General features: G+C 34.2%; 27 protein-coding genes, 2 long non-coding RNA genes, 4 other non-coding genes and 1 pseudogene across 47 annotated transcripts; 24 read left to right on the forward strand and 10 right to left on the reverse strand.

The window, feature by feature from the left end:
- Positions 1–4,475: 4,475 nt before the first annotated feature.
- LOC110636165 (transcription factor bHLH68) lies at positions 4,476–8,180 on the forward strand. The gene is made up of 9 exons (XM_021785731.2): positions 4,476–5,156; positions 5,493–5,817; positions 6,129–6,203; positions 6,430–6,495; positions 6,772–6,837; positions 7,058–7,123; positions 7,298–7,342; positions 7,577–7,624; positions 7,737–8,180. Exons 1-9 carry the CDS (start codon positions 4,861–4,863, stop codon positions 7,869–7,871), a joined length of 1,122 nt encoding a protein of 373 aa, XP_021641423.2. The 5' UTR covers positions 4,476–4,860; the 3' UTR covers positions 7,872–8,180.
- Positions 8,181–16,150: 7,970 nt separating this feature from the next.
- Positions 16,151–43,379, forward strand: LOC110636166 (bark storage protein A-like; annotated as a pseudogene).
- A 4,978-nt stretch (positions 43,380–48,357) lies between these two features.
- On the forward strand, positions 48,358–51,432 carry LOC110636140 (protein NRT1/ PTR FAMILY 1.1-like). Of its 4 annotated transcripts, none has more exons than XM_058144779.1 (6): positions 48,358–48,581; positions 48,918–49,012; positions 49,137–49,255; positions 49,356–49,573; positions 49,762–50,318; positions 50,411–51,432. In XM_058144779.1, the coding sequence occupies exons 2-6, from the start codon at positions 48,993–48,995 to the stop codon at positions 51,321–51,323; spliced, it is 1,827 nt and encodes a 608-aa protein (XP_058000762.1). In that variant the 5' UTR covers positions 48,358–48,581; positions 48,918–48,992; the 3' UTR covers positions 51,324–51,432. The 4 variants fall into 4 exon arrangements, with proteins under 4 accessions (XP_058000762.1, XP_058000764.1, XP_058000763.1 ...); XM_058144781.1 differs by having other exon boundaries at positions 49,159–49,255; XM_058144780.1 differs by having other exon boundaries at positions 48,959–49,012.
- Positions 51,433–54,518: 3,086 nt separating this feature from the next.
- On the forward strand, positions 54,519–56,045 carry LOC131179335 (peroxiredoxin-2). Its single transcript, XM_058146031.1, has 3 exons — positions 54,519–54,790; positions 54,948–55,027; positions 55,650–56,045. The coding sequence occupies exons 1-3, from the start codon at positions 54,636–54,638 to the stop codon at positions 55,901–55,903; spliced, it is 489 nt and encodes a 162-aa protein (XP_058002014.1). The 5' UTR covers positions 54,519–54,635; the 3' UTR covers positions 55,904–56,045.
- Positions 56,046–57,928: 1,883 nt separating this feature from the next.
- Positions 57,929–59,367, reverse strand: LOC131179336 (uncharacterized). Its single transcript, XR_009148362.1, has 3 exons — positions 59,281–59,367; positions 58,773–58,831; positions 57,929–58,193 (listed from the first exon to the last, which is right to left on the reverse strand). It is a non-coding gene; the product is annotated as an uncharacterized LOC131179336 (long non-coding RNA).
- A 9,002-nt stretch (positions 59,368–68,369) lies between these two features.
- LOC110636134 (peroxiredoxin-2) lies at positions 68,370–69,884 on the forward strand. The gene is made up of 3 exons (XM_021785690.2): positions 68,370–68,643; positions 68,800–68,879; positions 69,489–69,884. Exons 1-3 carry the CDS (start codon positions 68,489–68,491, stop codon positions 69,740–69,742), a joined length of 489 nt encoding a protein of 162 aa, XP_021641382.2. The 5' UTR covers positions 68,370–68,488; the 3' UTR covers positions 69,743–69,884.
- A 5,335-nt stretch (positions 69,885–75,219) lies between these two features.
- LOC110636137 (rac-like GTP-binding protein ARAC7) lies at positions 75,220–78,104 on the forward strand. Of its 2 annotated transcripts, XM_021785693.2 has the most exons (9): positions 75,220–75,308; positions 75,399–75,542; positions 75,903–75,990; positions 76,151–76,260; positions 76,602–76,665; positions 76,766–76,830; positions 76,933–76,998; positions 77,086–77,192; positions 77,787–78,104. In XM_021785693.2, exons 2-9 carry the CDS (start codon positions 75,444–75,446, stop codon positions 77,815–77,817), a joined length of 630 nt encoding a protein of 209 aa, XP_021641385.1. In that variant the 5' UTR covers positions 75,220–75,308; positions 75,399–75,443; the 3' UTR covers positions 77,818–78,104. The 2 variants fall into 2 exon arrangements, with proteins under 2 accessions (XP_021641385.1, XP_021641384.1); XM_021785692.2 differs by having other exon boundaries at positions 75,255–75,542.
- A 1,373-nt stretch (positions 78,105–79,477) lies between these two features.
- Positions 79,478–81,812, forward strand: LOC110636154 (cyclin-dependent kinase F-1). The gene is made up of 2 exons (XM_021785716.2): positions 79,478–80,122; positions 80,666–81,812. Exons 1-2 carry the CDS (start codon positions 79,622–79,624, stop codon positions 81,590–81,592), a joined length of 1,428 nt encoding a protein of 475 aa, XP_021641408.2. The 5' UTR covers positions 79,478–79,621; the 3' UTR covers positions 81,593–81,812.
- A 3,981-nt stretch (positions 81,813–85,793) lies between these two features.
- LOC110636155 (probable plastidic glucose transporter 2) lies at positions 85,794–91,752 on the reverse strand. The gene is made up of 15 exons (XM_021785717.2): positions 91,439–91,752; positions 91,229–91,271; positions 90,724–90,832; positions 90,201–90,312; positions 90,021–90,088; positions 89,792–89,924; positions 89,147–89,246; positions 88,922–89,034; positions 88,750–88,843; positions 88,158–88,311; positions 87,862–88,005; positions 87,709–87,782; positions 87,183–87,271; positions 86,480–86,594; positions 85,794–86,375 (listed from the first exon to the last, which is right to left on the reverse strand). The coding sequence occupies exons 2-15, from the start codon at positions 91,247–91,249 to the stop codon at positions 86,193–86,195; spliced, it is 1,509 nt and encodes a 502-aa protein (XP_021641409.2). The 5' UTR covers positions 91,250–91,271; positions 91,439–91,752; the 3' UTR covers positions 85,794–86,192.
- Positions 91,753–97,478: 5,726 nt separating this feature from the next.
- On the forward strand, positions 97,479–103,355 carry LOC110636150 (uncharacterized). Of its 2 annotated transcripts, XM_021785710.2 has the most exons (4): positions 97,696–97,842; positions 99,312–99,799; positions 101,046–101,343; positions 102,016–103,355. In XM_021785710.2, exons 2-4 carry the CDS (start codon positions 99,784–99,786, stop codon positions 102,614–102,616), a joined length of 915 nt encoding a protein of 304 aa, XP_021641402.2. In that variant the 5' UTR covers positions 97,696–97,842; positions 99,312–99,783; the 3' UTR covers positions 102,617–103,355. The 2 variants fall into 2 exon arrangements, with proteins under 2 accessions (XP_021641401.2, XP_021641402.2); XM_021785709.2 differs by lacking the exon at positions 99,312–99,799 and having other exon boundaries at positions 97,479–97,842.
- Positions 103,356–104,841: 1,486 nt separating this feature from the next.
- On the forward strand, positions 104,842–118,924 carry LOC110636160 (protein tesmin/TSO1-like CXC 5). 3 transcript variants are annotated; one of them, XR_002491311.2, is made up of 9 exons: positions 104,842–105,559; positions 109,535–109,642; positions 110,136–110,313; positions 111,105–111,464; positions 112,204–112,307; positions 112,376–112,470; positions 112,858–113,277; positions 117,618–117,918; positions 118,519–118,924. XR_002491311.2 is itself a non-coding variant. In XM_021785724.2 (8 exons), exons 1-8 carry the CDS (start codon positions 105,306–105,308, stop codon positions 117,866–117,868), a joined length of 1,770 nt encoding a protein of 589 aa, XP_021641416.2. In that variant the 5' UTR covers positions 104,842–105,305; the 3' UTR covers positions 117,869–118,461. The 3 variants fall into 3 exon arrangements, 1 of the variants encoding a protein (XP_021641416.2); XR_009148363.1 differs by having other exon boundaries at positions 118,531–118,924; XM_021785724.2 differs by lacking the exon at positions 118,519–118,924 and having other exon boundaries at positions 117,618–118,461.
- A 1,049-nt stretch (positions 118,925–119,973) lies between these two features.
- On the reverse strand, positions 119,974–128,564 carry LOC110636151 (peroxisomal fatty acid beta-oxidation multifunctional protein AIM1). The gene is made up of 18 exons (XM_021785711.2): positions 128,323–128,564; positions 128,155–128,226; positions 128,002–128,064; positions 127,855–127,911; positions 127,656–127,723; positions 127,473–127,554; positions 127,260–127,315; positions 126,574–126,876; positions 126,210–126,296; positions 125,398–125,572; positions 124,869–124,990; positions 124,539–124,702; positions 122,661–122,915; positions 121,559–121,680; positions 121,356–121,477; positions 121,044–121,192; positions 120,402–120,540; positions 119,974–120,200 (listed from the first exon to the last, which is right to left on the reverse strand). Exons 1-18 carry the CDS (start codon positions 128,414–128,416, stop codon positions 120,165–120,167), a joined length of 2,166 nt encoding a protein of 721 aa, XP_021641403.2. The 5' UTR covers positions 128,417–128,564; the 3' UTR covers positions 119,974–120,164.
- A 182-nt stretch (positions 128,565–128,746) lies between these two features.
- LOC110636152 (uncharacterized) lies at positions 128,747–130,052 on the forward strand. Its single transcript, XM_021785713.2, has 3 exons — positions 128,747–128,910; positions 129,028–129,146; positions 129,757–130,052. Exons 1-3 carry the CDS (start codon positions 128,747–128,749, stop codon positions 129,774–129,776), a joined length of 303 nt encoding a protein of 100 aa, XP_021641405.1. The 3' UTR covers positions 129,777–130,052.
- A 3,361-nt stretch (positions 130,053–133,413) lies between these two features.
- On the forward strand, positions 133,414–137,837 carry LOC110636147 (proteinaceous RNase P 1, chloroplastic/mitochondrial). Its single transcript, XM_021785702.2, has 7 exons — positions 133,414–135,255; positions 135,348–135,437; positions 135,555–135,736; positions 135,888–136,008; positions 136,196–136,264; positions 136,446–136,578; positions 137,223–137,837. Exons 1-7 carry the CDS (start codon positions 133,468–133,470, stop codon positions 137,465–137,467), a joined length of 2,628 nt encoding a protein of 875 aa, XP_021641394.2. The 5' UTR covers positions 133,414–133,467; the 3' UTR covers positions 137,468–137,837.
- Positions 137,838–138,287: 450 nt separating this feature from the next.
- LOC110636148 (probable protein ABIL5) lies at positions 138,288–140,173 on the forward strand. 2 transcript variants are annotated; one of them, XM_021785704.2, is made up of 8 exons: positions 138,288–138,478; positions 138,604–138,686; positions 138,766–138,913; positions 139,106–139,205; positions 139,350–139,392; positions 139,516–139,661; positions 139,743–139,807; positions 139,925–140,173. In XM_021785704.2, the coding sequence occupies exons 1-8, from the start codon at positions 138,398–138,400 to the stop codon at positions 140,027–140,029; spliced, it is 771 nt and encodes a 256-aa protein (XP_021641396.2). In that variant the 5' UTR covers positions 138,288–138,397; the 3' UTR covers positions 140,030–140,173. The 2 variants fall into 2 exon arrangements, with proteins under 2 accessions (XP_021641396.2, XP_021641399.2); XM_021785707.2 differs by having other exon boundaries at positions 138,406–138,478; positions 138,759–138,913.
- A 1,525-nt stretch (positions 140,174–141,698) lies between these two features.
- LOC110636156 (aspartate aminotransferase, cytoplasmic) lies at positions 141,699–146,399 on the forward strand. Its single transcript, XM_058146033.1, has 12 exons — positions 141,699–141,976; positions 142,228–142,299; positions 142,437–142,498; positions 142,590–142,673; positions 142,798–142,897; positions 142,991–143,111; positions 143,362–143,525; positions 143,670–143,807; positions 144,245–144,366; positions 144,741–144,835; positions 145,376–145,496; positions 146,108–146,399. Exons 1-12 carry the CDS (start codon positions 141,917–141,919, stop codon positions 146,190–146,192), a joined length of 1,224 nt encoding a protein of 407 aa, XP_058002016.1. The 5' UTR covers positions 141,699–141,916; the 3' UTR covers positions 146,193–146,399.
- Positions 146,400–147,080: 681 nt separating this feature from the next.
- On the reverse strand, positions 147,081–149,790 carry LOC110636139 (rho guanine nucleotide exchange factor 8). The gene is made up of 7 exons (XM_058146034.1): positions 149,166–149,790; positions 148,950–149,066; positions 148,698–148,849; positions 148,508–148,582; positions 148,144–148,416; positions 147,732–148,052; positions 147,081–147,654 (listed from the first exon to the last, which is right to left on the reverse strand). The coding sequence occupies exons 1-7, from the start codon at positions 149,452–149,454 to the stop codon at positions 147,271–147,273; spliced, it is 1,611 nt and encodes a 536-aa protein (XP_058002017.1). The 5' UTR covers positions 149,455–149,790; the 3' UTR covers positions 147,081–147,270.
- A 4,089-nt stretch (positions 149,791–153,879) lies between these two features.
- Positions 153,880–158,369, forward strand: LOC110636168 (uncharacterized). Of its 2 annotated transcripts, none has more exons than XM_021785732.2 (6): positions 153,880–154,174; positions 154,282–154,355; positions 154,662–154,714; positions 154,811–156,697; positions 156,850–156,994; positions 157,465–158,369. In XM_021785732.2, exons 4-6 carry the CDS (start codon positions 154,814–154,816, stop codon positions 158,097–158,099), a joined length of 2,664 nt encoding a protein of 887 aa, XP_021641424.2. In that variant the 5' UTR covers positions 153,880–154,174; positions 154,282–154,355; positions 154,662–154,714; positions 154,811–154,813; the 3' UTR covers positions 158,100–158,369. The 2 variants fall into 2 exon arrangements, with proteins under 2 accessions (XP_021641424.2, XP_021641425.2); XM_021785733.2 differs by having other exon boundaries at positions 154,282–154,332.
- A 191-nt stretch (positions 158,370–158,560) lies between these two features.
- LOC110636169 (uncharacterized) lies at positions 158,561–159,304 on the reverse strand. The gene is made up of 2 exons (XM_021785734.2): positions 159,074–159,304; positions 158,561–158,971 (listed from the first exon to the last, which is right to left on the reverse strand). Exons 1-2 carry the CDS (start codon positions 159,209–159,211, stop codon positions 158,825–158,827), a joined length of 285 nt encoding a protein of 94 aa, XP_021641426.2. The 5' UTR covers positions 159,212–159,304; the 3' UTR covers positions 158,561–158,824.
- Positions 159,305–164,104: 4,800 nt separating this feature from the next.
- On the forward strand, positions 164,105–173,156 carry LOC110636159 (protein LIKE COV 1). Its single transcript, XM_021785722.2, has 7 exons — positions 164,105–164,487; positions 165,203–165,255; positions 165,856–165,965; positions 167,364–167,531; positions 167,608–167,705; positions 168,796–168,922; positions 169,275–173,156. The coding sequence occupies exons 1-7, from the start codon at positions 164,338–164,340 to the stop codon at positions 169,367–169,369; spliced, it is 801 nt and encodes a 266-aa protein (XP_021641414.2). The 5' UTR covers positions 164,105–164,337; the 3' UTR covers positions 169,370–173,156.
- On the forward strand, positions 170,551–170,651 carry LOC131179787 (small nucleolar RNA Z43). Its single transcript, XR_009148673.1, has one exon. It is a non-coding gene; the product is annotated as a small nucleolar RNA Z43 (small nucleolar RNA).
- On the forward strand, positions 170,866–170,951 carry LOC131179797 (small nucleolar RNA U83). The gene has a single exon (XR_009148683.1). It is a non-coding gene; the product is annotated as a small nucleolar RNA U83 (small nucleolar RNA).
- On the forward strand, positions 171,026–171,116 carry LOC131179784 (small nucleolar RNA snR60/Z15/Z230/Z193/J17). Its single transcript, XR_009148670.1, has one exon. It is a non-coding gene; the product is annotated as a small nucleolar RNA snR60/Z15/Z230/Z193/J17 (small nucleolar RNA).
- LOC131179786 (small nucleolar RNA Z43) lies at positions 171,546–171,642 on the forward strand. The gene has a single exon (XR_009148672.1). It is a non-coding gene; the product is annotated as a small nucleolar RNA Z43 (small nucleolar RNA).
- A 1,362-nt stretch (positions 173,157–174,518) lies between the features above and the next one.
- On the reverse strand, positions 174,519–178,663 carry LOC110636172 (pentatricopeptide repeat-containing protein At5g25630). Of its 3 annotated transcripts, none has more exons than XM_021785737.2 (4): positions 178,478–178,636; positions 178,094–178,316; positions 176,640–177,551; positions 174,519–175,678 (listed from the first exon to the last, which is right to left on the reverse strand). In XM_021785737.2, the coding sequence occupies exons 2-4, from the start codon at positions 178,154–178,156 to the stop codon at positions 174,788–174,790; spliced, it is 1,866 nt and encodes a 621-aa protein (XP_021641429.2). In that variant the 5' UTR covers positions 178,157–178,316; positions 178,478–178,636; the 3' UTR covers positions 174,519–174,787. The 3 variants fall into 3 exon arrangements, with proteins under 3 accessions (XP_021641429.2, XP_021641430.2, XP_021641433.2); XM_021785738.2 differs by having other exon boundaries at positions 178,467–178,483; XM_021785741.2 differs by lacking the exon at positions 178,094–178,316 and having other exon boundaries at positions 178,478–178,663.
- Positions 178,664–200,113: 21,450 nt separating this feature from the next.
- LOC110636170 (uncharacterized) lies at positions 200,114–203,919 on the forward strand. Of its 2 annotated transcripts, none has more exons than XM_021785735.2 (3): positions 200,114–200,483; positions 202,509–202,603; positions 203,257–203,919. In XM_021785735.2, exons 1-3 carry the CDS (start codon positions 200,334–200,336, stop codon positions 203,666–203,668), a joined length of 657 nt encoding a protein of 218 aa, XP_021641427.2. In that variant the 5' UTR covers positions 200,114–200,333; the 3' UTR covers positions 203,669–203,919. The 2 variants fall into 2 exon arrangements, with proteins under 2 accessions (XP_021641427.2, XP_021641428.2); XM_021785736.2 differs by having other exon boundaries at positions 202,512–202,603.
- A 316-nt stretch (positions 203,920–204,235) lies between these two features.
- Positions 204,236–207,160, reverse strand: LOC110636136 (ras-related protein Rab7). Its single transcript, XM_021785691.2, has 7 exons — positions 206,948–207,160; positions 206,564–206,590; positions 206,356–206,455; positions 205,970–206,116; positions 205,815–205,895; positions 205,296–205,441; positions 204,236–204,570 (listed from the first exon to the last, which is right to left on the reverse strand). The coding sequence occupies exons 1-7, from the start codon at positions 206,998–207,000 to the stop codon at positions 204,504–204,506; spliced, it is 621 nt and encodes a 206-aa protein (XP_021641383.2). The 5' UTR covers positions 207,001–207,160; the 3' UTR covers positions 204,236–204,503.
- A 1,403-nt stretch (positions 207,161–208,563) lies between these two features.
- On the reverse strand, positions 208,564–213,330 carry LOC110636158 (proline-rich receptor-like protein kinase PERK1). Its single transcript, XM_021785721.2, has 8 exons — positions 212,511–213,330; positions 211,399–211,953; positions 211,008–211,094; positions 210,821–210,891; positions 210,519–210,595; positions 209,853–210,000; positions 209,532–209,693; positions 208,564–209,068 (listed from the first exon to the last, which is right to left on the reverse strand). The coding sequence occupies exons 1-8, from the start codon at positions 213,250–213,252 to the stop codon at positions 208,748–208,750; spliced, it is 2,163 nt and encodes a 720-aa protein (XP_021641413.2). The 5' UTR covers positions 213,253–213,330; the 3' UTR covers positions 208,564–208,747.
- A 17,240-nt stretch (positions 213,331–230,570) lies between these two features.
- Positions 230,571–235,926, reverse strand: LOC110649840 (probable chlorophyll(ide) b reductase NYC1, chloroplastic). The gene is made up of 10 exons (XM_021804564.2): positions 235,418–235,926; positions 234,864–234,942; positions 234,624–234,759; positions 234,226–234,300; positions 233,922–234,117; positions 233,504–233,572; positions 233,009–233,148; positions 232,718–232,840; positions 231,823–232,015; positions 230,571–231,293 (listed from the first exon to the last, which is right to left on the reverse strand). The coding sequence occupies exons 1-10, from the start codon at positions 235,793–235,795 to the stop codon at positions 231,108–231,110; spliced, it is 1,575 nt and encodes a 524-aa protein (XP_021660256.2). The 5' UTR covers positions 235,796–235,926; the 3' UTR covers positions 230,571–231,107.
- Positions 235,927–254,362: 18,436 nt separating this feature from the next.
- Positions 254,363–257,364, forward strand: LOC110649841 (uncharacterized). Its single transcript, XM_058146035.1, has 5 exons — positions 254,363–254,849; positions 254,953–254,990; positions 255,589–255,859; positions 256,206–256,486; positions 256,756–257,364. Exons 1-5 carry the CDS (start codon positions 254,469–254,471, stop codon positions 257,195–257,197), a joined length of 1,413 nt encoding a protein of 470 aa, XP_058002018.1. The 5' UTR covers positions 254,363–254,468; the 3' UTR covers positions 257,198–257,364.
- On the reverse strand, positions 257,309–258,467 carry LOC110649842 (uncharacterized). The gene is made up of 2 exons (XR_002493824.2): positions 258,034–258,467; positions 257,309–257,946 (listed from the first exon to the last, which is right to left on the reverse strand). It is a non-coding gene; the product is annotated as an uncharacterized LOC110649842 (long non-coding RNA).
- A 240-nt stretch (positions 258,468–258,707) lies between these two features.
- Positions 258,708–264,044, forward strand: LOC110649837 (polyol transporter 5). 2 transcript variants are annotated; one of them, XM_021804561.2, is made up of 3 exons: positions 258,708–258,925; positions 261,833–262,090; positions 262,258–264,044. In XM_021804561.2, the coding sequence occupies exons 2-3, from the start codon at positions 261,835–261,837 to the stop codon at positions 263,616–263,618; spliced, it is 1,617 nt and encodes a 538-aa protein (XP_021660253.2). In that variant the 5' UTR covers positions 258,708–258,925; positions 261,833–261,834; the 3' UTR covers positions 263,619–264,044. The 2 variants fall into 2 exon arrangements, with proteins under 2 accessions (XP_021660253.2, XP_021660254.2); XM_021804562.2 differs by lacking the exon at positions 258,708–258,925 and adding an exon at positions 260,722–261,638.
- A 1,418-nt stretch (positions 264,045–265,462) lies between these two features.
- On the forward strand, positions 265,463–267,330 carry LOC110649835 (polyol transporter 5). Of its 2 annotated transcripts, none has more exons than XM_021804559.2 (2): positions 265,463–265,735; positions 266,006–267,330. In XM_021804559.2, the coding sequence occupies exons 1-2, from the start codon at positions 265,600–265,602 to the stop codon at positions 267,244–267,246; spliced, it is 1,377 nt and encodes a 458-aa protein (XP_021660251.2). In that variant the 5' UTR covers positions 265,463–265,599; the 3' UTR covers positions 267,247–267,330. The 2 variants fall into 2 exon arrangements, with proteins under 2 accessions (XP_021660251.2, XP_021660250.2); XM_021804558.2 differs by having other exon boundaries at positions 265,469–265,735; positions 265,883–267,330.
- A 3,421-nt stretch (positions 267,331–270,751) lies between these two features.
- On the forward strand, positions 270,752–271,843 carry LOC110649836 (transcription repressor OFP8-like). The gene has a single exon (XM_058144783.1). It carries the CDS (start codon positions 270,820–270,822, stop codon positions 271,723–271,725), a length of 906 nt encoding a protein of 301 aa, XP_058000766.1. The 5' UTR covers positions 270,752–270,819; the 3' UTR covers positions 271,726–271,843.
- Positions 271,844–283,706: the final 11,863 nt, after the last annotated feature.

Genomic DNA, 283,706 nt, shown 5'->3' on the forward strand with positions numbered 1-283,706 from the left:
TTTTACCATACCTTATTATTAGTTTTTTTTTTTAATCAACAAAATGACCTACACTACATGTTGATATTTCTTCACCAACAAAAATTATATATTTTCTTTGTAACCATCGAATTATAAATTTTATAAAATATTTCACTTGAATCCCACAGTAAAATTTTTTTAAATATATGACTTGAAATTTCTTATTTAGTTTATACATTATAATGATTTAATAAGTTGTATTAGAAATATTATAAAACTTTGTCATAAATTATAATGGATTAAGTAAAAGGAGGTGTTTGTGTGTGTATATATATAGATGTATATGTATAGATGACAACTCCTATAGTTCTTTGTGCTTTGTCTATTTACGTTTCTTTGAGTAGATGGTGATCTACCTAGCCATACAAATATAGCATACCCTTTCCGTTAGATAAGCCTTTAAAATAAGAAATAAGGGTATAATTAGGGTTTTAGGGGTTAATTAAGAATCATAAAATAAGTCATATGGTGATCATAAAGACGGATTAATTATGAATTAATTTAATAATAATAATAATAATAATAATAATAATAATAATAATAATAATAATAATAATAATAATAATAATAATAATAATAATAATAATAATAATAATAATAAAGAAGCATGCGATGAGGAATCCAATGATCAAGCATAAAACAAGTTAAAAAATAATAATAATAATAACCACACCCTTTGATGAATAATATTCGACTTGGTAGATACGACATGTCAAGTTTCAAAAATGTCGATGTCATGAGAAAATTAATCATATTAATTAATGGGTGATTAGGATAGTAACCATTACCTAATTCAGGTGGATGCTGAAATTCTTTTGAAATAAAAAAAAGGTCTTCTAGCTATTGGTGATCATATTCCAATTCAACAAAAAATTAATTAATAAAAAATTAAAATTAAAAAAAAAACCTACTCTTTAAATAAGAATTAATAAAATTTTATTATTTTTCAATTGATTTTTCATTTCACATAAATAATTTTATATAGAATCACAGTCATATTCTATGATTTTTCCGATTCATCACTACGAGTGTCTCATATAAGACAAAAACAAAATGACTCAAGCTTTGTCATACATGTTCCTTGTGAATATATAGTAAGGTTTGAGAATTTAATTTGATATGATTTGGTACTGATTGTGATTTAGTTATGGACTAATTACTTAATTAATTAACCTTTTTGTTTAACTTAAACCTAATGATTTAATGAGATCTATTTGCAATTTGCTTATAAAATAAATAGAGAGAAGAATTAAAGGAAAAGGAGGTGAGGACTAGAGAGAATTGCTCCTAATTTGTTTATTTTGGTAGAGGTAGAAGATGGCCAAAGAACATAAAATAGAAAAAAACATGGCGCTTTGCAGTGTGATTCTGATTTTGATTCTAAGTCTATTTAAAAATTAAAATCAAACTAAACTTTTAATATGATTTTAATTTTGTTCTTTCAATTCAATCTTAATTTTATATAGATCTAATTTAATTCCATTTAGATTTTTATTAAAAAATTAAAACTAAATCAAAATATAATAATATAAATTCAAATCAACCCGATAGTAATTATGATTCTTCAATTTGATATTATCTTCAAAATTTATATACCCCCAATGTATCATACATAACAATAGCATTCCTCTTATTTCTTTGCACTCTTTATTATTATTATTGTTATGGCCAATAAACAAAGGTTATATATGTTCCTATATATCCATGGATGCCTCGAGATTTAAGCATTAGTTTGTTCCTTTGTTTGTTTGCTTGTAATCTTGAAATGCGGTTTTAAGGGAATGTATGTCGTGAGAATAAAATTAACCATAAATTATATCAACAAGAGAATATATAATTTATTATTAGTAATGTTATTCTTTTGATGTAGATGGGAATGTTGTTGGAAATTTCAATCACCTTTGATGCCGTAGCTTTTGGTTTTTGTTTTATGAATGGCCACTCCTACCTTCCTACCTCTAGCGTTAGCCTACAGGTAATGTCCCTAACTCTAACCCCACATTCCCTTTCATATAAGATGATAATAAAGAGGTTTTTCAATTAATGGTGAAATATCTTTTATATAATAAGAAAAAATTTAAATATCAAATTTAGAATAATAAATTATTTTATTAATTAAATAAACTTCAAAAATTATGTTATAATTTATTATTAATTTTTCTAAACTAAATTTATTTCTTTAAATATAATCATAACAAATATTAAAAGTTTGTTATTTTTTTTACATACAATTAAAAAAATAATGGTTTAGTATTTTTATTTAATTATTATTATTATTATTTAAAATAATATTTTAATTTTTCTTCCTCGATCTCACTGCTTTTTGCCCATACTGATCACAACCATCACAAATGCCATCAATTTTTATTTTTTTCATCCATCATGACGTACCCTTATCAGTTCTTTCTTCTTCTTTTTTTTTTTTAAATATAATTTCAATTAAATTTTTTGGTCGGTGAATTCTGCTCTAATTTAATCCAACTTTTAAATTATCCCATTGTTTGTATACGGCATTTAATTATTTGCATGTGAATGATGTGTCAATTTAACTCATTTTTAATGGTCAATTTAAAAATTTTAATATAATTTCAATTTAATTTAAAAATTAAAAAAATTTAAAAATAAACTTTTTTAAATTTTTAGTTTAAATTAAAAAATTAAGAAATTTAATTCTAAAATAAAGAAATTAAATTTTTTATTTAAATAAAAAAATTAAAAATTTTAATTCATAAATTTTAATTTTTAAATTAAATTGGCCTTAAAATAAACATTTTATTTAAAAGGATATATTAGAATTTTTTTTAAATTTTTCTGTTATTATAAATAATAAATAAGTAAATATTCTCAAAAGGAGTAAGAGATATATAGTAATTAATATGAAATATTAAATTAAAAATCTCATCACATTAAAAACAACTTTCATATATTATTAAACTAAAATTTATTAATTTTGGGTATTTTTATTAAAAGAAAATTATAATCATTAATTTGAAAAAAAGAAATTAATAGATGATTTCTTTACCATTAATCTATAAAATTATTATCTAACTTCATGTGGGACAATTGAGCCCACATTCAAAATTATTCCTTGTTGGCCATGAGTAGCCAAAATAACAAAATAGTAATATAAGTTGATTTCAGAAATGAGTGTCAGATTGAGTTTGGTGTATGAACCCCACAACTTAGTTAAATTTTAGAGCATAAATATGAAACAAATTCAATGATAAATTCTATCATAAATCATACTAATTATTCAGCCATTTTATTAGCTAAGAATTTCCACTGGTAGTATTCACTTAGGACCTTAGGCTAAGGGAGTTTCTTAAATTTTGTTGGTTTTTTTTTGGGTCTTACTCTAACAGCCACAATTATATTCTTTATGCATATGAATGCCTTTTTTTTTTTTTTTTTTTTTTAAATTATATTATTATAGTAATTTTGTTTAATAATTAAAAATACATCACTCATTTAGTAGATATCAAGTTCGAGTTTTCACTACTGATCTCTTTACTTAAAGGAAGTTCTAACTCAATATCAACTTAAATTGAATCCAAATGTTAATTGCAAGGCCATATAATAGCCATGAAGCGGTTCAATTAGATGAAAATGGGTTTGCACTTTGCAGAATTATTATAATGAGTCAGTTATGATTTGGGTTTTTGAAATGGACTTGAGTAATCTTAAGATGAAATTATCAATGGTTTAAGTAAGAATGAGCACTATTTGATTTGCACTGAATAAATCAAATTGAACCGCTTTAATTTAATAATTTGATTTGGTTTTAAGGCAATTAAATTCGATTAGATTTTCGATTATTTTGCTTCAGTTCAGTTTTGAAGAGAAAAAATCAATTGAATAGAATCGAACCGAAATGCCTTATTTTTTTTAAATTACCTTATTTTTATAGGGAATTTATATATATATATATATATATATATATATATATAAATTGTTTTGTTTCATCGACTAATGGTTATTACATTCAAATCCAGATCAAAATCAGATCAAATAATTTGAAAATCAAGTCTAAATAAAAAAAACTAAAAAATAAAAAATTGATCGGTTCAATTTGATTTCTAAAATATGATAATTCGATTAATGCGATTTTAATAATTCGGTTCAATTTAAACCAAATGCTCAACCCTAAATTTAAGAGTTTGCATTAAACTAAAACCGAAAATATCAAAGCTTGAGTTCAATTTTCCTCCCTAGGATCTCAAATCGAATTGAAACTAATGATTCAATTTAAATTTTTGTAAAGGAAAAAAAAATCTCAATTTTTTAAATGGCCTCAACTCAAATAACTAAAAAAAAAAAAAACTACGGTTAAGTAATTCCCTTATTAACCTATTGATGCTTTTATAGCTAGCTGCTTTGGATTGATATATAAGAAGACACATGGATACATAATACAGCAAAATTGTCCAACCAAGGTTATTGTAATGAAATCTCTCTCTTTTTTTTTTTTTTTTTGAGATTTTTTAGTTAGTGAGAGTTACCACCACCTTTTTCTGTCCCACTTTGAGATAAAGCAAAAGCAGAGAGAAAGCAGGAAAGAAAAAGAAAAACATAAAAGAAAGAGAAGAAAGAGGAGGGAAAAAGTAAAGCAATGAAGAAAGAAAAGAGATTGAGAGAGAAGAAAGACAAAGGTTCTCAAAGCTCCATGATTTAAATTGTCTTAACAAACAGGACTTGAGATCCCTCTCTACTTAATCCAGAATAGCGAGTCCACTCGAACTTTGTCTGCAAAGACCCGGTTTGGGAGCTTCAAGAAAGGGAAAAGAAGGTGAATTAATCAAGAAAGATAACGAAAGTGAAACAGTTTTCTTTAGGAAGGCAATGAATCGAGGTGTTTTGCAGAGCTCACCGCCGTTGCAGCAAATAATGGCCGGAAACCCTAACTGGTGGAACATAAATAACATGAGGCCACCAACTCACCAACAAACATCTCCCTTTCTGCCCCCGCCTAGTCTTTTCCCTCACTACACACCATCTTCTTCTTCTTCTTCTTCTTCTTCTTCTTCGTCTTCCTCTTCTTCTTCCTCTTCTTCATCTTCATCTTCATCTTCACTTACTATTCCTTCTTGGCATGATAATCAAGATCAACTTCCAGAATCATGGAGCCAACTCCTTATGTAAATCTCTTTCCTTTCTAGTTCTCCCTCTTGGGCGCATGTGGAGTTTTTCTTTCTTTCTTTCTTTTTGAACGGCCAAAAAAAATTTATATAGCAGAGCTAACTAGCTAGGGATTAAGGCATAGTTGTGGTTGTTTTTATACAGAATTCCACCTTTATCCTCATAGACACTTAATTTACTCGTATTCATAATACTTGTCTCCTAAACATGTTTCATTTCATACATGCACTTTTCCTTCCTCTCTCTGCATATATAGATCTTTAAAACTTTCTATGTATTGAGGTTTTAATGCAGACTATTGAAATTTGCTGGGGCTCTTGATGTATTTTTTTTAGGGGTGGATTGGTGGATGAAGATAATAAGGGAAATATGAGATATTTTCAGGCTAAGAAGTTGGAAAATTGGGAGGAGCAAATGTTACATCATCAAGCTTCAAGTGCCTGTGCTGTTTTGGATGTGAAGCAAGAAAACTCTGCAACCAGCTATGTCTATGGACATGCAAATGAAGATTTCCAGGCAGCAAAACCTAGTTGGTCTCAAATGATTCCTCCTGCTTCTTCCCCCAAGTCCTGTGTTACAAGTTTCAGCAGTAATAACATGTTGGATTTTTCTACCAACAAAGGAGATGCCAGGCATCCACCACCAGATCGATCCTCTGAGGTGTGACAAGAGATAAAGAAAGAATATATATATATATATATATATATATATATATATATATATATATATATATATATATATATATATTCTCAATCTGATACTATATTTTCCTTTTTTTGCATTCTTTCAAATATCAGCTGCATATCACAAAACTTATGTCTAACTCATAAAAATAAATGCAGTTCCGATACTTCTTATTGGTTTACGTTAATGTTTATGTCTAGATCATTATTGGTTTCAGATAATCATACTTATCACAGATGTCCATACCAAAATTTTTACTAAATTTCTTCCTTAATTTTATACTGCAGGGTAACAGCACTGCAACTGGTGGGGCACTTAAGAAAGCTAAGGTTCAACCTTCTTCAACCCAATCCACCTTTAAGGTAAAATACGCAGAACCGTCTTTCGCGCAAAATACATACCCACTACATACACGACACAGCATGCACACTCACTCACAAGCATATATACCCGTGGTGGTCACTGTTGTCTTTCTTGACTGTCCATTTCTTGAAGCATTCTGATTCTTTTAGACTTTCATTTTGTCCATAAATCCAAGGAAGAGATAAAATCTTGCAGCTAAAATGTTGATATTTTTGCGTTCACCAGGTAAGGAAAGAGAAATTGGGTGACAGAGTCACTGCCCTTCACCAGCTAGTTTCTCCATTTGGGAAGGTAATTAGGCTTTAACCAATTAATTTGGTTAATTAAGAAAGCCTTAAAGAAACTAGATCTTGCGAGCATAAATGGAATAAAACAACAATAACTCTTTATGAGGATACCCATAAAAAAGAAGATTTTTTTTACAAAAAAAAAGGGTTGATTTTCTTTTTTCTTTTGATGAATTTCTTCTAAATTTATTTTGGGAACTAGGGTTTCTTTTTTAACTATAAAGAAGACAAGACAACATGACTTTGGATGTATGCGGTGTGGTATTTTTCTCTTTTGCAGACTGACACAGCCTCCGTATTGCTAGAAGCCATAGGGTACATCAGATTCCTTCAGAGCCAAATTGAGGTGAAGTTTCTTTCTTCCTTTATTTTTGCAAACAACCATGTACCAGTGATGGCTCACTGTTAGAAGTTTCAGTTTCTTTTTTTTTTTTTTTATTCTTTTTCCACAATGTTCTATTAACATTTATAGTTATTTTTTTGGAATAGCACATTTATAGTTATTGAATTCCTCCAAATATACTTCAATATATCTTTCTCTTATGACTTATCCCCCTTAAATGCAGGCTCTCAGCTTGCCGTACTTGGGCAGAGGATCCTCAAATATGAGGCAGCAGCAGTATCAACAATCTGTAAGGAACTCTATCTATAGTCTATTCATATAAAATCCTAATTGTTTCTCAATTCCCAAAACAGAAACACTCTCTCATGAGCATGTGGATATGTGTTTGCATGTGCATGAGAATATTTTTGAAGAATTATTTGGGCATTAATTGATTAATGATTGTAATTTTCTTTCTTGGTAGGTTCAAGGCGAAAGGAATTGTATATTTCCAGAGGACCCAGGTCAGGTATGTGCTTTATTGGATCCACCATTACCTCCTTAAAAGGTTTGGAGAACTTGAATTTGAAAATAAAAGGCTAGCTGTATCTGTAGAGTTTACTGTGATTCTTTAACCTAAAAGGAAAATTTTGTTTTCAGCTTTATGGATGATTAAAAGCTGTCTTAATTAGTTTGAATTTCAAATTCTTGAAATTTTGCAAAGTGAAATCCTAAAAATTTTTATTGTTATTTCTTTGACTAGTTGTTGAATGATAACTGCGTAAAGAGGAAAGGAGCTTCTGCTCAGCAGGTACTTCTTGATGAATAAAACCCACCCTTTCTTCCTTTCTTTCTTTCTTTCTTCTTCTCCTTCTGAAATGTTCTTCTAATCGACAATTTTCTTTCTCTTTAATATTTTATAGGACTACAATGAAGAACCCACGAAGGACTTGAGGAGTAGAGGGTTGTGTCTGGTTCCTTTGTCGTGCACTCTGCAGGTTGGAAGCGATAATGGGGCAGACTACTGGGCTCCTGCTCTCGGCGGCGGGTTCGGATAGGAGTTGTATTCCGGTGGATGATAGCATGCAAGAGCTTCATCAAACGATATAACATCATGAGCAGTCACTCTGCTAAAATCTAAGGCTGATTGCTCATGATGCTATACAATCTAGCTAGCTACAAGTGTGTGCTCTAGTTTGGACTTTGCAACTCCAAAATTAATTCTCTCTCTAATTTAAGATTAAACTTATCTTTGTTCTTCCTTAATTAAGCAGCTGCTAGTAATTAATATGTTGCTTTTCATGTATATGCAATTCTAGTATGATTAATCATTTTAATGCTCTGCTCCGGAAGCAGCATTCTTGGAATCATCTGATCCAGCATATATATATATTAGGGCATTTAATTAACTTGATTCCCACTTCCTAATTAGTAATTTCTTCTCTCAATGATCAAGAAACAGAAAGGGAAAAAACTTTTTGATCTTAATTAATTACATGAACAAAATATTAAAGAAACTTGGTTAAACAAGCATTTGTGGGAACTATATATATAGTTAAAACCTCATTAATTTGGATTTGAATGATTAGAGTTTCCTTTTGATATGTTATTTATTTTTTATTCACGTCAAATTAGGAACAATTTTTGGCATCAAGCATTAGAATTTGTTTTATTTTATTATTTATGATCTAAAATTAATGGATTTACAGGTCTTCTCAATCTTTTCCTCAAGTAAGCATACACCTTAAAGAGCCATGCTGAACCCATCTCCAAATACGCATCTTTAAAAATAAGTGTATCAAAAGTTTTTACATGACTATCGATTTGCTCTTCTCAAAAAGAGTAGGGAGAATCTTTCTTAATGAGCTTTATAAAAGAATACACTTATAGATTTGATATAGCATTTAATTCAAAATTTTAAGACAATAATTTACAAAATTCTTAATTTTCAATAAAGTTTTTATCCACTTATTTTCCTTCCAATAAGAATTTGTCTATTTATTTTGAACTTGAAAACTAAATTAGATTAAATAATTAATAACAAGTAATATTTTGGATACATATTTCATTAAAGAAATGATTGTTACAACTTGTGAGAATTTTAATATATCGGTTTTAACTTAATAATATTAAATTATATCAAAATTTACGATATCATGTGTTCAAGTTTTATTATTGTTAGTAGTCAGGAATATTAAATGTTTTCTACTTCTAGCTGCTCGACCCTTAGGCGCCCTTAGGATAGCCAAAACCAAAAACTTCTTTTGTCACACCCATAACTTTTCTCCTGGTGAATAAATGTGTTTCTAATATCATTTAGGTGTTTGATTTAATTTATAAAAATTAGATTATAAGCCACTTGAACTTATAAGTTAATATGAGTTTATAAACATTTAAAATTTTAAACAGTTATCTATTTAATTAAAGTGTTTACAAGTGATTGATAAATAGTTAATTTATTTGATAAAAAATAACTTATAAGCATATTTATTATTAAAATGACTAAAAAAATATTAAATGAAATTTATGATGAAATTTTAAAAATTAAATAAGGATAAAATAGTGAAATACTTGATCAAACTAACTTATAAACACAATCATTAAAAGTACCAAAATAAAGAAATTGAGTTTTTTCTAACTTATTTTTTTAATTTATAAGCTTAACTTATAAGTTTAAAAATTATTATAAATAAACAGGGCAATATATTTTTAGAGCTTATAAGTTAGTTTGATTAGTTTATAAGTTAAGACAAATACTTTGTTAAAAACTCAAAAATGATAAATAGTATAAATTAATTGAGAGTAAAAGAACAGAAACGAAACCATTCATTTTCCTCCAGGGTTTTTAATTAAGTTTATCTTTGCTCATCATTTCTTACAAATACTATAATAATGCAATCTCTTTTATAAGCAATAATATATATTATGCGGTACATTCACGCCTACAAATAATGCAATGGCTTTTACTTGGCATGGAAGATTTCATTTTCATACAATTTTTTTTCCTCTCCTCTTTAATTTTACACCCCTTTTCCCTGACAAGAATTCTCCAAGAATATATTGAAAGGACCCCATGTTTTGTTTTGATGTAGTATTCTAATAAGAAAAGTTGCCTCATGCTAAGTGGCTATATATGTGTCGATCAGAGGCTAACATCATTTGTTTTCTCTTACTTTTAAGGTGTAAAAATTAGGGAAGTCTCGAATTTTCATTTTTATTTTAAGATTATTCATATTTATAGTGAGAAAGTGAGATGAGTATCTCTTATTATATAGTTTGTTAATTATCATTTGGTACATTGTGTCTCTATTAAATTAAAAAAACAAATTGCTATGTATATTATATGTAGATGATGTCTACTCAGTCTAGAGTAATTTAAGAATCATTAAGGTACAGAAACTAGGGCATATATTGCCAACATGAGACCCCATGTGAATTCCACCCTTAAATCATACTGCTTTTTACATATTTTTCAAGATGTGACATTGAACCACTCTCTCTTCTAGTTCTAGCACATTGATTTCTAGATCAATACAATATCCTTGCATAAAAGGTTTTTTCTTGCATAGTTTTTGTTGTCCATTGTGTATTGGGTAAAACATCTTTTCCATTTCTTAATTTCTTTTATTTTTCCATTTTGACAAACGGTTAGTGTCTCACATAAAAGAATAAAATATATATAAAATAAGAGGAATCCAACTATATTAACTTAAACTATTTTAGTGAAGATAACTCTAAACTCAATAAAAATCATTCTGATAATTTTCAAATCAGAGAAAATTTTAGACAAATCATAATTAATTTTTTTCAATTAAAAATGAATTATTTATGGTATCAATATTGTTCATTAAATTAATTCTTAAAATTTATATTTAATTAGTATTAATATTGAATTTTTTATATTCAAAAAATACTTTATTAAATATGTTAGTTACAAAGTATTAAAAATTAATTTAAATGAAATTTAACATATTTAATTATAAAAATAATAAATTAATAAAATTAAATTTTAAACAGTTTTTTAATAATATTTAAATTCTTTTTTTTTTAAACTCCTTTTTAACCTTAAAATATCAATATAATATAATACTTTAATTTAATTAGTAAGAATAAAAATTCTTTTTTTTATTAATTACTATTCAATTTTAATAAGATCACGTACGCCATTAGTCATAAAATTTGTTCATTAATGGAAAAATAAAAATAGATGGGCTACTATCATAAAATTGACTTAGCTGCAGAAAATATTTTAAAAAAAATATATTTTTTTTAATGTTTATAAAAATAAAAAAATAATAAAAGAAAAAAAATTTTTAGTTAAAGAAAAATTTAAGTTATTTAGAAAAAATAACTTTATCTTTTATAATAGAAAAATAAATTATTTTATGTTATTTAATAAATGTGAAAATACTTATATATGTAGATATAAATACATATTATTAATGTAATATTATAATTAAATAATAAAAAAATATAAAATATTTTTTAAAATAATAATTTTTACAAAACTATTTTCCAATAAATAGAGCTTTAATTAAGGGTATTTTATGATTAAATGACACATCATGGTTGGAAAAATTGAGGGCCTAGGCCCAAGAGAGTTGGCAGCCACGAAGGGCTCACCGGCTTTGGTTTTTCATTGGGCAACTGAGGCCTCCTTCTGCATTTAATTTAAGACTTCGAATCATAAATAAATTATTATATGCAATCACATATATTGTTTATTAATAATTTTTCATAATAATTTAGATAAATTTTATAAATATATGCATGCGGCATGTGCGAAATTGGTTCTCTATGCAAAAGGCCCACAAGAATTGTAAAGTGAAAAATAAAAGGTATGTATTTTAGCTTTCTTTCCTTAATTTATATAAATATAAAATAAATAATAATATATGAATTTTTTAATATAATTAATTTTAATTAATATTCAAATTATAATATATGATTTTTTAATATAATTAATTTTAATTAAGATTAAATTTTAAATTTTATATTTTTAAAATCAAATCATATACAAATTTTATGTACATGTCATTTCAATAGGCCATTAGAAAAATATTGAATTGGATTGGATTGAGGAAGTTGGTATTTAAATATGTTTTCGATATTTAATAATTTATTTTTTTAGAATTTATTTATAATTTTCATTTAAATAATTATATATTTTGAAAAGTTTTATAATATTTTGAGAATTTTTAAAATATTTTTTATTTTTAAATTTTTAAAAATAATTAAAAAATGAATTTTGAATCACTTGAATACAATTTTAAAATTTTCAAATTAAAATTCCAAGAGTTAAGAATGAATTAAACCAAAAAAAATTATTATTAAAAATATACGTCTGCCTCCAGTGTGTGTGTATATATATATATATATATATATATATATATATATATATATATATATATATATATATATATATATATATATATATATATATATATATATATATAAAAGCTAGTAATTTTTTTTATTGAAAAATTAATGCTTGAAAGTTGAAACATTATTTTAAAATATAAGCTAACTATTTAGATTCTATTTAACATTATTATTTGAGAGGCTATGAAACAACTATCTTATATATTTTAATTATAAATTATTAAAAATATCACATTTTAACTATTTGAGTTTTACTTATTACGGGTTTAAAATAATTTCATAACCTATTAAACATCTGAACTTAAAAATATTATTACAATTAAACATAAAATTGCATCCAAACAGTAATTTAAAAAAAAATAAAATTTTTTATTGATTGTGCTTATTACAAAAAATTTTAAAAATAACTAGAAAAATTACCAACCAAATTTATTTATATTTCATTTGTAATTAGAATTATCAATAAAATTTTTTCATTCATAAATTCTAGTGTAGGTAATTTATCTATCGTCTTCTCTACCTCTCTCTTTCCCCTTGTACCTCTCACCCTCAACTAAATTGTAAGGTCAAATATTACTAATCATCATTGTTAATTTAACCAAGCATAACTGATACATAGTTCTTTTATATAGTTTTTATTATGTTTATATTATTAATTTTAGTCTTTTAGTTAATTTTTGTTAATATTTTTAGAGTAATTAGTTTCAAATTTATTTTATTTCATTTAATTACTTTTTATTGTTTTATTGCAAGGATTGAATTAAAAGAGCTTTCTAATATTGAAAATAGGAAAAAAAGAAATTTTAAAGGTTAAATTGAATGTTTTAAGTAGTGTATCTCATACTTTGACCATGAGAATTGAAGAAATTCCACAACTAGGCTGTAAAAAGAGAAAAATTGTGAAGTCATTTTTGAGCAATGCATCTCACGCCCTGCCTGTGAGATTAGGCCAAATCGCACAACCTACCTGAGAGATGTTAAAAGGCACACAGCATGCCTAGGAGAATCAGCAGAGGCACACAGCGTGCCTAGGAAATGATATTTTTAGCTCTTTTTCCCTCAATTAACCATTCACATCCCATAAAAAATATACGAAGGGCCGAGATAAGTATTAGTTGGTGGTTTTTGCAGGAAAAAAGAAGGGGAGAATAGGTTTGGGGTTTTTCTCAACACTTATTTTCTTTCAAAATTTGGGGAAAAAAAAAAGAAGGCTTGAGAGGAGAGATTTAGAAAAGCTTGAAGGAAGACCTTGGCACCAATAATAGAGTTTTCTTCTTCTTTTCATTTCTTTATTTCAGTTTCTTTCATTATCATTTTTTGAGAAATAATGTTAGGTTTTAATTTGAGAAATTTTATTTTTGATTTTGATACCATAAGTGGCTAAATCTTTTAGTTAGGGATTTTGATGTAACTTAACTTGATGTTAATATCTAGATTTTGATTTAATTTTCTCTACTTTGCGATTAGTTGCTACTTATATTTAATTCTTTTGGGTATTTTGGCCAAACACTTGAATGATCTTTAGATTTATAATCTATGGTTGGAAAACAAGATTATGAGTTTGATTTTTATAGCAACTATCATAGATTTCAATTAAGAGAGGAAACTAAGACTGGGTTTATAGAGTTTTGTTGAAATAATATTTCTCTTAATGCTTTAATTAATTGAATATCTCTCTATTGAAAAATAGTGATTAATTCATTAATTAGAAAATTTGATGATGCTAGAAAGAGATTATTAGATTTTTTTATTATTAATCCTCACAAGAGTAGTTAAATTTGATTATTAGAAAAAATTAATTGAAATTAACTATTGAATCAATTGAGATCAATATCCCTAATCACTTTTATTTGGTTTTAACTCTAAAATTTTTATTACTTTTACTAGTTAATTTTCAATTGTAGACAATTTCAATTTTAGTTAAATTTTAATTGTTTGACTTTAATCCAATTTGATATTTTAGATATTAGTAAAATTAATATAAATTTTGGTAATAAAAGACATTTCTCGTGGGAATGATACTTTACTCACTCTTTATTATTTATACGAATACGTACAGTTGCGGACAAGTATCAATAACTACACTAAACACCAATCTTTTCTTTTCTTTTCTTTTCTTTTTTTGTTATCCCCCGTCGATTGCTTGCGTTTGCATTTATTCTAGTATTTCATTTACAGTAAGAAAAGCCAAATAATTCATTATTCCATTCTCCTGCATCTCAACTAAAATATAAAGTTATTGCAATTTGCATGCCAAAACTATAGAACCTTGCACACTTTCCTCCTGGGGCATCTCTATAAAATTCTTAGCTTTATTCATGTTCATATGCTGCATTTGGTTCAAAGTTTTCTCATTATTTTCAACATCTTATTGGAGGAGAACATGATACTTTGTGTTTTCATTGGAAATTATTTATAGTCTGAATTTCAATATTCATCGGCATAGAGCTAGGAAATGCTCGAGTTAGTCTCCTGAAACATAGAAACTATAAGTGAAATTAAAGGAGATAAATCTAGAATAATAACAATAAGCAGACTAACCAAAGAAAAAAGAACCCAACCCAAAATTCCAGAGTTTTTGCTACTACAGAATATATTCATTTTACGCAAAGATGCATGCACAAGAAAAAAGGGGAAAAAATTCTCTGCCAAATGAGAAAAGGCTTTATTGGTTTGAAGGAATTAATTCAACTAATGATTTTGTGGTCTTAAAATTGCAAAGCCAGAACCCACTTGAGAAATGGAAGAGTCATGTACGAGAGATGGATTTTTCCTTATGAATTCCTTCCATTCTTCTCCATCTACTTTTATTTGCATCAACATTGTCTTTAAAGATACAATAATAACTTTAACGTCTAGAAGGTGAGGTGAAATTTGAACTATTCAACTGAGAGAGATGAAGAAGGAAGAGAGAATGATGTGAAAGAAGAGGGAAACTTAGTCGTTTTATGGAAGACTTAGAGCATAGTCAGCAAAAAGTGGCACCATTTTTTACTGGTTTTGACATATCACTATTCAGTGGAAATTTTGTGTTTAATTATAATAATTTATTTTTAAATTCAGGAGTTCAATAGATTACAAAATTAATTTAATTATTTAATAAATAAAATACAAATAGTTCATATGTGTGATAATGTATTTGGCCTATTAAATTTGATGATTTTTTAATCATACAAATAGCTAAATAAATCATTTCAAATTACATTTTTTAACTGCAATATCAAAAAGTTTTTTAAAAAAAATATAAATTTTAATTTTAATGTTAAACAAATTCTTTAAAAAAAAATGTAGTAACTAATTAATAAATTTAACATGCCATATCAAATCGAATCACATCCTCTTAAATCTCTACTACAAATCAGTTTTAAAGCTAAAACAAATTAAAAGAATCAGATTCAGATTACACTATATAATCTACAAGTAAATTATGATTTTCTGGGTATAATGACCCCCAATATTCATTCACTTTGTACTTAATCATTCAATATTTTACAATTTATATCATAGATATTTATAGATTCATTTTTATAATCATTCAACAGTCTCCTTAAACATTAAATCATAAATTCTAAACACTTAATTATCTTAAACGAAAATTTATTTTTTTTTATCATCATAATAATAATAATTTTTTATTCATTTAATTTTAATTGAGACTTAAATAGTGATTGTAGGAAGTGATTCTGTTAGCCAAAGAAGTAAAAAGCCAACCACCTAACCCTGTATGCATGGTGGCAAATGTGAAACTCAGGATTTGACTTGCACCAAAATTGGAATCCTCATGATGATATTGATTTTCCTATTCATTCTTCCAAAAATGTGTTCTCATTGCTAACCACAAATTATGAATCTTCATCCTCAATATTCTGTATCAGGTGTATATTTCTTGACTTGCTAAAACATCTCTACTACATATAGTTCTTGATATTTTTTGGTTGCAACAAGAAAGAAAATGATGATGGATCATTTGAGGGTGGTGCATGTTCTTGGGATTTCTTGTGGTTTTGGTGGTGGGAATTGGCAGCACTAGTAGAGCCTATGGAGCAGTTTCTCGAGTCATCATGAGAAAGATTATTAGGGTAAATAAGGAAGGTCCATACTTAGGTATCGTAGTGCCCAGTGCCTTTGAGATGAACCCTCTCCTCCAGTCTCTAAGTTTTGTGACTAACGCTCTGTTTGGGTTGGGGTGAGGGAAGGGTAAATGAGGGTAAGGAGGAGTAAATAATTATTATATCCCTGTTTAGGAAGAGGTGAGTTAGTAAAGGATATCCCCTGCTTACACCCCAATTTGGGGTATAAGAAAAATTGGAATTTGAGGGGTAAGGAAGGGTGGTGTAAGAAAAATTGGAATTTGAGGGAGGGTTACCCTTCTTTACCCCTCAAATTCCAATTTTTCTTACACCCCAAATTGAGGTGTAACCAGGGGAAGATAAGAGCTGAAAATTACTTTATTTTTTATTTTTCTATTGTATCCTTAATTTTTTGTTAAAAATTTAATTATACTCATTAAAAATAAACCTAGCGTACCACTACAAATAAATGTCTTCTCTCTCAAGTGGCCATACATAGTTTCTCTGTTTTCAATCATTTGTTTTTAAATATTTTGCTGCAATTATTATACTTTAATTATTATTTTTTTATTTGTTCTTTCAATAGTTTGCTCCAATTATTATGCTTCAATTATCATTTTTTTTCTAAATAATCCATTTTTTATTTAATCTTTTTTAGATTTTTGCATTTTTGTTTTGATTTATTAATTTTATTATTTATTTATAGTGGACCATTATTATTTACAAATTTAAGATTTATCATAATGAGTTTAACATTTAATAAATTATCTAATAAAAAATAGTATTTTTGTACTTCTAATAATTATTTATTCTTCTTTCACCTCTTTTTAAACATGAAAAATATACATTACCTTTCCTTACCTTTCCATTAATTCACCTTGTCGACACCATATTTTGGCCGATCCCTAGAATCAATAAAATTCTTCTTTGAACAGCTAATCACGTTTCCGATCCCTCTTTGATAGGCGGTCACATTTCCGATCTCTCCTCACAAAGAATTGAATTAATGCTGAGTCCTCATATTCATTAAGCCTCGCCGATCTCTCAAATCATTTACCGACCTCTCAAACCCGTTGTCGAATTTCCGGACCTGTCAAGTATATTCCTGATCTCCGTTGATAAATAAAATGAACTGGCACTAGATCTTTTCCTACCAGTTTTATTGCCAACCTCCTTTTCGGAAGATTAAGAGCTAAAGTTTTGGTTCGGTTTAACGAGGGTTCCGATCTTAAGTGTTCAAGTTAAATTTTCAATTTTAATCAAGTCCCGTTCAGCATTTCTCCCCCACCGATCTCATGCTTATTGTGCTTTCCGATCTTTTATACTTAGATTAATAATGGCATTTAGTTCATGTTTCGCTATGCTCATACAATCAAATACTTAGGCAATTCAAAGATTTTCCAATCACATCCATTCATTGAACAAAAGAGATATTCCATTTCATTTCATAATTTGTACAAGTTATTCGGCTGGGGGATCACCCCCAGCCTGATTTACATTCTGCTCACTCTCTCTCTCTTCCTCGCCCTCCTCCTCACTATCTTCACCATCGCCCCCGGGAGCCAGGTCGTCCATCCAAGAGAAGTCCTCTTCAGGATAGCGCTTTTGGAGTTCGGCCAAGAGATCCTTATGAGCATTCACATAGGCTCCGGCTATTCCCGACACCATCTCTTCATCCTTTTCCTTAAGCTCTTTGTCTTTCTCAGAAAGCTCCTTATCCTTCGCGTTAAGCTCCTCTACAAGTTGAGCGACCTGAGCGGCCGTTGGCACAAGTGCCTGGACTTCTCTGAGAGCCCGTTCACTTTCAGCCAAGTCACGAGACCTTTCGGCCAGCTGGTCTTCATGGTACTTCGCCCGTCCCTCGACTTGAGATATATAATCCCGAGCGGATGAGAGTTGGGATCGGAGGGAAGCCAATTCCTGATTTTTCTTCCCGACCTCCTTACCCGCACGCGAATCTTTTCGAATCATGGTGCGGTTCACGGACACTCCACGTTTATGCTCATAGTTCGAGTCAAGATATCATCGAGACTATTCAGGATAGCTGTCCGGTCCTCTGAAAGAAGATGGTAGACCCGGGACTTTGGCAAAATCGGGGTTCTCCCGACGATCGGTTATTCTTCAAGCAGTCGATCAACATTTGAGCGCCACGAGAAGAGGTCCTCCCAGAAGCTTGAGGAGGCCCCCCTTCCGTGCTTGGGACAACTGAGAGAGGCGGAGGCTGCTCTTCCGATCTAGGAGGAGATCTGACAGCTTCAGTGGTCGGCGGACCCGAAGGTTGAGGTGGGTCTCTTTGTATCTCCCGTGTTCGTGGCCGGTGTTTGAAGTCGTTCAACGCTTCATCTCCTTTACTTTCCTAAGATCTCTTTGTTCTTCTTCCGCTTCCTAGAACCCTCACCACCCGCCATACCGCACAAAGAAAAGGTTAGTGAGATCTCTAAGGTCCCGAGCGAGATATAGAAAATACCAATGCCGAGGTCGAGAGCGGAAGTTCGCGAGCTTGGCGGTGATCGATTGCATGGTCCAATGGTGCGATTCGCGATCACCGCATTTGGACAGAATATTTTAGAGTGGCGGCGACTTTTCACTCCATCACTATTGAGCTTTCCTCTTGACTCAAGGTAATGTGCTTGAGCGAGGGCCCTGGTACCACCGGCTACGAGGAAAGTCCTCAGCGGCTCGGATCTTTACTCCTCGGAATGAAGAACCGGTTCTTCCAATTCTTAAGGGATGAGGCGGATCGGAAAAGAGTCCGCAATGAGGCTTCGCTGAAAGAACCGATGTTCGTCATCCTTTCTGCGAAGTTAGTGCAGTAGCTCGGCGAACACCTTAGCCGTAGGTCTGATTCCCTTAGCTCGGCATAGACCTCGGAAAGCAACCAAGATCCGCCACGAGTTGGGGTGGATTTGAACAATGGATACTCGGTGAAATTTTAGGACCTCCTTATAGAAATCGTCTAGAGGGAACCTCAGACCGGCCTTTAACTGTTCCTCATACACCATAACCATGTCATCCTCTTCAAAAGAGTGATCGACACGAAGATCGCCATGGCACTTGATCAGCTCATATGAATCAGGACAAATGTTGTATTCTTGAACAAACGATTGCAGATCGGATTCCCGAAGAACCGACGGAAGCTCGTCTATAGGAAGGGTCTCTCTCCTTGAAGGTGGTGCAAGCCTTGATGGTATGACCAGGCCAGGCACTGGCGAGAGACCCTAGGGGGTTTAGGTTGCACGCTGGGCCCGACTGCCTCTTCTTCATCAGACGATGACCATGAGAACTGAATGGAAGGAGGGCTCGCCGCTCTCTGACCTTCGGCACCGCTCATTTTCAAAAAAAACAAAGAACTTAAACTAAAAAGAGGATTAAAGCCCTTACCGGAGTCTGATCGGCGTCGGAAGAACTGGAGAAAAGGAGAGAACTTCGAAGTTGCGAACAAGAGGCTGAGAAAGGAATGAGAGAACAACTGGCTAACCCTCCCACCCCTATTTATACTAGTCCGAGCATTTAATGCTCGCGAAGTTCTAGGCAGCGCATCGATTGGTGGGACTCGACAGCTGTTCTCAAATAACCGAATGTTCTGAGATCGGTTAATTAGAGATCGGCATAATGAGTTAAAAATTTTGAATAAAGGATCAGTTAAGGGTCATTCAGGTAAAGAATCAGATTGGATAATCACATCAGAGATCGGAAAATAATCAATGCAAAATAATAAGATGATAACCGACAAAGTAAAGTCTTTATTTTCAAGAGATCGGATTACATCATTTGGGCGATCTCTAGGGATCGGATTACAATAAAGGTCTAACTACATCATTTGGGAGATCTCTAGAGATCTGATTACATTGAAGAATTACATCATTTGGGCGATCTCTAGAGGCGAGCGAAAATCCTATCTGAAGGGGCGATCTAAGGATCGGTTTATAAGCGATCCCAAGGATACCACCGATCTAAGGATCGATTTATAATCGATCCCAAGGATATTGCCGACCGGATGCTTCATCCGTTGTCGGAACACCCAATGTGGATCAGAATCGCTGTCGGAACACTCAATGTGATGAGAAGCCGAATGAACTCAGTTGAGCAACTCGAGATCGGTACAACCGAGGCCCGCAATACGGATCGGTCAAATCCAGTTCTCTCACCATCGTCAATTAGGATCATCCAATCACCGGGATCGTAAATTTTCAGTCGGTGAGATAGGAACTCCATCGGAAAAAGATCAAAGCCTAAGTTATAGCCAGAACTTCTACCTGAGCGGCTAGAACAATGTAAGTAAGAAATGAAGAGAGGAAAGTCGATGAAGAAAATGTCTCGTCGACAGGTATATATAGGGGAAATGGGCATTTAATGTGGCGGAAAGCAAGCGGGCGCTTGAGAATCGAGATGCAATTAATGCTTGGACCGAATCGGATCGATCAAGGGATAAAAGAGATCGAGAGATAGGAGATCGGCATGAGAGATCGGAATAGGAGCTAGGGGAGATCGGAAGACAAAAGAATAAGACAAATCCCAATAACCGTCGTCGAATCGAGCCGAGGTAGTTAAAGCGTGGCGACGAGATCTCCACCGCACGCCTAAGAATCGCCGCCAATCTTTGACAGTGCCGTGGTATGTCATGTGATCTGTACATCCCAATCTCCACCGTTGATCTCACTTGTAAGGATGAATCCGAACCCTTGGATCAAAAGAGAAGACGGCAATACCAGCGTTTTTCACTCTTAGCCCTCGGATCGTTCGGACAAGAGGATTCAAGACCGTCAGTTAAAGAGGAAAAGGACAAATATTCGAGAAGCGATCTCACCATTCGTTTTGATTCTCTTTAATTCGAACATCCGATCATGTACTTCAAAATCTTGACCCTCCATCTCCCTCAAAATAAATCGACCCTTCATGGGGAGCACCGACTCTATAAATACCGCATGAAAAAGCTGTTCAAGGACGGAAAAAAATATAGACAAGAGGTCGCTATTATCGTGGAGGAACTCAAACTTCATTCGGTTTGTTACTCTGCTGTTTTGTAGTGATTAAAAGACTTTTGAAACTAGTTTTCGTGAGTGTTTTCTTGGAAAAGATTTTGAATCTGGAACTCTACATTTCCAGTTTGTTCATTATCGGTCATACTCTCATCATCTGCTTTCTTTTCCTCTGCTCAAGCTCAACTTCCTTCCACCTGGTTCTTACCAGTTACCTTTTAGCTAAAGCATCTCTCGGTTTCACGACAGACATCAACTCTCAGCCGATCAATCCGCCATCTTCATCACTATTTACCACCTCATAGTTATTTCAATACATTTGGCTCCTCACAGACATCAACTCTCAGCCGATCAATCCGCCATCTCCATCACTATTTACCACCTCACGCTTATTTCAATATATTTGGCTCCTCACGGTAAGAGTTCATATTCTTGTTTTATTAAGTATTTGCGTTTACTTTTCGCACTTTCTTTGTTCTCTTTACGTGCAGCGGTTTTCTCTAAATTTATTCTAAGCAAAAATCTCAAAGAACGTTACTCTCGAATTATCTCTTTAGTGATCGGTCCATCATTTCATCAATTTTCGTCATTTCGAATCGAGCTTTTAGCTCCTAGTAGCGTGTAAGTGGTCGTGCAAAATATAGGTATCTGCAACTTAAGGGTCTCTTTTAAGAGAAAGCTTGAATAACACGTCAGGAAAATAGCCAAATTATTAGGCTGACGTGAACGGGAATTCGGCAAGATACCATGAAGAGGAATAAAACCAAAATAAACTAGACAGAACAGATCGGACATTAATAGGTATGCGTGAAATGACTACATGGAGGGTCGGTAAATCAAGTTTAGTATTACCCATTTAGTCATAGGGTATCAAGAAACCTTATCTCCAGCATTTTTGAATGCCAGAAACCTTAGTTTTAGGTTCTTGTGACATGTAGCTGAAATTGAAATTCGGGAGATCGGCAAAGCCCCTTCCGTGCTCTGCTAATCCGAAAGAGATCGGAGGAGAGTTCTTATCCGGTCTCAGCTTAAAATTTTAATAAATACTTAATAGAGATTGGAGGAGAGTTCTTATCCGACCTCAATTCAAAATTTTTAATAAATATTTAAAAGAGATCGGAGGAGAGTTCTTATCCGGTCTCAGCTTAAAATTTTAATAAATGTTTAAAAGAGATCGGAGGAGAGTTCTTATCCGGTCTCAGCTTAAAATTTTAATAAATGCTTAATAGAGATTGGAGGAGAGTTCTTATCCGGTCTCAGCTTAAAATTTTAATAAATACTTAAAAGAGGTCGGAGGAGAGTTCTTATCCGATCTCAAATTAAAATCTCTAATAAATATTTATTAGGGATCGGAAGAGAGTCCTTATCCGATCCCCAACCAAAATTTTAATGAATATCTAAAAGAGGTTCGGAAGAGAGTTCTTATCCGATCTTCTAAATTAAATTTTAAATAAAACATTCCTTTTCAAGTAAAATTAACATACAAAAGTAATTCACTAAGGTTGTCTCATTTACTTATGTATCTGGGTGATCCTAATCAGTGAAAAATCAAACATTCCTTTTACCAAAAGGACTAACATTCCCATCCGAGCCCTCCTAACTAATCTACAAAGGACGCAAAACTAAATCTACTTACCCTTATCAAGGGACGAGGTGGGGTGCCTAACACCTTCCCCACCCGTTTACGGACCCCGAACCTAGAATCTCTGTTTTAAAGTGGTTTCATTTTTAATTTATCTTCCTGAAGGGTTTTCTTTAGTTCCCCTCAAAACTAAGGTGGCGACTCCTCACTTTTTCCCACTTCGGTGAGTGATCGTCCGGGCGACCGCAAAATCCCATTGCGACAGCTTGGCGACTCCACTGGGGACACTAGGGACCCAACCCCAGTCTAGAGGTCCAAAAGTAGGCTTAATTTTTGTCCGATCAAATTATATTTAGAGGGGCTCACTCGGCGATGTCTTATATGCTAATTATTATTGCTACTAACTATTTTGTTTTGCCTGTTCTATCTCCTACAGTGCTCTTCATTTCAAAGAAAAAGGAAAAAAGAAAAAAATGGAAAAATAAAATCCCCCTGAATTGGGAAGAGGTAAAAGTGTCCCTTCACACACTGAACACTTACACAATGTCCTCACACACTATGGTCCTAACCCGGGCTTTCTTACCCTTTTAGGAAAGTAGGAGGGGGTCATGTAGCGGTACCCGTGGGTTTTACCCCGTTAGTATCCGTGAAGGCTTCTGCTCAAATTGAAACTCGTTCTATTTACCGTGATACCCGTGGAATTTTCCCGATAATATCATGGGGGTAGGATGGGGCTCTCATTTCTGATGAGGGGCAATTTGGGAACCTGTGGCTATTAGAAAATTAGATCTGAGCTAAACCGTCACGATAGTGAAAGCCGTAGTAAATCGCCTCATAAGATAGAACTATCCAGATTTGTAGTGCTTATCCGGTGTTAGGAGTCTCCCTACTATAGGACAAAAGGGGCATACTTACTCTTACCCTATTCTGCTTTAATTTCCTTTTGTTCATTTCTTTTGAGGGTAATCTTGAATCCTACTAAAACGCCTACACATTTTCCTACTTTGATAAATGTGTACGTGTCACAATCACAAGTATGATTCAAAATTACCCTAATTTGTCTTACTAACAAATTTTCCCGCAGGCGTTACCAAACCAAGAGTCTCAGATAAGGATAGGCATCATTTTTATCATGGCATCCTTGAGTCAGTCGGCAGGAGAGGCTCAGCATGATAAACTTTGGTCAAAATCAGCTCATTTGTCGGTACCCTCTCAAAATGATGTGTCCGAGGCACACCTTATCTCTATACCTTCTCTGGATCTGGACAAAATATAGGTCAAAATGAAAAACCTCGAGTGCATCTAATAGATGGAGGTTGCTTCCCGATCAGGTCAAGGTACAGTTTGAAGAGAAGTACGGAAGGATTGCAACCTTAATGCAAGTCAAGGTCCAAATCCCTGCATTAAAAGCCATGTTGACGGTTTGGAATCCTAAGTACGGAGTGTTCTCTTTCAATGACATTGATACGGCCCCCACTATGGAGGAATATCAGGCATTCTTTGGGGATCCCATACTCATTGCGAGCGGATCTACTTACACCTCGAGCATAGGCGGACACTGAAACGGTTGGCACATATGTTGGGTTCTCCCGTAAGAAGTAAAGTCGAGAAAGCGATCAAAGGGAACACGCATGGATGGCATTGGGCGTACCTTGAGAAGCGGTTAGATCATCACCTCCAAGAGAAAGCGGTGGGATAAAGCTTCCGTAGCACTAGCCTTGGGTATATATGGTCCGATCCTGCTCGGGGCCATTGGGGATCATCACTTGCGGTGCAAAGGAGGTATTTTGGACAAGAGAAAGGCGGGGATCAATCCGATACCGGCAATTCTTGCTGAAACCTTGTTAACCCTAACTTACTACAGACAACAGGGGAAAGGGTCCATTAAGTGTTGCTCTCAGTTATTATACCTCTGGACTATCAGTCACATGTGTCCTGTGGAGACAAAAGGATTGACTTGGTACCTTGACCAGCCTCCCATTGAGAAGATGATCCGGTTAGTGATCAGCTCGAAGAATGAAAAAACGATGGCGGGAGCAGTTTTGAGTTTCAATAGCCATGATTATCGTTGGAGGAAGTCGTGGACGTCAAGCCAACCCGTCTTGATTGGTACAGAGGTATTCGTCGGTGTCACGATTGGAATAATCGGGTATACAAGTTACACTCCAACACTGGTAATGAGGCAGTTTGGCTCAACACAGTCCATGATCAACATTAAAGAATACCACCAAGGTCACTTCTACCATGAGCTCAAGGAAGAAGAAGGGTTGAAAATGGCTCGCAAGTCCTGGGAAAACATCACTCTAATGGCGAGATCACCCAAAGGCCCAAGTGCCTCAGGCGATTACCTTAAATGGAGAGCTGATAGGGACCAAGAACGCTCTACCGTAGAATTCAAGGACGACAACCCTCGCCAAGACGCCCTATTAGAGGAAGCTGATAATCGCCTGGTTGACTCGCTACAAAAGGCAAATACCGAGAACTCACAGCTGCAAGAACGAATGAAACAATTGGAGGACCAACAGCAGAAACTTAAGAGAAGGGTAAGAAAGCTCAAGGAAGAGGCAAGGGCCGAAGGGATAGGGTTCGAAGAGCAAGAGGTACAGTGGGAAAAAGAAAGAAACTCTCTCCAAGCTGAGGTCAAAGAGATGAAAGGGCAGAATAGTAAGCTTCAGGAAAGGATGAAGTACCAAGAGGTACTCGTTGAAGAGTATAAACAGGAAAACAAGAAGAAGAAGCTTGAATTAAAAGAACAGGCACTCCTCATCAACGACATCTTGAAAGAGTGTGCTAAAGAAAGGAAAGAGAAAGAGAAACAAGCTGCCCTCTATCAAGGACTGAAAGAAAATGTGGACCAGTTGGAGAAAATGATAGCACAGGGAAAAAAGGAACTATTACCTGAATCCGAGTATGCTCTGAAAGTGTTCGATCCTGCCAAACAAGAGGAAAGGTTATATGAGTATCTCAGAAAATGTCATCTTATTATAAGGAACCTTCCAGAGCCTAGGCCAATGTAAAAGATACGATGTACAAATTACTCAGTTAATGAAGTGATTTTTGGACCATTGTTTAGCAAAATTTGTGAATGAATAGTATGACTCCCGTAGGAACTTCCTCGCTAGGGTTATGTGAAAAATTGAAATGCGCTATATGGACAGGTATCATAAATGCGCATTCAATCCCGTCATTCACGGTCAGACTGTCGAACGATGCCATGATAAAGCTGAGGCGATTATCCTTTTTACAGATTTCAACCTGGCTCTCAAATGCCACTGTATCCTTCGTCCAGACCAGGACTTTTAGTTTCTTTGCAAAACTCAAATTCATTTAAATTTTTTTTTATCCTCACAGGAAATCAATATTGATTCAAACAAGGCAAGTCTGACCAAGCACACGATCCAACCCAAGCGAGTGTACTTAACAAGATCTCGAACGAGGAAGATAATGGAAAATCAGGAGCAAGTACAGAACCTACAGGGGACAGTCTCCGAGTTGAAAGATCGACTTTACAAATTATGAGACTAATGAAGGAAATGTCTCGAACAAACTCCTTGAACCTAGCCAACAAGTACCACCTCCGCCTCCTACAACAAATGATCCTCAGCAAGCTTCAACCTCTTTTACCTTTCAGTCTCCCATTCCGGACCCGACAATCACTGTCAATCCGGTGACCATAAATAATGACCCACCTTTTTCCTATTACCCGGCCGTCTCAAATGCCGAGCCTCACCATTCAATCCCGATCCCTCCAGTTTACTCCACCCCTCAGCTCCCGGTTGGAGGAGCGTATCATACGGTGGAAGGAGAACATAGGGTGAGAGAAAACGAGAAACTATCTGCCCTAGAAGAAAGATTGAGAGCAATAGAAGGGTTGAACATGTATGGCTCAGTCGATGTGTCGTCACTGAGATTGGTGCCAGATGTGGTGGTACCACCCAAATTCAAGGTTCCTGATTTCGACAAATACAGCGGAAACTCAGATCCCCGCATCCACCTGGCAACCTACATTGCCAAAATGTCTGCCTTAACAGAAGACGATAGACTTCTCATTCACTTCTTTCACGAGAGCCTCTCCGGAGCAGCTCTGAGATGGTGCATACAATTGGACAGGAGCAAGCTGCACTCCTGGAAGGACTTAGCCGATACCTTTCTAAAGCAGTACAAATTCAATTGTGATGCGGCACCCACGAGGAGGGACCTCGAACACAGTGCAGAAAAGACCGGGAAGGTTTCAAGCAGTATGCCCAACGATGGAGGGAGAAGGCCGCAGAAGTATATCCTCCAGTGACCGATAATGAACTCTGCTCCCTATTCATCGAAACATTGAAGGCTCCCTACTTCAACCTGATGATCGGAAATACCTCCAACAGCTTCTCAGATATCATCCAAGCTGGTGAGAGAATTGAAGCTAATCTGAGAATAGGAAGACTACAGGAGTTGGCTGAGAACCCTGTGAAAAAGACTGCCAATTTTGGCAAGAAAAAGGAGAGTGATGTACATTCCATCACTCGTAATAATTTTCCCCAATTCCCCCAAAATAACTACCGCCATATCCTCCCTCTCATGGCCCAACTATCGCAAACATCCCACCCCCTTTCCTAATTATTCACAACCACGCCACAATATGCCCCACCCGCAAATTTCCAACCAAGACCACCTCCTCCTCCACTCAACCACGACCACCACAAAATAACCCAAGACCTCCAAGGAATCCCGATCCACCCCTTCCTCCTCTCGGTGAAATATACCGATACCTTATCGGTATAAACCAAATCGCACTCACCCCTTTAGACCCAATCCACCGCCATATCCTGTGTGGTATGATGCCACCGCCGTTGTGAGTATCATGGAGGAGCACAAGGGCATTCAATCGACAATCATGGGCACTCGGAGGAGAGTGCACGCCTAATCCGAACGGTGGTTGAAGATCGAGGAAATGGTTCCTCCCCAATGTCACCTCAAACCCACTACCTAACCATAATGCCGGTAGTGGTGTGAATATGATTGAGTCCGAGGGAGAAGGATCAACACCAAAGTGGACAAGTTGGTCCCTTATTTCAAAGAAATTTTTGCCATATCAGCAAGAGAGGGTCACCTTTGCCCTCAGGTAGCAGGATTTGAAGAGAGTACGGGGTGTCCTTACCATGGAGGGGCAGCTGACCATAAGCTGCAAGATTGTGGGGGGTTCAGGCAAGAAGTCCAAAATTTGTTATCTCTTAAAGTTCTGAGATGCCAGACAAAGGCAGAAGGGGAAGTGAACACCGCTAGACTCAGCCAAACTGCTTCTACCTCCAAGCCCAGAATCACTTTCTCACCCCCAGTAGCCTCACCGCCAGTAACAGTTATCCGAACTACGCCCCAGCTTCCTGTCACCAATACTCACGCAGTCCCTTGGAACTATAATTTCCAAGTTTTTACTCAGGGAGCGTCAAGCAGCGCATCTGCCCCTAGCCTTGCCTCACCTTCGACACCACCAAAACCATGCTTCGCTCCTCACGAGCATTTCAGATGACTTATGCCGGACTCGCTAGCAACATTACTCCCAAACCAGTTCTCGCCCGTTATTGCAACAAATCCTTCTCCACCTGATCAAGAAGTCGAGTTTATAACTCGAAGTGGGAGGTGTTACTGGAACGAAGAAAGAGAGAAGAAACAAGTGAAATTAAAAATGGGAGAGTCATCAAGAAACACGTAAGAGGAGGTTGAGAAAGCAGAGGAAGCAGAGCCTATCGAGCGCAAGGAAGATGAAGAACCATCGCTCCAAATAATGAAGCAGAGCGAGTATGACGTGGTAGAGCAATTGAGAAAACCCCGCCCGAATTTCACTCATATCACCGATCCCGAGCTCTAAGTCCACCGACAAGCCCTACAAAGAATCTGGATCAGCCTTTGTGAACCCCGACATTACTCCGGCGCTTTGAGAAAATAGTAGGACAAATCCAGCATCCAAACTGTAGCCTTTTTCTCAAGAGGAGGTAGACCGCGGGCTTAGGGCACAATAAAGCTCTACATGTAATCGTGAAGTGTAAGGGTTGTATAGTGGCCAAGGTTCTCATCGATAACGGATCGGCCCTCAATGTATCGCCTAGCGCGACCTTAGCCAAAGCTACGGTTGACTAATCGCCTATACATCAGAGTGCCATGGTAGTAAGAGCCTTTGACGGCACCAGGAGAGAGGTACTGGGGGACATTGACTTGCCAATCCAAGTCGGTGCATGTACTTTCAAGGTCACGTTTCAAGTAATGAACATTGAGCCGGCTTACACTATGTTATTGGGGAGGCCATGGATCCACTCTGCGAACGCTGTTCCTTCAACTTTACACCAGAAAATCAAATACATTAAGGACGGCAAAATCATCACGGTAAGAGGTGAAGAGGCCATACTGGTCACCAAGCCGCAATCACTTCCCTATGTGGAAGCGGCCGAGGAATCATTGGAGAGTTCTTTCCAGGCCCTTGAGCTGCAAGATACTGGGAAAGAGGGGGCTATGGCTATGGTGGCCAAAGTAATGTCAAGAAACGGGTATCAAGAGGGGAAAGGCTTGGGCACTGCCTTGCAAGGAATCGTCGAGCCTATACCGGCTATTCAGAAGATAGGCCGTTGTGGTTTGGGGTATGAGGAGGATGCCCTCGTGGATGGGCGATTCTGGATGAGGAGAATGCTTCGGGATCAGAGGTTCGACCAGGAGACGGGAAAAATGAAAATAATAACGAGAATTACGGAGTTCTTCACCAAACCGGTCATCCAACATCCGCAAGTACGTAACAATCACCGATGATCCATCCATAGATGTCATCCAACCGATTCCTTGTATGAGGCCCTAGTTTCACCCATGGCCGAGGAGCAGAGCTTGACAACCGGACAACGGAGGATATCCTGCACTCAATTTCGAGTAAAGTACCTCGGTTATCTACACTTGATCATTTTGTCCATGGTGACAAGTGTAATAATCAGAATGGACCTTTTCTTATGGCATTAATATTAATGAATTGATAGCGCATTTTAAATCCAATACTCTCTTTCCTTTTTAATTCCATCCTTATAACATGTTCTATTCTTTATTCATTCAGGACCATTCATCAATTAACACCTAATAATCCAATAGACTCGTAAATTCCTCCGTTAATTTTGAAATCCCCATAACTGCCATTACTTCAAGTAATTCTGAGGAAGACCTTACAGAAGAAAGCAATGAAAAAGATGAACCCTCCCTCGTGCCTTGTGAAGATGAAACGCGCACAATAAACTTAGGCTCGGAAGAAGTAAAAAGGGAACTTAAGGTAGTGGAGAGTGAGGAATTGGGAGATATGATCGGTCTGCTTAAGGAATTTCTCGACGTATTTTCATGGAGCTATGATGATATGGTCGGTTTGGACCCCCAGATAGTGACGCACAAGATTCCCTTAATTCCAGGAACGATCCCGGTGAAGCAGAAACTGAGGAGAATGAATCCCGACACACTGCTCAAGGTTCGGGATGAAGTCAAGAAACAGTATGACGCCGGGTTCTTGGAAGTAGTCAAATATCCCCAATGGGTGGCTAATGTCGTCCCAGTAATGAAGAAAGACGTGTGAGTCAGTGTTTGTGTTGACTACAGGGACCTTAATAAAGCAAGTTTGAAAGATGATTTCCTCTCCTCACATTGATGTGTTAGTTGACAATGCCGGATTGGGTAGGTGTTCGTGTATTGATGGGGCATCGTGGTACAATCGATTCCGATGGACAAGGAAGACAAGGATAAAATCGCTTTCATCACCCAATGGGGGTATTTTGCTATCGGGTCATGCCCTTCGGGTTGAAGAATGCCTGGCTACTTACCAATACAAGAATGGTCACATTATTCCACGATATGATGCATAAAGAAGTGGAGGTATATGTGGATGATATGATCATTAAATCCAGGAGAAGAGAGCCACGCTCAGTGATGAGGAGGGTGCTCAAAGGCTCAGAAATACAAGTTGAAGTGAACCCCGCTAAATGCATCTTCTGAGCTAGATCGGGAAAACTGTTGGGATTCATAGTAGCGAGAAAGGGATAGAAGTGGATCCGCACAAAGTTCGAGCTATTCAAGAAATGCCGTCCCAAAAACGTAAAGGGAGGTGCGCAGCTTTCTAGGAAAGTTGAACTACATTTCAAGATTTATTTCTAATTTCACTGCCAAAGCTGAGCCTATTTTCAGACTACTCCGGAAGAACAATCCTACCCAATGGGATTCGGATTGTCAAAAGGCTTTCGAGACAATCAAACAGTATTTGTCAAACCCACTCAAGATTGGTCCCGCTCAGGCAGTGTGCCTCTCGATCCCGTACATGGCAGTCCAACAGAGCTCTATGGGATGTGTTTTAGGACAAGATGATGATACCGCCGAAAGAGAGGGCCATTTACTACCCGAGCAAGAAGTTCAATGATTATGAGTCAAGGTACTCTTTCTTAGAAAAGACTTGTCAGCGTTAGCCTGACAAAGAAATCGCCTCAAGCACTACATGTTGAATCACAAGACATGGCTTATCTCCTGATGGATCCTATCGACACGTATTCGAAAGCCCATTCGTGCGGGAAGGATAGCCAAGTGGCGTGTTATACTCTCCCAATATGATATAGTGTACATGACCGGAAGCGGTGAAAGGTAGCGTAATTGCGACCTCCTAGCGGAAAACCCTATCCCGGATTATGAAGCTCGATTTTGAGTTCTCGACGAACATATTAATGAAGTAGAATGCGAAGAAGAGGGGTCGATCGATGTGTGGAAATGTATTTTGACGAGCAATCAATTTATCCGAATGGAATTGAGCTGCACTAGTATCCCTGCATGAAAGCACTTCCCAATAGCCGCTAAGTTGGGATTTGACTGTACCAACAATGTCGCAGAATATGAAGCTTGTGTAATGGGTCTACATGTCGCTATAGAGATGAAAATCGTAAAGTTGGAGGTGTATGGAGACTGGCTCGATAATTTATCGTGTCAAGGGAGAATGGCAAACCAAGGATCCCAAGCTAATCCCCTACCGTAAATACTTACTCGAGATGATCAGGAATTCAAGAAATCTCTTTCACTCATCCGAGTAGAGACAAGAATCAATTTCTTGTCGACGCCTTAGCTACTCTAGTTATGGCTCAAATCGAAGAAGGGCGACGTTTGACGTTGAAGATTAAAGTAAGGGATGAGCCACCTATTGCTTCATGATTGAAGAAGAGCTCGATGGAAAGCCTTGGTATCACAACATCCCGGTCTCATCAGAGAACCGAGAATTCCCTTCAGGGGCAAGCAAAAATGAAAAGAAGATGATTCGGAGGTTGGCATTGGGGTACTTTCCCAGTGGGGAAACCCTATACAAAAGAAGCTCCAACGGTGAATTATTGAGATGTGTGGATGCAAAGGAGGCAAAGAGAATCCTTTTGAAACTCATGAGGGAAATTGTGCAACTCACGCCAATGGACACATGATGGCCAAGCAAATCATGCGACGTGGGTATTTTTGGACCACAATGGAAAAGGATTGCATCGAGTATTTCCTAAGTGCCACAAGTGTCAGATTTACGCAGATCCGATAAATGTGCCACATCACAATCTGATCAATCTCGTCTCACCGTGGCCTTTTGCAATGTGGGGCATAGATGTGATTGGTCCCATCAATCCCAAGGCATCCAATGGGCACAGATTCATCCTTGTAGCCATCGACTATTTCTCCAAGTGGGTCGAGGCGACATCCTATGCTCACATCACGCAGAACACGTTTCTCAAATTCTTCAGAAACAATATCATATGCCGGCATGGTCTCCCGAATGAAATTGTCACTGATAACGCCAAGAACCTGAACGGTCCGAAGATTCGTGGCCGTGATCAATACGTAATCCGACATCTCAATTCCTCCCCATACCGTCCCCAGATGAATGGAGCGGTGGAAGCCGCGAACAAAAATCTAAAGAGGATAATCCGGAAAATGACGGTCACATATAGGGATTGGCATGACATGCTCCCCTACGCTCTTCATGCATACCGGACTTCCATAAGAACCTCAACTGGGGCAACTCCATACTCACTGGTCTACGGGATGGAAGCAGATACTGTTGAGGTTGAAATTCCTTCCTAAGGATTCTCAAGGAATCGTGATTGGTGAGTCAGAATGGATCCAGTCAAGGTTGGATCAGTTAAACTTGCTGGATGAGAAAAGGTTAACAGCAGCATGTCACGGGCAATTATATCAGAGGAGAATGGCTAGGGCATTTGATAAAAGCGTTCGCCCGCGCGAATTCCAACCCGGGGACTTAGTTCTAAAGAAAGTACTACCAAACCAAAACGATCCCCGGGGCAAATGGTCACCAACCTACGAGGGACCCTATGTGGTTAAAAAGGCGTTTACTGGAGGAGCCTTGATCTTGACCCACATGGACGGTGAAGAATTCCCGAGACTCGTGGAATGCCGACATCACAAGAAATACTATGCATAAAAAGGAGAAGGGATGAAAACCCGAAAGGGCGTCCTAAAAAAAAAAAAAAAAAAAAAAAAAAAACTTGGGGTGAAAACCAAAAAGGGCGTCCCAAGAACCAAACTGGAGGAATAAGGAAGGGGGCATGAAACCGCGGATAGAGAGGCAACCGTCACGGCAAGGGACTTCAGAGAACTTGGAATATGGCAGTTAAAAGACTTCAAAACCAACTAAAAGGAATATATGAGATCTATCCTTGTACCTTTCCTTTTCCTTTGAAAGTCTATTTTTCCTAAAGCCATGATAAAGTTATACTCCATTCCTTCTGCTTTTGTTTTCCCGCTTACTCACTTTTTAATACTATCCTTTCTCTTTGACTAATGCGCTATTGATTAGTTAAATTTCTGCCATAAGATTTGAATTTAAAAATTGATAACCTCGCGTACTTTACTATGAGATTTGCAGGGAATAGCCGCCAAGAAGAAAAAAAAAAAAAAAAAAAAAACCAGAGGTGAAAACCCGAAAGGGCGCTTCTGGTCGAATGGACGAAAAGAAAGTGAAAACCCACAAGGGCGCTTTCCGAAGAATAAGGAGAAAGTCGGGAACGGAAAAGGGACGTCTGAAAGAACGAGGTCATAGGTCAGGCCTTACAACTCCTCCTCCATTAATCGTCCGCCTTCATTATCTTGTTAAGTACACTTTGTCAGGGAATAACTTCATGTGCCAAAGTCAGACTTGTTTTGTAAGTTGATTTTAATTTCATGCAATTTACATTTCCTGCTATCAACCTCTGGTTCCTTGATCTAAGTTGATTTTAATTTTCTGCAATTTACATTTCATGCTATCAACCTCTGGTTCCTTGATCTAAGTTGATTTTAATCTCTAGCAATTTAAATTCCTGTTATCAACCTCTGGTTCCTTGATCTAAGTTGATTTTAATTTTCTGCAATTTACATTTCATGCTATCAACCTCTGGTTCCTTGATCTAAGTTGATTTTAATTTCCAGCAATTTAAATTCCTGTTATCAACCTCTGGTTCCTTGATCTAAGTTGATTTTAATTTCATGCAATTTACATTTCCTGCTATCAACCTCTGGTTCCTTGATCTAAGTTGATTTTAATTTTCCGCAATTTACATTTCATGCTATCAACCTCTGGTTCCTTGATCTAAGTTGATTTTAATTTCCAGCAATTTAAATTCCTGTTATCAACCTCTGGTTCCTTGATCTAAGTTGATTTTAATTTCATGCAATTTACATTTCCTGCTATCAACCTCTGGTTCCTTGATCTAAGTTGATTTTAATTTTCTGCAATTTACATTTCATGCTATCAACCTCTGGTTCCTTGATCTAAGTTGATTTTAATTTCCAGCAATTTAAATTCCTGTTATCAACCTCTGGTTCCTTGATCTAAGATGATTTTAATTTTCTGCAATTTACATTTCTGTTATCAACCTCTGGTTCCTTGATCTAAGTTGATTTTAATTTTCATGCAATTTACATTTCTGTTATCAACCTCTGGTTCCTTGATCTAAGTTGATTTTAATTTTCATGCAATTTACATTTCTGTTATCAACCTCTGGTTCCTTGATCTAAGTTGATTTTAATTTCATGCAATTTACATTCCTGTTATCAACCTCTGGTTTCTAGATCCAAGTTGATTTTAATTTTCTAGGTCATTAACTTAGGTGTGCTTTAGTTCCCTAATTTCGAACACCTAATCGTCCAAAATATGAGTCTGAATCTTTACATAATTCCTATACGGAAATTTTTCCTTTAATAGAAATTATGTAAAGAGGGGCAGCTGTCGACACCATATTTTGGCCGATCCCTAGAATCAATAAAATTCTTCTTTGAACAGCTAATCACGTTTCCGATCCCTCTTTGATAGGCGGTCACATTTCCGATCTCTCCTCACAAAGAATTGAATTAATGCTGAGTCCTCATATTCATTAAGCCTCGCCGATCTCTCAAATCATTTACCGACCTCTCAAACCCGTTGTCGAATTTCCGGACCTGTCAAGTATATTCCTGATCTCCGTTGATAAATAAAATGAACTGGCACTAGATCTTTTCCTACCAGTTTTATTGCCGACCTCCTTTTCTAAGATTAAGAGCTAAAGTTTTGATTCGGTTTAACGAGGGTTCCGATCTTAAGTGTTCAAGTTAAATTTTCAATTTTAATCAAGTCCCGTTCAGCATTTCTCCCCCACCGATCTCATGCTTATTGTGCTTTCCGATCTTTTATACTTAGATTAATAATGGCATTTAGTTCATGTTTCGCTATGCTCATACAATCAAATACTTAGGCAATTCAAAGATTTTCCAATCACATCCATTCATTGAACAAAAGAGATATTCCATTTCATTTCATAATTTGTACAAGTTATTCGGCTGGGGGATCACCCCCAGCCTGATTTACATTCTGCTCACTCTCTCTCTCTTCCTCGCCTCCTCCTCACTATCTTCACCATCGCCCAGGAGCCGTGTCGTCCATCCAAGAGAAGTCCTCTTCAGATAGCGCTTTGGAGTTCGGCCAAGAGATCCTTATGAGCATTCACATAGGCTCCGGCTATTCCCGACACCATCTCTTCATCCTTTTCCTTAAGCTCTTTGTCTTTCTCAGAAAGCTCCTTATCCTTCGCGTTAAGCTCCTCTACAAGTTGAGCGACTGAGCGCTTCATGGCCCAAGTGCCGGGACTTCTCTGAGAGCCCGTTCACTTTCAGCCAAGTCACGAGACCTTTCGGCCAGCTGGTCTTCATGGTACTTCGCGCGTCCCTCGACTTGAGATATATAATCCTGAGCGGATGAGAGTTGGGATCGGAGGGAAGCCAATTCTGATTTTTCTTCCCGACCTCCTTACCCAGACGCTGAATCTTTTCCCGAATCATGGTCTGGTTCACCAGACACTCCACGTTTAGGCTCATGGTTCGAGTCAAGATATCATCGAGACTATTCAGGATAGCCCGTCCGGTCCTCCCGAAAGAAGATGGTAGACCCGTGACTTTGGCAAAATCGGAGTTCTCCCCGACATCAGGTTATTCTTCAAGCAATGATCAACATTTGAGCGCCACGAGAAGAGGTCCTCCCATAAGCTTGAGGAGGCCCCCCTTACGTGCTTGGGACAACTTAGAGAGGCGGAGGATGCTCTTACGATCTAGGAGGAGATCTGACAGCTTCAGTGGTCGGCGGACCCGAAGGTTGAGGTGGGTCTTTGTATCTCCCGTGTTCGTGGATCGGTGTTTGAAGTCGTTCAACGCTTCATCTCCTTTACTTTCCTAAGATCTCTTTGTTCTTCTTCCGCTTCCTAGAACCCTCACCACCCGCCATACCGCACAAAGAAAAGGTTAGTGAGATCTCTAAGGTCCCGAGAACCGAGATATAGAAAATACCAATGCCGAGGTCGAGAGCTAAGTTCGCGAGCTTGGCCGGTGATCGCTGCATGGTCCAATGGTGCGATTCGGCGCCACCGCATTTGGACAGGAATATTTTAGAGTGGCGGCCTGACTTTTCAGCTCCATCACTATTGAGCTTTCCTCTTGACTCAAGGTAATGTGCTTCGGAAGCAGGGGCCCCTGGTACCACCAGCTACGAGGAAAGTCCTCAAAGCAGCTCGGATCTTTACTCCTCAGAATGAAGAATCGGTTCTTCCAATTCTTAAGGGATGAGGGCAGATCGGAAAAGAGTCCGCAATGAGGCTTCGCCTGAAAGAACCAGTGTTCATCATCCTTTCGGCGAGTTAGTCTGTGTAGCTCGGCGAACACCTTAGCCGTAGGTCTGATTCCCTTAGCTCGGCATAGACCTCGGAAAGCAACCAAGATCCGCCACGAGTTGGGGTGGATTTGAACAATGGATACTCGGTGAAATTTTAGGACCTCCTTATAGAAATCGTCTAGAGGGAACCTCGCATCGCCTTTAATCGCTCCTCATACACCATAACCATGTCATCCTCTTCAAAAGAGTGATCGACACGAAGATCGCCATGGCACTTGATCAGCTCATATGAATCAGGACAAATGTTGTATTCTTGAACAAACGATTGCAGATCGGATTCCCGAAGAACCGACGGAAGCTCGTCTATAGGAAGGGTCTCTCTCCTTGAAGGTGGTGCAAGCCTTGATGGTATGACCCGACCCCGACCTGGAGCAGAGACCCTAGGGGGTTTAGGTTGCACGCTGGGCCCGACTGCCTCTTCTTCATCAGACGATGACCATGAGAACTGAATGGAAGGAGGGCTCGCCGCTCTCGACCTTCTGACCGCTCATTTTCAAAAAAACAAAGAACTTAAACTAAAAGAGGATTAAAGCCCTTACCGGAGTCTGATCGGCGTCGTAAGAACTGGAGAAAAGGAGAGAACTTCGAAGTTGCGAACAAGAGGCTGAGAAAGGAATGAGAGAACAACTGGCTAACCCTCCCACCCCTATTTATACTAGTCCGAGCATTTAATGCTCGCGAAGTTCTAGGCAGCACATCGATTGGTGGGACTCGACAGCTGTTCTCAAATAACCGAATGTTCTGAGATCGGTTAATTAGAGATCGGCATAATGAGTTAAACATTTTGAATAAAGGATCAGTTAAGGGTCATTCAGGTAAAGAATCAGATTGGATAATCACATCAGAGATCGGAAAATAATCAATGCAAAATAATAAGATGATAACCGACAAAGTAAAGTCTTTATTTTCAAGAGATCAGATTACATCATTTGGGCGATCTCTAGGGATCGGATTACAATAAAGGTCTAACTACATCATTTGGGAGATCTCTAGAGATCTGATTACATTGAAGAATTACATCATTTGGGCAATCTCTAGAGACCGACGAAAATCCTATCTGAAGGGGCCGATCTAAGGATCAGTTTATAACTGATCCCAAGGATACCACCAGCCGATCTAAGGATCAGTTTATAACTGATCCGAAGGATAGTGCCGACGGATGCTTCATCCGCATTTAACACCCAATGTGGATCGACCGCATTGTCGAAACACTCAATGTGATGAGAAGCCGAATGAACTCGCTTGAGCAACTCGAGATCGGTACAACCGAGGCCCGCAATACGGATCGGTCAAATCCAGTTCTCTCACCATCGTCAATTAGGATCATCCAATCACCGGGATCGTAAATTTTCAGTCGGTGAGAAAGGAAATCCATCGGAAAAAGATCAAAGCCTCAGTTATAGCCAAAACTTCTACCGGAGCAGCTAGAACAAGGTAAGTAAGAAATGAAGAGAGGAAAGTCAGATGAAGAAAATGTCTCCGCGATGTGGGTATATATAGGGGAAATGGGCATTTAATGTCGAAGGGAACGGCGCACGCTTCGAGAATCGAGATGCAATTAATGCTTGGACCGAATCCAGACTGATCAAGGGATAAAAGAGATCGGGAGATAGGAGATCAGCATGAGAGATCGGAATAGGAGCTAGGGGAGAGATCGGAAGACAAAAAGAATAAGACAAATCCCAATAACCGTCGTCAGAATCAAAGCCGAGGTAGTTAAAGCGTGGCAGACGAGATCTCCTCCGCACGCCTAAGAATCGCCCGCAATGCTGACAGGTGCCAGGGTATGTCATGACAGTCCTGTACATCCCAATCTCCACCGTTGATCTCACTTGTAAGGATGAATCCGGAACCCTTGGATCAAAAGAGAAGACGGCAATACCAGCGTTTTTCACTCTTAGCCCTCAGATCGTTCCGGACAAGAGGATTCAAGACCGTCAGATTAAAAGAGGAAAAGGACAAATATTCTGAGAAGCGATCTCAGCCATTCGTTTTGATTCTCTTTAATTCCTGAACATCCGATCATGTACTTCAAAATCTTGACCCTCCATCTCCCTCAAAATAAATCCTGACCCTTCATGGGGAGCACCCGACTCCTATAAATACCTGCATGAAAAACTGTTCAACGACGGAAAAAAATATAGATAAGAGGCTGCTATTATCGTGGAGGAACTCTGAAACTTCATTCAGTTTGTTACTCTGCTGTTTTGTAGTGATTAAAAAGACTTTTGAAACTAGCTTTCAGGAGTGTTTTCTTGGAAAAGATTTTGAATACTGGAACTCTACATTTCCAGTTTGTTCATTATCCGTCATACTCTCATCATCTCTCGCTTTCTTTTCCTCTGCTCAAGCTCAACTTCCTTCCACCTGGTTCTTACCGTTACCTTTTAGCTAAAGCATCTCTCGGTTTCACGATGCACATCAACTCTCAGCCGATCAATCCGCCATCTTCATCACTATTTACCACCTCATAGTTATTTCAATACATTTGGCTCCTCACAGACATCAACTCTCAGCCGATCAATCCGCCATCTCCATCACTATTTACCACCTCACGCTTATTTCAATATATTTGGCTCCTCACGGTAAGAGTTCATATTATCGCTTTATTAAGTATTTGCGTTTACTTTTCGTGACTTTCTTTGTTCTCTTTACGCACGCGTTTTCTAAGTTTATTCTAAGCAAAAATCTCAAAGAACGTTACTCTCGAATTATCTCTTTAGTGATCGGTCCATCATTTCATCAATTTTCGTCATTTCTGAATACGAGCTTTTAGCTCCTAGTAGCGTGTAAGTGGTCAGGCAAAATATAGGTATCTGCAACTTAAGGGTCTCTTTTAAAAGAGAAAGCTTGAATAACACGTCAGGAAAATAGCCAAATTATTAGGCCGACGTGAACGGAATTCGCAAGATACCATGAAGAGGAATAAAACCAAAATAAACTAGACAGCAGATCGGACATTAATAGGTATGCGTGAAATGACTACATGGAGGGTCGGTAAATCAAGTTTAGTATTACCCATTTAGTCATAGGGTATCAAGAAACCTTATCTCCAGATTTTTGAATGCCGTAAACCTTAGTTTTAGGTTCTTGTGACATGTAGCTGAAATTGAAATTCGAGATCGGCAAAGCCCCTTCCAGTGCTCCTCGCTAATCCGAAAGAGATCGGAGGAGAGTTCTTATACGGTCTCAGCATAAAATTTTAATAAATACTTAATAGAGATTGGAGGAGAGTTCTTATCCGACATCAATTCAAAATTTTTAATATATATTTAATAAAGATCTGAGGACAGTTATTATCGGGTCTCAGCTTAAAATTTTAATAAATGTTTAAAAGAGATCGGAGGAGAGTTCTTATCCGGTCTCAGCTTAAAATTTTAATAAATGCTTAATAGAGATTGGAGGAGAGTTCTTATCCGGTCTCAGCTTAAAATTTTAATAAATACTTAAAAGAGGTCTGAGGAGAGTTCTTATCCGATCTCAAATTAAAATCTCTAATAAATATTTATTAGTGATCGGAAGAGAGTCCTTATCCGATCCCCAACCAAAATTTTAATGAATATCTAAAAGAGGTTCGGAAGAGAGTTCTTATCCGATCTTCTAAATTAAATTTTAAATAAAACATTCCTTTTCAAGTAAAATTAACATACAAAAGTAATTCACTAAGGTTGTCTCATTTACTTATGTATCTGGGTGATCCTAATCAGTGAAAAATCAAACATTCCTTTTACCAAAAGGACTAACATTCCCATCCGAGCCCTCCTAACTAATCTACAAAGGACGCAAAACTAAATCTACTTACCCTTATCAAGGGACGAGGTGGGGTGCCTAACACCTTCCCCACCCGTTTACGGACCCCGAACCTAGAATCTCTGTTTTAAAGTGGTTTCATTTTTAATTTATCTTCCTGAAGGGTTTTCTTTAGTTCCCCTCAAAACTAAGGTGGCGACTCCTCACTTTTTCCCACTTCGGTGAGTGATCGTCCGGGCGACCGCAAAATCCCATTGCGACACACCTCTTTTTCAAACATGAGATTTTTTTTATTGTAACCCTCTTCATCATTTTCCTTCCTTACCCTCCCTTATCCTTCCATTAATTACCATTCCCTCACCCCATTCAAACAGAGCTTATGCTGAGCTTCCTTACTTGAACTTCTCAGGTAAAATAATTTTATAATAACTTATCTTGATCTTTTGACAACTTCACAGTAAGAGAATTGTTCATATTTGATCTCAATACGTTTGTATTTGACCAAATGAATAAAGAAAGTTGAGGATCTAGTGGAATTCTTGCCAATAATACCTTTCCATCAAATCAGAACGTTTCTTGCTCAGTTTCTTTGCTATTCCCTTCTTGTGGAGAAGTGGGCATGAAACTTGAAGTTATAATCTTACAAGATCTTAAACTGTTTGATTTTGGTTTCCACAGGGAGAAGATTTAGGATAGGGATGGTGGAAAATGTGAAGGTTATAATTGTCATGACTGGATTAAGTATGGTATGTGCATTTTCATCATCTTCTTTTTTATTTTTTTCTTTTTTAATCCTACTTTGCTATTTTATAATTGTATTTTTCTTATTTAAATAGCTAAATGCGGGTGTAACCACACAATTACTACTAAGTTTGTTCAAGGTGACTGGTGTTGTGCACAAGGGAATTGCAGGAAATGCAAATCCTTCACTCCAAATTGGGGATGTAACTATCCCACAATATTGTCTGGAGTTGGCAGGTAAAATATTTGCTTGATTTCACTTACTCTTCTGAATTGGGCCCTTCCAAGTGGACAAATTCTGATCTTGTTTCTTGCTTCAAACATAACCAGAGGATAGACATGGGCCTAACGATGAACTCCCTTTAGAATCTAATGGAGATTACACCAGGAAAATTGGGTTTCTTGAATTTTCTGATTACAACAACAAAAGTTACACAAAAAATGGGAACTCAGAGGAAAACCTTTTAAACAACGTCTAGTGACGTTTCCAGTAAATGGAATTTCTGAAGTTAGGCAGCACGCTTTCTGGGTTCCTGTCAATAAGCATTATTTCCAAGTTGCAAAGAAAGTTGAGGTATATATATATATATGAACCTTCTTTCAACTGATTTCGTTTCCATATCAATCTCTAATGAATTGGATTTGCAATATGCAGGGTTTGAAGTTAGGAAGGTGCGTGAATTTTACTTGCTTACCAAGAACACCTATGGTGGTGAGAGTGAGAAGGGGGATTAGTGCTAATGTTTTTGTGGAAAACAGTGCCTATAGAGTGTTCCTCAACTCCAAATTCAATGCAACTCCGATTGACATGGAGAGTGCAGCAGTTGCCTTTGACTGTCACCCGTAGCGGAAGCCTTTCATTGCTATAAGAGCTCTGTCTGATTTAGCAGGTGGGGGTTCTGCTCTTTCCAATGAAGTTGGCATCTATTCCTCTTTGGCTACTCAAAATGCTGTGGATGCTTTGCTTAGATTCATTTCCTTGTTGTTTGCTTAATTCTATACTCTATGTCTTATCATTCAACAAATTGTGTACAATTACTAATTGATACTTTTCGCAATTAAAAATGGTAACTTGGATTGTAATCTTAGCTGTAAGAAATGGCAGTGTTATAGTTTGATATGATGGAAAATTTAATGACAAATGGAAGAAGAAGAAGCAATAATCAACTGTAAGAAATGTAAAGTGTGTAGAGACGAATAGAGCAAAGGCCGGCGAGTGCGGCAACTGGGACCCCAGTTTTTGGCTTTCATCAAATTCAGTTGCCACCTCTGCCGCCAAAATTCAAAGCTAATTTAAACTACCTGCAGCCCCTTTTCCGCCTCCTCCTCAGATCCATCCCATAAACACCAAACTCAAATCCTCCTCTTTCTTCTTCCTTCTCTTCTTCTACTAAAAGAACGCCGCTGCCATGACAACTACTACCACCACCACCGTATCATCCCAAGTTCTTTATCACACCTCCGCCTTCCTTTCTGATTCCCTCGGTCAACCTGACCTCCGCCACTATCTTTTCTCCTCTCTATCCACAGCAAAACTTCAACTTCCAACAAAACCACCACCCTCAAACCCCTAAGCCTAGCCTCATAAACTCTTGAAAAACCATTTCTGCCACAAACCCATTCAGCCGATCCTCCTCTCTCGTCGGCGAAAGGCTCCTCCTTTCCTATCTTGAAACCCCCTTCTCTTCCTCCCTTCTCTTCCTTCCTTCTCTCCCTGATTTACACTCTCACCCAGCAAGCCAACAATTCCGCCATTAGTCTCTTTAACAGCCTCTATTTGCACGGTAAGAGATTGCTCTGGTTCTTCTTCAGGAGCTGTTTTTAGTCCATCTTTTACCAGTTCTTCGATGATTTAATTAGCAAAGATCAAGTATTTTGATTGCATGACTGTTGCATATGTAGATACAGCCCGTGAGATGTGGGAAGATTTGCAGGCTGTACCTACAAATGCAATCATGTAATTCTGGGATCGAAGCACTAAAAATACAAGAAATTGCCATCGAGTTACACTTTTCCCAAGCCGGTGCTTGTCCCTTTGCATCTGGTTTGGCAAAGATCCTTCTGGCTTGGAGAGCATTCATCGCTGCAGTATGCCTCCATGTTGGATAATTCTTGCCTTTGAGAATTGAGAAGACAGGAAACAAGAATGGTTACAGGATTATCCGAGGAATTAGAAAATAAAGGGATGAAAAATCATGATCAGGCATGGTCTGTATGTCGAAATCCTGGAGGTGTTAGGAGATTCCCGGTCACTTATGTAAGATCGGTATCTGCTCTTATAACATGTAAGAGGCTGAATGATTTTCTTATTGCAAATGAGAGTATTTATACAAGATGCCTACAATTAAGGAGAGAAAATAAAAAGTGTATTGTACATCAATGCAAGGCCATGATTTAGCAGAGAAATTAGGAAGTAATAGTAACCTAACTTTAGCCTAATTACAACTGTTGTTTTACTTCATACTTGTAATAATTATTTTCTTTTTTCTAAATATTTAATTTTATTTTTATTTAATTTTCTTATATATAAGGTAGACATACTTTTTTTTAGTGTTACAGTGTAAATAGATTTCCTCTTAATATTATTACGTGACACTTATCATATAGATATTGTCCTACTTTATAAATATAGTAATTATTGTATTTTAAGTTAAATATTTAATTACATTTTTATTTAATTTTTTTATTTTTTTTTAAATATTTTTATTATTGTCATTATTATCTCAATTTTCATTACTAAAATGGCTTAATGAGTTTTTCTTGATATTGTCATGTGGGCAAATTCTCTCTTAGTATTGTCATTTAACGCTTACCATACGGATATTGTCTTGCTTTATAATTATAGTAATTATTGTTTTTTATGTTAAGTATTTAATTTTATTTTTTATTTAATTTCTTTTTATTTTTCTTTTAAATATCTTTATTATTACTTTTGTTACCTAAATTTTATGACTAAATAATTAAAAATATTAAATATGTTTAATTAATTTTTTTAATTATTAATTTTTTTATAAATTTTTACTTATTATTTCTTAAACATTTTAATATTTCATTTTATTATAAAAATATTAGAATTATATATCTTAATATTAATAAAAAAAATTATATATCTAATGGCTATATGGAAAAATAAATAAAATTTTATTTATATAGTTATGTATTTATATATATGAGATATACAATAAAATAAAATTAAAAATATATAAACATAATGTATGAGTTATATGTATTATTTGAGGCTATTGATTTATTAATTTTATTATTTAAAATTTTAATAATAAATTTAATGTAGTTATTACACTTTAATTTTGTTAAAATAAAATTTGTTATTCATCTAAATTTTATTAATTTAAAATATATTATGTATAAGACAATATATAAATATTATAAAATTATTTCTAAAGTTTTATTTTTGTAAATGTACGCATCAAGTTGATATTTAATCTCTATTCTATATTATTAAAATTATTTATTAAAAAAATTTAAATTAATTAATTATATTAAATTATTATAATTTTAAAATAATGAAATATTTTCTAAATATTTTTTAATCTCATCAAAATAAATATTTTTGTAAAATTAATTTCTAATTAATGTAACTTTCCTATTACAATCTCAAATGAATCATTAGGATATCTATGGTAATTCTCTATTAAATAATATTTATTAAATAATAGTTATTAAATAAAATAATTAAAAATTAACGGTTTCTATTTTAAATTTGATTAAATATTAATTATGTTTGATATAGAACTATAATTTATATATACATTTTGCATTTATACATTATATTGATTAGTGAAATATATTATATTGTGATATTTTTCTCACAAAATAATTTTAATCATTAATTATAAAAGTTTTATAAAAAAAAAATCTATTGTTAGAGTCCACCTAATACATAAGTTACACTCTCTATATAATTAATACATTTTTTTTAACAAAATTAGGGATAGTAGTTATTTTTCTCTATTTTCTTTTTATTTGATTTGAATTATGGTCATTAAATTTATGTGAAATTATATATTTTTCTAAATCTATAAAAAATAAATATTAATTTACATAAATTTTGAGATAAAATATAAAAATTTTATAAATTTTAAATTGTTATTTTGAATAAAGTAAATTTATTACATTTTAAATAAAATAATCATAAAAACTACTATTAATATATATATATATATATATATATATATATATATATATATATATATAAAGAATTAAATAATGTATTTTTATTAATTACACTATAAATTAATTAAAAAAATTTATTATAACAAGTGAAATTTTATTTAAATTAAATAAGAAAGAAATTTAGATAAAAATTAATTTAAAAATAATAATAATTAATCTTTATTTAAAATTTAATTAAAAATTAAATTAAAAAGTTAAAAATTATAAATTACCCTATGCATAGCTAGTAATTCTATATGGAAACTTCAATATCTCTCAATGAACACGCTCCAAGCTGTTGTCGAAAATGAGTGTAGGTCAGGTTTAGAAAGAAGTTATGAGGTTCTTGATGAGAATTGCATTCTTTAAGGATGTTTTAGAGAATAGTGATGAAAATAGAGTAACTACTCTACCATCAGTAATCTTCAAGGAGGTAGAAAATGTTGATAATTGGATGGCAGCGAAGATAGAAAGATCAAAATAAACGAACTGGGATTCAAGAACGGAAGGTATAATGTAATGCTGAATTTTTTCCTTTTTTTTCTTGATTAATTGCATCTTCTTTTCCTTTTCATTCTTTCGAAATTCACTCTCTTAATTTTGAAGTTTCTACTTCCATAGCTTTCATTTTTATCTGTTCAAAACTTGTTGCTGTCAAGTAATAGTAATCCTACTGCTACTGCTACTCCTACTTGGAAGTGAACTCAGAAATTTTCTACTCCACATTGCATAATTCTACAATTTACAGAAGTTAATCCATTTTCCATTTTTCTTTAGATGAATCTTTTTATTCAAGATTTTTTATGACTTCTTGTGTTGTTCTTCTCGTCGTTATTGAAATCTCCTTAAGTCAAGTGCAATTCAATTCCCTTATTTCTTATTTACCTTGCAAAATTTTTTATCTAATAATTTAACTCTCAATGTTATCAATGATAATGATATTAGAGCCCCCTATTAAAAATCCAAATGTATGAATTAAGTAGGCACCTAAATTCAGTCCATCATGGAAGCAAAACAAGATATATAGTAAGATCCAACTATTAAATACATGAATTTTATATTTTTTTTATTTTGAATCCACAGTGGATGGGTCTAGACAAGAATTTCCTTATCATTAAGTCAATGCAATTGCCAAAATATACATAAATGTTCATTTCCTCAAGTGTTTTTCTGAATTTTCTTCACTTTGTATAAATATTGTCTCAAGCAATAATTGTATCTGTTCTTCACTTTCTAAACATTTTTCTTTTCTAGTGCATGTTAATTGAATTCTTTGAACCACTTGAGGAGTTGCAGTTGCAGACAGAGGTAAATTAAAATGATCGAATGATTAGTGTTTTCCTTGTGAAACTTATGACACAGTCAATAGCGTTGCATTGTGCACAAGGACATTATATGAGGATCAGGTTCATAATCTAGTGGTGGCCAATGGCATTTCTTACTTCATTCCACAAGGAGCCAGAGTCAAGGTATATTATAAGCTCATCCATCTTTTCTTTAGCCGGGTATTTCATTTGCATATGGCTAATATGCCCAGAAAAATAAATACAGAATGGATTCTCTGTATGCATATTAAAGGATTTGCAAACATATGCAACTGAAACCTAGCTTCCATTTCCTGTCAGGTTTACTCATGGAATGGTGGATCCAAATTGTTGAATTCAAATAAATATGTCAAGTGCTTATCTCTGGTACAAGGAAAACTACACTCTGGATGTCATGATAGTAGTATTCATGTATCATGTTTTCTTCAAAAGTATATTATTTGCCCTCAGCTGCTGCAAACTGGCTCTTCTACTTTGCCTGCTCGTTGCAGTTCTGATTAAAATCTCTTTATGTTTTATAGGAAATTGATATGGCTGGATCCAGATAATTACTAGGAAAAGCAAATCCCATGCATGCTCTGCAAGCTCGCAATGGATTGATACATTCAGCAAGCTCTGCCTTTGATGGAGCAGCTGTGAAGTTGAATCTTAAGAGACTTAACTCAAATGCTATCCCATCAAATGGAGGATGCTGCCCTAAATTTATTTCTTTAGAACATATGAGATCTTAATTATTTGAATTGAAATTCATTTTCGGCCGATCATATAACCTCCTTCATTTGAGATTTATTCTTGAAAATGCATATAGCTCACTAAATAAAAATAATATTGGATTTTTTTTACTACCTGATGGAGGCTAGTGAACAGGCCGGGGCAAGAGTCCGTAAGGAGTGAAATAGGCTTACTCAAACAAAGGCCAACCATTACTAAAATGGCAGGTAACTAGCCTTTCACTCTTGTAAGTCCTTTAAATTCTTTGTATTTTTTCTATGTGAGACTCTTGACAATTCAAATGAATAATTCTGTAGAGTATTCAAGAATAGCAGATACCAGCATAAGTTACGCTTTGCTAGCTATCAATGCGTGTGTTTCAAAAATTTCTCAGACCAGATTTCAAGGGAAATTTTAATAATTTATTTATTATGTAATATTAGTAAAGCAATAAAGTTAGTCATTTAATTACTGAGATTAGTCACAATAATCGTATGAAAGCGCAACTGACCTCAAAAGGTAGTTTGTTATGAAACGAGTAACGACACTGGTCATGAACTCATGATAAACACACCGTATAATAATGGACATATAACGTACCCAAATGAAAGTCGCCACACCCCATAAATGGAATTCCACTCAAGGTTTCAACTTTCAAGAACATATGGCAACCCATATCACTGAAATTTACTCCTAAACCCAAATTGTGGCCTTGGGATTGCAGCTTAATAATTAGCTGCTGCATTATTCTTTGACCTCCCCTTATCATAAAACCACAGATTTAGGCCTCTCCATCCCACAGATAATCCTAAGAAAGATATCAGAGACTTCATTTCTGAGATTGAAGAGCTTGTAAGTATGCATTATATTATTACTTCATTGAATTTACGCTTATAGAGCAAGGTCCATCAGTTAGTCCTACATTAATTCCTTGAAAATTCAATGTTATTCTCTTTTTTTTCATTTGGCTTCAATTTAGGCTCGAACCCGAGACTTTTTCAAAGCAACAATATCACCAAGTTAAAATGCAGAAGTTTCAATTTTCTTCAAAAATTATTTTAGAGATATTCCTCACTATGTATTAAATCCAAAGGCCGGACAGTTTGTAATTTGTATCTCTATAGTCTGCTACAAAATGAAGCTATCATGTGTCACTAATATGCTTAGATTGTTTTCGCGCGACGGCAGATAGGAACTGATATTTACCACTCGTCACACTCTTCGTACAGTCCAAAAGAACGGATTTGATGCTAAACCAAAAAGATGATGAAGGATCCTTCCTCGTAATCTCCACTCTTAAACTCTAAAATCCATCTCTTTGTTCTTGTTCATTCTTTCAATATGTATATATATATATATATATATATATATATATATATATATATATATATATATATATAACTGTAGAAGAAGAAAAAATTCATTACAGGAGAAACAAAGGATGGAGACCACCACGGATGAAAGGAACTCAACCCAGGAACTTAAACGGAAAAACGGTGGCCTCAGGACCATGCCTTTCATTATCGGTGATTAAAACACAATTAATTTCATAACTTTTCTAATTAATGTTCAAAGTTTTTGTTGGAATTAATGATTTTTTAAAAATAATTTTGATATTTTATGCAGCAAATGAAACCTTTGAGAAGGTTGCTGGAGTTGGGCTTCAAGCAAATATGATCTTGTACTTGCAAAATGAATATAACTTGAGTAGTGCCACTGGAGCTACTATATTGTTTCTGTGGTTAGCCATATCATATTTTACACCTATCTTCGGAGCTTTCGTTTCTGATTCTTACTTGGGTCGGTTCCGTGTCATCGTGCTTGGAACAGTTGTCAGCCTTCTTGTAAGCAAATTAATTTACAGGGTCTATTAATGCATCTCAGAATTTCTCATTAATTTATATGTTTCATGTTGGGAATTCCATTTTATTAATCATCAATCAGGAATAATTTTGAATTTCTGAATGATGCCCTTTTTATGTGTTCTGTGTTTAAATGTAATCAGAAGAGCACTGCAATGTTCGTCGTGCAGGGAATGATTCTGCTATGGCTAACAGCCATTATTCCAAGCGCAAGGCCTCCACATTGTGACCAAAAAGATGGGAATTTACAAGGCTGTGCATCCCCAAATGCAGCACAGATGGTGTTTCTTCTTTCCTCATTTGCTCTGATGGCTATAGGAGCTGGTGGCATTAGGCCTTGTTCTTTAGCATTTGGAGCAGACCAGTTTGACAAACCTGGCGGCCCGAAGAATGACAAGACTTTACAGAGCTTCTTCAACTGGTATTATGCTTCAGTTGGAATGGCAGTCATGGTTTCAGTTATATTCGTAGTCGCTATCCAAGATATGGCTGGTTGGGTTGTGGGCTTTGCAGTTCCTGTAGGGTTTATGCTCTTGTCAACTGTTCTGTTCCTCATGGGTTCTTCCCGCTATATTAAGGTTGAGGCAAACAAGAGCTTGCTTTCTAGCTTTGCCCAAGTAATTGCTGCGGCTTGGAAGAACAGACACCACTCATTGCCACAAAATGATTCGGATAGATGGTATCATCACAAGGGTTCAAACCTTGTAGTTTCAACAGAAAAACTCAGGTATGTATCATAAATCAAATCAAAATTTTACAGCATATATATGACGTCAGTGATGTTGTTAATGTATACAATTTGTTCGCTTTCCCCCTCAGCTTTCTAAACAAAGCTTGCGTAATTAAAAATCCTGAGAAGGACTTGGATAGTGAAGGATTAGCTATAGATCCCTGGAATCTTTGCACGGTTAAGCAGGTAGAAGAGCTAAAAGCATTGATCACAGTCATGCCAATATGGTCTACTGGTATTATGATATCAGTGACCATAAGCCAACATGCATTCCCTGTACTCCAAGCTGAAACCATGGACAGAAGTTTCGTGGGGAAGGCCAAAATCCCAGCAGGTTCCCTTGGTGCATTTGCAATCCTCACTTTGACAATATGGGTTGCCATCTACGATCGAATTTTGGTTCCAAGAATAGCAAAGTTCACTAAAAGACCTCGAGGACTTTCCAATAAACAAAGGATTGGGATTGGACTGCTACTCTCTTGTGTATCCACAGCAATGGCTGGAGCAGTGGAGCACCAGCGGCGAGCCATGGCAATTAAACAAGGATTGGCAGATAAGCCTAAAGGTGTAGTTAACATGTCTGCAATGTGGCTAGTACCACAACATTGCCTTACTGGAGTATCTGAAGCTTTAAATGCAATTGGCCAAATAGAATTCTATTACTCTCAGTTTCCCAAGACAATGTCCAGCATTGGGGTGGCTCTTTTCTCACTGGGCATGGCATTTGGAAATTTGCTAGGGAGTCTTATAGTGGCAATTTTGAGTCGTGCCACTAGAAATGATGGCAAAGCGAGTTGGGTATCAAATAATCTCAACAGAGGCCACTATGACTATTACTATTGGCTTCTTTCTTTTCTTAGTGTGCTCAACTTCTTCTACTACTTGTTTTGCAGTAAAGCCTATGGAAGTGAGAACAACAGGATTTGGGATGAGGGAGATACTATAGAAGAGGAAGAATTGGGTAAGCAAGTGGGATCTCCTATCGAACATGCTGTTGTTTGATTACACACTAATTTTGGATATTAGATAACAATGTATATGATTCATAAAAACCCAAATGCAGTTGAAATTTACATCCTCAATTAGAGATCTTAAATGGGTCTTTTCCAAATGTTCTTCCAATAAAAATAGTAATTTTAGCCAATAATTTTATAGGATTATTAGAATTCTAATCATTAAATTCTCTTATAAAAAAAATTAAGCATATATTTGTAATTAAAAAAAAAAAAGTGTTTGTGGACTAACATGTTTAACCCAATAATGCAAGTGGATTGCCTCTGCTTAGTAGTTTTCTGGAGGCTCAATGATTTTTAGAAGGAATTTCCATATTTCAGCGTTTAAAGAACCACAATCAATGGTGGAATAATTATGGCTCAGAGTAAATGGAAGACGAAGACCACAGTCAACCAGTGCCCTCGTGCCAAAGTTGCATTCTTATTGACTAATATTTCTTTTCAAATTTTTTATTAAAATTAAATAAAAAATAATAAAAATATATAATTTGATGAGTTTATATCTTAATCATAATGAATTTTGAATAAATTCAATATTTTAATATTTTATATTCAAATTTAAATTATTAAAAAAAATAATAAAGCTGCATCCCTTAATGAGTTGAAGGCTGATTTTCAAAATTTGGAGACTTTGAACGTTTACTTGTAGAAGATGCATTCTATAGTTGAATAATCATGATTTCACCATCAAATGAGAGTTTCTTTTAAGGCATCATATGATGTTGAATACTTTTTCTTTTAGTAAAATAGCATATTTTACAACTAATTAATTAATTAATAATAATAAAATTATTTTTTAAATTATAATAACTCAAATTGGAGTCTATCAATATTAAATCAATCCAAAAATTAACATATTTTAGAACCTGAAAATGATTTCCTTTAGGATTAAAGGAGAAGGTCATTTTCTAAGCAAACACTGAATTTATATTAATTATAACATATATTTATATGGTAATTTGGTTATATTTACCATTTAGATTATATTACCTTTTTTAAAATACATTAATTATAAAATTTTTCTTTTTTTTAAACAAGTGAGTAATTCAATAATATTAAACTAAACAAGCCAAGATATATATATATATATATATTTGAGTGTGTAAGCCCTCTAGAATCCTTTGAACATCTGACCAAAATGAGGGCTAAGATAAAATTGTCCTTTTCCAAAGGGAAATTTGGTAACTCTTATAAAATAATAATATGAAATGAACTTGTTGACCATAATCGTGCATGATATGGTTAACAAGGACTCAAGAAGGGCTAGTCGTTAAACATTTTAATATTTAATTTAAAATAGTTTAAATATAAATATATATTTAATAAATTCTCACATTTAATTTAAAAAAAAATTTCTAATAAAAATTAAAAAATTAAATTTTTTATTTAATTATTTTATTTACTCAATTAAATAAAAAATTAATAAATCAAGTTTTAATAATTTAAAATACTATTTTTTTATTAATCTAATTAAATTAAAAAATTAGTGGTCAATATTTTTTTAAATTAAATATTTAAATTTCTTTTTAAGTAATAAAAAAATTATAAAGAATTAAACTCTAAGAAAAAAATTGCACAAAACAACTAAATCTAAATCTAAACTAGTCATTTTGCATGCATTTTATGCATAATATTTATATTTTTCTTTAATAATATAATTCAATGCATATTTCTTTATATTTATATTTTCATAATCAAATGTTTATTAATAATAAAAGTTTGAGTTAATTGTAATTTTTTTAAGTGTTAATATATAAATTTTTTAATACTAATTTATATCATTTAATTTTAAATTTTGAAATAAGTTGATTGATAGATTATTTTATATTTTCATTTAAATTAATTGTTACGTACATATGGCAATTTTTATATTTAAATTATTATTATTATTATTAAAATTCTAAAAATTTAAATATAAAAAATATTTTTAAAATAAATTTTTAAATTTCATAAATAATTTTTTAGTGAATTATATATATATATATATAAGATTTGAATTTTTTTTATAACTAATAATTAAAAAAAGATAAGATGTTAATTAAAATGAAAATTTAAATATTTTATACTATTTAAATTCTAAAAATTTTATATTTTTAAATAAAATCAACTTAATCAAATAGCATGTTTGCTAAGTGGCATATATATTAGCAGGTGTTAATGAAAATTGTACTGAGAAAATAATAAGCGACAAAATTTTAAATTACTTTCTTCAACATGTGGCATGATTTTATAACATTATTTATATATTTTTATCCATAACCAAACTCCAATTAAAAAGGATATCTTTCAAAATTTTAATTTTTAATTTGAAGTAGTTTAAACGTGGGTGTCTATTTAATAAACTCTCGTAAATAATTCTAATTATTATATCTGTCACCAACTTTATATATCTAAATAAATGCTATATGGTTGATTTTTTTATTAATATTATTAAATAAAAAATTTAATAAATTAATATTATAATAATTTATGAATAAAGTATACAAAACATATAGATCTAAATTATTAGCACCCCTAAATCTAAATGTTGTGTCCATCGTTAAAAATGGGGCAAGATAATTGCATCAAATTTAGGTCCATTAGACTCTAACTTTCTTAAAATAATAATAATAAAAAATATTAATTAAATTGTTAGAAGCCCTTATCTAACAATTTGAATTTATCTATATCCAAACAAAATAATTTCTGTTCAAATATGAGAGCTGAATTCTTTTTAATTTAAAAAAAAATTCATATTAAAAAAAAGTTATATTAAAAATAGTATACTTGTGTGAGAATTGAATTGATTTTTTTTTGTTGCAAATAATTTTTTTTCTAAACAGAAACATTAGATTTTTAAATATAAAAATTAACAAAAAAATTAATCTAATCAAATTTTTATAAAATTCTAGTTCTTAAAATGGATTATAGTAATTTTATAAATTAAAATTAAAAATTTATTTATTAATATACATATAATTTGATAGGAAGATTTATTCTATTCAAAATTAAGGAATTTATTAAATGATAACTGAGTTAATTATTATGAGATTTAATGAGATAAATACTTAATAATTAATTATTAAAAAGATAAAAATTATGAGGTTTGTTTTCTTGAAAAGAGATTATTTAAATTATTTAAAAAAAAAACATAATTTATAATTTATAAGATAATATTTGTCTCTTTATTCAATCTGCTATACTTACCATTGTCTATATAAACACGCGTCTTCAAGCTTTCTCAGTTGCAGAGGATTCTCGCTATCGCTTACCATAGATTAAATCAAACCCTTCTGTAAAATTCCGATACTTTGATTAAGCTATGGCTCCAGTTGCCGTTGGAGATACTCTACCGGATGGAACACTTGCTCACTTCGACGAGCAAGATCAGCTCCAGCAGGTGTCCATCCACTCCCTCGCCGCCGGTAAAAAGGTTGTAATCGTTGGTGTTCCCGGTGCATTTACCCCTACCTGCAGGTAAAATTTCTTTGTTTTTCTCCATCCGTTGTCGATTACTACTGATATTTTATTTCTAATTTTTTTAGAGGAATCGTCTTTTGGGAGAAAAATCATAATTGAGATTTTGTTTAATTGAGAAATCAATTTGATTTGGTGTGATTGTCGTGTGTGTTAGCTTGAAGCATGTACCTGGGTTTATTGAGAGAGCAGAGGAGCTGAAATCGAAGGGAGTTGCAGAAATTCTGTGCATTAGCGGTACATTTCTTCTAAAACGATTTACTATTTTTGCTGGTAATATTGTAGTAAACAAAGTCAACAACTTTGGCCGGCAAGTTGTGAATTCCTATTACTTGGTTCCAGGAAATCTATTGGCATTTGCTAAGTATTTAATGAGTAACAGATTCCTTTGATCCAAAAGTTTCGAGCTTTGATTTCTCTGTTTTGGATGGGCACTTGGTGAAATGATGTTCTGGTTCTCATTTTTATGGAAATTTGATAAAACGACTAAAATGCTCCAATTCTCTCTTCATTTTTAGGCATTTTGCGGGATGGTGAAAAATAGCCGAACTAGTTTAGGATTAAGTCTTAGTTGTTGATGTTTTAAGTTAAACATCTGCAAAGATTGTTCAAGTGAGTTTCTTTGTTGAGAAATTGTCCTTACGAACATGTTTTGTGATGAATTTTCTCATATGTTGGAACGGTTGCTATTTTTGGTTGACAATAATGAATCTTTGTGAAGGAATCTAAAACTTAAATTGGAATTTTGTGAACTCTAATGCTAGCTTAAAGCAATTATCATGATCAAAGATCATGATCTTGTATGATTGTATTGTTGTATGTTTTAGTGTCTAACTTTGTGGTTTTGGATCATTTGCAGTTAACGACCCTTTTGTAATGAAAGCATGGGCAAAAACTTACCCTGAAAACAAGCACGTCAAATTCCTGGCTGATGGCTCTGCAACATATACACATGCCCTTGGCCTTGAGCTTGACCTGAATGACAAAGGACTTGGCACTCGATCTAGGAGGTTTGCTCTCTTGGTTGATGATCTCAAGGTGAAGGCTGCAAATCTTGAACAGGGTGGAGAGTTCACCGTTTCCAGTGTTGATGAAATCCTGAAGGCACTTTAAGTTCCCCTAGTAGTTCTCTGCACTCCATTTGTCTTTGTTTCAAAAACGTGTATCCCATATGTTATTTTGTCAATTCTGTTTCTTAGTTCTTTGTTTGAAACTGTATTTGATGATTAAAGAAATAAAGGAGTTGCTTATCAAATTGAATTGAATGATATTGTTTAATTAAATATCTCTTTTATCAATTAATTTGGATTAATTTTAATTTCAAATCAAACTACGGGATTAAGGTTTTCTACTTTTATTTGAAAGGAAATACATTATTGTTATCATTTTGCATCAGTTGATATTAATGTTGATCGATCATGGTGGTGCGTCTCATTGTCAAAAACTCTGATAGTTGATTGTGATGAAATGCACCATGATTGTTGATTCTGATGGAATGTATCATGATCAATAATCATAATACAATCGCGGTATTAAAATTTCTCAGGACTGTACATGTAATGGATACTGTTTGGGGTTTTTTCCCTGGTTATTAGGAGATCAGGATTTGCCTTCTGACTTTGGTGTAGAAACTGGTAATTGCTGCTCAATGAATCAAAATTATCATCTATGCATTCATACTGAAGAAAAGAGAACAATTCCTTCTTGTATAGGACCCATTCCCCAAAATCTTGAACAAAACGCCAAGACTTCAATGGATGATTCGTTGGTTCTTGTTCTGACCCTGGGCTTGCAGCAAATCCATTGGAATATCTCTAGCTGTCAATTCAAAAGAATTTGATTTCACAGCCAACGCGTAACACATTCCACAATGCCCATGAATCTTGCGAACTGTTGTGACTTAAGTTCTTTTTGACAATGTTCCGTGCGGCTTGGCTATAAATTAGGAGCCTTTTTTGGACCTCCTCTTCCACAAGAATCTTGCCTATAAATTAGGAGCCTTTTTTATTTTAATTTTTTATAAATATACTCATACAGTCAGAGAGTGCTTGTATTTGATTTGATTTGGGAGTGCTTATTAGTTGCACCTGCATGCCTTAAAAGCATTTTTGTTAAGCGATCATTAGATTAGAGGACTCTTAGCATCGATACTCATCTGGCTTAAAAAAGGCATAGCATGATCATAGTGAGGGTGGTAAGCAAATTGATTATATTAGCCATCATGAATGAAGCTAAAATTAATCTTTATAGCGTAAAACTCATTCTACCATTTGATGGGTTTGAATTTGCTGGACTCAATTCCACAAGCTGCTAATAATTGAGTTTCTGTAGATTTTCAATGGTTGAGTTTCTACCTCATGGTATAAGAAGTTAAAGATTTAAACCCTCTCCCTTCCTTTAAAAATCTTCAATTTTATGAAGGAAAAACAAATACCGTATTAATGAAATTTAACTAAGTGCTCTCTCTCTCTCTCTCTCTCTCTCTCTCTCTCTCTCTCTCTCTCTCTCTCTCTCTCTCTATATATATATATATATATATATGTCAACTCAACTAAGCCTTTATCTCAAAAATTTAGGGTCGGCTATATAAATTCGCTTTCTCCACTCTAAACGATTTTGGGTTAAATCCTTCGAAATGTGTAATGCTTATAGGTCATGTTGTCCTACTCTCCTCTAGGTCAATTTAGGTCTATCCTTATTTTTCTTTCTATCCTCTAACCTAATGTGCTCTACTTGTTTAACTGGAGCCTCCGTATGTCTACGTTTCACATGACCAAACCACCTTAATCTCCCTTCTCTCAACTTATTCTCAATTGGCACCACTCCTACCTTTTCTCTAGTACTCTCATTACGGACTTTATCTAGTCTAGTATGGCCACTCGTCCACCTTAACATTCTCATCTCTGTAACTCTTATCTTAGACGCATACGTGTCACGACCCAACCTATGGGCCGGACCGGCACTAGGACCTGGGCCAGCCTAAAGCCCCCGAGGCCCGTAGTAAGCCTTAACTGTTCATTTACCCAATTCTAAGGCCCATTGGGCCCAAATTCAAGAAACCAAACGGACAGAGTCCGACCATAAAATGGACTTTCCAACGGGGAGTTTTTGACTCACCCGACCTGTAAACACAATAAATACTCAATTGGGGAGCTCAGCTCACCCTCCACATACTCATCAACATAAAATAAATGGGAGCTCAGCTCCCTCATCCAATCCATCAACATGCATAACATATTTAAGTTTACAGGTCCAACATGATAAAAATATTACAGACCAAATTCAAATAAATACTGCTAACACATGCGGAAATTCTAGGAGTAATTAAAATTACACAAACATGGATAAACAACCTGCGAAGGATAAAAGCAGGTTAACCCAGAATAAAATATCCTCCTGTGGCCTGTAAAAATTTTTGAACAGGAGTGAGCGTTCGACTCAGAGAGTAAAATATCAATTTTAACCATAATCTCTATAACTATCTGTAACTAATGCACCCTGTAGCGTGAAATGCAACATCAACATCATATTCACATCATAGCATCAAAAAGGTAATTTGGAGCACTCACGCACCCTGTAGCATCAATCATAATATATTGGGAGCTGATCCCCTGTACAGCTCTCTTAAATCCAACCTGGTGCCAGCGAAGAACTCAAGCCGGACTTTCGCTTAATAAACCAAATCGAGGGTCCCAGCGAAGAACTCAAGCCGTGACTACCCCTCGAAGGAACGGGTCCCAGCGAAGAACTCAAGCCGTGACTACCCCGTCCTATCCATAGTCCACACCACATCACACGCACGCCAACGCACGCACACTGCTCCAAATTACCACAACAACACTCATGGCACATTAACAGTTATGAATGCAACATAAATCGTGCCTAGAGTTTAACTACATAAATATATTCATATAAGTGATGCATGGGCATGCTGAACATATAATAATATCGAAATTATAATTAAAATTAATATTTTACTCACAGACTTGACGACAAATTACTGTGGCGGCTGGGCGGAGGAAGAAGGCTGTCCCGGCTCACCTGACAATTACATTACATCTAATTAATACAATCTGACTCAATACAAACAAAGAAAAAGACCAATTACGTCCTAAGTCGTGCCGAAAATCCGGCAGAGTCTCCCCTATACCTAGGACCTACCCAACCTGCAAAAGGGCTAAAAACGCACTTCTATATTCACAATCCATATATCAACAGTTCAATCATATCACACAGCCCCTCCTGGGCCCATCAAATCAATTATCCATCACAATACGCAAAATTTCAATTTAGTCCTTATTATTGATCATTTTTGCAAAAACTGCCCAAACAAGCTCTAAAAATTATAAAACTTTGCCCCGCGGTCCTTAGCAATATTACTAAGCTATTGCAAAAAGAATCGTAATTTTCTAAGCTACCACGAATATTTTACGGATTTTTAATCCTATTTAAGCACTAGAAAATTACGAAAAAACAAGGTTCGGGTTTACCTTTGCCGATTCCGACCTCGGGGACGCGCTCGGGACGTCTGACAATGGGGGGGTAGGCAAAATCTCGGCCCAATTCGGAGACTTTTTCCAGTGCAGTGCAATCGCCGGAATTTCGCAGACCCGGTCAACTGTCGAATTTCCGCGAATTGAGGATACCTACACGAAGCCCAATAATAATATATAAAAAATCAGGGGTGTTACATTCTTCCCCCCTTACAGAAAATTCGTCCTCGAATTTTTACACAAGGCAGAATAAAGTACATGATTATACATTGAACAAGTAAGGGTACTTGCTACGCATGTCCCGCTCTGACTTCCAGGTGCACTCTTCCACCGACTGACTCCTCCACAAAACCTTAACCATAGGGATCTGTTTTGATCTCAGCTGTCTCACTTGGTAGTCCACTATGGCTACAGGCTGCTCCTCAAATGTCAAATTTTCTTTTAGCTCTATCACATCATTGCAGTACATGAGAAGGATCGGGAATGTATTTCCTGAGCATGGAGATGTGAAACACGGGATGAACGTGAGAGAGGTTGGGTGGTAGCTCCAACCGGTAGGCAACTGCTCCAACTCTATCCGTAACCTCAAAATGTCCGATATACTGAGGTGCCAACTTGCCCTTCTTTCCGAATCTCATGACTCCCTTCATTGGAGATACCTTCAGGAATACATAGTCGCCATCGCAAACTCCACATCCTCCGTCTGGGTCCGCATAACTTTTCTCGCTTCATCAAAGCCGTCCTCGCCGTTCCCGATTAAAGGAACTACCTCAAGTGTACCGCACTAGGTCTACATCATGCACCCTTGCTTCCCCATTTCTGCCCAACACAGAGGAGACCTACACTTTCTTCCATATAGTGCCTCATAGGGTGCCAACCCTATGCTGGAGTGATAACTGTTGTTGTAGGCAAACTCCACTAAAGCTAGCTGCTCATCCCATTGACCTCCAAAATCCAAAACACTCATGCGAAGCATGTCTTCCAGTGTTTGGATCGTCCTTTCGGACTGTCCGTCTGTCTGAGGGTGGAAAGCCGTACTGAAGTTCAACTGTGTGCCAAGTGCCTCCTGCAACTTTCTCCAAAACCGAGAAGTGAACTGGGACCCTCTGTCAGATATTATGGAAGCCGGAACTCCATGCAATCTGACTATTTCTCGAATGTAGAGCCGGGCATACTGTGCCACAGAGTATGTAGTCTTTACAGGTAAGAAGTGAGCTGATTTGGTCAAGCGGTCTACAATTACCCATATCGAATCATATCCTCGCGTGGTACGAGGCAACCCAGTCACAAAATCCATAGTACTCATTTCCCACTTCCATTCTGGGATAGGGAGCTCTTGCAGCTTCCTTGACGGTCTCTGGTGTTCAAACTTCACCTTCTGACAAGTCAAGCACTTGGACACAAAGTCGGCTATGTCTCTCTTCATGCCATTCCACCAATAGCTATCTTTCACATCATGGTACATCTTGGTGGAACCTGGGTGGATACTGTACAGTGTATAGTGTGCCTCTCGCATGATTTCATTCCTGAGGTTGTCCACATCGGGCACACATATCCTAGAACCTTGCACTAGGGCGCCATCATTGGCAAACCCAAACTCACCACCTTCACCTTGCTGTACTCTTTCTATGATCTTCATCAATTGTTGGTCTCTATGCTGGGAAACTCTAACTCTGTCCCTCAAGTCTGGCCTCACTGAAAAGTGAGCCAACAATACCCCATCATCTGAAAGATCTAGGATTAAACCTTGATCCATCAACTCATGTACCTCCTGAATCAACAGTCTCTTCTCTGCTGAAATGTGCGCCAAACTGCCAGAAGATTTTCTGCTTAAAGCATCTGCTACTACATTGGCCTTCCCAGGGTGGTACTGGATGGGGCAATCATAGTCTTCCAGAAGCTTCATCCATCTCCTCTGTCTCAAGTTTAAATCCCTCTGTTGGAAGATGTACTTCAAACTCTTATGGTCGGTGTATATCTCGCACACTTCACCATACAGTAGTGTCTCCATTTTTAGTGCAAAGAATACACCGCCATTTCCAAATCATGGTGGGATAGTTACGCTCATGCCTCTTCACCGCCTTGAAGCATAAGCCACTACTTTTCTATTCCGCATCAAAACATACCCTAGGCCAACTCGAGGCGTCACAAGACACCTGTATCCTTCACCGCTGATTGGTAGTGTTAACACAGGGGCAGTGGTTAGACACTCCTTATACTCTTCATTATATCTGACTCTATCGAGCTCTCTTCCCGTCCTTTGCATCTTATCCACTTCCCTTTTCCTATTTTTGGTATTGTTGGTATCATTTCAACTCATTGTACTTATTCCTTAAATTGAGTCCTATCTCATCCTTACACCTTTTCCATCAAAGATGTCTATCCCATCATCAACTTTAACTTTCTTTTTATTTCTTAGTCTTATCATGAATACTAGTTTCATTACTTCACGAATTCTAACCCTATGATTTACTCCTACCAAAGACATTCTTCACCTTATGTAACACTTATAATTACCCATAGAAATTTTTTTTTTCTTGTATCCCCTTTTTTTTTTTCCAACTTAACTATCAGAACATTATCATTCCCTATAACCCTTAGTAGGAAATTGCTTATCCTGGATGAATATGAGCACCATAAACTATAAGTTACATCTGAACTAACACGGCTGTAGGAAATGTGTCATGCCTTAATTCCAAACAAGATACTTCACGTGTTCATTCTCCTTAATATAATCATATATACGCCCATAGCTTTCTAAACTTCAACCTCAAATTACCCATCAAAGAACAATTTCATCTATTGAATCTCAACCATAAATAGTACTTCCTCCAGCTCATAGTTTAAAACAGTTTGCAAGCCTTAGTAGCTAACTCAATTTAACTCCTGTCATTACTGCTCATTCCTTTCATACTTAATACTAGGTATGCACTTACTGTCATTCTCATATCAGAAATTATGTATGAATTTGTGCCTACTAAACTCTCAATAACTAGGTCTCCTTGACTCAGTTTCTATTCCTTATATAACCTTCTAGAACCAAAAGCACAAGCTAAACTTGAAAAGAAAGAAAATATCCTCTTATATTCAACTACACCCGATTGTCATATTATAACGTTTCACCTAAGTTTCTTGGTCTTTCTCTCCAAATTTCATCATCTCCTAGCACAATTATGCTCTACCTATAAGGTATCATCTGCATGAACCCTTTAGTACCATTTTCCTTCTTGACATAATATTTTATAATTTATTAACTTTACTTATACTCGATCTATGATTCATATCTATCATCGTTTTTATTGTGCCATTAACTTTTGTTGATTCCTGAAAGATTTCTCTCACTAATAAATTATTCCAACACTAATTCCACCCTTATCTAGGGTCATTAATTTGATCCTTGAACTTTCTACTGATTTATAACCATCCAGACTTGTCACTTTTCGTTCTACCCCTACTATTGTCCTGTCGTTATTGCTTCACTACAAAGTGATTCTGTTGATCACACTAAAAATGTTTGCCTGACATTCATAACGAACCTCTAACTACCTTCTCACTATCTCAAAAGTCTAACCTAAAACCTATGTGTCATTATCTATCATTCTTTTCCTCTCATCATACCTATTTGATCCCTTAAATTGACTTTTATTCAACTTACTGCTTACTAACTTCTCTTTCTCTACCTATTTAGGTAGTCCGCAATACCATCGCACACCTTCTAACATTTACTCATTATTATTGTATTCCATACCTCCATCACTTTTCTCACTAATGTGGTCCCATTTTGGGTTTTCCATCCTTGTCATTCTCCTTGCCAAGAATAACACTTAGCCTATCCTATATCTTAACTTTGTTCCTTTTATTATGCGCTCTTTAGGTTGTCCTTTCATTTATTTCCTTTGTCTTACCCAAAATAGAACTTGACTATTCTATCCCTGGTTCCATTCTTCTTCCTAACATAATAGCCAGATTTGCTAACTATATCTTTCGAGTCTCTATCGTTATCATCATATGTCCATGCTACTCAGATTTGGTCCTTTGACCACTCTAGCTAGTACTTCCACTAGCATTTAGATTATATTGCATCTGCAATCAATTGCCCAAACTTTCATTCTGCACTTTCTTTATCCATTGGCCTTCTGTGATTTATCTTCGCTAATTTATTACTCTTAACACTATTATTATTATTATTATTTTCCATGTTTACTCAATTCCAAAACTTAAGATTTCGGGCACCCAAACCCGTCATCCAATTCAAAGGATTTACATCCATCGTGATCTGATTATATATGATTCCTATAATGGAACTTGTATCCTCTCCAGGATACCCGAGCCAACTACTCTCTACCACACTCTACAGTCCCATCTGGGACACTATTCCATAAGTCATCATTATCAGCAATAACCTTCGATCCATTCGAAAAGATAGGACTATATCCTAACTTGCTGCAACAAAGGTACTACATCTACCACCTTGCCAGAACCATGTCAAGTTAATGACTCTTTTATCATATCATAGCTCTGTGAATCATCAATTCATAGTTTCGACTTTCCCTAGGTAGTAGGGTTGTACTTTATTCCATACTGATACACACAAGGTATACTATTCTCACTCTATAAGTGTCACCTTTACTTTGCAATTAATCCAAAACCTCTGGTCTGATGGCAACTCTTACTGTAACTCTAGCTTATGTCAGTAATCGAGTCATCGACTCTAGTTATCACCCAACTGTGACCTTTCAATATTCTAACTCTAGACTCTTAGCTAAGAGTTCCCAACTCCTCTGCAAATATAGAACTCTGTTCTGGCATAACTGTACCAAAACAGAAGCCATCTCAAACACCCTCATTATGGAGCACCACGGGGATGCACGCACTCTACACAATAATCTCATGTCAGAATGTCTGCAAACTACAGAGCGGACATCGAGAACATTGTATAGTTACTACGATACGCCCCGGCAGACTAGGTCTCCTAATTTCTTATCTCTCCGAATCTTCTATTATCACAAACTTATTCTCGACCGGGTCATCTACCGATGACCGCCAAGAGTGGTATCCTCATCCTTATCTAGGCAAATCAGATTTTTTAAGACTCACTTTTATGTACTCGTGTCTTACACGAAATGGGCACACCATTTAAACCCATACTGACAAAAATATAACATTTCTTGGAGTACGTATCCTCATGATAGATCTCACATGTCTACTAACTCTATTTCACATTTCTGTGTACTCCACGAAAATCAAGACACTAACTGAGGTAATCTTATATTTCCCGAGGTATAACGTAGAATCTAGAAACAAAGAATTACAGAAAGACGAAATGTAATCCTATACTCCGCATGTGACTCCTAGTAGACTCTTCCCAACATTTTAGACAAACATTCCCTAAGAATCTGGAGCCTAAGCTCTGATACCACATTTGTCACGACCCAACCTATGGGCCGGACCAAGACTAGGACACAGGCCACCTAAAGCCCCGAGGCCCGTAGTAAGCCTTAACTGTTCATTTACCCAATTCTAAGGCCCATTGGGCCCAAATTCAAGAAACCAAACGGACAGAGTCCAACCATAAAATGGACTTTCCAACGGGGAGTTTTTGACTCACCCGACCTGTAAACACAATAAATACTCAATTGGGGAGCTCACACTCCACATACTCATCAACATAAAATAAATGGGAGCTCACTCCTCATCCAATCCATCAACATGCATAACATATTTAAGTTTACAGTCCAACATGATAAAAATATTACGGACCAAATTCACATAAAGACTGCTAACACATGCGGAAATTCTAGGAGTAATTAAAATTACACAAACATGGATAAACAACCTGCGAAGGATAAAAGCAGGTTAACCCAGAATAAAATATCCTCCTGTGGCTTGTAAAAATTTTTGAACAGGAGTGAGCGTTCGACTCAGAGAGTAAAATATCAATTTTATCCATAATGTCTATAACTATCTCAGAACTAATGCACCTGAGCGTGAAATGCAACATCAACATCATATTCACATCATAGCATCAAAAGGTAATTTGGAGCACTCACGCACTCGTAGCATCAATCATAATATATTGGGAGCCGATCCTGCATGCCTCTCTTAAATCCAACTCGTGCCGAAGAACTCAAGCCTGACTTTCGCTAATAAACCAAATCGAGGGTCCCAATGAAGAACTCAAGCCGTGACTACCTCAAGGAACGGGTCCCGTGAAGAACTCAAGCCGTGACTACCCCGCCCTATCCATAGTCCACACCACATCACACGCACGCCAACGCACGCACACCGCTCCAAATTACCACAACAACACTCATGGCACATTAACGCTATGAATGCAACATAAATCGTGCCTAGAGTTTAACTACATAAATATATTCATATAAGTGATGCATGGGCATGCCGAACATATAATAATATCGAAATTATAATTAAAATTAATATTTTACTCACGGACTTGACGACAAATTACCGTGTGGCGGGCGGAGGAAGAAGGTCCCGGCTCACCGACAATTACATTACATCTAATTAATACAATCGACTCAATACAAACAAAGAAAAGACCAATTACGCCCTAAGTCGTGTTAAAATCCGCAGAGTCTCCCCTATACCTAGGACCTACCCAACTCGCAAAAGGGCTAAAAACGCACTTCTATATTCACAATCCATATATCAACAGTTCAATCATATCACACAGCCCTCCCGCCCATCAAATCAATTATCCATCACAATACGCAAAATTTCAATTTAGTCCTTATTATTGATCATTTTTGCAAAACCGCCAAACAAGCTCTAAAAATTATAAAACTTTGCCCCATGTCCTTAGCAATATTACTAAGCTATTGCAAAAGAATCGTAATTTTCTAAGCTACCACGAATATTTTACGGATTTTTAATCCTATTTAAGCACTAGAAAATTACGAAAAAACAAGGTTCGGTTTACTTTGCCGATTCCGACCTCGGACGCGCCGACGTCGACAATGGGGGTAGGCAAAATCTCGCCCAATTCGGAGACTTTTCCCAGAACGGTCCATTCGCCTAATTTCGCATCTTGGCCAATCGTCGAATTTCCGCGAATTGAGGATACCTACACGAAGCCCAATAATAATATATAAAAAATCAGGGGTGTTACAATACGACTCCTTCAGTGCCCAACACTTACTATCATATAACATAGCCGGTCGTATGGCTATACGGTAAAATTTTTCTTTTAAATTATTAAGAATCTTGCGATCACCTAAATAAAATTCACGCTTGAAAATCGACTTGCAAGAGGAAGATGTCTAGAGATTTATTAACCTCTTACGAATTTTTTAGCGATGTGGGATCTTAACAATACCCCCACATTTGGATAATCAACATCCTTGTTGGTCACGACCGTGATGGTTACTGTCATATTAGTCGTGACTAGCATCCTATATATTGAACCATCTGTTCTTACACAATGGGTCTAGGCCGCCCACTCTATGGGTCACCATTCCGAGTGTCGAATATTGCAAAATAAGTTGACTTTGATACTAATTGATATGAACTATTGAGCGTCTATATATATGTGTGCTTGACCAAATCTTAATTAGGGGGGATTTTTCTCCTCATTAGAGGTTTATTAATCGATATTTACAAAGCAATTATCTTAGTAGATTTTTTTTTTTCTACAATTTTAATCAGATTTTACAATTATTAATCGATATTTACAAAGCAATTATCTTAGTGGAAGACGAAGACCACAGTCAACCAGTGCCCTCGTGCCAAAGTTGCATTCTTCTTGACTAATATTTATTTTCGAATTTTTTATTAAAATTAAATAAAAAAAATAATAAAAATATATAATTTGATGAGTTTATATCTTAATCATAATGAATTTTGAATAAATTCAATATTTTAATATTTTATATTCAAATTTAAATTATTAAAAAAATAATAAAGCTGCATTCCTTAATGAGTTGAAGGCTGATTTTCAAAATTTGGAGACTTTGAACGTTTACTTGTAGAAGATGCATTCTATAGTTGAATAATCATGATTTCACCATCACTTGAGATTTTCTTTTAAGGCATCATATGATATTGAATACTTTTTCTTTTAGTAAAATCGCATATTTTACAACTAATTAATTAATTAATTAATAATAATAAAATTATTCTTAAAATTATAATAACTCAAATTTGAGTCTATCAATATTAAATCAATCCAAAAATTAGCATATTTTAGAACCTGAAAATGATTTCCTTTAGGATTAAAGGAGAAGGTCATTTTCTAGGCAAACACTGAATTTATATTAATTATTGCATATATTTATACGTTAATTTGGTTATATTTAGATAATAGTCTTAATTAGTGGTTGATTCCATCAATTCCATTTAGATTGTATTACCTTTTTTAAAATACATTAATTCAATAAAATATTAAACTAAACAAGCCAAGATATATATATATATATATATTATTATTTTTATTATTATTATTTTTTTTTAGTGTGTAAGCCCTCTAGAATCCTTTGAACATCTGACCAAAATGAGGGCTAAGATAAAATTGTCCTTTTCCAAAGGGAAATTTGGTAACTCTTCTAAAATAATAATGTGAAATGAACTTGTTGACCAAAATCGTGCAACAAGGACTCAAGAAGGGCTAGTCGTTAAACATTTTAATATTTAATTTAAAAGAGTTTAAATATAAATATATATTTAATAAATTCTCACATTTAATTTTAAAAAATTTCTAATAAAAATTAAAAAATTAATTTTTATTTAATATTAATTTATTTACTCAATTAATCTAATCAAATTTTTATAAAATTCTAGTTCTTAAAATGGGTTATAGTAATTTTATAAATTAAAATTAAAAATTTATTTATTAATATACATATAATTTGATAGGAAGATTTATTCTATTCAAAATTAAGGAATTTATTAAATGATAACTGAGTTAATTATTATGAGATTTAATGAGATAAATACTTAATAATTAATTATTCAAAAGATAAAAATTATGAGGTTTGTTTCCTTGAAAATAGATTATTTAAATTATTTAAAAAAAACGTAATTTATAATTTATAAGATAATATTTGTCTCTTTATTCAATCTGCTATACTTACCATTGTCTATATAAACACGCGTCTTCCAGCTTTCTCAGTTGCAGAGGATTCTCGCTGTCGCTTACCATAGATTAAATCAAACCCTTCTGTTAAAATTCCGATACTTTGATTAAGCTATGGCTCCAGTTGCCGTTGGAGATACTCTACCGGATGGAACACTTGCTCACTTCGACGAGCAAGATCAGCTCCAGCAGGTGTCCATCCACTCCCTCGCCGCCGGTAAAAAAGTTGTAATCGTTGGTGTTCCCGGTGCGTTTACCCCTACCTGCAGGTAAAATTCTTTGTTTTTCTCCATCCGTTGTCGATTACTACTGATATTTTGTTTCTAATTTTTTTAGAGGAATCGTCTTTTGGGAGAAAAATCATAATTGAGATTTTGTTTAATTGACAAATCAATTTGATTTGGTGTGATTGTCGTGTGTGTTAGCTTGAAGCATGTACCTGGGTTTATTGAGAGAGCAGAGGAGCTGAAATCGAAGGGAGTTGCAGAAATTCTGTGCATTAGCGGTACATTTCTTCTAAAACGATTTACTATTTTTGCTGGTAATATTGTAGTAAACAAAGTCAACAACTTTGGCCGGCAAGTTGTGAATTCCTATTACTTGGTTCCAGGAAATCTATTGGCATTTGCTAAGTATTTAATGAGTAACAGATTCCTTTGATCCAAAAGTTTCGAGCTTTGATTTCTCTGTTTTGGATGGGCACTTGGTGAAATGATGTTCTGGTTCTCATTTTTATGGAAATTTGATAAAACGACTAAAATGCTCCAATTCTCTCTTCATTTTTAGGCATTTTGCGGGATGGTGAAAAATAGCCGAACTAGTTTAGGATTAAGTCTTAGTTGTTGATGTTTTAAGTTAAACATCTGCAAAGATTGTTCAAGTGAGTTTCTTTGTTGAGAAATTGTCCTTACGAACATGTTTTGTGATGAATTTTCTCATATGTTGGAACGGTTGCTATTTTTGGTTGACAATAATGAATCTTTGTGAAGGAATCTAAAACTTAAATTGGAATTTTGTGAACTCTAATGCTAGCTTAAACCAATTATCATGATCTTGTATGATTGTATTGTTGTATGTTTTAGTGTCTAACTTTGTGGTTTTGGATCATTTGCAGTTAACGACCCTTTTGTAATGAAAGCATGGGCAAAAACTTACCCTGAAAACAAGCACGTCAAATTCCTGGCTGATGGCTCTGCAACATATACACATGCCCTTGGCCTTGAGCTTGACCTGAATGACAAAGGACTTGGCACTCGATCTAGGAGGTTTGCTCTCTTGGTTGATGATCTCAAGGTGAAGGCTGCAAATCTTGAACAGGGTGGAGAGTTCACCGTTTCCAGTGTTGATGAAATCCTGAAGGCACTTTAAGTTCCCCTAGTAGTTCTCTGCACTCCATTTGTCTTTGTTTCAAAAACGTGTATCCCATATGTTATTTTGTCAATTCTGTTTCTTAGTTCTTTGTTTGAAACTGTATTTGATGATTAAAGAAATAAAGGAGTTGCTTATCAAATTGAATTGAATGATATTGTTTAATTAAATATCTCTTTTATCAATTAATTTGGATTAATTTTAATTTCAAATCAAACTACGGGATTAAGGTTTTCTACTTTTATTTGAAAGGAAATACATTATTGTTATCATTTTGCATCAGTTGATATTAATGTTGATCGATCATGGTGGTGCGTCTCATTGTCAAAAACTCTGATAGTTGATTGTGATGAAATGCACCATGATTGTTGATTCTGATGGAATGTATCATGATCAATAATCATAATACAATCGCGGTATTAAAATTTCTCAGGACTGTACATGTAATGGATACTGTTTGGCGTTTTTTCCCTGGTTATTAGGAGATCAGGATTTGCCTTCTGACTTTGGTGTAGAAACTGGTAATTGCTGCTCAATGAATCAAAATTATCATCTATGCATTCATACTGAAGAAAAGAGAACAATTCCTTCTTGTATAGGACCCATTCCCCAAAATCTTGAACAAAACGCCAAGACTTCAATGGATGATTCGTTGGTTCTTGTTCTGACCCTGGGCTTGCAGCAAATCCATTGGAATATCTCTAGCTGTCAATTCAAAAGAATTTGATTTCACAGCCAACGCGTAACACATTCCACAATGCCCATGAATCTTGCGAACTGTTGTAACTTAAGTTCTTTTGACAATGTTCCGTGCGGCTTGGCTATAAATTAGGAGCCTTTTTTGGACCTCCTCTTCCACAAGAATCTTGCCTATAAATTAGGAGCCTTTTTTATTTTAATTTTTTATAAATATACTCATACAGTCAGAGAGTGCTTGTATTTGATTTGATTTGGGAGTGCTTATTAGTTGCACCTGCATGCCTTAAAAGCATTTTTGTTAAGCGATCATTAGATTAGAGGACTCTTAGCATCGATACTCATCTGGCTTAAAAAAGGCATAGCATGATCATAGTGAGGGTGGTAAGCAAATTGATTATATTAGCCATCATGAATGAAGCTAAAATTAATCTTTATAGCGTAAAACTCATTCTACCATTTGATGGGTTTGAATTTGCTGGACTCAATTCCACAAGCTGCTAATAATTGAGTTTCTGTAGATTTTCAATGGTTGAGTTTCTACCTCATGGTATAAGAAGTTAAAGATTTAAACCCTCTCCCTTCCTTTAAAAATCTTCAATTTTATGAAGGAAAAACAAATACCGTATTAATGAAATTTAACTAAGTGCTCTCTCTCTCTCTCTCTCTCTCTCTCTCTCTCTCTCTCTCTCTCTCTCTATATATATATATATATGTCAACTCAACTAAGCCTTTATCTCAAAAATTTAGGGTCGGCTATATAAATTCGCTTTCTCCACTCTAAACGATTTTGGGTTAAATCCTTCGAAATGTGTAATGCTTATAGGTCATGTTGTCCTACTCTCCTCTAGGTCAATTTAGGTCTATCCTTATTTTTCTTTCTATCCTCTAACCTAATGTGCTCTACTTGTTTAACTGGAGCCTCCGTATGTCTACGTTTCACATGACCAAACCACCTTAATCTCCCTTCTCTCAACTTATTCTCAATTGGCACCACTTCTACCTTTTCTCTAGTACTCTCATTACGGACTTTATCTAGTCTAGTATGGCCACTCGTCCACCTTAACATTCTCATCTCTGTAACTCTTATCTTAGACGCATACGACTCCTTCAGTGCCCAACACTTACTATCATATAACATAGCCGGTCGTATGGCTATACGGTAAAATTTTTCTTTTAAATTATTAAGAATCTTGCGATCACCTAAATAAAATTCACGCTTGAAAATCGACTTGCAAGAGGAAGATGTCTAGAGATTTATTAACCTCTTACGAATTTTTTAGCGATGTGGGATCTTAACAATACCCCCACATTTGGATAATCAACATCCTTGTTGGTCACGACCGTGATGGTTACTGTCATATTAGTCGTGACTAGCATCCTATATATTGGACCATCTGTTCTTACACAATGGGTCTAGGCCGCCCACTCTATGGGTCACCATTCCGAGTGTCGAATATTGCAAAATAAGTTGACTTTGATACTAATTGATATGAACTATTGAGCGTCTATATATATGTGTGCTTGACCAAATCTTAATTAGGGGGGATTTTTCTCCTCATTAGAGGTTTATTAATCGATATTTACAAAGCAATTATCTTAGTAGATTTTTTTTTCTACAATTTTAATCAGATTTTTTTTCTAAAGAATAAGACAAAAATATTCAAGCTATATATAATGGAAGGCCGGATCATTGATTAGATAAGCCTGAACAACATGAATAGTTAAGTATTAGATTCCACACTGTGAAATTAAACTGATAATAATTAATCACGAATTTATACAACCAGCAGATTTAGCACACTATAATTGGCTATTCGATTTAAAATTGCAACTTTTCATGGTCTCCACCTCTAAGCTAATTTTGTAAATAAGATAAACCCATACTCTCATGTAGATGACTGAACATGAATTTGTCATAGGCTAGGGCCAGGCCAGGCCAGGCCAGCCACATGCATTTCCTTACTTGTCATTTGTCAATGATAAGAAAATAATAGAGCTTTGCTTTGTCTTTTAACCCAATTCTAACTACAAAAGATTTCACTTTTGCTTATACAATTCCTTTGATTAGTCAACTCCAAGAAAGAGATTGATTTTACAAATAACAAAAATAGATCATGGGTTTACTTGAATTTAATTCAAAAATCCTTTTAAATAATAACTCATACTAGCATCAATAATCAATTAAAACGACTCAATATACTGCCAATTATTAAAGTATTCGATAAAACTAATTATTAAATTAGTTCATAAAACGGTAACATTTGAACTGTTTCCAAAAACATTAAATATTTGGTAAGGCAACGACTTCCAACCAACCTTAACCTAACCATTATGGTCTTTTTATTTGATGAGCTGAGCAGCATACATGTGATGAATAAATGCTCTCCATCTTTGTCTTTCTCTCTGTTGTTTTCTCCCTCCCTTCTATCGGTGCTTCTAACAATTACGTAATTTATTATTATTATTATTATTATTCTTATTATTATTTTACATTTTCAGACGGCAATTGAGAAGATTCTAAGTTGGTTTTATATGCATATACAAATGGAATGTATGATGCAGTTACATTCTAATTTTAATATTAGATTGAAATTGACGAATTTGATCTGATTTACTTTCAAATTATTTAAAAAAAAATTAAAAATTAAAAAATATAAACTTAATTTTATATAAAAATAAATTTAATAATAATTAAATTAAATATTTACATTCATACATATACAAAATCAATTAAAATATAGGGTGCATCTATTAGAAACTCGAACTCATATAAAAATAAATTTAATGACCATAAAATTAAATAGTTATATTTAAATTTATATATTATTTATATATACTTTAATTAATTTAACATATATTTTAATATAAATATTTAATGTAATGATTTATATGAGTAAACTATATATATGTATATATATATATAATGAGTATTTAATCTAACCTATAAAATTTATATTACTCACATTGGCTAAAATTTTAGGTTTTGATATAATTTATAACATGATTAAATGATAAAAAAAAATCTAAATCTTTTTGAGTTTTTTCAATTTTAGTAAAATATTTTAATTTTATCAATTTAGAAAAAAATTTTAATATTAATTTTAAATATAGAAATTAACATGATTAAATGATTTAATCGATAAAAGTAATTCAAATATTTAGCAATATTATTAACACTAGTCAATCATTTTAATATTTTTATCATTTTTAGCAATTAATTTCAAATAAATCAATCAATTAGATTTATTTTGGTTGTATTATTTATTAATATTTTACATTTAAACATTTGAATTTTTTCATTTGTCAGGCTTTAAACTAAAAAAAAATAAAAAAAAAATTGAGAAAATTATATTAGATATATTATTCAATTATTATTTTTTTTATAAACAGAAAGTTTGTTAAAATTAAAATTAGTAAAAGTATTAAAATTATTTGATAAATTAATAAAATTAAGTAAATTAGCTAAAACCTGACAATATATATAAAAATATTTTAATAATTTATTAATTTTATTATTTTTAATTAAATTATTGATAAAATTGAAAATAATATGAAAAATTGATGATTTAAATTGATAAAATTAAAAAGTTTGATTAAAATTATAATTGATAAAAAGGTTTTTTATATTTTTATTATTTAAATTTTATTAAAATTAAAATAATTTTTTAATAAATATAATATTACACTTATTAAAGTTTATTAAATATTTTTAGCATGACTTAATAATATAATATGTAGAATATGTGGTTGAAGATTTAATATGCAGTCTGACAGAAATTTAATAAGCAATATCTGACAGAAATTTAGGGCACATGAGTAATTGAACTCTCTAATACTATCACTTGTGATTCATTAATGACCATCCACCCAAATCAATAAATAAGGGAATTTTTTATATATTTTTATTTTTTTAAAGAAAATATTTTTATTTTATAAAAATAGAAATTTAAATTTAAATATTATAATTTTTTAAGTAATAAATATTATAAATTTTGTGTGGTTAGTGTAAACTGATTTTTAAATAAAAATTAATTAATAACATTTAAATTAAATATTTAATATAAGAATTTATATAGTCAATAAATATAATTAAATAATATATTAATTCTACATAAAATTCATAGTGTTTTTGTTTTTGTATTTAATAAATCTTATTAAATATAATATATATTTTTTAATCTTATAAAAATCGTAAATAAACTATGTGAGTTGGAAAACAACTAATGCAGAGGGCCAGAGGTGCCGTTTGAGAGGGGGGCCCGCTTTTCTGCATTTCAAAAATTTTTTCTGTTCGGATTTGAAATTTTATTGAGAGGAAGATAAAGTGCAGTGGCCCTTTTGGGTTTCGAGTTTTGACCACAGTATCTCCAAATATAATTTATTATTTAATTTTTATAATTTTTTTAAAGGATGAACAGAATTATTTGATGAATTTCTCTAAAAATTATTTATATCATATATTTGCGAATTATCAAGATTAATTATTATAATTTAAATTATAATTATTCTAATAAAGAAGTAATATAAATATGTCTACCACATAATTTATAAAAAAATTTTAACCATTATTAAAAATAAAATAAAAAAATTTGAATCTCATCCTATTGACTATTCATCTTTTTCAAAAGTATTTCATTAAATTATCTTCAATATTTGATGACATTATTAAAAAGACTAAATGACCCTCATTACCCATTATCTCTCCCTCTTTTCAATTATATAAATCAATTAATTAACTTTTAAAATAAAATAAATAATATATAGGAATTAAATAATAATTCTTTCTTTTTGAATGGTAACAGTACATCAACCCTCGCCATTACTTCCACACATGCAGACACACTGGACTCATTGTTCTCTTTAACTTGTTATGTTCAACCTTTTTCCTTCCAAGCATCTTCTTTTTCTCTCAACTTTTTGGGGGAGTTCTAATATAGTCTTACTTGTCTTGCTTTAGCTAAAGAAACAATCTTCTGCAGAAGCAGTGGGTTTTTTTTAGAGGATGAGTGCTTCAAAGTTCATTAAATGTGTTACAGTTGGGGATGGAGCTGTTGGCAAGACCTGTATGCTTATTTGTTATACCAGCAACAAGTTCCCAACTGTAAGTCTTTCAAGAACCACACTACTAATCCCATTCGTCCTTTTCTCCATTTCTTTTGCTTTGTTACTCTTTTCTTTCCACTAATGAATTTTCCTGGCATTTCTCCATATGGGTTTCTCACCCACTGAAGTGGATCCCAGAAAAGAAAAAATCTTTAGTTGGTTTTGTATCTCTCTCTCTCTCTCTCTCTGTGTGTGTGTGTGGAAGGGCTTTCAGTGAAAGACAGTGAAGCTATTCAATTTGGTTTTAGTTTAGAGTCAGATTGTGCATTTTATATATACAATTTTAGTAGCATTAAACTAGGGATCTCTTTTCATGTATTTCAATCGACCATATTAATTTCATGTTTGTTCTTGCCAGGATTATATACCCACAGTATTTGACAATTTCAGTGCTAATGTGGCTGTGGATGGGAACATTGTCAATTTGGGACTATGGGATACTGCAGGTACCTGGATTTCATCCAAGGAAAAGGAAAAAAAAAAAAACTGTCCTTTTAAGTTCAAATGCTGCTTGTGATGATTTTCAAAGTTTGGGACTTTGTTCAGTGGTATTAAGCTTTAGTTGGTACATTATTTATACTAATAAGTACTTTTCCCTAATTAAAGGGCAGGAGGATTATAGCAGATTGAGGCCACTGAGTTACAGAGGCGCAGATATTTTTGTTTTGGCTTTCTCATTAATTAGTAGGGCAAGTTATGAAAATGTTCTTAAGAAGGTACAGACTTCAATGCTGATGTCTTTTCCCACTTTAAATTTTTCTGTTCTGCACAACTGTTCCCTTTTATCTCCTTTCACTTTCCTTGCTTAATGCCTATTTTCAGATCATAATTGTAAAAAAGTATCTCATATTGTCTATTTCAAATTAAAGCCCTATATAGTCAGTTCATTTGGCATTTCATTTGGCATTTCATTTTCTTGTATTGAAGTTATGTAAACTGGGTTGTTTTCTTCAAGTAGAGAGCTTCTATTTCTGAATTTACATGTTAGATAGTTCATAGTTCATACATCAGCAACTAATTTTTTTCCTTTTTTGCTTTTTTATTCTGATTTTCTCAGTGGATGCCTGAACTGCGTCGGTTTGCGCCAAATGTCCCAATTGTTCTTGTTGGCACAAAATTAGGTAATGTATTTGGCAAATTAGAAGTGTGATAGTTCTCATTGATGTGTCTATCTTGACAGGGTTGTATATTAGACCAATTTGCATTCTTTTATGTTAATAGATCTTCGCGAAGACAGGGGATATCTAGCCGATCATATGAATTCTAATGTCATAACATCTGCACAAGTATGTGTTGTTGGTTTTTAGCTTCCATTATGAATTTATTTTTTGGGACAAATTGTGGCCTTATGGTATAAAAGGAGCTAAAAATAAGCTTATAATGTACAGGGAGAGGAGCTGAGGAAACAGATTGGTGCAGCAGCATATATCGAGTGTAGCTCTAAGACTCAGCAGGTAAGATTGCTTGGAAGAAAAAGTTTTGTTTCTTTTCCTTTCTTCAAATGAATTGTTGAATATAACTAATAATGTTTGATTGTCAAGAATGTCAAAGCTGTTTTTGATACTGCAATCAAGGTTGTTCTTCAACCTCCAAGGAGGAAGGAGATGGCAAGGAAGAAAAGGCGCCGCAGTTCTGGCCGTGCAATTGCGTTAGTGCTTCATTCTTTTATCTCTAAGTTGATAATGGCACTTAGCTGTTGTCTGTTAAAGTAGAATCAGCTAGTGGCTGAGCATTGCTTATCAGTGGCATATTTGCATTTGCATTGGTTGTTCAGATTTGAGACAAAAGAAAATAAAACTAATAAGAGGTGGCTCTTTCTGAAAGCTTGAGTATATTCTGCTTGTGATTGAATCATTTATAAGTAAACTGAGAGCTCTTGTGGGTACCCTGATTGATAATTTTACAACAAATCATAGTCCAGTGAGATTCTGCATAACTCACTTTAGATTGAGAACGAGGGAGAAGCTGGAAGACTTGAGTCAAAGTTGGGATGCAGCATTCCCAATTTAAAGTACTAGGCTAGTTTCAGGTTGTAATTGAATACGTTTCAATGAGTTAGTGAGTAGTAACTTGTTTTTTAGGTGAAACATGATGTTCACTGCGAGTGGTATGGTGATTCCTCCATCACTGGGAGCACAACAAAGAGTTGAACGCATCATAGGATACTGTGCTGCAAGTTTTCCTTATAATGATGATGCAAGTTCCACCATTTTTGATCCTTTAAATCCTTTATGAATTGCAGGAGCATAATGTGTGGAGGTTGTGTTGCTTAGGGCACAGTGACAGCTGCTATGGATAACCTAATCACCTACTTTTGACTATGTGGAACAGTTGTCTTGCAAATGACCTTGGGTGTTCGTTCGTCGGGTGCTGATTCCTGACAGCCAGTTACATGTTTAAATTTATATGTATTTGTTTGTATTGTAGCCCCATTAACCAGGTCTGAACTATGAGAAAGTAATTGTCATCTTACAGTTTGATTAGATCAAGCTCAGAGGGAATTGTTCATTCTCTCTTATCCTGTACTTGTTCATAAAGTAAATTGAGTTCCATTGTTGTATTTGGTGAAGCGTAATAACTTGTTTGCTGCTTGTTGCTAATACAATATTATGAAATCCTTATCCACCTTGCAAACATGATATTGTTCCCAGGCAAGAAATGCTTGGCAGTTGCTCTCACAAATCTAGCTATGAAGAAGGATCTGAATTTTGTGAATGAATTCTTAAAAGCTTATCAATTATTAGGAACCTCACTGGCTTAATTGAAGCCTGAACATGGTAGGCAGGCAAATCTAAAACACACACAATTGCACAATTACGAGTAAAATAAGAGAAAAGGTTTTATAATTAAAAAAAAAAGAGCAAAAAATATAATACTGCCTTTAGTTACCACTGCAAACCTCATAATTCGATCCATTAAGAGACATAAAAATCAGCTTTTAACTCATATTGGGCTGCTCTGTGAATGTGAATCATGACAAACTGGAATTGGTGGTTAGAAACATCAACGAATCTGTACTTTTGAGAGAGACCATATATGAGAAATGGCAAATAGATGGATGAAAATGACAGAATTCCAATTTTGCAATTTCCCTTTTATGCATTTTTGTCTCTTAAAATGTCTAAAAATCAAGTGGTAGACCCTGAAGAACAGTGGCTACTGACTGCAACAACTCATTGTGATTATTGTTTGTGAAATGCTTCATTGCATTGGGCCTACAATGGGTTTCAGCAGAGCATGTCATGTGCTATGTGCCCATGCAATATATGCCCTGCGACGATTCGGTTCCGAATTGAAATCACGATCAAATTATGATTTTGACTTCAGAGTTAGGGGAATTGAATAAAATCAAAGAGTCCCTCCAACTCTAATCTCGGTCCTAATGCCAGTTTTGATTCAATTTGGTTTAATTTTGATAAAATTCAATTATCAAATTTTAATTTCTTTCAAAGGAAATATATGATTTTGGCTCAAATCAAACCGATCAATTTTGAGTCGAGTCTAATTTCAATCAATTTCGATTTTAAATTAAATCAGTATTATTTCAAACCAGAGACCACCTCTACCACTGTCACATGGTTCTTATTTACCTTGCATTTGGATGGAGAAGTTGAAATATGAGATTGAATGTGATAAAGTTATAGATTTTCTTCAATTAATTAGAATTGTAAATATAAAGAATATTTTATTTAAATATAATTTTGAAATGATTTACAAAATAATATTATTTAAAAATCACAATTTATTAATAAATTATATTAAAATAAAATTTAAATCTCTTATTATAAATTTAAGTATTGAATTAGAAAGAAAAAAATAATTTTAATATTTTTAAAATAATTAAAAAATAAAATTAATATGCCAAGTGGATATTTATGTATTAAATTAAAAATATCAAATAATTAAAAAAATATATAAAATAAAAATTAAAAGAGACACAAAGGAAAATGTAAAATGTAATTAAGGAAGAAAACTCTATCCCCAGCCGGAGTTGTCATCGAGACCCTGCACCTCCAAAACCCAGATAAATAAGAGAAGTCCATAGTCCAACGCCGCCGACGCCACCACCACCAGAACATGGACCACCCACCGCCATCATCCCACTCCAAGAGCTGGAGCATACACACCCGACCCGAAATCATCGCCAAGTACGAAATCCAAGAGCGAGTTGGCTCCGGCGCTTACTCCGACGTATACAAGGCCCGCCGCCTCTCTGACAACCTCATCGTTGCCCTTAAAGAAATCCACGACTACCAGTCCGCCTTCCGCGAAATCGAGGCGTTACAAATCCTCCAAAACTGCCCCAACATCATTATTATGCACGAGTACTTTTGGCGGGAGGATGAGGACGCCGTGTTGGTGTTGGAGTTCTTGAGGACGGATTTGGCGGCGGTGATTAAGGAGGGGAAGAAGAATGGAGGGGCTGGGGTTAGTGTTGGGGAGGTGAAGAGGTGGATGGTGCAGATATTATGTGGAGTGGACGCTTGCCACAGAAATATGATCGTGCATCGGGATTTGAAACCGGGTAATTTGTTGATTTCTGATGATGGGTTTCTCAAGTTGGCTGATTTTGGCCAGGTAAAGTGGATTTCTTCTTTACTCCATTTAGATGAGGGAGATTATGCTATTTGTGTCTGGTGGGTCTTAACTGATCATTGTTTCACGGTTTAGATTAGTTTCTGATCAGAATTTGACGACTTACGTTGAAAAGTGTTGCTGTATGCTTTTTCTCAATTGGGGTAATGGATATTTGTGATCAGGTAGCAGATTAAATTATGATTGAATTGATGTAATATCACAACGATGACCGGTAGCTTATTATTCAAAAGAAACTCAATGCATTGGTTGATGGGTATTGGTAATGGTAAGAGTACAATTGTGCTTCATTTTTTCAAGTTAAAGAGAAGAATGTGTTTCTATTTAAATGTCAGCAATTATGTGAGTTGCTGAATACAGATTTGAGTAAGCATTCTTCACAACTAGAATGATTTTGATCTCTGTATTCATATTTCTTAATGTATAAATGAGATTGTGATTCTGAGTATTGGTATACAGCTGATTCAAAGTGTTGTCTTTGTATAATTGGAGCAATGGAATGCTTAGTTTGATTCTTATTCCCAGGCAAGGATGCTCATGGAGCCTGAGTTTGTTGCTACTGATGAGAACCCTCAGCCATATGGACAGAACCCTGTAGACCAGGAACAAGTTGTTCAACCAACTGTGACTGTTCCTCAGATGGATAACTGTTCCCAAGAAGCACAGGGAAACCAGGATCAAGGTGTCACAAGGAGAGATGAATCATTTAGAGAGATCAGTGAATTCAAGGCTCATGATTACTTGGAGGAAACAAGTATTCAGGATGGGGATACATCTTGTCTTGCAACAGGCACAGCAAGCGATATAGGAGATGATATTTTGAAGGGTTCTTATTATTATGAGGTTGAGGAAGGTGGGGGTGATAGGCATGGCTTACTCACTTCATGTGTTGGAACTCGCTGGTTCAGGGCTCCTGAACTGCTCTATGGGTCCACAGACTATGGACTGGAGGTTGACCTGTGGTCACTGGGCTGCATTTTTGCTGAGCTTTTAACCCTTGAGCCCCTTTTCCCAGGGACATCCGATATAGATCAACTCGGCAGAATTATTAATGTTTTGGGCAATTTAACGGAGGAAGTGTGGCCAGGCTGTTTAAAACTTCCTGATTATGGAACAATTTCTTTTGCTAAGATTGAAAAGCCCATTAGTTTAGAAGCCTGTCTCCCCAATCGTTCCCTAGATGAAATCTCTCTAGTCAAGAAGCTGGTTTGTTATGACCCAGCTAACAGAGCTACAGCAATGGAACTGCTTCATGATGAGTACTTCGGCAAGGAGCCTCTACCAGTTCCCATATCTGAGCTTCATGTACCTTTGACGAATGGTGGGCAAGATGAGGATTTTCCTGGTGGATGGTATGACTACAATGATAGGGAATCAGATTCTGATTTTGATGACTTTGGCCCTATGAATGTCACAACCACCAGTACTGGTTTTTCCCTACAGTTTTCCTGAGCTCAAAAATGGTGAGGTCTGCTTTCTGTATCTTCTGGAATTTTATAATTTAATTATAAAATTTATTGTTGTCCTAAAATCCTTTGGACATCATGTGTTCCTGTCAAAGTAATACCCCAAACAAAAAAGGACTCATTCTTGTTAAATCTGTTTCAAAAGCCTGTATGGTAATATCTGATATGTGATTATTGAATAATGGAAATGGCATGAATGATTTGCCTGTTGTTTGTCAGAAAGCTAAATTAAACATACTTTGAAAAAAGAGAATCAACTTGATGCAAAATGCGTACATGGCCATCCTTGGTGTTGGTGTGATTATCTTTAGGCTATAGGTTGGCTAGTGGTAAATGATAAATAGAAAAATAGAACTCTGTATTATCCCTCTACAGAATGTAGCAGTAGAGTCCAGTTTCTACCGTCTCTGAGGCTGCAGAGTATTTCATCAGTAGGGATGATGAGTATAGTCGAGTTCGTTCCATCTTCTAGCTGGGTTTTGCTTTGGGCTATATTCAATTTGAAAGGTTAGATAAGTAAAACTGTATTTTCAAGAATTAAAATATTTAGTTAAATTGCTCCATATATTTTTACTGAAAAGTTTGGCGATACTCTAAATTGATTTAGAATTATAATTAGATCAAACCGAAATCATACTCTAAATTGGAATCAAACAGATTTAGAATCATCAAAATTAGCATGTAAATTGAAATCAAACAGAGTTAGCATGGTCTCCGAATATGGACATAATATATATTCAAAATTACTTTTTTTAAGTTGAGAATTTGTAACACGTAAATTAATACTCAATTAAGCCTTTATCTTAAAAATTTGGAGTCGGCTATATGGATTCACTTTCTCCACTCTAAACGATTTTGGGTTAAATCCTCATAAATGTATAATGCTTCAAGGTCATGTTGAACTACTCTCCTTCAAGTTAATTTAGGTCTACCCTTTTTTTTTTTCTTTCTATTTTCTAACATAATGTGCTCTACTTATCTAATTAGAGCCTCCGTATGTCTACGCTTCACATGACAAAATCACCTCAATCTCTCTTTTCTCAACTTATCCTCAATTGGCACCAATCCTACATTTTCTCTAATACTCTCATTACGGATTTTATCTAGTCTAGTATGGCCACTCATCCATCTTAACATTCTCATCTCTGCAACTCTTATCTTAGACGCATACGACTCTTTCAATGCCCAACACCCACTACCATATAACATAGCCGGTCGTATGACTGTACGGTAAAATTTTCCTTTCAACTTATTAGGAATCGTGCGATCACATAAAACTCCCGTGGCACGTCTCCACTTCAACCATCCGGCTTTAATCCTATGACTAACATCATCCTCACATCTCCCATCTACTTGAAGGACTGAGCTGAGATATTTAAAGTGATTACTTTGGGATAACACCACTCCATCTAAACTAACTCCTTCCCCATCACTAGTTTGGCCTTCACTGAACTTGCAATGCATGTACTTGCAATGCATGTATTCTATCTTCGTTCTACTTAACTTAAAGTACTTTGACTCTAGAGTACTTCTTCAAAGTTCTAGCTTTCTATTGATTCTTTCTCGCGTCTCATCTATCAGAACAATATCATCTGCAAACATCATGCACCAAGGAATACTTTCTTGTATATGTTCCGTCAATTTATCTAAAACTAGTGTAAAAAGGTAAGGACTTATAGCTGATCATTGGTGTAATCCAATTGAGATCGGAAAATCTCGTGTCCCCTCCCACTGTACGCACAATAGTAGTTGCTCCTTCATACATATCATTTAACACTTGTATGTACCTAATAGATACCCTCTTTTGTTCTAACACACTCCATAAGACATCTCTTGGAATACTATCACAAGTCTTCTCCAAATCAATAAAAAGCATGTGTAGATCTTTCTTCACATCTCTATATTTCTCCATCAAGCTTCTAATGAGAAAGATCGCTTCCATTATTGAACGACCGGGCATGAAGCCAAATTGATTGAGAGAGATAGAAGTATCATGACGTAGTCGATGCTCTGCAACTCTCTCCCACAACTTTATAGTATGGCTCATGAATTTAATTCCCCTATAGTTCGAATAACTTTGTATGTCTCCTTTATTTTTAAAAATAGGTACTAAAATACTCCTCCTCCATTCATCAGACATTTTCTTTGAGTTTAGAATCTTATTAAATAATTTAGTTAACCATGTCACTCCTATATCTCCCAAACACTTTCACACTTCAATTGGTATTCTATCGGGTCCACAGGCTTTACCCACTTTCATTCTCTTAAGTGCTTCATTTACTTCTAAAGATCTAATCCTTCTAGTATAATTCACATTTTTTTCTATTGTTCTATAAACTATATTTACGCTATTATCATTTTGACTATTATTAAAGAGATCATTAAAATAATTTCTCCATCTTTCTTTAATGTCCTCATCTTTCAGCAACACTTTTCCTTCTTTATCCTTAATGCACCTAACTTGATTGAGATCTTGACTTTCCTTTCTCTCCTCCTTGCTAATCTATAAATATTTTTCTCTCATTCTTTAGTTCCAAGTTTCTCATATAACTTTTCAAAGGCTTGTGCTCTTGCTTGACTAACTGCCTTTTTTGCATCTTTCTTTGCTATCTTGTACTATTCATATGCCTTATTATTATCACATTTAGGTAATTTCTTATACTATTCCCTTTTTCTCTTCACTGCATTTTGTACTTCCTCATTCCACCACCATTTCTCTTTTGAGGGTGGTCCATGTCCTTTAAACTCTCCAAATACTTTTCTAGCTACTTCTCTAATCTTTGATGTCATCTATATCCACATATCATTGGCCTCCATATCCAGCTTTCATGCTTCGAACTCGAGAAGCTCATTTTTGAATTTCACTTGTTTTACTCCTTTGAACTTTCACCCCTTTGTTCGAGCTACACTATTTTTTTTTTACCTTACTTGAATTGTTCATAAACTTGACATCCAAAACCACTAACCGATGTTGACTTGTTAAAGACTCTCCTGGAATGACCTTGCAATCCTTGTATAGAGCTCTATTTGTCTTCCTGGTTAAGAGAAGTCGATTTGGCTTCTATGTTGCTCACTTTTGAAAGTCACTAAATGTGTCTCTTTTTATAAAGTAGGTATTTGCTAATATTAGATCGTATGTCATAGCAAAATTCAGGTTGTTTTTCCCTCCTCATTTCGACTGCCAAAACCAAAACCTCCATAAACATTCTCATAACCTTGCCTATCACTTCCTACATGTCCATTCAAATCTCCACCAATGAAAACATTTTCTTCATTCGGAATGTTTTGCATTAAATCATTCATATCTTCCCAAAACATTTGTTTACTGTCACTATCTAGTCCTATTTGTGGGGCATAAGTACTGATTATATTTATTGTTTCTCCTTCTAGTACTAGCTTTATTAGTATAATTCTATCTCATACTCTTTTCACAGCTATTACAGAGTCTTTCAATATCCTGTCTATGATTATGCTCACTCCGTTCTTATTTCTCTCCTTTTCGGTAAACCACAGTTTGTATCCTGAATTACCCACTTCCTTGCCTTTCTCTCCTACCTATTTAGTCTCCTGAATGCAAGCAATATTCACCCTTTTCCTTTCCAAGGTATCCACAAGTTCCTTTAATTTTTCTGTAAGTGATTCAACATTCCAAGTACCAACTCTGATCCTCCTCATATCCTGTTCCTTCCTAATTGGTCTCCTTCTTTGATATCTTCTATTGTTTTCTATGTCTATCTTGTATTTTGTTCTACTATCTATTTTACTATCTGTCCTATGGATTAACTTATTTACCTACACCCATCCATAATGTGGGAACCCTTGCTCCTTAATACCACACCCGGTCACCGACATAGCGCGTTACTTTCGGTGAACGCCCTATACCTTCGCATATTTCTCACTACACCCGGACTCTGATGTAACGTGTCGTAAGTAGAGGACGCCCCAACGTTTATATCATTTGAATCCATATCATAAAGTGTGACGAAATTTTTACGCTGGTTGTCACTTACCGCAACCCTCCTCCTTTATCCGGACTTAGGACCGGCTAAATGTAAACTACTTAGGCGGAGTTTAACACGTAAATTAATAAAATTAAAAAAAAATAATAATGAAATAAAATTATGACATTGTTATCTTACTCATCGAGGAACTGTAAACTATCATATCTCAGCTTGAAGCATCAAGAATAAAAGAAAATTAAGAACTCCATGGTACGCGGATAATTTTAAGGGGGCACATTAGTTGTGGGTACACAACCTAAACCCAAGTTCTATGTAGCTGCCTACACGAGTGAAAGCCCTTCGAGTAGATCTCTATAAGAAGCACTCGCCTGCTCAACATAGTTTATCATAAACAAATCATTATAACATTCTGACTCTAATTTCTGATTCCCCAACACATAAAGATGTTCGGCAATTGAGATTGATACTTAAAGCTACTCTAGCCAGTTTCTTCCCCTGGGATGGTCTGCACATGGACGCTTTCCGCAATATGAGAAGACTGATGCTTAAGCTTATGCTACACCAGCTAAATTTCGCTCTACTGGTGTATAATCCACCGAGGGACATGTTCAAGAGATGAAATCACTATTCTGGGGGGAGAAGAGCTATCTCGATCTCTTGAAGTGATTTTCCTTTCGTTTCCATAACATTCCTTTTCACAAAAACCACTGCAATCATGCAAAATGTGGCAAATATAGTGTACAAGAGCTGTGGTCCGAGTTGCTCCAGCAAATGCAAAAATAGCAAGCCCACAAAGAAATTGATCACCTGAAGGAAGTTGGTTATGTCACAAATATTAATATTGACTTGTGATTGGCAATAGATGGACAACTAATGCAACACTGGGAGTGAAAAAAGGCAAAAGAGTTTACCCAGTGCACTGACATACAGATTGCCATAGCTTTTGCCCTGATTCGACTGGGGAATATCTCTGGCAGAAGGAGACCTGGAACTGGACCAGCTCCTAAAGCAAATGTGAAGACAAACCTGTACAGAGAAGTTTTCAGTCACGGGTTCACATCATGACATTGTAAATTCGATTAGTCAATTTACAGTTTTTCTAAATGGCTGCTAAAAAGAATCTAGTATGAGAATTTCTGGTTGAAGACCTGCCAATTCATTGATCCCCTTGCAAAGATTTACAGACCTCCACCAAGGAGAGCACTCCTTGGATATGGTGGCTACCAATGATGGCAACTAGTAACTGATCATCATTATGAGAATTAATTCACGCATCTCTCTAGTTTTGTGTTTTTGGTCAAGGATCATTTATTTAGGAAGAAAAGCAATACGAACTAACTACGGTAAAAGGGAAAACTTCTATGCAAGGAAGTGGCAGTCATCATACTGCGGGCCCAGGGTCTCTTTTGGTGGATAGGCTAGAAATGATCTGCACATAATTAGCATTTAGCAACCAGCAGCCTACATTTAGCATGTTGCATAATTAGTATTTAGTAACCAGCAGCCTACATTTAGCAAGTTGCATTTAACAGCAACAAGAGCCCATTGTTTGTATTATAAGAAAGAACAAAATATAATTCATCTTCAACATTTACAAGGAAATATGATACTCACATAAGCATGCCACCAACAGACAGGTATAAAGCTTCAGATCCTAAAATGTAAGAACTTGCTCCAGCAACTTGAAAGCCCATGGATACTGCCTGCATAGAGAACACGCATCATATAGAGATCAGCCATTTGGCATGACAGATGAAATTACAAAGGAGCAGCCAATTGCAATAGGAGCAACACTCATTAAGGTTTCCTAGGTAGATAATTAGACAACTATCCATAAAAAATTTTCTTTTGTGGTTGTGAAGTCAAGTCTCAAATGTGGGGGTTTCTCTTTCTTAAAAACCAACTCCTCACTCTAAACTGTCGGTATCCATCAAAACAGTGACTTATCATATTCCACATGAAGTCGCCTAGATTCTATTAAAACACATCATTAGGCAAGGATGCTGGGATGTGCGGAGAATGCGACAGGAAACTGCAGTGATGGTGAAAAATGTTGCAGGAAAACATGGTGCTATATGTTCATAAAGCGAACACTGCTCACACACGAAACTTCCCAAGACAACAATTAAAAGTTGCCTACCATTCCAAAGAAGCTCCACAGAAGCAACACCTTCCTTCCTAGTTTATCCATCAACAACATTGCAGCAATAGATCCTGGAGGCAATTGAGATTATGGGTCAAGAGAATTTTTGCAATTAGCAGTATGCACAAGAAAGTTGCTATGATATCATACCTGATAGATTTGCAATTCCGACAAAGACGTTTGCTTGGTCTGATGGTACTCCAGCACTTTTAAACACAGTTGAAGAGAAATAAAACACAGCATTTATACCAGATAGCTGTTGTAAAGCAAATAGGGTTGATCCAATAAAAACAACTGCAAAAGGAACATGTGAATAACAAAGCCTAAAAAAAAAAAAGGAAAAGAGGAAGTGATGGCAGCATCAATTTTTGCAGATGCCCAGCAAAGAGATGAACACACTCGCACTGTCCATAGGAATACACCCATAAAGTAAAAAATGTATGTACCTCTAAAATAGCGACCATAAAACAATTCAGAGAGCTTCATAGTGTCTGTGTCATCCCCTCTATCTAATTTGGATAACTCTTGCATTGCAAATTTGACATGTGCTCCACCTAAAAGTTTCTCAAATTCAATTTCTGCTTCAGCACTTCTTCCTTGCTGTCCCATGCAAATAAGAAGCTATAAGTATCCATCTTCAACATAAGCACTAATAAAACAACAGATACCGCCCTCCTATGGATTTCAAATCATGCTGTTGTAACAGATGATGTACTTTGCAATAATCTTTTGGGAGAAATGAGTTGTTTTGCTAGGATCAAGGCCAAGAAGTAATCATAATATAATAATACAAAAGATTGCTGAAAATCTAAAAGATAAATATTGAGAATCAAACTGCAATCAGGAAGGGAGAGAGTTCAGCCGCAAAAAGACTGTAGTAAATGAGTAAAATTTCATGGAAACAAAAGGGATGAGGAACTGTACAACCTCAGCAAGCAAATCAGTGGATTTTTCTTAATATGATGATACAATTTCTGTTTTTATAACTGAAATAATAAAGTATATTAATTGAATATAAATACTTTAATGGGAGAAAACCTTGTATAGCCAATGTGGACTCTCTGCACAGAACCCCATGGCAAGAGCAAGTATTCCAGCAGGAATTGCAGACACCCAGAAACAGATGCGCCACCTGTACATATTACAAATTTCATTCTTGAAATACTGAATATGAAGCAATGATAGTGGGTTCTAAAGAAATATATCTTACCAGCCTGAAATTTCTCTGACAGGGATTCCAATAAACAGAGCCCCCATAAGTCCAAGACAGGTTGCAATCTGGATGAAGCTTCCATAAGTGCCCCTTACAAAAGCAGGAGAAACCTGCTCACACCAACAAGGTTAAACCCAAATAAAAAGTGGGAAAACCTCTGGCAGTGATGAAAAGAAAGAACATTGCAGTAATCATTTCAGTGCAAGTAAATCAATTTGATACCTCTGTCACATAAAGAGATGCAACAGGGGGGCCAACACCAATTCCTATCCCAACTAAAAACCTTCCAAAAAGCATACCAGCCAAAGTTGTCGCTGTTGCACTGAAAATGCATGTCATTCCAGATGTCAACATAAACTCCGAATTTAGAAGTAGAAATGCAAAAAATACAAGGTGTAAAATAAGGACTAATCTGTACGCTATACTAAAAACAGAGAAGAAATTAAGAACTATGCAAATTAAAAGAGGCTTTAAAAATAACAATTTACAGCACATTACCCATTTGTGACCTCCAAACAAGTAATAGCAGTCTGATATAGTTTGAAAAGGTCACAGATATGGGTCTGAACAGAGAATTAATTACATTTGATCTAAAATTCTCCTTCACACTTTTCTTTTTTTGGTGCTTGTAAGTGTGTAATTTTGGTTGTGTTTGTTAATGCATCCAGTTGTGTCTGAATAGTTGCAAAGCACCCATTTCTGTGAGCCTGCTTATAGTTTTCCCCAATAAAGTTATTCGGATTTATCCAAGAATAACATTGTAGAGTAAAATAGTGACTAACTTAAGACCTGAGTCAGAAATCGACTAATATAGCGCAAAGGAAATAAAATCATGTACATAGGCATTTTGTACAACAGGAATATTACCTTATAGAAGCACCAATAACCATGGGCAAAGCGCACAACTGAAAAGCCCGACAGCGGCCGACCCCATCAGCAATCCATCCACTAAATAGGGATCCAACTAAGGCACCGCCCAGACATGTGCTAACAACCAGGCCTTCATTTGAAATTAACTATTAGTTGGAGATTTCAATCAAATGTAGGACATCAAATTACACCAAAAGCTAAAACGGAAAACAGCATCATTCATCACCTTCTGCCAAGGTATTTCCATTGAATCCTAGATCCAATGAAATGCTTTCAAGTGGTTCATTTACCACACTGTACAAAAAGCAAACATCCAAATCATTACATCATAATCAACCAAAATTAACACTTGGGATAATGGGTAAAAGAAAAACTGCAAAACATAAGCCTAAGAAAGTGCACAAACCCAAGATGGTAGCCAAATAAGAAGGATGAAATGGTTGCCACCAGTACATGTGGAAAAGAAAGCCTCCATGGAGGATTTGTAGCTTCTGGATCCTGATCCTTCTGTACAAGGGCTAAAACCAACATACAAAGGAAATCAAGCTCAAATATCATCTCAAACAACTTCATTCAAATTTGAAAAATCCAAGAAAGGCCAGGCCACCTAAACAACTGCAAATATTTAAAACCAGCAAACTAATGGAAGAATATATAAAAAAAAAAAAAAAGAGGAAAATTATGCATCAAATTTGAGGTTGTCCATTGCTTCAGATTCTTTTTGAAATCATAATTAAAAACCACGCAATCTGATGAGGAGCAATAATTGTTGAAAAGCGCTCGATAACCACAGTGGAAGCTACATACTGTAGCTCATAGATAAAAAATTATGATGATTCCATAAGCATACCATGAAGAACAATGTATTAAAAAAAAAAAAAAATTGCACCCAGACATCAACATTTGATGCTCTAGTAGATGGATTTTACCAGAATTATCTTCTACATCAACTATGTTTGCATAATCTCTTGACGACAGACGCTTGTACATCGAATTTGTCTCACGCTGTCTTCCCCACATGCCGAAAATGCCACAAGCCTACACTCCAAATCACCAAATTTAGAGAATTTAGGGTAACACTGTCACTGTATTCATTCCATTAATTACCATGTAACATCAACTTCTTTTTGCATTATTGCAGTCTGCATTTTGCATAGTACCTTATTATCCTCTTTTACTGTTAACAATTAACAAGTCTTTGAAACAATCCGGTCCAGAAAAATGTCATTTCAAGTTCTTATTTCTAATATATGGATATTTTCGTTTTTTTTCTCCCCTGCTTAAACCTTCCCCTGTTTTCCTTACAATCAGAAATTAAAAGGATCTAAAACTTGACATTTCAATTTCTATTTACTTAGTAATCTATGTTCATTAATCACTAATGATTTGACAAAAACCAAATCAGAAAATGCATCAAAGGATCCAAAAACAAACCGTGCGAAGAGGCTTCAGCATCCAATGAATTGTTGGTGTAAAGCTACAAGGAGAGCAGAATTGGCGAACTTATGAATAAATTAAACAAAAGAAAACAATTCCCAAACAATAGCTCCAAGAAATACAAATCAAATGGAAACAGCAAACGAAACTAGCCAAAAGAAGCATTCCTTAATTTAAAAAAAATAATCGAAATAACAAAATTAATACCTCGATTACGTTCGGAAGATCCAGCTAACAATGAGAGGATCTGAAAGATAATGAAATATTTTTCTTCTTCTCTTTCTTTTCATACAAAGAACTTTCCCGAGAAAGAACAAAAAGAAAAAGTTGATTTTGAAGCAAGCTTAAATATATAGAGGAGACATGAAAGGAACTGCGCCCGCTATCGTGCGCCGTGGCGGTGGTTTAGTGAGCGAGAGAAGTTCCTTAGGTAGGAAGATGAAAACAGAGCAAGACCATCACCGTAATGCGTATTTCTACAGAGACTAGACTCTGCCTTTCTTCCTTGACGCGAAACGACAAAATTAAGCACCAAGGCTCTAATTTTCAACTTTTTTATTAATAAATAAATAAATATATTAATTTAGTACGAGAATACTGCCTGTTGCGCTATGATCTCCAGATCTGGACGGCTCTAGATGTTCGCACTATTGTGGTCATATTGGCTGTCTTTTTTGTCCTTTTTCTCCTGCTTAAATTACGACGCGTGGCTGCAATAGACAGGATACACGTTTGGGAAAACAAAAACGTAAGCCGTCACCTATGCTTATTTTCATTGCATATAATTTATACTGCGCGTTTTCTTTTTTTTTTTTGCTTAAAAGCATATACACACGTAATTTTTGATAGTATGTACCTTTTAATAAAACTATCCTAATTTTTATAAAAATATATTAATTTATATAAATCACGTATATACAATATTATCTATTATTGATATAAGAGTTTGAAGGCTCAACTCTATTAAAAAATTTATGTAAGTTGAATTATATTCACCCTTTTTTTAATACACGTGTTTAAAAATAGAATTATAAAATTATAATAATTTTATAAAAAATATTAATTTATATAAACAGTATATATATGCATATCTATTATCAATATGGGAGTCAAAAGGCTCATACTATACGGTTGAAATGAATGAATTTCACAATACTTTTTAATTTATTTTTAAATTAAAATTCTATTTTTGAAAGTAAAAAATATAAATTTTAATTATACAATTTAAATATGAAAGATTGAATATAATTATCACAAATGTTATTAAAATTAGTGAAATTTCTAAATCAATTTCATAAAATTTATCATAAAAATTTTTATAATAAAATTTTATATACCTTTACATTTTATTTCTCTTTTCTCGTAACAATCTCATCTTCATATTATCATTCTCTTGCCTCATAAAAATCATTTTTCACCTTCGTCTATCATTTTTTAGAATATTATATATAATATTATAATTCAAACTTAACTCAACTAAATCTTTATATAAAAAATTTGAGGTCGACTATATAGATTCCCTTTCTCCTATACAATTTTGAATTTTTTAGAATATTATATATAACAATATATATGATATATTATGGCATCATGTAGCATCTTAATTTTTTCATAGGAATATTATTAGGCCACCTGCATTTATATGTGTCTTTTGACTTTTTGTTATATGATTGCAGGGCATTCATACATGTTTTAACCTTAAAGAATAAGATTTAAGAAAAAAATGTGTCATTAGGGATATTATACATTATTTTAAAAGTAATAATATATAAAATATGAGTATATTATGTGTATTAATAAAAAAAATATAAATACAAGATTATTATGTTAAGAAAAATAAATATAATTATGAATTTATTTTTTATTTTATAAGATTAATATATCGAGAGGATATTTTGGAAAATAAACGCAATAAATTTTTAATTTTGTATTTATTTCAAATATGATTTTGTAGAATTTAATTTAAATTTATGTTTTAAATTTCAATAAGCCTAATATGAAAATTCATTTTTATATAATTCATTTACAAATAGCATGCTAAACAGGGTGTTAAGCATTCAAAATTTTCACTTGTTTATGTTTTTAAATATAAGCTTCCTTTTATTTTCACATGAATTAAGAAAATATAATTGATACAGTTAATACAATAAATATTGTTTAGTCTTTTTCTAATATACCTTCCATTCATATTATTTCATTAAAAATTAAATAATTTATGTTATTAAATTATGGGTGTAGTTGTGGAGAGCTCGAATTTATACGAGAATGAGTTTAATAACTATTAAATTAAATATTTACATCTATATTCATGTATTAATTACATAAATTTTAATTAATTTTACTCAAATTTTAATACAAATACTTAATTTAATGGTAATTAAATTTATTTTTGTATATAGTCAAACTTATATTATATGTATCCCTAATTTTTTTAGAAATAATAAATTTTATTTTTTAATATATACTACACAGAGGTATATTAATAAATAAACTATTCTTTTAAAAAGGAAAATAACTTATAATTTGAAACAAATTAAAAAAAAAAAAGAAGAGAGAATAAGCCTCTCTTTGTGAGAGGAATAGAGTATTTTTAATTAATCTCTGTAATTTTTTTTTTCTTAACCAGAAAAACTAATATATATATATATATATATATATATATATATATATATATATATATATATATATATATATATATATATATATATATATATATGTTAACTGAAGTAACTTAATAGTTTGTAATAAAAATTTATCTCTTATTTTATAATAACTATTTTCTTATAATTTCTTTCAAATAAATATAACAGATTGATCTAAAAACAATTTAATCAATTCAATTTTAATTTTGAATTGAATTAAATTGGATCAATCTCAATCTATTTCTAATTTTAAATCAGCCTTTAACCGGGTTAAGTTAAGGTTCACTCCATACATCAAATTAATTTTACAATCATTAATTGAGCAAAATTGATGAACTTTATTATAAGTTTAAATAAAGACCTTTTTAATTTCCTTTTATGTGTCATTCATGTGTTGGGTTTGTGCATTTACTTGATATCAGTAAGAATTTTTAGTCATTGAAGCATAAATTTTAATTAGCTACGAGAGGAAGGAACTATCTCTTTCTATAATTCTAACTTCTAAGAGAGAATTTTCTCTTCTCTCATTTTTGTTGTTTGAGTTTGAGGCATTAGGCCTTGTTTCTAGGGATGACAACGGATTAGATTTTTACGGATAACCAATCGTATCGAACCTTAACAGAATGAGTTTTGGAAGTATATAATCAGATTTGGGATGGAGTTCGAGTTTGAAGTTTAATACCGTGACGGGTTCGAATTTTACATGTTGGGTATCCGTTACCCAAATCTATTTATATAAATATTTAATTAAATATAAAATATATAATTTTTTAAAATAATATTTATAAATTTTTATATATTTTGTTTTATATAAAATAAAATTGAAATATTTCATGAAATTATTAAATTTTTAAAATATAAATTATTAATAAAAATAATTTTTTTATATATTATTAATTAAATAGGTTTTGATATTTTTCGAGTAATAACAATAGAGTTTATAATTGGTTCGGGCAATTGAGAATAAATTTTAATCGGGTTTGGAATGAATTCTGATTTTGAGAATATTAATTGCATTCCGTTCGAATAGGATTATTTTCGCGAATACTCTACTCATTGTCATTCCTACTTGTTCCTCCGTTAAATATTGTAGCCTTCTCCTGCTTCACTCGGGTAGGAGAAGAGTTTTCCTATACCGTCTGAAGAGTGGTTTCACCCTCTTTACATTTAATTAGTTGTAAATAGTTTTTATTTGTGATTTTCTTTTATATTGATGATAAGAGAGATTCAATTTGCTTTATATTTGCTGGTGTGCTAGTTTCGCTGAAGCTTCAGTGAGAGCTTCGGCGAGTATGTTTGAACCTATCGATGGTCGTATGTAATGGGTTTGGGGTGTTTGTTTGCTGTACCTCAAGGGTCCATAAGCTGGCTTTGTCCTCACTGGCTGACCCTCAAGACTATTGAAATGCCAGGAGCCATACCATCATCCCTTCTATTGGCGTGTCTTCTTCGACTGTTTACTAAAAGTCAAGCCTGTAATTCTCTATCCAGCTAAGTCGAGCAGACGCTCTGGTCTTGAGGATCTCTAATGGGGCCTGGACAAATCTCCTTTGTTTGGAGCTCTCCTCTTCTTAATACTTGTGTAGCAGAAAGTCTACCGTAACATTTGTGGCTTTGATATGTGACGGGCCGTATTGTCATCTTCTCTACCTTTGCAGAAAAAAGTATACATACATACATATATGTACATACATACATACACATATATAAATATATATTATTAAAACTTTTGAAAAACTATAATTTAATAATTGGGATTTAATTAAATTTATAATTTAATCTTTATAATTTTAAAACAAAAAAATTTAATCTCTTATATTTTAATAAATCTATGAGTTAATACATTCCCTTAAAATTTTAGTTAAGTTGCCTGTAATAATAACAAAAATAATTAAAATTCTCTTAACTCTATTTTTAATTTGAAAGTAATTTATTTCTATAATTTTATTTTAATAATAATTTAGTATTTGAATTTTTATTTTATTAATAATTTAGTTCATATATTTTTAAAATGTATGTTTCGTTGAATAAAAATTATAATTATAATTATTAAAACTATAATTTTTTTACTTTAAGGTCATTAAAAATTTTGTTTGGATATAAAATTATCCATATATTTTACAAATAATCTTTAAATATTATAATTATTTAAAAATAAGTCATTATAATTTTATAAAATTATATTTGTCATTATTATTTTAATAATATATATATTTATATATTGCATTATATTATTATATATAAAAAAAAGAAAAAAATATAAATTTAAACACAAGTTATTAATAAAATAAAACATCAAAAATTAAATTATTTTCAAATTAAAAATATAATTAAAAGTATTTTAATAATTTTTATTAAATTTAATGGGAAATTAATAATTATTCTAACAATAAGGATTAATTTATACGTTTATTAAAATGTTATAAACTAAATTGTTTGGTATTAAAACTATAAAAATTAAGTTATAAGTTTAATCAAATTTTAAAAATTAAATTATTTATAAAATAAAATATTAGGATTAAATTATTTTTATATTAAAAATAAAGTGGAAGGTGTTTTAGACATTTTTATTAAAATTAACTATAATTTAATTGAAATTTTAATAATAATAATTAAATTATAAATTTATTAAAATATAAAAAATTAAATTACTTAATTTTAAAATTATAAGAATTAAATTATAATCGATCCAAAACTTTCTTATTTTACAAGAGCTATCAATATAAAAGCATCGATCCCGCTAATCTCGATTTTGAGGCCTTGTTTCATAATCACGACGAGCAAAATATTGGGCTGAGTGCTCGATTTAAATCCAATTGAATAATTAAAATTAAATTAATTAAATTATTATATTTTAAAAATAAAATAAAATTAAAATGAATAAAAAATTAAATTAAACTAAATAATTTTATTTTAATTCAGTTTAGTTTGAATTAATTGATTTTTGAGTTTGAATAAATTTTTTAATTTAAATTTATTTTTTAAATTATTTAATTTGATTTTTATTTTAGTTTGAATATAATAATTATTAATTAATAAAATTAAACAATATATATATAATTATATATAATTTATAAATTCTCTATAAAAATAAATTAATTTAAAAATTAATAAAATAATTAGGTTTGATTCGATTCAATCAATTATTTCTCTTTAAAATTGAATCGAATTAAAATAATTAAAATATTTAAAATAAAAAATCAAATTAAATTAAATTATTTAAAAAAATTAAATTAAATTACTAAATTAAAATAATTTGATTGAGTTTATTTGATTTAAATTGAATAGGTCTTGCCCTTAGCAAATGGGAAGGAAAGTGTTAATTCAAATTTGTTACAAGCTGACATTTGACAGCGCAACTAAAGAATTGTTGTTTATTAGTATTTAATATTACTATTGAAATTATTTAAAAAAATTATTTTTTTAATATATTAATTAAAAAATATTAAAAAATAATTAAAAATTAAATTTAATTAATTTTAATTATAAAAATATTAAAATAATAAAATAAATTTTCCTAAAATATTTTTCTAAATAACATTTAAAATAATATTTTTATTCAAACAAACATATTCAAGAATGGCAAACAAAACTTTAATCGTAAAAATGGGGAAACGCCTTTTCCGCATTCGTAATTTATGTTCGCTTTCCCTCGCTCGCCCCCTCCACCCCACCACCAAAAAAATTAAAAAAAAAAAAAAATCTGAGGCGACGTCACATCCTGAAGTTTATATAGCTATCGCTCCAACCGAGAGAGAAACAGAAACCTCAATTTGGGGTCGAGATACAAGGACCAAATGACATATCGTCACCAGCCCCTCCTTAGCAGCCTCGTCGTACGCCCTTCTGTCAGCGACGGCGGAGACGGTGGCGGGGGAGGTCACGCTGCTGGTAGTGACTACGAGCCTGGCGAGGTCCGTCGGGAGCCTCCCCCTTATTCTCGTCCTGATCAATACTCTGGCGATCATGGTTCGTTACTCATTTATTTATTCATCTGGATCTTTATTCCTTTTTCGCCGCCTAATGTTTTTAATTGATACTATAAAATTTGAAGCATATGTTTATTTCTTTGCATTTTAATGTTTGGATGAGTATTTGGGACCCTAAACCTAAGTTGTAGAGTTCTAGGTGGCATGTTAATCATGTATGATTAATTAGTTTATATATTTATGTACATCGTGTGTTGGATTTCTAAATCCAGTTTCAGGCCTAGAATTATTTTGTGTCTTCCTGTTTAACGTTGTTAGGGGAGGTGCAGGGAATTGCCTTTTGCGTTTGTGTAGCTGAAACTTATGGTTCGCAGTTTTTGAGGTCACATGGGCAATTTCTTGCCTGATTAATGATTATTATGTGAAACGTGAAGGTCTGGGTGATTGATTAATTGATGTGAGAAAGAAATGTTTTCTATTATTGTGTCAATGGTATATAAAGTCATAAGATTGCAATATTGGGCGACGATGAAATGTTCATGGCAGTTTATTTTTATTGTTACATATGCAATTTGGTTTGTAGTCTTTTGACGTAGATATTGCAGCTAATGTTTAGCTGTTTTGATTTTACAAGTGAGTAAGATTTTGGGTCATGCTAAGACATTGCATTGTGGGGAAATTTCCCATGGTTGTTATCTAATTATTCATTATCAATGTTGTTTATTTATTTAATTTTTAAGGAAAATTTCAGAGGATGGTGGAATTTTGAGTTCATAATTTTATGTTGAGCCTTTAATGTTCCTGTTCTGAAAAATTTATTTTTGTGTAGTCTAAAAATTGGTGTGGGAAAATATAGGATGCACTGTATTATAATTTTTGGCATGGTTCATGGATGCCTGTTAAATTTATGGAAGTTTGGAGTACAATGGAGAAGGTAAATATTTGAAAAGAGGGGTGTGCATGGCTCCAGTTTGACATGATTGAAAATTTCAGCTTGATATATATTTTTTTTCTTCACACCAAACTAAACCTGTATGCATAAGATTCGAGTCATAGCAAATTGAAATATTACTGTTTGTTTATTTTCTAATACAATTTAATGCTGCCTTCAATCTTGCATAGCATGCTATGCATTTTAGCGTAGCAAAATGGTTCTTCCAACACTTGGTGATTAATATTTTCCATCTTCCGTGTTTTATATTGTTGACAAAGTTTTCTGAGTGTTATTATTATTATTATTATTATTATTATTATTATTATTATTATTATTATTATTATTATTATTATTCTAGTTTCCTATCCCTACTGATTCAGGTCTATAATCATATTAAGTAGGCTTATGGGTGATGTTATATTATCCAATGCATTTGTTCTAGTTATACAACATAGGTTACTTTATCTATTTTTTTTTTTTTTTGGTTGTATCCATTGTGCTGCATGTCAGCATCTGGATCTACCTGCACTTATGAGTGTCGGATTGCAAATAAATTTTGCTGTTGTCTGTTACAGCTTTGAATGTTGTCTGCAAGAACTTGGTTCTTGAGGAAGGCATGTTGGTGTGAGTGCAATCTTGGATCGTGGTCTCTGGGTTTTCTATCACATTATGGTTAATATGGTTTTGGGTAATGTCAACTATCAATATTATGAGGGGTGTAGGCACCTCATTTCTTTTGAAGCCATTGCTATATGTTTTGGTGTGGAATTGTGTGGGATAACTGAATATGGCACCAGCTTCAGCAATATGTTAGTTTTTAATTTCAAAGTGTCTAAATTGCATTTTTACAAGGAATTTGCTCTTAAGGATACTGAGATAATGGTAGTGACAAATGGTTTGAGGGGTGTTGGCTTGTCTACCATAATTATGTGAGGTTGGAATGTTGGTTTTAAGCAACAGTGAGGCTTCTACATTTGGGGTCCAAGGCTTTGTTTAAGTGCTGCAGGCTCAACATTTCTTGTTCCTGGCATTCAGTCACCGGATACGATGTGTGTGGATGGAGGTGTGTGATATTGAACTTCCTGGTAACTGAAACTCTAGCTGCTACTTGGATTTGTGGAATGGAATTATCCTTGTGGAATTGGGGACTTGACTGGGTTTTTTGTTTTTTAGTTTTCTTTTTGTCATTTCAATGGTTTCGGATGATTTGATTGTTTATTGGGTGTTAAGTGCATAAAAATTGGGGTCTTCTGTTCACATGTTACTTTTCTAGCTTCTGTTAGACCTTTTAGGTTTGTTGTTAACTTCTGTATAATGGGTGGCAAATTTAATCTGGGAAGTTGATGCGCGTCTCTTAAACTCTTTGATGATCGTTTCTGTGGGGCACCAGTTCCCCTTTCTTTCGTGGGCTTTAAACTTCTAGGCAAGCATAACCAGTGGCAGATTGGAAAATGACAAATAACACCTCTGGAAATCTGGCATGCCATTACAGCTTCAGGCCTCCATGGTGTTTTGCACATTGTGGATTGTGGTTGGGGTGGAAATTATAGGATTATGTTTGAACCTTTTTAAACTTGCTGAGATGGTTTTTGAGAATAACAAACTGGTAGCTGGTTAATTTCAAATTGTTTGGCTACTGTGGACTGTGGTGGGTCTTCTGTTGGTGATTTTTCCTGCATATGGTTTCTTTTGTTATTTTCAGGGATCTCTTTTGAAGGCATGTTTTGACTAAAGTTCTTGGAACAAACTTGTGCTTGGGTTAATGATCTCCTCTGTGGATGTCTGTAAGCCAGCAATATATCAATCTGTTTTTATCTCCAGGCTGTAGATATTCACAATTTGCTATCCCATTGCTGCCAATGTTTCTTATTATGAAGTTTTGGCTACGCCAGATTCATTATTTGGGATGGGTAGTTCAGTGGATAGGTTAGAAAGGTATAATTAAGCATGTAATGGTTGACTCATTAATGTAGGAACATTGGACTTGTTTTGCACTCATGTATGGTGAGGTCAAGTAATCTTGGTTTAGCACTGCTTCAGTTGTACTTACAGATAATGTGGACAATCAATCTTGAATGGTAAGCAACGAGGGAAGTTCAGACGTCAATGGCACACTGATATTCTCTTTTTCTGGAACCTTTTGTGAGGAGATATCCTGAGTAATGATTAATATCCAGTTTTATTGAAGTGGTCATTTCACTTTTCTTGGGTCTAAAATTATGGATAGCATTACTACTTTGTACTAAAAAAATTTCTCCCTTGTTTTATTGGGGGTTGCTCATCTTTATATTTCACTGGCTTTTTTCCAGGATATAGAATACATGCAGGTTCCAGTTCTCCTGTGCGCTGTAGGGATCACCAATACAGTTATGATTTTGATCATTCAGGGGGTCCACCTAGAGGTCGTGAATTTGGTGGGAGGAGAGATCCTGGTAGATTTCGTGACTCTTCACCCCCTTATGCTCGAGGAAGAGTTGGTGGCAGACCACCTGGTAGAGGTTTTGAGGGCCCTGGATTTGGCCCTGGCTCTTTTAGAGAAGAGGGTGTCAGTAGGAATAATCCCAATGTACGCCCAAGAGAAGGAGATTGGATTTGCTTTGATCCTCTGTAAGTTGCTATCTTCATTTTGATTCTGTATATTTACTGTTTTTCCCCCTTTAAATATCTTAATGCCCAAGGGAAGGGAGACCATTAGAATACCCAATTCTGACCCTTATTTGGAAAAATATTTTTGGTTATGATTTTTGATGCTGTGCATGAAATGCTACTTGTTGCAGAAATTTGGCATAGGAGAACAGCATGATTGATTTTGATTTTTGAATCACTAAATTTTGTAAGTTGGTTCCTTTTTTTTTTTTTTCCCAATATATTTTCTGGGTGAGCAAGAGACTTACAATCTTCAAAGTCATTTTAGGGCTTACAAGAATCCAATTCTCAATTCGTAGTAGTGTTGTGAATCTGGAAGTTCAAATTTATTTTGTTAACTTCATAGGAAGATATATATATATATATATATATATATATATATATATATATATATTTTTTTTTTGCTGTTCTTGAATGTTTCCTACACGCAATTGTGCTAGGTCTTTGACATTGAGTTTATATGAGAATAAGAGTTTACTATGTGATTATTTCCCATTCCCCTCTCTTTCGCTGGGTGTATATTTGGTCATCTACAGAACAGAAATGACAAAACTTAAGATTTTAAAATTTGATTTTAGTTTTATCATGATCTTGTTTAAGATAGAATCATCTAATAGTTTTACCTTGTCTCAGATGTGGCAACCTGAACTTTGCAAGGAGAGAGTATTGTAACAACTGTAAGAGGCCTCGGTATGGACCTGGGGGAAGTCTTGGGAGGGGCTATCCCGGCCCTCTAACTCCTAGACGCTTCTCTGGTCCTCCATTGGATATTTCGCCAGGCAGGATCATGAATGGGTATAGGTCTCCTCCTCATGGCTGGGCCAGAGATGGCCCAAGAGATTTTGGGCCTGGTGGTCCTCCACCTCCTAGACATGGAGCCAGGTTTTCTGATCATGACATGCGGAGAGTTCAGCCTGATTATCCTGATGATGACTACAGAGGGAGGAACGAATTTGATAGGGCAATGCTAGTGGACTGGGGTCAGAGAGACCGAGGAAGGGATAACTTTTTGAATGAGAGGAAAGGGTTTGAGAGGCGGTTGCCCTCTCCACCGCTACTTCCACCACCAGTTCTTCCTCAACGAGGCCGATGGGGGCAGGATGTGAGAGAGAGGAGCAGATCCCCAATCAGGGTTGGCCCACCAGCAAAAGAATATCGTCGGGACATGTACATGGATCGAGGGTGGGATGATCGGCGTGGTATGGGAAGAGATAGGATGGGAGATGGGTTTTAGTGGACATGGTGAGGATTGGACCTTGCATTGGTAATGTGTATAGTAGGCGTGTGTTTTGTGCTTGGTGATTTTAGATGCTACGAGAGGTTTTTTTGAACAGATTATGGGATGCATCCTGGGACTTGATTTATTGCTTCAACTTATCATCCTTGTCAACATGTATGATGAAAGTTAGATTTGGAGCAGGTTAAAATCCCCCATCTCTTTGAGAAGAATCTGCACTATTTTTTCTTCCCCAATTTTATTTAGCATGGTTGACGTAAGAAATCGGAGTTGTACACTCTTTTTTCTTCAGTTCGCAGAATTTTATGCGGTGGAGGGAATACGGATCTTTCGACTCTTATTCAGCAGTATTGCTTCTCTTGTGGTTGTGAAATGAAATTTGTTCGGCTTAGACAGACTAGTCTGGGAATAGGATCCTTGGTTCTTTTTCTGCATCAGGTATTCATTGTAGATTGTTCAATGCATGGTACCTTAGGAGTTTGATGAACCATACTAGTTCCACATCTAATCATTAGGCTCAAGGAGAAGAGGAAGACCACTTTGGTGAACCAATCTATTCATAATTTTGTTAGAATATCATTAAAAAAAAAAGCCACTCAAGATTTGTCCGATGTGATTCGCTTTTTTGCATTCTTCAATTATTTTATAACTTTTTTTTTCCCACTTTGTAACTTATATCAATTTGATAATAATCGATTGCTAATCATACATATAATCCAAATGGGACTGCCATACATATGATGACTATCAAAGAACTAGTTAGTTGTCAATTTGTCATGCACAGTAAATATTAGGTGCGAAATGATATGCCGGTGGTAATTTTACGGCCTATGGTTATCTATCTCATTAATTAGTTTTCTAATTTTATGCACATAACATGGATAATTAGTTAATTTGCATTTTTTAATTTATTTTATTAAAAATATCTATTATTCATTATTTGATTATTGTTTTATATAAATTATTATTTTAAAATATACTTTATTATGAGTAAAGTTTTAAATAAAAGCATAATATTGTTATAAAATTTAATTGCTTTTTAATGAACTTATTTAGTTTAATAAGTAAAGGCACATCATTTATCTGGTAAGTGTTCAAATCCTTACTCTCTTAGCCTCTATTAAAAAAGAATAATCTTTTGAAAATCATTAGAATTAACTTAGTTGATAATTATAAAAACTTTTATTAATTATAATTATGTTGTAAGGCATTCTAAGATTTTCTTTTAAGGAAGCATTTTAAGATTGTTATAATTTTAAATGTATTAAAATAATAATGTTAGAAGGGAATTTAAGAATATATTTATGATAATTAAGCCATTTTTAAAATTTTAAGGTTTTGAGTCTAAAAAATAAAATATTAAAAAATATAGTTTACCTTGTATTGCTGATTGCTGAGCAACCATAGCAATTAAAAATTTTCTCATCAAACAAAGTAAAAAGGTAAACAAAATAAAAAGCTTTTACACCATATTTGAATAGGTGGAAAAATGGGACGAAAGAAAATAATTAGAGGAAAATAACTTTGAAAAACACTTTCTCTTGTTTGGATAAGAGAGAAAAAATAAGAGAGAAGAGGAAAATAATTTTTTCTTTAGTTATTTTCTCTCCAAATTAGAGAGAAAATGAAAAATAAAAAAAAAGTTAAATTTGTATTATCTACTGTTTATATTTTGTGTTAACTTTTACTTTATCTATTTTACTTTTTACACATCCAAACACAAAGAAAAAAAAAAAAAAAATTCTTACCCTCCCAAAATTTATCCAAACACAGTGTTAAACTTGTACAAAGTTACATTTTACTTTCATCAACAACCTCTGATTCCTTTTTTTTTAGCGCCAATTTTTATTGTAATTTCACTTTTTATGGAGCTTAATCCTGAAAACAAATTCACTCGTTTTCACGCCTTTCATCCACCAATTACAAATTGCCAAATCTTCCCTCAACAAGCATTACCTATGCTTATATCTTACGTGGCAGAAAATCAATGGCTTAAAACCAATGTTCCCTTACTCTCTATGATGCAACGGATACTATCCCATTTGACATTTCCACTCACACCGCTTTCACAGAAATTTTGTGTCTTCCTTAATCCAACGGTAAAAGGGTTAACCATATTCCCTTTTCTATGAATTTCCGTCGTCCGATCGTACCTTTCAATACGAACCGTACGATAAAGTCGGAACGTAAATCCCACCGTTGAATATACACGAAATTGAATTTCAAAATGTCTTGAGAGAGAGGGAGGAGAGACGAAGAAGAACAAAACCAAGCGAGCCTTAGCCACCTCCCACCTCTCCTCACCTCCTTTACGCCATAGTCTTCCTCTTCACTTTCTTTCTGATTGAACCCTCTCTTTCCTTCTTCGCGCTTTCTCTCTCTGTTTAGGGATCAAAGTGCTCTGAGAAAAGAAGGGATTTTTTTTGGGTAGCGACTCTCGGCTTAACTTCGGTGTGCAATTTTTAGCTGATTTGGCTTGCATGTTTTTGAATATTCACGTGTTTTGGGGTTTTTTTGCTGAGGTTTTGGATCTGAAAGTTGGAGAATTTCAGTGGATTTTTCAAGTTTGTGGGATTATTGAAGGAGGGGAATTTCTCAGTGGATTAAGTTTGCTTGTGGTATTTTCTTTTTAACTAAGAAATTGAAATTTTGGTGGTAGTTTTAGAAATTTGGGAATTTGAATTTGATGGGTGAAGGTGAGGGAAGCGAATTCCCTCCAAAAAAGATGGCCCAATCGGACATACAGGGGAGCTCGGATTTTCCTGCGAAGAAGCTAGCGAGGCAGCTGGATTTCACACAGGGAAATGTTGTCCTCCCAGACCATCCTCATTCGCAGCAGCAGCAGCCTGCGACACTGCCACTGCCGCAGCAGCAGCAGCCGCAGGCAGTAGCGATGCCGGCAGCGCCGCCATCACAGCAGCTTCCGCCAACCAGGATTATGTAAGTTTGTTTTCTATTGCGATTATAATTTTTTTTTTCCTTTTGATATGAGAATTTATGGTTTTGGATAATGAGTGAGTTTGTGGGATAGTGTCCTGTGGGTTTACTGTTCTAGTTTGCAATTTTGATTTTTAATGAGCGTAAAGTCATGCAATTTGTGCAATTTATTGGAGAAAGTCTTGTTTTTGTATGGAAGGTTTGGTTTTGGAGTACTGAGTTACCATGTTTGGAAAATTTTGAGGGTTCTGATTGGTGCTCTTTCAATTTATATTCTAATTCAAAAGTTGCCTTTTTGTTTCAACTATTGGCCTTTTCCTATTTTACAAAGGTGTGGGAGTTTTGAATTCTCTATAAAAAAAATAGATAGTTTGGTCATTACAGTTTATGCCCTTCTCATTATAGCTTAATGAACTGCACTTTCAAAATTCATGTTTCCTGGCACAGAGATATGGAATAGATATTTTGTTGAGGTGATGCTGAATTTGAGTATGAGAACTCGGACAGGATCATAGCGTAAATGCAGCATGATTCATGAAGCTCAAATAAACACAACACACACAAGTGTTTCAGAGAAAATCTCTACTGAAATTTTCTAATTATAATAGGAAAATCCTAAATAGAATAGGAAAACTAAATCTAATTATAATCGAAAACATCCAAAAATGAAATTCCAACTAATTCTTTCAAAATAGGAAGTCAAAAATGTGTTGCAATAGGAACAGCTTGGACGCATTTTGGCCTTTCTACCCACATTGGCTAGTAAGGAACACCCCCTGTGCGTGTTTGTGGAACATGCCTTGGGCATGTTCTATTCTGTACACCAGAATATGCCCCACGTCATATTCCTCTACTTGGGAAAAAACTCGACTGCAAGTTAGAATTCTCCCACACCATTCTGCCCCACTTACCTCTGGACTCTAAAGTGTCAAAGAATCAAAATCTTTATTGGAAGATTACAAAATATAGTCCTTGCTCAATGTCGACAGAATGGATTTAAACAAGACAGACTTGAGAAACATCATTTTATCCTTAGCAACAAAATCTACAAAAATAATAGAAATTAAAGAGTTGGAAAATTCTTCAATCTCCGTTATCTCCATGACTTGATTTTCTCCAATCTCCAATACTATATCCATGGATTGTTTTTTGTTGATTTCCTATGAGTCTTCCAATGCTCGATATTCCACATTTTTGAAAACACGTTCTTGAAGCTTTGCTTGTCCTTCACTTTTTCGTTTCACAAGCAACAAGGAATGTGGTTGCATCTCCTTACAATCATCTACTAGGCCAAAATGTACTTGTTTTTCAATTGAAGAAGCACTCTCTTCCACTTTAGAAGTGGTACTTCTTTGTTATTGGCAATGTTGTTTTTGCTAGAATAAAATTTATTCATAATCTAGAGGTTGAAACTCTTGTTCCAGCATGTATTTCATCATGTACCACGTACAAACTAATCCCTTTCCTTCCTTGGCTCTCCTAGATTGCAATCACTCCCACTATGTAGAAGCACCACTCTTTAATCAACATGCCACCAGTTAGACCCACTTTTTAGGTGCTATGTCCATATAATTGAAGAATCTATTCATATTCGCGATCTAATATAGGAATTCTTCTATGTAGAGATCCCCATAGAAATAAGGAATATCAATTTTCAATTGATAATCCCTTTTATGATACCCATACGCGCCTCTTCTCCTATCATCAACATATTGTTGATGCCTATTGAAATTGATTAGTTTATAGTCATCTTCCTCTTGCGAATATTCATCGCAAACATATTGCCTATGTACAGAAAAAAGTCTATTGATGGGGTCATTACGAGCTACATCATCGCTTGGCTTTTTCTCATCATTCTGATCCCTGTTGGTTTTAATTCCCAATATATTAGGACGATTTGCAATTTCTTCAAAGCCCGAATATGAGATCCATTCACTGCTCTAGACATCGCTCCTATCGTTGTAATGTTTCGTCTCTATAGTTAAGAGCTCTAGTTCCTTGATTACCGTCGTGAGAACCATTGTAATTACGATCTCCACCAAGGTTAGCCATCTCAATTGGGGCAATTTCTCCGCTTTGATACCACTTGATGCAGTGTAAAGCTCAAATAAACACAACACACACAAGTGTTTGAGAGAAAATTTCTATTGAAATTTATTAACTAAACACTAAACTGATTTACATAAATTCTAGGGTTTTATATAGGCTAATACTCCTAAACTAACTAGTTAAAATGGTGAAATCTATGCTGAAATTTTATTAACTGAAAATCAAACTGAATTACATATATTCTAAGGGTTTATATGGATGTTAGACTCCTAAACTAACTAGGAAAATACAAATCCTAACTAAAGTAGGAAATTTAGTTACATTCCAAAATAAGAATCCTACGTAAAATAAGTAAACAACTCCTAACTAGAATAGGAAATACATTAAAATCCTAAACAGAATAGGAAAACTAAATCTAATTAGGGAAAATGACTATTTAGTTCTTATATTTTAGTAAAACTAACTACTTGATCTCTGTATTTTGAAAATTACACTATTTAGTCTATGTATTTTGCTTTCGTTAAATTTTCTATCAGTCAATACCAATCAAACTATTATTTAGTTCATTTATTTTAATGAAACTAATTAGTTCGTCCCTATATTTTAAAAAACTCTACTATTTAGTCTATCTATTTATCTATTTTGTTGAAACTAATTGGTCCCTACATTTGAAAAAAATATTCCTATATGAAAAATATAAATTTTATTGTGTGGAGAATAAATATGAATTGACATTTTTTAAAATCTTTCAAGTATAATTTCATTAAATTTCCTAAGCATCATTTTTGTGTTTTCTCTATTGGGAATCAATTTTCTTGGATTATCGCCTTAATTACTTGGAGATGTAGATCAAGTAATACTTGATCAAGTATTGTTTCCCAATGGAGAAAATACAAAAATGATGCCGAGGAAATTAAATGAAAACACTTAAACAACTTAGAAAAAATTCAAATTCAGATTAGGTCTCTACACAAAAAAGTTTATATTTTTCTTCTAGGAATATATTTTTCAAAATAAAGAAATCAATTAATTAGTTTCACTATAATAGATGAATTAAATAGTAGCATTTTTTAAAATATAAAGACCAACTAATTAGTTTTACTAAAATAGAAGGACTAAATAGTAGTTTGATTGTATTAAAATTCGTTGACTAATGGAAAAATTGATGGAGGGACTAATTAATTTAATGGACTAAAAGTAGGGGAGACTAAATAGTATATTTTGAAAAATAGAGGGACTAATTAGTTAGTTTTGTTAAAATGTAGGGTCTAAATAGTAATTTTCCCATCTAATTATAATAGAAAATATCCAAAACTGAAATTCGAGCTTAATTTGTCAAAATAGGAAGTAAAAAATATGCTGGAATAGGAAGATACAGCTTGGATGTGTTTTGGCCTTTCTTCCCATATCGGACCAGTAAGGAACATGCCCTGGGCATGTTTCTGGTCTGTGGAACACACCCTGGGCATGTTCTATTCTGTACGCCAGAATACGATTCGCATCACGGTGTTGCACGTGTACTATATTTCTTGATTAACTTCTTACAAAGTGAGGCATACATGGTATTTTTGTCAGAGAATGTGAATAAGGCAATTAGCAATCTGATTAAGTTTATTGTTTTTTTTGGCTTGGTTTAAGGAAAAAACCACAGTAAACTCTACTTCTATAAATGTGGTTGTTCATTTTCCATGGCATTGATATTTCTTCCTTTTTATTTGTGATGATTAATATTAGCGTAGGAGAGTTCTGTTCTTCTAAAATGTCAGAAGCTCTCTTTAGAGATAGGCATATGACATGGCCACTTTACCAATATGGCATTAGTTGAAACTCGACATGAACCAGAAATCACATAACTCCTATGCTACTATGTCATTGTTAAAAACTTTACATTTATCAATTTTTATGCTAACAGTACACTTTCTTCCCCAGAAAGCCAGAATCCCCAAAATCAAAACCAAGACCGAATACTGAATTAAAAGACGGTACTCCAAAGAGGCAAAAACAGTGCAACTGCAAACACTCACGCTGCTTGAAGCTGTAAGTGCATCTTGATTTAATCAATAAGATGATATTTGGGTTTGCTTAAGAATTGGCTTGCTGCTATTTGTTCTGATGAAATTGTCTTGAGTAGCTCTTTTCTTAATTGGTGCTGGAATTTGCTGCTGATTGTTGTTCTGTTTATGAATTTTTAAGGATGGGGTTGCAGGTGTCAGTTTTCCCTGCAGTTTTGTAAAAAATCTTTAATTTTTATGTGCTCTTTTCTTCTTAAATCTAGGGTAACATATTTACATGCAACTGCTCAGGTAATATAAGAGTGTGTCAGAATATTCTCTTAGATGTGCAATCAACTGAGTGAAGTAGAATAGAGTTCTAAATTGCATCAGTTGTGTTTTACTCCTATCATTTCTTATTACACAAATTTCCTTTTCACTATGAACTTTTTACTGTCTTGGTAATTTTCTATGCCAATTCTTATACACCCAGTTTAATATATTTACTATTATGAAGCTAATTTTTCTGTCTTGACAAGGTACTGTGAATGCTTTGCATCTGGAACATATTGTGATGGGTGCAATTGTGTAAATTGTTATAACAATGTTGAAAATGAAGCTGCTAGGCGAGAAGCTGTTGAAGCCACTTTAGAGCGGAATCCAAATGCATTCAGGCCAAAAATTGCTAGCAGTCCGCATGGAACACGAGATAGTCGGGTATATCAATTATTTGTACTACTTTACAAAAAAATGCATTTTTCTTATATTTGTTAACCTAACTTGAGTCATGTTGCTGTCTTTTTGGTTTCAAATTGTTTCAACAAACTAGACATCTATTCTTTTAGTGATCTCTACTATCATTTTCTATTTTTCTTGGATTTGGGTACAAGTATTGGGAACACATCTATGTGCAATAAGGGTATTTCATTTCATAATTTTTCCTTACATTTGGAGGCTTATATCCAAGTACCCATATTACCATATCCTTTTAGGTGTGATATGTGTTTAGTGCTTAATGGATATTTTAGGGTAAAGTAAGAGTCAGAGCAACAAAGAACTTTTTTTGAAGGAACTGTTAACATGCATAGCTATTATAAAGATAGTTTCATGGAAATACATTAATACATCTGAATTTTTTTAATATCATTTTCATGTTTTCTTGATGTGATTTGCTTTTTTTTTTTTTTACTTTAGAAAAATTCCATAACACAAGGTTCATTGCTTGGTCCAATGATAGAAGTCTTGGAGTTGCATCCATAAGGGTGCAAGATTGAGTGTCTAGTGTCCAGAACAGCAACTTCATGCAAAAATGCCAAAGGGTGGGAATATCTTCAAATTATTCTTCCTAGGGCCTTATCGGGTAATGGTGTCCTTGATTTGAATTCTGTGGCACCATTATGATGAAGGCATAGAGTAAAAGAGATCTCATGTTGCCGGTTACCATGGTTGAAATAAGTAGCTTTGCTTAGATGAGATTGCTCCTTTTTAACTAGTTTCAATAAATGCAGGAGGAGAATGGAGAAGGATTAGTGTTGGGAAAGCACAACAAGGGATGCCACTGCAAGAAATCTGGATGCCTTAAGAAGTACTGTGAATGTTTCCAAGCTAACATTCTTTGTTCTGAAAATTGCAAATGCATTGACTGTAAGAATTTTGAAGGAAGTGAAGAGAGGCAGGCTCTCTTTCATGGAGACCATGCTAACAATATAGCATACATCCAACAAGCTGCTAATGCTGCAATAACTGGGGCTATTGGATCTTCTGGTTATGCATCACCTCCAGCATCCAAGAAGAGAAAAGGTCAGGAACTTTTATTTGGGCCAACAGCCAAGGATCAATCCTTTCACAGGCTTGGACATTTTCAACAGGTAAATATCCTTTTGATCCCATCTGGCATTTGTAGGAGAGTTGAAATATAGCAAATATGATTTCTAGAGGGAAACAAAAAAAGGAGACTGAGTGAAGCTGTTTATATGTATATATTTTTTTTTCATGACTATAGTGAGCTAATTCATTAGTAATTCTCCTTCCAAGGATGCCACTTGGTAGGATTTTTTACTGGTTTTAAAGAAAGTAGTTAATTTTATCAATGCTAGCGATATAAAACTATTCATGGCTCTCACCTACAAGTTTAAGCTTTTAAGTTGAGTGGTTTCTTGACATGGTATCAGAGCATCTCAAATTAAAAGGTCCAGAGTTTGAGTCCTAACCATTCTCATTTATTAATTAAATATTTCAGTATAAGAGAAAGTGAGCCTATACTGGTTCACGCTTCAAGCCTAGTGAGCATTCGTGTGCGAGGGTGTGTTGGAGATATAAAACTGTTATTGGAGCTCTCCTATAAGTTTAAATTTTTAGGTTGAGTGGTTTCTTGACACTCAAAAAAAGGAAAAAGAAAAAGCAAAAGCAAAAGCAAGACATATAACTCCTGGCTTTGCATCATTATTCATTATCTGCTGTCGTTTTGGGCTTTGGATTGAAAATGTCAACATCCTTATGTTTTTTGTTGCTGTTATTGATTTCATGATGTACTACTGAAGCATAATCATTGTGTAATGCTTTCGTAACCCATGATAATGGTTAGCATGCCATTTTCATCTTCATCAGGGAGTCCATATCAGGCCTTCTGCACCTTCAACTTCCTTGTCCACCAATCCAGTTGCTCGTGCTGCTAGCACTGCGACTCTGGGCCCTTCAAAATTCACATACAGGTATAATGTCTTTATTTATGAAATGTTACCAATGGTTCACGAAGCTAATCTTTATGGTGTGATTCAAGGTCACTCTTGGCAGACATTATCCAACCACAGGATTTAAAAGAACTTTGCTCTGTTTTGGTGGTTGTTTCAGGTGAAGCCGCAAAGACCCTTGCAGGTATGAATTGATCCCTGTACATGAAAACTTTAGCAACTAGTTCAGAATAGCTAAAGTCCAATCTGTGTTTGTGGTTTATCATGCATGTCTTAATTTCTGCACTGATATGGCTGCCTATGATCATCTTCTGCACTCTGTGCCAAGCAAGTCAGATTCATTTTTGTTTTCTTAATTGGATTCATTTGTATATGGAACAATAAGTGCTCAAGGGAAGTACTCGTAGTAATAAAATGCATAGTATTAGATTTTTAACTAATGGTTTACATTGAGCACATTTAGCATTTTTCTTGCCTTAAAAATTAAGGATAAGGATTGAATTAAACGCAAGTGCAAATTGCCAGCATTATTGACTAGGTAGATTTTTGTTTGAATTCATTGTGCATGCAGACCAAAGAAATGCAACAGAAAAGCGGGTAGGGGATCAGGCAGAAACTTCCATTGCCTTCTCTACTCAAGAAAGGTTGCAGAGTCAGAAGGAGACTGATGTTGAGAAAATTATTGCCTATGATTGTTCCAGTGCAAACCAGGTTGATAAAGTTAGCCCTAATGATTCTAGCTCAGATGGTGCTGACATGCCAAAAGGAAGGCCAATGTCTCCTGGAACTTTGGCATTGATGTGTGATGAACAAGATACGATGTTTATGGCAGCTGCTTCTCCCATTGGGTTAACGGGCCATGGATGCAGCGCTACCTCACAGTTGCCTTGTGGACAGGGCATGACAGAGATTTATGCAGAGCAGGAAAGGGTTGTTCTAACAAAGTTTCGGGATTGCCTTAATAGGCTCATAACATTTGGAGAAATAAAAGGCAAGCTTCTCATCTCTTCTTTTTTCTGAACTTTTGTATGTTTATAGTTGTTACCATTAGAGAATGCCAGGTATTCATTCATCTTCTAGCTGTTAGGCTGGCCACTGGTGACACCCAAACACATACTATAGGTTGTGCTGAGTAAATAAGAAGCTAGCATTGCCTTTTGATTTTGATTTTAATGTGAATAAATGGGTTTACCACCTTTGCTCTTTTTTCTCAACCCTGCTTTTGAGTAGAGTGGCATTTGGTTGGATTGGTTCCAACTCAACTCAACTCAACTAAGCCTTTATCCCAAAGATTTGGGGTCGGCTATATGGATTCGCTTTCTCCACTCTAAACGATTTTGGGTTAAATCCTCAGAAATGTGTAATGCTTCTAGGTCATGTTGTACTACTCTCTTCAAAGTCAATTTAGGTCTACCCCTTTTTTTCTTTCTATTCTCTAACCTAATGTACTCTACTTGTCTAACTGGAGTCTTCGTATGTCTACGCTTCACATGACCAAACCATCTCAATCTCCCTTCTCTCAACTTATCTTCAATTGACACCACTCCTACCTTTTCTCTAATACTCTCATTATGGACTTTATCTAATCTAGTATGGCCACTCATCCACCTTAACATTCTCATCTCTGCAACTCTTATCTTAGATGCATACGACTCTTTCAGTGCCCAACACTCACTACCATATAACATAGCCGGTCGTATGGCTGTACGGTAAAATTTTCCTTTCAACTTATTGGGAATTTTACGATCACATAAAACTCCCGTGGCACGTATCCACGTCAACCATTCGGCTTTAATCCTATGACTAACATCCTCCTCACATCCCCCATCTACTTGAAGAACAGAGCCTAGATATTTAAAGTGATTACTTTGGGACAGTACCACTCCATTCAAACTAACTCCTTCGCTATCACCAGTTTGGCCTTCATTGAACTTGCAATGCATGTATTCTGTCTTCGTTTTACATAACTTAAAACCCTTTGACTCTAGAGTACTTCTCCAAAACTCTAGCTTTCTATTGACTTCTTCTCGTGTCTCATCTATCAGAACAATATCATCCGCAAACAACATGCATCAAGGAATACTCTTTTGTATATGTTTCATCAATTCATCTAAAACTAATGTAAAAAGGTAATGGCTTATGGCTGATCCTTGGTGTAATCCAATTGAGATCGGAAAATCTCTTGTATCCCCTCCCACTGTGCGCACAATAGTAGTTGCTCCTTCATACATATCTTTCAATACTTGTATCTATCTAATAGATACCCTCTTTTGTTCTAACACATTCCATAAGACATCTCTTGGAACACTATCATAAGCTTTCTCCAAATCAATAAAAATCATGTGTAGATCTTTCTTCACATCTCTATATTTCTCCATCAAGCTTCTAATAAGAAAGATCGCTTCCATAGTTGAACGACCGGGCATGAAACCAAAATGATTGAGAGAGATAGAAGTATCATGATGTAGTCGATGCTCCACAACTTTCTCCCACAACTTCATAGTATGGCTCATGAGTTTAATTCTCCTATAGTTTAAGCAACTCTGTATGTCTCCCTTATTTTTAAAAATAGGTACTAAAATACTCTTCCATTCATCACGTATTTTCTTTGAGTTTAGAATCTTATTAAATAATTTAGTTAACCATGTCACTCCCATATCTCCCAAACACTTCCACACTTCAATTGGTATTTCATCAGGTCCACAGGTTTTACGCACTTTCATTCTCTTAAGTGCTTCCTTTACTTCTAAAGATCTAATCCTTCTAGTATAATTTACATTCTTTTCTATTGTTCTATATTCTATATTCACGCTATTACCATTTTGACTATTATTAAAGAGATCATTAAAATAATTTCTCCATCTTTCTTTAAAGTCCTCATCTTTCACCAACACTTTTCATTCTTTATCCTTAATGCACCTAACTTGATTCAGATCTTGACATTTCCTTTCTCTCCTCCTTGCTAATCTATAAATATCTTTCTCCCTTTCTTTAGTTCCAAGTTTCTCATATAACTTTTCAAAGGCCTGTGCTCTTACTTGACTAATTGCCTTTTTTGCCTCTTTCTTTGCTATCTTATACTGTTCATATGCCTCATTATTATCACATTTAGGTAATTTCTGATACCATTCCCTTTTTCTCTTCACTGCCTTTTGTACTTCCTCATTCCACCACCATCTCTCTTTTGAGGGTGATCCATGTCCTTTAGACTCTCCAAGTACTTTTCTAGCTACTTCTCTAATCTTTTATGCCATCTGTATCCACATATCATTGGCCTCCATATCCAGCTTCCATACTTCGGACTCGAGAAGTTCATTTTTGAACTTCACTTGCTTTACTCCTTTGAACTCCCACCACTTTGTTCGAGCTACACTATTTCTTCTGACCTTACTTGAATTGTTCCTAAACTTGACATCCAAGACCATCAACCAATTTTGACTTGTTAAAGCCTCTCCTAGAATGACCTTGCAATCCTTGCATAGAGCTCTATTTGTCTTCCTGGTTAAGAGAAAGTCGATTTGGCTTCTATGTTGCCCACTTTTAAAAGTCACTAAATGTGACTCTTTTTTTATAAAGTAGGTATTTACTAGTATTAGGTCGTATGCCATAGCAAAATCCAGGATGCTTTTTCCCTCCTCATTTCGACTGCCAAAACCAAAACCTCCATGAATATTCTCATAACCTTGTCTATCACTTCCTACATGTCCATTCAAATCTCCACCAATGAAAACATTCTCTTCATTCGGCATGCTTTGTATTAAATCATTCATATCTTTCCAAAACCTTTGTTTACTCTTACTGTCTAGTTCTATTTGTAGGGCATAAGCACTAACAATATTTATTGTTTCTCCTTTTAGTACTAGCTTTACTAGTATAATTCTATCTCCTACTCTTTTCACAGCTATTACTGCGTCTTTCAATGTCCTGTCTATGATTATGCCCACTCCGTTCTTGTTTCTTTCCTTTCCGGTAAACCACAGTTTGTACCCTGAATTATCCACTTCCTTACTTTTCTCTCCTACCCATTTAGTCTCCTGAATGCAAGCAATATTCACCCTTCTCCTTTCCAAGGTATCCACAAGCTCCATTAATTTTTCTGTAAGTGATCCAACATTCCAAGTACCAACTCTGATCCTCCTCCTAGCCTGCTCCTTCCTAATTAGTCTTCTTTTATGATATCTTCTATTGTTTTCTATGTCTAGCTGGTTTTGCAGTTCGGTTCATTTTGATATGTAAGCTTTCCTAGGAATGAAAAACTACGCCGTTTTACTATTCAACAACCAATCAAGCAAGTTTACTCAAAAGCCAGAATCAATCAACAATCCTACCAATCAACAATCAACCAAGTTTTTAATCCAAAAGCCATAATCAATCAACAATCCCATTCCTAGCTTGAATTTAAATTTCAACAAATTTAAAATTTTAACAATCAAATTGAAATTTCCCCCAAAAAAAAAAACAATCCACAGAATTTGGAACAATGAGCTTGCCCAATGCATAGAATTTGAAAGGTGAGCTTTATGAGGGGGATAACAACAACTTGGTCGATGGCATGACACACGCCTGAAGGAACCAGTCGTCACGCCTGGGCTGGTGAACCATGAACTAAATCAAGGAATTTATCTCCCTGGCAACTGAAATAAAGGGATTGAATCATCGAATGTGAATGGTGGGTCAAGGAAGCCAAGAAGGAGCAAACACAAGGGCGAGGCAAAGGGCCACTGGCCACACTCATAGAGAGAAGAGAGAAGGGGGAGGGAGGGAGAAACTAAAGGTTGGAGACTTGGAGGTGTGACAGGAGGAAACACTGAAAGACAAAGTAAACAGGTCCTCAGGGGGTTAGATTTTTTGATATATATTTGTGGTCAAAACAATGTAGTATTGGAAATTGGTCGGTTTGGTTAGTTCAGTTTTGTAACTAAATTAATTGAACTGAACTAAAAGGATGAAATTTCTCAAAAATACTACCCGAATCAAAACCAAAATCCAAAAACCGAACCGAAAACTGCTTACCCCTACTTTTGGGTGACTAGTTGGGCTTTTGGAAGTTTAAGGTTAGGAATACCCAATTTATTGATTTTTAAATGGATTACCTCCATGATCGTTATAAACGGCTTTCTTCTTGTGGTGATATTCACATGCCTAGTACTTTCTCAGGCCTGTATATTGTTATGATTTTGAGTTTTATGATTGTGGAGGGGCAGAAATTGGTTTATGCATTGTAAGATCACATTAATAACAGATTTTTATTTATATTATTCTATGTTCTTATTGCATTATCTTTCTCTTGCTTCAAGAATCAAGAAGTGATGTCATTTTCTGTTCTAACAGAAACCAAGTGTTCATCATTAGCAAGAACTGAACTGGGGAATCAAAGAGATCAATTAAGCAATGGCACAATGAATTCCAGAGCTGAATTGGGAAATCAACAAGGACCTTATAGCAATGGTGTTTCCAAACATTTTATTCCACCTACGTCCAAGACAGCGCCAATAGTTACTTCTATGGTTGCCACCTCCAGTAACGATCTTCCAAAAGTTCCAGCCCTCCCACAAAATGAGGACAACAAACCAATGACTTGAAAAGAGATTGTAAAGAGATTTTATCTCTAAAGGCTGGCCCAAGCCCCAAGGTATGCTTATGAAAGATCAATGATAATTCTGGCTTTGTCCTTAATGCAATCCTAAGGTGGCACTGGGCCCCATTGTTGGCACTGACTAGGATCTGATTTATTCCTCATGTCATCAATATATTTACGCATCAGTCTTTCTGCTTCAGCCACAAATCAAGTCAAAATGGTGTATTGCAGAGCCTTGCAATTGCACAGGATATCATTTATGTTATAACATGGCAATGACCATCATAGATTGTATCTTTAGATGCTAGGAATTTTCTTGTTCTCTACACGCTATTAAAAACAAAGAGCAATTTTATGATTTTTCATCGAATATGAAACTCAGAGTTGATCCTTGAGTAACCAGCCTAGGTTTTTTAGGTCTGTTGTGCTCCTCATCACATCCCCATAATACTTTGCCTAGCAGACCTGATGCCACATCAGCTGCTTGGGACTTTTCATGGCAAAGTTCTTAGATATATAGCTAAACTTCTTTAAATGTATATACTTGTGGCAGGAAAAAATATTTATGCTCCTTCTTGGAGGACATTTTATTGCTAATTGTCCCATTATGTATGTATCTACTGATTATTACCTGTTTGAAAATTTGAATTTCAGTCCTATTTTCAGCTACTGTTGATACTGTAGATATGAGGGAAGAAAGAGAAGGAAATGATAAAGCTGAATTTTCATGAAATAATCCTGGCTTGATTATGGTACAATGCTTTTGTTTGTACAATTATTGCAGTTCATATATGCCTGTAGCCATTTGACAAACTAGGCTAGGCAAATATGTATTGAGATTTAAGTAGCCATTGAATGGGAATTGCAACACTCACTAAGATCTGCCAAATCTACCTCAGTTCAAGCTCTGCCAATATATATATATATATATATATATATATATACATTTTTTTTTTTAAATTGCGGTCCAGTAGGTCTGAGTTTTGCTCCAGTTGGGGAATATTTTCTTTTAAATTTCTGTAAAACTTTTTTTTATTAAAATTGGTTTGTAATTTTATTATATATATAATAAACTTTATTTTTGACATGATTTGCATGAAATTATTTTATTTATCTAAGAGATTTATGACAAAAAGTTAAAATGTAAGTTCATAAGGAGTTAATTATAAGAAATTTTTTAAATTTTATTCTATTTTAATTTTATTAATTTTAACTTAATTTGTTAATATTAATAATAATTCTAATTCATTTAGTCAAGAGAAATAAAAATGTACATATATATGCACAACTATGTCAATTAGTAGATAAAAATATTTCTTTTACTCATTTGAATGTTAATAGGTATTAAAATATTGTTTTTTTTCTTTTCAATTTTTCTATAATAGTTAGAAAATAAAAAATATTAAAAAAATAAAACTTCTTATAAATTGTATTTGTTATTAAAAAAATAAAAAATATTATTTTTTAAAAAAGAAAAATTTATAAAAAAATTATCCTCATAATTATTGGTTATAATAAGAATCATATTCATTTTTCTTTTATATGTATATGTTAATTTCAAGTTACTAAATAGATTAAAATTGTTATGAAGATTAATAATTTAAACTAAAATTAAAAAATAAGATAAACATGAATAATTATAAAATCTCATATCTCAAAATTTCGTCCCAAAGTTAGTGAAAACATTAAAGGGGACTAACCTTCAAAGACTTGAATTGAATAATTTAAAAATATATAGATTCAAAATGTAATACTGATATAAATTATTTAGTATTCAAATTGTAAATTCTTTGAATTACTTCACCCCCAAATAAGGGTTCTCTTTCAGCCAGCAAGCATATTTTCCTCGTTAAAAGTAATATCAGTAGTTTTAGCTTCTTTTCTGCAGCATACTCATCATCCATCATTTAGAAACATACAGAAACTTGCAAATTGCACAATTTAACTATAAACTCATCCTGATTACTCTTAAAAAATAAGGTCATTCAATTGGAAAAGAGTTCCAAGAACATAGCAAGTGAAAAAGAATGAGCATCTTTTGAAAACAGACTATGAGTACTAGGAAATAACTTGTTAGAATAGAGATATGTTTAGCTATAAGTTAGGGGATTGGGTCAATCTCAATCGTGTATATCTCATTGATCATGTATATCATATCTATAATTATATGTAAATATATCACGAAGCTTGAGAAAATCAATTAAGCAATCACTTCACAAATTCCTTTCTTTTTCACACAACTTATTGACTTTATTTTGCCGAATCACATAATGCTTGAGCACTCTCTTCAGAATTGCAGCCTACATGCGTGATCTTGTCGATGAAGCAGGGGCACTCTGCATAAGAGAAAGAATGCCAAACTTTACACTTATTTGTCATACTCATCCAGAAAAGTTACAAAGAGCAATTATTTTGTGCAAACTAATTGCAAACATTGCAGAAAGCAGGTATTTCAAAAAGTCAAAATTCTGATGAGAAAGAATACGCTTAATATTTATGAAACTACAAACAGTAATATGAAGGTTTATGGCTCTTACCAACAGCATGCCTTTTGATGCCCTTTCTTCCAAATATCTTGATGGTTTGAAGAAGTTACCATATAATTGAGACCATTTCTTCAGGCTTTTATATATGTGTTTAGCTCCAACCATGTCTGCCCAGAAAACAATGCCACCACTGCCACCAAAGAGTGATTGCCATGAGATGTGAATGAGTAACCCCAAAAGGACTTGACAGTTGTCATCAACTTCTAAATATTACATGGGCTATCACAGCAGATTGAATTATTACCAGCATATGCAGGGAAGATTGTGGTCATCATATGAAGTGTTAACTTACCTGACTGCTCAACTATCTTAATTGCCAAGCTCAGAAAGAACTCATAAAATCTATTTGAGCATAGCAACAGATTTCATGTCTGATAATATGTTGCAAGAACTCAGAAATTCACCCTCTATTAATGAAGTTCGCAATCTAATTCTAAATCACATGAGAAGGGATTTAATTGTACTGATATCATGCGTGCAAAAGAATTCAGCTCAACAGCACAAATCAGGAGAATTATATTTATGCATGCATTATTAACATAACATGTGTGCTTCGAGCAGAGAAAATGATTACTGCGAGGTTATTTTAGAATAGCTCAACTTGGTAAAATGTTACCAACAAAAATTACTAACCGATAAGATGGGAAACTCATTCCCAAAAGCGATGCAATGTCAAGATCTGATGCTCGAACTACCACTCCCTCATCCAGAACACGGCATGCTTCATTCACTACTGGAAAGAGTATCATCTCCACTATCTCTTGGTCAGTGACATTTATGGGCTGCCAGATGTTCCAGCAAACATAAATTAGGAAATATTGCACTGAAGCTAGAGAAAAGCAGCTACAATGTGTCTATAGTACATCTTGAAAAATCAGCACACTCAATGTAATCTTCAAGCAATATAATATCATCACATTTTCCCTTTGTAATTATGAAACATACCCTTCCATTAGGCATAATATTGGTAAGCCGCCTAGACTCTTCAATGATTGGTAACACGGAAGGATCAGGTTTTGGCTTGCTTCCCTTCTCATAAATGTAGTATCCTTTCCCATTGTTTTTACCTGAAACGAAAAGAGTGATTATGAAGTCCTTATATCAAGAAATAAAGGACATATCATTTCAATATAATAACAATCTTTTACCATTTCGTCCACTTTTAATTAAAAGTCCAACTAATGGAGACAAGAATGTGCGATCAGGGAATGCATTAGCAAATTCTTTCCCCACTGCAACAGCAACTCCATATCCAGATAAATCCTGGAGCCTGCAAGTGTAACCATAGAGATGCATGATTTGTTAGCAATCATAAACACATCCAAATATGTGAATGCACGTGCATGCTTGGAAGATAACTTCATAGGAGCAGAAGACAATTCTTGATATAGATAAAAACTAACATGATTTTCAAAAATAGGTCCTTCCATAGTTTTAAATGCTAAAATTTTCCTCTAGATCTTAGTTTACTCGATTGTGCTATAGTAGATATGAAGGGCTATCTTTGCAATTTTAGGATTCAGGAAGATAAATTATATAGTTACTAAGTGATTGTTAAATTATATAGTTAGTAAGTAATTGTTTATTAGTTGGGCCTACATAGACCAGTTTCCAACGGAATTAGATAAAGGAAAATTTCAGGAATAAATTTATTGAGAGTACCATATTTGTTTTTGGCAGTAAGACCATTGCATCAAAGTTCTAGGTGAGCTTCATCAAAAATCAGGTATCTACAGGTTCTTTAGACACTGATTAGTTCATATATATGAGAATGGACCTTCACCAAAAAAAATATACATAAACAACAAAATGAAAAGTTGCATCAGAGCAGCTTAGCTTCGTACAGGACCCACACAATCACCATATAATGGTGCAGTGTTAGTTAGAGGGAACATACTATAGCAGACAGCAATTTGAGCATTGCTTTGCAGCAGAGAGATGAACATTAGCTTAACCAAGGTAGTTTGTGTATTGGCAGTATGATGGCAGAGAATCTAAATCCTATTTTTCCTTTTCAATAGATTTTGGTTGTCTAGGAATTTTCCTTTGTATGTAAGAACTATTATCTCCAGTTTTTCAGGATCTAAAAAGCCATGGCAGAAAACTGAAATTTAAAAAAAAAAAAAAAGGGCACGAATTGACTGAAATCACAACTCAAATTGTGTTCGAGTGATAAACACATGCCTCAGCACATCATATATGCACATAAAACCAAGAAAGTAGATTATAGCATTAGGAAAAAAGCATTACTGGAAAGGGCCCATAGGTAGGCCAAAATTGCTGATCACTTTGTCAATTCTGAACGCGTCGACACCTAAATTGACCAGAATATGTGCACCTTGTGCATAGGGGAAGAAAGTGCGGTTGACTGCAAAGCCAGTGCAGTTACCCACCACAACAGGAACTTTCTTTATAGATTTCCCAACTGTCATGAGATCAAGAATTACTTGTGCAGAAGTCTTTCCTGTGCGTACAATCTCCAGAAGAGGCATTATATGAGCAGGACTGTCCAAAAATGAGCCTCATTATACAAAACACAAATAAAAGCCTTTAGAATTCGAAGAAAGAACATAATTATCACAAGACATAGCTAAGCAGAAATTTGCATGGATATTTAAATAGGCTAACTAGTATTCCAAGGCATTATTTCTCATATTATTTTCTTAAGAGCTCATATTTTTCCTATATAAAGTATTCTTATGATCAAATAACCCTTTAGGTGGGTTTTTGATTCTCCTGTTGGATGCAGCTGATAACTAATAGACATCTAAACAATTGAACTAACCTGTTTAGTAAACACTTTAAAAGGGCAGCTAATAGCTGATTGAATACTTATCAGTTGCCTTTTGGATCAGCTCTACTCTATGAGTTGTTCAAGACCTTTTGTTCCATTTTTTAATTATTTGACAAAAATAACCTCAATATTTAATTTTGTTATTTTTTTCAATCATTGTCGATGAAACGTGGTACTTGACATGCATGGTAAAACAGTGCTAAGTACCACGTCCAGTGTAATAACTTAAATAAAAAAAAAAATATACAATTACTTTTTTTTTTAATTTTCAATTTTTTACAAAACTTTTATGATACTAAAACAGCAAATGATTTATTTGAATCATACCTTTTTAAGTTTTCTAATTTGTTCTTAAGTTATTGAATTACTATTTTTTAGATTATTTATTATTTTTTTATCTATTTTAAAAATAAAATAAATAATATGATATAATAATTAATAATTATATATTTATTTCAATAATAAATAAATTATATGATATGATAAATTAAAAATTATATATATTTATTTCAATAGCAAGATAAATTATATAATAAATAATTATATGATATACCCGTATTAGCCATTTTACATATCAATAACAAGTAGACATAATTTTACCAAGTATTGAACGTAAATCAACTATAATTAGCTATCAACTATGAATTAACAGTAATAGTTATTAGTTATCACCCGCATCCAACAACTAAACCAAATTGGCCTTTAATAATCCCCATTCTTCTTTCTTCCTCAAATTTAACAAGACTTAAGGGGAAATTGCAGCAAATAAGTATAATCTTCTCTCTAGTGCAGAAGTGAAATTAAAATAACAAAGCATCATAAGATAGAAAAACCCCATAGCTCACCGCGTGAAAAAATTTCAATCACCTAACTAATTTGCCAAGACAAAAAGTGTTAAATTTTTAAGTCCTCTATGCGGCACAGTGCCACCATCCCTGAATAGAAGGAGATTAGGTGGGTGACAATTTCATTGCCTGCTCTCTGATATCCCAAAAATAATAGAAAATTCTACATATTTCCGGTCTATAAAACTATGGATCAACATATATATTTGAGAGATTAAGGGTTCCATAAAGAAAGGAAAAGAACCTTGATGTCACATTTAATTAGAGATATATAAAGCAAATTACAGGATTCTTACTTCGGAAGAACAATGAGCAGATGATATATCTCAGAGGACAACTTCAGTTATCAGACCATCAATAAAAAGAATTAAAGATTTTCAAGGGAGAAGACTTTAAATAGTTTCATTGATTTGAGATATATAAAGATTATGTCAGGAAGTTTGAAGTGATGACAAAGTGTAAGCTGGGAAGAAGAGAAATAAGCCTGACCTGAAAAAGTGTGCACCTATAATGCGATCTTGAGCACTGGTCTTTTCTCCAATTTTATTGAGGTCAATAGTAGATGTATTTGTTGCCAAGATGCAGTAAGGAGGGCAGACCTTCTCAATTTCACTAAAAATTTTTTGTTTCAGAGGAATGCTTTCAACAACTGCCTGCAAATGGAAGTAACTACATCAAAAACATTTTAATAGAGACCGCAAGTCTTTCAGTTTATCTCCACATCAGAAAAAAAAAGATTGAGAAATGAAATTACAGGTAAACTCAATCACTACACACATATAATTTCCAATTTTCATTAAACACCGGGGAGTTGCCCACCTCTATGACCATATCAACATCTCTGAATTCTGAATAGTCCAATACACCTTTAAGCATTGAAAGGGCTTTGTCTGCCTTATTCTGTGTCAACTTTCCTCTAGTTACTAAGCCTCGAACATTTGCTGTATAGTGAAACAATCTGTCATGAGTTTCTTGAACATGAAAGCAAACACAATGGTAGGATTTAAGAATAAATTCTGATTTTTTTTTTTTTGAACGTAATGTCCTAATACCATTCCTAGTTTAAAGAGTTCAAATTCAGGTTTCCAGCTGGACAAATGCATAAATCAGGCTTTTTTTGATGCAGAACAGAATAGAGAAATAGAAGAAAAAACATAAAGAAGAGAATCAGAAGAAGAAAAGGAAGTACAAAAGAGAAGGGAAGACAATATTGGAGACAAGGGAAGAGAGAATTAGTAGGAAATCAATTTAATTCATATTTATCAACAGAAGCAACCAAATAGTATTGAATGGATGATATTACTAAATCAGTAATTTTGTTGTCGATCTCATGACAAGTAGTAATTACCTTCTATCATCTTTATTCCTTTCTGAAGATAGTCAGAGTTGATTTCTTTCAGTACAACATATATGTTACTCATAATAAGACCTGTAGCTATGCCAGAACCCATTAGACCTCCACCAATGACAGCAACCTTCTTTATTTGCGTTGGTTTGAGCCCAACATCAGTCACACTAGGCACCTGCCATTTTTTTTTAAATGGATAAGATCAAAGAATGAAGTTAAAATATTACTAGTTGCTTATTCTGTGCAAATCAACAAAAATATTTTTAATGAATTAAATGAAAAAAAAAGGAATTAATAAAAATATAATTGTACAATAAAAACTTATGCCAAGTAAAAACAAGTGAGGAGTGAGAACTATAAAAATTCAGATGTAACTGCCACGAAAACATTATCAAAATTAAAATCTATGAAAATATGGCCTGAATATATCTTGTAAACCATCCAATAATAGAGCTTAGCAAGCAACTGCGTATATCCACAGTGTTTTGTGGTGACAAATTCAACTTGATGTGACAAACTCATCCCTGGCTACAAAACCTCCGTAATTCACAAGAGACAATGATAATAAACAGGAAGACAATATGATAAATGAAAAAATAACTTAATCCCAAGTAAACAGTCAAAAATGAGAATGCAAAATAAAACCCATCCAGACTATGTTCAAATCAACCACTTCAAACATGACGTACAATATATCAATAAGTATAGATAAAATCACAAAATTCTATGACTTTAGGATTATCAGCCACTAATAACCAGGATAGAAATCCATTACAGAGCCAAGATTTTTGATATTGATTCATATGCCGCACCTTCGATGTTGCACGCTGAGAAAAAAACACATGAATAAGACCTTTAGATGTGTCTGATAATACTAACTCCTTGAATACTTTTGCTTCCTGCAAAAACAATTCATCCATTAGCATGTAATGAAGATATCTCAGTCCAGATAGTATTGTTGTGAAAGTCAATTACTGCATGCTTGTCTGTGAAAAAGCATGGGACTCATAATGAAAGTCAATTACTGCATGTGCTAACACCACAAAACAAAATCAAGCATCCCATTTTCGGAGAAAGATTGCCATAAATCACTGAAAATGGAAAATGGCATAAAAATATTTATATCTCGAAGACTTTCGTCCAGGCTTAACAAACAATAACCAAGCCCAGAAATACCTTTAGAACTCCATGATATCCTCCATGAACAACACCTTCCTCGATCACATCAAGGCATGCCTGATGCTGAGGCATATTTGGAGCAGTCTTCTTGGCCTGTTGTCTGGCGGCTGTCAATAACTCACGTGCTTCAGAAAGTGAGCCAATCTTATCTGTCTGGTGAAGAGAACGCATCCGTGGTTTGCGCCTCTCTTTGATGTCTAAAGCCGATTGCCGAGATACTTTCAGCAGTTCTTGAGAAGACACAATAACATCAACAAGACCAAGCTTCTTCCCTTCTTCAGACGTGATTGGTTTGGATAACTGCAAGAGATAAAAAAAATACCATAAAAACATTTCCGAAAATTTGGACCAGTAAAAGCAAAATAATCCATTAGATTTACAAACTTAAAATGATGAAGAACAAGATTCCAAACTAGGCCTATAAGATAAAGGACATGCAATGTCACCTCACTTTTCCCAACATTAACGACAAGCTTCTAAAATACAGGGTTATTAAATTCAATTACCAGAAAGAACATAAATGGATGTAGGAATTAAGCTGCTATTACTTATTAATGAACCTCCAAAAGTTCTCTTGGTTTTTCTTTTTGTTTATTTTTTTTTTCCATCTATCCGGAGCAATAATCATAGGGATGATTCATATACAAGCTTTCTCTAATAAATTTAATAGAGATAAGTTTTACCAGCATCATTTCAATGGCCTTTGACAGTCCTACAAGCCTTGGAAGACGTTGTGTACCTTAAAATAATATCCAGAGTTTAGTTTAGTCTGCAGTTGCAAACTCCAATACAACAGATTAACAACTGCACTCAAATTTGACTGTGTGTGTGTGTGTGTTTGTGCTTTTTTTTTTTTTTTCTCATCCAAACAAGTATTTCCATAGAACCAATCATACCTCCAAACCCAGGAATTACTCCAAGTGTCAATTCTGGCAAGCCAAGTTGAGTTTTAGGTGCAACTATACGCGCATGGCATCCCTGCAAAAAAATAACTCCAATGACCAGCCAGACAGATAGAAAAAATCAATGGCAATCAAAATGAAGCCACTAAAGAACCGCTGCTTGAAGGAAACACAAACCATTGCTAGTTCTAAGCCACCTCCAAGCGCTAGTCCTTCCACAGCGGCAACAACAGGCTTTTTGCAATCTGTACTAGTGAAAGAACAGAATTAAAACATACTGAGTTAAGAACACTTCTACAAAAAAACTTCTCCAAATTCATTTTAAAATGTGATAATGAATCAAAGAGACAATAACTGGTTAAAGTAAGACAAATACCTTCAATTGCGTTAACCACAAGATCAACAGATACATCAGGCACAAGCGAAATATCCCCTACCACAGCAAACACTATAATCATAAGCAACTTAGAGCAATCAAAGTCCAGAACCAACTTCTAAAGTACCTAAATTGATCAAATCATACCAGTCTGGTGAACCTTCTGCATGACACCAATGTCAAATCCACCGGAAAATTTCCCATTCTTGCCTTCACCGATAAACAACAGATGTATCACCGTGAATAAAAAAAGAATTCACTTAACAAAGAATTGAATACTAGTTGGAAGTAGATATTCACCTGTCAAAACGATAGCTTGAACGTCGTTTCTCCTTGTGGCCTCATCGAACCTCTCTTTCAAGCCCGCAATAACTGCCGCAACAAAATTCGACAAAAAACGAATCACAAAGAAAGTTTAGCTTATAATTAAAAAGAAACAAAAGAGGAAGGAAGACATCAGGCATTTACTTGGAAGAGCTAAGGCGTTAACAGGAGGATTGAACATGGAGATGACAGCAACACCGTCGTTTCCAACCTCCAAGGCGACATGAGGCTTTGCCATGACTCCTTGAATAGGCTAAAAGCAGCCTCACTTCTGGTGAAGAAGAAGAAGAAGAAATTGGGAGAAATTTTTATAAGGAAATGATGATACAGTTTCAGCTGCAGGACAGAATAGAATAGTGCTGTCAGTGATCTTTGTTTTCAATTACCCAAAGCTGTATTTGTATTTGACCATCGTCATAAAAATTTACGAATTAAAAAAGGAAAAGCAAGTATGATTGTTGGGCCGGGCCCCAAATCCTTAACAACCGTGTCATCATTACATCACTGTCGCGAGCCATCTGCGAAGCGCCCATGCTGACATGCGTAGAGTAGAATCCAACAAAATTCAATGGCGTTCTCATGTTCGAAGTTTGTCTCCAGGTTATCGTCTCGGTTACAGCCCTCTTTCGCTTCCAAATTCAACAAGAAGTCGCTTTCTCCACTCACGTCGCTCTGCTCGCCTTCTCAGTCTCAGTTCTCTCTTTCTACGAGACGCCTCTCATGCTTCTCCAGGTGACATCTTGATCTCTTTCTTTCGTTGGGTTGATGAAAGTACAAATTTTTCAACTTATTTTCTCAGCAAGCAATACCATTGCCTTGATTCGTAATTTTATAAATATTTTACGGTAGATTACCACTGGAATTGAGTTGCGTGGGATCGATATTGCCATTGCACAGCGCGATAGCTTCAGCAAGATTAGTATCCAGCTTGTCCAGTGAGTCTGATAGCTGGACTTTAGTGCCTCAAGGTGTGTTTGCACTTGTGTTGAAATTTTGGAAGTTTTTAAGGCCGAATTACTTCATTTGATGCAAAGTGCTTTAGAAATGTGTAATCACGACACATAACTTATGCATGCCACCTGCTTGTGTTTTTGCTCACACAATGCAAGGCTGCATCTGCATTGTTTCCTAAAATACATGTTTGATTTGTCATATAATGGCGTCAATTATGAAGAATATTCACAATCAGAAGAACAATTTCAAACTCTTATTGCTCTTCTCGTGGAAATGTACACTCAAAAGTGGTTTCTTTTTTGTTTTTAGAGGGTTCTGTAAGGATTGTGAGCTTGTGACATGGCTTTTTGATTTGATAGAAAAATTGAAGATAATGCTTGTTGAACATTTTTTAAGTGCTGTTGGGGGTGTTATAATGGGATGAACAATTTATCATGATGAAAGTTGATGTGCAAATCATTGTTGGTTGGCATTTGGCAAGTTGGTACATATTTGGAAATTGGCTCAAATTTTTCTCTTATTTCTATCAGATAACATCACACATATCATTATCTTTCACAATTTCATGGGACAATGAATATCTGCTTAAAGATTACCATTTTCATTTATTCTTCTATTTTTCAGGTATCTCCATGCCTTTATGACAGTCTCCTTTGCAGCAACTTTTGGTGAGGGAGGTGGAAAAGAATGTAGTTTTTTCTTTTTCCCCCTTTTTCTGATTTCAATTCAAAACCTAAGATTTCGTAAGGATCATTGCCTAAAGTGACACCAATTGGGACTTGATTTCTTCTGTTCACGTTCATCATTTTCATTTTAGTCAACACCTCTTTTGTAATGTCTGTGTCCAGGAGGCTGAATAAATTTCTGTTCAATCATGATGAAATATTATGCATCTGCTTTATGACAGTTGCAGGTGAAAATAGTTTGTCCCTCTCTCTCTCTCTCTCTCTCTCTCTCTCTCTCTTTCTCGTTCATTATTGTGCCCAGAGAAGGAGGCAAACACTTCAATAGTTTGTTTTCAGCTCTGCATATGTTATTCCTCAGGTTTTTCATTTTGCCAGCCAGTCAGACAGTTTAGAGGATCTGCTTTATGTTCAACAATTTGAAAGAAGGCCTTTATCTCTTCCTTTTTAGTTGCGCAATTCCCTTTTCCACTTGAAGCTCATAATATGGTCCTAGCTAGAATCTCTCAGATTAGTTGGTTTTTTGCGCTACATACACTTAAGTGGCACTCTCGATCTAATTCCTCTTCTTCTTTTTTATAAGATCTTCCTTTAAACAAGCAATTGTTCATCAAGCCAACTAGTGTCTAGTTTTGTTTCAGGATTGCTATTGATCCAAGTTCACTGATAGTTGTCCTCCAAAAACAGTGGGAGAATTGGGGATGGGAATTGAGAGGGGAAGGAATCTCATATTTGGAAATCAGGCATCTGGTACTTTGTCATTAGCATCACATTATTTTCCTTGGCATTACACTTCATCTGGCATAGCCTTGTGTTGAAGCATCACTTGTTGACAGACTTTACCAATGTTACAGGAACGATTGGCTTACTAATAGCATGCTGTGAAATATCTTCGCCGTTGGCTCTCTATGCCCAAAGTTTTAGGGGAAAAAACCAAGTGTTTCCCCAAGGCTGTGATGGGAAGTTTGAGTTATTCCCCACTCTAGTATTACCATATTGTGATTGTGTCTTTGAATCTTGAGTTATTGACACTCAAAAGGGCGCTTCTGGTTCGACAAAAAAAGAAGGGCAGTTCTGGTGTGTGGAGTAGCTAATGAAAAGCCATAAGCTCGACATAGAATCAAGCTACTAAAATGGCGGTCCGATTTAGAGCAGCCCATATTTGATTCACAATAATACCTAATTGGGATAGGCTCGATTATATACCTTTCAAAGTACATAGATGATGGGGGAAGAAGAAAGTAAATTCATAGATGATAAGGGAAGAGATTTGATGACATTTAAATGCGAAGAGAAAATAATAATACTTCTCATTGTCATGCCTTCTATAGTAATGCCGTCTAAGTATTGTCTTTGCAGAAATTGGTTATTGTCTCTCTAGTTTTTAACGAGAGAGAAATTCTCTCAAATTTCTTTGTTTCTTTTTTCTCAGGGCAAGTCCGTTTTACTTGCCGTTTAGTGCTCATCTCTTGCCCTTTTTAGGCAAGGGATATTCATCCCTAATCCGGGGAGTGGGTTTCTCCCTCTCCACTTCCGGATTGGGGTTGTACATAGTTTTGACGCTACTTACCCTTTATTTGAGAAGGAGTTTTTTAAAGTAATCGAAAGTTTTTAAGATTTAAAAACCTTGAACTTTTGTTTGGGAGGATATAAGGTTTTTTAAAGTATTGTTTTTGGAGGTTTTTAAAATTTTCAAAAACTTTCATTTTTCAACCCACCAAATTGGTGGGTTAAAGAGATTTGCTCTTTAAAACTTTCAAATACTTTAAAAATTATTCCTTTCTTCTCAAACACTAAAAAATTATGAATCTTTAAAAATCATAAAAAAATCCTACTTTGAAAAATTTTACTTTGTAAAACCTTACTCGATAGATTTAGACCTATTTTGTTCTATTGTGAATGATTTGTGTTTTTCTATTTGGGATGTGTAGGGTGTCATCATCAAAATGTATTTGGTAACTTTGGGGTCATGAGACTAATACGGACTAGAATCGACCCTTAAGACTAGATATTGTGCCAAGAGCTCTGCCAGATACCACCACTCCAAAGACTTGCTAGTTTTGAAACTGTTTCAAGAGGTTGTTGGCTTCAAGGCTGTGAATGGGAAGAAAAGCTTGAGTTTTGCTAGATTATGTTTAATCGAGGCTGGGTTCTCAAGCAGGAAGAATACCTTCTTTCTCCTGTGTAGTTCCATGCTCTTCTTTTTGTACGTGAGCCTGAGCCTTTCCTTTGTGAGCTGGTTTAGGTTGAGCCTTTGCTAGCCTTAGTTGTTTGTAGCAAGTTTAGGCCTGTACTTTCATTGTTAATCTAATGAAGTATTAATCTTCCAAAAAAAAAAAAAAAAGAAGTAATACCGTCTACCTAAGCATTTAAGACGCATGCTATGTATTTTATAGATATAAATATATGATTTATCATCATTTTAATTGATATGTCAACTATAAATTAGACAAGTGTATGCATCCTTTTATCTACCCGTATTATCATCCAAATCTGTGGCTGAATTTAATAAATATCCTAAATAAGAAATTTTGTTTCCTTAAATTTAATGATTGAACCACGAAGTGGGGATGAAACTTCCACTTCCCTCAACTCCTCTCTCGTCCTGAGTGACTTCAACAATTAATTATCACCCACAAATTGTCTCCTTGCTGCCATAAAGGGGCCGCCAAAAGGTGATGTCATGAGAATGGCCCATGAGTTGGTTGCCCATCATTTTACAATGGACAATCTCATAATCCTCCCATTAATATTATATTTCAGCCCACAAGAAAAAAAAAATCCATGGAATGTCCACAATTTAAATTTTGTTAGACATAATAACCATACGATAAAAGTATCATATAAAATTATTAAATTTTTATATATTTCAATTTTTTATATTACTTTTTATAGTAATTATGGCATTATTAATCATAGTGACTTGGTAAATTAAGAGTCTGTTTAAAAATTAAAATTATGATTCTAATTTATTTTTTAAAATTATAATATATTATAATTAATTTAAAAAATTAATTTTCAATAATTTTTAATTAATACATGTACATAGTATTTAATTTAGTTTATAAATAAATTTAATTTATTTATAAATAAAAAATTATAAATATATTAATATTTAATTAATTTAATTTATAAATTAAAATAAAATAAGTAAAAAATTATAAATAAAGTTTCTTTTACTTTTATTTTTTTTAAAAGGCTTTTACTTTTATTTATCTACTTATAAAGAATATATCATCCTAATAACTCTTAAATATTAATATTTAATTAATTTAATTTATAAATTAAAATAAAATAAGTAAAAAATTATAAATAAAGTTTCTTTTACTTTTATTTTTTTTTAAAGGGTTTTACTTTTATTTATCTACTTATAAAGAATATATCATCCTAACAAATCTTTAAAATATTAGCATTATTCTGTTTCAACAGCCACATCATTTAATGTTATATTATTTTATTATTTTGAAAAATTAAAATTTTTAAAATACTTTTTAATTAAATATTTAAATTTTTTAAGAATTAATTTTAAATAATTTTATTAAATAATTAATTATTTATTTTGATTAAACTTATCCGCAATTCAAGCTTCTTATGCTGTTAGATGTTTAGACCCATATTCAGCAAACGGAGTACCAGCCCTTAACGGCCACACATGGCCTCTTCCACCTTCAACACTCTGCAGCAAAAACACCTCCTCTCTACCACTTTCTGTAAGTATCCATCATCTCTAAATAGTCTGAGTTTCCACTGTTTATTTCATTTTCTTACTATCTCTCCTTTCGAGCACAAACCATTTTTTGTGCGTAGACCACATGGTAGCAACATACGAAGAAAGTTATCCACTGCAAACCATGAAAGTCCCACGAATTTAAGAATTAGAAAATCTTCAACTACTGGAGGTGAAAGTGTTGGGAGACAATCTGTGAATAACCTTGTTGAATCCGTAGTAGAGGAAAGTATTGAAAAGAGGTTTGCGAAGAATAAAAAGGCAAGAAAGGACCTGGGTTTTAGAAAAAGGAAGGATGTTGGCTCGGGGGATTGGTCTACAAGTTTTAAAGATGGAAATAAAAAGATACCAGCTTTGGAAATTATGGACATTCTGGCATTTAATGGTAAAAGACTGAAGAAAAAAACAAAAAATGGTTGTGATAATCAGGTGAAAGAGAAGAAAACGGCAAAAGGGTCCAAAAGAAACAAACTTGATTCAGCAGAAGTAAAATTCCGACTGGGGTTGGATACGTGCTGCAAGAGAGGGGATGCAATGGGTGCAATTCGATTGTATGATTTAGCTCTGAGAGAAGGAATCAAGATGGGGCAGTACCATTATGCTGTACTTTTGTATCTTTGTTCCTCTGCTGCTGTAGGTGTTGTTCAACCTGCAAAAAGTGGGAGTAGGGGTCGAGCTTTGAATTCATTAGAGGTGTCTAATGAAGTTACTGATGTAAGGGTGGTGGATTTGAGTGAATTAAGAGATAAGAACGATAGGAATATAGTTACTGAATTACACACTCGAGTTTCCAACAATGGTGATGGAAATCCTGGAAGTTCAGAAAAAATGGAGTTAAATTCTAGTAGTGGGTTTAATGATTTAGATAACAATTTCAATGAGGAGAACTTAAATCTAATTTCTAATGTTATTAGTAAGCCAAACTCTCAATATTTGGACGGAGTAAATTTTTTTAGAAAGGGTAAAAATGGTGATAATCGTGATGATCATGAAATTCAGGTAAATGAAGATATCAAGAAGTATGCACTCAGGAGGGGATTTGAGATCTATGGGAAGATGTGTATGGATAAGGTCCCAATGAATGAAGCAACCCTGACAGCTGTGGCTAGAATGGCAATGTCAATGGGTAATGGTGATATGGCATTTGATATGGTGAAGCAAATGAAGCCACTGGGATTAAATCCTAGATTGAGGTCCTATGGCCCTGCTCTATCTACTTTTTGCAATAATGGAGATGTCAATAAAGCATTTGCTGTAGAAAAACACATGTTGGAGCATGGTGTCCATCCAGAAGAGCCTGAACTGGAGGCACTCTTGAGAGTAAGTGTTGAAGCTGGTAAAGCTGATAAAGTTTATTATTTGTTGCATAAATTGAGAACTAGTGTGAGAAAGGTCTCACCCTCTACTGCAGATATAATTGTTAGATGGTTTAAGAGCAAGGCAGCTTCAAGGGTAGGGAAAACAAAATGGGATAAGAGAGTTATTAAAGAGGCAATTGAAAATGGGGGTGGAGGATGGCATGGGCAGGGCTGGCTGGCTAAAGGAAAGTGGAGCGTTTCAATTACATCTATTGGACCTGCTGCATTTTGTAGATCTTGTGGGGAGAAATTGGCCACCATTGACCTTGATCCTACAGAGACACAGAATTTTGCTGAGTCTGTTGCTTCCATTGCCATAAAGAGAGATAAAGATTCAAGCTTTCAAAAGTTTCAAGTATGAAAATTTCATGATATTTCTTATAATATCAAATGAAGATTCAATGAAAAGGAATGAAGTTTTTTTTTTGTTTTAATACTTATTTGCAGAAATGGCTCAACTATTATGGACCTTTTGAAGCAGTGATAGACGGAGCAAATGTAGGTCTTTTGAGCGAGAAGAGATTCATTCCATCCAAGGTGTACCATATGATGGCTTAAAGAAAAAAAATGTTCAAACACGTGAACAAGTTTTACATTTCTTCTTTTCTCTTTAATGGTTTGGTATATTGGTTTCTTATGTGGTGGGCTCTGTAGATCAATGCTATTGCTAATGGAATACGCCAGAAGCTTCCATCAAAAAGATGGCCACTTATTGTTCTGCACAACAAGCGTGTCACTGGACCCAATATGAATGAAGCAGCAAATAAGGCATTGACCGAAAAATGGAAAAATGCTGATGCACTATATGCAACGCCGACTGGGTCAAATGATGATTGGTGAGAATTAAATGCACACAGAATATGTTTACCTGGGTGAACTTAATTGCATATTTTCCTCAACTTTCTACTTTTTGGCTAATTTTCAATCAGTTATTGAATTGATAAAATATCATATGAAGTGCCATATAGATAATAACCTGTGCTTCAGGTACTGGTTGTATGCAGCCATAAAGTTCAAGTGCTTAATTGTGACTAATGATGAGATGCGAGATCATACATTTCAACTTCTAGGAAATGACTTCTTCCCTAAATGGAAAGAAAGGCACCAAGTGAGTAGCACTCTTGATGAGTCAAAGCCTATAAGTACCCTTTTCAGTTGTAAATATTGACCTTGGATAATCTATATTTTTCTTCAAAATCTGGCTGATATAAGTAGTTCGAATCAGTGCTGCTTTATTAGAGCCAGTAATGATTAATTGTATCTTAATAAATGTCATATCTTTTTCTTGATGACAGGTGCATTTCAGTTTTTCTGATGTTGGCCCAGTTTTTCACATGCCTCCTTGTTTCTCTGTTGTAATTCAGGTGATAAATGATCTCTCTCTTTATCTCTCATCTTTCCATCCTTTTCTTTTTGAATGGCTGGGAAAACTGATAATTGCATGCGTTACTCCCTGTTTTGACATAAATCATATATTGAGAACTAAAGAATCTGGTTTGTGTGTGTGTGTGTGTGTGTGTGTGTGTATGGTGAAACATTTAACAGGAATCAGAGAAAGGCAACTGGCATATTCCAATTGCAACAGACCATGATTATGAACCAGAAAGAACATGGTTATGCATTACACATGCTAACTCATCTGTGGCTAGGCATGATTCTATCACCACCAGAACTGAAGGTAATTTCAATCAATTGATAGTTTTTTTTATCCAAATGAGGGCTGGCAACATGAACCTTTGACCCACAAATGACTACAGTTTTCTATTTGCTGACTGCTGAGTCTTTGAAAAGAATATGCATCATAAGTTTAAAGGAAACATACGATAACAGCCATTGCAGTTATAAAAGTTGACAATACATCTGTGGAGAGAGAAATTCTATTCAGTTACTTGCACAATCACAAAATTTTACCATTTCTCTTGCTGTGTCTTAGAGGAAATTAAATTAGACGCTTCATTGATTATATTATTATTTTGTTTTGCTCTTGCTTGCCATTTCCTTTTATTTAATATGGGTTATTAAAATCATTTAAAATTGTGGGCATGGTGGATATTTTTTTGAGTTTATTTTTGCTGCAGATAATCACTATGGAATGAAGCATTGACATGTGGGTATCCTCACATGTGAACAAGCCAATTATGTTTATTTTTATGTCACTGTGTATCTTATCCTCTGTGCTTAATGTTTTCCAAAGAAACAATCAACTACACTTCTTTAGGTTTTCTTAAATTTTAATTCTTTTACGACACTTCTGCATGATCACATTACATTCATATTGCTTATTAAAGCACCCACTGACAACAGTTTACTTGCTTAAAATAGATTCACAATCTGTGAATCATGGCAATGAGCAAGCTATGTTGACCAAGCAAAATAGGGTTAAGGAAAAGCAAGAGCATACATTGAATCACTGCAGCCTAGAAGATTTGCAGAATTCACCTCAGGAAGTCTACAAGAATCTCAGGAATGTGCTGTTGGCATCTGGATTCACAGATCATCACACAATCCTATCGGAAATTGAGGCAGCGGAGAAGCTCAGTGGCCGTGTAATTGACTTTCAGATATGATGTTGAAGGTCTCTTATCCAGGACTTCGAATGACACACCTGAAAATCAAACTTGGAAAGGGAATATCCACGTACAATTGTGAGGCACGTGTTATTGGCCGCACTCTGGAAAATTGTTCTTCTTCAGAGTGCTCTTGGGTCAGCTAAATCTCACCATTCAAAGGTTGATATTTGAGTTAATTTCTTGAGTCACCCTTTTGAATTTCCCTAGCTGCAACCTACAATGCATTTGTATGTACGTTCATTTAAAATGTATTCTGGGCTGCCAGCTGGCAATCATATGGGCGAGGGCATGCCTAAGATGCTGATTGCCTCATTGTACATTACATGTTTCAAATTATGTTGTTTCTGAAAGTAATTCTTTGAATCAAGCTTATGCGTTTGATGATTCTTGAAAACTTTTTTTATCCAAAGATTCTTGAAAACTTACTTCTGGAATTCTATTGCTTTTCCTTCCTCATATAATCGAAAAGTTACTCCTGTTTCATAGAATTCATGGCAAGGCCTACTCTTCACATGATAATAAACAAATTAAAGTGGGGAAAAGGAGCCTTGAAATAATCTCAGCCACTGCATCAACATGTCAGTCAGTGATTGCAATTTTCCCAAAAAGACAAAAGAAAAGAAGGGAACATTATATCACGGGCCTGCAGGATTGCTTTAAATCTTTGGCGTCTTTTGTACGTGCTTCAAAGAGTCACTTTTCATTCACTCACTACTCCACAATGGAAATATCACGAGGCTCCACTTACCCATATACTCTGTCTCTCTGTTTCTATACACAGATGAAATAGCAATCAATCATTCACTTGTTTAAAATTAAGAATAAACGTGAAAGAAAGAAAGAAAGATGAGAAGAGCTAATGAGCTACCTATCTTTTCATTCATCTTCTTGAACTCTTAAAAAAAAAAAAAGAAGAAGAAAGAAAAAATGCAGTTCTCCAAAACATCTGCCTGTAAAACATCAGAAAGTGAATCCGAAAGCGTTCTGCCTTTCGACAAGTCCCTTCAAGTCCTTATCTATGCCCCTTGTTTTTTATGTTATTCTTTGGTTTTTATGTTAGTCTTTTTTTTAATGCTACCTAGTTTTTTCTTGTACTCATTCAGTTCATCTGAATGTTCTTACTGGGTTTATAGGAACTTAGAGACTTGCGTTCGCAGCTGCATTATGCAGCAGATTACTGTGAAGCAACATTCTTGAATGCCAAAGAGAAAAGAATGTAAGTCCTCTCTGCTTGGTTTATTGAGATTGTAATATAAATTTTTGTGTCCTCCTTCATCAATAACTATAGTTTGCAGGGTTGTGGAAAGCACAAAAGATTACATATGCAGAGCTGTAGTTGCTGTTGTTGATCATCTTGGATGCGTCTCTGCTAATCTAGATAACAGCATTTCTAAGAACAATGAATTTTCTGAGGCTGAACTTAGAATTAATAGCCTTAATCAAGTCAGTATCATACATCTGAACTGCCAACTTTCCTTTTCTTCTTTGGTTCATTTGGCTCTTAGGCTCAAACTCGAAATACCTTAGCAACTCGAGTCTACTAAGCTAAAACTTATTACTTCAATTGTTAACTTTCATAATATTGCAACATCTTTGAACTATAAAAACATGTGATATTAGCTAATTTTCTTGTAGAGACTTCTTTCATGTGAACAATATGCTCAAAAGCTTGCTCTAAAACGAGTAAGATGGAGTGCAAATTTGCCGAAGTTTCATCGCCGCTACTTATCAGCACGTAAATACTCCAAATTCCCATTTTCTACTGTACAATAAGAACAAATATTTGTTGTTGGGGTGCAGATTTAACTTTCTTTTTACTCCCTTTTATTTTCCACAATATCTGCTTGACAAGGTTCAAAATTTGTTCTCTTTTTTTCAGCAATCACAAATGTTGATTTTGACAAGTCAACTGAAGATGAAAGGTATAGAAGCATTAATCTCCTCTATATATTTCATGAGCTTTTCCGAATGAGACATGTCCAATTATACTCATTATCAGCAAAAGATGAAACAAAATGTTTATAAGACCTTTTTATCCTCTGCAGAAACCCCAATTCTCCAGCTACTCCAATGATCATAGCTAAACATGGATTTGAAGCAGAGGACTTGCCACTTTTCTTCTGCACTCAAAAACCATCTTTGGGTAGGAATTCATTTTCCATTCAGAATGAGGGCTCTGATTCTCCTTCAGGTACCTTCAGGAAAATACTTGGCTACACTTGGTGTGTTATACCAAACAAATGAACATGTGCTATTCGAAATTTCTTTGTAGCACTGCCTGTTCGTGATGGCCTCTCAATACTATCTAAAGGTCCAAATCCCACATTCCATTTTCAGGTAAGTGGTTGAATTAATAATATTACAGTTCCGTAAATAGCTCTAGCACTGTTAAATTAAAACTCATCGGTAATTTTTAGTATAATTTCAGTTTTTCAATTTGATGTTTTGGTTCAGCAAATTTCTCAGAAGCATGGACGCTACAGATTGTTCAGAAGATCAGCAGCACACAGTAGTAACGAGATTTTCTCGCTCATTCGACGAATTAAACGAAGAACATGAATAAATTTATGTATATTTGTTTCTTTTGCTTATTGAGTGATCTTTGAGATTTTGGATAATGAAATATTAGTCGGTGGCCTGCCTTTAATAGAAGGTAAAATAATAGAAGGTAAATAGCAAAATCTTCTCAATTCATCAATTTAATACCTCTTTGGCATTGCGTTTGTAGGACCGAAATTGAAACTGAAATTATTTTTCTGAATAAAATTATTATTTTAAATATTATTAAAAAATAATTAAAGAAAAATTATTTTATTATTTTAATATTTTTATAATTAAAAGTTATTAAATTTAATTTTAAATTATTTTTTTAATATTTCCTAAATAATATATTTAAAAAGATAATTTTTTTAATAACAATTTTAATGGTATTTCAAATAGCACAAGTCTAATTTAATTTAATCATTAAATAAAAATGTTACCGTTTAATAAAGAAAACATTTTAATGTTTTCTGGCTCTAAATCTGAGATTATACCAATTTTTTTTCTAGTAAATTCATATATATATATTAAGTTTTTTTTTTAAATAAGTAGTAATTTTAAAACATTATATTAAGATCAACTGATATGATCTAAATGATCTGACATGTTGGATCTGTAAAAATTAAATTATTTTATAATTATCACTAAACATGTGTAAAAAAGAATTAAGTAACTTATTTTTAATTATGTACACCAAAAATTATTAAAAATATACTACTAAAAGAACTGAAAATTTGCTTAAATTAAATTGATTAAGAGAAAAAATTGAAAGAAAATTTATTTAATATAATAATAATTTATTATTAATAAAATTTTTATTATAATTAATATATTTAATTAAAAAATAAAAATTATATATTATCATCATGCATAGTATAGTATATACATATTATTTGTTAGTAAGCAATATTTAAAAAAAAAAAATTCTTGCCTATATTGAAATATTAGAAAATTATCGTTTAAATGCATATAATTATTAATTTTAATTTATATACATATATATTTTTAATTTTATTATATAAAAATAATATAATATTTTAAATTTTTTATTAATTATTTTAAAATTTATTTTTATTATTTGTATCTCTAAATTTTTTTAATAAAAATTTTATCATAAAAATAATTAAAAATTATCTATATATAATATAAATATAAATATATATAATTAATATATATTAATATATTAATTACATAATATTTATTATTTATTATAAATATTAATAATATAATTATTAAATATTTTATAATTTATAAAAAAATATATAAAATAATAGGCGTCAATTATACGACATTATTGAAAAAAATAGCACGTCATCTTCTTAAAAAAATATTTTACTATTTTGTATATATATATATATATATATTTTATTATTTTGATTCAATGACAAGGGCACAATAAACCTAAAATCACGGCCGATTCGATCCCATGTACCTATTGATAAAAAAAAAAAAAAAATATATATATATATATATATATATATATATATATATATATATATAGACACACACACGCGTAACCAAACAAAGGCTATCGACTTGTACACTCACCATTATTTATGTATTTAATAATTTGTCGTCAACGATGGCCAGACCGTAGAGAACTTTGGGCCTAAACTGTTACCAAACCCGGCCCATGCACTCTCCGGGACTGTAACTGACGGCTGACGAGGGCGTTTGGGCTCGAACTTGACATTTGTGAGAGTGCAGGAAAAGTAAACAAAATGGAATAATACCACCGGTAACCGCCCACAGTTGAAGCGTTGAACAGTCTCCAGTCTCGACAGCGCCCACTGTTAAACCACACCTTTTTTGCCTCCATTTCAAAGCAAGCGTCTTTTGCTGCTTGAGATTGATATATAGACCTAATCTTCCTCTGATCATACTCATACTCAGATCAACTCAGTCATGGATTCTGATTCTGTCTTTGGTAACGTTGTTCGAGCTCCTGAAGATCCCATTCTAGGGGTACTTTCCTCCTCCCACAGCATGCTCTTTATTTGTGTATTCTTTGATCTTGAATCTATGATTTGTTATGAGTTTGATCCTCTGCCTCTTAGCTTATCAATCACAGATCATAGCTTCTTTGATTTTGTAACTCGTAGAATACATATCTGAGATTAAATGAAAAATATAGAAATTGTAGTTGTTTAGTTTTGATCATGTTTATGTTCATTATTTTGATCACATTGGTTTGTGTTTTTAATTAATATGAGCAGGTTACTGTTGCTTATAACAAGGACACCAGCCCTAACAAATTGAATTTGGGTGTTGGTGCTTACCGAACTGAGGTATTTTTCTCATATCTTAGTTTGTTCTTCGAAATGGAAAGCTTAGTGTTTTATGATTATGTGTTTTTATATGATGTGTTTTTATATGATGAGAAAAAATTTCTTGAATTTTGGTTGGCCAATGGGTGGTTTGACAGGAAGGGAAGCCCCTCGTTTTGAATGTAGTGAGGCGAGCGGAGCAGATGTTAGTAAATGACCTGTAAGCTACACAGTCTCTGCTTTTTACTCTGTTACTTATAGTTCTGTAGTTTTACTTGATGGGACTGCTAATACGCTCTGCAATCCTCCAGGTCTCGGGTCAAAGAGTATCTTCCCATTGTTGGACTTGCTGAGTTTAATAAACTGAGTGCAAAGCTTATATTAGGAGCTGAAAGGTAATTAGTAGCCTCTCTCTCTCTCTCTCTCTCTCTCTCTCAGTTGGTGTTTTGGATTTTCTGAGGTGTTTCTGTGAGGACTTAAAATTTTCTAATAGCTTTTTTTTTTTTGGCTTTGCAACAGCCCTGCCATACAGGAGAAGAGAGTGACGACTGTGCAATGCTTGTCTGGTACTGGTTCTTTGAGGGTTGGAGGCGAGTTTCTCTCAAGGCATTATCATCAAGTGAGAAGCGTACTGTTTTCATTTCTATTTGCCTCTATCAGGAACATAAATGTTTAGTCGGACAGTGACTAACTCATCTACCTTGGCTGGCAGCTGACGATATTCATTCCTTCACCAACATGGGGAAATCATCCCAAAGTCTTCACTCTTGCAGGGTTGTCTGTGAAGACATACCGTTACTATGATCCTGCAACACGGGGGCTGGACTTCCATGGTGTGTGTACTCTATTATGTTTCAATGAACACTATTAGTTTATCATTTACTTATCTTCAATTTCTCTTACAATTCACAGGGTTATTGCTCCTGACTAATAACATATTAAACATATGGTTGATATTGCTTTCCCAAGATATTATTTCAATGTCATATCATAATTTTCAGTTAAATTTATTTATGCTGATGCTTCTTTGCTGTGAAGTACAGAGAATAAACTTAACTACTTATGTATGTATGTGGCACACAGGCTTGCTAGAGGATCTTGGAGCTGCGACGGAAGGATCTATAGTGCTTCTCCATGCATGTGCACACAATCCAACCGGTGTTGACCCAACCCCTGATCAGTGGGAGCAGATCAGACAGTTGATAAGATCAAAAGCATTGTTACCTTTCTTTGACAGTGCTTACCAGGTAACAGGGAAATCAGTATTATCTGGATTATTAGTGGATAGCAATTGAATACTATTAACTGGCAATCTATGATGACCAATGAAGTTGTGCAAGTGCTGGTAGATTTTATCATGGCTGACAAACTTCTAAACCTCAACTCTCCAGGGTTTTGCAAGTGGCAGCCTAGATGCAGATGCACAGTCTGTTCGCATGTTTGTTGCAGATGGTGGCGAATGTCTTATAGCACAGAGCTATGCTAAAAATATGGGACTCTATGGGGAACGTGTTGGGGCTCTCAGCATTGTAAGATACTAAAATTTTTTGAATAAGCTTGACATGAATTAATAAATATGGAATAATCAAAGAACTTTTGATTCACTAAGATTTCAAATTATAATTCTCCTGGAAAATAAGCTATATAATTAAGCTGGCATTCAAGTTAAGAAGTCCAGATTTTTTATGTTGAACCAAAACTTTTTGGGGGGGTCTGTAATAATATCAGCACCCTCTGCTCTGATTTCTGAATTCTGAATGTTCTCTTTCATTTTAAGGCTGGCCATCACTTTTCCTGGGTGTGAAACACATGACGAGTTTGCTAATTTCAAAGGAATACAAATTTTACTTGTTAACCACTATTGTTGTGTTTTTTCTTTTTAAATCTATGCAAACAGAGGGTGAACGTAAAGTGTTTACCTCTAAATTTAGTAGACAATTTTTACTTGCTAGTTTCATTTTCACAGGTCTGCAAGACAGCAGATGTGGCAAGCAGGGTTGAGAGCCAGTTGAAACTAGTGATCCGGCCCATGTATTCTAATCCGCCTATTCATGGTGCATCAATTGTGGCTACTATTCTCAAAGACAGGTATCAACTCTGTTAAGTTTTGTAGCAGATTACTAAAAGCCATGTGACCAAGCCAACTTAACCTTAGAAGCTGATATATTATAGAGCAACAATTTAAATTGATAAAATTCCATCATACGAGTGATGAATAAATGAAAACCCCTTTATTAATGAATTAATCAGACATGGGTTTCAAGAATACTTTTAACAGATTGACTGCAGTGCAATTGCTGAAATTTAATAAGAAAAATGCACAGCTATAATTGATTCAAAATTTTATTCAATTATTTTGATATATTGAACCTCTCTACCTGATGTTAGGATGTAATAGAATTACTGCCTCTTTCGTTAAGAAATTTGGTACTGATGATCTGCACTTTTTTGTTTCTTTCCAGGGATATGTATAATGAATGGACTATTGAGCTGAAAGCAATGGCTGACCGGATTATCACCATGCGCCAGCAACTATTTGATGCTCTATCTGCTAGAGGTATTGCATCCAGCTTTCATTTTTTCCTTTATTAATGTGAAGCTGGTAGATTTAAGTTAGTTGACAATTATGCCTTGAAAACTCAAGAAAGTATTAGTTTCAAATCCTTATGGCGAGCACCCTCCTTTATTTGATCATTACCTACAAAGCCATTTTGTAACAATTCTGCATGATTCCATTTTCTTTCCCTTTATATAGATAGGTAAATCATATTTGTGCCCGCAATATAAGACTTTTTTTTTTCTTTTGAACGGAAGACCTCTAGTTTTCAAAGAGCTAATAACATTCACGAACACCTTTTACTTGGAAAAACACTTTGATAAATCATGTACACTGTGATGGTAGCAATTATTCCTCAACTAACATTTTTACAATAAAATATGTCTTTCCATCATTATCCTATGTTTGTTAAATTATTACTTTGTTCCTAACAAATAAGATTTTATCTTTAGCCTAGATGTGTGCTACTGACAGTATACTAAATTCTAGTTTATATATTTGATAAGATCTGTGCCTAAACTCTCTTGTCCTTCTTGGCAGGCACCCCAGGTGACTGGAGTCACATTATCAAGCAGATTGGAATGTTTACTTTCACTGGTTTGAACTCTAAACAAGTCGCATTCATGACAAAAGATTATCACATTTACATGACATCTGATGGGTAATAATAATATTTTATTCCTATAGAAACGTTTAAGATAATTTGTCTTTAAACTTTTCTGCCTTTCTTGCATTACTATGTTCTATCACTTCATCGAAAATAATTTTGGCTTCCTCAGAATTTATTTTGTATTGTTTTGATGAGCTTAAAAATTTTTCGGCTTTTCTAGCTTTCAGTGTTAGTGAATTGTTGAATAGAAGACACCAAATGTTAAACATGCGGATCCAAAATGATGAAGTCCTGTCCTCTGCCGCCCACTTGTAGTCAAGTTTTCTAACTCACCATACTGAATTTGAGAAGAGAATATATTTCCTTCTGTATTTCTCTGTGATGCTTGAATAGTTGAATACTATTCTTTATTATGTTCTGATTTTTCCAGAAACTTTAGTTCCTTTGATCCCTGTAATTCTACAATTTCAAGTGCATTTTTTTCTCGTTGTAAAAGGTTTAACGCATCATTTGTACTCCAAAGAGCATTGCTTTCTCTGTCCTCCTGACTTCCACATTCTTTCAATTTGTAATTTTACCTGTGGATGTAATAACTAATATTTAGATTGACTGACAAGGCTAAAGATCTTACTTTCTTTCTTTCTTTCTTTCTTTCTCTGCAGGAGGATAAGCATGGCAGGTCTTAGTTCTAAGACAGTTCCGCATCTTGCTGACGCTATACATGCTGCTGTTGCCCGCTTTGGTTAAGATCAATATATTTAGTAAGCATTCCTGATTATGAGTGTCATTTTTGCAGTTTTTCCCAACTTTTTCAGATAAATGTAATGTTTTATAATGTTATTTTTGGATTGGGATGGTTTGGACCTTTTATTGTGATGTTGCATCCTTAGCTCTGTCCAAGAATTAACTTGCATGTCAAGGAAATGAAGTACTGTGTGATCTATTTACATCTCATTGATATCTATTAACTTAAATACCCGAAAATTCGATTTAAAGAAAGGCTTACTTCTCTCTCTCTCTCTCTCTCAATATTAAATTTTAATTTATAAATAATGAGAAAAACATAAAATCATTTTAAATAAATATCTCACAAAATGCCAGAAAACAAGGTACCCCTCTGTCAATAGCCTGATAGAGAGAGAGAGCTAAAGACAGGTGCTTTTACTGTCGTGGGGCAGCTCTTCCTTTATTTGTTGCCCTGTGTCTGTTGTTCGGACTTTGGTAATCCAGATCCCCATAGATGCCCCCCTATCTGAAAGAGAGGGAGTTCTGTTTCCTTCTTGAATGCTGCATGGTTGTTGGAAGAAGAGGAGATATGAAGCATTTGTTTGGCCTGACAAGTCCATTAAAGTTGATTTTATGGTTTCTCTCTCATGCTAGTTAGTTGCAATAAGCGTTTCACAGCAATGTAATATTTGAGCATTGTACTTGGTTATTGGGATGAATGTATGTTCGGTAAAAAAAGGATTAAACATCAATAAGTTTTAGTTGAGTGGTATTGAAATTGTGTAAGGTCTCGAGTTTAAGTTTCAATCTCAGTACCAAATGAAAACCAAAAAAGAAAAATCGATAAAAGAATCAGACAGACATTTCAAATGCATCAAACTTTATAGTTACATATTGAGACTTCCCTATCCTGTTTTTTGAGGAAGAACAATATAGCAACTACTAACCCAACAGGCTCCTACCAGGTTGTTTGTTATCTACATTTGATAAATCAAGGTCTCTAACTACTTGTTCTATGTTCGACTTTGTATCTCTTCCTCTCTTTTGTCTTTCCATATTTCTTCTTTTTCTCATTGTCTTCTATATTCATTGATGATGTTTAATGCCGAGCTGCTGGACTTCTTAAGCCACTTAAGCTCTCAAGCTTCTCCAAGTAGGAAAATCTCTTGGTCGCAAGTGGTTTGAGCATCATCTTATGATCATGTTCGCCCTTGAAGTGGCTTTCTGTATTGTACGAGTTATTTTTCTTGGTGTTGGCGTCTCCACCCCATCCCATGAAATCTGAGAGTGTCAGTGATGTTGGTGTCTGTGCCTCTGCCGGGCTTAACCTGCCTGTTTCTTCCTCTGGCTTCTCGCTCTCATCGGACTCTGGAGTTTGTGTGAGGGAGTCAGCGTACAGAACATCCTCAATTCTAGACAGGACTGTGAATGCCAAGCTTTCTATTATTCTTGAATAGCTTTCTAAAATGGCCTGTCCAACGTCCTGTACAAAATATGCAAGTTCTTTGAATTTTAGACAAGGCAAAATTAAAAAAGAGATAATTATACTGTTGTTCTTACCTCATTGTATTGGATCTTGCTTATATCTAGGGCAGATTGTGGAATTCCTGGGAATCGTTGTTTGAGGATGATTAATATGGTTTCTGCCCTCTCTTCGAAGAGTTCCCTCTTCTCTAAGCTCACCCCTGAACTCCAGGAAGACTTTCCATCCTTTTGGTGCATCTTTCTCTTCCAAATCACAATAGAAGCCTCGATCCTGTTCTTGATATCAAGCACTTTGTGCTCGGTTGACAAGTCCATGGTTGACAGGAATTGCTCAGGATCAAAGAACTCTACTGTTATGCTCTTATAGATAGAATCTCCAAGGCTTGCTCTTCCGTTCTATAGACAACGTGAGGGTGGAAGTTAATAAAAAGGCTCTTTCTCTCAGAGGAAATGATGGAATTTTTGTTGTGTTTTTGTGTCATGGTACCTTGGGAAGGGACTCGATGTAGTTTTCAGGGACCTCCATTTCTGATAGCACCTGAGCATTTATTGCCATGGCTGCTTTAAGTACTTGATTCACAGAATCTTTCTGGGATTGCAGCCTTCTTCGTGTTACTTCTGATAGCCCCTCTGGCGGAACCTTAACAGTTGGAATCCACCATTTGTCATCATTTCTTGGTGGGGTTCCTTGCTCTGAATCCTCCTTATCTCGTGACACATACCAGAATTCATTCTGGTTTCCAAACTGATCTAATTGCTCCTGTTCATTACCATGCGATGATCAGAATATTGTTCAAATGTGCAGTGATCCTTTTCAACAAGAAAAAGCACGAGAGAGTGTAGGCACTTACGATGAGAATGTTATCAAGCTTGCGCAGAGCAGGAATGTTCATTAGCAGATCACTTCTTTGCCTTGTCACCATTATCTATTGAAGCAGAACAAAAGTACCATTTATGCATGTGATGACTGATGATGACTAATGACTACCAATCATGTTTGATCAGAGTCGAGGATAATTAAATAAGCTTAGAATTGTTTACCTCCATATTGATTCCATCCTTGGATTGCTGTGAAGGAACAAATTCAACAATGTGATCTGTTACTGATAAAAGCCAATCGATTTCTCTTCTCCACCTTGTTTTCCTCTCTGGGTTCATAGGTTCTAATCTCTTTTGTTCTCCAAAAACGGATGCTGCATCATAAAGACTCAAAGAAATGATCAGAATTCATGTTCTTAATCACAGTTTAACAAACATTAATGATGGTTTTGAGAAGAACATAATTAAAATTACCAGCTAGGTTTGTGATTGCATTGGACAAAGCCAAGGCTGAGGAAACACCTTTTCCACCGCCTGACATATCTTCACCCAAAAGCAACTTAGCAAACCTTTCCTTCATCATCTCCAATTCTGCATCATTAAATCAAAGATTACCATCTTCATTTCTCCAGGCTTAGGGAAACCATTAAATCAAACATTGTACAAGTGCAAACTAGTACTATAATTTACCTGAGGGACCTCTGTCTCGAGGAGGACTAGGTAATTTAGCTCCAGAAATATCGGAACGAGGACGATTAAGAGGACTTTCAACATATTGGGAATCAAGAAGACGTTCATCAACCTGCTTTGGCACATGATTTCTTGATTGTACCTTTTCATCAACAACACTTCCTCCATGATTTCCATTTTCAAGAATCAAGCATTGAGCATGTCTCCCTGGAATTTCAAACATTCTTTTCAAATGAAAGGATTTAGATTTCTGAATGGTTTGTTCACGTTGCAATGTTCTGACCATCATTAAGATTTTACAATTAATATCCTTTTTCTTTCTTTATCTGATACAGATGAAGGAAGAATGGACATTAACAAGCAATGTATGTAGAAAAAGCTCTTTTCTTTTCTCTTATCTTATTTCTTTCTGGGTTTGATGGACATGGAAGGCAAGTTAGTGTTGATTTTTCTTTCTTGTTGAAGGAGAAGGTGGGTTGCATGATGGATAAATATAAAAACTTTAGGGTGTAAACAACTATAAAACAAAACGGCTAACTGTATACCAAAACGGCAAAGTAATATTTGTTTTAAGGTTGTTGAAGGAATGAATGGTTGAAGAGGTCGACGGTTGCAAAATGCTGGGAAAGACGACCAACATTAACTAACTTTTTGAATTTTTCCTAACTTATTATAGCAGAAAATATAGCTGCCTCAATCCAATGATGCAAATGCAAATTATGCATATATAGGCAGTTTTTTAGATTGATTGTGTGATTCAAGGATGTAGGATGAAGACCTTTGCCTGATGGGAATTAGATTCCGCTTTATTAGCACCATAAATTTTGTAAGATTTTTATGTAATTAATAGCATTCTCTGCCAATAAACTTAATTTAGTGAAATTATAATTATCTCCATGGTTTTGAAATCTATATCAACTCGACCATTTGAATCGTGAAAATTGTGAATCGGTTCATCAAACAATTTGATTTACTCTTAAAATCTGCATATCACTAAAATTAGAGAAAGCCCAACAGACCAATCGAGTACTCGTTTAATCCATTACGAGTTTAATGAATTGGATGGGTCTTCATTATTATTTTTTCATTAAGTCGATTTAATTAAAATGGCTTTATGTTATTAAATATTTACTTTCAAAAAAAACAAAAAATACAGTCTTTTGTTGTTTAATTTTTAAGCTGTTATTATTTTATGATAACTTATTTTGAATCATAGTTTACATGAACAATCATATTATATTTATTTTTTAAATTAAATATGATGTAAAACATGATGTGTTGACATTTATATTAAATATAATTATTTGTATTAAATTGATAACATTATTATATATGATTTTACGCTATAGTTTGGTTCGACCTCAATTCAATCCCAATTGAACTTTTAACTTTTAACCCTCTATTTTCATCGATTTTTAGATTGGGTTGGATTTGAAAACCGTGATTTTCTCTAATTTAAACCCTAATTAAAATCTAATGAATAAAAAAAAAATGCTCAACTCCCTCTTATTATTATTGTTAACTTGAGGTATCATTGATATTTAGATCATGATTGGTTTAATTACTAGATATGGTTGATGATTATTAATCATTTGATAAAATATAAATAATCATTGAGGGTATAATTTATTATTAAACATATTTTATATTATTTTCTTTAAAAGTAAATTATGAAAAATTTAAAAATAATTAAAAATTAAATTTTATATTTTTTTATAAATAAAATTTCTTTCTAATTACAAATATTATAGGTATTTAAATCATTGTTCATATTAATTTAATAATTAATTATTATTCATAATAATTAAAAATTATCCCATCATTATAAGAAATGAATTTCAAATAATTATATTTTTAATTTTCACTAATAAATTTTAATTTGGTATCTCAATTCAAATAAAAAATAAAGTTATATCAGCTACCAATACACCATTGAAAAATAATAATAAAAAAAATTTTATAAATAAAAATAAATATTTTCAAAATTAAATAGTTCCAACTTTTAGCAACAATTGAGCCCAGACCATATGGGACAGATCATAGATGATTAAGATACATTCTTTTTATTGATGGGATTGTGGGGTTTCCTAAAATTATAATTGAAAGTGATTGTGAAATTTTTGTGGCTAACTGTTGAAGGATATTCATACAAACTGTTGATGGATTGGTGGACAACATAAAGTAATCACTCATGGATTTTAAGATTGTCTTGTCTCTTTGCTTTTATTTTAAAATTATTTATTTTAAGTATATTAAATCATTAAAAAATATTTAAAATTAGTTAAAGTGAAAATTTAATTTAATATGAAAACTAATTAAAAAATAATCATTATCATAATTAAAAAAAAAATAGTGGTGGCCATAATCAAAATTTAGAGAGTGATTATCTTAATTTATAAGCAAGTCAAATCGGCTTATATGTTTTAAAGATAAATTAAAAAGTTTATCATCTTATTTTTATTGTTTATAAATTAGCCTGAATAAATATTTTATTATATTTATTTTTGTTTAATTTTTAAAATTTTACTAAATATCTCATTTAATATTTTTTAATGACTTTAATAATAAATATATTAATAAATTATTTTTAATTAAATATATTAATTATTTATTAATTATTTATAAATATTTTAATCAAATATGTAACTGTTTAAAATTTTAAATATTTATAAACTAAAATTAATTGATTTTTATAAGCTAAATCAAATACTTTTTTAGTCAAATTATTTATAGATACTACTTTGAAAATTTTGGAGAGAAAAATTAATACAAATAAATAAATGAGGAATTTGTTTAATTTCTGCAATGATTGTCAGTGAATTGCAAGCATTCACACTCATATTGACACTCAATTTAGCTACTCTTTATTCTGAGGATACTGGTGATTTAAAAAAAATTATTTAATTATTTCAAAATTGTTAATATTAAAATATATTAAATTTAATTATAAACTAATTTTAATTATTTAAAATTAGCATATTTAAAGAGATTTTTTTTTAATAGCAATACCAAATAAACACTTACAGAAAATTATTTCATTATCACAATACCTTTGGATGATTCTTAACATACAAATTGAAACTTTTTAAATGCTTAATGAATAGCTAAAGATTAAAGATTTGCATGCATTTATCTCTACTGAAATCAAAACTTGAATGATTGTAAGTTTGAAATTCAAACAACTAGCCTTCCTGAGACCATGGATTAATTTATATTCAAAACCCAAAAGAGTAAAGTACAAGAAGTTGTGGGGAGTTGAATGCAATTATGATTAGGAACCAAAAGCAAGAATCTTGTGAAAGCATTTAAACATGTCAATTGGGTAACTTGGCAAATTTCTTGCCACCCCTTATTCACCCAATCTACTATCACTTTAGTATGGAAAGGAAAATTTTGAATTGACAATACAAGAAATTCTTGTCTGAAATGTAGTTTATTATGAACTCAACACAGAAATAACAGGTTCCACTATATATTTTATATATTGAGTTTATGCTGAATCAGGCTTATAATACATAAATCAAAGAAAAAAAATATATTATTAGGCTTTTTTTTTTATTTTTAATAATTGAGTATCTTTGAAATAATTTACGTGTGCATTAAGATGAAAATTTTTTTTCTTAGTTATTTTTAAGAATATATTATTTTATATTAATTTTATTTATAAGTTTTAATATAGACTTATTATTTAATAGAGTTAAACGGTGAAAAATATATTTATATAGTTGATGTTAACTAATTTCTCTAATTTTAAGTGGGCAACCTTTGCACATTAACTTGTACTTAGAGATATCAATATTGAGAGATAATTTGAAAGGTTGTGCAAGATTTCAAATTTCAAATGCTATGTGAAACTTGCAATAAATTTTATGAATATATTAGGTGTAGGGTTTTGGCACTGATTTATTCCTCTGTAGGAGTCATTGTTTTGAGATCACAACGGCTAGGGCAATATGAAAATTACCCTAACTAAATTCGAATTCGGTTGTTATTTTTAACAATAGAATTCTTAAATCTAATTTAAATTTATTTTAAAATTTAATAATTTTTTAAAATATTTAAATTTTATTTATTTAAAATACAATATATAAAATTTATAAATATTATTATTATATATATATATATATATATATATATATATATTATATTTAATTATTTATTTATATAAACAAACTCCAATAATAAATATTCCACAAGGGTGCAGGGAGAGGGGACTAGGAGTAGCCTTGCTCTTCAACCCTTTTAAAATTTTCATATATATATATATATATATATATATATATATATATATATATATATATATATATATATATATATATATTAATTATTTAATTATATTTAACATATATTATATTTAATTATTTATTTATATAAATAAATTTAAATAATAAATATTCAATATATAAAATCTGAAATCAATAAATATTATTTTTCAATCTATAATCTATTTTAAATTTAATTATATGTTATTTAAATTAATTCAAATAAAGTTTAATTTAGTTAAATATTCAAAAATATTTTATCCCTTATCATTAAAAAAAATTCAATCCAAATAAAGAAAAGGAATACTAAAATAATTAAAAAAAAAAAAAAAACTAGCAGGAGTAATGATAGTTTCCCAATCAAGACTAAATATTGTATGAAATCCACTAAATATTTTGTTTTGGATCCAACATGAACCCATTCTGGACAAAAATCTCCCGGGAACAGTGGGTGTTCCCCCATAAATGTGATCTCAGCTTTCTGTCGTATCATCATGTTTTTAGAGTAAGATTCTTTGCAAAACTAGCTTAGGCATACGACAAGAAACCAAACTGCTCGCTCAATAATCTTTCACTCATCCCATTGTCCCTTTAATCCCGCCATTAAACTGATCCAAGAAAGTCTCTTTATCTTTCTTAGCTTTCACAAGCAATCCAAAGCAAAACACACGCATACACGCTCATCGCAAAGTCAATGCACCGACTGCTTTGTGGATCTGAGTCTTTGGTAGCTCAGCTGCCTTGCAGGTCAGAAGCTCTATGTTCTTGAGTTTTGAATCTTGAATCTTGATCGTGTTTGTTGCTTTCAGATTCTTTTTAATGTAATGCAATGCATTCTTTTTCTTGTTTTGTAGTGGATGGTACAGGAGGGAGAACTGGGCTGATGAATACTGAGAAAGGACAAAGTGGGATTTTAGTTATTTTCCAGGTGTTTGTGTCTGAATTATTCTCTTTAAGTGACGATGTTTATGCCAGCATTTTAATAATGCTAAAATTTCATGTCTAAATCTATCACAATAGACTTCATTTCTATGATTATCTCCGGGAACATCATGGGTCATTTTCCATGGAAGTTTAGAGAAACTAGGACTTGTCTTTTTGGACTTATCCTTGTCCAATAGTTTGTGTTTGAACATTTCAAATGAAAAGAATGATCTTTTATCCTTGTTTATTGGCATAATTATTGTTTATCATGGCGGCAACTGATTCTTTATTTCTAATTGTGCTTGAACAGATAGAATTTGCAGGCAATCATTGATAAATTTGAATAGAAATATCCAATATTAGGTGAGTATTCTTTGAGAATTTTTTAACTGGGATTATTGTTTTTGGTTGTTAAAAGTACTCAGCATCTGACCTTGTCAATGCAAAAATATGTTATAGAATATGTACAGAACATTTGTCACATGTGATGATCCGAAAGGAGTTGTAGAATGTGGATCAATTAGAAAATCCAAGAGTGCTTCCAAGAGGATGGAGGATCAGTTCTACAGTCGTAGAACACAGAAGAACTCAAAATCAAATACATCGTTGGCATACAAGGAAAAGAAAGAAGAGATGGTTACTAGGGAGATTATAGAAGATCATAGTCCATCTTCATTTCAGCTCCTGGAGGTATCCAGAGGAGCTCAGAAGCTGAACCAATTGATTGATTCATTGTCTAAAGGGCTGAGCTATGATGGTCAGCCCAAAGATATTGCAAAGGAGTTGTTGAAAGGAGCTCTTGATCTGCAAGAGTCTCTAACCATGCTTGGCAAGTTGCAAGAAGCCTCACAATATATGGATCAGTCGAAGAAAAAGCAGGAGAAACCAGAAAGAAGAAAATTTGTTGAAGTAGGAAATGAGAGAACAAATTCACATCTACCTGGAGATCAAAATCACCAACTGGGATTTCAAAAACCAAGGCTTTCAGCTGATGGGTCATCAAAAGATTGCATTGAGGAGCTCAGGAATGCAATCAGAGATGGCTTTGCTAGGCAAAATTTGTTTAACACATCTACCCGAGAGAGGACATATTTTGATAGAAGAAAAATGGATTCAATTTCTCATATCCCCTCCACTAGCTCAAGCCAATTGTCAGCGGAACAGTCCAACAGTATTCATTCTTCTGACTCATGTGTATCACAAACAGCTTTGCAGAAGAAGGGAAAAGGCCCAAATTTGATTGCCACGCTAATGGGTTTGGAAGATGTCCCCTCAAAGAAATTGATGCAACCTCCAGAGAGACAGTTGGATATGAAGATGAATTTGAATCAGCGGAGGCCGGTCTTTGACATTGAAATGCCAAAGCTAAGGAAGCCTCAACCCACAATGCACAAAGTAGATTCAGAGCGAAGGATGCTGAAGGAGTTACTTGAAACTGTGCAATTTCAGGGACTCTTGAAAAGCAGTTCTGCCAAAGAACTCAATTCCCAGTCTCATCATTCCAATGATATCCATTCTAAACAAAGGTTGATCAATGATATTCCACCAATTGTACTTATAAAACCCCTTCGTGTTCCCTGCTTAGAATCAGAAGAGCCACATGCACCAGTGGTTTGGGGAGAGGGAGCCTTGAACACAAAAATGATGCTGAGGAAAATGAAAATAGAAGAAGCGTTTGCTTCCAGATCAGTAGATAACAAAGAAGGGAGTTTGAATGCCAACAAAATGCACTGCAGAACAGAAGCAGATGATAATCCTACCAAAAGGGTAATCCAAAAAGGAACAAAGGATCACATGGAGGTAGTACGAGAAGAGCATGAGGTCAGGGCGATTGAACAGAAACAATGGGCTGTGAATGCAAAGAAGGGCCACAGGAAACTGGAAGCAGGAAAGGCTCCAGTGAAGAGATTTAGCTATGAAGACAGAGGTAAGGACCACAACAGGGTAGTACCTGCAGTAGAGGAGAAAGAAGTCAATAAAAATTTGAAGGATCCATCTATAGTCAAAGACTCTAATCCTGCAACTGACCAACGACAGAAAAAAGAGTCAACAGATAAGAAAGTAGATCAGATTCAGAAGGTGGTGGCCAGTAGCAGAAAACCAGTAGAGAGGGAAATTGTGAAGACTAAAATTGTGTCGAGATCTCAAGATCAACCCAAGATAACCTCTACCAAGCTGAGGAAATCTGAAAATGGATCAGAAACTACAAATCATCATATTTCACAGCAACACACTACCACTAGAAAAACCATCTCAAAGCTCACAACACAAACTACAATTGATAATTCTAAGGATCCGAAGCAGAAGGAAAAGCAAGCCAGTAAGCATAGAACAGCTAAACCAATTGTGAGTCTCTCTTATAATCCATCTTCAAGAAATTACCTTAATGTACCTTTTCCTTTTAGAGAATTGAAAATTGAAATTTGAAACATGAACTAGGCTGTGAATTAGACTGAGTTTCAATTTCTGGAACTTAATGCTGTTTATCTTTTGTGCAGACTGAAAATTTAAAATGCAAAGAACATGATGGTAGGATTGATCTCATATATAATGATCACTCAGAAGAGGAAGGGTCCTCCATCACACATGCTGATCAACTATCTATAGAGGAGGAAGCAAATGATTCCAAACTTCAAACTGAAGGTAGAACTCCCTACAGTTTACCATCAAGCATTTTATTAGCTGGAAATACAAATTGTTATATTGACCTGAGTGAATTATTTCAAGAAGCTTAATATTTTCTTTGCTTTTCATGCATTTCATATCTGATAACAGTGTGCTAAAGAAAAGGATTCTCTTTCTTTTTTTTTTTTTTTTCTTTTTTGGTGGGGGGAAGGGGGTATGGAGGAATAAAATATATTTTGTTTCAATATCTAGCTATTAAAAATTTTGTAGCCGTTGTTCTCAAACAAACAACTAGAACTCATACATGTGCTAACTTCTGAAAGTAGCAATCAATGCACATAAACTGCCATTGAAATATTGACATATCTGTATACAACCTGTACAATTAGGAAAAAAAAAAGATTGTTACATAATCTTTATGTAAATAAATAATTTTTGTTTGTCTACCTAGTTTTAGTCGTAACACAATTTGCCATTGTTCCTTGTAGGGCATTGTGATGATAACCAGAGTTCTGTTTCCAGTATCACTATGCTTACCACTGAATATAGGAAGAATGCTAAATCTTCCGAAGAAGCAGATGATCATGTGACTTGCGTTAGAACAGACGACACAAGCTTCAACAGTGCATACCAATTGAAAGATTGGCTTTCAAGCAGTTCATCATTCTTAAACCTCACAGATGAGCTTTTTAATCTAAATACGAGTTCTGCTAAGGTCCTACCAACTGCTGGCACATGCGATTCAGAAGTAACTGACGCAAAACTCTCTTTAGATTATGCGAATGAGTTTATTGAACGTAGAAGCCTTCCTGATTCACAAACAAGGTTTCCTCTATTATCTTATATGGGAGATTCAAGAATTCAACTCTCTCTAGATAAGTTGGCAGAGGAGGTTTGTAGTGGAGTTGAAACTCTTAGAAGCTACCAAAAGCTTGCTTGTGACTACCTTCTTACTGATAGTCTGTATGCAACATTGGAGAAAGATATGAGGTGCAAAGAAGTGGTGAGTGGAATATGGGATTTGGGTTGGAGAAATGGATTCTCAGTGGAGGAAGTTGAGCAAGTTTTGAATGACTTAGAGAAGATGATTGTGTGTGAGTTGATAGAGGAGGTCTTTTCATGATTTCTGCTTTAGAATTTTACATCTAAGATTGTATTTGTACACAGGTTAAGAGGCAGGCAAAACCAATGTTCTGTAAAATAGTGACTTTGGTTAAAAATACAAAACGAAAGAGCTGAGTTTCTTGGCTACCATCCTGTTATTACAACCTGTATGTGGTTAAAGCTTCATTATGTCATTCAAGTCAAGGTAAGAGGACCACATGATGTACATAACTGAGGTCAAATTTGACTGATATGATTGTTGAATGAATTTCTTGGGAACTTTCTTGAATCTTGTACGCAAATGACTCCAATTCCAATTTCATAGTTTATCAATCAAGCATGTAATCAAAATTCCAAACTAGCCTTGTTCTGCCAAGCCAGCCATTGAACCTGCATTTGTCTCGCAGGAATTAAGGTTTAAGAAGGTCATGGAAGTTCCGTGTTCACTTGCTGCAAATTGCAAATTCTTGGTAATGACAGTTATCTAACATTCAGAATCCTTCTATATTTCCACAAAGCAAAAGCAACCAATTACAAAATAAGAAGACACAGCCCTGCAAGTTACTTTGCGCATCATCGATGCTTCCATTCATGAAGTAGTTGATGCTCCATAGATTGCAGAGAAAAGCTAATAACAAGTTAAAAGTACTAATCTACCTCTACCATTTAAACAGAAAGAGCTACCTAGCTAACAGCTTCATATACATACATGTCTAGCGTCTACCATCATCATCACATGCATGCTCAAGAAAAAGAAGCTGTCTTGAAAATAAGGAAATTGAGGGACTCCAGGGCAAAATAGATGAAAGTCCCCTGTGTATGAGTAAAGAAACAACCAAAGCCTGAACCCACCACACATTGCCATCCACCACCATGCATCTTATCAAATTCCTGCAAATGCAAAATCCCAGCAATCCAGAGTAAGCAAATAGGCAAACAAAAACTAAATATAATTGGGGGAAAAAAACTAAAAAAGAATGCTTGTAAAAATACCTTCTTGATGTGGGCAGCAATCGAGAGACAATCAGAAACATCATAGACATCAAGGGCTTGAGAAGCACAAGCCATGGCTTGGATCTGCATCTTCACTGACATGTCTGTTTCCTTCACCCTAGCTTTTCCTTCCAGCATGTCGCCCTCTGTCTCGCTTGAATCACAAAAAGTGATTATTTTTCCTCACGTATTATACAGGGATTTTGCAGCAGAAAGCAACGTATCTGATCACTAACGAGAAGGTTCCCTTTATATTTGATGATCCAATGAATAATAAAAAAGAAAATTTATTATCCAACCCCAATTAATTATAATTTAAGAAATAAATATATAAAACCTTTAAAGGGTCAAAAAAAATTATTAGGTGTATTTAATATATATATATATTATTTTTTTTATAATTATGTAAAATTTATTTTTTATATTAAAAAAAGAGATGAGTATTATTTTTTAATATATTTAATAATTAATTTTATTTTTATAAAAAATAATATTATTTATTATTTTTTAATTTTAAAAATTATTTTATTAATATCTCTCTACTTTATTTTTAATTTATATTATTAAAATTTTTTATTATTATTTAATATAATTAAAAAATCCTTAATTATTTATATTATTTTTCGATGAAATTTTAGAAAGAAAACTTGCGTGTATATATGTAGGTAAAATAAAAATAGTAAAAAAAAAATTCTAAATTTTGTGATGGGTTGTTATTTCTAAATTGGCACGTGGCTATTACATTTTGGCTGCTATTTTGTCTGCTATTTTGTCTGCTGCCGCTTTCCCATTAAAATAATATTTTAAATTATTTTAATAATATTTAAAATATTTTTTTTAAAAAATAATTTTAACTCCAAAATTTTAATATCACGAGAATTTAATGCTACACTAAGAATTCATGCTAAAATGGTTAATGATAATTTTAAATTTTTTAAAAAAAAATTATTTTATTTTATAATCTTTTTTAAATGTACAAATACTTATATATATATTTATATATATATATTATTAATTTAATATTATAATTAAATATTAAAAAATATTTTATAAAAAAATATTTTATATATAAATTATTTTTCACAAAATAAATAAATAAAATTTTATGTTTTTAATCTTCTGTATTATAAAGTAAATTCTGTTACTCCAGTACATTAATAATACACCCTCTAAACTTCATAATTTTATACCGTATATTATTCGATTATTAATTATTTTAAATATTCTTGTATCTACCATTAAGATATTAAATTATAAATTAAAAATTTTAATTATTAATTAAAAAATTTACATTTACTATAAATTTAAATTTTTATAAAAGTGATTATTAAATTAAATATTTATATATGTGTATAATTAATTAAAAAAAAATATATATATATATATAACATATAAATTTAAATATAAAAAATTAATATAATCATTCTGAGCTTGAACTCTACACACCCATTAAAAAATAAAAGGATAAATCTGGAACGGAAATTTAAGCAACATCATCAATAGCAGTTTTGCATGAGTAAAAGTAGGGCGCGGACCATTGATGATCCATGAATGGATAATTTGAATAAGTGGCATAATTTGAATTATGGACAGCTTGTTCGTTCTTTCTACCTTCTGTTGACTGACGTTGCTTTATTCTGGCCGCCGCAATAAACAGAAAATATGACAAAATCTTTTTTTATTTTAAATAAACAAAATTTATTTGGATTTAAATATATAAATTAAATAAATTATTATATACAAACGATTTTTATTAAATTTATGTATATAAAATGAATTTTACATATTAAAGTTATTTTTTAAGATCAATCTTAAAGATGAATTTTCTTATATTGATATAGTATAAATAAATAAAAGCTATTTTTAGAGTAAAACAAATTTTTATCAATTTAATTAATTTATTTAAATTTTTAATAATTACTCTTAGAGTGAATTAAATTTTTATTAATTTAGTATCTGTTGAGCATTGAATTTAGAGAGTCTAAACTGTTTCTCTAAATAAAAATATCATGTTAGATGTTATTAAAAAAATAGTTTAAAAAAATTTATTTTATTATTTTAATACTCTTATAATTAAAATTTATTAAATTTAATTTTAAATTAATTTTTATTACTCTATAATTAATATATTTAAAAAAATAATTTTCTTAACCGTTTCAATAGTAATGCGAAACAGGTTTTTAGTTTATCTATTTAAGCTCCCTAACAACTATTATTGTAGTCAAATAAATTGTGTTATGCTAAAAATTACCTCTTTCATTTTAAAATCTTTCTAGTGTTCTTGGCCAAAAAAGGGACAATTACACCCATTTTCAGCCTTATATTCCTTTCCTTGCAATTTTCTATCTGGATCCTAAGTATGACATACTCCTTGAAGAAAAATAGTTTATTTGGTGCATGGTCACTCTAAGTGCCATTGCCATTGAAATTCCTGTAGTGCTGATGCACAATTTCCTAGAAGATAGATCTGAAACTTCCTTGAATGGTTCCAACTCCTCTCTCAATGGTGTCATAGTCTCAAAAAAATTATAAATGACCACTGTTTCCAGCAAATAACACTCTAAAAGGCAATGAATGTCTATTCCATGTTCATTCTTCATCGACCTTTCTTCAAAAATTTAGAAGGCATGCTATAGACTCAGAATTTCGTATATGAATGGAGGACTTATTCACAGACTGTTAAGTCCAAGCCCATTAACTCATTGTTCAATAAACAAGTCTTTGCGTGCTTGTGTGAGCTTAACACTTACCAACCCAAGGCTCAAATGACAAACACCACTTCTATCTGCCTAAAAGCAAAGCCCGAAATGATTCCTGATTATGATATCATGTGGCAAGATTCTCAAGATCCATATGCTCTGGAAAGCCCTGAAAATTCGACAGATATTTCTGTATTTAAGGACCCATATGACATCAACATGAGCTCCAGTCATGAGCCTTTCATAAAGTAAAATACTATTCCAAAAAAGGAGTTGATATTCGATGCTCTTTTGTGGTCTTTATTCAAAGTGTCACTGTTTGAGTACTAAACAGTTAAATGTCCAATGCTCATCATGTGTAGTGTCTATACTAGACTAATATGCTTTACTTTTATAAAAGTGATTCCTTCGTGAATCACGTGTGTCCTTTGTACATCATGTGTAATGTCTATACCAGACTAATATGTAGTCAACTTTAGTTTTGTAAAAGTGATTTCTTTGTGAATCATGTGTATCCTTTGTATCCCTGCTCCACCTCTATATAAGGAGCTAGTTTGTAATGTTTGAGATAAAACTCAATAAATTATCAACTCTTTATATATCTCTGTGGCTTTTAAAAACTTTATCTTATTTCGAAAATCTTAGTTTATATCATATTTAGATAATCCTCTATTAAGATAAGAGTATGCTCTGCACTTACCTCTTATATATGATCTTATGCATTAGAAAATGTTAAATTCAAAGACCCATTGTGCTACGATCATCTTAATTTAATTTTAACATTGTGGTGCAAAAGAGCATCGCCTGAGATTAGTTGTTAGCCATGGATGGTATTGTGTGACCTTGACACCGCATGAGCATTATGATATTAAAGTTAGATTAAGGGGTTTAATTGATCCACTTAAGCCATTACAATTACTCTTAAGAGTCACGTTGAAAATTTAAGCTCTTACTCTCTCTATTTATAACTGAATTCTCTTAATAAAATATAAATGATTGAAAATATGGTTATTATGCATTGCAATTATCATTCAGCATGTTCAATGTTGAATTCAGTATTTTTTTAGCATGATCCGTGTTAGATGCAGAGGAGAAGCTTCAGGCGCTGCACGACCTAGTGGCATTGGGTATGCTAGACTCATATTTAACGAAGCATACAGTGTTAAGTGGTGGCTTGTAAAAGTAAATTTTCAATTCATAAATGCTCAAACGGATCAATTAAATTGATAATTACTTATTAGACTCTAAAAATAATTATCAATAGTTTAAAAAGATAAATTAAATTAACAAAATCTTATTTAACTCTAAAATAATTGCCAATGGTTGACAATATCTTATTTAACTTTAAAAATAATTATCAAAAATTTAAAAAATTAATTCAATTTGTGAAAACTTATTGTTTAAAAACTATTGTTTATAGAAGTTGAAAGTATAATATATATTTGTTTATATATATATATATATATTGAATAAAAATCAGTGAGTGAAATTTTGAGATACTTTGAAATAAAACAATGATATTTTATATTTAAAATTTTATAATTTTATTAATTAGGTTTAATCTATATAAAATATATTAATATTTAAAAAATTACAATTTAATTTATGAGAATTAATATAATTAATTAATAACTCAATTCACATATTTTATAAATTGAATTAAAACACTTATATATTTTAATTTTTGTTAATAGATTCATCCTTCTATTATCTTAATTAAAAAAATTAAAATCAATCCAAACCCTAAATTAATTTTTTTTAAACAAAATTATAATTCTTTAACAAAATTAACCTTAAAAATTTCTCTCACCTTCAAGCAATCTTTCACTTACCCATCTTTTATTTCTTAACGAGTTAAATTATTTACATATTGATAAAAGCTTCCTGAATAAAAATTTAATTTAACTTGATTATTTTTCTTAATGATCTAAATTTAAATTTAATTTTTATGTTGTGTAATAAATAAGTTGAATATGCACGTAAATATACTTATTAAATAATTTTGTTAACTAAATTCATTAAATAAGTTTATAGACTAACTTATTATATTAGTTTGTTTAACTTTTCTCCTTGAATAATATTATCTCGTATTGGATTAGAGACTGAAATTGACAAATAATTCTTTACGCGTTTTGACTTGAAAAAAAAAAAAAAAAAGGATAATAAGTAATAAAATATTATTTTTTTAGTAATTTAACTAAATTTTTTCATTAACAATAATAATGAAAAAACACACTCGTCTGTCTTACGTGTCGAGACACCGTTTCCTTACCCTCGTCCTTCGATCACCATAGCCATTATATTTTTTCATTTCATATTTAAATAATAATTAAAAAAAAGACAAACAAAAATTTTGCATTTCTAAACCTTATTACATTTTTTGCGTTTCAAAAGAATCTGGGCTTTTTCAGGATAGATATTAACCACTGCGTCGCCTTGCTTGCCTGCAAAATTAACAGTTTCCGGCCGGAGAGTTGGTCTTCGCAGCAGCCATCGGAGAATTGGAATTTCATAATAGTGTGTCGTTTTTTTCTTTTTTTCTTTCTTCTTTTTCCCCCTTAATCGATGGGCGATGAGAAATCCACGATCGTGATGGCGGGTAGAGACCGAGAAAGAGATCGGGAGCTTCTTATCCCCGTCTCCGACTCTTTACACGATGATGTCGCCCCCAAAGCTTCGTCATCTTCTTCGTCGTCGCATCATTCGGGACGTGAGGTGAAGAAATCTATTCGCTCTATGCCCCCTCCCCTTTTTTTAGGGTTTTGAATTTTTGGTATCTCTTGCCAATCATTTCTGATTGATCTTGCCATTTTGACTCTAGACTAGAGCTTGATGCTGTTTAAAATTGATAAGTTGCTTGTGTTTTGTAAAAGATTTCGTTGAACTGAGTAGCTTTTTCAGGAATTGACGTCCCATTTTTCATTGCCTGCACTGAAATTGATTAGAAAATTACCATTGATTATTTGGCTTCAAAGCTATTTAAAGTTGTTTAATGCAATTTGAGATGTTTTATGAAATCTAAATTTTTTGAATAAAAAAATGTTTGCGGCAGCTATTGGAACTGGACGATTGCTTGATACCGCATTCTGAATTTGCGTAATATCATTTTTAGTTGCAACTCCATGCTTAAGTTTAGTTTTTATTCCGTCTTAAAACTATAAACTTCCGCGAATTAATGATTCTTAAGTGATGCTACCAGAAAATGCTATCTCACTGGATTTCAGATTCCTTTATGTTTCCATAAATTACATTATCTATTGTTTTGGCGCTGAAAGTTTGAAATCCCTTGAGCAGAAGTTTTATTTTTTTGTAAATGCCAAGTTCCAAATTGAAGCAATGGCAAGAAGTATTCTTCATGTCTGCGTGCTTTTGAATGCCTATTCTGGCTTTTGTAATCTGACATTTGCTGTGCGCCATTTTGTGTCTGTAGACGTTTTACAAAGTTGTTAGGAGCTGGGCTTCAAAAAAGTTCATGACTGGATGGTGCGGATTTCATTCTCATATCTCCTTTATTTCCTTGAATTCATTATTCATGTATAAATTCTGTATCTTTTTGTGATCTTTTGTACACTTAAGATACCAATGTATTTTTAAGATAAGTTAACTATCAATTGGTGTCTATAATATTTCAAAGATTTGGTTACATATAACTTAACTGGATAATTGTTTTCTTTCTTCTCTTCCTTATAAATTTCAATGGAAAAATTCTCGTCTTTTATACCATCATGGCGAAATGTTATATTGATAAGGGATTTCACTGATATTAATTTTCATGTCAGCTGTTTCCAAGTTTATTATCTTTATCTTGTTTCTTTATTTTTTCTAAACCTCCCAACCCCAAAAACTTTTCAACACTCAATCTGTATCTAGGAAGAAAACCCTAATTGAAAGGGTTATTGGAACTCATGCAGATCATCCGTGTCTTTGTGGTGTCTTTTTTGGTGATGGGGTTTGGACTCTTAGATCATCTATCCTTGCATACCCCTTCTTTTCTCTAAAAATATGTAATGCTTACAGTTGTGCCTAATGCTGTTACGGATGCTGCTAACTCCTTCTTTTTTTTTTTTTTTTTTTTTTTTGCAGTGTAATCCTATTCCCCATTGCTATCACTTTCTACATAACATGGTGGTTTATTCATTTTGTTGATGGATTTTTCTCTCCAATCTATGCCCAACTTGGTATTGATATATTTGGTAAGCATGTTTTTTCTTAGCACCTCAAAGCCTGCTCTACTTCTTTTGCAATTTCAGTGAAGGCCGAACTGGTGATAGAGAAGGAGTTAGTTTGGATGAAGTGGTACTGCCCCAAAGTAATCACTTTAAATATCTCGGCTCAATCCTTCAAGTAGACGGGGGATGTGAGGAGAATGTTAGTCATAGGATTAAAGTGGAGACGTGCCACAGGAGTTTTATGTGATCATAAGATTCCCAATTAGTTGAAAGGAAAATTTTACCGCACAGCCATACGATCGGCCATGTTATATGATAGTGAGTGTTGAGCACTGAAGGAGTCGTATGTGTCTAAGATCAGAGTTATGGAGATGAGAATGTTAAGGTGGATGAGTGGTCATACTAGACTAGATAAAGTCCGTAATGAGAGTATTAGAAAAAATGTAGGAGTGGTGCCAATTGAGGATAAGTTGAGAGAAGGGAGATTGAGGTGGCTTGGTCATGTGAAGCGTAGACATATGGAGGCTCTAGTTAGACAAGTAGAGCACATTAGGTTAGAGGATAGAAAGAAAAGAAGGGGTAGACCTAAACCTTCTTGGAGGAGAGTAATACAACATGACTTAGAAGCATTACATATTTTCGAGGATTTAATCGAAAATCGTTTAGAATGGAGAAAGAGAATCCATATAGCCAACTCCAAATTGTTGGGATAAAGACTGAGTTGAGTTGAGTTGAGTTGAGTTGAGTGCTGTGGTTTTCGTATTTGGTTAACTCTCATTATCATATTTGGTACAAATCAAGTCTTTAATGAGATTCTGTGATGAGTTATTTTATTTCTATGTATTTTTTTTGCCTCTAACACTTTGTTTGGGAGGAAGTTTTTGGAAGTATGGCATGCACATGGATCACTTGTTTGGGAGCAAAGTTTTTTAAAAGGAGTAAGCTTTTTGAGGGTTTTCAAAACCTCTAAAATCCTCACTTTTTCAACACACCAAATTAAGGGTTTTTAAGGTTTTAATAAGCCATAATTTATTTATTACCCATATTATTATTAATAAATTTTAAAAATTTTGTAATTATGATTATTTAAATATTAAAGCATATCCCTTTACATAATAAGGGATATTTAGGTAATATTGTACCCAACTTTACCTTCCCTACCTTCCACCTAAACCATATAAAAATACTAAATCATCATTTACCATACCTTCCTCCCAAACAAAATGAGATTAAAAAAATTCTACTTTACCTTCAATTACTTTGTCTTACCTTACTTTAAAAAATCTTACTTTACCTCCATACTCTCCTCCCAAACATAATGTAAGAGGTTGTAATATCTTAGGTGGCATAGAATGATGAATGAAGTTATTGTATTTCTGCACGTCATACTGATGATTTGTTTTGCTTCTATGTATTGATCAGGTCTTGGATTCATAACTTCCATAACATTCATTTTCTTGGTTGGGGTATTCATGTCATCTTGGTTGGGAGCATCTGTCTTGGGTCTCGGCGAGTGGTTTATTAAACGGATGCCGTTTGTTCGCCATATTTATAATGCTTCGAAGCAAATAAGTGCTGCCATATCACCAGGTGTGTTATTTGGCTAATTCCTCGGGTTTTCATTGAATAGCCATGGGAAAGTATTATTCACATTTTTTTTTTCCAGATCAAAACACACAGGCATTCAAGGAAGTAGCCATCATCAGGCATCCACGCATTGGTGAATATGCATTTGGGTTCATAACTTCGACTGTGATCCTGCAGGTGCGGAAATGTTTTTCCTGTACTGTAATATCACTATGACATTGCATCAATTGCATGTACCTTTTGTGCTGGTCTTATGGAGTAACTAACTAGGAACCATGGATGTAAATGCAGATTGCAGAATTTGGAAAGAACATGATATGGTGGGGTTGGTGGCAATGTGCCAGTTATTAAAAGATTAGTACACTATATGCCTAGCATTTGTCTGTAGAAATTAGACGTTGCAAGAAGTTCCTGCATACAATACATGTATATACATTTTATTCATCTTTGCCTTAAAAGACTGCAAAGAAATGCAAAAGAAATTTGCCTTTTAAACATCCTTTGAATCATATTTGCAAATCTCCACAAGAACATTATTCTCCATTTCACATATTATTACAGGCCACGGTTTTTTATCAGAGAGAGAGAGTTTCTCTTTCTTTACTTACCTTATTTTTGAAAAATCAAGTGTCAAAATTTGAAAATAAGAGGAAAATTACATCTTCTGTCTGATTCTAGCAACAAATTTTTAATTGACAATTAAAACCCATTATGTATGATAATAATGATGAAGACGAGTTTTTACATTTAACCCCAGGATTATCCAAATGTATTCAGACATATCTTTTGTGTATTAACAATAAAATTTACTTATTTTTCATACTCAATGCTTATTGGGGCATATCTGGTGTACATACATGATACACCTTTGTCGGATACTCTGTTATTTACCGGAATGCTTTTGGGATTTGGAGTGTTCATGCTCTGAACTTATCCATCCTTAAAATTTGTCATTATGCACATAATTTTACTTGCCATGTGCAACATGGACCCTTAAATGTGGTAACGTGTTGCTTTTGGATTATTCTTCCTCTGATGTTCATGTTGGAAGTCATTGAATCTCTAAAAGATTCCTGAACATGAATGTCAATTTTTGGTCTTTGCTTGCCATGTGACAACAGTTTCAGAAATTGAGGGTACGATCCATTGTTCTAAAACCTACTTTAGGAGTTTATATTGTGTGACAAGGTGATCATGCTCTTTTGAACATAGCATTATGTTTGAATGTTTATTCATCTTTTTGGCTTTCTTCAACCTTTGACTGCAGAACTATTCTGGGGAAGAGGAGCTATGCTGTGTCTATGTTCCTACTAATCATCTGTATATTGGTGATATATTCCTGGTCAATGCCAAAGATGTTATCAGACCCAATCTCTCAGTCCGGGAAGGCATTGGTAAGGACTCAACTATTTTTTTTCTTTTGCTTTAGTTTAGATTTGTTATTTCAGCCTTGCAATGGTGACTGTCCTACATGTGATAAGACTGCTTTCCAAAGCTTTTCCTTCATTAAGGGAATCCGAAACATTTTGTTCATTGTGGCAGGAACATACTTCTAATGCACAAGTGTTCACTTTTAGGGGTTTGAGGTCCTTAGTGAGCAATGAATGTCTTGACAATTTTTATACCTCTATATCAAACTATGAAAGAAAAAAAATATGAGATAACCAAATCTTTTTCCCCATTAAAGCCTGTTTTCCGCAGTCAAATTTAAGATGCCTAGACGTCTAATCTGTTCATTTATTGCAGAAATTGTAGTGTCTGGGGGAATGTCGATGCCTCAAATCCTTTCAACGTTGGATTCACGCATTCCATTGGACAGAAGTAGATCCGACCTAAGCTGAGTTGAAGGCTATATCTGTAGAGGAGTCGATTTATTGTTTCCATTGGTTTCAGATTAAGTCATCAGAACAGCCACAATAGAATCATTGGAATGGCTGCATTAAGATTGGTGAGGTTAATGTTGGATTTGAGTTGAGATCAAAAGTTTTGGACGGTTGATGGATCAAATTCTGGTGGCTTATGTCACATTGGTTATTGTTTAGAATGTAGATTTTAGTGTTTGCTTGGAAATATAGTCTGGTGGATAACACTGGCAGATAGGCTTGTTCGTTTTGGGTCCCCAATTTATTGTCCCACGTTATTAGCATGGTTTTGGCTCTGGGCTCTGAATTTGTACTTCACAGATGATTCCAACTCTCAAAGTTTGCCTTGTAGATAAGACTTCATATATTTCAAGTTCAATGGCGTCTCACTATGATTTCTTGTTCAAAATTTTTAAGTGTGAAATTTGGAGTTAAAAGACATTAAAAACAAGGGCAAATTAAAAAAATTAAAAAAATTGAGGTTTGGCACTTTGACATCTGGTTTCAGTACTATATTATTAATTTTGTTAATGTGATGAAATATTGTTTTAAAAATATCTTATATCTCACAAATAATAAAATTTTTTTTTACAAAAATAAAAGAATTAAATTAATAATTTTAATAAAAGGAAAAACTTTATTTTATTTGTTATATATTGTGAGTTTTCATTAGGCTTTCATTATTCTAAAGAAAATATATAATATTTTTTAAATAAAAATTATATTATAGTTATTATGATAAATTTTATTGTATAATGTTTATGCTCTGGGTAATGATAACAGTGTCTGGACCTTTTATTGTTAACCCAAATGCCCTAAGCTATTGGAGTTTGCATTTCACTAAAGACGATCCATTGGCTCATATTGACTCGTGAGTAGCCGTCACGAGCGTAAATATGCGCTCGCACGTACTTTAGTGGAGTCCGAAGTTTAGTTAGCTCTCAATAAACGAGGACCCCACAACGAAAACCCTAGCAAGCCGACTCGCTTCTCTTTATAAGCAGCTGCGAAGGGGCTGGAAAGCAGATGTTACGCTTGGCCTCAATTTGCTCTCTTCTTCTATGGTTAGCGTCTCTGTTGATGTATGGTTTTTGCACTTTGTTTCGATTTGAGGTTTGTTCCTGAATGTTATGTGTTCTTCGCTGAGAAAGATGAGTTGGGGACGGTGACGATTTCAGCATGAAAAGGTCTCGTTCGTCGTAATTGGCTCTAAAGGGCCTTGACGACCATCCTGCTATATCACCACCCATATTCCGAGTCCCCATTCTTCAATCTTTTTTTTTTCTTTTTTAGTTTCTCTTTTAGCTTCTTGTTCTTAATATACTTGTGGATCGGCCGATGATTAAACAACATTTTAAGACAAGCATATGTCTGAAATTATCTGTGTTGATCAATCTAATCTTCTCTATGAGGCCGGTTTATTTTTTTTCAATCCATCTCTGCTTGTTTTTGTTTGGTTGCTGGGAAAATAAGGTTGCCGGTGATGAAAGAATTGGTATATTTTGTCACATATGAGAATCTGTGATTACTTACATACCACTACTGCCTTCCTTCTGAGGCTTGTAAATCTCTTGCGTTTGATTGCTCATGTGTTTGCTTATTATCTTAGATCAATTCGTTTTTAAATTGTATATAATGGGTCACATGATGATCGTAAGCATAGTTCAACTGATAATCTCTGTGATTATGAAAACATTTTGTCTTTCGCTCCTATCTGATGGCCCATTTATAATGATTGTACAAATTTTCAATTTGGCTGTTTTAATTTTATAAATTTTGTGGCTTTTTGAATTTCCTAACCATTTATTTTTCTTGGCTTATTTACATGTTTGTTTACCTGGTAAGTTGAATGTAAGTGCAGTTTCTTATTATTTCATCCACATTTGGTTTTATGTATTGGCCTGTGATTTAAATAGTTTATATAGACAAGCATATGCCTGAATTATTAGGTGTTGACAATCCAAATTGGATGTACCTATGAGGCCTAAAGATATTTGATTCTTTATATCTGAATCCTTGCAATGGATCATTGTTAAATATTGTTTTAGTGGGAAGTGTTGTCTATACTTCATTGCCAGTTTATGATATTAGATACATGATATGGTTTTCTTTGTACTAGCATCATCATAGATATATGTAAAGTTTGTCAACTTGGGGAGGCAGTGACGAATTCTATCAATGGTCTCGTTCGGCATAATGGCATGTTTGCCTTGCTGACCATTCTGATATATCACCGCCCATATTCTGATTCCTAACCCATGTTCCGAGTCCTATCGATGAATTGGCCAAAATTATGTTCATATGAATCCTTTAGCAAGCCTGTGTTTTTATTATAATGTGAAAATTTGATACAATATTCTTTGATTAGTTTTGCTTGGCTTTGGAAGTGATTGCTGGATGGTTTGTTCTCATTTGTACTGCAGAGATAACATTACTGTCAAATGTTTTCATGGTTTTAACAAAATACAATTAAATTAGCTGAATCGAAGATGGGATTTGTCTGGATGTGGTAACTTGTTTTTGTTTGAAGAATGTTGTTGTATAGATTTTTCTGTTATTAGGCCGGATCTGTATACTGCTTTTAGAGTAAAACCTTACTCTAGGCAGCCTAGGCCACCGAATTCCCATGATTGCCCCGTCAATTATCAATGGTAATAGACAATTACGTGTTACCAGCTAACCATTGGTACCACCGCCACAATCACTTGCCTACTGTAATCATCACCTCTATCGTCGTAATTGCACTTCTTTATTATTATTAATCTAGATAAATTAAATATTAAAATGAAAATTATCATTATATTAGACGTCACATTATTTATTTTATTATATATCTTCCTATTCCCCCTAAGATCAGAGTGTTTATATGGAGGGTAGTGCTGAATTCCATCTCAGTCAAGGAGAACCAAGTAAAGAAAAGAGTGCAGGCGAGTCCTATTTGCCTAATATGTAATTTGGAGTCTGAATCAGAGGAACTGCCCTGGTGTGGTGCCAGCACGCACGTGCAACCTGGTTTCTAAGCCCGGGTGCATTTCATCTGTGGTTATGGAGGTTCTGAATGGGAAAATGGATCAAGGTATATTGATCTCTGCAGCTTTCACATGCTGGTTTATTTTGGAAGGCTTGGAATAAAGCCTTATTTGAGCATCTTAATACTAATCTGCTTCTCACAGCTCGGCAGATATCTGTTGCTATATGAGATACGCACATGACCAGCTTTGTGCAGCAATCTCCCAGGAGGAATTCTGTAGACAATAACGGAATCAATTCAACTCAGGCTTGGCATCCCCCTCCTATTAATACTTTGAAATTTAGTAGTCATGTTGCCTGGAAGGAAGGTGAGAGTAATGCAGCCATAGCAGTGGTGGTTAGGAATCATGTGGGGAAAGTTATAGATGGTGCAGCAAGATTAGTTCACTGTTCTTCCCCCTCTAGCAGGAGAGGCGATAGGCAATTCAGTTGGCGTTTACCATGGGAGCCTACTCCATCATCCTTAATCGGTCTCAGAGGTTCTTATCTCAGCCCTTGAGAGTATTCAGAGGGATGTTTGTTGGGAAATTCAAGCTTCCGTCCAAGCTGTTAGAAGTCTAGCAGTTCCTGCTAAAGTAGCAGCTCACAACTTAGCTGAGTTGTGTTTTAATCACCGTTTGCCTTGTAATTGATCAGTAGGGAGTCCTAGCTCCTTTGAGGCCATCTGTAGGGCCTTGTAATGCATTTGCAATTACAAAAATGTATAATTAATTTTATTACGTTACATTATATTCTATTGAACATAGTTTAAAATTAGAGTGAACGATAACCTCCAAATGAAAGTAATGGACTTCTGGGTATTCGTGATTATAGAATACATCCAGTGCACCAAAAATGGCGTTGAAATTTCATCTCTTTTAAGTTTGAGATTGCTCTGTCGAAATAACTGTTTTAACTTTGTTTGCATTACCTTCTCCGTTGTATCCCACGAAACCGTCTCTATAGAGGAAACGTTTCTTTCGTACACAAAGCAAATGAAACATCATTGCTTCTACGAAATTCCAGTGAAGATGATGCACACAAACTCGGACTCGGACTGGGACTCGGACTCGGACCAGGGGAGCTTGGACCTGTTATCCCCTGAATCGCCAGAACGCCGCATGTGCTACGTACAGAGCCTGTCTGTACATGTTTGAATTTTGGGCAAGGCTCAGGCTTTACAGGAGCACCAAACAATTTGCGAACAACGAATTGTTCAGTGAAGATGAGCGTGTACAACCCAGCTGCTTCTTTTGGCATTCATGTTGGTTCAGTTCCAGTCAATGTTTTGCGCTCAAGATTATAGTTGCTACAGGTGTAAGATCAAGATTTTGGAATTGATAATGAACAATAATTTTGCAGTATGTATAGAGGAGATTTTGGTGGTTAATGGGCTGTTTGTTGAATTTGCATACTTGTTCTTGCAGTTGAAGAGAAATTATCAATCGAGAAAGAGCCACCGCAATGTGTATGTGAATCTGGTAGGAACAAAAGTTCGCCTCTATGGCGCAGGGGCAAAGCTAGCTATCATAACAATGGAAGAGTTCCATTAGCAATGATCATGTCGCATGTGTTTTAGTAATACCCCTTCTAGCTCACTGAATAGTATTGTCCTCTAGTATTGTCCGCTTTGACCCACTAGACCTCACGACTTTATTTTTTGAGTCTCTTCTTTGAGGCTCAAAACTGCGCTATCCAAGTTAGAAGACTTGTCACTTATATGAACATTCACTTTCTCCTCCGTTTCCGATGTAGGACTCGGTTCATTCCTGCCCCCATTTGGATAAGATCACTACCGAGCCACTTGCTTAAATCGAGCTCCTTCCCCTTTCCGCACGAGATGTTACATTTGTCCAGTGATTCTCATGGCAACAAACCCATCATGTACAACAAGGATTCATGTGTATCTTAGTGACTGGGTATCCATAGCAATGAAGAGGGAAGAAAGAATGTTAATGTTACCTGCAGCGATCATTAGAGTAGTCATGTTGTTGGATATATTGTTCCGGATATAGAGCTTCTTGATAATCTTTACTTGCACAGGTTATATACATATATAGGTGCTTGACGCTTGCTTTCGTTTTAGGAAATTTCCTGGTAATATATGCCCAGTAGCTGCTTCAGATATAAACAAAGTCAATTTCATTACTTTTATAGATGAATCGACATTAGTTATATGTGTACTGAACGATCAACATTATACTAATAATGTAATGGCCTATAACAATGACGCCAATTGAATTGGAGGTATGTGTAGGAATATAACAATTACAGCATCTACAACTTGGTACTAAATAATCTTTGATCACTTGATGAATTCGTTTTCATGCCAAGGCACTTCTGAATATTGTCCCATGTGTGATCACAGCAGCAACCAACATTTCCTTGTCAATTTATGGGTATGATTCTACATGAATTTACAAACTTCGCACCCATTCCTACACAAAAATTTTGCTGCTTTCTGCATAGAATTGGCGGTTGCATCCCATACACACGCATATGGTTCAGGCACATGGAGTTAGTGCTGGTCCAAAAATTTTCAAATGAAGACCTGGAGTTCCTGAGGATCATTTGGCTTCTAATTTTAACTGCTGGTGAGCCATTCTTTTCGGTTATAATCTCTCCAGGAATCTGCAAGATCTTAGAAGCACTAAGATTTTCATCTTTATAAATCCTCTCCAAGCTCTCCACTGGGATCTCGCCCTTTTTACTGTTCACAGTAACTTCCTGATCTTCTTGTTCATTTTTTATAATTCTCTTGGCTTCACTTACTAGACCAATGGCGTGCCATGCATCTGCAACAAGCTGGATGGTGCTCTTCTCAGGAAAGATGCCCTTCTCTTCCATAACTTGCAGCAACTCTTCTGCTTTCCATGGCTGCCTTGCTTCTGCATAACCCCATATCAGGGTCTCAAAAGTTTTCAAATTGGGCGAAATCCCAATTTCACACATTTTCTCATAAACCTTAATTGCATTCTCCATTTTTCCAGCACTGCACCATCCACTGATAATGGTGGTGCATATGACAACATTTGGAAGCACATCAGATTTGTCCATGGAAGTCAAGACCAACTCTGCCTTCTCAGGTTCTCCAGCACGCACATATCCTTTGGCAAGAATGCTAAATGCATGGATGTCAGGTTCTATTCCAGCCTTTACCATGTCATTGAAGATGTCTTGGCATTTGTCCATGAGCCCTGCTGAGCTCCAAGCATTCATGATTGTGCTAAATGTTATAACATCTGGCTTGACCCCATATTCTTCCATCAAAGTTAATGCCTGTGCAATATATGGTAGTTCCAAAAATTATTGAGAAAATCCAATGTATAAGTGCTCTAGGAGTTAGAAAGCACTGGAATAAACATTTAGCTAGAACTTATTTTCTTAGATAAAAAAAAAAAAAGAGTATGTTGTATGGGTGATATTTCTTCTGCTAGCAGTTAATGTTGTCCGTGCATCCAAGTTCATGAGCACATGAAAGTGGCAGTCAAGAAAGTTACAATCACATATAGGTTGAGTTACAAGAGAATAACATTAATTTGTGCTCCAAATTGACCCTTTCCTTATGCATGTATAAAGGCCTAGGCACAGCCTCCATCTTCTTGAGCTTTAGTAAGTCAATGTTCTAAACCGGGACTCTACTTGTTTTGAACTAATGCCAGAAGATTAAAGTTTCTTGGACAAAAAATTATTTTGAAGCATTCATGCATTAGTGAGAACAGGGGAGCTGACCACAGTATGTGGTGTCTCTCGTTTTCTCTCAACTTTCCTTCTAAGAATTTCAGTCACAAGCAAACCTCAACCAAAAAGGCTGCCATTTTTTGTTGATTTGTTAACATAATTGCTGCACAATTCTAGGAGTAATTAAATGCTGATTTTGTGGGATTTTTTTTGTAGATTAAAATATTATAATATCAATGTGTGGTAGTCCTAATTTTAAGGAAAACAAATGTCTTTAAATCAAGGAAAACTTTTTGACTGTACTATGATAGCAACTTGTATAAAGCTGATGTTTTTAATGAAATAAAATGAATTCCCTTTCAGCCATTTTCTTTACATTTTTCTTCTCTTCTCTAAAGACCATCACTTTTATTGTGGCAGAGTTCTTCACAAGATGATACAGGAAAATTATACCAGTGGCCTATGTCAGTTGAAAGGCAGGAAGATTGAGCTAGATTTGCTGGTTTCTGAATTGATAATCATAAAAATTCATTTTTAGGGTGGAGAGATAGGAACTCACCTCATCAACTCCGTCACTATCTGTGATGTCAAGAAATCCTTTGATAAGAGAATTGAAAACAACAAGATTAGGATGCACTCCGAGCTCCTTCATTCTGTAAACAAATCTCAAAGCCTCCATTATATTACCTTCTTTGCAATAGCCATTAACAATGATACCACAAGTACGTTCATTGGGTGCTACTCTCTTGTTCTCCATTTCCAAGAGTATTTCTTCAGCCTTACTTGTCTCCCCTTTCTGAGCATATGCCCTCGCTAGAATATTGTATGTGACAACGTCAGGTTTCAATCCAGATGCCAACATCTTGTACACCACATTCCATGCTTCCTTTATGTTTTTCTTGTTGCACCAAGCTATAACTAGAATATTGTATGTTCTAACATTTGGTTTCACACTTCCATCCATTGACATTAAATCTAGCAATCTCAAAGCTTCTTCAGGCTTACCAGCATTCCCATAGCCCTTAATGAGGGTATTAAATGTGCTAGTTGTGGGCTTACATCCACTGTCCCTCATTTTCTGAAAGATTTTCATGGCTTCTTTAACGTTTCCGGATTCAGAAAAGGCATTAATCATGGCATTGAAGAGTATGGAATCAGGCTTCATGCCATTTTCTTCCACTTGAGAGATGAGTAAAAGAATGGACTTAAAATGTTTCTGCTGAGTCAAGGCGGCTACAAGAGCTGTGTAAGTTATAAGAGTTGGCCTATGCCCGTCTTCCATTAAACTGTTGAAAATTAAATGGGCTTCATGAGGCTTTCTTCTCTCAATCAAAATGTTCATCAGCTTTGTTCTTGAACGAACTATTCGGCAACTGTTATTGCCCAAGCAGACAGGGCAGCCAGATTGAACTAGTGAATCTACAGAGGATGAAATTAACTGAAACTGGTCCTCCTTTGGCAAATGTGATTCCTGTAAAGTTCATATTAATCAGAAATTAGTTTTCTTTAGGTAGACAATGTAATTGCCTTATCCATAATAACAAATTCTTCCCTATAATTTAAAAGAAAAGGCACATATGGCCAGGCTAACAATACATTTTTCATCCTGATTCAAACCATAGAAGGGGCTTTAAACTTATACTGTTTAGCTTTAATTTCTAGTAAATATAGTATTTCATTCATGCACAGAAGGTATCAAAAACAGAACAAACTACCAATTAAAACTAAAAAAAGGGTTTGCATTTAATATAAGATATGAAGATGTTAGATATAAAACCAATGAATGATACAAAACAAAATGCACAACACAAACTAGAGCACAAACAAGGTTTTTAAAAGTTTGCAATTATAATAACATTTTGAACTGTACAAGTAACTCCAAAATTGAAGTGAATCCAGTTCAAAATTATTCAGCAAAGATTAATAGATTACAAGTCCCAACAGAACCAATTAAAGAACAAATCCAAAATTATTAACCTAAACAAGTAAAAGATCAAGAAAGTGTTATTGTACCAAAACTGCTGATGCCTTAACCAGCTTTCTGTTTGTGCTTGCTCCATCTTGATGCTTGCCCATGATTGGAATATGAACCCTCTATGACCCAAATTCTCCTAATATCTTTTCTTGCTTACCACTCTCTTGGTAAACCACCTTCTTGCCCTAACATTAGATTCAAATTAAAAGCTACCACACAATACACAGATGCCCAAAGAATTTCTCTCTTTCTGGATTGAGCCTACCAACAATTTTAAGAGAAGAAAATCAACATAAACAACAAGAAATTGCAAGAAGAAATACACATATATTCAAACCAAGGAAGAAATGCAAGCAATGTCTGTTGCATAAAATTAAAAACAGGAAAAATCGAAGGACTTGAAGAAGTTACTTGAGTACTACCTCTCCAGAAGTGGTTTGCCTCTGCATGGTTGGTCTGATAGTTGTACATGCAGCTCCAGAATCAGAAGAAATCGAAGTTGGTGTCGTTTAGTGGGTTATGGGTTTGTGTTGTGGCAATCTATTGGTGATTCTTATCCACACATATTATCAGAAACAGATTTTTTGGATTTATATTTTGAGGATGAAAGAGGGTTTGATGCCAAAAATCATATTTTATTTTTAGGAGGAGAATTTTCCACGGCTCCTTTTTTCCTCAAGGTCTAAATTTTTTTTGTGTTACAACTGTTATCTTCTCCCTTTATTTATTTATTTTTATTTTTTAAATAAAAAATTATATGATATCAATTAAAATTATATTGAATTAAATTATGTCATTATTTTAATGTATTTTTATTTTTTCAATTAAAAGATTAATTAAATATTTTTATTTATTTTTATGAATATATTATATTTTTTTCTTTGTTAGAGCAATTACAGTCAAAATTGCAATTCATCTTGGCAATTCAAAAGGACATGACACTTTTGAGGAAACACACAAAATAACTTTTAACTTTTTTAGAGAAAATGTGTAATCAACAATGATTTTTCAATGGCATATGTTAAAAAATTAAAAATTCTTAAAAAAATCATATTGAAAATCTCATCTCGCAATTAATTACTAATGATTAAAAATATTTATATAATATATTATATATTAATAATAAATTTTAAATTTTAAATAGTAAAATATTATATGATTTATTATATAAGCTTTTAATATAAAATGAGATGTTATATATTTATAAATATATTTATTTAATACTAATTATATCATTTGCACATGAACTCAAGCAAACACTTAAATAAAGAACAACCCATAAAATTAATTAAAAAGAAATAAATAGTAGTCCGTCAAAAAATAGATTAATTGATTTTTTTTAAGATATAAAAAGTGAAATAATTTTAAATTTAACCGTCATCAATTGCTTATTTTATTTGTCACGATCCAAAATTTTGAGCTGTGACCAGCGCATAATTTAAATATTCTTAAATCATGCAAGCCTTATCAGAATATCTTGAATATATATATTGTCACTTACTAATTTTAAAAAATAGATAAAATCTAAATAAATAAAATACTGAATAAATATTATAAATATCTCATAAATAAACTGCAGAATCTCTACAGATTTTAAATGAAAACTTAAACTGTTCAATAAACTAAACTAATTATTAGCCTGATGAAACATGAATTTGGCCATACCATGAGAACAAATCAAAGATTGTCATTCTCCAGAAAATGGACAAAATATTTGGATCAGCTGCAGAATTCTACTTATCTGAAATAGATAACAGACAGAGAAAACGTGGTTTGAGCTAATACTCAGTAAATGATAATTATAGCACACAACGAAACAGGAACAGGCAGATGCTTGATTAATTTCACAATAAATTTTCTATTGAAATAAAATCATGTTCATGCTATCAAAATCATTAATAAAATAATTTCATAAAACATATATATAAAAGAAATTCATTCAATAAAATTTTATGGTACAGTACATCAGAGTGATGATACCCCACATTACCAAAGGCCAGATGATAAGCACGTTATCAAATATTAGATACATTCCTCCTCCTTCACAGATATCAATGCATATAATACTAATGCAAACCATAAATTGCAATGATGCATGACTTAATAATGTAACCTAATACCGTGATAGTCTACAAGGTGGAGGCAGATAACAGATACAGATACTGAGCACAAGTACCAATTCAAAACAGAAAATCAATTTGTACAAATCAATCAAAATGAACAAAAAAATTTCAGATAGCAAATAATAACTGATAGTTTAATTCTAATAGTTTATTTTAATAATTTCAAAGAGTCAATAAGATCAAATCAATCTCAAATCAATTCAGTGTAACACATCGGTAAATTTTATAGTCAAATATCAATCAATATAAATACATTAAAGGCCTATTCTCGGAATCCTAATGGCTCTAATGCAGAGATAGTTGACAAAATCAATTATTTAATCAAAATCGAAATAAAATTCAATAATAAAATAAAACTCCAGAAAATCACATGTAAAATAATTATTAAAATATTAATTTAAAATTTCATTTAATAACAAACTTAATGCTAAGAAATTTTAAAAGGGACTAAAACAGTGTCATGTACTATAATTACCACTCACCTGGAACTTCTAAAATAATGGTTATTTTCAATGGATGAGAGACAATTTCAATTGATATATTGAATATTTAAATCTCCTAAATACCTAAAATATAAAAGAGAAATATTAAATAATAATAAAATAAAATAATATATGTATATAATGGTGCACGAATCAGGGACGCACGCACAGCAACAATGAACAACCGTCTTTTATATATATATATATATAAATTCAAGGTTATTATCTCACAGTACTCATGATCAACCCAATTCAATATCAATAATTAAAGAAGAGAAAAAAAATGAATTTTTAGAGTAGTTGTAACAAATCAAGTAAAGAAAATAAATTCAAATTCACCCTTTATTGAATAAAGAATGATAATTTTTACTTTGAAAACAAAATCGAAGGTGATGAACATAGAAGTAAAAATTTAAGGATTCTCTGCGCATATCAGATTATAAATTGTAAATTTTTATATATTTATATATATATGTACATATATAACAATAAATAAAATATGATAAAAATACCTGTTGAGAGTATTTGGTAGAAAAATGAGGTGACAAACAGGCTTTGAGAGCAAAATTAGCAGAAGAGATAATTAGGGTATATATATTTCAAGAATTCTTTTAGGTGTAGAATGGGATAAGAGTTATTATTGAATTGGGTTGTTCAGATTACAGATATATATTTAATTTCAAAAAATAATATATATATAAACAGACCATCCAATAAAATATTCTTTGTCTTATTTTATTTTATTTTATTTCTAGATAAATATTTTAAATTATTGTTAGATAATTAATGTCACGACCCAATCTATGGGCCGGACCGGCACTAGGACCTGGGCCAGCCTAAAGCCCCCGAGGCCCGTAGTAAGCCTAACTATTCACTTAACCCAACTCTAAGGCCCATTTGGGCCCAATTTCAAGAAATCAACCGGACAGAGTCCGGCCATAAAGTGGACCTTTCAACGGGGAGTTTTTGACTCACCCGACCTGTAAACAAAAGATAACATCAATTGGGGAGCTCAACTCACCCTCCACATACTCATCATCATAAAAATAAATGGGAGCTCAGCTCCCTCATCCAATCCATCAATCATGCATAGAATATTTTTACAGGTCCACATAACAATTATATTACAGACCCGAATCATTTAAATATTTCTAACACATGCAGAAAATCTAGGAGTAAATAAAATTACACAAATATTGAATAACAACATGCGAAGAAGAAAAGCAGGTTAACCACAATAAAATCCTCCTGTAGCCTGAAAAAAATATTGAACAGGAGTGAGTGTTCGACTCAGAGAGTAAAATATCAATTTTAACCATAATCTCTATAACTATCTAAAACTAATGCACCCTGTAGAGTGAAATGCAACATCAACAACATTTTCACATTATAACATCAAAAAGGTAATTTAGAGCACTCACACACCCTGTAGTATCAATCATAATATATGGGAGCTGATCCCTTATACAGCTCTCTTAAATCCAACCTGGTGCCAGCAAAGAACTCAAGTCGGACTTTCGCTTAATAAACCAAATCGGGGGTCCCAGCGAAGAACTCAATCGGTGACTACCCCCCGAAGGATCGGGTCCCAGTGAAGAACTCAAGCCGTGACTACCCGTCCTATCCATAGTCCACACCACATCACACGCACGCCAACGCACACACACTGCTCCAAATTACCACAACAACATCCATGGCACTTTAACAGTTATCAATGCAACATAAATCGTGCCTAGAGTTTAACTACATAAATATATGCATATAAGTGATGCATGGGCATGCTTGAACATATAATAATAGTGAAATTACAATTAAAATTAATATTTTACTCACAGACTTGACAACGGTCACTGTGGCGGCTGGGCGGAGGAAGAAGGCTGTCCCGGCTCACCTGACAATTACATTACAATTTTTAATATAAATGACTCGATACAATCAAGAAAAGACCAAATACGTCCTAAGTCGTGCCGAAAATCCGGCAGAGTCTCCCCTATACCTAGGACCTACCCAACCTGCAAAAGGGCTCAAAACACACTTCTATATTCACAATCCATATATCCACAACTCAATCACATCACACAGCCCCTCCTGGGCCCATCAAATCAGTCATCCATCACAATATGTAAAATTTCAATTTAGTCCTTATAATTAATCATTTTTGCAAAAACTGCCCAAACAAGCTCCAAAAATTCTAAAACTTTGCCCCGCGGTCCTTAGCAATATTACTAGGCTATTGCAAAAAGAATCATAATTTTCTGAGCTACCACGAATATTTTATGGATTTTTAATCCTATTTAAGCATTAGAAAATTACGAAAAAGCAAGGTTTGGGTTTACCTTTGCAGATTCTGACTCCGGGGACGCGCTCGGGACGTCTGACAATGGGGGGGTAGCCAAAACCTCGATCCAATTCGGAGACTTTTCTGGTAGCAGTCCATGCGCCCGAAATTTGCGCATCTTGGCCAATCGCCGAATTTCCTAATTGAGGATACCTACACGAAGCTCACAACACGGGGGTTGGTACATAAATTTTTCAGAATTTTCTAAGCTCATTTAATGCTCGAAAAGACACTGCGAAGTTCTGTGGGACCCACCAAAAAACGGTGTCGGAAAAATTTGAAATTTATGTCGCCGCGAAGCTCTCGACGAGTGGAGCGCTCTGGTACTCTCGGTTTTCTCGTGGGGTTTACGGTTTGTGAGAAATCTAGCCCGAAAGTCAAAATGGGCTAAAACTTCCCGAGCAAAAATTGGACAAACCGCTCGATGGATTTCGGTGTTCTTGGTGTCTATGGAAAGCTCTCGCCGAGTAGATGATTTTAGACACAAGACCCGGTCCAATTGGTGGCCGGATCGGCCGAATTTTGGCCGGGAAGTCCAGGCGTTGCGCGCGCGCTGCGCGTCCTTTCTGAGGCCGTTTTCCGGCGTTCCAGGCGGCGGCCGGCCGTGGGGGAGGACCGAGGTGGGGCGCCGGCGAGGTGGGAAGGCAGGGGAGGTGGCTAGCCAGCGGGATGGGGCGGGAGGAGAGAGAAAACGGGAGAAAGAGAGAAGGGGGAGGAGACGCGCGCGGGAGGAAGAAAAAGGGAAGGGAGCCGGTCCGATTCGACCGGTCCTATCCGGTCCAGTTCGATTCGGCCAGTTCGATTCGAAATACAAAATTTTGAATTTTTTTTACTCTGCCTCGGGACCGAAAACGAGATCCAAAAAATCCGAAAAAATTCCAAAAAACTCAGAAAAATATGTAGACTCCAAATATATTTTTAGTTTTGCCACGTGGTCTTTAAATAAATTTTTAAAAATCATCAAAGTTTATATTTTCGAAAAATCGAACTCGATTTTTAAAATCCGAATAATCTCAAAAAATTTCCTAAAATTTAAATAAAATTAAAATACCAATAATGATCATAAAATAATAAAATTTGAAATTTTGGGGTGTTACATTCTTCCCTCCTTACAGAAAATTTGTCCTCGAATTTTACACAAGGCAGAATAAAGCACATGATTATACATTGAACAGATAAGGGTACTTGCTACACATGTCCCGTTCTGACTCCCAAGTGCACTCTTCCACTGACTAGCTCCTCCACAAAACCTTAACCATATGGATCTATTTTGATCTTAGTTGTCTCACTTGATAGTCCACTATGGCTACAGGTTGCTCCTCAAACGTCAAGTTCTCTTTTAGCTCTATTACATCCGGCTGTAGTACATGAGAAGGATCTGGAATGTATTTCCTGAGCATGGAGATGTGAAATACGGGATGAACGTGAGAAAGGTTGGGTAGTAGCTCCAACCGGTAGGCAACTGCTCCAACTCTATCAGTAACCTCAAAAGGTCTGATATACCGAGGTGCCAACTTGTCCTTCTTTTCAAATCTCATCACTCCCTTCATCGGAGAAACCTTCAGGAATACATAGTCGCCTACTGCAAACTCCACATCCCTCCGTCTGGGGTCTGCATAACTCTTTTGCCTACTGAAAGCTGTTTTCAATCGTTCCCTGATTAAAGGAACTACCTCTGAAGTGTATTGCACTAAGTCTACATCATGCACCTTCGCTTCCCCCATTTCCGTCCAACACAGAGGAGACCTACACTTTCTTCCATATAGTGCCCCATAGGGTGCCATCCCTATGCTGGAATGGTAACTGTTGTTGTAGGCAAACTCCACCAAAGCTAGCTGATCATCCCATTGACCTCCAAAATCCAAAACACTCATGCGAAGCATGTCTTCCAGTGTTTGGATTGTCCTTTCGGACTTTCCGTCTGTCTGAGGGTGGAAGGCCATACTGAAGTTCAACTGTGTGCCAAGTGCCTCCTGCAACTTTCTCCAAAACCGAGAAGTGAACTGGGGCCCTCTGTCAGATATTATGGAAGCTGGAACTCCATGCAATCTGACTATTTCTCGGATGTAGAGTCGGGCGTACTGTGCCACTGAATACATAGTCTTCACAGGCAAAAAGTGAGCTGATTTGGTTAGACGGTCCACAATTACCCATATCGAATCATATCCTCGCGTGGTACGAGGCAACCCAGTCACAAAATCCATAGTGATCATTTCCCACTTCCATTCTGGGATAGGGAGTTCCTGCAGCTTCCCAGACGGTCTCTGGTGTTCAAACTTCACCTTCTGACAAGTCAAGCACTTGGACACAAAGTCTGCTATGTCTCTCTTCATGCCATTCCACCAATAGCTATCTTTCACATCATGGTACATCTTGGTGGAGCCTGGGTGGACACTGTACAGCGTATAGTGTGCCTCTCGCATGATTTCATTTCTGAGATTGTCCACATCGGGCACACATATCCTAGAACCTTGCACTAAGGCGCCATCATTGGCAAATCCAAACTCACCACCTTCACCTTGCTGTACTCTTTCTATGATTTTCATCAATTGTTGGTCTCTGTGCTGGGAAACTCTAACTCTGTCTCTCAAGTCTGGCCTCACTGAAAAATGAGCCAGCAATACCCCCTCATCTGAAAGATCTAGGATTAAACCTTGATCCATCAACTCATGTACCTCCTGAATCAATGGTCTCTTCTCTGCTGAAATGTGCGCCAAACTGCCAGAAGATTTTCTGCTCAAAGCATCTGCTACTACATTGGCTTTCCTAGGGTGGTACTGGATGGTGCAATCATAGTCTTTCAGAAGCTCCATCAATCTCCTCTGTCTCAAGTTTAAGTCCCTCTGTTGGAAGATGTACTTCAAACTCTTATGGTCGGTGTATATCTCATACACTTCACCATGCAGGTAGTGTCTCCAGATTTTTAGTGCAAAGACTACAGCCGCCATTTTCAAATCATGGGTGGGGTAGTTTTGCTCATGCCTCTTCAGCTGTCTTGAAGCATAAACTACTACTTTTCCATTCTGCATCAAAACACACCCTAGGCCAACTCTGGAGGCGTCACAAGACACCTGTATCCTTCACCACTCATAGGTAGTGTCAACACGGGCGGTGGTTAGACACTCCTTAAGCTTCGAAACTCTCCTCACAAATATCCGTCCAAATGAATGGAACATTCTTCCCGGTTAACTTAGTTAAGGGAGCCGCTATCCCGAGAAATCTTGCACAAAACGCCTATAGTAGCCACTAGACCAGAAAACTTCGCACCTCGGTGTGATTGTAGGCCTAAGCCAATCGATTCTGACTTCAATTTTCTTGGGATCCACTTGAATGCCGTCACTAGAAACCACGTGTCCCAAGAATGAGATGCTTTCTAGCCAAAATTCACATTTTGAAAATTTGGCATATAGCTGGTGCTCCCTCAAAGTCTGCAACACCATTCTCAAGTGCCACACGTGTTCTTCCTCGGTCCGAGAGTATACCAAAATGTCATCTATGAATACGATGACAAAACGGTCCAAAAATGGCTTGAACACCCTGTTCATCAAGTCCATGAAGGCTGCTGGTGCATTAGTGAGTCCAAAAGACATCACCAAGAACTCATAATGACCATATCTTGTCCTGAATGCCATTTTGGACAAGTCCTCATTCCTGATTCTCAACTGATGGTAGCCTGATCGCAGGTCTATCTTGGAAAAGAATCTAGCCCCTTGGAGCTGATCAAACAGATCGTCGATCAGAGGAAGTGGATACTTGTTCTTCACAGTCACCTTGTTCAGCTGTCTATAGTCAATGCACAACCTCAATGACCCATCCTTCTTTCTCACAAATAGAACAGGAGCACCCCAGGGTGAAGTGCTCGAACGAATAAAACCCTTGTCCAAAAGCTCCTGTAGTTGCTCCTTTAGCTCTTTCAATTCTGCTGGTGCCATCCTGTAAGGCGGCATTGATATGGGGTTTATACCCGACACAACATCAATGCAAAACTCTATTTCCCTTTCTGGTGGCAACCCTGGAAGCTCCTCAGGGAAGACATCCATAAATTCTCTGATAACAGGAACATTCTCCATGTTGACACTTTCTACAGATGTATCTCTCACCAATGCTAAATACCCTTGGCATCCACGCCTCAACATTTTTCTAGCACTAATTGCTGACACCAAGTTATATGGAGCCACGCTCCTGTCACCATCGAAGCTAAACTCTTCCACACCGGGTATGTGGAAATACACCTTCTTGTTCCTGCAGTCTAAAGTGGCATAATGAGTTGCCAACCAATCCATCCCCAAGATTACGTCAAAATCAATCACTGGTAGAGGAACCAAGTCTGCTGGGAGGATCTTTCCATCCACCACTACTGGGCTACTCGGAAAAATCATATCTACATCTATGTTGTCACTAAGTGGGGTAGCTACCGACAAAGGACATTCTAAGGTTGTAGGGTTTCTACCTAACCTCATGGCAAACACAGAGTCTCCCCTATACCTAGGACCTACCCAACCTGCAAAAGGGCTCAAAACACACTTCTATATTCACAATCCATATATCCACAACTCAATCACATCACACAGCCCCTCCTGGGCCCATCAAATCAGTCATCCATCACAATATGTAAAATTTCAATTTAGTCCTTATAATTAATCATTTTTGCAAAAACTGCCCAAATAAGCTCTAAAAATTCTAAAACTTTGCCTCGCGGTCCTTAGCAATATTACTAGGCTATTGCAAAAAGAATCATAATTTTCTGAGCTACCACGAATATTTTATGGATTTTTAATCCTATTTAAGCATTAGAAAATTACGAAAAAGCAAGGTTTGGGTTTACCTTTGCCGATTATGACTTCGGGGACGCGCTCGGGACGTCTGACAATGGGGGGGTAGCCAAAACCTCGGTCCAATTCGGAGACTTTTCCGGTAACGGGTCTGTCTGGCCCGAAATTTGCAGACCCAGTCAACTGTCGAATTTCCGCGAATTGAGGATACCTACATGAAGCCCACAACACGGGGGTTAGTACATAAAATTTTCAGAATTTTCTAAGCTCATTTAATGCTCGAAAAGACACTGTGAAGTTCCATGGGACCCACCGAAAAATGGTGTCGAAAAAATTTGAAATTTATGTCGCCGAGAAGCTCTCGACGAGTGGAGCGCTCTGGTACTCTCGGTTTTCTCATGGGGTTTACGGTTTGTGAGAAATCTAGCCCGAAAGTCAAAATGGGCTAAAACTTCCCGAGCAAAAATTGGAAAGCTCTCGCCGAGTAGATGATTTTAGACATAAAACCCGGTCCAATTGGTGGCCGGATCGGCCGAATTTTGGCCGCGAAGTCCAGGCATTGCGCGCGCGCTGCACGTCCTTTCTGAGGCCGTTTTCCGGCGTTCCAGGCGGCGGCCGATCGTGGGGGAGGACCGAGGTGGGGCGCCGGCGAGGTGGGAAGGCAGGGGAGGTGGCTGGCCGGCGGGCTGGGGCGGGAGGAGAGAGAAAACGGGAGAAAGAGAGAAGGGGGAGGAGACGCGCGCGGGAGGAAGAAAAAGGGAAGGGAGTCGGTCCGATTCGATTCGGCCGGTTCGATTCGAAATACAAAATTTTGAATTTTTTTTACTCTGCCTCGGGACCGAAAACGAGGTCCAAAAAAATCCAAAAAATTTCAGAAAACTCAGAAAAATACGTAGACTCTAAATATATTTTTAGTTTTGCCACGTGGTCTTTAAATAAATTTTTAAAAATCATCAAAGTTTATATTTTCGAAAAATCGAACCCGATTTTTAAAATCCGAATAATCTCAAAAAATTTCCTAAAATTTAAATAAAATTAAAATACCAATAATGATCATAAAATAATAAAATTTGAAATTTTGGGGTGTTACAATTAAAATAAATAAATAGATAAATATTGGGTTCCCACATACTTCCCCTCTTAAAAGAAATTCGGTTCCCGAATTTAAACAGATAAAATTCTAACCTGAAGAATCAAATAAGTAGGGATATTTGGCTTGTTCGATCCCCGAATTTAAACAGATAAAATTCTAACCTGAAGAATCAAATAAGTGGGGATATTTGGCTTGCATTTCAGATTTTGCCTCCCATGTGGCCTCACTACTTGTGTGATTATGCCACAAGACTTTGACCAAAGCCACTTTCCTAGACTGGCGTTTTCTAATTTATCGATCTAAAATCTTTACTGGTTGCTTCTCATATGACATATCATCCCTAAATTTTATGGTCTGAGGTCGCAAAACATGAGATGGATCTGGTACATACTTTCTAAGCATAGAGATATGGAAAATTGGATGTACATGTGCAAAACCAGGTGGAAGGGCTAAACGGTAAGCAACTGCTCCAATTCTCTCCAAAATCTCAAATGGACTAACAAAATGAGGACTAAGCTTTCCCTTCTTCCCAAACCTCATGATTCCTTTCATAGGTGAAACTCTCAGAAATACATGATCGCCAACCATAAACTCTACATCTTTATGCTTAGGGTCAGCATAACTTCTCTGTCGACTTTAAGCAGTCAAAAGTTGATCATAAATTAGTCGAACCTTCTTTGAAGTTAATTATATCAACTCTGGTCTAGTAAGCCTTCTTTCTCTAACTTCATCCCAACAAATCGGTGACCTACACTTTCAACCATATAATGCCTCATATGGAGCCATCTCTATACTTACCTGATAACTGTTATTATAAGCAAACTCCACTGAAGGCAAATGATGATCCCAACAGCCACCAAAATCCATAACGCATGCATGAAGCATGTCCTCTAATGTCTGTATCGTCCTTTTTGACTGTCCATCCGTCTGAGGGTGAAAAGTAATACTAAAGTCTACTCATGTTCCTAAAGAAACTGAGTACCATGACCAGAGACAATGGAAACTGGAACTCCATGAAGATTAACAATCTTGTTTATATACAACTGTGCAAGATTAGCAAAGTCATATGTAGTCTTCACAGTAAGGAAATGAGCAGATTTTGTCAATCTGTCCACTATCACCCAGATTGCATTGTAACCACCTCATGTATTAGGTAGACCCATAACAAAGTCCATAGCAATGTGCTCCCACTTCCACTCGAGAATAGGCAACGGCTGAAGTAACCCAGATGGTGGCTGAAGTAACCTAGATGGTCTCTGATATTCTGCATTAACCTGTTGACAAGTCAAACATTTAGCAACAAAGTCAGCAACATCCCTCTTCATGCCACCCCACCAATAATGCTCCCTTAAATCACGGTACATCTTAGTTGAACCTGGGTGTACTGTGTAAGTAGAATGGTGTGCCTCCTCCATGATTTGTCTTATCAACTCATCAACATTGGGGACACAAAGTCTAGTGCCATAACGAAGAACTCCATCATCATTTAACATGAACCCTTGAGCTTGGCCTTGATGAATACTATCTATAATCTCACATAACTGAGAATCCCTCTTCTGAGTAGCCTTAATTGATCAATCAAGATAGGGTTAACTTGAAAATGTGCTAAGAATGATCCATCTATAATTTCAAACTCTACTCCCTAATCTAGCAACTCATGTAATTCACCAATCAGAGGCCTCCTATTGGTAGATATATGAGCTAAACTATCAGAAGACTTCCTGCTTAGAGCATCAGCCACCACATTAGCTCTTCCTGGATGATACTGTATGGTGCAATCATAATCCTTTAGCAATTCTACCCATCTCCTTTGCCTAAGATTAAGATCACGTTGGTCAAAGATGTATTTAAGACTTTTATGGTCAGTGAAGATTTCACAAGTCTCACCATACAAATAGTGCCTCCAGATTTTCAAAGTAAACTTACTGCAGTCATTTCTAAATCATGAGTTGGATAATTCTGCTCGTGCCTTTTCAACTGACAAGAAGCATATGCAATAACCCGTCCATGCTACATCAAAACACATCCTAAACCAATCCTAGAAGCATCACAATACACTGCATAACCCCCTGATCCAGACGGAAGGGCTAACACTGGTGCTGTATTTAAACGAGTCTTAAGCTCTTGAAAACTTTTTTTATAAGCCTCAGACCACTGAAATTCAATATTCTTATGTCAACTTAGTTAAAGGTGCTACAATACGAGAAAATTCTTGAACAAACCGTCTATAATACCCTGCTAAACCCAAAAAACTACGAATCTCTGACACAGTTGTGGGTCTAGGCCAATGAAGCACTGCCTCAACTTTCTTCTTATCAACACACACCCCATCCTTAGATATTTTATGGCCTAAGAAAGTCACACTATCTAACTAGAACTCACATTTTGAGAACTTGGCATATAGCTTATGTTCCCGTAAGGTCTGAAGGATAATTCTCAAATGTTGTTCATGCTCCTCTTTACTCTTTGAGTACACTAGAATGTCATCGATGAACACTATAATAAATTGATCTAAGAAAGGCTTGAAAATTCTATTCATGAGATCCATAAAAGCGGCTGGAGCATTGGTAAGACCAAAAGACATTACAAGAAATTCATAGTGTCCATACCTAGTCCTAAAGGCCATCTTGAGTGTGTCTTCTTTCTTGACCCTCAATTGATGATACCCATATCGAAGATCAATCTTGGAAAAATACTTTGCACCTTGAAGTTGGTCAAACAGGTCATCTATGCATGGAAGAGGATACTTATTACGCACAATCACCTTATTCAATTGCCTATAATCAATGCACATTCTCAAATACCCATCCTTCTTCCGCCCAAATAACACAGGAGCATCCCATGGAGAAACACTAGGGTGAATAAAGCCCTTATCTAGTAGGTCTAGTAGCTACTACTTTAACTCCTTAAGTTATGCGGGTGCCATACGATAAAATGGCATAAATATGGGCTCAGTTCCAGGAACTAAGTTTATACCAAACTCTACCTCTCGCTCTGGGGGTAAACCTGATAAATCTTTTGGAAACACATCAGGAAACTCCTTGACCACTGCAACATTCTCCAAACCTGCACATTCTACCTGAACGTCTCTAACATAAGCTTGATACCCCTTACACCTCTTTCGCAATAATCGGTTAGCACTCATTGCTGAGATAAGATTACTAGAGGCTATACTACGGTCTTTCTGAAATTGAAATTCTATCTCCCCAGGAATTTTAAAGAACACAACTTTATTATGACAATCCAATGAAACGTGATAAGTGGCTAACTAATCCATGCCTAAAATCAGATCAAACTCAAACATATCCAAAGAAACAAGATCTACAACTAATTCCCTATCTCTAATGTGAACTATACATCCCCTATACACCATATCAGTGTCTATTGCATTACCCATAGGTGTTGATACAGATAAAGGATACTTTAACAAAGTAAGTAGTGTACTAAATCTCATGGAAAAGTATGGAGAAACAAAGGGATGGTTGTACCCTAGTCTTAGCCATAGGCGTCTGTTCAGATGTCTGATTAATAATTTGAGGTGGTACCTCCCTTGTTGGATCAAGGTTTGCACCATTAAGACCCTTAGCCCTAGCTCTCCTCTTACATTTAACAGACCCAAGCAATTATTCATTTTAATAAACAAGTATTAAATATGAAAATATGAGCTAAATTAAGACATGTAAAAAAGTACGAAGGACACAGATATCTAAAGCAATGATAAACTGAAAAGATGTTAAGGATCCTATACTCCGCAAGTTTACTAGACCTAAACCTGGCTCTGATACTAACTTTGTTACGACTCAAAATTCTGAGCCGTGATCGGTGCATAATTTAAGTATTCTTAAATCATGCAAGCGTTATAAGAGTATCTTGAATAAATATATTATCACTTACTAATCCCAAAAAATAGAAAAAATCCAAATAAATAAAATACTGAATAAATATCATAAATATCCCATAAGTAAACTGCGGAATCTCTACAGATTTCAAATGAAAACTTAAACTGTTCAATAAACTAAACTAATTATTAGCTCGAGGAAACATGAATTCGGGCATACCATGAGAACAAATCAAAGACTGTCCTTCTCCAGAAAATGGACTGAATATTTAGATCAGCTGCAGAATTCTACTGATCTGAAACAGATAACAGACAGAGAAAACGTGGTTTGAGCTAGTGCTCAGTGAATGATAATTATAGCACACAATAAAACAGGAAAAGGCAGACGCTTGATTAATTTCACAATAAATTTTCTATTCAAATAAAATCATGCTCATGCTATCAAAATCATTAATAAAATAATTTCATAAAACATATATATAAAAGAAATTCATTCAATAAAATTTTATGGTACAATACACCAGGATAATGATACCCCATATCACCAAAAGCCAGATGGTAAGTGCGCTACCAGATATTAGATACCTTTCTCTTCCTTCACAGATATCAATGCATATGATACTAAGGCAAATCATAAATTGCAATGATGCATGACTCAATAATGTAACCTAATACTGTGATAGTCCACACAGTGGGGCCAGATAACAGATACAGATACTGGGCACAAGTACCAATTCAAAATAGGAAATCAATTTGTACAAATCAATCAAAATCAACCAAAAAAGTTTTAGATAGCAAATAATAACTGATAGTACAATTACAATAGTTTATTTCAATAATTTCAAAGAGTCAATAAGATCAAATCAATCTCAAATCAATTCAGTGTAACATATCGGTAAATTTTATAGTCAAATATCAATCAATATAAATACATTAAAGGCTTATTCCAAGAATCCTAATGGCTTTAATGCAGAGATAATTGACAAAATCAATTATTTAATCGAAATCAAAATAAAATTCAATAATAAAATAAAACTCTAGAAAATCACATATAAAATAATTATTAAAATATTGATTTAAAATTTCATTTAATAATAAACTTAATGCTAAGAAATTTTAAAAGAGACTAAAATGGTATCATGTACTATAATTACCACTCACCTGAAACTTCTAAGACAATGGTTATTTTCAATGGACGAGAGATAATTTCAACTGACAAATTGAATATTTAAATCTCCTACACACCCAAAATATAAAAGAGAAATATTAAATAACAATAAAATAAAATTATATATATATATATATATATATATATATATATATATATATATATATATATATAATCTAAATTCAAGGTTATTATCTCACAGTACTCATGATTAACCTAATTCAATATCAATGATTAAAGAAGAGAAAAAAAAATGAATTTTTAGAGTAGTTGTAACAAATCAAGTAAAGAAAATAAATTCAAATTCACCCATTATTGAACAAAGAATGTGAATTTTTACCTTGAAAACAGAATCGAAGGTGATGAATAGAGAAGTAAAAATTTAGGGATTCTCTGCGCACATCAGATTATAAATCGTAAATTTTTATATATTTATATATATATATGTACATATAAAACAATAAATAAAAGATGATGAAAATACATGTTGAGAGTATTTGATAGAAAAAGGAGGTGACAAACAGGTTTTGAGAGCGAAGTTTAGCAGAAGAGATTATTGGGGTATATATATTTCAAGAGTTCTTTTAGGTGTAGAATGAGATAAGAGTTATTCTTGAATTGGGTTATTCAGATTGCAGATATATATTTAATTTCAAAAAATAATATATATATATATATATATATATATATAAACAGACCATCCAATAAAATATTCTTTGTCTTATTTTATTTTATTTTATTTCTAGATAAATATTTTAAATTACTGTTAGATAATTAAAATAAATAAATATATAAATATTGAGTTCTCACATACTTCCCCCCTTAAAAGAAATTCGGTCTCCGAATTTAAACAGATAAAATTCTAACCTGAAGAATCAAATAAGTGGGGATATTTGTCTTGCATTTCAGATTTTGCCTCCCATGTGGCCTCACTACTTGTGTGATTATGCCACAAGACTTTGACCAAAGCCACTTCTTTAGACCGGAGTATCCTAATTTGTCGATCTAAAATCTTTACTGGTTGCTCCTCATATGACATATCATCCCTAAATTGTATAGTCTGAGGTTGCAAAATATGAGATGGATCTGGTACATATTTTCTAAGCATAGAGATATGGAAAACTGGATGTACATGTGCAAAATCAGGTGGAAGTGCTAAACGGTAAGCAACTGCTCTAATTCTCTCCAAAATTTCAAATAGACCAACAAAACGAGAACTAAGCTTCCCTTTCTTCCCAAACCTCATGATTTCTTTCATAGGTCAAACTCTCAGAAATACATGATCACCAACCATAAATAATAATAAATAAAAGATGATGAAAATACCTGTTGAGAGTATTTGGTAGAAAAATGAGGTGACAAATAGGTTTTGAGAGCGAAGTTTAGCAGAAGAAATGATTAGGGTATATATATTTCAAGAGTTCTATTAGGTGTAGAATGGGATAAGAGTTATTATTGAATTGGGTTGTTCAGATTTCAGATATATGTTTAATTTCAAAAAATAATATATATATATAAATAAACAGGGCATCTAATAAAATATTCTTTATATTATTTTATTTTATTTTATTTTATTTCTAGATAAATATTTTAAATTATTGTTAAATAATTAAAATAAATAAATAAATAGATAAATATTGGGTTCCCAAATTAATATTTATCATTTTTTAAATAAAAAATAAAGAGAAAATATGATAACACTCCCTTTATTTTGAGAGAAATAATTTATATGTGGAAAATATTTTTTATGTAAAAAGTATTTTCTATGAAAATCTTTTTTATTTGATTATAATGTTGAATTAATGATATGTGTTTATTTCTAGATAAATTTCAACAAATATCTCTGAACTTATATAGTTGTAACACTACAGTCTTTTAACTTTAAAATATAATATAAAACTCCATAAACTTTTAAATTTTGCACAGTAAAATTCTTCTGATATTCAATTACTAATTTTTCAATTAGAAACTTATGTGAATAGCTCCGCACGGTATTTAGTCAATATTTCTCTCTCTTTTATTATGCAAAGTGTAAAATTATTCTCTTTACGCATGAAAAATTATTCTGTTTATAGAGAGAAAAATACTTCAATTGGCACATGGTTTGAGAGAGAAAAAAGAAATACTGACTAAACTCCATGCTGAAACTGTCCAGGTCAGTGTCTAACTGAAAAACTAGTAAATGGAGGTTAGAGAGATTTTACTGTGCAAAATTTGAAAGTTGATAGGGTTTTATGTTATATTTTTAAATTGAAAGACTGTAATATTATAACTAGATAAGTTCAGAAATAGTTATCAAAATTTATCCGTTTATTTTATAAGTGTGTTTGCATTATAGTAAGATTATCAAAATTTAAAAAACTTAAAATGACTTTCTCTTATAAAAAATGGAAGTCATTTTTCTTAAAAATGATATAATTTTTCCCTTCGATTAGAAAAATATTTTCAGTTAACCACTTTTCCTAAGTATCCAAAACGCCAAAAACATACAAAAAATACTTTTCAAGAAAATATTTTTTGTGAAACAAACCGAGTCTAAATTCAAAATTATTCAATATTGCTCCGGATTTTCAGAAAATAATCTCAAGATAAAAAAATTTGTTCTAAGTTTATAACTGATAGAAGAACTATTCAAATTTAAATCAAAATTTTTAATGATTCTCTCTATTTTTGAGCGTTTTCATTTTTATGATGGCAAATTAATATATAACAATCTAACTCCACCTCACACTGCACTGCACAACAAAACATATAAGAAAGAGAACTAAGGCAAATCACAAAGGCAGTTTATTTACAAGAGATTGACAATTTAAAAAAGCGGATGATATCGGGTGAAATACCTATAAAAATTATTAAATTTAAATTTAAATTTAATTAATATTTTTAATATTTAAATTTATCTTAAACTTATTAAAATTTATTCTCAATTATTTGAATTTATATCAAATTTAGTTATTATTATAAAAAAAATCTAAATTTATTTAATTTTATATATTTTATTAATAATCTATATAAAAAATATTTTTATTAATAATTTATATTTTAAAATTTTAATAATTTTACAAAATATTTAAACTCTATTTTATTTAAAATAAAAAATTATAAATGTTATTATAAAATATATATTTTTATTTAATTAATATTTATCTAAATCAATTTGATAACAAATACTTAATATACAAAATTCAAATCTCAAATATGATATAAACCCAATATTATTTTTAAAACTCAACCCTTTCTCAAGTTTATTTTATTAGATTTCAATCAAGTCAAACAACCAAAATATACTCATTAGGAACATTGAATATGGTAAATGTATTGAATTTGGAATGTTCTCTCAATCCAACTCAACTTAACTAAATTTTTATCTAAAAAATTTGAGATCGGTTAGATAGATTCTTTTTCTCCACTCTAAATGTTTTTGGGTTAAATCTTCGAAAATCTATTATATATAGATTGGCTAGAACAATGTATTTATTATATATAGTTTGGCTAGGATCTATACTCAACTCAACCCAACTAAACTTTTATCCCAAAACTTTAGGGTCGGCTATATGGATTCTCTTTCCCCGCTCTAAACGATTTTAGATTAAATTCTCGGAAATATGTAATGCTTCTAGGTCATGTTATACTACTCTCCTCCAGGTCAATTTAAGTTTATCCCTTCTTTTCTTTCTATCATCTAACCCAATGTGCTCTACTTGTCTAACTGGAGCTTCCGTATGTTTACGCTTCACATGACTAAACCACCTCAATCTCTCTTCTCTCAACTTATTCTCAATTGGCACCACTTCTACATTTTCTCTAATACTCTCGTTGTGGACTTTATATAGTATAATATGACCACTCAACTTATTGGAATGTTCTCTAATAGAATTAAATTTTTTAACTAAAGAAAATTATCTTTTTTATCAATTTGATTAACCTAATTTGTTAATTGTGTTATTGAAATATCAAATTAAGATTAATTTTTTTTATGTAATTTATAATAATAAATAACTTTATGAATATATCTGTCGATGGTTCAATTATATTTTTATTTTAGACCTAATATTAAAATTAAATTATAATGTAAGCAATATCATGTATGATAATTTTTTTCTCCTACAACATGAATATAATAGCATATAAAATATTAATAATTTATTAAGGTGGCATGACAATCAAATAACAATATAAATAATCTTTAAAGATAATCTGAATAGTATAGAGAAGAATAAGATTCTTGATATAATTGGTCTTTTTCATTTTAGGTGACGAAAACATCGTTGTAATACTAATATTTCAACAACTCTTCAAAATCATAAATAATAGGATTTATTATCAAAATAAATTTTGAATTTTGTTAATTTTTGTAATTAAATTCTAAAATTTACATAATTACCAATTAAATTCTTATGTTTGATTAATGTCTTAAATTAACTTCGATTGTCAAAAAACCATTAGTATACTCAACAGTGTTTCACGTCAGCTGCCATATCTGCATATCATTGGAAAAACCACATCAGAAATCCAAATTTGTGTTAATTGCAAAAAAAAAAAATATGAAATTTACAAATTTTTACAATTAAACTCTGAAATTTATATAATTATTAATTAAATTATCATATTTTATTGATATTTTAAATTAACCTAACCATCAATAAATTTTTAGTATACTTCAACAAATCAGAAAATATAAGTCAAATTATGTTATGCATATACAATTATCCTATTTTATTCTAATCAACCTACACATTCAAACTAACATTAAAAAAACTTGTTCACCATTATGACAACATAATACAACTTTAAAAACACAATAAAATAAAACAAAACAGAACTCTTCCTCATTTGCACAGTCAATTTTTTATTCAATTAAATTATTTCATCTTTTAATTTTTTTTATCCTTGTCAATACTTCAACTTTACTTTGTATATCATTAATCAATGTACCATTTTGATTACACTTTTCACTGAATTGCATCCATTTTTTAATAATTTTATTGTAAATCTCTTACAACTCTGTAACTTTCTCCTTAAGAGCATTTATTTATTGAAGTAAATGTGTAAGTAGCTCCTTCTCCCTACCATTATAAGGTGAATCAAATCAATGGAAAAAAAAAAATCATTCCCCTAAATCAATTATTCATTAATATCAGTTATCAATAAACTTATAAAATACAGCTCTCAATCGAAATAGTCAAAATAAAAACTATTATAATTACCTGCCAAGCACCATATATTAATAGTTTATTAACGATCTGATCAATTTAAGATATTAATCAAATGTGAGGATTTAATGGACAATTATATAAATTGCAATATTTAATTATAAAAATTGACAAAATTTATGATTTTTTTGGCAATTAAATCTGATTTGGGATTTATAATGTGACTCTTTCCGTGATGATATGACAGTTAATGTGAAATTCTCATTTAAGTATACTAAAAGTTTATTGATAGTCGAGTCAATTTGAGATATCAATCAAATGTGAGAGTTTAATTGGTAATTATGCAAATTTTAGAATTTAATTAACAAATTGACAAATTTCAAAATTTTTTTAATAATTAACTCTTATATTTTTAATAAAATTATAAGGATTTTCTATTAAAATTTTATTTAATATTATTAAAAATATATATTTATTAACTATGTTAGTGATGTTAAGAAGGGTAATTATGTAAATTTTAGAATTTAATTAACAAATTGACAAATTTCAAAATGTTTTTAATAATTAACTCTTATATTTTTAATAAAATTATAAGGATTTTCTATTAAAATTTTATTTAATATTATTAAAAATATATATTTATTAACTATGTTAATGATGTTAAGAAGGATTAAAAAAGGAATGTTATCCACCTAGGGATAATAATAAGTTGAATATTTAGATAGTATATATTTAAATTTAAGAAATAATATTAATATTATTTTTAAATTTTATATATTCAGTATTCGTTATGACATGTTTATATAAATAATTAATTAAATATAAAATATATTTTTTATAATAATATTTATAGATATATATATTTTATTTTAAATAAATAAAATTTAAATATTTATAATATTATTAAATTTATTAAAAATAATTTGTTAATAAAAAAATATCTTTATATAAATTATTAATTAAAATTATAAAATTAAACAGATTTAAACATTTTTAGTAATAATGATCAGATTTTTAAAAAAAAAATTAAATTTAAAATGAACGTAAATTTTAATTTAATAAATGTTACGGGCTACACCGCACCACTTCTTCAGTCCTCACCGGGCTGAAAAACCGAACTGCCAAACAAGTGCATTCAAAAGAAAAATTAAGAAAAAAAAGGCAGACGTGAGAAATCCAAGTTTTATGAAATCAATGAGATGCCCAAGTCAGACTTTCTGCCAAATCGGTTAACAGTAGGACATGGATTCCTAAGATAATCTCTCCTCCGTCCCTCTTTGTCTCTCTCTCTCTTTTTGTCTGTGTGATAAGATGCTGAAGCTATGGAAATGGTACCAGCACTGCCTATCTGTTCATCCAGTGAAGACCCAAATCATTAGCTCAGGGATTCTCTGGGGCATTGGTGATATTGGTGCTCAATACATCACTCACTCAACCGCACTCAGCCGTCTCAACAATTCTGTAAGTTCACTATCCTTCAGTTACCTTTAATACATTGTTCTCTGTGTTGGGCATCCTCGATTTTCTTGATTTATTTGAAACTCGTGTTTTTATATTTTGCCCCGTCCTTTTCCATGGGCTTCTTGCAACCCACGTATTTTGATTATATTCCTATGAGAGTTTGGACCAATTTTATTGCTTTTTAATTTTCCTTCTTCATTTAGATGTGCTTGCTCTATATATAAAGTGCTACTGTTTGGATATTATTATTGAACTTTTAGTTAGCTTGCTCTTTCAATTGCCTGGAAAGTTTCCTTCTTTATTGGGAATCTTATGCTGATTCCTTGTTCTTCAGATGCTGTTGGTTTTTGGTGTATTTGGGCACCAATGCTTTCCATTGAGTAGTTTTATCACTTGTGAATTGAACGTCATTGCCTATTTCTGTAATGATGCTTTCCATTGACTGATTCCTACTGCACCTAATGATGCTTCATATTTCTATAATGGCCGCACTCTACATATCCATAATTTGGAAATAAGACAAACACAGGACAGGGGCACCATCATCATCACTGATGCTATGGGAGCTGATGGTGTGAAGAAGAGATGATGTTTTTCTAATTACCAGATTTAGCAATAGTGATTCCCTTTTCCTCAGCATCATTGATGATTGTAATTTGAGATTGTGGCGATTATGTTAATGGGGGCAACCCAATTCAATACATGTAACTGTGCATCCGTTTTTCAATGAAAATTGAAAAAAGAAAAACAGCAACATTTTTATTATGGTCCTTTTTGTTGTCCCCTTGTTGGTTTTTCTTGTTTCCTGCAATCAGGACCAACACAACATGTTGAGTGTGCATCTCTATCACCATTACTGGAATTCATGGTTTTATGGTCACAATGAACTCAGTGAAGTTCATATGCATTTTTGCATAGTTTACTTGATAGTTAAGGGCACATCTCTATTGTCTGCAGGAAATAGATTTGAGTTTCAATATCATTTTCAAGATATATCTTGACTTGAAACTAACTCCAAGAGAGTGCATCTTCTTGTGGCCTAATTCTTTGGATGAAATCAATCTAGTAAATTTGGAATGGCGTCAAGAGAAATAATTAGAGTGTAGATCTGCCGTAGCAATGGCAGTTTTTGTTGCAAGCTTATTGCCTTTGATTCTACCCTGCTTTCTATACTTAATGATGTCATTGGCCTTTTACTCCTAATAAATAGCAATGAAGTTGACACTAAACACAGTTCTTATATAATAACTCCTTGATTATGGATCAAAAACTGAAGATATGTCTGATCTTCATGGCAGACCTTGAGTCTGAATTCTAAAATGTTAGAAAGGGATCCATGTAAAATTTGATGTCAGTTGATTCTTGGATGGAAAAATGCATTGCTTCTGCTTAATATTAATAAGAACAGGAAAATAAGGTAATCTAACCTTAAATGCCCTATGAATTTTTATAAAACTGGATATATCTTGTAGGAAAGGGACTTTTGAGAATAGATTGACTATTCTTGGTCCTATTCCATTTAGCATCCCCTTTCTGTGCTTGTGGCCGCAATTATTCAAGGAATAGTTCCCTGTTCATTTCAATTGCTAACTTCTTCTGATCTATTATCTTCTGGTTTGGCAACATAAGTCAGCTGTCAATCACGCCATTATGGAAGAAGAAAAAAAAAAGGATGTGTCAGAGATCTAGTAACAGGATCAATTTTACTCAAAATCCAGATCAAAACCTTTGCATCATGATCAACACATAATGATCAATCTCATCATAAGATTGCATATCAATTTTTAGAATTTCAGTGGATTAAATTAAAAAGTTGGTGTAGGGGGACGCTAATTAATATTTGGTTCACTTCATTTTATATTAGTTTTTTTTCCTTGTATTTAACACCGACTTTTTCTTTAAATTGATGCTGTCATAGAACCCACTCTTTGGCTTGTCATGCTTTGAACATAACTAAATTTTTTTTTTTTTGTGTATTGACCAGTTCCTCTGAACTAGCAATTTTATTATCTGTTTGTCATGAAGCAGGATGTAGAAGCAGAATTCAAAGTCAATTGGAAACGTGTATCTATCACTAGTCTGTTTGGCTTTGGCTTTGTTGGTCCAGTTGGCCACTTTTGGTTTGTGTTTTCCCTTTTTTTAAAGGTCATTTCATCTGATTTTGTTTGCTACTGCATATGCAGCTACTAAAGGCGGTATTCTTTTGGGGAAAATATGGTTTGACATTATTGAATCAAATCAATTTATTGCTTGGAAATGGTATTTTGAGTTCTGGCTATGAAGCCGTTGTCACCTTATTGCGAGGAGAGAGTACCCATTTCTGATTCTAGATATAACAGATCAGAAATGGAAACTTGAATGTATATGAATTTCACCAGTAGTGATTTCAAACATCTAAATTTGTGAGAAGCATTTCATTTTTTGCCATTTCTTTTCCATGCAATGTTAGAGGTGGAAATATTTCCTCATTTTGTTGACATGAAACCATGCATATGGTATGCCATAAATTGCCTTGCATTAATATATAGACTGCATTTATTTAATATTGGATGTGTGCAGTTTGGTATGGCCTTATATTATACATGAAGTTCAAGATTTAGATTGAGTACTCCTAGAGGGCCGGTGATTAAAATGTATCAAGGAACTGAAACTAAGAAGGACAAAGAGTTTAGTATGCAGAGTAAAATACTGACATCAGAATTGAGATTCATGCACAAGCAAGTACTAGAGGATCAAGGCTTTTGTCTTAGCATATGAACTTTTTCTCTCACAGGTATGAAGGCTTGGATAGGCTTATAAGGATGAGGCTTCAACTGCAACCAAAGTCTGTGCGATTTGTTGCTACTAAAGTGGCAGCTGATGGCATAATCTTTGGCCCTTTTGATTTGTTTGTGTTCTTCACTTACATGGGGTTTTCCACTGGCAAGAGTGTGCCTCAAGTGAAGGAAGATTTGAAGAGGGATTTCCTTCCTGCCTTGATTTTGGAGGGTGGTGTATGGCCAATAGTTCAGATTGCAAATTTCCGGTATGTGCCAGTGAGGTACCAACTCCTCTATGTCAATATGTTCTGCTTGTTAGACAGTGCTTTCTTGTCATGGATCGAGCAACAAAAAGATGCCCCTTGGAAGCAGTGGTTCACGTCATTTCGGCCTTTGAAGGAACGAGAAGGTCAGGGCAGATTATGAATACCTTCTCAACCTGTTGTATCTTCTTTCCCTTCTGAGTTTATATTGACAAGTTCACAACAAATATTTGTGACACCAACACCGAAAGAATTACAAACAACTGAAGTGCCAACAGCAGTTTTAGAAATTTGGATTTGGGAATGAATTAATTGCTTTCTAATTGTGAAGTGTTGGACTTAATTTAGCCCCACAAGTCCTTAATGAAATGGAAAACACGGTCATGCCCTTTATTTGTTGGGGGCATTTTGTTACATCTTTGAAACTATCCTAAGCATTATGCGATAGGTTTACAATATTTTTGTGTTGAATTTTGAATAAATGAAGTATAATTAACCATAATTTCTGAAATGCAAAATCTTTTGGATTCAGTTGGCATAATTGCATGCAAAATCTTTCTATTATTTTTATACTTAAAAGTAATTAATAATCGCAAAAAGGTTTCATGCATGGAATTTGGATTAGAGGTTCTTTTCAATGAGAAGAGTTCAGATTGAGGATAAATAACTCGATGCAAGTTCTCAGCCTGTATAGGGTATGAAAGAAAATTAGACATTTTTGCACAAGGTCTAGATTACCAAAGATCAGATATCAAATCAATAACTCAATACATAAACCATCAGAATCCAGAGAAGAAACCAAGTTGAAAACAAACATATGGAGAAAATGAGATAAAACAGATATATTGTTGAATTCTTTCTTTTAGGCACTGGTAAGTGGTAATATACATGAAGACTGAACAGCCTTCCTTCGCTTGTTGCTGCACGGCAAATAGAGTACATTGTTTGGCCTGCCACTGTCAACTTCCAATAAAAGAACCCCATTGAAGAGAAATATTTTAACATTCACAGCCTGCTGATCTTTGTTGCCGTCCACCCGCCACATCAATGGTCTCCGGAAGGTAACTTCATCATTGATGAACAAAAGACGTTTAAATTAGCATCTCAGATAAGTTTGCATGAGAAAACCAGCTGCAGAAATAGTTAGCAAAGACAGGAACAAGACAAGGTGCAAATTTTTGGTGTTCTCAAGCCTGTACATTCTCTCTCTCTCTCTCTCTCTCTCTCTCTAAATGCTGGCTAAAAATAATGGTATTTGCCAACACATTAAAATTCCATAGAATCTGTTTATAACTGAAACAAGGTGAAAAGCCATGAAATGTGTATAACAAACCAGATAAGTAATCAATTACAAATATTCGCAAGGACTTGTGAAAAAGAACATGAGCAGTTTTTTGGCCCAAGAGTAGCCAGTAGGTGAAGTGTACAACAATTCAATGGCGGGAGGGTATTCACATGAGCTCAACCTGCCTTATATCTCAAAACTTCCTTGGCTTGGCTAATTAAGGTGTTCAGACTATAGCCTTAAGAAAGAAAAAAGAAGAGACAAGCACAAAGGGAAAAGAAGGGCAGGAAAGAGAAAAAGCAAGTTTAGGAACTGCTGAGGGAGAAAAGGCAAGTTGAAACAAGAATATCCATTGACAACAACAATGCAATGAAATCTGGCTTCCATATGCACCAAAACTAGCTCACAGTTCCAAGAATTAATAGTGATCATGTATTGGGCCTATAGGAGAGAGATGAATCTTAATCCAGCATAAAACTTTTAAAGCAAATTCAGAAATACTCACATTTCTTCTTCTGGTTCATTTTTGAGAGCATTCTTGGCAATACACTGGAAAGCAGCTTCTACATTGAAACCCTCCTTTGCAGAAGTTTCGAAATAAGGAATATCTCCCTTGGAGGCACACCATGCCTTTGCTTTCTTCTCAGATACCTGCAAGTTGGAATTATAAAGCCATGATATACCTCACAGATCCTGGACAAAAATAATGACAACAATAAAGATATTCCAATAAAATAACAAATGAAATACTCCTATTTCTGATTAAATCATGCCTTAAAGAAGGTAGCTTGACTTAATCTAGCTATTAATTAATGATCATAAAAAAAAATACACCCAAAACGATATAAAGCATATAATTGTTTATTTCTTTTACCACAAAATCTATCCTCACAGAGCCTGTTTATATCATTTGTTCCCTTTTAATACTACAAATAAATTTCAAGTGTTATTTCAGAAGGCTTGAGACAACATTCTATATTTCCAAATAAAGGCAAGAGCATGCTAGGAGAGAAACTCGTCTTACCACACGGCTATTGCCACCATCGACATCTATCTTGTTCCCCAGTACAACAAATGGGAAGTTTTCAGGATCAGAAGGGCTGGCCTGAATATTAACAGGGAAAAAAAAGTGATAAGATGGAATAAGAGATTGTCTCATGATAATGGCATTAATCATACCTGAATCAGAAACTCCTCTCGCCAGTTGTTAAGGTTTTCAAATGATTTCATTACATTCACATCATAGACAAGAACACAACAGTCTGCCCCACGGTAAAATGCCACTCCAAGGCTTTGAAATCTTTCCTGCCCAGCTGTGTCCCATATCTGAAAGTTTACACAGTGGGATAGAGTCAGCCTTTTCTAAGGTTCTCTTCACTAAGTCAGGAGAGAGAGAGAGAGAAAGAGAATGTGTAAATTTTCAATACTTCTTTCTGCTTGAGCTGTGCAGTTCCTTCAGTTATGTAAATACATATTTAACACATAGAAAACTAAACCAAATGTAGATCCCCAACAATAAACAAATAATGAAGATACCCAATTTGGAATCAAAGATTAGAGAAGACCTGCAATGTAAAAAGCCTATCCTCAAACTGAACTTCTTTAGTCAAGAAATCAGCCCCAATTGTTGCTTTGTACTGATTACTGAACTTGCGATTCACATACCTAAAAGCTTAGTTTAAGGCTAAACACCACACAAAGTGCAAAACGGAAGTCTTTAAATACAATTATTACTAAACAAATATGAAATATGCATCCCCAAATTCAGGATACTGATTCATGAGAGATGTCTTCCCAACCCTGTCAAGAATCATCAGATAAAATAAGCAAATAGCTAATCCAAACAGTTAAGACTGATTTCTTTCCCTTTAGTTCCTCAATTTTCTCAATGAACAAACAGCCAAACTTGCTCCAAAGATTATTATTCGTCTATGCCACAGAGTAGTATATTGTTATGATAATTATTTAAAAATGATATTAACTGATCCAATTATGTGGTACAGATTCAGTACTCATTTACAAGAAGAATGAACATAAATTTCTTAAAATTTCAAATTTCAAATAAACTTTCCTATTAATTTTCTGGGTAACCAAACAAAATAACAGAAACATTAAAAACAAACATTCAATAAAAAGAAAAGGAAGGCACTGACTGACCCGCTATCACCGAGGATAATGACTTTAAGAAGCATCCGTCTCCGAGAAGCCATTATTGGATTCGAAAGCTAAATTTGGATTCTGTGTTACAAAAACAGGAAGACTATACTTCTTGTAACTTCTTTAGATTATTTAATGTACCCTTTTTTTTCAATCAAAATAAAAAATATATGAAGTGATTCGATTGAACGACCGAAATCATTTGGATGATCATTTCAGGACTAACAACTAACGGTCAGAGCCGAAACAGGACAAATTATTATTATTATTATTATTATTATTATTATTCAATTCGAATTGATTTTAACAAATAATAATAAACTATTAAATTGAGTTAATATCAGAATCGAATCAAATTTGAGATTGAAAGACCTAAGTCCAGTCTCAAATCCTCAATTTTAGGAATCAAAATCATACCAAATTATCAGGATTTACACTCACTTAAAGCACTCAACAATATAGATAAAGCTAGACAAAAAACATACCACTAGTTTAATATTATAACTAAATAAAAAAATATTTTTTTATAAAAAATATTTTTTATATATAAATTATTTTTCACTAAATAGATAGTCTTCATAATATAATAATATGTATTTTTTTTAAAGTTTATTCTGCTTTAACTAAAATTCAAATACAAGATTTCATATATTCAAAAATGACTTCAAAATCCTGGTTTATTTAACACACCAACCTACTTCAGTTAACACAGCATTCAAGATTTCAGTCCTCTTGAGTTAAGGGTTTTGGGGGGCTCTGGACTTCTTAAACTTGGCAGCTTTGCAGCAGGCCTGCAACAACACAAGAAAGTTCCCCTAACGATGACTAGTTTATTTAACATAACCATGTGCACGCCTTCCTTTACAAGGCTGTAGCCTGGTGGGATAGAAATCATGACTGGAAGTTGGCCAGGTCCACAGCCAACTAGCTTTCTCACACATTTATAAAAATCGCAAGAAGAAAGTCCTACACAAGAAAAGCCAAAAAGCAGCGTCAGCCGGCCATTTTCCTCTCCAGCAAATACACTGTTTGTTTGACTTTGTAAGGCATGCCATTTTAACATTACAGATACCAATGAGTTTTTAACTCACTAGAACTATGAGATTTCATTTTTGAGCAGCCAAATGAACACCCGAAAAAAGAGAAAAAAAAAAAAAAAAACACGCACGCACACTACATCTACGTGTCTACATATTAGAAGAGACGGGTTTTTAGCCTGGGGCACAGTTTCAAGAAGCTGCCAAGACTCCGGCTATTAGTAAGCCTACTTGCTGTGTTGACTGAAGTAGGTTGGTGTGTCGTCGTCTGGAATAACACTTGAAGCTGCCTAGTTACCAACATAGCTTGATCCAAACGCATAAAGGGCTTGAAAACAGCTTTACAAAACACGAGAGGAGAAGGATAAATGTTTTCTGGCACACAACTGCCTGAATGCTTGCAAAAGCAACTCTAAAACACCTACGACCATCCATGCTTCTACAAAAGCCAACCTAATTGGTAAACCACAATTCAAGCATATAGACAATAACAATCAAGTCCTACAAGAAAGAAGCAAAAGTGGCCAACAAAATAGGTCTTTTTTTCCAACAAATTGGTATAAACATTTAAGGAAAGAATAAAAGAATCAACCATGTCATTTCATTATTTTCTTGTATAAAAGCACTATTGAATACAAATTAAAACTTATAATTTCAAAATAAGGGGTAAAAGAAATTGTAAATGCCATTCTTGCAATCATTGTGACATCTATGCGAGAGTATGAGAAAACGGAGGCTGGTTCTTTACAGAAAAATTTAGGCTTCAGTTGTCAACTTGTCTAGAGCTTCCACTAAAACCTTGGCTGTTTCTCTTCATCTTTCCCATTTCCATTTCTCGTGTATTCTGGCCTTCACTGCTTGAGCCAGATGGATACAAACCATATTCACTGGTTGGTCCACTGTATTCACTACTGGCACCATACTCCTGGCTTCCTAATGCCATCTTCCTGAATTTTTTCAAATCTTCATTGTATTGGCTAGTGTCATAGTCTGAACTACCATAGCTGTACACACTGCTTTGTCCAGGTCTCATTCCTTCATTAAGATCAGAGAGAGCACCGTCTCCTTCAAGAGCTCGGACTACCTGCTCAGTTGAATACATACCAATTAGGGCTGTCAAACAAGATGCGCTCATTCAAACTTTTGCTTCATCAGACTCATGGAGCTTAAACCCCAAATCACACACTCACACACAAAAAATTAAACAAAAAAAAAAAAAGGAAGAAGAAGAAGAAGAGCCTCGTACTGTCAGGCAAACACCAACCATATCTAAAACACATAATTACATAACATTTACCAACAAGTATTAGCCCATTCATGCAATTGAGATCAAGTAGTTACAAGTCAAGTAGATCTAGAAATTGATCTAGTTCCTGTCTAAATGTGCATAAAACATGCTGATAAGATTCTTACAATTTCTATCACCGACATAAATTGAAATGACATTTATAACATTTCGAAGTGCCAAAGTCAATTCAAACTCATCTGGCAAGCTTTTAATTCAAACCTGAAAGTTGAAATTTAACTTTTAATTCTGTTATGATTACCTGACTCATGCGTGGACGACGCCGTGCTGAATGACGCACACAAGCAGCAGCACAAGCAACCATGCAAGCCATCTCATTGTGGTCATAACTACTTTGCAGTTTTGGATCCGCCAGAGTATCAAAGTTTCCATCTTCTAGAGCCCGTGTGAGTAAAGGCCTCGCCTACAGTAAAACATAAATACCATTTCAGGTATGCTCATGATTTTAACCCATCTATCACTTTGTATTTGCATTTGTGTGCACACACTTGCCAATGCATTTATGTGCTTGTGTGTTTTTTTGTCTGTTCTGTGTTTACATGTAGACAAAGGTATAACTCACCCAGTCCACCAAACTGTCCTCCATAAAAGACTGAGTCGAGTCAACAGGCCTACATCCAGTAATCAACTCCAGAAGCATGACCCCAAAAGAGAACACATCAGATTTATCTGTTAGCTTCCCACTTGATGCATATTCAGGAGCCAGATACCTGGATGGTAAACATGCAACTATGTAAAGTACATGAACAATAAGTACTTCAAATATTAACTGCCAATCAAAGTGATATAACCTGGAAAGGCACACAAAGCTCACAAATCCAAGCAATAGATCAAGACAACTAGACTAGCCAAATAGCCGTTATCATAACATTCAACAAATACCCCCCTTACAATAATGAGAACCAAAACAAAGACATAGAATAAAAATGGTCTACCCTAACACATCAGCTATAGACTAATGCAGCTGAGTTTCAGTATTTAAGTAAGCCGCAGACATATACAAGACAAATACTAGAGCTGAATACATTATTACATTTGTTCACAAATTCAAGATGTTTAAACAAGTCCCGAGGAAAGCAAGATGTGCAGAAACAGAATAGTCTTATTTGACACTTTTGGAAAAGCAAGAAACCCAGGTCATCCTCAAGTTCACCTCAGACAACTATCAACAATCAATACTAGAATACTAAGCATCAGATTTCAAGAATATAACAGGAATTGGTCTCACCCAAAGGTTCCCATCACCCTGGTGGAGACATGTGTATTAGCATCAGAAGAGAACTTTGCTAGTCCAAAATCTGCAACCTAAGCAAAAGGGAAAAAGAATAATCAGATTTATCATCCCAATAGCAATAATGAACTGTGAGTAGAAGTAGAAATGGACCAAATGGATTTAAATGAGATTCGAAATAAATTCAGCAACAATTTTAGTTAAATAAATCAAATCTGAGTAATCAGATATATAATTCTTTTTAAAACTTTTCATGCCTGTTTATTAAATATCACACCAAAAGTCAATGCTGCAAGTACCTTTGCCTCAAATTTGAAATCCAATAGTATATTAGCCGCCTTGATATCACGATGAATGATCTTAGGGTGGCCTGGGGTAAAAAAAGAGAGAATTTGGATAATCAGTGAATTAATACATCTATATAAAATTACACTACAAACCACATTTTTTGGTGGGTGTAGGGGGGAGGGAAACAGTAGAACTTACAATCTTCATGAAGATATGCAAGTCCTTTTGCAGACCCCAAAGCAATTTTGAGTCTAGTAGGCCAATCCATTGTAGGTCGACCCCTTCCTGCAATGTGTAGTCTATATCAGATCAAGATGCCCAAGGTATGGAACATCAGCTCAAAATTATAATGTCACATTTGTCAATTAGTTACATTGATATGAAATATGATGGGATTATACAGAAATCAACACTGCAATTTGAAACCAATTAAAAATGAAAAAGGAGGGAGGCACTGAAAAATCAAAGTAAGGAAAGCAACAGCATCAGAGACAATTTACCATGCCATGATTTAAAAACAGCTAACATATGTGTTCCAGCCAAATCTTTCACATAAACAATTTATTTAATACTGCAAATTCAAACATACCATGTAAGTGAAACTCCAAAGTGTTGTTTGGAACAAACTCATAAACAAGCAGTCTCTGAGACCCAGTAATGCAATATCCAACCAATGAAACAAGATGTTTGTGATGCACTCTACTAATAATTTCAATTTCTGCCTGAAATTCACGCTCTCCTTGTCCACTTCCAGTTTTTAGCTGCTTGACAGCTACTTCTTTTCCATTAGGAAGGACTCCTTTGTGCACATACCCAAAACCACCTTGACCAAGGAGGTTAGCATCTGAGAAACCATCTGTGGCCCTTGCTAATTCCTCGTAGGTAAAAGTGCTCTTTGAGAATCCCAAAGCAATGCCTGGCGAAGGTGGCGGAAGCGGATTTTCAGACCCAGAATAATTGGAACTAGAGCCACCACTGCTACTCATGAAAGGTGGTGGAGGCATCGAAACGCGGTCTGGAGGATGTGGGGGCCTTGATGCAACTGGTGGAGGAGGATTAGGTTTTGGCATTGCTGTGAAAACTCGATCCGGTGGTGGGGGTGCATTTTGTTGCCAATGCTGCTGTTGGCCACCATAGGGGCCATCTATAACAATCACCATAAAATGGAAGCTTTATTAGCCATTTAACTCGAGGTTAGCAATTAAAACGAGTACGTGAAACATAAAAATCAACCAAACCATCCGCCTTATCATGTTTCTGGTAGTATGCGAAATGCATATGCCACAAATGAGGAGGCCTAAAATAAGACTAAAAATTAGTCCAAAGGAAAAATCCATTAACAGATGATTGGAAACTCATCTTTTTTCTTCATTTTCTATGGTGTATTCTGTGATACTCTATTGACTACTAATTCGAAACTATCCTTATCTCAGGTATCATCTTCATTGTTGAGCCACTTCCAAATGCCTCATATATCAACAATTCTAACTCCAAACTTGTTACAGCATGCATTCAGGAGTGATCACCAATTTTTATCGAAAATATTATATAAAATAAAAGCAAAAATACTGACTTGTAAACAAAAATCTTTCTTTTTACCATTAATGAGACGAGATCAAAAGTCTAATCTTTATAACAACAACAACAAAAAAATCCCAAATCCCAAGAACCCAAAATCTCCAAAATAAATAAAAATCCCACCTTTCGGCCCAGGAGGAGGTGGAGGAACATAGTACGTAGTCTCATCATCACGTCTCCTCCTCTTCTTCCTGCAACAAAGGCACAACAAACTCAAAACTAACAGAATTGCCACTCCTCCAATAGCTATCCCCACTACCAGCCCCGTCGATATCTCCGATGAACTCGACGGCGGCGCATTAGCAGAAGAAGGTGGGGTAGGACTCCTAGTCGCAGGCGTCGACGGGTTCCCAGAAGTCGCAGGAGGAGACGGCGTAGAGGAAGGAGGAGATGGAGGAGAGGGAGTTGATGAAGGCGGCGAGGGAGAGGTAGAAGTGGGCGGTGAAGGGACTGGTGGAGAGAGTGAAGGAGGAGAACGAGGCGGAGGCGGAGGCGGGGAGGATGATGTTGGTGGTGGTGAGGACGTAGCAGGAGGGGATGGAGTGGCAGGTGACGGAGCTGATGGGGTAGCAGGAGGGGATGGAGTGGCAGGTGGAGGAGCTGATGGGGTGGCAGGTGGAGGAGCTGCAGGAGTGGCGGGTGGTGGAGCTGATGGGGTAGCAGGTGGAGGAGCTGCAGGAGTGGCGGGTGGTGGAGCTGACGGGGTAGCAGGAGGAGGAGCTGCTGGAGTAGATGGAGGAGGAGCAGCCGGAGTGGCGGGTGGAGGGGCAGCAGGGGTGGCTGGCGGAGGAGCGGTAGTATTGGTAGACGGAGGAGGCGCGGTGGTGTTAGTCGACGGCGGAGACGTGGGAGTAGGAGCTGACATTTTTCACGGAACAGCAAAATTTTTTTTTTTTTTGAGTATTTTAAGAAATAGATAATTTAGAGAGAGAGAGAGAGAGAGAGAGAGAGTGCGCGCTCTTTAGATTCGAGAAGTTTGAAGGTTATTTGGGAATTTGCCATTGTGGACAACAGCCAAGTTGGACCCACCTTTGTTCACATGGCCGAATAGATTGAATACAAATATTATTATTATTATTATTACGCTTTACAAAACAAAACGCTTGCTGTGGGACCTACGCGTCTGGTCCCCTTTATTCTCCACCTGCAAAAAGAAAATTTATGTTTGGGATAATTAATGTTAAGTTCTTTTAGTTTATTAAAATTAATTATTTAATTTTATTATTTTAAAAAATATACTTTATTTGTTTATAAAAAATAATTATATTTAAAATTTTTACAATAATTAAAAAAATTAAATAATTTAATTTTTATAAAAAAATATTAATAATTTATTTAATTATTTTTTAAAAAAATTAAAAAAATAAACATTAATATGATAAATAATTGATTTAATTAAGAAATAGATAATAATATTAATTTTAAAATATTATATAAATATTTATTATATTTTATAGAGATTCAGAGTAATATTAGAAAAAATAATTAATTTTTTTTAATTTTTTAAATATAATAAATAATTTTAGATAAAATAAAAAATTAAAAATAATTTTTATTTATGAATAATAAAATATTAATTAATATATTATTATGATTTTTAAATTGCAACAATTGAATAAAATTAAATTAAATACCTAAAATATAGTAAGGATCAAAAATTAAATAAAATAAAAATATAATATATTTTTTAAAATAAAAAAAAAATTAAATATGTTTGTTGTAGGTTTTTTTTTTTTTTTTTTTTTGCTGTTTGGTTGCATGTCGGGTATGTTTGGACTTTTCCTTGGCAGATTTGAACTTTAAAACATTGATGGATTCTTATTGGCTCTACTAAGAGAGTGCTGCCGGGCGGTTCCGATCTGATGATGGGAGAAATCTAAACCGAAGCGTGGGCCGGTTTTAATTTCAATTTGGTTTCGACAATGATTTTGATTTTAATTTAATTTTAATTAAAATTGTGATTTAATTTAAATTAAGCCAATAATTAAAAAAAGAAAAAAATTAGTTAAAATTAAATATAATTATTAATTTTAATTCAATCTAATTCAAGGTTCAAAATGAGAAACCAACCGGCCCTGAACCAAATCTACGACCGCACTTTTTTGTTGCTACGATGCCGTTTTAGCTTTCTTTAAATTAAAAGGGAAAAAAAGGTCACCATAATAGAGGGAGTTGACCGGCTTGCTTTCGGTCGATTGAAAAGTTGTTTGTAATATTATAATAAAAAAGGTAAAAAAATTAATTAATGGATTATATATTTTTAAGTTAAGATATTTTTGGTTAAATAAATAACTATATTAATTTAATTTTTAAGGTTATAATTTGAATTGATTTGATTAATTTTTTTTAATTAAAGTTAACAGAATAGATTGTATCTCTCTTTCCATAGAATAATTGCTTTCCATATAAATAATAATGAGAATCAATTGTGAGTAGCGGGCATTAATTATCCACAAATGCGCCAAGAGGCAACTTTTAATAATTATAATATTTAATTCGATTTACCTTATTTAATTTTCTTTTATTTTTATTATTATTTATTATTATTATTATCACTTCAATTTTAATAATTAAATATATTAAATATATTTAATTAATATTTATTTAATTATTTTTTTTTATAAATTTTTTATTTAATGTCTCTTATTATAAATAATTAATATTAATATTATTATTTTAAATATATATATATATATACAAAATAAACAAATATTTTTAATGTGCTATTATATGATTTTTTATAGAAAGTAAGTGTGATTTTATCGTAATGCTGCTAAATGTCACTTTTTCATAGAGAATGATAGTTTAATTTTTTTTATATTTATTTTTTTATTTTTTATTTTTTTAATTATCATTCATGTTGTCATTTGTAACACCCCAAAAATTTTAAATTTATGAGCATTTTTGGTATTTTAATTTTATTTAAATTTTAGGAATTTTTTTGAGATTTTTCGGATTTTAAAAATCGGGTTCGATTTTCCGAAAATATAAACTTTGATGATTTTTAAAAATTAATTTAAAGACCACGTGGCAAAACTAAAAATATATTTGGAGTCTACGTATTTTTCTGAGTTTTCTAGAATTTTTTCAGAATTTTTGGACCTCGTTTTCGGTCCCGAGGCAGAGTAAAAATTCAAAATTTTGTATTCTGAATCGAACCGGCCGAATCGAACCGGACCGGATCGGACCGGTCGAATCGGACCGGTCTTCTTCTCTTTTTCTTCTCCCTCCCGCGCGCGTCGACCTTCTCCTCTTCTCTCTCTCTTTTCTCTCTCCTCCCTCCTCCCTCCTCCCCTTGCCGCGCCGCCACCTCCCCTGCGTCCCCACCTCGCCGGCGCCCCACCTCGGCCCTCCCTCACGGCCGGCTGCCGCCTGGAACGCCGGAAAACGGCCTTAGAACAGACGCGCAGCGCGCGCGCGACTGTTGGACTTCCCGGCCAAAATCCGGCCGATCCGGCCACCAATTGGACCGGGTCTTGTGTCTAAAATCATCTACTCAGCGAGAGCTTTCCATAGACACCAAGAACGCCGAAATCCATCGAGCGGTTTGTCCGATTGCTCGGGAAGATTTTAGCCAATTTCGACTTTTGGGCTAGATTTTTCGAAAACCGTGAATCCCACGAGAAAACCGAGGGTACCAGCACGCTCCACTCGTCGAGAGCTTCGCGGCGACATAAATTTCAAATTTTTCTGACACCGTTTTTCAGTGGGTCCCACGGAACTTCGCAATGTTTTTCCGAGCATTTAATGAGCTTAGAAAATTCTGAAAAATTTATGTACTAACCCCCGTGTTATGGGCTTCGTGTAGGTATCCTCGATTCGCGGGAATTCGACATTGGCTGACCGTTCGAAATTCGGCAGACTGCATTCTGGAAAAGTCTCCGAATTGCACCGAGGTTTTGGCTACCCCCCCCCCCATTGTCAGACGTCCCGAGCGCGTTCCCAAAGTTGGAATTGGCAAAGGTAAACCCGAACCTTACTTTTTCGTAATTTTCTAGTGCTTAAATAGGATTAAAAATTCATAAAATATTTGTGGTAGCTTAGAAAATTATGATTCTTTTTGCAATAGCTTAGTAATTTTGCTAAGGACCGCGGGGCAAAGTTTTAGAATTTTTAGAGCTTATTTGGGCAGTTTTTGTAAAAATGGTCAATTATAAGGACTAAATTGAAATATTACATACTGTGATGGATGATTGATTTGATGGGCCCAGGAGGGGCTGTGTGATATGATTGAGCTGTGGATATATGGATTGTAAATATAGAAGTGTGTTTTGAGCCCTTTTGCAAGTTGGGTAGGTTCTAGGTATAGGGGAGACTCTGCTGGATTTTCGACACGACTTAGGACGTATTGGTCTTTTTCTTTGTTTGTATTGAGTCAAATTTATTAAATGATTGTAATAAAATTGTCAGGTGAGCCGGGACAGCCTTCTTCCTCCGCCCAGCCGCCACAGTGATTGTCGTCAAGTCTGTGAGTAAAATATTAATTTTAATTGTAATTTCGATATTATTATATGTTCAGCATGCCCATGCATCACTTATATGCATATATTATATAGTTAAACTCTAGGCACGACTTATGTTGCATTCATAACTGTTAACGTGCCATGAATGTTGTTGTGGTAATTTGGAGCAGTGTGCGTGCGTTGGTGTGCGTGTGATGTGGTGTGGACTATGGACAGGACGGGTAGTCACGGCTTGAGTTCTTCGTTGGGACCCGATCCTTCGAGGGGTAGTCACGGCTTGAGTTCTTCGCTGGGACCCTCGATTTGGTTTATTAAGCGAAAGTCCGGCTTGAGTTCTTCGCTGGCACCAGGTTGAATTTAAGAGAGCTGTATAGGGGATCAGCTCCCATATGTTATGATTGATGCTATAGGGTGTGTGAGTGCTCCAAATTACCTTTTTGATGTTATGATGTGAAAATGTTGTTGATGTTGCATTTCACTCTACAGGGTGCATTAGTTTTAGATAGTTATAGAGATTATGGTTAAAATTGATATTTTACTCTCTGAGTCGAACGCTCACTCCTGTTCAATATTTTTTTTCAGGCTACAGGAGGATTTTATTTTGGTTAACCTGATTTTCTCCTTCGCAGGTTGTTTATCAATATTTGTGTAATTTTATTTACTCATAGAATTTCCGCATGTGTTAGAAGTATTTATTTGATTATGGTCTGTAATATTATTATCATGTTGGACCTGTAAACGTATAATGATATGCATGTTTGATGGATTGGATGAGGGAGCTGAGCTCCCATTTATTTTTATGAGGATATGAGTATATGGAGGGTGAGCTGAGCTCCCCAATTGAGTATTTATTATGTTTACAGGTCGGGTGAGTCGAAAACTCCCCATTGGAAAGTCCATTTTATGGCCGGACTCTGTCCGTTTGTTTTCTTGATATTGGGCCCAAATGGGCCTTAGAGTTGGGTTAATGAATAGTTAGGCTTACTATGGGCCTCGGGGGCCTTAGGCTGGCCCAGGTCCTAGTGCCGGTCCGGCCCATAGGTTAGGTCGTGACAAATGTGGTATCAGAGCTTAGGCTCCAGATTCTTAGGGAAAAATTGTCTAAGTGTTGGGAAGAGTCTACTAGGAGTCACATGCGGAAAAATAGGGTCCATATTCGTCTTGTATTGTCGTCTTTGCTTCTAGTTTCTGCTTCATATATTGTGTGTAAATATGAGTCTATAGAGCTGTGTAATGTGCAGTTTTGAATTTTGTGGGCTAATGCTGCTGAATTTCAGGAAAATGAGTAGAAGGTGAGAGCCGCATCGCATCAACCTGATGTGCCCGACGAGGTGTCGGCACAGGATGAGGCGCCTGCCCCGAGGAGGCGGGGTAGGAGGCCTAGAGCTGCTCAAGTAGAGGAGCAGCCACCCCCAGTACAGGATCAGTCCTTTATGGCACAGGGTCCCATGGACCCCATGGCAGCTACTCTAGCTGGGTTACAGAGAACCATCGACATGATGGCGCAGTATATGGTCCACCCTCCACAGCAGCAGCAGTCCACCGCACCAAGAGGAGAACCTTACAAACAGATCATCAATTTTAAGAAGTTGGTGCCTGGTACTTATGATGTGTCAGACGATGCATATCGGTTTTTGGATTCCTGCAGACAGGCAGGAACAGAATTACAATTGGCTGATAGAAAACTGATAGAGTGTATGCAGCATGTCATGGGGCCTATGCCTAGACAATGGATGAATGACTACGTGTTACCCCGGATGGAGGGCTTGACATGGGCTCAGTTTGTGGAACTTTTTATCAATCGGTTTGTGCCAGAAAGCTTCAGAGATCAGAAGCAGTGGGCCTTTGAGGCCTTAAGACAGAATGGCAGGTCTGTAGACGAATATGCTACAGAATTTCTGGAATTGAGTAGATATGCCCCTGCAGCAGTAGCTACAGAAACTATGAAGGTGAAGAGATTCCTAAAGGGGCTTGACAGGAGGTATGCGAACCTAGCCATGATGTCCGATTAGTCTTTTGACGTGGTAGTTGATCGAGCCAGATAGATAGAGATTAGCTATGCTGCGGATGACAGCGGGAGAGCCAAGAAAAACAGAGCAGAGGGTTCCTCAGGTGTCCCTTCCATGGGTACTCCGGACAGTGGTGGCCAGAGTAATTACAGAGGAAGAAGTAGGAACAAGAAGAGTGGTTTTAGACACAAACCTCGAGGATTCAGACCAGGGTACGGATCCAGCAGTGGTCACAGTTCAGGGTACAGCAGTTCTGGGTCTGGTTCAAGATCCTCCTTGGCACCTTGTGCACAGTGTGGAAGAGGACATTTAGGACCTTGTTTGATGGGATCAGGAGTATGCTTCAGGTGTGGCCAACCAGGTCACTTTGCTAGAGAATGCCGTTTTGATGAGCCACGATGGAGTCACGTGGTTACATTGCAAATGTTCCTCTTGATTGTATCCGGTGCTTCCAACATGGCGGCGATTCGATGGCCATGAGGCCGAGGACAAGGGGGACGTGGATTTGGAGGCGGTCAGAGGTAGAAGTCGATCGTGGTTACGCCACTCGGGGTAGGGTCGCTCGGGTTTTCACCCCGACCCATCGGGATGCTCAAGCTTCAAATGCGGTTGTGGTGTATTCTTCCTCGTCCTGTTCCTATGAGGCTCGTGTTTTGATAGATCCGGGTGCTACGCACTCATTTGTCTCCCCTGTGTTTGCCATGAGGTTGGGTAGAAACCCTACAACTTTAGAATGCCCTTTGTCGGTAGCTACGCCACTTAGTGACAACATAGATGTAGATATGGTTTTTCCGGGTAGCCCAGTGGTAGTGGATGGAAAGATCCTCCCAGCAGACTTGGTTCCGCTACCAGTAATGGATTTTGATGTAATCCTGGGGATGGATTGGTTGTCAACTCACTATGCCACTTTAGACTGCAGGAACAAAAAGGTGTATTTCCACATACCTGGTGTGGAAGAGTTTAGCTTTGATGGTGACAGGAGCGTGGCTCCATATAATTTGGTGTCAACAATTAGTGCTAGAAAAATGTTGAGGCGTGGATGCCAAGGGTATTTGGCATTGGTGAGAGATACATTTGTAGTAAGTGTCAGCATGGAAAATGTTCCTGTTGTCAGAGAATTTATGGATGTCTTCCCAGAGGAGCTTTCAGGGTTGCCACCAGGAAGGGAAATAGAGTTTTGTATTGATGTTGTTCCGGGTACAAACCCCATTTCAATGCTGCCTTACAGGATGGCACCAGCAGAATTGAAAGAGCTGAAGGAGCAACTACAGGAGCTTTTGGACAAGGGTTTCATACGCCCGAGCACTTCACCCTGGGGCGCTCCTGTGCTATTTGTAAGAAAGAAAGATGGGTCATTGAGGTTGTGTATCGACTACAGACAGCTGAACAAGGTGACTGTGAAGAATAAGTATCCACTTCCTCGGATCGATGATCTGTTTGATCAGCTCCAAGGGGCTAGATTCTTTTCCAAAATAGACCTGCGATCAGGCTACCATCAATTGAGAATCAGGAATGAGGACGTGTCCAAAACGGCTTTCAGGACAAGATATGGTCATTATGAGTTCTTGGTGATGTCTTTTGGACTCACTAATACACCAGCAGCCTTCATGGACTTGATGAACAGGGTGTTCAAGCCATTTTTGGACCGTTTTGTCATCGTTTTCATAGATGACATTCTGGTATACTCTCGGACCAAGGAAGAACACGTGTGGCACTTGAGGATGGTGTTGCAGACGTTGAGGGAGCACCAGCTATATGCCAAAATTTCAAAATGTGAATTTTGGCTAGAAAGCATCTCATTCTTGGGACATGTGGTTTCTAGTGACGGTATTCAAGTAGATCCCAAGAAAATTGAAGTCAGAATCGATTGGCTTAGGCCTACAATCCACCGAGGTGCGAAGTTTTCTGGTTTAGCCGCTACTATAGGCGTTTTGTACAAGATTTCTCCAGATAGCGGCTCCCCTAACTAAGTTGACCAGAAGAATGTTCCATTCATTTGGACAGATGACTGTGAGGTGAGTTTCCAGAAGCTTAAGGAGTGTCTAACCACTGCCCTTGTGTTGACACTACCTGTGAGTGGTGAAGGATACACCGTGTATTGTGACGCCTCGAGTTGGCCTAGGGTGTGTTTTGATGCGAATGAAAAGGTAGTGGCTTATGCTTCAAGGCACCAAGAGGCATGAGCAGTAACTACCCCACCCATGATTTGGAAATGGCGGTGTAATCTTTGCACTAAAGATCCGAGACACTATCTGTATGGTGAAGTGTGCGAGATATACACCGACCACAAGAGCTTGAAGTACATCTTCCAACAGAGGGATTTAAACTTGAGACAGAGGAGATGGATGGAGCTTCTGAAAGACTATGATTGCACCATCCAGTACCACCCTGGAAAGGCCAATGTTGTGGCAGATGCCTTGAGCAGAAAATCTTCTGGCAGTTTGGCGCACATTTCAGTAGAGAAGAGACCATTGATTCAGGAGGTACATGAGTTGATGGATCAAGGTTTAATCCTAGATCTTTCAGATGAGGGGGTATTATTGGCTCACTTTTCAGTGAGGCCAGACTTGAGGGACAGAGTTAGAGTTTCCCAGCACAGAGACCAACAATTGATGAAGATTATAGAAAGAGTACAGCAAGGTGAAGGTGGTGAGTTTGGATTTGCCAATGATGGCACCCTAGTGCATGGTTCGAGGATATGTGTGCCCGATGTAGACAATCTCAGAAACGAAATCATGCAAGAGGCACACTATACATCAGACAAGATTCACCTGTGTTCCACCAAAATGTACCATGATGTGAAAGATAGCTACCGGTGGAATGGCATGAAGAGAGACATAGCACTTTATGTCCAAGTGCTTGACTTGTCGAAGGTGAAGTTTGAACACCAGAGACCGTCGGGAAGCTGCAAGAGCTCCTATCCCGTAATGGAAGTGGGAAATGATCACTATGGATTTTGTGGATCAGGTTGCCTCGTACCACGCGAGGATATGATTCGATATGGGTAATTGTAGACCGCTTGACCAAATCAGCTCACTTCTTGCCTGTGAAGACTACATATTCTCGCGGGCACAAGACGCCCGCTCTACATTCGAGAAATAGTCGATTGCATGGAGTTCCGCCCATAATATCCGGCAGAGGGCCCCGGTTACTCGATTTTGGAGAAAGTTGCAGGAGGCACTTGGCACACAGATTGAACTTCAAGACGCCTTCCACCCTCGGATAGACGGACAAATTGAAGGACAATCCAAACATCGAAGACATGCTTCGCATGAGTGTTTTGGATTTTGGAGGTCAATGGGATGATCACTAGCTTTGGTGGAGTTTGCCTACAACAACGATTTACCATTCCAAAGATAGGGATGGCACCCTATGAGGCACTATATGGAAGAAAGTGTAGGTCTCCTCTGTGTTGGACAGAAATGGGGGAAGCGAAGGTGCATGATGTAGACCTAGTGCAGTACACTTCAAAGGTAGTTCATTTAATCAGGGAACGACTGAAAACAGCTTTCAGTAGGCAGAAGAGTTATGCAGACCTCAGACGGAGGGATGTGGAGTTTGCAGTGGGCGACTATATATTCCTGAAGGTTTCTCCAATGAAGGGAGTCATGAGATTTGGAAAGAAGAGCAAGTTGGCACCTCGGTATATCGGACCTTTTGAGGTTACGGATAAAGTTGGAGCAGTTGCCTATCGGCTGGAGCTACCACCCAACCTTTCTCACGTTCATCCCGTGTTTCACATCTCCATGCTCAGGAAATACATTCCCGATCCTTCTCATGTCTTCGCATGGATGTGATAGAGCTAAAAGAGAAATTGACTTTTGAGGAGCAGCCTGTAGCCATTGTGGTCTACCGAGTGTGTCTGCTGAGATCATAACAGATCCCTATGATTAAGGTTTTGTGGAGAGTCGATCGGTGGAAGAGTGCACACTGGAGTCGAGCGGGACATGCGTAGCAAGTACCCTTATTTGTTCAATGTATAATCATGTGCTTTATTACGCCTTGTGTAAAATTCGAGGCGAATTTTTACGTAAGAGGAAGAATGTAACACCCCAAAAAATTTAAATTTATGAGCATTTTTGGTATTTTAATTTTATTTAAATTTTAAGAATTTTTTTGAGATTTTTCAGATTTTAAAAATCGGGTTCGATTTTCCGAAAATATAAACTTTGATGATTTTTAAAAATTAATTTAAAGACCACGTGGCAAAACTAAAAATATATTTGGAGTCTACGTATTTTTCTGAGTTTTCTGGAATTTTTTCAGAATTTTTGGACCTTGTTTTCGGTCCCGAGGTAGAGTAAAAATTCAAAATTTTGTATTCTGAATCGAACCGGCCAAATCGAACCAGACCAGATCGGACCGATTGAATCGGACCAGTCTTATTCTCTTTTTCTTCTCCCTCCCGCGCGCGTCGACCTTCTTCTCTTCTCTCTCTCTTTTCTCTCTCCTCCCTCCTCCCCTTGCTGCGCCGCCGCCTCCCCTGCATCCCCACCTCGCCGGCGCCCCACCTCGGCCCTCCCCCACGGCCGCTGAACGCAGAAAGCGGCCTTAGAACAGACGCACAGCGCGCGCGCGACTGTTAGACTTCCCGGCCAAAATCCAGCCGATCCGGCCACCAATTGGACCGGGTCTTGTGTCTAAAATCATCTACTCGGCGAGAGCTTTCCATAGATACCAAGAACGCCGAAATCCATCGAGCGGTTTGTCCGATTTTTGCTCGGGAAGATTTTAGCCAATTTCGACTTTTGGGCTAGATTTCTCGAAAACCGTGAATCCCACGAGAAAACCGAGGGTACCAGCACGCTCCACTCGTCGAGAGCTTCGCGGCGACATAAATTTCAAATTTTTCCGACACCGTTTTTCGGTGGGTCCCACGGAACTTCGCAGTATTTTTCCGAGCATTTAATGAGCTTAGAAAATTCTGAAAAATTTATGTACTAACCCCCGTGTTATGGGCTTCGTGTAGGTATCCTTGATTCGTGGGAATTCGACAGTTGAACGGGTTTGCGAAATTCCGGCCAGACAGACCCGTTACCGGAAAAGTCTCCGAATTGCACCGAGGTTTTGGCTAGCCCCCCATTGTCAGACGTCCCGAGCGCGTTCCCGAAGTCGGAATTGGCAAAGGTAAACCCGAACCTTACTTTTTCGTAATTTTCTAGTGCTTAAATAGGATTAAAAATCCATAAAATATTCGTGGTAGCTTAGAAAATTATGATTCTTTTTGCAATAGCTTAGTAATATTGCTAAGGACTGTGGGGCAAAGTTTTAGAATTTTTAGAGCTTATTTGGACAGTTTTTGCAAAAATGGTCAATTATAAGTACTAAATTGAAATATTACATACTGTGATGGATGATTGATTTGATGGGCCCAGGAGGGGCTGTGTGATATGATTGAGCTGTGGATATATGGATTGTAAATATAGAAGTGTGTTTTGAGCCATTTTGCAGGTTGGGTAGGTCCTAGGTATAGGGGAGACTCTGCCGGATTTTCGGCACGACTTAGGACGTATTGGTCTTTTTCTTTGTTTGTATTGAGTCAAATTTATTAAATGATTGTAATAAAATTGTCAGGTGAGCCGGGACAGCCTTCTTCCTCCGCCCAGCCGCCACAGTGATTGTCGTCAAATCTGTGAGTAAAATATTAATTTTAATTGTAATTTCGATATTATTATATGTTCAGCATGCCCATGCATCACTTATATGCATATATTATATAGTTAAACTCTAGGCACGACTTATGTTACATTCATAACTGTTAATGTGCCATGAATGTTGTTGTGGTAATTTGGAGCAATGTGCGTGCGTTGGTGTGTGTGTGATGTGGTGTGGACTATGGACAGGACGGGTAGTCATGGCTTGAGTTCTTCGCTGGGACCCGATCCTTCGAGGGGTAGTCACGGCTTGAGTTCTTCGCTGGGACCCTCGATTTGGTTTATTAAGCGAAAGTCCGGCTTGAGTTCTTCACGCACCAAGTTCGATTTAAGAGAGCTGTATAGGGGATCAGCTCCCATATGTTATGATTGATGCTACAGGGTGCGTGAGTGCTCCAAATTACCTTTTTGATGTTATGATGTGAAAATGTTGTTGATGTTGCATTTCACTCTACAGGGTGCATTAGTTTTAGATAGTTATAGAGATTATGGTTAAAATTGATATTTTACTCTCTGAGTCGAACGCTCACTCCTGTTCAATATTTTTTTTCAGGCTACAGGAGGATTTTATTTTGGTTAACTTGTTTTTTTCCTTCGCAGGTTGTTTATCAATATTTGTGTAATTTTATTTACTCCTAGAATTTCCGCATGTGTTAGAAGTATTTATTTGATTATGGTCTGTAATATTATTATCATGTTGGACCTGTAAACGTATAATGATATGCATGTTTGATGGATTGGATGAGGGAGCTGAGCTCCCATTTATTTTTATGAGGATATGAGTATGTGGAGGGTGAGCTGAGCTCCCCAATTGAGTATTTATTATGTTTACAGGTCGGATGAGTCGAAAACTCCCCGTTGGAAAGTCCATTTTATGGCCGGCCTCTGTCCGTTTGTTTTCTTGATATTGGGCCCAAATGGGCCTTAAAGTTGGGTTAATAAACAGTTAGGCTTACTACGGGCCTCGAGGGCCTTAGGCTGGCCCAGATCCTAGTGCCGGTCCGGCCCATAGGTTGGGTCGTGACATGATTATTGTTTAAATGATTATTTAAAAAAATTATTGTCAAAATTCATGGCATTATGTGTTATTTAAAAAATTATTATATGTTAGATTTATATTTTACTTTTGTATTTTTATTGAAATATCTTTTTTATAAAAAAAAATCATTAACTATAATTTATTTCATAATAATTAAATAATAAATACAAATTTTATATTATTATTACCATTTTAAACATGCCTTGTTTTTTGAGAAAACTTTACATTATTATTATAATATTATATCTTTAAATATCTCCTAAACATATTTACATATAATTACTATATAATTTACATGATATTATTTAAATAAACTTTGAAATATTATTTCATTGCTTATTTAACTCTTATAATTTTTAAAATTAATTTTAAATATTATATTAATAAAATATTAAACTGTATTAATTTATAATTTCATTTTTTTAAATGAAAGTATATTTTTATATTTGGTTTTGCTTTCTATTTATGATTTTTTTTTTGTAATTATTTGAGATATTAATGTAAGTATTTTGAGGACAAAGTGATGTCATAAGAAAATGAGATGTTTTACAATTAACAATCTCTTAATCAAATTAGTTTGAGTTTAGAAGTTTCCCTGAAATTTTTGGAGGAGTTAGAGAGTAGAAAGAATCTGTGACAATGTAAGTATATGAGTTTTTATTAATTATTTATTATTAAATTAATTTAAAATTAAATTTAATATATTTTAATCATGATAACTCTAAAACATTAATACTTTGTTGATTTATTGAAAAATTATTTAGAGTTATTATGATTAAAATATATTAAATTTAAAATAATGTTAAAAACTATCCATGTATTAGATTATTAAATTTTAAGCATCTTACAGTTTTATGTAATGGTATGGCTGTTACTCTAAGCTAAAGGCAATACTAGCTGGATGCAAGAGGGGCAGCCACTGTAAGATTTTGACACCTTTCCTACTTATATATATATATATATGATTATTTGAATATTCCCATGTAGGGGAGAGCAGTTTTCGGTTTAAACTATAAAATCAAATCGAATTAATTAATTCGGTTTAATCGATTCGATTTTAAAATTTAATTGGTTCGGTTTGATTTATAATTTTGATAATTTCGGTTAATCAGTTCGATTCGGTTATTTTCATAAAAAAAATAAAAAAAATCGAACCGAACCAAAACTATTAATATATATGAAAAATCAAAAAAAAAATCGAATCAAATTGAATCGAACCGAACCGAAATCAAAGAAAACCGAACCGAACCTTAAGATTTTTGAGTTTTGATTTCTAATTTTTTTTGTTTTTATGTTTTTATTATTTAGATTTAATGTTAAAAATATAAAATTTTATAAATTTCGGTTTGATCGATTTAAAACTGAACCGAACCGATATTTATCAGTTCGATTCGGTTTGATTTTATCTTATCAATCGATTCGGTTTGATTTTTAAAATTTTTAATTTTCGATTTTAAATTTTATCGGTTCGGTTCGGTTCGGAACCGAACCGACCGTTTGCACACCCCTCTTCCCATGGTTGAATGGAATCAAATTGTTAGGTGAAGCCTCTTTCTTCAAAAATTCTATCATGCTGGCAAATACCCAAAAGAAAAATGATTGCCTTTTTTTCAAAATTTTTTTTCTGTAATTTTTTTATTATTATATTATGTTATAATTAATATATTTTAAAAAATTATTATTTCATTCTTAAATTTTATCATTTCTTAAATTTTTATTACTATTGACATTTTAATTTCATTGTTGATTACTTTTTAATATTTTAATTAACAATTAAATTGACAACAATAAAAGAAAGTATAAGATATAGTTAAGATTTAAAAACCTTTTATTTTATTTTTTAAATTATAAAAGTAATATTAGTTATAATATATAATAATTATTTAATTATTAGTCAAATAAGATAATTGAATAATTTTTTAACCTCTAAAATTAATTAATATTAATTTGAAAATCGGAGAGGATTATAATGTAGTATGAACGCATGTTCATGTTCTGTATTGTTGGGCGTTAGGTGGGGTGGCATATTCATACTAACAACTTTCTTCTTCTCATTAATATCTCCATACTCTTGATTAATTGCATGATAGTATATTATATATAGTACATTAAGCATTTATTATAAGAGATATTACTTTATATAATGTAATTATTATAATTTCATTTTGTGCAAGAATTAATTCAATAATTTTTAATTAAATATATATAATAAAATAATAAATATAGTAATTATATAACTAAATGCACTTTATAAAAGTGCTTTGTTATTTATTTTTATGCTTAAGCAAGTTGATTTATTTTGATTCGTTAATTAATGATTATTAGATTTAAATTAAAATTAAATTAGATTAAATAATTTAAAAATAAATTTAAATATAAAAAATTATTAAAATTTAAAAATTAAATAAATTAAATCGAATTAAAATGATTTAATTTTTATATATTTTAATTTTATTTTTAAAATATAATAATTTAATTATTTAATTTAATACAATTCATTTTAGTTTGAATTTAATGTTTTAACTTTATTTTTATTGAATTAGTATTTATGAAAAAATAAATTAATAATAGAATTTATGGGGGCCCACAAGCATTCTTAATTTATATTTAATAATTGATTGCTCAGTGACTTTGTACATATATATTTTTTTAATCTTCGAAGAAAAAAGGGGCAAATATGCAGCCGGCAAATTATTCTAGAACAAAATCATATGAGATAGTGGCGGAGCAGAGTCATGATCAAATGCGGGTGGCAGGATTAGAGCACGTTTTGACTTGACGTTTTCAAACAATACTCGCCTGCTAGTTGGCCAGCTCGTCGGCGTCTCTTCCACAAGCATCCGTCGTCTTCTACTCATTTAATGCCATTTGGTTTGTATTTATTTTATATTAAAAAATATAAAAAGAATTTATCCCATAATTTTAATTTTTTTTATAAAATAAATTAGATGAATTTTTAATATTACTAGAAAAATAAGTCGATACTAAATGATACAAATTGATCATTTCTTATGTATTATTTTAAAAATAAATTATTGTAATTTGATTAAAGAACGTATCTTCTTTTAAGTATATTTATAATTATTTTTGATAAAAAATATTTTAAAAATAATATTTTTTAATTAATTGAAAAATAATTAATAAATCATATAATATGAAGATTATACCTGTTAAACATTTTTCATTATAAAATAAAATTTTCATAATTAATAATTATAAAAATTCAAATTTAAAATCTCTTCATTCTCTCTCTATATATTTTTTTATTGATTTAATTTTAAATTTAAAATTTTAAATTTTATTATAATTTTAAACTTGCCCTTAATATTATTAAATTAAAATAATTAATTATTCACAATCTATATCTTTAAAAGGTAAATAAATAAATAAATAATGCTCTCTTACTTTAAATATTGTTATACCATAACGCGATATAAAAAATATATTTATTTGATGATTTGATTTTTTTTTTCTCTAAAATTGACTGTAAAATCAGACAATCCTATTTGGTGATTGACTTAGTAAAATTTCAAGACTGGCATAGAAATTAGGTTAGAATTGTGAATGGCTTAAACTTATGGAGAGGGATTGATTTGAATTGAAAAGAGGGGCAGTTGAGGAGACTTTTTTTTTTTTTTAATTAGAGGTGTATTTTAATTGGATTCGAAAGACTTATTGACTTTTTGAAATAGTTTGAAAATTCAAAAGCATTGGTAATGGAGAGAAATTATTAGGTGTATTTAATATATATGTATTATTTTTTATAATCATATGAGATTTATTATTTATATTATATATACGATTCACTTTTCTATGAGAGAGAACACTAAATTTAGTATTATCGATATATTTAATAATTAACCTTGTAAAGATAACAATAAATATAATACTTATTAAAATCATCATACATTTGAATTTAAATTTATTAATATTTTAAGTATTTAAATTTTTTATAAATTAATTAAAATTCATCTTAAATGAATTAATTCATTTTAAATAAATCTGATTTCATTTAATTTTATATATTTAATTAATAATTTATGTCAAAATATTAAATTTTTAATAATTATATAAAATATTTAAATTTTATATCATTAAAATTATAAAAATATATTTTAAATTTAATTAACTATTTATATAAATAAATTAAAGTGAGTAAAATCTAATACATAAAATTCGTATCTGATTCAATTGCATATTACTTGCTAAATTTAAATTTATTTTTATAAAAATCTAATTAAATTAAATATTTAAAAATATATAATTAATTGTCAATTTTTAATACATAGAGAAATATCAACATGCTTAACATCTTTCAAACTTAAAAATCTGAGATATTTTCATCTCAGGATGTAACAGGTAACCATTACATTACCCTAGAATATCATTGGCGAGGGATACATGAGTTAGTTTCAGATTGAGGAAATCAGTGTACATACACTTATCAAATGCATAATATTAATATTTTTAATAATATTATTGTAATTAGTTTTTAATTAATAATTAAATAAAATATATAATACTGATTTATCAAAGGAATTATAAAATCTCAAACTAATAAAATATAAAAAAAATTACTTTTTCATTTAATAAAATAATTATTTTTTATTCTCTTTTCTGTTATTTTTTTTTTCTTTTTCTGTCCTAAAAAGATATAAAATTGAAGAATTTAGGCCAGTCAGTCTACATAATTTATTGCGCTGATGATGCCTAGGCTGTGGCCGACAAAGAATCAAATTCCGCAGGGGTCTGGAGACTGGTGACAGGCTTAGATAGTGCCATTTGGCTAAATCAGGGGAAATCAGGAGACTTTGGTCCTACGACGGCATGATCCGCGGATGATGATCGTGGGAGTTTTTACTCTAATTTTATTTTTTATAAAATATTTTCTAATTTGTTAATAATTATTATTAAATAGTTTAATAAGATTTAATTAAAAAATAAATTAAATTATAAATTTGTTCAAATAATGAAATAAAAAAACAACTTCTAATCATGGTATGCTATTGAAAATACAATGAATAAATCTGGACCGTTGATTCATGCTGATTTTTCATATGTTAAATAATAAAATCCATATAAATTAAGGCCCAAATAGCATTTGAGGATCAAGCCATTGTAGCAGTGAGTGTTCTGCACTTCTGATCGCAGAAGAATGCTTGTACACAAAACATTGAATTCAATTCATTACAATTTCTATAGATATTGAATTTACAAGCACCTCAGCTGAGAATGCTTGCATTAAAAAAGAAATACTGCTTAGCAGAGAATGCTGCACTGATAAATGAAATATATGCTCTGTTTCTTGCAGGTATGCAGACCCTACAAACCCTGACTCGTATGATACTGAAAATCAAAATGGGCTCATCATCTAAAACAGCTGAGCGATTATGAATGGTTAAGTACCGCTCCAGAGTTTGCATGGGAAGAAAACCATACACCAACTCTTTTTGGAGGTATTTCCTTTGAGTTGCATACAGTTCAGTAGGCTCCTTCAACAACAATATAGACATGATACGTTCTGAATGAGTCGCGTTGCAGTCGTCCAGGAGCACTCAGGTGCCAGGAAAAGTGCTGCCCGTGCTCGAAAGGATTATGAAGGCACAAACAACGGAGAGTGAAAACACAGATACCCAAGTATTTTCAGTGTACATTTCCATTGCATCTGTGAAGGAAAACCGAGCTCGGTTTTCAGCCCAGTTACGAAGTCGGTCTGCCTCAGCCGCATATAATGCCCTTCCCTGCACAATAAACAGGAATAAATTCTTGAAGAAAAGCAGCATTAACTTACTAGCAGGAGAAAATGACTCCAAGATTTGTGCATGACCAAAATTCTTCAGAGACATACAAACACAAAGGCATTTCTCTTTCAAGAAAAGAGGTGCTTCAATCCATGAAAACTCTAATTTCATAATGAAGAATCTTAATAACTAGACAGTTATGAATTGGAAATCCAACTTTTACCCCAAGTTCAGCTAGAGACATAAGTAAGTTGAGGCTATGGTGCGTCAAAAATGCTAAGTTGTTCAGTAGCTAAATCTGCAGACCACACCAGTTTTCAGCGGGGTTTCGTAACTAGGGATAAGAAGTTCATTCTGAACTACAGGTTGAATTGTTTACCTCACCAGTTTTGATAGACAAGGAATTATTCAAGAGTCAAGTTGTCCATTCAATTAATGTAGTTAGAGTTAAAGCATTTTTCCTTGCCTACCTGGAATGCTGCTAACCACTTGCAGATATCTGTAAATTCCTTTAGGATATCAAGATTACCTGGGCATCAAACCAGCGACCTCGCCGCAACCATGCAGTGACCAAAGCAAGTAATATCCTAGGAGGGGTCAAGTAATTGATGGCCTTCCCTGAACCCTTCACAACCCGCATCCGTGGAACTAAAGTTCTAGCAACTGTTTCTGGAAGCTCACAAATGATGTTAAACATTTGTTTATTTTTTAGAGTTGATCCACTGCAAAAGAAAGAGCAGCAGCCACAGAAATCATTGAATGTAAGCAAAATTTAAACAGTAAAGAATCTCCTGAGAAATTAAATGATTAGCAATGGAAATTTAATTGACAAAATGTTCAATTCCCCCTGTACTTAATGTGGGTAAGTTCAATTTAGCCCATTTACAATTTTTCTTCCAAATTAGCTCAAAAATTTCAAATAACCTCAATTTAGCCCAAAAATTAAAATTACTGGGCTAAATTTCTTGATTTATTGATTTAAATAAAAAAAAAATCAAGAAGTTCAATTTCTTGATTTTAGAGCTAAATTTCTTGATTTCAGTGCAAAAATCAACAAGTTCAGTTCTTGATTTTCTTGAATTTTAAACTAAATTGAGCTTAAATTAAACTTCTAGACTAATTTAGATAAAAGTTGAAAATGAGCTAAATTGAACTTCTCCAATACATATAGGGATGAAATTGAGCTTTAAGCCAAATTTAATTTGATGCATGCTGATGCTTTAAGCCAATTCATTAACTATGAGGCTTCGAAATCAGTATAGGTTCAAGCTGAATAATTATAGCATTAGCCACAAGTATTCTTGAGTAAACCATGGCAATAGCCACCATAAAAAGGCTGCCACAACCTTATAAGGTAATGAATTTCTAGAATAGCATGCTAGTAGACAGTAGTGATGGATAAATAAGGGATGCAACCACTGTACCTCAATAGCAAATCTGTAAGGACCATGCCTGGAGATGCTGTATGTACTCCAACTTTAGATCGCCTACACTCCTTCAGAAGTGATGATTGGAGTTGCCTAAGACCACACTTTGTTGATCCATAGCTACAAGATTGAAAAGACAAACACAGCTAGAATTATTAACAACAACCAGGAATTCCGAGCATCACAAATGCCATAGATTATTGAAGAGCAATTTTTTGTAAGTAAGGGTGAAAACAGACTCTGCCTATGAGGATGCAGGCTATCACTTTAATAGAAATTACAACTTACACAGCTGTAAGAGGGGTACTAGATCCCCCAGAACCAGCACCATCCATATTAAAAATGTGCCCCCCCTTCGGTTGGTTTACCATGACACGCATTGCTTCTCGAGTGCAGAGAATAGATCCAACCAAATTTGTTGAAACAATCTACCATGAAACCAGTAGAACAAGCTTATCAAAGTTAAATTGTAAATGAACCACATGTATCAACTGCACAGCAGAGAATCCTTACTTATACTTTCTGAAAGTTCATGCACATGCAATCCTCATTATTCCAACCACACACACACACACACACACAAAGAGATCAGATACACTCATGTGATGTATTAATAGATTAAATCAGGCTTATTTAAATAACGAGCACTACTTTAAGAATCATTAGGCAATCATTAATGTTAGGTCCCCATGTTTAACATATTATTAAGGGGACTTTCCATTCATCTAAAGCATACAAGGAAATCAACTTATCAAATATTAATTAGGATTATATCTCAGGTACCTGCTTAATATCTTCATCAGTAAACTGCAGCAAGGGTCTAAATCCTTTATTTGTGCCAGCATTATTTATCTGTTCCATGTTGAGAAACAAAAATCACTATATCAGAAGACTATAGTGATCTCATATATGTTTTCACACTAACCAGGAATATACAGGAGTCCTTGCAAGTAATTAAGAGACAGGGACAAGTTTAGTTTAATAGAGTAAAACCAAAATCATAACATCATGTTAGGCGTGAAATGCATCATAATATCATAGGTTGCTTCATAGCTGAGACCTACCCCAATCTTACAACCGATACTTCAGGGTTTTACTGCTCGTATTAAGCCCAAGACTATTTGTGTGTGCAGCAAGTGTTGCTAAAACAATTCCTAAAATGCAAGTTAGAAACTTCAACAGACAATACTGAATCCCTTACCCATATATCAATGGATCCAAACTCATTGATAGCAAAATTTGCCAATTTCTGCACATCAGAAGGTTCACAAACATCACAAGATATGCCAACCACTTTTGCATGTGTTAGATTTGTCCTAGATGAACCACTGGTGGTGACCATTCCCTCCGTGAGGTTCTCTTCAAGCTCTTTGACTGTCATATCTACAGACTCAGGACTGCCTTCGCAAAGTTCCAGTCAAGGATGAGGAGTTGTGAGTACAGATATCATAAAGATAGAATGCTATATATCCATAAACAACAAATATCATGATTTTGTATGCAACCTGCGTGAAGCAATAACCACACGATCGCCAGACAGAAGAAATTCTCGAGCAAGTGCCTTTCCGAGTCCCCTTGTGCTAAACAAGACAGTTTAAACATGCGCAAGAACATACTCGCATAAATTTTCCCAATCCCTAAGCAGGATTTGTACGTCAAATTTTTAATTATACTACCTCACACAGAATAATTTCAAGTGAAGCATTAATATGTCCAAGTTCCCAAAAATAACAAATCAGATAAAGAAACACTGAGATGTATTTGTTTATGCATCAAAGGGATATGCAGTTCTTACAGGAGCCCCCATCACCTTTTAAATTGCAAAAGTAGTGGGATTACATGTAGTTTGATATGGAAAAACTAACTACTGCATGAAGCCTGCAGATGGAGAGGGAGGCAGTACCTTCCAGTCACAACAACATTGCGCGGACCAGCTCGACAATGTTCATCTAAAACCATGTTAGCACCTACCATAGTTCCAATAATAATTCCTCCAAGCCAGCTATACCAAATCAGTGTATTCATTTGACTGTCTCCACCTTCACCAAAATTTAAAGAACATTAGAATTCCACATTAATCTAACACAACGAATTCAGGTTAATGCACATTATCCTCATTGTAAAAGCATGCATATTTTCTCACCTGACAAGTGAAAACCAACTGCAAGTATCACACCAGTGCTCATCATAGTGACAATATATCTTCCTATTTGGATAGCAATCTGGATAATGAAAGAAAGGTTTTAATTGAACTTGCATTTGCCAAATTATAATGAAGAATATATTATCCAACTACAAACTTTTAGTAAAGATAGCATCAATGAATCTTGCTGCATATGAAGAAAAATAATGGAATTTGAGTTTTACGGTTTCTCTTTCATTTTTATTAGTTATGCTAAGCATAGTTTTGTTCAATGAGAAAATAAAAATTGTTAGAAAGCCAAAGCTTTTGTTATTTGTTACCAAAATGAATTTAAAAACGCTTACAATATAAATAATTATTCTACTGAATTCCAACAAAGTGACAGGAACATTATCAAAATTAAAAATTCAATCTTAAATTCTATCAACTGCAAATACTAGAGTTCAGTTGAACACATAAACTATTAAAATTTGATGAACACAAAATAGAAATGAGTTACCTGCATATTCCTGAAATTTTTACAATCTACAAAATTAACCTATTTTACAACTCACCAATGAGAGAACCTCCTCCAATTTAGCTACTGCCTTCGTATGCTCCTCATTTGATTGTGAATCCGACCTTCCAAACCCAGAAACAGCATCTTTCAAAGTACTCCAGAGCCCACCTCCCTTCTTCAACTTGTCCTCGTTTTCCTTCACCACCTTACAATTTTTCTCACTTATGTTCTGTTTCTCTTCCACTTCTCCTTTATCCTCAGACCTAAAAGACCTGCACTTCTGCACGTACAAACCATGACGTCCCCTATGTACCCCACCAGAACCTGACCATAAAAAACCTTGCCTAAGTAATCCATTTCTCGGTTGTTCCCCGAAAGAAAACTGATCTATGCCTTGTGGGTATATGTGAAGTTTAGTTATTGCAGCAGCCATGAGTGAAAACTAGACGGGCACTTCACATACAGTGTTCCAATTTTTTTGGGGTGAGGCAACAGTGGGTTTATGTTTTTCTTTGATACCACGTTTCTTATTTAAGGACTTGAGGAAAATGAATAAAATATCTGAGAGAGAGAGAGAGAGAGAGAGAGACAGAGACAGAGAGGGTAGAGATTCGTTGAATTGGTGATCTCGATCTAAGCTAGTGGGGGAGAACTGTGATGGCCACACGTTACAGCAACCTCATCTTCTGTTTTCTTGTGGACACGTGGCTTTGTGGGTCTGTGTTATTGTGTCATGTTTCAGGTTTTAGGCTTATTAGGCCAACCCTTGCACGCATTGTTGTTGCCTTAGCAGAATAATTAATCAAAATCCTAAATGGCAAACTACAAAGTTTATTGCTTTTAATTAAGAAGTTGAGTGTATTAAGTGCCAAGACTTGGTTTATTGCACTTAGAAGTGGCAAAGAAGCACCATACTCTGAAATTTGGATATACATGTTAATGTCAAAGTCATAGAAACTTTCTTAAAAACTCTCATTTCCATGATCTCAATGGTCTTCCAGTGTTAATTAGTTGCTTTTGTTCTCATTTGTTTAGGCCTACCAAGTAGGCACTTGGGATAGGCAATCCAGAATTTTGCATTATCGCCCATCTCTGGCCTTTTGCTCTTTGAATTTGTTGTAATTTTTTGACTGGCTTTCACTTCCTTGTCCTGCTCTAGTAATTGGGCTTTAAACCCAGACCCTCCAGATGGCCGGCTGGCCGGCTAAGCCTGTGATGGTGCCAGTTTACGATCCAAGTGTCGTAGAAGTACCATTTGAGACAACAGCTCATTTGCTAAATTCATCCAGAAGGCAGAGACAAGTTGCATCAGTGAAATTACTCTTAAAGAAAAATAATTTTTTAAATATATTAGTTGGAAAATGAAGGAAAATTTGAGCAAATAATATAGCGCACAATCTATTTCATTTTATCCATTTAATAAAAAGAAGGAAAATTTGAGCTAGAATATAAAATGACAACAAAATTTATCCTATTTCTTAAAAAAAAAAAAAAATTTAGATATATGATTATCATAAAGGAAATAAATTGGACAGAGCAACAGCCTGGCAACGTAGTGTAAGATTTTGCAGGAAAAAATAAGGCGGTCCCTCCCTTCCTCTCTCTACTTCTGCGGGAGAGAAGAAACCACCAGCACCAGGAACCAATAATGGAGGTGCCTCAGCCTCATCAGGATCAACGCTCTAGATCTTCCAGACCCCTCACCATTCATGCCTTGGCTCACTCTGGAGATCTTCTTTCCTTTCAGAAGCTGCTGCGAGCTAATCCTTCTCTTCTCAATGAAAGAAATCCTGTTGTACAATAAGATCCTATTCTCTTTTCAAATCTTATATTACATTTTCCAGCAATTCATTCTTTTTTTTCCTTTGCTTTGTTTTGTTGTTGATTTTCTGTAAATTTGGCTTCTGTCGTCGATGAATTTGGATCCATTTCTCAAATTTCTTCATTGTTTGATTGTGCTTGCCCAACAATTTCTTGCCAATTATTGATTGGTTTGCTTCTTTTTTTTTTTCCTCCTTTAGTTCTTCTCTGACATTGAAAATGAAATACGATGGTGAATTATTATTCTTTGAGATATAATGCAGTTGGATTTAGACTTCAACGAAAGAGAGAATTAGCGAGTAGAGGCTCTCTTTTAATGTTGGTTTTTATTTCATATTACTTGGGTTATGGAAAATCTGGACTTTGGTATATTCAGGATAAGCTTATGTCCTTCATCGTAGATGGATTGCGACAAGGATAGTTAATAAGGGATGGAAGGGGGGAGAATATTTTGTAGAAATGCAAGGAGATATCCTAAGATTTTTGTTCCGTGATTAATATTATTATATAGATTAAAATTAATTATTTTAATGTGATTTAATATTAATTAATATTTATTTTAATTAATATAAATTTTAATTGTACAAAGATTATTTTGATGAAGGGAAATTCTAATTCTAATTTCATAAGGATACTTGATGAAGTTATCATATTAAGTCTTGGATATATATATAAGCCGATTCTCTCTTTATATAAGTTATGCACATTCTCTTTCATAAAGTCAGAAATATTATGATCATTTCAATGAAGTTTTTTATCACTAAATTTTTGTGTGTGAATCAAGAAGGGTCAAAAGAGAGAAATCAATTTATTGAATTAAAAGGTCTCTCTCAATTATTAGCATACTCAATTAAATTCCGCATCAGGTACGCTTTCTAGATCTGTTAGAATTTATTTATTCAAGATTCATTATTAGGGTGATGATTGAATCTTATGATTATGATTCACATTATATTTATAATTGTTATGATCTATTAAGAATTTTACATATGTTATCAGAGTCTTAGGTTTTAAATAATTAAATTTCTCCATTAAATTTATGATGATGAACATAATGTTGAAGTTCTTACTTGTTATTAGATATGGGTAGAATTAAAGTGTAGATCGTGAAAGTTTTATGATTAATGTAAATGATTAAAATAATTATAATAATATTATTATTAAAATTTGACCCAATTAAGATTTGGGCATGAGAATTATTAACATGATGAAAAATCGTGTTATAAAGAGATTTAAGTTTGAGATCGTGTTTTCTCAAAATAAAGAAATTAAAAGAGATAAAAAAAAATTATATATCAAAGTGGCTTAGTTGTTTTGGCCATGAATTTCAAACTACGTAAAAATATGTTTGTAATGAAAGATGCTTAAAATTAATTAATTAATTAATTGCTAAATTGAAGTTTTAGTCCAAATTTAATTAGGCCATGAAAGTTCAACATGATGAATAAAACGTGTTGGAAAGAATAATTCTTTTAGGAACATGTTCTCCCGAAAGCAAGGAAAGTGATAAAAAAAAAATGTTTTCTACCCAATCTAATTAAGATTTATAATTAAACATAATAAATGAACAAATATTAAGTTTATTAAGATGCATAATTTATATGCATGTCTTATGATATTTGTTTTAGTTTGTTAGTCACCAAAGTGGTCAAACTAAAATAAAATAAAATTAATAGTTTGTTAGTCACCAAAGTGGCTAAACTATGAATGATTTTTACATGCATATAAAAATTATCAATTATCCATACTAATAAATGCCTATAATGAAAAATGGATTAATTGATACCCACTAGTCATAACTTACGGATTTTACCCAAAGCTAAATCAATTATTTTATGATAATGAGAATTATAAGAACAATAATATTTTATCAAATATATATTGGATGTCCAAAGACAATATGTATATTTGATGTAAGTTAATTATTGTCCAATCAAATTGAAAGGCATTTAATTTAGGAAAGTATATTATAGTATCTACCCAAAGGAGAACTGTAGTATACTCTAATTGTTTGAATTGTCTGAATCTATTTTAATTTGAATATGTATATAATATTTTACACCTTTTACTCTTCATTTGCAAGTTTTATCTGTTATTGTATTCAATGGGCTAAACTTCTCTTAATGGTGTGAGCAAGTCAAGTTTCATTTAGGTGTATTTGAACTTGACTTAGCATTATTGAAAGACAAACCAACTACCATTGTAGATACAAGCAGTGAAGAAGAGAAGTTGTACCATAAGCAATAGGAATGGTCAAATAGATCAAGCCGTATGTTTCTGCGAATGACTATTGTCAATAACATTATGACAACAATTCCACAAACTAAAAATGGAATAGAATACCTTAATTTTGTGGAAGAACGGTTTCGTTCTGCAGACAAGTCACTCGCTAGTACTCTAATGGCACAACTCACGACCATGAAGTATAATGGGTCAAAGAGTATGCATGAGCACATTATAGAGATGAGTGATATTGCAACAAGGCTAAAGACCTTAGGGATGGCGGTGGATGATTCATTCTTGGTGCAGTTCATTCTGAACTCATTACCTCCAGAATATGGGGCATTTCAAATCAGTTACAATACTATTAATGATAAGTGAAATGTTAATGAATTGGCCAGTAAGGTAGTTTAGGAGGAAACGAGACTGAAGAATCAAGGGACTTATTCTGTCAATATTATGGGTCAAGGAATTGGTAAAGGACTTAACATAGTTATTAAAGGTCCAAGGTGCCAAGGGTCCTGGAGCCTAGGCGCAAGGCGCGCGCCTGAGCAAAGAGAGGCGCAAAAATTAAAAAAAAATTGAAAAAAATATAAATATTGTTAGTAGTATGCCCTAGAGCATATCATTTAATATGTATCTTGTACATGTTTTATTAATAAAAGATATATTTCACTTTTCCGTTTACATAATATATTTATGTGTAATAGAAAAGGTCCATTGATATTTTGTTAGAAATTCTATTTTTATGTTGTTAAGAATATGAGTGATAATATTTCTAGCACAAAGTATCATAAATAGGTTTACAATCGAGGATACTTCACAATAAGGATATGAATTATCCAGAAAGATTGTAATCATGTTTGTTCTCAAGTTATTTATATGAGATGTAAATAAGATAGAATGGTGAGTCTCATGCCACATAACAAACATGATAGACACTTATACATGATAAGTAGGCCGAACCAGTGACATTTATGACAAGCACATAGAGTTTACTCTTGTCAATGTATTGTCATAAATCATATTAGTGCATATAAGCTTTAGACCTAAGATAGCATAGTTATCTTGTATATAGGTGATTTGAGTTTGATACTGCTTTCATACTTGTACTGTGTATGGGTATATAGGCATGTGTTGGCTCCTACTAGTTATATATGGAGGTAGGTGTTGATTAAGATGGGGATAAAATCATATGTTCATTTAATTGTTTTTGATGTTTTAAGTTCCTGGCTAGGATAGATAGATTTAATTAGAAAAGAGTTTCTGATGAGAAAATCTTTTAATCAAGAACTGAAATTGAAAGAGAACATAATATTCATAGCAAATGGGGTTTGACATAAACCATGACTTCAGCTCAAATTGGGATTTTGTAACAGAGAGATTCTAGTGCATGGTAATATATGATTATAGGTTCATTTAAGGTAAACCTTATTACTAATTGGGTAGCCATGGCATGCTATGCTAGGTGTTAATCATGGTCTATAAGGTGCATAAAATGATTTAGAGAAATCATTTATGGTAAGAAAGAGTTCTGATGATATTAAGAGTTGATATCATGTCTCATTGCCAATTAGTGATGAGCCTAGTAAGTCACACACATACACAAGTAATCACCAAATTAAATATGATTTAATTAATTAATTAATTAATTAATTAAAGAGTTTAATTGATTAATTAAATAGGTTTGGTTTGCAATTAGATTGCAAAGTCCCTAACATGGCTTGAAACCAAATCTAGGTTATTTGATGTATAGTATAAGTTAAATTTATATTTCAAGTGTTTAAATATGAAATTAATTAATGAGAAATTAATTAATAGAGATTAATTAATTAATTTATATTTGATATAAATTGATTAGAAGAAGAAAAATAATTATTTTGGGTTGAGAACTCAAAATTAAGACACAAGGGTATTTTGGTCATTTCACAGGGTGACATGTGGCACCATAAGATAGTGACACATTGCACTACACATAAGCTTGTCATATGTCTTTTAATTATGTAAGATGATTAAAGTCAAGATTAAATATAGGTTTGACACTTGGCACAATGTGATTGGGTCAATTAAACCTAGACCCAATCAGAAGGTGACATGTGGCAAGGGTTTTAAGTGGTGACCTAGCTATATAAGGGAAATGATGAAATAATAAAATACAATCTGCTCATTCATCCAAAGGTGCCGCCACCCTTGCCTTACTCTCCCTCTCATCTTCTTAATCTCTCATCAATTCAAAGAGATTTGCTAACAATCTCTTGAATTAAAAATACTAGAAATTATTTCTAGTGTCCTGTTTACATCTGTAATCTCTCAAAAGACAAAAATTGATTTTCTAATTGATTGGAAAAGCTTTAGAAGCTATTCAAAGGGCTGCCATTGGTGATCTTGGTATGGACAAGCTAGAGGGGCAACATCTGGTGTCCTAGGCGCGTCCCAAAGGTGCCAAACACACTGCAGTGCATCAAAAAGGTTAGTGCACTTGTTCTTGATCTAATCTAGGGTTTTAATGAATTAATCTGTTAATTCTAAAATCTTAAATGGCAAATATAGATCCAAAAATATATTAAAAGAGTTTTAATATGCTATTTATCATTGAAATCAAATAGATAAAAATGAATCTTGCATGATGCATGTTACCCTAGATGAAAAATTTTTGAATTCAATGATCTAAACTTATGTTTTTCATGCTTCCGCTACTTCAAATATTCTATCAAATTTCAACTAGCATAAAACTAAACATAATAATAAGTAATAAACATAAGGTAATGATAATTTTGCAATCCAAATAGAATAAAAATGAACTACCTTATTTTAAGAAACTAATATAAAGTGTCACAATCTTAACATATTAACATGATAGATACTAGTCATACTAGTAATCAAAATCAAAGAAAGAAAGTAGTTAACTAGTTACAAAATAACTAGTTAACTACTCTTCAATCTATATGAAGAGTAGCATTAGTAATCAAAACTAAAGTCAAGTACCAATTACTAAATACAAAATAACTAGTTAACTACTTAGTTCTTAATCTATTTCAAGTGTAGCATTAGTAATCAAAACTAAAGTACTAATTACTAATTACAAAATAACTAGTTCACTACACTTCAATCTATATCAAAATTAGCGTTAAGATCTTCCTTATCTTCCTCTTCAGCTTCGTCCTCTTCATACTCATCTTCTTCAAAATCAATATCTTCATCTTCTTCAAAAGATGTCTCTTCTCTAAGTAAAGGAGTATCAGCTCTAAATGGTGGCTTTCCTTTATGCTTTGACATAGATCTTGAAGCAACTGCAGATGCTATATTTTTTTTCTCTCCCGGATTTAGTATTGTAGGCATCCTCTTCAACTCCAATAGCTTCAGCAACCGCATTCTAAGTCAAATTGTCATCCTCAAACACAAGTTCATTATTTTCTAACTCTTCTTCCATTTGACCCATCAACCATTCATTACTATCATCTATGTCTTTCAATGAAATGGGGTCAATGCGGTGACATGCATCATATCGGCGCCTTAATGCCTGATTATACTTCACAAATACCAAATCATTCAATCTTTGCTGAGCTAGCCTATTTCTTTTTTTACTATGAATCTGTAAAATACAACAATTTTAATAAGTAATTTTTAAGAAAGAATAAATTAAAAGTATAATTGTAAAGAGACATGTTTTGTTACTTACATGCTCAAAGATACTCCAATTACACTCACAGTCAGATGCACTACAAGTGAGGCTAAACACTTTTATTGCAAAATTTCTCAAATCTGGAGTTGAAGCTCCGTAAGCATTCCACCATTCAGTTATTAATAAAATAACGCATATTATTCATGATTAAAAAAAATTGCAAGATAAGATTAAATGCTTATGATTAAAATTATGTTACCTGGAGATATTGCTATTCGATTCCTAATTGTCACAGACATCCCAAATATGCCAGCACTATTTTGATACAAAAGTAGTTGTTTCATGATTTTGTCTTGCTCTTGTTGGTTTGGAATCAACCTTTGTAGAACTGTATGTAAACCAGTCATAACCTCTTCATCTGTAGCAATCTGAGTATTTGAATAAAAAAATTCAGGATTCAAATAATGTCCAGCTGCATGCAAAGGTTGGTGGAGTTGGCTTTCCCATCGTTTATCAATGATCTCAAACACCGCCTTGTATTTTTCTTCCTTTTTACCAAATGACTTTGCAATCGCTTCTTTAGCCCTATCCATAGCCTCATAAATATATCCCATTGCAGGCCTTTTCTCACCATCAACTAATCCAAGCACACGGACTAATGGACCAAATATCTTTAAAATGTACACCATAGTACTCCAAAAACTAGGCATCATCACAATACTAGTCATTTTCTTACCAGCTTGCACTTTTGCCCACTTACTTGTGGTCCATTTCTCTGAAGTAAACATCTTTTACAAATTGGTCTTGTGCTTATGTATGCATTGAAGGGTGAGAAAAGCAGTTGCAAATCTTGTGACAGTAGGCCTAATAAGTTCTCTTTCACCGGTGAAGTGCCGTAATATGTTCACCACACCTGGACGAACATAAATGTAGCCATTCATTGTCACTGCCCTTTTAATTGTGTTATAAAATTTTGGCATTTTCCCAATGTCTTCTAAAATCAAATCTAAGCAATGGGCAGCACAAGGAGTCCAGTACAAGTGTGGATGCTTGACTTGTAACAACTTTCTTAAAAACAAAACGAATATGAGAAGTTTTTATTACTACAATTGTTAATTAAAATGAAATTTAAATAATTTAATAAAAATTAAAACTTAAAATTACCTGTAAGCACACAATTGCTAGCATTATCTGTCACTACTTGAACCACATTATCCTCCCCAACACGCTCTACAATTCTATCAAGCAGCTCAAACATCTTCTCACCAGTCTTTGAATACTCTGAAGCATCCATAGACTCAAGGAAAGCTATTCCCTTTAGAGAATTCACTAAGAAATTAATTAAAGTCCTTTGCTTTTTATCTGTCCAACCATCTGCCATTATAGAACAACCATACTTTGCCCATTCTTCTTCATAGGACTTCAATTCACTCTTCACATCAGTAACTTCTTTATTCAACAAGGGAACCCGCAATTCATGGAAACTTGGTGCCTTCAAACCAATACCAAATTGTCCAACAAACTCTAACATCACTTGAAAACTTGGATAATTGGCAGCATTGAAAGGAATTGCTGCATCATACATCCATCGAGCTATATCCCTACATGCCTTTTTTTGCAATTCCTTTTTACATGCCTCATTTATGGTGGTTTGCTTCAACTTTGCATTCTTCCTATCTTTCACTGCCCTTTCTGCATTTTGAGCAAAAAATACATCAATAAGACCCTTTGTCTTTGACTTCTTTCTTATATTTGCAATTTTATTACTTCTTTGCTGTGGGACTTCTATGTTTGCACCAATTTCATCTTCGTCTTTATCATCACCCATCCTCTCAACATCTTCAAAATCAGGAAAAGAAGTTTTATCAAAGTCCTTTGCTACAACCTTTTTTAGCATATAGTCTTGTATTTCTTCACGTACATGTGCTGGATACCTTTTACACATGGTGACATTGCGATATCCCCCAGCCAAGTGTTGCTTAGCTCGGTAAATCCCTCCATTTGTAACCTTATTACAAAAGTTATAAACGAGATCATTGGTATTTGGTGGCTTTAATAAATGCACATGCTTCCAAGCAGGATCTTTTCTATTATTGCCACTTTTATCTTCAATGGCAATAGAAGATGTTTCAGTGTCTATCTTTTACAACCGAACAAGAAATATCAACTCCCTATATCAATAGCATAACAAGTTTAGCAAAGCAATTTATCACTCACATACAAGTCACAAACACCCACTCAATTGTCATTTCAAATAATATTTGTATTCAAGAAGTAAAAATTATAATAAATAATATTTGAAATATTCAATAAAAAACATTCAACAAACACCCATTAAACTATTTTATTTATTTATGTTATTACAGCAAAAAACATGTTAATTATCAATATGTTAATAACTTAATTATCAATATATTACTCATGTTGCAACTTGCAACAAACACCCATTCATTACTGCTGTGCTGTATTTTATAGTAAATAATTTATTTATTGTCATTTTATATATTTATGTTAATTTTCACTTGTCTTTTTGCTCTTTACTATAATTTAAGATATAAGAAATTAAGGGTTAGTGGGTTGCATGTGAGAGGCAATCAACAAATAGCCCAATGTTGAACAGAGAATTGAAAAATAACTGCAAAAAGAAAGCAGACAAGCAACTGGTGTCATCAACTAGCAACTTGTGTCAGCAAAAAGCATAAAGCAGCTGGTGTCATCAAATAAAAAAAATCAACTCAACAAAAAAAAAAACACAGTAGATGCAGCATGAGTGAAATCTAAATCATCGAAAATTTCAGCAGTATAACAGAGGGAAAATTGAAAAGAAAAGAGCATGCTAGCAGCAGCTATGGCTTGAAAACCAGCAAAAATGAAGAAAAGAAGAGCAAAGAAAAAGCAGCAGATATAGCATAGGTGAAACCCTAAATCACTGAAAATTTCAGCAGCATAATGGGGGAAAAATTGACAAGAAAAAAGCATGCTCGCAACAGCCATGGCTTGTAAACCAGCAAAAATAAAGAAAGGAAGAATAAAGAAAGCAGCAGCCATGGCTTGAGAACCACCAAGAAGGAAGAAAAGAAGATGGAGAAGAAGCCGATGATGAGAAAGAAAGGAAGAAAAGAAGAAAGGAACAAGAAATGGAAGAGGAAGTCAAGAATAACAAACTTGAATGCAGAGATCAGCTAAGTTTCTAGAATCTTCTTCTTCTTCTTCTTGTCTTCTTCTTTTCACCTTTTTCTTTTTTACTTCTGCTGTCGGGGTGGAGTGGGGCTGCTATAAATGTCCCCTTCATTAAATAGGGCGCCTGGGACTGCTGAGGCGTGCCTGGAATGCGCCTTGAGCCTGGTGCGCCTTGAGCCTAGGCAACGCCTTCTCAGTGTCACCCGCCTGGACAGTTTTAAGGAGCAGGCAGCTGAGCCTCCATCGCCTGATGCCTTGGGTGCGCCTCAGGCATGCCTTTAACAACTATGGGACTTAAACCAAAGGCCAAAAAGTTTAAGAAGAAAAAAAAAGGATCTTCAAATGCTTCTCAAATTGAAAAAAAGGGAACAAATGATAGATAAGTATTGCTTCTGTAAGGAAGTAGGACACTATTAAAAAGAAGATTGCCTGAAACGTAAAACATAGTTCGAAAAGAAAGGTAATCCTTATGCTTATGTACGTTTTGAATCAAACTTAATTGAAGTTCCTAATAATACTTGGTGGCTTGATTCCGGTGCTACTACTCATGTATCCAACTTGATACAGGGATTTCTTATGATCCAAACCACAAACCCAACTAAAGACTTTCTATTTATGGGAAACCGAATGAAGGCCCCAATTGAAGGTATAGAGACTTACCATTTGATCTTGGACAATGGTTATCACTTAGATCTTTTACAAACTCTCTATGTACCTTCAGTTTCTGGGAATGTTATTTTTATTTCAAAATTTGATGAATCTGGGTTTAATGTTAAGTTTGGACATAGATGTTACAGTTTATTTAATAATAATAATAATAATAATAATAATTCTATTATTGACTCTAGAATTCTTATTGATGGTTTATATAGGCTGAAACTTAATGATAATTTTGCTGAATCCTTGCTTGTCACTTATAGCAATATTGGGATTAAGCATAGTAGACTAAATGAAGATTCTGCTTTTTTGTGGCATAAGCGGTTGGTAAAGAATCAGATTCTACCGAGTCTAGATTTTATTGATATTGATATATGTGTAGATTGCATTAAGGGAAAGCAAACCAAACACAGTAAGAAATGAGCCACAAGAAGCAGTCAGTTTCTTAAAATTATACACATTGATATATGTGGGTCTTTTGATATTCTATCTTTTGGTGGAGAAAAGTACTTTATTACCTTTATTGATGATTTTTCACGATATTGACATATTTATTTACTTAATGAAAAATCTCAACCAATAAATGCACTTGAAGTATACATAAATGAGGTTGAGAGGCAATTAAATAGAAAAGTGAAAATAGTAAGGTCAGATAGAGATGGTGAATACTATGAAAAATACACTAAAATGGGACAATGTCCTGGTTCATTTGCAAAGTTCTTAGAAAGTCATGGCCTATGTGCACAATATACTATGCCAGGAACTCCTCAACAAAATGGAGTGGCGGAAAGGCGAAATCGGACTTTAATGGATTAGGTTGGGAGTATGATGAGTAACTCTTCTTTATCTATATCTTTGCGGATGTATGCACTTAAAACTGCTATATACTTATTAAATAGGGTTCTTAGTGAGGCAGTCTCAAAAACACCTTATGAATTGTGGACTGAAAGGAAACCTAATTTAAGGCACCTACATGTTTGGGGTTGCCGAGCGGAAGCAAAAATTTATAATCCACATGAAAAGAAATTAGATTCTCGAACGATAAGTGGACACTTTATTGGTTATCCAAAGAAATCTAAAGGATATAAATTTTATGTTCCAAATCATAGTCCAAGAATTATGGAAACTGGTAATGTAAGATTCCTTCAAAATGGTAAAGTTAGTGGGAGTGTTGAGAGACAGGATGTGGATATACAAGAAAATAAAGTTAATTTTCATGTGCCTATTATTGTTCCAATATCTACTCCTACTCCACATGTTATTCCAGCAGTTGTTGAAGGACCTAACAATGCTACACAACATAATGATGAAACACATCCTGAAGAAGCTAACCCACAAAGAGCTAATGAAGGCGAACCACAAGAAATGCCATTAAAAAGATCTCAAAGAGAAAGGAGATCTGCAATTGCTAATGATTACGTGGTTTACTTGCAAGAGTCAGATTTTAACATAGGAATTAATAAAGATCCAGTTTCTTTTTCACAAGCTATAGAAAGTAATGAGTATGATAAGTGGTTAGATGCTATGAAAAATGAGTTAAAATCTATGAAACAAAACAAAGTATCTCTATGGAGCAAAACAAAGTATGGGATCTAGTCGAATTGCCTCAAGGATCTGAACGAGTTGGGTGTAAATGGGTCTTTAAGATCAAGCACGACTCGAATGGCAAAATCGAACAATATAAAGTAAGATTTGTTGTCAAGGGTTATACTAAGAAGGATGGTGTTGACTATAAAGAAACATTTTCACCAATCTTAAAGAAAAACTCATTAAGAATTATCATGACATTGGTGGCTCATTATGACTTAGAGTTGCACAAAATAGATGTGAAAATATCATTTCTAAATGGAGAACTTAAAGAGGATGTTTATATGGACCAACATGAAGGTTTCTCAGTTAAAGGAAAAGGCTATATGGTGTGTAAACTTAAGAAATCAATATACGGACTTAAGCAAGCTTCCCATCAATGGTATATTAAGTTCAATGATACCATAAAGTCTATTGATTTTAAGGAAAATGTCGTTGATCAATGTACATATCAAAAGATCAGGAGGAGTAAGTTTATTTTCTTAATTTTATATGTTGATGATATCTTGCTTACTGCAAATGATTTGAGCATATTATGTGAGACTAAAGATTTTCTCTCAATGAATTTTGAAATGAAAGATATGGGAGAGACATCCTTTATGGTTGGAATAGAAATATTTTGTAATAGATCACAAGGACTGTTAGGATTATCTCAGAAAGCCTATATTGATAGAATTCTAGAGAGATTTAATATGCATAAATGTTCAGCAAGAATTGTTCCTATATAAAAAGGGGATAAATTTAGTCTCAATTAATGTCCAAAGAATGATGTGGAACGTAAAGAAATGGAATTAATTCCTTATGCTTCAGTTGTGGGCAGTTTGATATATGCTCAAACCTGCACAAGACCCGACATTAGCTTTGCTGTTGGAATGCTTAGTAAACATCAAAGCAATCTTGGAATCCATCACTGGAAAGCTGCAAAGAAAGTTTTGCGATACATGCAAGGAACTAAGGATCACATGCTCACTTATAGGAGATCTAATCATTTAGAAGTGGTTGGATACTCAGGTTCAGATTTTGTTGGATGTGTTGCAAGTAGAAAGTCTACTTTTGGCTACCTGTTCCTATTAGCTGAAGGGGCAGTATCATGGAAAAGTGTCAAACAGTCTATTATTGCTTCATCCACTATGGAAGTAGAACTTGTGGCATGTTTTGAAGCCACAATTCATGCATTTTGGATGCGGAATTTTATCTCAGGACTTGGGGTAGTTGGCATCATTAGTAAGCCGTTGAGAATTTATTGTGATAATTAAGCAGCAGTATTTTTTTCCAAGAACGACAAATATTTCAGATGTGCCAAACATATGGAATTAAAGTATTTTGCCGTTAAGGAGAAAGTTCAAAAACGAAGAGTATCTATTGAGCGTATTAATACTGATCTCATGATTGCAAATCCGTTGACTACAGGTTTATAGCCTAAGACGTTTAAAGAACATATGCTTAGAATGAGTCTTGGTTGTATTAATTAATGATGTATTGTCTTTAACACTTTGAGCTCATTGATGTGTTTTTTGACATATATTAATGGATTTTCTGTTTTCTCATAATTGTGTACACATAATATTTTGAGTAAATGATAACAGGAAAAGTCTTTTCAAAACATTATTGTGGACCATGTTGTGGTATACATATATCTATTATGTTCCTACTATAGTAAGTTGTTGGTGTAGTGGTATATGGAAGGAAGTATGTGATTAAACAATGTACAATCACCATAACCCACACTTTGTAATTTATTATAGGAAGGTGATTATGAAATACATTATGGAAAGAATTTGTTTATTCTATGCTCGCCTAATGTTTATGTTATTAAAGTTTATATCACTTAATTATTGTGCAAAGTGGGAGAATGTAAGATTTTGTCTGGTAATTAATATTACCATATAGGCCAAAATCAATAATTATACAAGGATTACTTTGATTAAGGTAAATCCTAATTCTAATTTTATAAGGATACTTGATGGATATACCAGATTAAGTCTTGGATATATATATATATATATATATATATATATATATATATATATATAAGCTGGTTCTCTCTCTATATATAAGGTCACGCACATTCTCTTTCATAAAGTCAGAGATATTAAGGTCATCTCAAGAAAGTCTTTGGTCACTAAACTTTTGTGTGTGAATCAAGAAGGGTCAAGAGGGAGAAATTAGTTTATTGAATTAAAATGGTTTCTCTCAATTATTAGCATGATCCAATTAAACTCCGCATCAGGTACGCTTTCTAGATCTGTCAGAATTTATTTGTTCAAGATCCATTATTAAGGTAATGGTTGAATCTTATGTTTATGATTCATATTATATTTGTGATGCTTTAGACAAGCAAATTGAAAATAATCCACAATTTTGTGGCATCATTGTGCTTATGAGTAGAAGGAAAGGAAAAAGCCTTTCTTGTATTCATTGCCTCATCTTGGCTTTGAAAAAGGAGAAGAAAGTTAAAGAGGATGGGTCCATTGTCTTAGTACAAAGGAATTATGGGACATTAAACTTTACTTTCAGCCTTTGTGGTCCTCATGGATACCACCTATCATATATAAGAGAGAGAGCTACAAAGCCAACCATCCTTCACACATCTTTAACTTGGGTTTGTGTTTGTTAAAGATATAGGAAGTAACCATTCATAACCAGACAAGTAAGTCCAATCTAGTAGTTTTAGTTGGTATGCGTATAAAATGGGAGCGGGGACATGAGAATGGAGACATTATTTTAATTAGAGCTTCTGTCGTAAAATGTTATGTCATACTGTGACCTTTTTCAGTACAAAACTTGAGAACGTATGATTAGAGTTAAGAGAGAGCATGCATCTGTCTGTTGAGTTATTTCTTTTCCATTTATTGTTAAATTTCTTTTGCTTTAAATGCAAATGGCACAAACTTCACTTCATGTTTCTGCTGGTAAAAACAGGGCTGAGATAATCAAATTCCTACTTGATTGGAGAGGAGAGGACAAACTTGAATTGGAAGCCAAGAATATGGTAAAGCAGAATATGCGCATTATATTTCACTTCTCTCAAGTCTTGAGAAAATTGTGCATCAAGTATTTTAGATTTGTATTCAAGTTTTATATAAGCTTCTCTTAATAGACCAATCTGATTTAGACCTGAGTGCTAATATTGCTGAATTTTGCAGTATGGAGAAACTCCGTTACACATGGCAGCAAAGAATGGGTGTAATGACGCTGCACGAATACTTCTTGCCCATGGTGCTTTTGTTGAAGCCAAAGCAAATGTGCTTTTTTCTTGGCCTTTTTTTAATCTAATTTTTAGTTGGTTCAAAATCGGAACAGGAAGTGTGGAGGTGCTCTTCTTCTAATTTAAGTTGTTTTAATTTTTTGTTATTATTCATGCAGAATGGGATGACACCATTGCACCTTGCTGTTTGGTACTCAATCGGATCAGAAGACTGCTCAACTGTCAAGACATTAATTGGGTATAGTGCCGATTGCAGTGCTGAGGACAATATATATTAGATTGCCATTGTTTAGCTTATTCCATTCTGTTTTTACTTTTATATGTTATGGAATGGTGATGGTTTGTGCAACGTTATATTTGCAAGAGGGCATGGCTCCTATGAATCATCTCTCAAGCGGTCCAGGAAGTGCAAAGTTGCGTGAACTATTACAATGTCATCTTGAAGAGCAGAGAAAGAAAAGAGCACTGGAAGCATGTAGTGAAACAAAAGCTAAGATGGAAGAACTTGAAAATGCATTATCTAGAATAGTGGGGTTAAATGAGCTGAAGGTTCAACTAAGAAAATGGGCAAAGGGGATGCTTTTGGATGAGAGGCGCAGAGCACTTGGGCTAAAGGTAGGTGTGAGAAGACCTCCTCATATGGCAATCCTGGAACAGGTAATTTGCAGCCAGATTGTGTCATGATCTTATATGCTATATGCCATTAATGATGTCTTCAATTCACATTTCACAAATTCAAGAAAAAGGGGCAAATAAATTCTTCTCACTTTTCATGGTTTTTGGAGCCATATTTATTTTTTCAGATAATCTATCCCTTTTGGTTCTGTTCTTCCGTGTTTCAATGTAAATATATTTATCAATATTCCTTGTTGTACCTCCATTGATTGTAACTGCTCTTTATCTCTGCAATTGGTTCTACTTGTACTTTCTAATATCTGTTGCTAGCTACCTTTCTGTATGTTATGCTTCAAGGAAGACTTGGTCTCATTCCATGACGTTTTTTTCATGACAAAACAATACTTGTGTGGCCTTATTTAGTGTTTAAATACGTGGATATGTTTCTTTCTTCTCTAAACCTTGAGCAGTTTATTTTTCAATGGTGGGATCTCAGTTTTTTTGTTTGAGAAGAATAATTTATAATGGTGGGATCTCAGTTGTTTCAATGGTGGGAAGTTTAATTTTTATATATGGAATAATTTAATTTTTATAATTTTAATATTTATAATAATTTTATTTTTTATAGAAATATTAAATTATTTTATATATTAAAATTATAAAAATTGAAGTGTGATATAATATAAAATTTACGAATTAAATAATTAATTTTAAAAAATTAAGGATTAAAGTGTATATGATATAAAACTCATGAAATAAATAATTAATTTTTTAAAATTTAAAGATTATGATATACGGTAAAATTTAAAGATCAAATTATAAATTTTCAACTGGAACTGTTCCCATTATTAGGAGGTTATTGCTCAAAGATCTGTGTTCATTTTATGTATATGGCTTCCTGCTAGTTGAATGGAGATAGGGATGTCTTTCTGTAATTCTCCTTCTGCATTCTTATTATTTCATTCATTTGATTGTTTCATTTGTGCATAGCTACATATTTCTTATTATTTCATTCATTTGATTGTTTCATTTGTGCATAGCTACATATTTCTTGTAAACTATGGCTCTGCCACTTTTTTGTCTTTTAATTTTTTTTTTTTACCCGAATTGCAAAATCTAATTGAAAAATTGAGAGTAGAAGTATTAAATCATACTGTTAAATTGAAAGTGAGAATTGAGTAAATTATATATTAATTATTTTAATGTGAATTTATATAAGAGATTAAATTACACTTATATTTATACTTTTATTAGCATTCATTTTTAAGAGTGTAATTATATAATTATTATTTAATAATTAATTAGTATAAATCATAATTCAAATTAGGTTTTGATATTATGTTGAATTCGAAAGAAATATGTACTAATTTATTTTAATATAAATTTATATAAATAATTAAATTATTTTACATATCAAAATAACTAATCCACTCAACATCATAACTGATCGCTAATACTCACTCTTTTATTTTATTCATTTTCGATATGGGAAACCCATACTCTAATTTAGTTACCGTTTTGGTATGATTTTATTTCTTAATTATGTGGAATAGAAAACTTGAAATAGAATTTATCTTTTACATATGTTTTCTATATAATTTTTAAAATATATTATATAATTTTAATATAATTAATTATATATATATATATTTATATATAATTAAATAAATAATATATATATATATAAATGTTATAATAATAAATTATATATAATTTGATATTATATTTCATCCCTTTAATTTTTTCTTAATAATTTATAGTGGTAAATGCAAAATTTTTAGTAAATTTATTTGTATTGAAAGATTCTAATTAATATAATATATGTTAAATTACATAATTATATAATTAGATAAATTTAATATTTTGTAAGTTATATTATATATTACAATTAATTAAGTTATAAAGTTTAGTTTTAAATTTTGTTTTACAAAAAAAAGGTTATATATAAAATAGAACTTTAAATTATGTTATAATTAATGAAAATATAATATTGTGAATTATATATTAAAAAATTAATTAAATATATATATTTGAAAAAGTAAACTAATTTTATTTTATTTAGAAAAATTTAACTAAAATTGAAAGATTTTATATGTATTTTTGCGTGCAAGCGAAAACAATAAAGTGTGGCTGAGCAGAATCAGAGAGCCGCGTCTCTCAGAGATTCAAGAACCAGAGAGCTTGGAGAGAGCAAGTATGGTGGTCTCCACTTCACTGTCAATACTTCCATCCACATGCTCATTTCCTTCAAGTTCAACCATCGACTCATCTTCAACCTCCATTTCTCTCCCCTTTATCCCTTTCAAATACCACTACAATTCCAATCTTAAATTCTCTAAACCACCTAAGTTAGCCTCCCCACGCTTCCCTCTACAGTCTTTGAAAATCTTGGCTTTCTCTGCGAATAATACCCAGTCCTTTGAAGATGGCTCCGCGGAACAGTTTTTCCAAAACAATTCGATTGCGGATTTCATGAGGTTCAAGAGACGCTCCGATAGAAGCAGCGGCGAGTTGCAGACTGCTGTTGTTAGTTACAGAAAGAGGTTTCCTTGGTCTATTCTCAACCCTTTTCTTCGGGTACCATGCTTGTGAATTAGGATTTCTTTTCGAAATCGTTTATTTATTTCTTGTTTTATGTATTCTAGTAATGATTGTTTTGCTTGTTATTGGGTTGGTGCAGGTTGATTTGGTTTCGACTATTCACATTGCAGATAAAGAGTACGTTTTTCTTTTCCACAATTTGGGATTCTTTTACGTTTATATAGTAACTTGTTTAGTTGGATTTGGGATTTTGGTAAGAAATTGGTTTTTAATTGACCCAATTGCCTCTTTTTTTTCACATTTTTGTACTTGTTTTGCTGGTATGTTAAGCTTACTAGTTTCTGTTTTGGTTTTGCATCAAGTTCTTTTTTTCCCCTTCTCCCTCTCTCACTTCAGATTCTTGCTGATGTTCCAACGATTTGGGGGTAGTGAAAACTTTTGGTAGTTTCTTTTAAAATATCTAGATTAACATATATTTCACTAGATGTTCTGTTTCTTTGCTTTGTGAATACTCAAATATGTTATTCATCTTATAATTTAAGGAATGGTTTTGTTTGTGGTGCTGGGAAACTTCCTTATTTTCATTAACTTATTTTTGGAGCTCTTTCAAAGGGCAAAGATTGACCTTTTAGCTTGAGTCAACCATGAGATTTTTGTAGCTGATGTTTTATGCTTCTATTTTTGGTAACAACTTGGTGACTTGCTTATCCATTTGCCTAGGAGATGTTAGTTTCTTTATCATGTGAGTTTAAATGATCTGAATTACTATGTGTAGTTACTTCACCACCCTCCAGAAGGAACTTGAGCCCTATGATTGTGTCCTATATGAGATGGTGGCTAGCAGGGATAGTTTAGAGAATAGAAGAAATCCTGCTGCTACAAAGAGGCTGAAAAGTTCGCGCTCCAGAGGATTCAACATTCTAGGGTGCATTCAGCGACAGATGGCTAGGATTCTTATGCTTGATTTCCAGTTAGACTGTCTTGATTACCAGGCAGAGAATTGGTATCATGCAGATCTTGACTATGAGACCTTCAAGCTACTTCAGGTTACATTCCCAGATCTTTCATTTTAAATTGATGAAATGCAGGAGAATATAAATTAAATTATGAAGGCTATGAATTGAGTTTACGTTAGCCCCTTTTTTCCGTTGCCAATTTCTACTTCTTTGCTGGGTATCACCCCACAGAATTCCAATCATGTCTCTTCTACGTACGAGGAGATTGTTATTGATGTTGCCCAAAATTTGATGAGTCAATTTAACTCTCATAAATGGCTTCATGCTGCCATTTTCCTGTATTAGCATGTTCTCGTGGTGTGAAATTTGATGTGAAGGCTGAGATTGCAAGTAGTGATGAATTCTAAATTTGATGGTGCTTTTCAATTTCTTTCAGCTCGAAAAAGGTGAAAGTTTCTTCACATTTGCGAGAGATATGACTATCAGATCAACAAAAGCCATGGTGCAGCCTACAATTCCAGAAGAACTTGGTCCTTGGAAATCTAAACTTCTTTGGGCTTCTCGTGTACTTCCTATGCCACTTGTAGGTCTTTTCATTATTGGAAGTGTCTGTGACGTGGGAAGTCAGTCATCAGAATATCCAGAACTAGAAGCCTTGTCCAGGCTTGACTTTGGTGCTGCAATGAAGGTTTTCCTGGCAAAGCGGCTAACCTCTGAGTAAGTGCTGTCCAATTATTATAGTGCTTTCACACAATGAGATTTTGCCTAGTTTTTGAGGTGCAACATTACAAGTTGCTCGTTTTTGGATTCTGTGATGGGTTTTAGAAGTGGGATTAGCTTTAGATGGAAATGAATAGCATATCCAAAACAGCATGACTTTATCATTACTGTAATTCCATTTTCTTAAGCCCAAAAAATTCAATTTTTCCTGCTTTTGTTACAAAATCTGTTAACTTGGGGACTGACTGAAAGGGGTATCTGTGAAGGTTCAAGCAGGTGACAGCAGATGTGGAAGAGAGATCAGTCATAATTGGCGAGAGGAACAAGGCTGCAATAGAGGCTCTTCAAAGAGCAATTGAAGATGGCCACAACAAGATTGCCATATTGTATGGTGGGGGGCACATGCCGGACTTGGGAAGGCGCTTGCGAGAGGAGTTTGATTTAATCCCTTCCCAAGTGCAGTGGATAACAGCTTGGTCCATAAAGAACCGAGATTTAAAGAGCACCTCCTTCCCATTTCTTACAAGGTTGGCCGAAGCTTTGGGTTGGCCATTGAACCGCTACCAAACTCTGGCATTGCTCATATTTTCCTCAATCCTTGCATTAGATCTTTGGTTCTGGGAGCTGTTCTTTGGCACTACAGTGGACTGGATCTCCCAGATTGCTTATCAAGTTGATCAATATGCCCTTAATGCACATATTATGTGATAGTTATACCGTTAATATACGAACAAGGAGAAAAAAAGCAAAATGCAAAATCTTGTGTACATATTGTGAAACTGATTGAACACTCACTGATTTATTTGTCTAAGCCAAAGATGTCAAGACTCGAGTAAATTTCTTTTATTGGGAATCACATTGGCCCTTTTTCAGGACTTATAGTTGATGATGGTAAAAGCTATAATAAGCATCATCATTCATCAAGCATGAAAACCAAGCTAAGCATTTGGTGGTTCCTAATTCTGCTACTGTTTGATCAATATGAAACAGATTCTACAAGTCTACAACTGATTTTACGAGGATGGTGAAGTACCCTTCTTCCTTGGGTTGCCTGAATACCTAAAAGACAAGAAAATAAAATGGAATTACAGAAACCCCATGAAAGCAAACAACTAGAGAAATCGCAGACAAGATGTGAAGGTGTTACCTTCTCTGAAGTTGCTCTTGAATCTAACAGCAACGTATTTCAGATACCTCATCCTTCCCGTTCCCGTAGTCTTCCTCCGGATTGCCTTCACGCTCCAGTTATCTAGCAATTCCACAAACACTTAGAACACAATAAAATCCACTCCACACCACGCCAGACAGGAAAGAAAAGTTTACACTTTCTCAGACGAGCGGCGGGGTACCAGCAAGAACCGTAACGGCTCTTCTGCAGATGAAAGCTGCGGGCCGGCACCTCACGCAGAGCTTATGCGTTTTGTTCCTTCTTTCCCGAAACTTCCCGTTCCTTTACCCTATCCCCAATAAAAACAACCACCAGATTTAGCTGCAGAAAAGAAAGGAATAAGCAGCACATTGAGAGAAGAACACATCTATGTTACCCTTTTCTTGGTAGTTGTACGCAGAGAAACCCTGGAGACTCTAGAGTGTTTTGGAGGAGGAGGGAAGTGATTTTATGGAGTGCTCCGCTCTCTCGGTGCTTGGTGATCCAGGTGTAAAGCTCTGAACTTGCAGTAGCTGTGACACATGTCAAGGACATCACTCAAGCTTCAGTTTGATGACATTGGAGCTGTTTTTTTTTTTTTTTTTATCAATTTCAGTGAAGATTTTGTTCTCTTTTTTATCAGTTACCCTCTTGTCTTTTAATGAGATTTTTATATTTGAAGAGAGAAAAAAAAAATTTAAGCTCGTGCGATGTGTTGAACCGATTTACTCAATATTCAATCTAGCTCCATGATTATAGATTATTCATGATCACGAGCCTTAAACTCTCAACACCCCCTAGGTCAATTCAATTGGGAATACGTCTGGATGGACTTGAACACTGGTCAAGTGGCTTGAACCTGTCGATTGAAAATATATTTGTTTTGAGCTGCTGGGCTGAACTTGAAAAAATCCTTTCAGAGCCGAAGCGATCCAGGCCTATCCCATGGCTTGGGACATGTAAGGCAATTCATTTTATGGGCCAAATTTAAGCCATTTTAAGTTTTTAACAATACCTTCGAAAAAGTTGACGTTGGTATGAAGATGGAGACATAAGGTGACGCCACCAACTCCAAAACCCAACAGCTATATATATATTCGAGACTTCTGCTATTTTAAGAAGGTTTTATCTCTTTTCTTCTTTCCTTTCTTAAAATTTTAATGCCTTTTTTGCCTCCTGGTATTTGGGAAATCTCTTTATCTGTTCAGTCTACGTTGTCTTCCCAATTCTTTCATATAGTGTGGTTTCCTAAATTCTGAATCTCTGAATCAAGCGCAGGAAGCCTTCAGGTATGTCTTCTTAATTTGAGTTCTTACATTTGTTTGCTGCTTCAATATTTTGTCCTTTATTAATTAATGTTCTCAAATTTTTTTAGTTTATTTTTTTCTTTTAAAATTATCTGCTGGTTGAGACATTATCTCCTGAACTTGTCGAAGGATGAAATATTCTCCTGGTGAATCTTAGCTAAGTTTCAGTTTACTAGATCATCACTTTTATCATATTGTAAGAGTCATATTTTCATGAATTATAACTTTAAATTCATGTTGCTGTTAGAAATTTCTTGTTAAGCATCCCCCTCAAATGTAAGTGCTAGATCCCAGGTTTTATGCTGAAAAGTCACAAATCCAGGAGTGACTAGGTGGGTGGCGTCAGTGAATCAAAAAGATTGAAAGGAAGATGGCTGGGGTTGGGATGCATTATGGGTTGGGTTTTGCAGATATGTCTTATACTTAGAATTACATTGTATCCTAAACAAACAGTAATATTTTAGAAAAAGAAAATTATGTGGGACCTTCCTGAGCTTTTCATGATGCATTGTGTTTCTGCCCTTGATAAATATTCATAAAAACATGATTTGTCCAACAATTTGTAGAAGATTGAGAAATTAGAATATTACTTTGTTGTGAATATTAATTCAGGTTGATGTTGCTGGGAGTGCTTGTTACCTAGCAAATTTATAGTTGTATTAGTAATTGCCGAGCAGATGACTTGCATTGTGCTTAAATGCTATAAAGTAGTTAAAAAGAAAAGGCCCTTAAATGATAATGGTCCAAGAACAAAAGTGGAGGATGGACTTGAGAAAAAAAAATCCACTAATTGGAAACTGATCTCTCTAGGTTTTTACTTTTGATGTGGACGCTTCTGCACTGTGGGACCTGAGCCTTCATTTTTGGTGAAGGAAATGTGGGTCTGTCTTTGTCTTAGATGGAAACAAGTGGCAGAGATTTAGGGTTTTCATGTTTTTCTAGAGAAGCTTGTTGCTTGTGTCTTGTATCCAATCCATATAAATAAACAAATAGATAACTTGTAAAATTAAACATTAGGGTCAGGGTTATAGCATTTTTTATGACGTTTGAGCCAATTTGGCATGGATTTGATTCTTTTTTCCATTGCCTGAGGAGATATACAGTATAATTTTTTCTGAAAATGGAATAGTTCTGAAGCACTATTTCTTTTTTTTGTTTGTTTATTTTTGCTGGCCCTAGGCAGTCAGCTGGTTGTGGGCTTCATTAGAAATTGAAATTAGAAACTCATACCTTCTTGTTTTTCTCAATGCTTCAGCCTTTTGTATAGATGTTATGTTAGTATAAATGGAGCACATGGATCAAATTACGCTTTTAGATTTCAAGCAAGGGTCCTATGACCTCAGACTTGCGACTGGTTCAAAGAGATAGGAGTGAATAATTCCAATATGTAACCAGAGCATTTATATAATCAAATTGTTTATCGTGGACACCTCCTAACTGTGGTAGAAGCATTTGCTTATCATTCCCATCTGTACAAATTATAGAAAATGCTAGATAAGTGGCAGCTGCTTGGGATGGGCTAGGGTTGGTGCCTTGTGAATTTGCTTGCTCACAAATCAATTCACTTGCCCCTTAAATTGCAATTTACAGCCAAGGAAAAAAAATAATAAATGACAAGGAATCTAATACTAGGACCATGTGTACAACCTTAAAGAATCATTTTTCTTTCTTTAAGGATTTTTTTTGTGCCCACAAAAATCTTGATTCTGCTTGTGTTGGCCGGACCATAAGAATCATAACTTTAAGATTCAAATTACCTAGTTTCCCCTGATGCCAAGGCTTGGCCATTGTGCTTCTCATGTGTTGTTTGAATCTTTTCTGCATCTTGATTTGCTATTGGTGAGAGATGTGAAATATGAAAGTTTCCAGAAATTTAATTTACGGAATGATTAGAGACTAGCTTTGAATTGTTAAACGTACTTGTTACATATTATGTAGAAATTGAAGTAATTATGTCAGCCGGACAAGAAACTATAAATTAGTCAAAGATAATGAGATATTTTGGATTTAATATAAAAAAAAAAAAAAGAATAGCACATTTGGATTCACTATTTACAGGAATTTGCGTCAATGTTTCAACTGGGCCTACCTTTGGAAACATAATAGTGGCATATTCTCTTTGAGTGTGTTCACATTTGATGCTGTAGCTATTGTTTGTCATATACTGGTTACATATACTGGAGCTAAGATAGCAAATACTGGTTATTGGCTGTGAGTTTTGACTTTTTGACACCTTTGGCCAGTGGGGTTCCTTGGTTTCTGATTCATTGTGGCCGCTCTATGTTGGAAATCCACCTTTATTCATATAGGAATCCTCTTATTCCTTACATGTATATGCACAAAGGTTTTTGGGTCCCAAAGGTGTCCCAAATCTTGCTTAGGATTATGGAATATCGCACCAGACAACTATATATTTGGACAAGAAGTTTAATTAAGTAGAGCATGTGTAATCATTGACCTTTCCATGATCAGGCTGGTACATGTACCCTAAAGCCTCCTTAAAACAAATTGTTCAATATAAAATCATTGTTTCAGGGCTCTGCTTATACCTTATGAGCTTGTTAAATTGAAATTGTTATTGGAGAAAGGTGGAGGTGGGGTGGGTTGGTCCATTTCAGCTCTCTTTTCCAATTTCCAATAGCTTGTGAAGAAGTGTGCCCGGCATGCGTTCTTCTGAGAAAGTGGCTTTAAAAAGGTAAACGGAAGGTTCTCTCTAATATTCCACTTGCCACCCATTTGAGAGAGTCAGAAAAACATGTGCAACCTTTTTTTTTTTTTTTTTAATTAAGTCTAAGTGGAGTAGGTAACTTAGCGAACGGATTGTGTTGAGGTAAGCCGCTCGTGGTTCTATATTCTAACTATCAATTTTTTTGGCGTTCAATCTTCCAGTCATGCATTTCAGTTCTACCCTTGAGTCAGATGAAGATGGAAACTATCATCCACTTCTTGATTCAGAATCTTCACATTTAGAAACTGGTCTGAAAAATGAGAGAAGAAACAATGTATGGCACAAGGATGCTGCTATAGGTGGATCCCAAAAACACAAAGAAGCACAGGGTGTTTCAGCTCACAGAAAGATTCACATTAACAAGTATGCTTTTGGTGGTGCTATTTTGGCCCCCACAAACTCTGTTCTCTTGGGCTATGGTGAGTTTCATTTTACTCATTTTCAATTGAGATTTTTCCCTCTTTAAGGTGCGATTTTCCAGCTAAAGATACACAATGATGGGAGAAAGGAAAATTAAAAAGCATTAGATCACAGAAGAGAAGGAAAGTTAAAAATACATTTACAATGTTGAAATTGTTATCTGCAGATATTGGGGTGATGAGTGGTGCTGTGCTCTACATCAAGGACAACCTCAAGATCTCATCAACACAAGTGGAGATCTTGGTGGGTTGCCTAAATGTATGTTCACTTATTGGATCACTTGCATCGGGTAGAACTTCTGACTACATTGGCAGACGTTATACCATTGTTCTGGCTGCAGCCACGTTCCTTGTTGGTGCACTTTTAATGGGACTGGCACCATCTTTCATATTTCTAATGGCTGGAAGGGTAGTTGCTGGCATTGGTGTTGGCTACTCCCTAATGATCGCTCCAGTCTATACTGCAGAGCTCTCCCCAGCCACGACTCGAGGCTTCCTATCCTCCCTCCCTGAAGTCTTCATTAATATTGGAATTCTACTCGGTTATGTCTCCAACTATGCTCTATCGAGTCTTCCTGAGAACATGAACTGGAGACTAATGCTAGGACTTGCAGCTTTGCCAGCTATAATTGTTGCTTTTTGTGTCCTGGTGATGCCTGAGTCCCCTCGTTGGCTTGTCATGAAAGGCCGGTTTGGTGATGCAAAGCAAGTCTTGATAAAAACTTCAGACTCAAAGGAGGAAGCAGAATTGAGATTAGCTGAAATGATAAAAGCTGCCAAGGACTTGACCCCAGGAGCTGCTTCAAGCAATTGGCGTGGGCAGGGTGCTTGGAGAGAGTTATTGTGTAGACCTTCTCGCCCCATTCGCCGTATTCTCATTGCTGCAATTGGAGTTAACTTCTTCATGCAGGCTTCAGGTAATGATGCTGTTGTGTATTACAGCCCTGAAGTGTTCAAGGACGCTGGAATCCAGAGCACGCGACAGCTTGTAGGGGTTACAGTGATCATGGGAATAGCCAAAACATTCTTTGTTTTGGTTTCAGCTCTTTTCTTGGACCGGTTTGGGAGGAGGCCCCTCTTGTTGTTGGGATCAACTGGGATGGCTGCTTCATTGGCTGCCCTGGGTGTGGGCTCAATGTATCTCGAGCAGTCAGCTGACAAGCCCGTGTGGGCCATTGCATTGTGTATAGTGGCAGTATGTGCTGATGTATCCTTCTTTTCAATTGGGCTTGGTCCAGTCACTTGGGTGTACTCGTCAGAGATATTTCCTATGAGATTAAGGGCCCAAGGTTCAAGCTTGGCAATATCAGTCAACAGGTTGGTTAGTGGGATTGTTGCCATGACATTTCTAAGCATTTCCAAGCTAATCTCATTTGGAGGAATGTTCTTCTCACTAGCAGGAATTATGGTAGTGGGTACAGTTTTCTTTTATTTCTTCTTGCCTGAAACTAAAGGCAAGACCTTGGAAGAGATTGGGGTTCTCTTTGAAGATAAAATCTCTGAGAATCAAATACACTTTGTTTCTTAACTAAAAAATGCATGCATTTTCAATTCCTTTTGCCTTGCAAACTTGGAAAATAAAAAGCCTAAAACTTGAGGGGACTTATATGAGTTGGAATTTGAATAAGCTGGTCAGGTCAGGAATTGTTTTTGCCTTTGTATGAAATGATAGGTATGGGAGATCAGTAAACTGTGGGAGAATAGTCCATTCTATAAATTGGAATTCTCGTTTGCCAATACCTTGAGCACAGCTTGTTTTGTGACTTGTGAGCGAGGATCTATGGTCCCAAATCCCAATAAACTATTGCTTTTCCATCCCCATCTTGAAGCATTAGCATGTTATCACCGAGCTACTTTTCACTTTTCAGTGAATTCCGTTTGCATGTCCATGATTTTTTATTCAACTTTTCAGTGTCAGACAAATACTTACACCTTTTATATTAAAATTTTGTTGTCATTGAGGTATAATATTATTTTTTATGAAAAAATGTTAATGTTTATTATAATTTAAATTTATTAATTGTATTGTTTATTTAATTATTTAAATTGAATAGTTAATATTAAAATTCAAGTTGGATTGTGCAGTTAGTATATAATAAATATTGGAAAGAAAAAAGATAGCAGTAGCTGGTGGTTTTGTCTTCAATAATCCTGCATTGACATGAGTGTAGTTTTAATGGCTGTGATCGCCAATTATCAAGCAGGAAATGGGGATCAGCTTCATGTGAATGTTTCGGTGCTTTTATATTTTGGGTTAGAGTATTTGATTCTCGTTAAAGAAGAAGATACTCCATTAAAGGTGTTTTATCAAAATTTAAAATTTAAAATTAAATCGTATTTATATTAGTTACTATTACATAATTTATTTATTTATTTATTAATAATAATAAATAAATTTATTTCTTATTTCTCTTAAATTTTGAGTATGTGGCTTATTAAAATCTCTCATATTTTTACTTGCTTATAGCAATAATTTAATTGTTTTATATTTTTAAATTTACATAATTATTTTTAATTATTTATTATATTTTATTTTTCAAATTCATTATGGTTATAGTAATAAATTGTTTTTCAAATTTTATAGACTATCCTTTAAAAAATAAATATTTTTATAAAAGATATAGAGTTTGAAAATCAAATGACTAGTATAAAAAGCTATACCATTAATCATATAACTTTTCATTGATTTATATAAAAAAAATAAATCTTGTTTTAAAAAATATAAAATATTATATAAGAAAATTAAACAATAAAAATTTATAAGTACTGAAAAGCATAAAAAAATTTTAAAATTAGAAGAATAAACTTAAACTTAAAAAAAAATAAAATGCAAATCATAAATTAAGAAATTAGTATTATTATTATTATTATTTGAATATTACTGTAATATTTAAGATTTTATTTTAAGCATATTTATTATTATAATTATTATAGATAAATTATTTTTAATAATATATGATCTTTTTTAAATACAATTATATTTAGAAAGATTATATTATTGCATTTTTATGCAGAAATACTTAAAAGAAAATAATTAATAATTATTTTAAAATAAAATTTTAATTTAATTTAATTTTAATAGAAATATAATTATTTAAAATTTTAATAAAAATTTTAATTATATTTAATTATTAAAATTTTAATTATTTTTAATATAATTAAGATAAACAAAATTTTATAATATAATTTTGAAAACTAAAATTTTATAAAAATAAATATAAAATTATATATTAAAATAAAAAAATAAATAAGTCCCACAACGCCCAGTGAAAGGAATAGATTTTATCAAGTTAAAACGTATACGTCTTCGCTGGTATTGAGCTATCATCGCTGATTTGAATCCATGCAATTTGTTTCTCTTTCCACTACCCGACAGCAAACAACTCTCCACTCTCACTTTCAATTTCAATTCCCATTTTCAGTTTCAGCCTCTTTATTCTCCCAAAAAAAAAAAAAAAACCCTCATCTCAAGAACTGGAAAAGAGAAGGTCTGTAAATTGCAGGCTCACATGGAGGCCATGGAGGTTGAATCACAAGAACCCAATAGACCAGAAAGTGTTCTTGGTCCTAGAAAGCCTCGTCTCAACAATTATGCTTTTGCTTGCGCTCTTTTGGCGTCCACTATCTCCATCTTGTTAGGCTATGGTAATTCCTTTTCTTTTATATACCTTTTCTTCACATCTCATCAATAATAAATCAAATCCCACAATTAGAAATTGACCAAAAAATCAAATCTCGATTTGGGTTTTGGTTGTTTTAGTAATGAGAATTGTTTTGGTGTTATATATACAGATATTGGTGTGATGAGTGGTGCAGTACTTTTCATTAAAGAAAATCTGAAAATCACATCTACCCAAGTAGAGATTTTGGTGGGTATCCTAAATGTGTGTTCGCTCATAGGCTCGTTGGCTTCAGGGAAAACAACAGATTATTTAGGGAGGCGTTACACTATAGTTCTAGCTGCAGCCGCATTTCTGATTGGAGCACTTGTCATGGGCCTAGCACCATCTTTTCCTTTCCTCATGGCCGGTCGTGTTATCGCCGGAATAGGTGTCGGTTACGCCCTCATGATCGCTCCAGTGTACGCTGCCGAGGTCTCTCCTGCCATGACTCGTGGATTCCTAACCTCTCTACCAGAGGTCTTCATTGTTTTTGGAATTCTGCTAGGCTACATTATCAACTATGCATTGTCAGGTCTGCCACAGCACGTTAACTGGAGGCTAATGTTAGGTCTTGCAGGGATCCCATCTTTATTCATTGGTTTTGGGGTTTTAGCAATGCCAGAATCACCTCGCTGGCTTGTAATGAAAGGTAGGTTGGGTGAGGCAAAAAGGGTTTTAATTAAAGTATCAGACAGCGCAGAGGAAGCTGAGGTTAGGCTTGTTGAAATAACACAAGCAGCTTCATCTGGTTCAGGCCATGGTGGTTCTTCAACTTCTAGTTGGCATGGACAAGGGGTTTGGAAGGAACTTCTGTTAAGGCCATCTCCGCCGGTTCGCAGGATGCTTATTGCAGCTATTGGGATCAATTTTTTCATGCAAGCTTCAGGTAATGATGCAGTTATATACTACTGCCCTGAAGTGTTCAAGGCAGCAGGAATCCACAGCAAGAAAATGCTATTTGGTGTGAATGTGATCATGGGATTTGCTAAAACTTTCTTTGTTTTAGCATCGGCTCTTTACCTGGATCGGTTTGGAAGAAGGCCTCTTTTGCTGTTGGGCTCCTCAGGAATGGCAATTTCGCTAGTTGTGTTGGGCTTGGGATCTAAGTTCCTTGAGCACTCTACCAGCAAGCCAGTGTGGGCTATTGTGATGTGTATAGTAGCAGTTTGCGGGTTTGTTTCCTTCTTTTCTATTGGGCTTGGACCCATTACATGGGTCTACTCATCGGAGATTTTTCCGTTGAGGTTACGGGCTCAGGGCTCAGGCTTGGCCATATCAGTGAATCGGTTGGTAAGTGGAGTGTTGTCCATGACGTTTCTGACCATCGCCGAGAAGATAACGTTTGGGGGAGTGTTTTTTGTGCTTGCAGGAATAATGGTAATTGGTACAGTGTTCTTTTATGTGTTTATGCCAGAGACGAAAGGCAAGACCCTGGAAGAGATTGGGGCTCTTTTTGAATGCACTGACAATGCAAAGGAAATGAGAGAAAAGTAGTAGTGTTTGAGGCATGAGACACTGTAACAAATATAGGTTTCAATATCATTTTTTAAGGATAATAAATAACGTAAAGGCAACGTATTTTACGCACTAAGATAATATGTAATGCAATGAATAATATATATAATATTATGTATAATAGTATTATAGATTAATTTAATTTTATTGTTAAAAACTTTAAGTTACAAGATTTATTCATATTATTATTATTATTATGTGCTTGTTAAAAATTTTTTTAAATTTTTAAACTTTAAATTTATTGATAAATTTTAATAATTATCATTAAATTTATATGGTTATAATATTATAGTCTTTTAACTTTAAAATATAACATAAAATATTCTTAATTTTTAAATTTTATACAGTAAAATTTCTCTAACATCTAATTATCTATTTTTCAATTAGATACTGACATGAACATTTTCAGTATGATGCTTAGTCAATATTTCTTTCTATTTTCTTATGCAAAATGTAAAATTACTCTCCATAGTGTGATATGGGTAATAAATACTTTGCTCATTTTCTCAATTTTATTTTTACAAAGTCCATGTACAGTTTCAAGCTCAATTTGTTTTGCATGAAGAATATTATTTTATATATTAATTTAAAATTATTAAATTTTTTTTTCAAGTTAATAAAAAATATTAAAATAATTCATCAATTTTTTAAATTAGGTTTTATGGCATCATTTAAAAGTACACTTTTTAAAAAAAGTTGGTAGAGGATGGTACTAACACGTCATAATTTGTTTGGCATTGATATATTAAAGAAATACTGAAATATGTTATAGTTAAAAATTAATTTAAATTAAAATTAAAAAAATTCTTGCTTAAATTCAATTAATCATTAATATATACGATGAGATTTATATATAAAATAGATATTACTTGTATATTTATATATTAAATTTATAATAAATCAAGTTTAATTATTATTATTTTTTTTAATTTGACATGTTTACTCATCATAAAAATTTATATAAATATTTTTAAAATTTTTTTTTCTTCCCAAGGCTATGAAAAACCAAGCATTGTTTACCGATGATGATTCGTGAACTTGGAAGATAAATCAATTAAGGAAATTTTTTTTTACTTAGATCTGGTTTACCTTTAACAAAAAAATCTAAATATATAATACTTATAGGTGAGTTTTATTAGGCAAAAGTCATAATCTACAATTGTCAAACATTAGAATCCAATTGGGAAAAGCGAAAATGGGGTTTGAAATTTTGAGAACCTTTTTCTTTTCAATTTAACAGAGAGCAAAAGTGGCACAGAAAATCTATGTCAAAGGCAGTAGTTTTCTTCTTGTCACAGAGCCAATCTCTCATTCTTTGAAAAGCTGAATCAATCTTACCCAAAACTGTCTGTTAGCTTTTGTTGGCGCATTTGAAGGCTAAGATCTGCATCCTTTCATTTGTTTTTGTCTGCTTGGAAGCTTCTTCAAACCTGAGATGCTCTCTCTTCACACAAAAGAAAAGGATAGAGACCATAAGGCCTTGATATTTAGTGTTTTTTTTTAAAGAGATTTTAAGTTTATAACCCTTTTCTTTTCTTTTATTTTTGGGGAAGAGAGATGAGAGTACTCTCCATAAGATTCAACTTCTCGGTGCAGCCATAGACTTAGACCTCTTCACTTGTCTTTTTATCTAGGGTAAAAGTTCATGCCAGACAAAAACATATCGATTTATTATTTATATAAAATCTATATGGATTCGAACATGGAAAAGGTGACTAAAATTTGCCGGCAAGAAACAAGGGAAAAGGTAACAATGTTACCTTTGTCCTCCACTCACATTTCAAAACTCTGTGTGTGTGTGTGTGTGTGTGTGTGTGAAAGAAGCATGAATTAGCTTTAGTTAATTGAAGGAAACGATTGGGCATGTACGTGGTGTATCTGTGAATGCAAATCAAGAAAATAACCAGAACCCATCAAGAAAAGAAAAGATAAGAAAAGTTAAAACAGAGCAACTGTATATGGCTGCAAGATATGCCACATATAACAATTTAGGTCAAATAAAGTAGCACAAGTTTAAACTAACTGGGTTCGAGGGATACCTCAAAATAGTTGATGATAGAAGACTAATGAACTTGTCTGAAAAGAGCAGTTGATATATACATACATATTATATGTAATAAAGACTAAAGAGGCACTAAACAACAAATGCAGATGCTGCCCAACAACCCTTCCATTTCCATGCTTCGTGCACATATGTCTTTTTCAATCTCTGGCTTATTCGAGAGGTTGGCAAAGGGTTGAAATAATTAAATAGTATTCTATTCTTCAAATCCCAAATGGAATGATCAGCCTAATTTAGACTCAAGAAAGCTAATTTAAACTTATATCCCATTTTTCATCGATAAGATATTTTTATCTAAACTTAATTTATTATAACCTTAAAATATAAGTATATTGGATTATATATTTAATAAATACATTCTCTTATTCATTTATATCTTAAATTCATGATAAATTAAATTCAAATAAAAATATTATTTATTTATTTATTTTTATCATCCTTATGATTCTTCTCTGAATGGTAGGTTGAGTTTCGTTTTGCATATAATATATATATTAGGAGGATTGCTTTCCCTGCAATTATGTTTGCCAGTTTCTTTTCTTCTTTGTTGTGAAAAGAATAAATAATGTACCACTATCAATTAGGCAAGTACTATAGCTAGCTAGTTTATTGAAAGTTCAATCACATTATGCAATTTTATAGAACACTTGGACTGATAATTTAGTAGCTATATAAAGTCCACAAACCTTTAACCCAGATCTCAGCAATTTGAATTTCAAATACACCAACAAGTGCTCTCTCACATACAATTTTTGGGTCCCCTCTTAGGCGCGTGTATAATTTTTTATATATATATATATATATATATACATATAACGTGTTGTTTAGTAATGGGCTGGTTTGCATTTACTGGATAGCCATTTCTGGAAAAAGTTTTCCAAATCAGGCAGTTGATTGACTTGATTATTTCTTTTTTTTCTAGTCTACCATATAATATGTCTAATTCAACCCATTTCTTAAGGCTGTTAACTAGTTTATACTATTTAACAATAAATAATACTATATAAGGAATAAATTCAATTAATTAATTGAAATTAAAAAAAAAATTTAATTTGATCGATTAAAAATTTAAAATATAAATATATTTATTTATTTAATAATAAAATATTATTATATATTTTATATTTTAAATTTATAATGATTTAAAATATAAATATACGATATTTATTTATTTAGTAAGTAAATATTTTTATATAATTTATTTTTTAAACTTTTAATGAATAGATATGGGAAATAATGGAAAAGATTTATCATAATTAATTAATGATTGATCTAGCTAGTACATCTTCCAAAATCAAGACAAATAAGAGATCGAAAAAACAGCAAAAAGTACCGTAGACCTACTTCTTAATTAATTTAGTATTAAAAATAAAATAAAATTGCTTATTGCTATTGTGCGTGTTTATTTATATTTATATATATTCCCTCCCTAAGTGCCGCCACCTCCCTCTTCATAAACAAGCTCTCTTCCCTTCCTCTCTCTCTTTCTAATGGAAAACAGATTCAAGATGAGAATCTCTCGCATGTTTCGTGGTTCCTTTGGCTCGTGTCGGACCCGAAACTCATCGGACGTGGTAGAAGAAGCTGTTTTTGTCCCTCAAAAGCACAAGGAACACTTCCATTTCCATGTTATGGAGCCTTTGCCTTTGCCTCCTAAGCCTCTACCTTTTAATTCCATTTGCAGACCCAAATGCCCCGAAACAACAGCCAAAGCCATCACCAACTCTATCTTCCCCCGGAAAAAAATATCGAGACGATTTCCTCCTTTTATATCGGCAAATTATAATACTAATGGAAACAATTGTCCCCCTGCGTCGCCTGCTTCTCCATTCCACAGAGGACTTGGTTTCAGAGCGAAAAGGAATAGTTCGAGATCAGTGAAAAACAAGAAAAAGAAAAAGAACAACCCCCATTTGAAGAGCAACAGAAGGGACATGAGTCTGTTTAGCTCATCTTCGCAAGATAGTGCATATTTTGAAGGCAGCTATTGGTTTAGCAGCGAGGAAGATGAGGACGAGAGAGAAGGAGAATCAGATACGCTTTTTTCTTCAAGAAGTCTCTCCTCAGATTCATCAGGATCTCACTGCCACCGTTCTCGCCGCAAGAAGTTCAGTTCTCGCCGGAGAAGGGTTGCCTCTAAAAGTTCTCAAATGGGTGTTTTCCCCTTGCATGGCAAAATGAAGGAAAGCTTTGCAGTGGTGAAGAGTTCTAGTGATCCATACAATGATTTCAGGACATCAATGGTGGAGATGATCGTTGAAAAGAAGATGTTTGCAGCTAAGGATCTTGAGCAGCTATTGCAGTGTTTCCTCTCCTTGAACTCTTACCATCATCATAGGATTATTATGGAAGTCTTCACAGAGATTTGTGAGGCCTTGTTCTCTAACTGGTCTTAAAAAATGAAGAAAACTGTACTGTAGTGCACTTTGCATTCTGTTATCTTGTAGTTTAGAGTTCTAATTAACTATGATTAACAGTCTGTTAATGGATATTTCTCTGCATACGTTCTGCTTTCCTGGTGTTATTTTTCTGGTTTCCATATTAACTATGATCTTGTTTATATGCTATCCTACAACGGGATTATCTTGTCATGTTTTTAAGGTTTTGGGGGTGTGAGAACTGTGTTTCGACAAGATGGACAAGAAAATAATGAGCAGTTTCTTTTTTATTTTGATATAATAAAAAGATTGTGGCAGTTTCTGTGCTCCTTTTAAAGAAGATCGTTCAGTCCTATCAGAACAGGGCGAAAGATGGGGAAAAAGAACAGATGTATTGCTGAGGGAAAACAAAAACCACAGAGCGGTTTGATTTTTGCGCCTTTAACCTTTTTAACTTTTTAGCTTGAGAAAAAACTTGAAAGATGGGGATGGGAATTCGAGCTTTTCTGATTTCGATATAAAGGAAAATTCTTGTTAGTCAGGCGCCTAACGTAGAATATATATATATATATTATAATTTTTTAATTTTAAAATATAATATAAAATCTCATATAAACTTTTAAAATTTATAAAATTTATCTAATTTTTAATTACTTATTTTTCAATTAAAAATTAATGTAAATAGCTCTTATATGACGCTTAGTCAATATTTATCTTTTTTCTCTTATATAAAGTGTAAAATTATTATATTTATGCATGAAAAATTATTCTGTCTATAGAGAAAATTGATTTAATTTACATATGGCTTGAGAAAGAAAAAAGAAATACTGACTAAACTCCATGCTGGAACTATCCAGATCAACGTCTAACTGAAAAACTATAATTGAAAGTTATTCAAATTTTACTGTGTAAAATTTGAAAGTTGATGGAGTTTTGTGTTATATTTTTAAGTTGAGAGACCGTAATGTTATAACTAGATAAGTTCATGGACAGTTGTCAAAATTTATATGTAAATAATATTATAAATTTAAATTTAAAATATTAATAAAAGAAAAAAATATTCTAATTTTGCTGGAACTATCCAGATCAGCGTTTAACTGAAAAATTGATAATTGAAAATTAGAAGAATTAAACTAGTAACTGAAAGTTATAATAATTTTATTGTGTAAAATTTGAAAGTTGATGGGGTTTTATGTTATATTTTTAAGTTGATGGACTGTAATGCTACAACTACATAAGTTCAGGGGCAGTTGTCAAAATTTATATATAAATAATATTATAAATTTAAAATATTAATAAAAGAAAAAAATAACCTAAATTTTTAATTAATTTTATTTATTTATTTACTTGTGACGAAGCTGCAAAGATGTACATACTAGAGGATCTATAAATAAAATCTTGACTTAGCACAACAGGTAGTAAAATCACATGCAATGTTTAAGAATTGACCCGTATGAATTGGCTTTTTGGAGTTAAAATTACTCATCAAAAGTTGGTCAAAACAGACAAAAATAATTTCTAAACAAGTGGTTTATAAGTTTAGTTGTTTTATTGCTTCAAATCCAGGCAGCACCGACAAGAAACATTAATTAGGAAAGCTTCTATAATGAGTTTGATCACAAGATGCTTGCAGTGATCATCAAGAACCCTTAATTAATAATTAATGAAAAATTTGGCTTCGTATGTACATTGCAAGAAAAACATAATGACTCTTTTGTAAACACAAAGGAAAAACAAAAACTCAATTAGACACAAATCGATCAATTATGTTTATTAGTTGATGCGTATAAGAGACAGTAGGATCTTTTGAGAAAAAAATTATATAGATAATACCTTAATTTAGAGATATTTAATAAATAGTATTTAAATTTTAATTATTCAAATTACATCTATTAAATTAAAAAATTAAATTTTTATAGATTAGTAATTTCAAGTAAATAGATTTTGAGTTATTGAAATGTATTTGAATCATCGAGATTGTGGGTTTTGGAAAGCAAGAACAAGAGAGAAATTAATTATAAAATTAAAAATTTTTTCCTGACAATGGTTAAATTAACTAAACAAACAAAATTTTGATAAGTTTTATATTAGTAAAAATAATCTAAAAATCAGTTATTAAAGATTATATAATTTTGTATTACTTAAATTAATGATTAATAATTTTATATTATAAATTAAAATTTAAGTATTTGACTATTATTTACTCTAAATTAAGCGTATAATATCATATGATGTAAATTGAAAAACAAAGAAGAAACATCGATCATACACCATTTTGAAAAATTATTGTATAGTATTAATATATAGGCATATGATTGGCATGATGCCTATGAACAAAGACTCAACTATTTAAATTTTGTTGTTGTATTTGCTAAACATATAAAAGAGACAAAATATGTCATTTTGTGTAAGGTGCATATATTTTTTGTTGTGAAATATGTCACGACCCAACCTATGGGCCGGACCGGCACTAGGACCTGGGCCAGCTTAAAGCCCCCGAGGCCCGTAGTAAGCCTAACTGTTCATTAACCCAACTCTAAGGCCCATTTGGGCCCAATATCAAGAAAACAAACGGACAGAGTCCGGCCATAAAATGGACTTTCCAACGGGGAGTTTTTGACTCACCCGACCTGTAAACACAATATATAGTCATTTGGGGAGCTCAGCTCACCCTCCACATACTCATTAACATAAAATAAATGGGAGCTCAGCTCCCTCATCCAATCCATCAAACATGCATAGCATATTTAGTTTACAGGTCCAACATGATAACAATATTACAGACCATAATCAAATAATTTCTGCTAACACATGCGGAAATTCTAGGAGTAATTAAAATTACACAAATATTGATAAACAACCTGCGAGGTAGAAAAGCAGGTTAACCCAGAACAAAATATCCTCCTGTGGCCTGTAAAAATTTTTGAACAGGAGTGAGCGTTCGACTCAGAGAGTAAAATATCAATCTTAACTATAATCTCTATAACTATCTGAAACTAATGCAATCCTGTAGAGTGAAATGCAACATTTACATCATATTCACATCATAGCATCAAAAAGGTAATTTGGAGCACTCACACACCCTGTAACATCATTCATAGTATATGGGAGCTGATCCCTATCTGACTCTCTTAAATCCAATCTGTGCCAGTGAAGAACTCATTTCGGACTTCCACTTAAATACCAAATCGGGTCCCAATAAGAACTCAAGCCGTGTCTACCCCGAAGGACTGGGTCCCAGCGAAGAACTCAAGCCGTGTCTACCCGTCCTATCCATAGTCCACACCACATCACACGCACGCCAACGCACGCACACTGCTCCAAATTACCATAACAACACTCATGGCACATTAACAGTTATCAATGCAACATAATTCGTGCCTAGAGTTTAACTACATAAATGTATGCATATACGTGATGCATGGGCATGCTGAACATATAATAATATCGAAATTACAGTTAAAATTAATATTTTACTCACAAACTTGACGACAAATTACCGTGGTGGTGGGCGGAGGAAGAAGGCATCGGCTCACGACAATTACATTACATATATTTAATAAATTTGACTCAATACAACAAAGAAAAAGATCAAGTCGTCTAAGTCGTGCGAAAATCCGTGAGTCTCCCCTATACCTAGGACCTACCCAACCTGCAAAAGGGCTAAAAACGCACTTCTATATTCACAATCCATATATCAACAGTTCAATCATATCACTCAGCCCCTCCTGGGCCCATCAAATCAATCATCCATCACAACACGCAAAATTTCAATTTAGTCCTTATTATTGATCATTTTTGCAAAAACTGCCCAAACAAGCTCTAAAAATTATAAAACTTTGCCCCACGGTCCTTAGCAATATTACTAAGCTATTGCAAAAAGAATCGTAATTTTCTAAGCTACCACGAATATTTTATGGATTTTTAATCCTATTTAAGCACTAGAAAATTACGAAAAAACAAGGTTCGGGTTTACCTTTGCCGATTCCGACTTCGAACGCTCGGGATGCCCGACAATCGTGGGGTAGCCAAAACCTCGATCCAATTCGAGACTTTTCCGGTAGCTAGTGCATGCGTAGGAAATTCACAGATCCGGACAACTGTCAAATTTTCGCGAATTGAGGATACCTACACGAAGCCCCATAATAATATATAAAAAATCAGGGGTGTTACATTCTTCCCCCCTTACAGAAAATTCGTCCTCGAATTTTACACAAGGCAGAATAAAGTACATGATTACACATTGAACAGATAAGGGTACTTGCTACGCATATCCCGTTCTGACTCCCAGGTGCACTCTTTCACTGACTGGCTCCTCCACAAAACCTTAACCATAGGGATCTGTTTTGATTTTAGCTGTCTCACTTGGTAGTCCACTATGGCTACAGGTTGCTCCTCAAATGTCAAGTTCTCCTTTAGTTCTATTACATCCGACTGTAGTACATGAGAAGGATCGGAATGTATTTCTGAGCATGGAGATGTGAAACATGGGATGAACGTGAGAAAGGTTGGGTGGTAGCTCCAACCGGTGAGCAAGCTGCTCCAACTCTATCAGTAACCTCAAAAGGTCCAATATACCGAGCTGCCAACTTGCCCTTCTTTCCAAATCTCACGACTCCCTTCATTGGAGAAACCTTCAGGAATACATAGTCGCCCACTGCAAACTCCACATCCCTCCGTCTGGGGTCTGCATAACTCTTCTGCCTACTGAAAGCTGTTTTCAGTCGTTCCCTGATTAAAGGAACTATCTCTGAAGTGTTCTGCACTAGATCTACATCATGCACCTTCGCTTCCCCCATTTCCGTCCAACACAGAGGAGACCTACACTTTCTTCCATATAGTGCCTCATAGGGTGGCATCCCTATCTTTGGAGTGATAATCGTTGTTGTAGGCAAACTCCACCAAAGCTAGCTGCTCATCCCATTGACCTCCAAAATCCAAAACACTCATGCGAAGCATGTCTTCGATGTTTGGATTGTCCTTCAGTCCGTGCATGCGAGGGTGGAAAGCCATCTGAAGTTCAACTGTGCCAAGTGCCTCCTGCAACTTTCTCCAAAACCAGAAGTGAATCGAGCCCTCATCGAGATATTATGGAAGCCAAACTCCATGCAATCGACTATTTCTCGAATGTAGAGCCGGGCATCTTGTGCCACTGAGTAGGTAGTCTTCTGAGCAAAAAGTGAGCTGATTTGGTCGACGGTCTACAATTACCCATATCGAGTCATATCCTCGCGTGGTACGAGGCAACCACCACAAAATCCATAGTGATCATTTCCCACTTCCATTACGGGATAGGGAGCTCTTGCAGCTTCCACTGACGGTCTCTCGTGTTCAAACTTCACCTTCGACAAGTCAAGCACTTGGACACAAAGTCTGCTATGTCTCTCTTCATGCCATTCCACCAAGTAGCTATCTTTCACATCATGATACATTTTGGTGGAACACAGGTGGACATCAGTAAAGTGTGTAGTGTGCCTCTCGCATGATTTCATTCTGAGGTTGTCCACATCGGGCACACATATCCTAGAACCATGCACTAGGGCGCCATCATTGGCAAATCCAAACTCACCACCTTCACCTTGCTTTCTCTTTCTATGATCTTCATCAATTGTTGGTCTCTGCAGTGGAAACTCTAACTGTCCCTCAAGTCCGCCTCACCGAAAAGTGAGCCAACAATACCCCATCATCTGAAAGATCTAGGATTAAACCTTGATCCATCAACTCATGTACTTCTGAATCAACGGTCTCTTCTCTGAAATGTGCGCCAAAGCGCGGAAGATTTCCTGCTCAAAGCATCTGCTACAACATTGGCCTTCCCAGGGTGGTACTGGATGGTGCAATCATAGTCTTTCAGAAGCTCCATCCATCTCCTCTGTCTCAAGTTTAAATTCCTCTGTTGGAAGATGTACTTTAAACTCTTATGATCGGTGTATATCTCGCACACTTCACCATACAGATAGTGTCTCCAGTTTTCAAAGCAAAGACTACAGTAGCCATTTCCAAATCATGGGTGGGGTAGTTACGCTCATGCCTCTTCAGCTGCCTTAAAGCATAAGCCACTACCTTTCTATTCTGCATCAAAACACACCCAAGGCCAACTCTGGAGGCGTCACAATACACGGTGTATCCTTCACCACTCACAGGTAGTGCCAACACAGGGGCAGTGGTTAGACACTCCTTATCCTCATCATTATAACTGACTCTATCGAGCTCTCTTCCTGTCCTTTGCATCTTATCCACTTCCCTTTTCCTATTTTTGGTATTGTTGGTATCTTTTCAACCTGCTGTACTTATTCCTTAATTTTAGTCATATCTCATCCTTACACCTTTTCCTTCAAAGATGTCTATCCCATCATCAACTTTAACTTTCTTTTTATTTCTTAGTCTTATCTTGATTACTAGTTTCATTACTTCAAGAATTCTAACCCTATGATTTACTCCTACCAGCACATTCTTCACCTTATGTAACACTTATAATTACCCATAGAAAATTTTTCTTGTATCACATTTTTTTTCCAACTTAACTATCAGAACATTATCATTCCCTACCAGCCTTAGTAGGAAATTGCTTATCCTGGATGAATATGAGCCCCATAAACTATAAGTTCCATCTGAACTAAGACGGTTGTAGGAAATATGTGTCATGCCTTAATTCCAAACAAGATACTTCACGTGTTCATTCTCCTTAATATAATCATATATACTGCCCATAGCTTTCTAAACTTCAACCTCAAATTACCCATCAGCAACAATTTCATCTATTGAAACTCATCCATAAATAGTACTTCATCTAGCTCATAGTTTAAAACAGTCGCAAGCCTTAGTAGCTAACTCAATTTAACTCCTGTCATTACTCTGATCGTCCTTTCATACTTAACACTAGGTATGCACTTACTGTCATTCTCATATCAGGAAATTGTATATGAATTGGTGCCTATCAAAATCTCAAATAACTAGGTCTACTTGCCTCAGTCTCTGCTCCTTATATAACGCTCTGGAATCAAAAACACGAGCTAAACTTGAAAAGAAAGGAAAATATCCTCTATATTCAACTACGCCCGATTGTCCATATAATAACGTTTAACCTATGTTTCTTAGTCTTTCTCTTCAAATTTCATCATCTCCTAGCACAATTGTGCTCTACCTATAAGGTATCATCTGCATGAACCCTTTACTGTACCATCGTCCTTCCTGACATAATATTTTATAATTTATTAACTTTACTTATACTCGACCTATGATTCATATCCATCATCGTTTATATTGTGCCCTTAACCCTTGTTGAATCCTGAAAGATTTCTCTCACTAATAGATTCTTTCAACACTAATTCCACCCTTATCTATGGTCATTAATTTGATCCTTAAACTTTCTAGTGATTTATAACCACCCAGACTTGTCACTTTTCGTTCTACCCCTACTATTATCCTGTCGTTATTGCTTCACTACAAAGTGATTCTGTTGATCACACTAACAATGTTTGCCTGAGATTCATAACGAACCTCTAACTACCTTATCACTATCTCAAAAGTCTAAACTAAGCATATGTATCATTATCTATCATTCTTTTCCTATCATCATACCTATTTGATCCCTTAGATTGACCTTTAATCAACTTACTACTTACTAACTTCGTTCTCTACCTAATTAGGTAGTCCACAATACCATCGCATACCTTCTAGCATTTACTCATTATTATTGTATTCCATACCTCCATCACTATTCTTGCTAATATGGTCCCATTTTGGGTTCTCCATCCTTGTCATTCACCTTGTCAAGAATAACACTTAGCCTACCCTATATCTTAACTTTGTTCCTTCTATTATGCGCCATTCAGATTGTCCTTTCATTTATTTCTTTTGTCTTACCCAAAATAGAACTTAACTATTCTATTCCTGGTTCCATTCTTCTTCCTAAAATGACAAATTGCACTGCTAACTATATCTTTCAGAGTCTCTACCGCGTTATCACATATCTGTGCTACTCAGATTTGGTCCTTTGACCACTCTAGCTAGTACTTCCACTAGCATTTAGATTATATTGTATCTGCAATCACTTGTCCAAACTTTCATTCTGTACTTTCTCTATCCATTGGCCTTCTATAATTTATCTTTGCTAATTTATTACTCTTAACACTATTATAATTAGATTATACTATTGTTTTGAATAATATGAATTCAAAAAGGAACTCAGGAAGTTACAGTCATACTTTTATCGTATGATTTCTATTCTTATCCTTTAGCTTACATAATACCTTTACTACCTCGAGAACTGATTCTGCAGTAATTTTATTTATTTGTTATTATTATTATTTTCCATGTTTACTCAATTACCCAAAACTTAAGATTCCGGGCACCCAAACCCGTCATCCAATTTAAAGGATTTACATCCATCGTGATCTGATTATATATGATTCCTATAATGAAACTTGTATCCTTTGCAAGATACCCGAGCCAACTACTCTCTACCACACTCTACAGTCCTATTTGGGGCACTATTTTATTGGTCACCATTATTAGTAATAACTTTCGATCCCTTCTGAAAAGATAGGACTATACCATAACTTGCTGCAACAAAGGTACTACATTTACCACCTTGCCCAAAACCATGTCAAATTAATGTCTCATTTATTATATCATAGCTCCGTAAATCATCAATTCATAGTTTCGACCTTCCCTAGGTAGTAGGGTTGTACTTTATTCCATACTAATACACACAAGATATACTATTCTCACTAAGCTCTAAGCAAAATGTTTGTCATACTACAAAAATCATCCAAAATTCCATACCAAAGACTAGATGGTCTCACTCTATAGGTGTCACCTTTACTTTGCAACTAGTCCGAAACCTCTGGTCTGATGGCAACTCTTACTGTAACTCTAGCTCATGCTAGGGTAACTGAGTCACTGACTCTAGTTACCACCCAACTGTGACCTTTCGATATTCTAGCTCTAGGCTCTTAACCAGGAGTTCACAACTCCTCTGCAGATATAAAACTCTGTTCTGGTATTACTGTACCAAAACAGAGACTGCCTGCAAAATCCTCATCATAAGCACTACAGGGAAGTACGCAGCTCTACACAATAATCTCATGTCGATCAGCATGTCTGCAACTTACAGAGCAGACATCGAGAACATTGTATAGTTACTACGATACGTCCTGGAAGACTAGGTCTCTTAATCTCTTATCTCTCTTGAATCTTCTATTATCATAAACTTATTCTGACGGGGTCATCCACTGATGACTGCCTGCAGTGGTATCCTCATCCTTATCTAGGGCAACTGTACTTTCAAGACTCACGTTTATGTACTCGTGCCTTGCACGAAATGGGCACACCATTTAAACCCATACAGACAGAAACATAGCATTTCTTGGAGTACGTATCCTCATGATGGACCTCACATGTCTACTAACTCTATTTCACATTTCTATGTACTCCACGAAAATCAAGACACTAACTGAGGTAATCTTATATTTCCCGAGGTATAACGTAGAATCTAGAAACAAAGAATTACAGGAAAAGACGAAACAGAATCCTATACTCCGCATGTGACTCCTAGTAGACTCTTCCCAACACTTAGATAATTTTTCCCTATGAATCTGGAGCCTAAGCTCTGATACCACATTTGTCACGACCCAACCTATGGGCCGGCACTAGGACAGGCGACTTAAAGCCCCCGAGGCCCGTAGTAAGCCTAACTGTTCATTAACCCAACTCTAAGGCCCATTTGGGCCCAATATCAAGAAAACAAACGGACAGAGTCCGGCCATAAAATGGACTTTCCAACGGGGAGTTTTTGACTCACCCGACCTGTAAACACAATATATAGTCATTTGGGGAGCTCAGCTCACCCTCCACATACTCATTAACATAAAATAAATGGGAGCTCAGCTCCCTCATCCAATCCATCAAACATGCATAGCATATTTAGTTTCTGTGTCCAACATGATAACAATATTACGGACCATAATCAAATAATTTCGCTAACACATGCGGAAATTCTAGGAGTAATTAAAATTACACAAATATTGATAAACAACTGCGAGGTAGAAAAGGTGTTAACCTGCAACAAAATATCCTCCTGTGGCTGTAAAAATTTTTGAACAGAGTGAGCGTTCGACTCGAGAGTAAAATATCAATCTTAACTATAATCTCTATAACTATCTCAAACTAATGCAATCTCAGAGAGTGTAATGCAACATCTACACCATATTCAGATCATAGCATCAAATAGGTAATTTGGAGCACTCACACACCCTGTAACATCATTCATAGTATATGGGAGCTGATCCCCTATACAGCTCTCTTAAATCCAACTGTGCGTGAAGAACTCATTTCGGACTTCCACTTAAATACCAAATCGGGGTCAATGAAGAACTCAAGACGTGTCTACCCCGAAGGACCGGGTCCCAGAGAAGAACTCAAGCCGTGTCTACCCGTCCTATCCATAGTCCACACCACATCACACGCACGCCAACGCACGCACACTGCTCAAAACTACCACTACAACACTCATGGCACATTAACAGTTATCAATGCAACATAATTCGTGCCTAGAGTTTAACTACATAAATATATGCATATAAGTGATGCATGGGCATCGAACATATAATAATATCGAAATTACGATTAAAATTAATATTTTACTCACAAACTTGACGACAAATTACTGGTGGTGGGCGGAGGAAGAAGGTCAGCTCACCGACAATTACATTACATATATTTAATAAATTTGACTCAATACAACAAAGAAAAGATCAAGCGCCCTAAGTCGTAAAATCCAGTCTCCCTATACCTAGGACCTACCCAACTGCAAAAGGGCTAAAAACGCACTTCTATATTCACAATCCATATATCAGCTCAATCATATCACTCAGCCCCTCCCGGGCCCATCAAATCAATCATCCATCACAACACGCAAAATTTCAATTTAGTCCTTATTATTGATCATTTTTGCAAAACCCCAAACAAGCTCTAAAAATTATAAAACTTTTGCCCCACGGTCCTTAGCAATATTACTAAGCTATTGCAAAAAGAATCGTAATTTTCTAAGCTACCACGAATATTTTATGGATTTTTAATCCTATTTAAGCACTAGAAAATTACGAAAAAACAAGGTTCGGGTTTACCTTTGCCGATTCCGACTTCGAACGCTCGGGATGCCCGACAATCGTGGGGTAGCCAAAACCTCGATCCACTCGAGACTTTTCCAGTAGCTAGTCGAAATTCACAGATCCGGACAACTGTCAAATTTTCGCGAATTGAGGATACCTACACGAAGCCCCATAATAATATATAAAAAATCAGGGGTGTTACAAAATATTAACCAAATCAAATTAATAAATGTAAATCATTTGTTCCCATTACAGGCAAGACAAAAGCAACCATAAACACAGAACCAACCCACCACCCTAGCATTGGACAGAGTTTTAATTTTGTAGTATAGTGTATTTCTAGTATCATCCAAGCAATATACATATATATAAATATTTCAAAATTGAAGAGAATATTATCCCTCTATATCTTGAATTAACCCTTAAATTGTTAGAATTCAATTGTGGGATGTGTCTTTATATGAAGGCAAAATAATTTTGATGCATGTGGACAAGGCCTAAACAAGGGTAGGACTAAGACACTTTCCTTACATAAGGGGCCTGCGAAACTGACATATCATATGTAATATAGTTTCCTAGAAACAGCCATGTGTCAGTTTCAAACAAATGGGTATTGCTTAAAATTTGAAATTATGAGAGAAGAGAGAGTGTTTTTAAATATGTTAATGAGATTAAATTAAAAAATATTTAAAATTGAATTTAATAAATTTTAATTATAAATTTTATTTAATAATATTAACAGTTTTAATAACTATTAATTGGGCTAATTATTAGGTGCACCCGGTGCACTAAAAAATAGTACTCCCTCTCTCACAGAAAGTGGGTCCTTCCTATTATATAGGAAGTGGGTCTCACATGATTGTGAGAGAAGGTGTATGTGCACCG

This window comes from Hevea brasiliensis, chromosome 4 (assembly GCF_030052815.1).
Source record: "Hevea brasiliensis isolate MT/VB/25A 57/8 chromosome 4, ASM3005281v1, whole genome shotgun sequence".
In the NCBI taxonomy this organism is placed as follows: Eukaryota; Viridiplantae; Streptophyta; class Magnoliopsida; order Malpighiales; family Euphorbiaceae; genus Hevea; species Hevea brasiliensis.

What these genes read in the sequence shown, in the direction of transcription:
- LOC110636165 (XM_021785731.2), top strand. Translation starts at nt 4,861, where the DNA reads ATGAATCGAGGTGTTTTGCAGAGCTCACCGCCGTTGCAGCAAATAATG. An exon ending in AGCAGCAGTATCAACAATCT is followed by an intron (nt 7,124 to 7,297) that starts GTAAGGAACTCT and finishes CTTTCTTGGTAG; the next exon opens with GTTCAAGGCGAAAGGAATTG. An exon ending in TTCCAGAGGACCCAGGTCAG is followed by an intron (nt 7,343 to 7,576) that starts GTATGTGCTTTA and finishes TTCTTTGACTAG; the next exon opens with TTGTTGAATGATAACTGCGT.
- LOC110636140 (XM_058144779.1), top strand. Translation starts at nt 48,993, where the DNA reads ATGATGAAGGATCCTTCCTC. An exon ending in GACCATGCCTTTCATTATCG is followed by an intron (nt 49,256 to 49,355) that starts GTGATTAAAACA and finishes TATTTTATGCAG; the next exon opens with CAAATGAAACCTTTGAGAAG. An exon ending in GTTTCAACAGAAAAACTCAG is followed by an intron (nt 50,319 to 50,410) that starts GTATGTATCATA and finishes TTTCCCCCTCAG; the next exon opens with CTTTCTAAACAAAGCTTGCG.
- LOC131179335 (XM_058146031.1), top strand. Translation starts at nt 54,636, where the DNA reads ATGGCTCCAGTTGCCGTTGGAGATACTCTACCGGATGGAACACTTGCT. An exon ending in GCATTTACCCCTACCTGCAG is followed by an intron (nt 54,791 to 54,947) that starts GTAAAATTTCTT and finishes CGTGTGTGTTAG; the next exon opens with CTTGAAGCATGTACCTGGGT. An exon ending in AGAAATTCTGTGCATTAGCG is followed by an intron (nt 55,028 to 55,649) that starts GTACATTTCTTC and finishes GATCATTTGCAG; the next exon opens with TTAACGACCCTTTTGTAATG.
- LOC110636134 (XM_021785690.2), top strand. Translation starts at nt 68,489, where the DNA reads ATGGCTCCAGTTGCCGTTGGAGATACTCTACCGGATGGAACACTTGCT. An exon ending in GCGTTTACCCCTACCTGCAG is followed by an intron (nt 68,644 to 68,799) that starts GTAAAATTCTTT and finishes CGTGTGTGTTAG; the next exon opens with CTTGAAGCATGTACCTGGGT. An exon ending in AGAAATTCTGTGCATTAGCG is followed by an intron (nt 68,880 to 69,488) that starts GTACATTTCTTC and finishes GATCATTTGCAG; the next exon opens with TTAACGACCCTTTTGTAATG.
- LOC110636137 (XM_021785693.2), top strand. Translation starts at nt 75,444, where the DNA reads ATGAGTGCTTCAAAGTTCATTAAATGTGTTACAGTTGGGGATGGAGCT. An exon ending in ATGTCATAACATCTGCACAA is followed by an intron (nt 76,831 to 76,932) that starts GTATGTGTTGTT and finishes TATAATGTACAG; the next exon opens with GGAGAGGAGCTGAGGAAACA. An exon ending in GTAGCTCTAAGACTCAGCAG is followed by an intron (nt 76,999 to 77,085) that starts GTAAGATTGCTT and finishes TTGATTGTCAAG; the next exon opens with AATGTCAAAGCTGTTTTTGA.
- LOC110636154 (XM_021785716.2), top strand. Translation starts at nt 79,622, where the DNA reads ATGGACCACCCACCGCCATCATCCCACTCCAAGAGCTGGAGCATACAC. An exon ending in AGTTGGCTGATTTTGGCCAG is followed by an intron (nt 80,123 to 80,665) that starts GTAAAGTGGATT and finishes TCTTATTCCCAG; the next exon opens with GCAAGGATGCTCATGGAGCC.
- LOC110636155 (XM_021785717.2), bottom strand. Translation starts at nt 91,249, where the DNA reads ATGCTGAAGCCTCTTCGCACG. An exon ending in GTCCACATTGGCTATACAAG is followed by an intron (nt 88,312 to 88,749) that starts GTTTTCTCCCAT and finishes TGCATGGGACAG; the next exon opens with CAAGGAAGAAGTGCTGAAGC. An exon ending in CGGAATTGCAAATCTATCAG is followed by an intron (nt 87,783 to 87,861) that starts GTATGATATCAT and finishes AATTGCCTCCAG; the next exon opens with GATCTATTGCTGCAATGTTG.
- LOC110636150 (XM_021785709.2), top strand. Translation starts at nt 97,671, where the DNA reads ATGACATATCGTCACCAGCCCCTCCTTAGCAGCCTCGTCGTACGCCCT. An exon ending in TCAATACTCTGGCGATCATG is followed by an intron (nt 97,843 to 101,045) that starts GTTCGTTACTCA and finishes GCTTTTTTCCAG; the next exon opens with GATATAGAATACATGCAGGT. An exon ending in TGGATTTGCTTTGATCCTCT is followed by an intron (nt 101,344 to 102,015) that starts GTAAGTTGCTAT and finishes ACCTTGTCTCAG; the next exon opens with ATGTGGCAACCTGAACTTTG.
- LOC110636160 (XM_021785724.2), top strand. Translation starts at nt 105,306, where the DNA reads ATGGGTGAAGGTGAGGGAAGCGAATTCCCTCCAAAAAAGATGGCCCAA. An exon ending in CTTCCGCCAACCAGGATTAT is followed by an intron (nt 105,560 to 109,534) that starts GTAAGTTTGTTT and finishes TTTCTTCCCCAG; the next exon opens with AAAGCCAGAATCCCCAAAAT. An exon ending in CACTCACGCTGCTTGAAGCT is followed by an intron (nt 109,643 to 110,135) that starts GTAAGTGCATCT and finishes TGTCTTGACAAG; the next exon opens with GTACTGTGAATGCTTTGCAT.
- LOC110636151 (XM_021785711.2), bottom strand. Translation starts at nt 128,416, where the DNA reads ATGGCAAAGCCTCATGTCGCCTTGGAGGTTGGAAACGACGGTGTTGCT. An exon ending in AGGAATAAAGATGATAGAAG is followed by an intron (nt 124,991 to 125,397) that starts GTAATTACTACT and finishes TTCACTATACAG; the next exon opens with CAAATGTTCGAGGCTTAGTA. An exon ending in ATGAGTTTCCCATCTTATCG is followed by an intron (nt 120,541 to 121,043) that starts GTTAGTAATTTT and finishes CTTTGGTGGCAG; the next exon opens with TGGTGGCATTGTTTTCTGGG.
- LOC110636152 (XM_021785713.2), top strand. Translation starts at nt 128,747, where the DNA reads ATGGCGTTCTCATGTTCGAAGTTTGTCTCCAGGTTATCGTCTCGGTTA. An exon ending in CGCCTCTCATGCTTCTCCAG is followed by an intron (nt 128,911 to 129,027) that starts GTGACATCTTGA and finishes ATTTTACGGTAG; the next exon opens with ATTACCACTGGAATTGAGTT. An exon ending in CTGGACTTTAGTGCCTCAAG is followed by an intron (nt 129,147 to 129,756) that starts GTGTGTTTGCAC and finishes TCTATTTTTCAG; the next exon opens with GTATCTCCATGCCTTTATGA.
- LOC110636147 (XM_021785702.2), top strand. Translation starts at nt 133,468, where the DNA reads ATGGCCTCTTCCACCTTCAACACTCTGCAGCAAAAACACCTCCTCTCT. An exon ending in ACTGGGTCAAATGATGATTG is followed by an intron (nt 135,737 to 135,887) that starts GTGAGAATTAAA and finishes CCTGTGCTTCAG; the next exon opens with GTACTGGTTGTATGCAGCCA. An exon ending in TATCACCACCAGAACTGAAG is followed by an intron (nt 136,579 to 137,222) that starts GTAATTTCAATC and finishes TGCTTAAAATAG; the next exon opens with ATTCACAATCTGTGAATCAT.
- LOC110636148 (XM_021785704.2), top strand. Translation starts at nt 138,398, where the DNA reads ATGCAGTTCTCCAAAACATCTGCCTGTAAAACATCAGAAAGTGAATCC. An exon ending in AATGCCAAAGAGAAAAGAAT is followed by an intron (nt 138,687 to 138,765) that starts GTAAGTCCTCTC and finishes TATAGTTTGCAG; the next exon opens with GGTTGTGGAAAGCACAAAAG. An exon ending in GAATTAATAGCCTTAATCAA is followed by an intron (nt 138,914 to 139,105) that starts GTCAGTATCATA and finishes ATTTTCTTGTAG; the next exon opens with AGACTTCTTTCATGTGAACA.
- LOC110636156 (XM_058146033.1), top strand. Translation starts at nt 141,917, where the DNA reads ATGGATTCTGATTCTGTCTTTGGTAACGTTGTTCGAGCTCCTGAAGAT. An exon ending in TTGGTGCTTACCGAACTGAG is followed by an intron (nt 142,300 to 142,436) that starts GTATTTTTCTCA and finishes GTGGTTTGACAG; the next exon opens with GAAGGGAAGCCCCTCGTTTT. An exon ending in ATTTACATGACATCTGATGG is followed by an intron (nt 145,497 to 146,107) that starts GTAATAATAATA and finishes CTTTCTCTGCAG; the next exon opens with GAGGATAAGCATGGCAGGTC.
- LOC110636139 (XM_058146034.1), bottom strand. Translation starts at nt 149,454, where the DNA reads ATGATGGTCAGAACATTGCAACGTGAACAAACCATTCAGAAATCTAAA. An exon ending in AGGATGGAATCAATATGGAG is followed by an intron (nt 148,583 to 148,697) that starts GTAAACAATTCT and finishes CTGCTTCAATAG; the next exon opens with ATAATGGTGACAAGGCAAAG. An exon ending in AGCTTGATAACATTCTCATC is followed by an intron (nt 148,417 to 148,507) that starts GTAAGTGCCTAC and finishes GGTAATGAACAG; the next exon opens with GAGCAATTAGATCAGTTTGG.
- LOC110636168 (XM_021785732.2), top strand. Translation starts at nt 154,814, where the DNA reads ATGTACAGAACATTTGTCACATGTGATGATCCGAAAGGAGTTGTAGAA. An exon ending in ATAGAACAGCTAAACCAATT is followed by an intron (nt 156,698 to 156,849) that starts GTGAGTCTCTCT and finishes TCTTTTGTGCAG; the next exon opens with ACTGAAAATTTAAAATGCAA. An exon ending in TTCCAAACTTCAAACTGAAG is followed by an intron (nt 156,995 to 157,464) that starts GTAGAACTCCCT and finishes TGTTCCTTGTAG; the next exon opens with GGCATTGTGATGATAACCAG.
- LOC110636169 (XM_021785734.2), bottom strand. Translation starts at nt 159,211, where the DNA reads ATGCTGGAAGGAAAAGCTAGGGTGAAGGAAACAGACATGTCAGTGAAG. An exon ending in TTGCTGCCCACATCAAGAAG is followed by an intron (nt 158,972 to 159,073) that starts GTATTTTTACAA and finishes TTGCATTTGCAG; the next exon opens with GAATTTGATAAGATGCATGG.
- LOC110636159 (XM_021785722.2), top strand. Translation starts at nt 164,338, where the DNA reads ATGGGCGATGAGAAATCCACGATCGTGATGGCGGGTAGAGACCGAGAA. An exon ending in CGCATCATTCGGGACGTGAG is followed by an intron (nt 164,488 to 165,202) that starts GTGAAGAAATCT and finishes TTGTGTCTGTAG; the next exon opens with ACGTTTTACAAAGTTGTTAG. An exon ending in ACTTGGTATTGATATATTTG is followed by an intron (nt 165,966 to 167,363) that starts GTAAGCATGTTT and finishes TGTATTGATCAG; the next exon opens with GTCTTGGATTCATAACTTCC.
- LOC110636172 (XM_021785737.2), bottom strand. Translation starts at nt 178,156, where the DNA reads ATGGGCAAGCATCAAGATGGAGCAAGCACAAACAGAAAGCTGGTTAAG. An exon ending in TTAAGGCATCAGCAGTTTTG is followed by an intron (nt 177,552 to 178,093) that starts GTACAATAACAC and finishes TGAACTTTACAG; the next exon opens with GAATCACATTTGCCAAAGGA. An exon ending in ATAGTGACGGAGTTGATGAG is followed by an intron (nt 175,679 to 176,639) that starts GTGAGTTCCTAT and finishes TATATTGCACAG; the next exon opens with GCATTAACTTTGATGGAAGA.
- LOC110636170 (XM_021785735.2), top strand. Translation starts at nt 200,334, where the DNA reads ATGCTGAAGCTATGGAAATGGTACCAGCACTGCCTATCTGTTCATCCA. An exon ending in TCAGCCGTCTCAACAATTCT is followed by an intron (nt 200,484 to 202,508) that starts GTAAGTTCACTA and finishes TTTGTCATGAAG; the next exon opens with CAGGATGTAGAAGCAGAATT. An exon ending in GGTCCAGTTGGCCACTTTTG is followed by an intron (nt 202,604 to 203,256) that starts GTTTGTGTTTTC and finishes TTTCTCTCACAG; the next exon opens with GTATGAAGGCTTGGATAGGC.
- LOC110636136 (XM_021785691.2), bottom strand. Translation starts at nt 207,000, where the DNA reads ATGGCTTCTCGGAGACGGATGCTTCTTAAAGTCATTATCCTCGGTGAT. An exon ending in AAGACATCTCTCATGAATCA is followed by an intron (nt 206,456 to 206,563) that starts GTATCCTGAATT and finishes CTAAGCTTTTAG; the next exon opens with GTATGTGAATCGCAAGTTCA. An exon ending in ATGGTGGCAATAGCCGTGTG is followed by an intron (nt 205,442 to 205,814) that starts GTAAGACGAGTT and finishes TCCAACTTGCAG; the next exon opens with GTATCTGAGAAGAAAGCAAA.
- LOC110636158 (XM_021785721.2), bottom strand. Translation starts at nt 213,252, where the DNA reads ATGTCAGCTCCTACTCCCACGTCTCCGCCGTCGACTAACACCACCGCG. An exon ending in ATTTCAAATTTGAGGCAAAG is followed by an intron (nt 210,596 to 210,820) that starts GTACTTGCAGCA and finishes CCTTTTGCTTAG; the next exon opens with GTTGCAGATTTTGGACTAGC. An exon ending in GTCGTCCACGCATGAGTCAG is followed by an intron (nt 209,069 to 209,531) that starts GTAATCATAACA and finishes TCAACTGAGCAG; the next exon opens with GTAGTCCGAGCTCTTGAAGG.
- LOC110649840 (XM_021804564.2), bottom strand. Translation starts at nt 235,795, where the DNA reads ATGGCTGCTGCAATAACTAAACTTCACATATACCCACAAGGCATAGAT. An exon ending in AATGTTGTTGTGACTGGAAG is followed by an intron (nt 234,301 to 234,623) that starts GTACTGCCTCCC and finishes TGTCTTGTTTAG; the next exon opens with CACAAGGGGACTCGGAAAGG. An exon ending in TTGGATCCATTGATATATGG is followed by an intron (nt 233,573 to 233,921) that starts GTAAGGGATTCA and finishes AACATGGAACAG; the next exon opens with ATAAATAATGCTGGCACAAA.
- LOC110649841 (XM_058146035.1), top strand. Translation starts at nt 254,469, where the DNA reads ATGGTGGTCTCCACTTCACTGTCAATACTTCCATCCACATGCTCATTT. An exon ending in TTCTCAACCCTTTTCTTCGG is followed by an intron (nt 254,850 to 254,952) that starts GTACCATGCTTG and finishes GGGTTGGTGCAG; the next exon opens with GTTGATTTGGTTTCGACTAT. An exon ending in ATTCACATTGCAGATAAAGA is followed by an intron (nt 254,991 to 255,588) that starts GTACGTTTTTCT and finishes TACTATGTGTAG; the next exon opens with TTACTTCACCACCCTCCAGA.
- LOC110649837 (XM_021804561.2), top strand. Translation starts at nt 261,835, where the DNA reads ATGCATTTCAGTTCTACCCTTGAGTCAGATGAAGATGGAAACTATCAT. An exon ending in CTCTGTTCTCTTGGGCTATG is followed by an intron (nt 262,091 to 262,257) that starts GTGAGTTTCATT and finishes TGTTATCTGCAG; the next exon opens with ATATTGGGGTGATGAGTGGT.
- LOC110649835 (XM_021804558.2), top strand. Translation starts at nt 265,600, where the DNA reads ATGGAGGCCATGGAGGTTGAATCACAAGAACCCAATAGACCAGAAAGT. An exon ending in CTCCATCTTGTTAGGCTATG is followed by an intron (nt 265,736 to 265,882) that starts GTAATTCCTTTT and finishes TTATATATACAG; the next exon opens with ATATTGGTGTGATGAGTGGT.
- LOC110649836 (XM_058144783.1), top strand. Translation starts at nt 270,820, where the DNA reads ATGGAAAACAGATTCAAGATGAGAATCTCTCGCATGTTTCGTGGTTCC.